Source organism: Hemiscyllium ocellatum, chromosome 8, assembly GCF_020745735.1.
Source record: "Hemiscyllium ocellatum isolate sHemOce1 chromosome 8, sHemOce1.pat.X.cur, whole genome shotgun sequence".
NCBI lineage: Eukaryota > Metazoa > Chordata > Chondrichthyes > Orectolobiformes > Hemiscylliidae > Hemiscyllium > Hemiscyllium ocellatum.
In genome coordinates this window covers 13,284,102-13,572,459 of record NC_083408.1, presented here as the reverse complement: position 1 = coordinate 13,572,459, position 288,358 = coordinate 13,284,102, and positions in this window count along the sequence as shown.

The following is a 288,358-nucleotide window of genomic DNA, read 5'->3' as shown; positions in this document are numbered from 1 at the left end:
TGTTCAGCAAGTAATTTCCCGTCTCAGCATTTAGGGTGCTGGTACTACTGTTTAAGACAACTCTGTCACTAACATTAAATTCCTTGGGAGGCAGTCTAACTGCCTCTTTAATGTAGTTGCTGTTGTCTGAACTGGCATTCGTCGTATTGCACAAAACGTTTTGAAGGAATCAATGGTTCTTCAACATTCCCCTTTCACATTGTTGTACTCCAAATGAAGCATAATTAACGCACATCGAAATCAGAACAAATCAAGCTTGCTTTCTCTTGTCTAGCAAACTTTGATTCCCATCATTCTGACAGTCTAGTCTACCAAAGTGTCCCCAGCCACAAGTAATCGTGAAGCACAAATTAAACAAAGGACTTACACCTATAAGCGACTTGAAAACATTTGAAAATAAACCCTCAAGATCGAAAGGCTCTATTGGGTTTGTACAGTTTTTTTTTAAAAAAGAGGAATCAATGTAATCACCAGGAGTAATGCAAATATTGGCAGAGGCTGTGGTCTGGAATGGTGGTGATTGCTATAGCACTGGGAGATGTTGTCAAGAGGAAGTTCCTCCAGAAATCTGACAGAAATGACCGCTCTCCAGTAATTCCTGGTCACATTAAATTCTGTTAAAATAGGCCACTTTCAAAAGCTATGACTGCAATATATGTTGATTTTTTTTCACTTTTCCCAGAGGTTTGCAGGGCACCATGATCTGTTGTTTTTGAAGAGGTGGGGTGAGGTGAGGTGGTCCATGTAATTGTATTGGGAAACAGAGATTTAGGTAGTCAACGTGTTTTCAATATATTTACCCTGATTGCACAGTCCAGTGTTTTGAAGAGAACAACTGAAGATCTGAATATTGAAGGACGGGAAATGATTATTGAAAGACTTTGTGTTAATTCATGCTCAATTATTCACTGGCTTTTTACTGGGAGGTGGTAGGATTTGGAAAATGGCAGGTAGGGAGTCTGGCACCTTCTCATTGATAAGCCATGCTGACATAGACCAGTTCTCTTTGACGTCTTGACTCTCCATGATCCCTCAGGACTGCCTCCCTCATTTCCCTGATTATGCCAATCTTTGCAGCCTCAGCAATGATCAGTATGAATAGGAGGGCTCAGAAATGTGTTGATCTGTCCTCCCTCTTACTGGAGTAGCAACTTTTGAAAATAAGCTGCACCCAACTGATGAGTAACACTGGTAAGAATCTGTTCATTTTAGGTTAGAATAGAGCTGGAAAAGCACAGCAGGTTAGGCAGCATCTGAGGAGCAGGAAAATCGCCGTTTCGGGCAAATGCCCTTCATCAATGAAGAATCTCTTCATTGGTCTCTGCTGGCAACATACCATCCTTGGTATATGCCAAAACTTCCAGATTTCACTCCCAGCATCAGGTCTGCAGCATTAACTGCAAGCTTCCATCTAAAATGTCTTTTTACAAGACTGACGATAGAGCAAAGATTATATGCCAGTCAATAATTTCTTTAATGTAAAATAACAAACTGTGGAAGTTGACAAGCTGAAAGAAATACAGAAGTTGCTGGAGAAACTCAACATATTTTGCAACATGTGTGGAGCGAAAGCAGAGTTCAACTTGACTCAACCGATCCTTCTTCAGAGAGATCTGAAGTTCTGAACATGAGTCATTCAACTAATAACGTTAACACTGCTTTCACTCCACAGCCAGATCTGCTGTTAGTAGACAGTCACACATTGTATTCAGATTATTTTACAATGACCTTCTTAGTTTCTGGAGAACCAGAATCACCAGCTCCCTTGCACTTTCAGCAGTTGATGTTTTCAGAGCTGCAAATGGTCATTAAGTGCTATTAAGTCAATTTAAGCAAACATTTACGTTTAGAATAAAAACATTTTTAGAAACTTGAATAGGAGTGTCAGGACTTCAAGCCACTGACAGTCAGGCTCGAACATGGAAATGAAGGATGTGACAGACCCATTTCTTCAATACTTTACACGTGCTGCACTGTCTAGAAAAGTCTAAAATAAAGAACTTAGGGCAATCATAGAAGGGCAATAACTGTCCAATTTCTCAATTGAAGAGCTTTGGATACTGGCTGTACATACCGGATTGACTTTTCCTCCTCAATGGGTATTGGCTCAACAATTGAAAATATTAATGCTGGCACAGAAAGGTTTGCCACCCTGCTATTGTTCCAATTAAACCATCAGTTCTTTAGATTGGGCCATTCCATTCTTGGGACATTGACCCAGCAACAGCTTCTTGATCAGGCCACATCAGCAGCATGCCAACATTAGTGGTGCCATCATTCACAGCAGCCCTGGCTCCAGCTCTCAGTCCAAGCAGCAGGGCACCACCATAATTCACAACATTTTTACTGCAAATGTCTTGTTTAAAAAAAAACACAACAATCTAGCTTCCAGGAAAAATACCCTCTTGGGAGGCAAAGCCCAGCAGTTTTGTGTGCTAACTATGGCCTGGAATAGCGTATTTGACATTGTTCTCGCATGTATGCAGAAGGAAATACCTACATACGTTCACAGGAATTGCTGGTTCTCCAGCAATAACCTTTATTCCAAATACAATATTAATCGGGAATTAAATTGCACTTCGGATCAACCTGACACTTTAATTTCTTCAGTTGTTCCTGTCGGGCTAGAGGTTTCATTTCCGTCGCAGCTTGGATTGTCCCACTTACTATGCCTTTGCAATATTTACTATGCAATTGGTCATAAAAGAAAAATGAAGCCATTTAAATGAGCATTTGCCTCCATCCCACATTTGTGTGCCAGATGTTCGAAAGACTGAAGATTCTGGATTCAGGACTCCAGCCTGCATTCAGCCGTATGAGTGAAAACGGTCACAATCCAGATGGGTGACTACAATAGATGGTAAATTTGTTATTCAAAACCCTTGTTGCTGGTGATAACGAGTAGAGGCAGAAATGGGATATCAAGTTCTTGAATGTATTCATATTCAATGTTTAGAAACTTCAATAACAAAATGCAAACAAACTTACAATGAAGTGTCTTTGATGTCCTCTCCTAATACAATATTTTGTACCAAAATTCGGAAGCCCTAATTCCAATGCAGGTAACAGAGAGATAGTAATGCAAATGCTGTTGCCTGGAGTGGTGTTCCCTGCGCTGCTGTGTGATGTTTCCTGAAATGCACCTCGAAAGTAATTTCCTTTCTATTTTGTGTACTCTGAATGAAGCAAAACATTAATCACATATTGTTTTCAAACTTACTTATTTCATGACAGATTTTGGAGTGTACAGTTTTCCATCGACCTTGTGCTTTAGGCTGTCAGGTGATCTGCAAATAGTCACAAAAGTGCTATTCAGTCATTTTTACTGTACATCTACATACACAATAAAATCATCATTATAAATCTGAAAAATTGAGTAAGTATTTCAAGCCATTGACAGGTAGTTTTGTAAAACTAGTTCAAGACACAATTACTCCGGCATTTATACTGGTTTGAATCTGCTGCTTCCGGTTGTCAGTTGCTGTCCGTTGCAGTGGCCAGTATATATGGTCTAGGTCGATGTGTCTGTTGATAGAACACTCCACAGCTCACCAGGAGGAGAAACAACACACTGAGGAATCTACAAAAAAAACCGGACAGATAACTAGGTCTGACCTACAAAGAACGAAACCGGAAAGCAACAGCACCCCCAGATTCTATGGGTTACGTAAAGTACACAAACCAGACATCCCACTCAGACCCATAGCATCACTTCCAGGAACACCATCACACAAACTTGCTAAAGAACTATAACAGAAATTGAAACACCTGATTAGACGATCCAGACACTCTATACAGTCAACACAAGAATTTTTGGACTGCTTTAGAAATATACACATAGACAAGGAAGAACCCATGGTCTCATTTGATGTAACGGCACTGTTCACTTCTATTGACAAAACCCTAGCCAGAGAAACAATATCCAACTTGCTGGACATATGTAACAGACAGCAGGACGCTGAACCTATCAATAAAGATGGCATATTTAAACTACTGGACCTGTGCCTCACAACACACTTCACATTCAACAACCAGATATATGAACAAATCAACGGAACACCCATGGGCTCACTGATCTCCGGACTCATACCAGAAGCAGTAATTCAAAGGCTAGAAAAACAGTTTAAACACAATTACAACCCAAACTATGGGTCAGATACGTGAACGACACCTTTGTAATCATTAAAAACACAGAAATAGAGAACACACACCGGATCATCAACGCCACACTCACAGGAATCCGATTCACGAGAGAGGAAGAAAAGGACAACCAGCTCCCATTCCTGGACGTGATGGTACAAAGAACACCAAATGGAGAATTCGCCACGAAGGTATACAGAAAAGCCACACACAGAGACCAAGTCCTGAACTATCAAAGCAACTAACCCAATGCACACAAACGAAGTTGCATCAGGACATTATGCAAAAGGGCCACAACACACTGCAGCACACCTGAACTACAAAAAGAGGAAGAAGAACACCTATACAAGGTATTCAACAGAAACGGATACCCACGCAATTTCATCAACAGATGCTGCAGGGAAAGACAACGAAATGAGGACATGCCACAACCCAAAGGACTGGCGACACTCCCATACATCAGCAGCATTTCTGAACTGACAGCCAGACTGCTGCGACCACTAGGACTCATAACAGCACACAAACCAACAGCCACTCGCAGACAACAACTCACCAGGACAAGGGACCCGATATCCAGCATGAGCAAAAGCAATGTAGTATACAAAATCTCATGCAAGGACTGCACAAAACACTACATAGGACAAACAGGAAGACAGCTAACAACCCGCATCCACGAACATCAACTAGCCACGAAACGACACGACCAGCTATCCCTAGTAGCCATACAGTCAGATGACATACAACAAGAATTCGACTGGGACAACACCACCATTATAGGGCAGGCCAAACAGAGAACAGCCAGGGAATTCCTAGAAGCATGGCACTCATCCACGAATTCTATCAACAGACACATCGACCTAGACCCTATATACCGGCCATTGCAACGGACAGCAACTGACAACCGGAAGCAGCAGATTCAAACCAGTATAAATGCCGGAGGAATAAGCACAGAAGCGCTTCACAGGAGGCTCCCAAGCACTGAAGATGTCACCTAGAAAGGGGACGAATCGTTTGCAAGAAAAACTCCCAGCTCGGCGAACAGAACCACAACAACGAGCACCTGAGCTACAAATCTTCTCACAAACTTTGAACACAATTACAGTAGATGGTGATTTATTACCCCCAAACCCACATTTTCTGTTTGCAACACAAAATATGAGGCTGGAGTGTGGTAGCAAAGAAGAGGAGACACGATACAACAAATTCATTTCTCCAATACTTTATACTTGTTGCAACGTCTCAAAATATCTCAACTAAAGAGCTCCAGGTCCAAACGGAGACTAGGCAGCACATTTTCCAATGTCTGCAATGAAGACCTTTTGTACTGACTCCAAATACAGGGCTGAATTTTCCATGTCAACTGGCTCCTGCCAAGATTCTCATGTGTCAGGCCAAGTGGAGGGGACTTCAGGAGCAAGCTCAACTCCCTTCTGCACAGGTATATTATCTTGTCAGTGATGGGCAAATGAAGTCACCAACTGAGAGCCACTCGTGTCTGTGTAGTGAATAGCAGAGGTCCTCAACTCCCACAGTGGTCTGTGGTCTGCAAATCTCTTTGATACACGCTCAGCAATACCCACCACTAATGGCAACAAAGGAAATGCCACTGCTCTGCCTACGCTCTGTTGTTGCTGTCAGCTCTCGGGAACATGTCAATTCAATAATAGTTTGTGACCAGGTAGCAACTTCTGTATTAGCTACATTAGATTTGGTCCTGTGTAATGAGCCCGGCCAGATATTAGACTTGGAAGTAGATGAGCACTTTGGTGATAACGATCACAGTTCTGCTATGTTTACTTTAGTGATAGAAATGGATAGGTGTATACCACTGGGCAAGAATTACAACTGGGGGAAAGGCAATTACGATGGGATGAGGCAAGATTTACGAAGCATAGGATGGGGAAGGAAACTGCAGGGGATGGGCACATTAGAAATTTGGAGCTTATTCAAGGAAAACCTCCTGTTTGTCTCGATAAGTACCTGTCAGGCAGGAAGGAAGCTGTAGAGCGCGGGAGCCATGGTTTCCGAAGGAAGAGGAATCTCTTGTCAAGAGGAAGAAGAAGGCTGATGTTAGGATGAGATGTGAAGGCTCAGTTAGGCACTAGAAGGTTACAAGGTAAAAAGGAAAGACCTAAAGAGAGAGCTCAGAAGAGCCAGGAGGAGACATGCGAAGTTGTTGGCGGATAGAATCAGGGTAAACCCTAAGGCTTTCTATAGGTACTTAAGGAATAAAAGAATGACGAGAATGACATTAGCGTCAATCAAGGATAACAGTGGGAATTTGTGTGTAGAGTCAGAGGAGATAGGGGAAACACTTAATGAATATATTTCGACAGCATTCACTCTATAAAACGACAATGTTGTCAAGGAGAATGCTGAGATACAGGCTACTAGACTGGGTGGGGTTGAGTTTCACACGGAAAACGTATTAGAAGTCCTGCAGAATGTGAAAATAGATAAGCACCCTGGGCCGGATGGGATTTATGCTAGGATCCTCTGAGAAGACAGGGAGGTGATTGCTGAGCCTTTGGCATTGATCTTTAAATCGTCATTGTCTATAGAAATAGTCCCAGAAGACCGGAGGATAGCAAATGTGGTTCACCTGTTCAAGAAGGGAAGTAGAGATAACCCAGGTACGTATACACCAGAGAGCCTTACTTCAGTTGTTGGTAAAGTGTTGGAAAAGGTTCTAAAATATAAGATTTATAATCATCTATAAAAGAGTAATTTGATTATGGATATTCAGCACGGTTTTGTGAAGGGTAGGTTGTGCCTCACAAACTTTATTGACCTATTTGAGAACGTGACTAAACAGGTAGATGAGAGTAAACCTGTTGATGTGCTGTACATGAATTTAAGCAAGGCGTTCGATAAGGTTCCCCACGGTAGGCTATTTATAAAATGCGGAGGAATGGGATTGTGGGAGATATAGCAGATTGGATCTGTAATTAGCTTGCTGAAAGAAGACAGAGGGTGGTGGTTGATGGGAAATCTTCATCCAGGAGTCGCGTTACCAGTGGTGTACCACAAGGGTCAGTGTTGGGTCCACTGCTCTTCGTCATTTTTATCAACCACCTGGATGAGGGCGTAGAAGCATGAGTTAGTAAATTTGCAGATGATACTCAGGTCGGAGGATTTGTGGATAGTGAAGAAGAATGTTGTAGGTTACAGAGAGACATAGATAAACTGCAGAGCTGGACTGAGAGGTGGCAAATGGATTTTAATGCGGACAAGTGAGAGGTGATTCACTTTGGTCGGAGTAACTAGAATGCAAAGTACTGGGCTAATGGTATGATTCTTGGTAGTGTAGATGAGCAGAGATCTCAGGATCCAGATACACAGATCCTTGAAAGTTGCCACCCAGGTTGACGGGGTTGTTTAGAAGGCATACAGTATTTTAGCTTTTATTAATTGAGGGATCGAGTTCCGGAATCATGAAGTTATCCTACAGCTGTACAAAACTCATGTGCGGCCGCACTTGGAGTATTGTGTACAGTTCTGGTCACAGCATTATAAGAAGAATGTGGATGCTTTGGAAAGGGTGCAGAACAGATTTACTAAGATGTTGTCTGATATGGAGGAAAGGTCTTACGAGGAAAGGCTGAGGGACTTGTGGCTGTTTTCGTCAGAGAGACGAAGGATGAGAGGTGAATTAATAGAGACATATAAGATTATCAGAGCTTTAAATAAGGTGGAAAGGGAGAGCCTTTTTTCAAAAATGGTGACGCCAACACGAGAGGGGGCATAACTTTAAACTGAGGGGTGATGGATACAGCTGAAAACGTGTTGCTGTAAAAGCGCAGCAGGTCAGGCAGCATCCAAGGAACAGGAAATTCGACGTTTCGGGCATAAGCCCTTCTTTTTTCTTCAGGCTAAGATAAAAGGTAGGGAGGAGGGACTTGGGGGAGGTGCAATGGAGATGTGATAGGTGGAAGGAGGTCAAGTTGTGGGTGATAGGCCGGAGTGGGGTGGGGGCGGAGAGGTCAGGAAGAAGATTGCAGGTTAGGAAGGCCCGAAACGTCGAATTTACTGTTCCTTGGATGCTGCCTGATCTGCTGCGTTTTTCCAGCAACACATTTTCAGCTGCGATCTCCAGTATTTGCAGACCTCATTTTCTCCTCGGGTGATGGATACAGGACAAATGTCAGAGGTAGATTCAATACTCAGACAGTGGTAAGGGTATGGAATACTTTACCTGCAATGGTAGTAGATTCGCCAACTTTAAGTACACTTAATCGTCATTGGACAGGCATATGGACGTAGCTTAGATGGGCTTCAGATTGGTATGACAGGTCGGCGCAACATCGATGGCGAAAAGGCCTGTTCTGCGCTGTAATGATCTATGTTCTATGTTCTAGCTACTGTTAGTACCATGCCACCCTAGGCACTGCCAACCATCACGTTTAACTCCAGCTTTCAGTTCAATCAGAAGGGCTTCACCAGAATTCATAATTTTCTGACTGCAAAAGTCTTGTATAGGAAGAACAACTTCTGGATGTAATACATATTTTGTGGGTTAAACTCACTGTGGTAACTAAGGCCTGCTGCATGATTGCTGGGTGCAGAAAGAAATATATATGTAACTTTACGGGAACTGCTTGTTCTCCAGTAATTGCCTTGGAGAATATAATATCAAACGAAGTACGAATTACACAAAAGATCAAACATTTTTTCTAGTTATTGCAAGCAATCCTGGAGAACTATATTTTCCATATCCCTTGCAGTTTGGATTGTCAACCTCGCCATGCCTGTAACTGGTCAGGGAAGATAAATTAAGTCCTTACGTTAGCATTTGCCTCCAGCTACTATTGAGTGCCAGCCGCTTGAATGGCTGAAGACTCTGGATTCAGTCGTGCAGCTTGAGTTCAGCTGATTTTGTTAAATTTCTTGCAATCCAGATGGATACTGCAATCAATACTAACTATATTTTTCAACCCCTTTCATAGGTTTGATGGACACTATGGTGGTAAGGGTGAGAGAGTGATGGGATATGTATTTCTTGAATATATACATGTTAAGAGACTAAAATAAGTAACTCAAATTTTCAAGCAGTTTTGAATTCAAGCTTCCTTGAAGTTCTCTCCTAAAACTGTCTCTTTTGAAAAATAAACTCTCCGACCTGAAGAATAGTGTAGATATTGGAGAGGCAGCATGTGATTGTTATGGTCGGCAATGGTATTCTCTGCATTGCTGTGAGGTGTTTTCATGAGGAGTCCCTCGGTATCTTACCGTAACTGCCAGATCACGAACAATTTACTTTCACTTTCTTGCACTCTGAATGCAGCAAAATCATGGTCACATATCGTATCAAACATACTTTTTCGTGACCGCTTTAGATTTGGAAGGGCACGGTGTTCCATCTCCACCACAGTTTAGGCTGTCAAGTTTACCAGGCCTGCAATTTATCAGACAAGAAATGGTTTAATCACTGAAACCACCATTCGCCTCCATATACAATTATCTGCCAGCTGCTGGAATGGCTGAAGACTCTGGAGTCTGTATTACAGCTCTTCTTCAGCTGCTTTAGTTCAACTGCTCACATTGCAAAAGTATGACTGCATGAGCTGGTGATATTTTTTGATAAACTTACATTACTGGTTTGCAAGAAAGCAGAGCACAGGTAGGGGCAGAGGCAGACAATTTCGGGAAGAAAGGGATTTTTCCTTGCAGTATAGAACAGATAGGTCATTGGGAGGTAAACAGTTCAGGGCCAGACTAATGAATGAACAGCATTTCTTTGAAGAGATTTGGATACTTTACTGCAACTATGTTTTTATTTCGGATTTACAGCATTCACAGTTCTTTTGAGTTTTATTTGGATACTTTCGGTTGTTCTAGTTAAATAAGAGCTTCAGTCTGTACGAACAAATCAAGCGTTAGAGATGCAAATTTAATGCAATTGCCATGTTCGGATCTTGGTTGTTGTACTGCTGTCACATGTTTTTGAGTGGGAGTCCCTGAACAATGGAAACAACAGCTGAGCAGCAATTTCCTTTCATGTCTTTGAATTCTGAATAAAGGACCATTTAGACACATACTGGAGCAAACTTATTTTCTGAACACTACAACAGACCCTGGTTAAATTAGATTTCCGGGTTCTTCAGCGTCCACAGCTGAAATTAATCATGAAATAAGACATATTAAAGTATCTCTTGTATCCACAATTGGCTGACGGCTGGTATAAAAATTCTGGATACTCAGGGATTCAGTATCACATTCTTCGATCAATTGTTTTTATGAAATAGATCAATTTCCAGAGGTAGTGGGACAATGGAAAATAGTAGTTTTTCTTTAAAACTTTCACAGGGAAATTGAAAGACACCGGAGCGAGAATGAGGGGAGCGGAGGAGATGGGAACCCAAACTGTTCAATATATTTATCCTTGTTTCAGAGTTCAGCTGTCTAGATGCTCGAATAAAAATTGAGATCTGAATATTGAATGGACAAGAAATTTTCCACTGAGCACTTTGGAATATTTTGCACGGATGCAACTATTCTTTAAACAAACAAAATTTCCAATCTCTCAGAAAATTACAAACATTGTAGACATATTAAAGCAATTTTGTTAATGTGACTTACTTGGACTGATGTTTGCTGCATTTCTATGGCATGAACTTCTACAGAAGCCCCTCCATAGAACTTACTGGAAATGGCACGAATTTCCTTTCATATTGTTGCATTCTGGATGAAACTTAATTAAGTCACACATTGGACTAAAACTTCCTTTTTGATCACTGCATTCATTGCTGGAATCTCTTCTGCCTTGGAAGTGTCACAGTTTCCATATTTGCAATTGGTGTTAGAGCACAAATAAAGTGATTTTAAACAAACACTTGAAAAATTCAACCATAGCACGTTTAGTGAACTGGTCACACCGCAGTTTAGAATTGCTGAGAGAGACAGTGTATGGGTGACCAAAAGAGAGCTGCAAATGTGTTGCTGGTCAAAGCACAGCAGGTTAGGCAGCATCTCAGGAATAGAGAATTCGACGTTTCGAGCATAAGCCCTTCATCAGGAATAAGAGAGAGAGAGCCAAGCCGGCTGAGATAAAAGGTAGGGAGGAGGGACTAGGGGGAGGGGAGATGGAGGTGGGATAGGTGGAAGGAGGTCAAGGTGAGGGTGATAGGCCGGAGTGGGGTGGGGGCGGAGAGGTCAGGAAGAGGATTGCAGGTTAGGAGGGCGGTGCTGAGTTGAGGGAACCGACTGAGACAAGGTGGGGGGAGGGGAAATGAGGAAGCTGGAGAAATCTGAATTCATACCTTGTGGTTGGAGGGTTCCCAGGCGGAAGATGAGGCGCTCCTCCTCCAGCCGTCGTGTAGTTGTGTTCTGCCGGTGGAGGAGTCCAAGGACCTGCATGTCCTCGGTGGAGTGGGAGGGGGAGTTAAAGTGTTGAGCCACGGGGTGATTGGGTTGGTTGGTTCGGGCGGCCCAGAGGTGTTCTCTGAAGCGTTCCGCAAGTAAGCGGCCTGTCTCACCAATATAGAGGAGGCCACATCGGGTGCAGCGGATGCAATAGATGATGTGTGTGGAGGTACAGGTGAACTTGTGGCGGATCACCCCGTGGCTCAACACTTTAACTCCCCCTCCCACTCCACCGAGGACATGCAGGTCCTTGGACTCCTCCACCGGCAGAACACAACTACACGACGGCTGGAGGAGGAGCGCCTCATCTTCCGCCTGGGAACCCTCCAACCACAAGGTATGAATTCAGATTTCTCCAGCTTCCTCATTTCCCCTCCCCCCACCTTGTCTCAGTCGGTTCCCTCAACTCAGCACCGCCCTCCTAACCTGCAATCCTCTTCCTGACCTCTCCGCCCCCACCCCACTCCGGCCTATCACCCTCACCTTGACCTCCTTCCACCTATCCCACCTCCATCGCCCCTCCCCCTAGTCCCTCCTCCCTACCTTTTATCTCAGCCGGCTTGGCTCTCTCTCTCTTATTCCTGATGAAGGGCTTATGCTCGAAACGTCGAATTCTCTATTCCTGAGATGCTGCCTAACCTGCTGTGCTTTGACCAGCAACACATTTGCAGCTGTGATCTCCAGCATCTGCAGACCTCATTTTTTACTTGACCAAAAGAGAGAAAAACAGTAAGAAGGCAGTGCAGGTGTCCCCTGCGGTCATCTCCCTCCAAAGCAGGTACACAATTTTGGAAACTGTTGGGGGAGATGGCTCGCCAGGAGTGGGCAGCAGTTGCCAGGATCATGGCATCGTAGCGGGCACTGCTGTTCAGAAGGGCGTGGAAACAACTCTTAGGACAATTGTCAGAGGGAATTATATTGTAAGGGGGGAAGATAGGCGGTTCTGTGGCCAAAGACGGGACTCCTGAATGGTATGTTGACTCCCAGGTACTCAGGTAAGGGATGTCACAGATTGGCTGCAGAGCGTTCTGAAAGAGGAGGGTGAACATTTAATTGTCTTGGTGCATATAGGCATCAACGATATAAGTAGAAATCGAGATGAGATCCTCAAAGAAGAATTCAGGGAGCTAGGAGAGAAGTTAAATGGGAGGACCTCAATGGTAGTGATCTCGGGATTACTACCAGCGCCACGTGCTGGAAGAAATCATAAAATAGACAGGATGAACAGGTGGCGAGGGTGATGGTGAAGGAGGGAGGGGTTCAATTTGTTGGACATTGGGGCCGGTTCTGGGGAAGGTGGAACTTTTACAAAATGGATGGTCTGCATGTGAACCAGACTGTAAACAATATCCTTGGGGAGTTTTTGCTACTGCTGCTGGAAATATTTAAACTAATGTGGCAGGTGACTGGGAACCAGAACTGATAACAAGTAGGCAGTGATGTGGAGACTGGAGACTGCAAGAATTATGAAGGCAGCATTCATAAAGGGAAGAGTAGGCAAAGAGTAGATGAGTGCAAAAACATTGGCAGCCTGAAATGCATTTACTTTAATGCAAGGAGTATAGTGTGTAAGGCAGATGACCTTAGGGCTAGGATTGCTGCTTGGGAGTATGACATTATTGCAATCGCAGAGACAGGCCTACTAACAGTGAGCGTGAGGTAGAAGAACAAATAGGTAAACAGATTATGGAAAGATGTAGAGGCAATCGGGTAGTGGCGTTGGGAGATTTTAATTTTCCCAACATTAATTGGGAAATAAGTCGTGTTAGACGTCTTGATGTGTAGAATTTGAACGAAGTGTTCAAGGGAGTGTTCGACTGCAGTATGTCAATAGTCCGACGAGGGAATGGCCCATATTGTGCCTGGTACTGGGGAAAAAGCCAAGAAAGGTGGTAAAAGTCGCGGTGGTGGATTTCTTTGGGAACAGAGACCACAATTCTGTAAGTTTTCGAATACTCATGGATAAAGAAGAGAGTCCTAAGGGAAGAGTGCTAAACCAAGACCAATTATGTCAAAAATAGGCTGGAGCTCGGAAATGTGGAATGCACACAGCTATTTGAAGGGAAGTCCACATTTGAGATATGGGAGGCTTTCAAAGTTAGGTTAAAGATAGTGCAGGATTCGCATGTCCCCTTGAAGGCATAGGATAGGATGTGCAACATTCGTGATCCATGGATGATATGAGAAATTATTCGAATAGCCAAGAGGAAAAGGGAATCATACTTAAGGTTCAGGCAGCTAAGAACAGAACGGGCTCTGGAAGAATATAGAAAGAGTAGGACGAGTCTTAAACGAGGAGTGAAGCGGGCTTAAATGTGTTATGAAATAGTTTTAGTGAGCAGAATTAAGAAGAATCCCTAAGAATTCTATTCTTATATAAGAAGCAAGAGGGTAACTAGAGAAAGGATTGGTCCACTAAAGGATAATGAAGGAAGGCTGTGTATCGAACCTGAGCGAATGGGTGAGATTCTGAATGATTATTTTGTATCAGTGTACACTGATTAGAGGAACATGATGAATTTCGAGATTACATACAGAAGTTTGATTAGTCTGGATCACGTTGATATAAGTAACGAAGACGTGTTGGGTAGGCTAGAAGTTATTAAGGTGGAATAATCCCCTGGAACGGATGGGATCTATCCCACTTTGCTGAGGGAGGTGAGAGAGGAAATAGGTGGGCCCTGACAGATACCTTTGTGGAGTCCTTAAATACAGATGAAGTGCTGGAGGACGGGAAGTTAGCTTATGTTGTCCCCGTGTACAAGAAGGATAGTAGGGATATTCGGGGTAACCAAAGACCAGTGAACCTGACGTCAAATGTGGGAAATGTGCTGGAGAAGGTACTGAGGGATACGATCCACTCATATTTACAAAAGAAATGGTTTATCAGTGATAGGCAACATGGTTTTGTGCGGGGGAGATAGTGCCTTACCAACTTAATTGAGTTCTTCGAGGAATGAGCAAGTTGATAGATGAAGGAAGGGCTGTTGATCTCATATACCTGGACTTGAGTAAGGCGTTTGATAAGGTTCACCACGGCAGACTAATGGAGAAATTGAAGTCATATGGTGTGCAGGGTTTTCCAGCTAAGTGGATAAAGAACTGGTAGAGAAACAGGAAACAGAGATTAGTAGTTGAAGGGAGTTTCTCGAAATGGAGAAAGGTGACCAGTGGTGGTCCACAGGGGTCAGTGTTGGGGGCCACTGCTGTTTGTAGTATACATAAATGATTTGTAACAGGGCACTGTTGGTATGATCAGCAAGTTTGTAGATGACACGAAGATTGGTAGAATAGCAGAAAGCATAAGTGACTGTCAGAGAATACAGGAGGGCATAGATATACTGGAGATTTGGGCGAAAAAGTGGCAGATGATTTTGAATCCAGACAAATGTGAGGTGATGCATTCAGGCAAGACTAATTCTAGTGCGAATTATATAATGAAAAGAAGAGCCTTGGGAAAAGTTGTTGGGTAGAGAGATCTGGAAGTGCAGGTCCATTGTACTCAGAAGGTTCCTGCACAGGTGGATACAGTAGTCAAGAAGGCACATGGTTTGCTTTCCTTCATTGGATGGGGTACTAAGTATAAGAGCTGGCAAGTCATGTTAACATTGTACAAGACATTGGTTCAGCCGCATTTAGAACACTTTGTACAGTTCTGTTCGCCACATTACCAAAAGGATGTGGACGTTTTTGGAGGGTGCAGAGAAGGTTTACGAGTATGTTACCTGATATGGAAAGTGCTAGCTATGAGGAAACGGTGAGTAGATTAAGTTTACTTTCATTTGAAAAAAGGAGATTGAGGGGGCACCTGATTGATGTTTACAAAATTGTGAAGGGCATAGACAGGGTAGACAGAGACAAGCTTTTCCCCAGGGTGAAGGACTCAATAACGAGAAGTCACGCTTTCAAGGTGAGAGGTGGAAAGTTTAAGGGGGATACACGCGGCAAGTTCTTTACACGCAGGGTGGTGGCCATTTGGATCGTGTTGCCAGCAGAGGTGTCAGAGGCAGGCAGGGTAGATTCATTTAAGATGCGTCTGGACAGATGCAGTAGGTGGGGAGCAGAGGGATACAGATGCTTAGGAATCGACCGACAGATTTAGATAGTACATTGGGATTGGTGCAGGCTTGGAAGACGAAGGGCCTGTTCCTGGGCTGTGAATTTTTTTGTTCTTTTTTATTAACATATACTTCCCTTTTCATGTTGTACTTATTAGAAGGTGCGAGGTTAAGAAGTGATTTTGGCAAAAAGGACCGGAATGTCCTTGGTTACACGTCAGAAACAGAATTCATGCAGGGCATCCATTAATCAGCACAGGAAATGAAATGCCGGCCTTCATTACAAACTGAATCATGTGTAGGAGTTGTGGAGTGTCGTTGAGGCAGTATTTGGGCTATTGTGGACAGACATTCTCTCCCTTATAAATCAATTATCCCCTTGTCACAGAGGTCAAGCCAAGTGGTTTCATCAGAATCGTCTCTTGCGATGATGGTAAGATGAAGAGAGTGCGAAGGAAATGTATGTTTAATTTGTAGCACGATGAGAGATTAAGAGTTGACTGCACTGAAACTTGAAAGTTATGGACGAACACACATTAGGTCCAGAGAAAGATATTGATGGCATATTTTGTCCATGATAAGTGCTTCTTGGTAGTTTATGTACCTCAGTGATGCTCCTATGTTGGTTGGGAGAGAGCTTCCGGTTCTGAATGAACTCTCATTGCCTCAATATGCAGCTGATGTGTGACTCTGCCCTGAAAGTCACATTGTTCACTAATCTGTCAGCAGCTGCAATGCCTAACTCCTGAAAAGGTTAGCCGTTCCCAACAGCTTCTGACCTCCATAGCGAATATCGGTCTGCCTTCTCGGAGATATCCTCCCTCCTCACTGTCAACAAATCATATTAATGTATCCATTATATTCCATTAGCAATGGAGCCAGAAGGAAAGGCATGGAACAGTCTATCCGTGCAGTCTCTGTTTCATTAGTTTTTTTTTCATGTTTGGTTGTAGATTACATCCTTCTATCTCTGTACAAGGGGCTCGAACGGTTGAATGGCCACCACCTGATGTCATGGGAGACGCTCAAGAACGTGACTAGGTAAACCGTGGTTCCTGTTTAGCAGCTCATGTTTTTGACTGGGCTCCTTATCTTCCTGTGTAATATTCAGGAGAGAATGATTGGCTATCCCTATTCTTATCCAATAACATTGATGGGTGGAATGACCTCCTCACATTCCTGTGAAGTGAGCTTGAGATCTGAATGTGCGCCTCCCTTTACTGTGGTAATGCACAGTATCCAGCAGGACTGTTACATGAATGTTACCGAAATTCATGCATAAGCCTGAATGTTGGTCCAGTCTTATTGCACATGGACACAGACTGCTTCAGGGGCTGAGGGGGACAAGATGTTCTGAACATTGTGTGACCTTCAGTCGCCATCTGCACTTTTGAGCTTCTGATGAGGGGAAAAGCGCTGAGGGGCAACTGGGGATGCTTATGCTGTGGATCTCCTGCAGCGATGTCCCGGGACTGAGGATGTACATGTTGAAGAAACACAAACATCTTCTTTGTGCTGAATCACTGCAACCGGTGCGGAGGTTACCCCGATTTCCATTAAGTTCCATTTTCTTCAGGTGCCTTGATACCATCCTCTGTTAAACAATGTCTTGTTGGCAGGGCCAGTCACTATTACCTGGTTTTTAGATATTTTGTTGATGTCAACAGGTCACGGTATATGTATGTTGAGTCTTGCCTTCTTACACAGGGGAGTGACTGTCGGGACGTTTCTATTCCACAGAGGAAGAGGGAATAGATGATTGAGATAGTTGGAAGACAGGGATGGATGGATGTTTGACACGGCAGGCACTGGGGGAGGTGGAGCCTAGAGCAGATTACCCATGATCTTATTGAAGGAAAGGCAGGCTGTAGGGGCTAAATGACGTTCTTCTGCTTCTAATGTTCTTGCATTCTGTTATTGCAAGGGTCATCGTTGTTATTTTCCTGGATGTTCTGTGAAGGAATGTTGCAGTCAAAGAGACCAAAGGAATTTATGAGCAATATCTGGGTACAGTTTGGGGCCATTATTCACTGTGAATCTAGGTCTACAACTTTACAAATAAATGGAGCAAGGGGAACATCTATAAAGTGAGAGAAGGGGACTGTTTCACTGTAACACCAACTCTTTTTCCCAAGAACGTTTTCCAATCCACACCAAATCATGTTTGACTGCAGGAAGGGGCTGAATGGTCTCATCAGTTTCTGTGCATCAGGTAGTAGGACCAAGTGGTCTCCAACTGTTCTTGTGCAGCAGATTGAAGGGCTGAATGGAATGGGCGAAGTAGAACTGAGGAACAGACGTGAGTCCCTGCCCCACCAGGCACTAATTTTATGGCTTATTAGATTGTGGTCTCAGCCCCACGTTCCTATCTGTTGTTCATTGTCCTTGAGTCACCTTTCTATCAAATATTTGAGTAACACACCTTTGAATAAATGCAAACACACAGGTACCACAAACCTGTGGGGCAGAGTTTTCCCACTGAAATGGCCTTTTGAACATTTCTCCATATCCCTGTTCCTACAGAGGTTCGAGAATCATTGTTTCTTTTTCTAGTCCCACTCCTCCAGACGTCACGATAAATTATCAGTGTAACTAATTGTGTGATATGGTAAATGATATCCGTGTCAGACTGGGTCAGGTTCAGTGCTAGGAACAAGTCAGACAGGTTTTTTTTTAAATTTGTAAACATAACTAATCTAAAACCAAAGTAAACTTACTCGAAATTCGATTGACACATAAATGATATCCAATTTGGACATTGACAATATGTACATCAAAATTTATTTTTCTATAAATCGAGACACAGAAACATGCACACAAAGAAAGACACACACACACGCGCGCGCGCGCGCGCGCACACACACACACACATCTGAAGGCAAACAGGAAAATTTGAAACTCTTCGGAATATGAATTCGAAAGAGCTTTGTCCAAAGAACAGTTAATTTCATGAGAAAAGCCAAATTGAAAATGTTTCAATTGCTATTCTGTCTTTGAAGTTATTCTTCCTCACAGAAGCTGCCAGCACTGCGGTTTCTTTCTGTAACAGTTGCATTCGGCTGAATTCCCTTTTCTGCAGGCAGTGGAGAGGTTCCAATGAATCCTCAACTGTAACCCACCTTGAGTGGTAATGATGGCTGATTGGTTTTCAGCTCTCATATGTTACTGTAGAGAAGTATACGTAGACATGGAACAATGGCCGTTTGTTTCTACGACATGTTGCATTTTCTCACTCTCTAATCTGAAACATGCAATAGTGTGACCCGAACACCAATCTGGAATATATCAGGTCTGGTTGAACATTCCCCTGATTGCATAACTCCATCCCTGTTAAACTGCTCCATTTTGGAATGTTTTGTAATTTATAACTTGAAGTTATATTTACATGTGTCTCATAATTTTTGTACAATAAATTCATGTCTTTATAGTTCCTGTGTTAAAATGAATATGTTGTTTTCTAAAACTGAATCCTCAGTTTTGTTCTCTCATCCATTACCTACGCCCTAATAAACTCTCGTCACTGTCTTATATGGTTCAATATAAACATCTCGTTCTCAGACCTGACGTGCTCTGACTTTGTACAGGCCATGAGAAACAGCCATGGTTATTTTCCAAGGCCGGTGGAGTCCAAACCAGAGGGTAGTGATTTAAGGTGAGAGGAGAAAGATTAAAAAGATACCTGAAGGGTAACGTTTTTGCACAGAGGGTAGTGCGTGTATGGAACGAGCTGGCAGCGAAAGTGATGGAGGCTGGTACACTTACAACAATTAAGAGAAACTGGATGGGTATATGAATAAGAAGGGTTTAGATGGTTATGGGTTTAATGTTGGCAAATGACATTACATCAGATTGGAATATCTGGTCGGTGAAGAACAGCTGGACTGAAGGGTCTGTTTCCATGCTGTATAAAACTATGATCCCTTCTGGCCTTCATTGTAGCAAGGAGTAAAGTCAAACATCTATGAAAAGCTTCTAAAACAATTGCATTTTTTTCTTTCAGTTTAGGGGTTCATTACTCAACACAATACATCCGATGTAGTCTCTGCATTGTCATGTACAGATGTATTAAAGCATTCCAATGATTATACCCGATAGCCTTTACATGAAAGAGCATCATTCGATACACTTTCCTCATCACTTGCTAAATTTGCTGACTAGATTTACGTGGCTCATGTACCGGGACACAAATCCCTCTGTACCAGTGAGTTCATTGATGTTTTTCCCTTTCAGTAGGTTACTGTTATTTTATCTGTTCAACACAACACTCACTTCCCTCAACCCACTTTATACTGTTTTGTGTTGAAGTTTTGCTCAATAACTTCCCCTGTCTGCATCCCATTGCAGAGTCTCCACGTTCAGTTAAATGACTATCTTGGTGAATGAGCTAATTAAGCTCCAATCCAATCGGTCCTCTCATCCAAGTCATTGGTATAGATAGTAAATAGTTGATAATCTCACACTGATCCCTGAGGCACTCCACCAAATTACAACCAAATTATTCCCTGATAGTTAACTGGGTTGCTCCTTTGTTGGGCAGCAGGCTAGAAATGTAGGATGACCTCATTCTACACTGTGTAATGTACTTAGCGGGCTGAATGACTTCAGTATATTCGTGTGTAAGTCCTTAGTGGTCGGAATGGTCTCCTGTCTCATTATACCGATTCTGACCAGCTGAATCGGATACTCCTTTATCTCTGTAACCTTACTGAGTGCTTGAGAGAAGAACACATTCAGCCCTTCGCGCCTTTTGCACCATTCAGAATGTGCATTGTTGATGTGATTGTAACTAAACATCCCTTTCCTGCCTGTTCCCGATAAACACGCATTCGCTTGTTCATTAAAGATCTATGGAACTCCAACATGAGTATTTTCAGTAAACCAGACTTCACTGCTCCTTGGTCATGAGAACACCACAGATCCCACAATCCTAAAGAGAAACGAACATCCCTGTCTCAGTCAGAAATGGGAATACCCTTATGCTAAAAATGTGTTCCCTTCAAACCAATCATCACTCGTTTGATATATAAGGAGTCGATAATTAGAAACAGATATCGACCAGTCAGCCCCTCAAACCTGTCCGCATTCCCTTTAACTCTCATAAGTCAAATATTATCAAATTCATTCTCCACTGACCTCGTGGAAAGACAATTCCAGGCACGACAAGATCATATGAGCAATGAACCCTGGAGCAGAATTAGGTCATTCAAACCATCTAGTCTGCCATGACATTTGATTACGGCTAAAATATTCCTGAATCCCATTCGCCAGCCTTCTCCGACTGAGCATTGATAAATAAATAAATTTTAATAAGTATATATCTATCTATTAAAGACAGTGTCTGGCTGTATGTGGGGTTATTTTCGTGTGTTTGTGTGTAAATGTCCATATCTACGTTTGTTTCTCTGTAGGCATGTGTTCTGTGCGTAAGTGTCAGTATCTCAGTTTGTCTTATACAAGCAGATTTTTTTCTTTCTTATATTACGGGTATATACCTGAATCGTGCAAGCCATTAAGATATGAGAATAAACTTGGTTTTCGTGAATTTGAGAAGTACATTAAAGTGACTTAATGAAAGACAGGCAATGTCTATTATGTACAGAAGCACTGTAAGGTCTACAATATACATATATCGTTCTAAGGCATAAATCGCAAAAGTGAAAAGTGGATAATGTGGGATAATGATGGTGAACAAAAGAAGTTAAGAATTGCATGAGATCGAAGAAAATGCGTTCGAGAAGTGTCATATATTATGGATTCATTCAAATTGTGGACGCAACAAAAGGGGACTGACAAAGTGATAAGTAAATTATAAAGAGAACAGCAATACAAACTAACCAGAAACAAAAAGACTGACGAAAAATCTCTATGATATTGAAAGGAGAATAAAAGCAAGAGCAAAGGTGGAAGAGCGAATGTGTATTTATTGTGGAGAACAGAAAAATGATAGGGAAACTAAGCACTTATTTTATATCTGTCTTCACGGAGGAAGGTCCGGAAATTCTCCCAGAAATACCAAGTGACCATGGGACTTGTGTAACAAAAGACTAAAATCATTCATATCAGTGTCCAGGTACAATTTGAAAACATAACTGGACCAAATGTACTTCATAGCAGAATTTCAGAGAAAGCAGAAGTGGACATAATAATTGCATTGGGAATCATTGTATTTTTACATATTCAATTTGGAAGATTATAAATGCATTCTCAGGGTTTACAAGACGAAGAAGAGGGAGAACGGTGAACTACAGACTAGTTAACTTATTGTTCACAGTGCGAAATCTGTCGGAATTTATAATAAAGAATGTGATATTGGACACTTGGAATGTTACAGCAAACGTCTAGAGAATGATGCTAAATTTCTGAAAGGGAAGGCAACATTTACAAAACCTTTGCTTGAAGATGTTCCTTGTCGATATAAACAATGGAGAACATGTGAATATGGTATAGTTGGATAACAGGAGGATTTTTAAAGAAATCATACGGTAAGTTAGCCCGACAAAAACAAAGTAAACTGTATTGGGAGGAATATACGCAAACGTGGGAAGGTTATACATAAGTTTGCCTTTGTTTGAAGGGAGTCAAAATATAGGCAATGAAGGGCTCTGTGCTTTCTCTCTTCATGGATGATGTCTGAGTCGCTGTGATCACTGTGATCTCCAGCATGTGTTCGTTTCAGTACAGATTCCAGCTTCTGTAACACACATTCACCATCCACCAGGACAGGGTGGCTATACAGCAGCTGCCCCTTTTAGTTAAAGGGACAAGAACTCGGGATGTCACCTAGATAGGGGACGAAACATTTGCAACACAAATTCCCAGCTCGGCGAACAGAACCACAACAACGAGCACCCGACCTACAAATCTTCTCCCACACTTTGAACACCTACGGGCGAGAGACGCTATGACAAGCCAGGAAATGGAAATTCTGTGCCAACCGCCTAAGCGCCACATACGAACAACTCTGATTCCTGCAAGGATATCACCTAGACAGGGGACAAAACGTTTAAAACACAAATTCCCAGCTCGGCGAATGGGGCAAGAATAAGGGAGCACACTTTTAAAGTGAAGCGGTTGAGGTTTAGAGAAGATATGAAGATTGTTTATCACCCAGAGGGCATTGGAGTCAGGATTAAACTTCTTGAGAGGAGAGTTGTGATGGGTAATCTCACAACCATTAAAACGTACTTGAAGTATAATAGCATTTATGGCTACAGATCTCATTTAAGAAAGTGGGACTAAGGTGGATCATACTGCTTTTCTGACAGTACAGAGTATATGCTTCTGTGATTGTTTGATTATGGACAGTGAAAGCAGTTAAGAAGATAAGTCGTGCATTGACCATCACTTCAGGAGGATTTGAGTACAGGAGTAAGGGTGTCTTACTGCAGTTGCACAGGGCCTTGGTGAGACCCCATCTTGAACATTGCACAGTATTGTGTGCAGTGTTAGTGTCCTTACCTAATAAAGGACAAATCTGACATTGAGGGGAAAGCAGTGAAGGATGATCAGACTGATTTCTGGGATGACAGGCTGGTTGTGAGAGCAGAGTTTGGGATGACTGGACATCTAGTCCATGAGCTGTAGGAAAATGAGTGAGATCCATGAAACTCTGATGGGGGAGACAGTATGGAAGCAGGGATGATGATTCCCCAAAATGGGACGTCTAAAGCAAGGGGCCACAGTACTAGGTAGACAAGCCACTCTGCATTGAGATGAGAATAAATGTCTGCACTCAGAGACTGGTGAACCTAGGGAATTCTCCCCCAGCTCAGGCTGTGGAAGACAAGGCACTGAATATAAATAATGATTGTTAGACACGAAAAGGATGGGAAGTGAGCAGGAATATGGTGTGGAAATAGAAGATCAGCGATCATTACAGTTTGTTGTCTGATAACACGGCAGCTGTGTTCCTGTGGAAAACTATTATAGAAAGCGGTGCAATATAAATAATGGGCGCTATGGGAAATAGGGAGTAAGGTGAAAAGCCCCAATAATGTCAGGAAAAATCAAAACAAAATAAAATTAGTCAGCCAAACACAAACAACAACAGTCTATGTAAATGTTGAAACCATATATTGTCATGTAATAGTGTTGTAAATGTATAACTTTCACACTACAGTTACTGACTACAGCACTGTACCTTTCACCAAACTCTTCACCAGAAAGCACACGAACGGACTGACCACATGACACTACTGCGGGATTCCAGTTACAGTAGATTCCCGACATTAAGGAAACAGGCCCTTCAGCCCAACAAGTCCATACCACCCTCCGAAGAGTAACCCAACCAGACCCATTCCCCAACCCTATATTTAGCCCTGACGAACACAGCTAACACTATGGCCAATTTAGTATGGCCAATTCTCCTGACCAGCACATCTTTGGACTGTGGGAGAAAATTGGAGCACCTGGAGGAAACCTCCGACACAGGGAGAATGTGCAAACTCCACGCATAAATTTACCCAACGTGGAAAATGAACCCGGGTCCCTGGTGATAATCATTAGCCACTCTGCCATCCCAAGATTTCTCCCCAAGATTCTTCCCCTGGTTTGAAAGAAAGCTGTGTGGAATGCTCTGCCCCAGAGGGCAGTGGAGGCCCAGTCTCTGAATTCATTTAAGAAAGAGTTGGATAGAGCTCTCAAAGATAGTGGAATCAAGAATTATGGGGATAAGGCAGGAAGAGGATACTGATTAGGATTAATCAGCCATGATCATATTGAATGGTGGTGCAGGCTTGTATGGCTGAATGGCTGAATAGGATATCTGGCCGGCATGGGCGGGTTGGACTGAAGGGTATGTTTCCAGGCTGTACATCTCTAAGTCTCTATGACTCAATGGATATAGTTGAGTATATTTCCTCGTGGTCAGGCAGATGTCAGAGTTGGAGTTGAAACGAAACGGTTTCCCCAGGGACACGGCTTGTTGTGCAGCACAAGTCTTCAGTCCTATTGCAGGAATGGTGTCAGGGCCCATTGCCTTTGTCGCATCTATTGTGTTCAGCTATTTCTTCATGTCACGTGCAGCGAAGCGAACTGGTTGAAGACGGACATCTGTGATCTGTGGGCATCATGAGTAGGGCGAGGTGTATTATCGACTCAACACTTCTGTCTGTGGATGGTGCAGATACCACATCCTTGTCTGTTATACTGATGTTCAGGGCTGCTCCATTATTTAGGATGGGGATATTTGTGGAGTCCTCTCCTCCAGTAAGTTATTTAATAGTCCATCGAAATTGATGAATGAATGACGGAATAATGCAGAGCTTCGATCTTATCTGTTAGTCTTGGGCTTACTTCCCCCTTCTCCATGAGATGGTAGTTCAGCTCCTTGGAATGTAACCAGTCAAGTGCTGTAGCTTTAATGGGTTGTCATCAGGTTTAGATACACATGGTTCTGTCTCTGGCATGTTGACCGACAATCGTCACTGAACCATCACACGGCTTGATGATAATGATTTGAATGAGGAAGTGGAAGGGTCGGTTAGTAATTTGCCAATGATGCAAAAGTTTGTGGGGTGGTACAGAGTGTGGAGGGCTGTTGTAGCTTGCAATGGGCCATTCATAGGATACAGAACTGGGCCGAGAAGTGGCAGATAGAGTTCAACTTGGAAAAGTGTAAAATGATTCTCTTTGAAAGCTCGAATGTGAATGCCGAATACAGGGTTAAAGGCAGGATTGTTGGCAGTGTGGAGGAACAGATGGATCTTGGGATCCATGTCCATAGATCCCTTACGTTTGCTACCCAAATTTTGATAGGGTTGTTAAGAAGGCATACAGTACTTTAGTTTTGATTAGCAGGGTATTGATTTTTAGAACCGCGAGGATATTCTGCAGCTCTATAGCGCCTTTGCTAGACCACACATGGAATATTGTGTTCCGTTCTGATCACCTCATTCTAGGAAGGATGAGGAAGCTTTAGGGAGTGAGCAGAGGGAAAATGCCAGGATGCTGACTGGACTGGAGATCAGCCCTTATGAAGCAAGTGTGAGGGAGTTAGGGCCTTTCTCATTGGAGTGAAGCAGGATGAGAGGTGATTGGATACAGGTGTACAAGATGATGAGAGGCATAGATATATCGAGGGAAGATCAGCCATGATCTTACGAAGTACAAGCCCACTTGAGGGGTGGGGGTAGGGATTGAACGACTTGTTTCTGTTTCTATGTTCTCACATTCTATTATTGGAAAATTACAGGGTGTTATTTTCCTGGAAGTTTTGTTATTGAATGTTATAGTCAGCGAGTACAGAGGATTTTCTGAGCCATTTCTGCGTGAGGTGTCCGAGCTGTATTCACAGTGAACCTGGTACAACAACGTGACCAACAAATGGAGCACATTTTGCAGAATGGTGAATCTCTGAAAAGAGAAATGAGGGTATTTTTCAAACCCAGCCAGGGTTTTCCAATTACATTTTTCAAATCAACCAAACCGTGTGGGAAAGTGTTGAGGGACTGAATGGTCTCCTCTCTTTCTGTGCACGAGGTTATAGCAGGTGATAACACTGCTTCTTTCTATCAGGTTCCAAGAGCTGAATGGAACACAAATAAACAACATTGTACTGACGAACAGGAATGGGTCATTACAAACTGTGAACCATCTCCATCACGCACTAAGATTGTGGCTGATCAGGTTGTGGTCTGATCAGCCGCACTTTCCTGTCTGTATCCAATTTCCATGACTCACTTCATGGACAAATACTTAACTAGTGCATCTTTGATTAAATGTAAAAAAAGAAGCACCACAAATGTTTGGGAAAGATAATTTTCACTCGAAATGCCTTTTAGAACTTTCCTAATCCGTCATATCGAATCAGAGAGTCAGACAACACAGGAACAGATACTTTTGTCCAAATTGTCCATGCTGACCAGACATCCTAATCTAATCTAGTTTCATTTTCCAGCATTTTGCCAATATACCTCTGAACCATTCTATTTATATATCATCCAGATATATTTTCAATGTGTAATTATACCCGCTTCCATGGGTGCTCTTGTACTCTGAGAAAATTTTCCTCACTGTCCACTGCACCACATTTTGCTGTTATCTGTAAACTTACTAATCATGCCTCCAATATTCACATCCAAGTCGTGGATATACCTCATGAAAAGCAGCAAGCTTCTTTCAGGACACCACTGGTCACAGGCCTCCAGTCTGGAAAATAATCCGTTACTTTCAAGACAATTTCGCATCCAATTGGTTGAATTTCCCTGGATTCCGTGGGCCCAACTGCTTTAAATTTTCATTTTTATGCAGTAACTCAATTAGTTTAGCTGACCTAAACATATTTCCATGGTCACATATTTACTCTGGTTGTATTTCAACTATCTGATGGAACATTGTCTCTGCCAATGCCACTTCAGCTTCCTCGTCCTTACATTTATGATTTATCCTGGTTCAGCTGGTGACATTGGGACCTTGCTGCCCCACAATCAGGAAAGATTCCAGGATAAGGCTCCTGCTTTGCTTCAGTTGCCTGTGACTCCACTGGCTTTTCAACCAGAGCAAGCAGCACTTCTCCCGGTGAATCAGCTACATACTTTGCAAGGACAAATTGTATTCCTGGAGCTGAAAGTTTGTCGAATACTCACACCACAACTTGTCCGCACTTTTCTGCACACTCCGTCCCCACTTTACATCATTGTGCGCTTTTTGTCTCACATTAATTCACTTTAGAGGTTTCTTTTCTAGAAATAGTCCTTCAGGAATACATACCTTCGCATTTTTTTCAGCATCATAGATTGAAAGGATCCCGTGTCTCTTAATAGTGCATCCTCTTTATCTGCTACTCCTGACCAATGTGAATACATTTTCTCGTCGCAGATATATTTTATAAGCAGATACAGGACTTCCTCCTTGACCAACCTCAGATCAACTTGTACAATCTGATGCAGCTTTCTAGCCTCCACTGTGCTTTCAGTTACAGTTTCACGAAAACACCCAGGCTTATCTTGTTTTCCTACATCTGTTTTTTTTTCCCTAGCCCACCAACAGAGTGATTCCCTGTGACCTAATTTGTTGCAACGAACACACCAGAGCTTTTTACCTTCTTTGTCACTTTCAAGGGTTTCCTTTTTACCCTGTGGTTAGTTATCCTTCTGCTCTTCACTGAGATCTAATTTTCTTTTAACACGTGAGGATTTCTCGATCCCTCATGAACTGAAATTGATTCTCGAAGCCAAAATGTGTTTGATGGAACAATTCATAATCATCAGCCTCTTCAGCTACTAACCTTGCTGTTTTAACTCTCTGCTTTTCCACTTGAGTTTGCACTACTTCAGGTAATGAATCTTTGAATGCCTCCTAAGTAATTATTTCACAAAGTGCATCATAGATTTGCTTCATTTTTAAAGTTCTTATACATTTATCAAAATTATTTTCTTTGACACTTTCAAACTCGATATAGATTTGACCAGGGTCATTCCTAAGATTTCTGAAATGCTGCCTACAGGCTTCTGGCACAAGCTCATATGAACTTTCTTCGCCTCCTCATACTCCCCAGATCCCTCCTCTGATATTGTTGCGGATACCTCACTAGCTCTATCTACAAGTTTCGATTGGATCAACAAAACTCACATGGCCACTGGCCAGTGCAATTGTTTAGCCACTTCGTCAAATGAAATGAAAAAGATTTCCATATCCGCCTCATGAAATTTAGGCATGGCGTGTATATACTTAAAATGAATCTCACCAGGCGTTTGACTACCATGAGTTTGCTAATCCCCACGCTGTTCCAAACTAAGCTTACTTTCAGCCTTAATCACCATCCTTTTCCGCTGACTTTCCACTCTCACTGCCCATCTCTTAAGTTTAAACACTCTCTCTTTTTATTTCTCTCCTGCTAAAGCCATTTTTTCTCTTTCCCGGATACACCAATTCGTTTTCTTTGTTTCTCTTTTAATTTTAGTGGTAAGGCAAATTGCTTCATTTCTGCTTCTGACTTAAGCTGCTTTATTTGTGATTGAAGTTTAACTATTTCTACAGACCCCAATGGAGTTTCCTGCAAATTGGAATGTTGAACTACTGCTGCAATCATCTCAGCTTTCCTCCCATTGGGAGGTAGCTTCAACTCCAGCTTGTCTACTAATTCCCGTAGCTTGGACTTATGTGCATTTTGTACAACTCCCAAGCACCATTCTCCCATCTCCAAAACACCCTTTGTGACTGCAAGAGCTACTGTTTTCTGAAGTTCTTTTTACTCACCAAATCAACACACGAAAAAAAAGAATCTAAAACCTGCCACTCGCTGTCTAAATTCCTTAATGCGCCCCCCACCCCCATCCGTTATGGACCAGGAATGACCCCACAAAACATTTTTAAGCAGGTAGTCCAGACGTAACTATGGTATTTGTTGAAGGTTAGTGTATAGTGGATATTCCTGGAGTGAATTAGTTGGTCAGACCGCCGAGTTGTAAACAAACAGACTTTATTTATGAAATTATGGAATAGAGCACATGAAACTGGAAACAGAATGTCCAACTAACTTACCTTATCCAACCAAAAGGCTATCGTGACTTTAGCATGTTTTTCCAAAATACTTGCAAGAATTCCAATACACAAATGCTTTATCACAAAAAAGTTAACCTAATACAAAAAGCTTGCAGTTTATGACATCAGAAGAGAAGGTGGGGGAGAGCGACCAATTTCAACAGTGACCCTGACTCAGCTAACCACCAAACTGAATCGACCTGCCCAGCTAGAGAGCTGGCCGCGTCCTCTTGATGATAAAATTTCTTATTTAAAGACTCGAAAGCGTTCTGCCTGAGGCATTGCCAGTTAGGTATAAGCAAAAGGACCCCAAATGAACCCTTCAAAACTCAGACATATTGGAATCTTGGGTCATTTAGAACCTAACTGAAGAAGAAAATTCAAGGATAAAATAACTTTGTAAAACGGCCTCCTTTGTGACAATATCTGCCACATTTGGCTTTGGACTGAATACAAACAATGTCAGCCTTTCTGCTTTGAAGCCGATGAAGTGTGTTAAGGTGTTTGTGAGTTTATATTAAAAAAAAGTTGCTGAAGCGTATTGAGTGTTGATGATACAAAATTGCCTCATTAGATCAATGAAAGGAATGCCCAGGCAAATCCACACTTCCTGTGTAATGGAGTGCAAATTTATTCAATGTTAATATATTGGCTGGTGCCTGTTCTAGTCGAGGAGCGATCAGCACAGTAACAGCATCTAGATTGTGGTTTTTTAGGATGATGGTGGTGGAGGTTCAGACGGTTACAGTATTTCAAATGAACAACGCCTGTTTGTTCAGTGACTATAATTGATGTCAGTCTCCATGGACCTTAATGATCTCACTGGACGGTTTCCCTCTCCTATAGGTAAGGGCTTCCTTGCCATGCTTTATGCCATTGTATCAAAGATGCATCACCTGCGCCACTAACAGGGATCAGCAGCTGCAGAGACAGGAAGAGGAGTGGTAAACATCTGAGCATGATCTGGAATGCTCCATTAATGGATCAGAATCTGCGAACGTTAGACTGGAATGCTGCAACAATGGACAGGAGTTTGTCCTCGGGTCTTTTCTATTTTTCGTGGTATTGGTCGACATTATCAAATCGGATATGCGGTTTACTGATGATTATCCAGGCTGGTTACTATCCCATGCTCGCTATTGTTGGTGTTCCTCGTAAGTATCTCCATGTCTATCCATTTACTAATCCGATAAACCATGGTGAACGTCCTTGCTTTTTCTGTTACTTACATTTGGCAAAGACAGAAAATGTTGATTTCAGTTTCAAATGCAAATTCCATTCATTATCCACAAATATCTGAAAGCCCACAGTCCCGACCTCACAACCACCTGAGAGCAAGACTGTTCACAATCCCGAAGTACATTTTAACCCACAATTCACTTACGTCTCAGTATTTCGTCCATCATCAAATTAACCACGATCAGCTCGATAATATTCCCAGTCACCAGCTTTGCATCAATGGTGACGCTTAATAAACGATTATTTATGCCTTTATGGTTACAGGCCTCCTCGAAGCACGATTTCACAAATATTTCGATCACAACCTTGTTCTTGTCTCTAAAGTAACCTCATAACATGGAAGCTGTGACGGACTAATAATGTTGCAAAAAATGTAATTCCGAGGCACAAGTTATTACACATAAAGGCACTGTTTCACATCCTACCACAAATTATGTCAGAACGTAAATTCAAATGACAGGAATTGGAAATAAAAACAAGTTTCACTAATTATGATCATAACATCACCAGCACATCGTCTATACGTTTACCTATTTCAGTGATGTCGTTTGGACAAGAAATCTAGCATTATTACCTGATCTGGCTTAAGACTGACATCAAACGCACAGTAATGTACTTGGCTCTGTACTACCTTCAGGAATGAGCTCACAGTAAAGAGTCAACAAATACTGCCCCTGTGAGCGATGCAGACATCCCATGTAATTACAACAGTCAAGGTTAAATAAAACAATGAATGATACAAGAGACCAGAATCAAAAAGAATGAGAAGGTTCCAGAGAAACTGAGCAGATTTGGCTGCCTCAGGTCGAGAGAAAAAAAGAGTTGGCATTTTCAGTCCAATGACCAGACATCAGAACTGAACGCCGCTGGGAAATTGTTTGATTGATGTTGGTGACAGCGACATCTGTTGTAAAGGAGAGAAGGACTGAGCTGAATAGATAGAGAAAGGGAAGAATAGAGGGAAAGAAACAAACAAACGGATTTTTGACGATTAGGGATGGAAAGCAAACGAGATTTACCTAACTTATTTTTCTCCTGTTACCATATCACTGAAAACTGTGACCATGTAAGGTATACACTGTTTAAAGTGAGTTTTGTCGCTTTGTTCTCTCTTCCTTGAGTGTAAACATATTCATTTATACATTAAATGAATGGGTTGCTGGACCAGTATTTAATTCCCTCTCCCCATTGTCCTTGAGAAGGTGTTGGTGAACTGCCTTGCTGACCAGTGCAGTCCGTGGGCTGTAACTAGTCAATGCTTATTTCCATTCCGTTTCATTTCTTTGAGACTTTATAGTGACTGATATAACTGAATGGCTGGCTTGCCCATTTCGAACTGCAACTGAGAGTTAACCACATTGCGGTGGGTCTGGAGTCACACATAAGCCCAATCAAGTGAAGATGTTGGATTTCCTTCCCTGAAGGACATTGTGTTGCCAGGTAGGACAACCGGTAATGGTTTCATTGTTTTATCTAATCTTTGCTCCTGATATTTTACTGAACTCAAGTCCCAACATTTGCCGAGGTGGCATTCCAATCCGGGGTCTGGGTACTTACCTGGGTCCCTGAATTAATATTCCAGAGATCATACAGCTAGGCCATTGCCTTCTCAGCATCTCCAACCATCTCCAATGTCAATAGTGATGATGCTGTTGGTCTGGATTTGCTTCATAAGGCAAAGAAATAACTTGGCAAAACATACCATCCTTTTCATTTTGCATTTATGAGCAGGCAAGATGATGAGAACTTCCCTTGGTTAAAAGGAGCTAGATGTCCTTGGTCATGAGTCACTTACTGAATTCGTGTGGAGCAGTAAGTAATGAGCACAGTAAAAGTGTGGTGCCTTTCATTGCAAAATGATGGAAGTATAAGAGTGAAGACACCTTCCTGCAGTTGTAGAGTGTTCTTGAGACAGGGTTTGGGGCACTGTGAACAGATTTTCTGTCCTCTATAAGGAATGATCTGCTTGCCATAATGAGACAGTGTAAAGGAGTTTCACCAGATTAATCACCGTGGTCATGGTATCATGAGGAGGATCTGAGGAAAATGACTGTTTTATCTGTATTTTTACAAAAGAATAAAAACTGATTGCATTAAAACTTGAGCGTTATAGACTAACACTCATTATTTCCAAAACAAAACGTTGATAGCATGAAATATAATGTGTTTTCCGCGATAGACGTCTTCACATTTGAACAAGTATATAGACAGGAAATATTGAGAAGAAATTGGACCAAGTGCAGAGAAATGAGTTTAGCGTGGATTGCCATCTTCGTCAGCATGAACCAGTTTGACCTAAAGGGCCTATCTCCGTGCTGTAGAATTCTATGAGTATTTCACAGTTTGCATAATTCTGTGGAGTCCCCATTTAGGTTGAGAGGGATCTCCAGACGCTGAATGAACTCTCACTGCCTCAATGTGCAGTTGGTTTGTGACCCTGCACTGCACAACATGTTGTTCATAAATCTATCAGCAGTCACACGCTGTTAGAATTAACCATTCCCACAAAATTGTGATCGCCATACAGAACACTAGCCTGTCTTCTCTGTCTCAAGGGTAGTCTCTTTTTGTCTAAAATGTGTACATTGGCTAAAAAAGATTGTCCTTGATTTTTTTTTCAGAAGGGCAATAAAACGGGGCCTGAGTCTGGTCAGCCTGGTTTTCTACGGAGATGAAAAAATTTTCAGAGGCCTTTTATTTTTCGAAAAAAGATGAGACTTCAGGCCAAAATCGCCATGCTTTAGAAGTCAGCAGTATAACGAAAGGGGAATGGTCAGCTCTTTTTAGCCTAATTAGCTGATTTGAGCTAAGCTGAGCAGTCTTCAGTTGAGGTTTGAGCTGGGAAGTTCAACAGGGAGCTGTGTGGAAACTGTCTTTTTTTCTCAGGTTGTGTTCTGTAGAGGTTCTTCATTCTGTTTTTTGTGTTTCAGTGTGTAATTTTGTGTATAAAGTTTTTGTCTGTTTCAACGTCTAGTAGACAACCTTGGTATCTCACTTTGGGATTTTTTTCATTGTACATTTACCGAAACAAGATGCAAAGTTATGCTCTGGGCTGCCTGCTTAAGAATGTTTTGAGTGGTCTAGCCGAGTTCATAACAGATTGGGGGCACTTTGCGTAATTTTAAAAAGTGAGTGTAAGGGGCTTGTATTTTTATTTCGCGTGCTGGTTTTGTTGGATAGACAACGCTTGAGATAGTAATGGCTTTCAGTCGCCAATCATTTTCTGGATATGGACGCAATGACTTTGGAAGGTTTACAAAAAAGTGAATATGACCAAGTTCCAAGAATTAGCAGAGAGGCTGGAATTAGAACTGTCTGCTTCTGTGAGTAAAGGAGGCATAGTTACAGCAGTAGGTCATCAATTGCATTCGCTTCAGAAACCATCAGAATATACAATTTAGCAAGAATTCAATGGCAAATAAACCAGCTCGTATTTGAGGCGAGAGATAAGGAAAGGGCTGAATAAATGAAACAGTTTGAGGTGCGATTGAAATCAGAAGAGAGGGAAAAAGAAAACAGCAGAAGAGAGAGACAATGGACAACAGCGGCAGAGGAGAAAGAAAGAGAGAGCTTTTGAACAGCAAAGACTGACACATAAAAATGGAACTTCAGCGTAAAAGGCTGGACATAACGGCAGATGGTAGGGTTAGTGGGGAATAGAGTGAGGATGAACATCGTCCTGGTAGTCAGAAGCCCAGTGAGAAACTGCTTAAGTATTTTCAAGCAGGACCTAAATGTAATGAGAAGGACGTAGAAGTCTTTTGCAACTAATTTGAAAAGGTAGCTAAACAAATGCAGTGGCCAGAGGCAATGTGGGTTTTGTTGATCCAAACGAAACTTGTAGGTAGAGCTAGTGAAGTATTCGCATCCCTATCAGAGGAGGTATTTGGGGAGTATGAGGTGATGAAAAATACCATTTTAACTGCATATGAGCTATTACCAGACGGTTATAAGCAACCTTTCAGGGATCTAAGAGGGACTCTGGTCAAACCTACATTGAGTTTGAAAGGATCAAACAGAGTAATTTCGATAGATGAGTACGAGCTTTAAAAAAACAAACAAACCTATGATAACCTTGGAGAAGTAAGTATTTTGGTGGAATTCAAAAATTCACTGCCTGACGTAGTGTAAACTTGTAGAAGAGCAGAGAGGTAAAACAGCAAGGTTAGCTGCTGAAGTGACTAATGATTATGAACTGGTCCATAAACTCGTTTTGGCTTCCAGAATCAATTTCAGTCCATGAGGGATCGAAATTGGAGCAAAGAGATATCCTCTCTTGGATAGGGAGAGGCAGATCTCACTGAAGATCATAAGTATAATTTATGACAAGTTAAAAAAAGAAACCGTGAGGGGGACAAAGAAGTTGAGCATTTTCGGTGTTTCCAGTTTAATAAAGTGTGCCAAGACGAACTCACAGTGTTGGTGGCCCAGGAGAAAGCCAGATATAGGAAAACCAGACAGGTCTGGTAGTTTTTTTTATTGGACTAGTAACAAAAAGCACAATGGAAATTAGGCAACTGACGCAGAATGTACAAGATGATCAGTGGTTGATTAAAGAGGACGTAGCAGATCTGCTTAAAAATATACACGCAAGGGTTAAGTTTATTCGCATAGGCCAGGAGCCATAGGTAAGAAGGTTCCCGTATTAATGAACACAGGATGTTCTCAGTCTGTAATGCTCTGGGATGAGGAGATGTGAACTCCTGAGAGACTATTGCCAGAGAAGGGATTGGTAACAGGAATTCATGGTGAGTCAAAAAGTAATCAGTTGTCCAAAGTGAGGCTAGAGAGTCCAGAGAAGAGTGAAGAACGTGTGGCAGGACTACTAGACCCCAAACTCTCAGTTCCAGGAATAGAATTTGTCCTTGCAAATGATTTAGCTGATTCACCAGCAGGCGTGCTGCCTACTCTAGTTGAAAAGCCAATGGAGCTGCAGGCAACTGAAGACCTGGAGAATATTTATCCAGGATTTTTCCCTTATTGTGTGATCATAAGATCACTAATGTACAGGTTTATGCAGGAGACATTAAAGGCACGGATAAGGTAGGTGACATAGATTTATCCGAGATCTTTTTTGATCAGATACGTAGAACACAGCAGGAGCAAGTAGGAAAACATGCAAGTATTTTAGCTCTGCTAAACTGATTGAAAGAGAACGAATGTATTCCTGTCTGTTATTACTTAACAAATGATGTCTGAATGAGGAAATGGAGACCAGTACACATTCAAACAGATCGGATATGGACAGAAATTCATCAAATTATTTTGCTAGTAAGGTATAGAAATGAGTTGCTGTGATTGGCGCAAGAGCTACCACTAGGACGTCATTTCGAGGCGAGAACAATAGCGGATAAAATACAAATATATTTTTACTGGCCTGGATTACACAAACATGTAGTTGAATTTTGCAAGACGTATCAAACATGTCACACATGCAGTAATAAAACCTACACGTTTAATGCCTATTCCAGCACTCGAGGAACCTTTCACAAGAGTCTTGATTGACTGTGTAGGTCCCCTACTACAAACAAAAAGTTGGAATAAATAGTTGTTAACAATAATGAATGTGTCGACTAGATTTCCAGAGGCAATCACATTATGCAGCATCATAGCTGAAAGGATTTTAGAAAAAAAACTTCATATTTTTACGAAATATGAACTATCAATAGAGATCCATACAGATCAAGGACAAACTTCACATCCATGCTATTCAAGGAGGTGATGGATAAAATAATTCAAACTATACAGAATCGCAGGGAGTGCAAGAGAGAAGGAATCAAACACTGAATACCATGTTGAGAGTTTAAGGTCAGGATTATCCAGATGATTGCAATAAGTAAATTCGTTTTGAACTTTTTGCGATCAGAGATGCACAGAATGAATCGACCAAATTCAGTTCATTTGAACTAACTTTTAGGTATGAAGTAAGACGAGCATTAAAATTGGTTATGGAGAAATTAGTAAGTCAGAATACGAAACCAACCATTTGGCAGATGTGTCAAATTTTAGGGAACGGTTGAATACAGCTGGAGAATTGGATCGGTTGCATTTAAAAGTATCACAGCATACAATGAAACTGCAAGCTGGTAAGAAATCACAAATTCGCAATTTTGCGATTGGGGATAAGGTATTGGTGTTACTTCCAGTGACTGGTGAGCCTTCAAAAATCAAGGTTTCCTGTACCTTATCAAATTGAGAAGACATTACTGAGGTGAACTACTTGATAAGGACTCCAGAAAGGAAGAAATCTCACAGAGTGTGTCATGTGAATATGCTCAAAAGGTATTTTGATGGAGAAGGAAAGCAAGAGAAGTTGCTCATGATTAGATTAGATTACTTACAGTGTGGAAACAGGCCCTTCGGCCCAACAAGTCCACACCGACCCGCCGAAGCGCAACCCACCCATACCCCTACACTTACCCCTTACCTAACACTACAGGCAATTTAGCATGGCCAATTCACCTGACCCGCACATCTTTGGACTGTGGGAGGAAACCGGAGCAACCGGAGGAAACCCACGCAGACACGGGGAGAACGTGCAAACTCCACACAGTCAGTCGCCTGAGGTGGGAATTGAACCCAGGTCCCTGGCGCTGTGAGGCAGCAGTGCTAACCACTGTGCCACTGTGCCGCCCCTATGATAACAACACAGAAAGGAAAATCAAGTTCAGAAGATGCAGAATTTGACATTCCTCAAATCAAATTGAACAATGAGAAAGTTGTCAAAAACTGGGAGAAATTATTGAGTTACACAAGAAAATCGAAATGACAATGGAGTGATATGCGGAAATATACTGGAAGTGCGAATATATTTGCGCATAACGTAGATATGGGAGATGCTATTCCGATTAAGCAACATTCTTATTGGCATAACCGCCTAATGTTGACACAGGTTCAGAAGGAGATAGAGTACATACTCCAAGATGGCATAATCGAAGTGAGTTGCAGTGACTGGAGCACACCTATAGTAATAGTGCTAAAGCCAGATGGTATCCAGCCGTCATGTTTGGACCATCGCAAAGTCAACACCGTTGCAAAGACTGATGTATGTTCAATTCCATGTTTGGAGGACTGTGTCAAAAAAGTGGGAGAAGCCACTTACATTTCTAAGTCTGACTTGCTCAAAGGTTACTGGCAAGTATCTCTGTCAGAGAAAGCAAAGGCAATTTCGGCTTCCATAACGCCAAATGGACTATATCAGTTCAAAGTCACGGCATTTGGTATGAAAAACGCTCCACCATATTTCAGGGACTGAAAATAAGGTTGTTGCCAGATTACCTAACTATGTGGTGATTTTTCGGTTACTCATGGAAGGAACATTTTACAGCGTTTTTAGGACTTGTTCGCTCGACTTCAGAAGGCAGGCTTGTTCCTTGCCTACATTATTGGACTTGGACAAATGGCCCCATCAGATACGAAAGCTAAAGTAATTATGGAATTTCGCACAACATTGTCAAAAAAACACCGCAGTACTATGGTTCCTAGAATTGACTGGAATTTACCGAAAGTTTGTGACAGACTTGAGCAGTGTGGCTGCTCCAGTCACCGAATTGATAATAAAGGGCAAGAACTCTCAGTGGAGAGAGGGTTTGCAAAAGGTATTTGACAGGCTAAAAACTGTGTTAACCATTGCCCCAACAACACCGGATTACAAGAAGCCTTTCTTGGTGGCTGTCAATTCCAGTGATATGGGTGTCAGTGCGATGTCCTTGCAGAGGATGACGAGGTAATCAAAGGAACCATCAGGTATTTTTCTAATAAGTTGAACGTTGATCAACAGAAATTTAATCCTGGTGTTGGCATTACAACATTTCAGTGCTTATATTGCCAACATTGCACTGGAGACAAACCATACACTGATAATAACTAATTGACAAGTGTGGAAAACTTTAAGGACAAAAATTCCAGACTGTTTATTGTTGTAGTCATTCCGTTTGACAATTGTGCATGTGGCTGCGTGCAAAAACGGGATTTCCGATGTATAAGTGAAACTCGAATGAGATACGGAGGCATTCGTTGGCGGGTGTGCCGTGTCCTGAATGCATGAGTTTGTGCATGTTTGCACGTTGATAGTTAGTATAGTATATGTGCGTTTTTAGACTACTAACTGTGTTTGAAGGGTTAAATATACAGCCATCGTTTGGTATTGATGGTTGATTTTCTTTTAAAAGTGTGGTGGGAGGATGGGAAGTATCACAAAGCTCACCCTTTTTTTGTCTAAAAGCTGTTCCTTGAATCAGGGAGAATCTGTCCTTGATTTTATTTTCAGAGGGACAATAACACTGGGCCTGACTGCGATCAGTCTGATTTGGTACAGAGATGAAAAGGAGTTTCAGGGATTTTTTTTTCATATGAAAACAGATGAGTTTTCAGGGCAACGTGGTCATGCTTTCGAAGTGACCTGTACAACAAAAGCGAAGTGGTCAGCTCTTTTAGTTGAACTCTCTGAGCTGAACTGAACAGTTTTCTTTTGAGTCTTAAACTGGGAAGTTCAACAGGGATCTGTGTAGAAATTGTCTCTTTTCTGCCTTTCAACTTCAACCTGTAAGCATGTGTTCCACTTATAGTTGGTTTTCAAGGGGACAGCATATTTGGAACAGCATAATTTAATCTAGCTGAAGAGTTTGAGTTCTGTAGCTGTTCCTAATTCTGTTCTTCCTGCTTCATTGTGTAATTTCGTGAATAAAGCTTCTTTCCTCTATTAAAACCAAGCTAAATTACTCCCGGTAATTTTCATTGTGCACTTACCGAAACAAATTGCAAAGGTATGGTCTGAGCTGCCTGCTTAAAATCCTCTGGGTGGTCTAGCCTAATCCATAACATCTCGGAGATGGAATAAGCCACCTTGCGAGTTGGTACAAGTCATTCACTTCACTCTTCACCATCAGGTAACCACGTTCATGTAACACGTGTGTACCATTAGCAATGAAACCAGGACGAACAACATGGAGCAGTCTGTCTGTACAGTCTTTGCTTCGTTGGTTTGTCATGCTGTAGCGTTACTTACATCCCCTTATTTCAGTGTAACAGTTTGGAGGCACTAAATGGCTTCTCCTGTTCATATGTCAGTGTCTCGGTTGGCTGAATGTCCTGCTGTGGGTCCAAAGGCAGAGGTTTAAGGAGTTCAATTGGCAAACCGTGTTTCCAGCTTACCAGCATATTGTGCTGACTAGACTCCTTATCTTGCTGTGTCATCGGAGATAAACAGGAAGCTGGAAGAACAAGACAAGCCAGGCAGCAGTAGGTGGGGAAGTCAATATTTCAGGTACAATCGTTCTTCAGGAATGGTGGCGGGGTTAGGGGAGCTGCAGATAAAGAGAGAAGCGAGTGGTTCGGGTGGGGAGAGCAGCGGGATGGTGAGGTAGGGGATGGGTGGACACAAGTGGTGAGTGCAATCTGCTTGGTCGGTAGGAGGGATGGATTCAATTGGGAGCCTGGGGGAAATTGCAGTTATTGGTAGGGCGTGTGGCACAATAATCAAAGAGAACAGTCCTTGTGGAAGTTGTGCCAGGTGGGATCCCATTTAGTTTACTGCATCTCATGCACTCTATGTGGTCTTCTATACTTTGGGGAGATCAAACGTAAACTAAGGGAATGTTTTGCTGAGCATATCTGTCAGGGCTGACCGGAACTCGCAATCACCGCCATTTTCAATTCTCCCACCCACTCCCTTTCGACATGCCCAATGTGCAGCGCCTCCATTGTCGGAATGAACCAAACCACAAATTGGAGGAATAAAACTTCATCTTCTGCCTGGGCAGCCTACAACAAGGAGGACTCAACATTGAGTTCTCCAATTTCAAATGACCTCTTCTCAATCCCCAACTCCCTTCCCAGCCCCACCTCCTCCCTTCCATTTCTCTGATCAACATACTAACCAAATTCAATCCTTCTATTGCTAACCCGGTGGTATCTTCTATTTGTGTTCACCTATCCTCACCTCACCACCCTGTCTCCTCCTCCCGCACCACTCCCCTTTATCTGTATACCCCCCTTACCCCCACCCCCCAGTCCTGAAAAAGTGTTATACATAAGGTGTTTAGTGATAAGGCCAATGATACATGTGTCAGCCTTCCTCATCTTCTAGAAAAATGTGACAAACACAAACGTGCATCTGCCTGCACACATGAACACACACATTTTAAGACAAAACCAAAAAAAAATAAAGCTTTCCACAGTTTCATAATGGCTGAACTCTTAACGAATTGAAAGATGACAGAGTGTGCCAAATGTTAATCTGTCCTCTGAAGTTCTTCCACTCACACAAGCTGCTGGTAATGGGATATCTCCCCAGAACAGTTGCATTTGGTTCAATTCGCTTCACGTCAGATAGTGGAAAGATGCCAAAGAATCTTTCATCAGGAAACCTCCACGATTGGTAAAGATGACGCAGGATGGTTTTTTTCTTTTGTCAGGCGGAACAAAATGCGAGAGAGAGGGAGAGTGGGCACTAGGCTGCTGCTTCTGAGGCAGGTGACATTTTTCTCCCTCCCTGTGTTAAAATATGCGATAATATCAACTGAATACCAAAGTGGACCCATGTGCGATTTCCTTGAACATTCTCTGGAATGGATAATAAGGGGATCAGTACTGCTATTGTACACAGTGCCTTTCCTTAGCCCTAAAAATCAAAATCCTAGCTTTATAATTTGATGGCATGTTTACAAGTTTCTGCATAATTTTAAGAAATCGGTTGATGTCTTCATGATATCTGCATTAAAATCAATATTACGACAGAGTGAGAAGCCCTTCTGCTAATTTAAACCAGACACTCAGAAAAAAAATCACCTCGACTCATAGTCGGTAAAGGTGTGAGTGACAAAGCCCGACCAAATCCCACAATTTATAGAAAGCAATATCAGTTTGTTCTTTAACTCCACGAAAAAAAGAGAATATGAGACAACAACTTTCTGCACTGTAATCATCCTTGTCTGATCGACATGTTGTAGGTGGTGGTGAGGGGAGGGTTGCTGAATGGTGAGGCGTCTGGAGGGAGTCAGTACACAGGGCAGAATCCATAAGGTGTTCTTGGTGTGGGGGTATTGCCTAGGCGACAGACAAAATTATGGAAGGAAGGCGCTGAATTCAACAGTGATAGTGGTAGTACATGATCTTTATTTGGAGATAGCGCGTAAGTCTTGTTCGGAGGTAGGTGCTATAGCAGATATACAGTGAGTGTGAGGGAGCAGAGAGAATACAGTGACATTTGTCCTTGTAGAACAAAGGATACAGAATGTCCTGGACATTTCTTCAGATCATTTCAGCGTCGAGGTGAGCCTCAGTGAACGTCTTCTCTCAGTCTGTCACTAATAATGCCACCGACCCTGACCCTCAGATCCCACAGAATCAATTTGAGAGGAGCTTAGCAATGAGAAACAAGCATTGGTGTGTTCTGCCGTGCAAAACTGTCGTGCAAATTTTGTATATCTTATGCTGTGTAAAATCGGTATTGTTGGTGCTGCAGGAATACTGAATTATCTCAAATTACCTCTAAACTGCGTACGCTACATGACTGGTCATGCTGTGAAAAATAAATTCCACAAGTGTGTATCACTAGCTTGAAGAGTATGTTGTGATCCAAACTAGAGACAAGGTTAGTTTGAATTTCGCGATGAGTGCTCAGAAGGACTAATTAATAACCTTGTTCTGAGGAAATGTGTCATTAATGTGTTGCATTTTACACGGCATCTGCATATAATATCGAATGTCGAACATGATGCTGAAAATGTGTTGCGGGAAAAGCGCAGCAGGTCAGGAAGCATCCAAGGAGCAGGAGAATCGACGTTTCAGGCATGAGCCCCTCTTCAGGAATGAGGAAAGTGTGCAAAGGAGGCTAAGATAGAAGGTAGGGAGGGGGGACATGGGGGAGGTGCGTTGAAAATGAGATAGGTGGAAGGGGGTTAAGGTGAGGGTGAAAAGGTGTGGTGATAGGCCGTAGTGGGGGTGGGGCAGAGAGGTCAGGAAGAAGGTTGCAGGTTAGGATGGTGGTGCGGAGTTCAAGGATTGGGACTGAGACAAGGTGGGGGACGGGAAATGAGGAAACTGAAGAAATCTGAGTTCATCCCTTGTGATTGGGGGGTCCCGAGGCGGAAGATGAGGCGCTCTTCCTCCAGCCATCATGTTGTTATGGTCTGGCGGTGGAGCAGTCCAAGTGGTTGGATTGGTTGGTCTGGGTGTCCAAGAGGTGTTCTCTGAAAGGTTCCGCAAGTAGGCGGCCTGTCTCCTCAGTATACAAGAGGCCACATCGGGTGCAGCAGATGCAGTAAATTACGTGTTTGGAGGTGCAGATGAATTTGTGGCGGGTATGGAAGGATCCCTTGGAGCTTTGGAGGGAAGTGAGGGCGTTGGTGTGGGCGCAAGTTTTGCATTTCTTGCAGTTGCAGGGGAAGGTGCTGGGCGTGGAGGTTGGGTTGGTGGGGGGTATGGACCTGACGAGGGAGTCACAGAGGAAGTGGTCTTTTCAGAACGCTGACAGAGGAGGGGAGGGAAATATATCCCTGGTGGTGGGGTCCGTTTGGAGGTGGTCTGCTCCTTGGATCCTGCCTGACCGGCTGTGCTTTTCCAGCAACACATTTTCAGCTCTGATCTCCAACATCTGCAGTCTTCACTTTCTCCTGTTGAACATGCTGGTGAAACATCATGGAAGCCAAGAGGCTAGAGAGTCAAGTTTGCTCCAGTGAATTGGGAAAGTACAAATGACATTCAGTGGGAGACAAGCAATGATTGTTAGAGTCATCGTGTCCTAAAGCACAGAGGCAGACCTTTTGGTCCAATCTGGTTCATTCCAACCAAAACGTGCATTCACACTAACCCCATCTCGCGGCCATTTCCCCGGATCCTTCTAATCGTTTCCTATCCATGTATTTGTCCAAATACTTTTTAAATGTTGTTAATGTACCCCCATCAAACACTGGCTGATCATTCCAAATGTGTACCGGTCTCTGTGTAAAAAATGTTGTCCCTCAGGTTCCTTTTAATTCTTTCCCCTCTGACCTGAAACTGATGCCATTTAGTCCATGATTCACCACACTGGGAAAAAGATTGAGTGTATTCGCCCTATTCATGTCTCTCATGATCTTATATATATCTATAAGATATCATCTCAGTCTTGTACACTCTCAAGAAAAATGATTTAGCCTCTTCAAACTCTCCCTATAAATCAACCATTGAACACTGGCGATATCCTTGTGAATTTCTTATGCACTCTTGCCAATTTCATCACATCCTTCCTGGAGCAAATTGAACAAAACCGAACATAGTACTCCAAGCGCAGCCTCACCAACATCCTGTATAACTGCAACGTAACTGCCCGACTTCGATGTTTAATTACCTGACTAATGAAGGCCAGTGTGCCTAAAACGTTCTTCACTGTCGTCTACCTGTGACTCTACTTTGTGAGAACCGTGTACCTGAATTCCAAGAACCGTTTGTTCCACTGCACTCCTTAAGGCGCAACCATTCACCATGAAACTCCTACCTTGATTTGATTTTCTAAAATGCAAGACCTCACATTTATCTGTATTAAACTCCATTTGTCATTTCTCGCCCTACTACCCCAGCTGATCATGGTCCTGCTGCAACTTCTGAATATCTTCTTCCTCACTGTACGATATCACCTATTTTGGTTTCATCCGCAAAGTTACTTAACCTGCCATGTACATTCTCAACAAAATCATTGATAGAGATAACAGCAATGGTCCCAGCAGCCACCCCTGAGACACTCCACATGTCACAGGCCTCCAGTCCGACAAGCATCCTTCCAATATTACCGTCTGTTTCCTACAATTGTGTTCAATTTTCCAGCTCCCTCTGCATTCCATGTGATCGAACAATTCAGAGCAGCCTACCATATGAAACCTTGGGGCGGCATGGTGGTTGAGTGGTCAGCACTGCTGCCTCACAGCGCCAGCGACCTAGATTCAATTCCCGCGTTAGGCAACTGACTGTTTGGATTGTGCACATTCTCCCGTGTCTGTGTAGGTTTCCTCCAGTTGTGCCAGTTTCCTCCCACTGTCCAAAGATGTGCAGGTTCGGTGAATTGGTTATGCGAAATTGCCCGTAGTGTTAGAGCATTAATCAGATGGGTGGCTCGTCGGAGGGGCGATGTGGACTTGTTGGGCCAGAGGGCCTGTTCACACAGTGTAAAGAATCTAATCTATCTAAAGACCTTTCTGAAATCTATGTAGACTACGTTTGTCACCATACCCTCATCAACATTCCTGGTCAGTTCATCAAAAAAACTCTAAAAGTTAGTAATTTCTGGTCTTCCATGCACAAAGCCGTACTTACTGCTCTGTGTCTTTCCAAATGCATGTATATCTTACCTCAGAGTCTTCTCAAGTACCATACCTATCACAATTGTGAATTTAACTGGTATTTAGTTCCCATGTTCTTCGTTGCAGCTCTTCTTGAATAAGGGCACAACATTCGCTCCCCACCAGGAATTGGCGACTTCACCCGTGGCTAACGATGATGCAAAATTATCCGCCAGGGATCCCGCAATTTCTTCTCTCCCCGATTGCTGTGTTCTTCGATATATCTGGTCAGAACCAGAAGATCTATAGAAATGTTTCATTGTCTGGAAAATATATATTTTCTTAAGGTACAATTACCGAAGAAAGAAGAAGTAACTTAAAGATGGTTAACATAGCAAATTAAAAATTATATTAAACATAGGAAGTGACTTCAGAAGAATTTCGGACATTGTGAAAACGTGAGAATACTCAGAAATATGTCTGTGTAGAATTACCACATGCTCCCCTGTCTCCTCATGCAGGTTAGTTGAAATGGCCATGCAAAATTGCCCCATTGTGTTCAGAGACGTGTGCATGAGGTGCATGAGTCTGGCGTAAATGTAGAATCAAATGGAAATGGTTCTGCGTGGGTTACTCTTCGAAGGGGCAGTGTGGAACTTTTGGGCCCAAGGGCCTTTTTCACATTGTTAGCATGGTAAGAGCACAAAATCTACATAAATCTACAATCTGCATTTCAAAGAAAATAAAATAAAGCAAGGTCAAATATGAAATTGTGTAATCGGAAGAGGAGAATTTATTGTTGGGAACAGGGAAATGGCCGAGATATCAACCAGTTGCTTTGCATCTGTTTTCATGGAGGAAGAGCCCGAAAATCACCCGGAAACACCACGTGATCATGTGGAACTTGTGACACTAAATACATAAGCAACACATTTTTAGCTCTGATCTCCAGCATCTGCAGTCCTCACTTTCTTCTAAGGTCAATTTATGTCAGTAACAGGATAGTACTTGAACATTAGCTGGATTGTGCACTTCTAAGTCTGCCAAACCAGATGTACTTCACATCAAAACATTAGCAAGATATCAACAAGAAAAATATTAACTGTGCAGTCTATGACTGTGTTTATTTTCCTGCACATTGTGCAGAGGCCGGAAACCATTGTAGATAAATGGAAGGAAGTAAACGTGTTCCAAGAATGGTAGGTAAATGAAATTTACCCGAGCATCTGCATAGAAGAAGAGACAGTGTGGAGATCAGCAGACCAATAAACATGACATCTGTAGGAAAACCTTTGGAACCTACGATATACCACGTGATTTTAGATATTTAGAAATTAACAGCAGCATTGGAGAGAATCAGCATGTGTTTCTGGCAGAGAAATCATACTTGACACACTTCGGAATTATTTGAAATTGTTTCTTACAACATAGATAATGGGAAACCAATAGAATCGGCATATTTGGATTTTCACATGGCTTTCTATAAGAACTCACACAGTGAGTTCGGGAAAAAAAAACGAGAAAGGCATTTGGAGGAATATATGTAAGTGGAAAGTTAAAGTTATATTCGCCTTCATTTAAGGGAATCAGAATATAGATGGAAGGACATGTTGACGCAGTTTCACAGCGTGTTGGTGAGACTGTATTTGGAGTATTGTGTACAGAATTGGTGACTCAATCTGAGAGAAAGATTATACTGACCACAGAGGAAGTGCAATGGACATTCTCCAGATTAATCCCTCAGATTTCGAGTTTGAGAGGTGACCACAGTGAAATTTCAAAAATTCACTGAACATATGACAAGTTGGAAATAAACAGAATGTTTCTCTGACTCTCTAATCTACGTTTAAGGCAAATAATGTCAGGATAAGGGACAGGTCATTTAAAATAGAAAGTAGATGCAAATCCATCACTTGAAGGGGACTGACTAACACAGGGTCATGGAAATTTGCTGGCAGGGTAAGATTAGGGAGCAATCCCCAGGTATTCTGCAGTTGCATCAAACGGCACAGTGGCTCAGTGGTTAGCGCTGCTGCCTTACAGCACCGAAGTCCCAGGGCGAATTCCCCGCTTGGATGCCTGCCTGCACGGAGTTTGCCAATTCTTCCTGTTTCTGTGTGGTTTTCCTGCGTGTGTTCCTTTTTTAATCCCACAGTCCAAAGTTATGCAGGTCAGGTGAATTGGCCATGCTAAATTGCCCATAGTGTTAGATGCATTCGTCAGAGGGAAATGGGTCTGGTTGGGCTCCCCTTTGTGGACTGGTTGGGCCTGCTTCCACACTGTAGGGAATCTAATCTTTACAAAAAGGAACCGTTCGCAGTCATCAATGACTTGCCAAATTGCATCCAAATCAACTTAGTGTTAGCCTACAGAGCATAGTGTTAGAAGGCAGTTTGTGTGACTGGAAATTGATGTCCAAAGGTGCACCACGGAGATCAGTGCTGTTCCCTTGTTACTTGTCATTCGAAGGTGCCAATGTTAGACGCGGATGTACAAAGTTAAAAGTCATATAACACTAGATTATAGTCCAACAGGTCTACTTGGAGGCAGCAGCTTTCGAAGCGCATCATCACCTGATGAAGAAGCAGCGCATCGAAAGCTAGTGCCTCTGAATAAAACAGTTGGACTATAACCTGGTGTGATTTTGTAACCTTAAAAGCGATTAGCCAGGTGGTTGGAAATGAGGAGGAAGGTCGAAATTTACAGGAAGATGTAACTTGAACTGTCAGATGGGCAGATCAATGACAGATGGATCGAAACCCTAATAAAGCCATGATTAAGGGTTGTAATAAATGAATGGCAGCGCACTAGGAAGCTTAGCGGGTGCTTCTCCACACATCCCTGAATAGTATGGACAGGGTAACACACAAGTTGTTAAAGCATAGCCGACTGCAAACATGGCCTTTTTTCATCAACGCATAGATTATAAGAGCTATGCAGAACATTAGGTAATCCACGATGGAATAATTTGTGTAGTTCTGGGATCCACATTACAGGAAGATTGTAATTGGATTGGTGGAGGTACAGAGGAGATCCAAAAGGATGTTCCCTGGGCTGGAGCATATCGGCTATGGAGAGAGGCTGGGTAAGCTCGGGTTGCTTATTTTGGATCAGAGAGGGCTGAGGGGGACATCATTCAGGAGGATATGTTTATGAGGGACATGGACAGCGTGGATGGATAGCAGTTGATCCTTTTAGTCAAAGGTCAAGAAAAGGAGAATGCAGTTTTAAAGTGGAAGGTTTGAGGTTCAGTGAGAATTTGAGGATTATTTTAAACCCAGCTGGTGTTGGGGTCTGGGATGCACTTCCTGAGAGGGGAGTTGTCACGGGTAACCTCACTACCATGAAAAAATAATTCAAGGTTGCGCACTTGAAATGACACAATATTGCTGGTTATGGGTCGTGTGTCAGAAAGTGGGACTAATGTCAACCGTGCCTTATTTGTGACGGTACAGTGTGTATCATCCTGTGATTGTATGGCTGCGGTTATTCAACAGCTTAAGACAGGAATTGATGTGTTTCTGAAGAATATATTAACATGGGTTATAAAAGTGAACTTATAATTGGTTCTACAAACATGTCCATGGCAAAATTAAGGGAACAACCGTGCAGTTTCCTGACAGACTGAAACTAGATAATTGAGGACAGGGTAATGGCAGAACTATGGGGCAAATATTTCAGTTATGTCTTCACAGAAGAAATCAAATCAAAAAAGCAATCTTCCCAGCAATACTAGGAAACTTTAATCTGGTGCAAAAGAAAGGAAATAGAACGGAATTGGCAAGTAAACAGTTTTAGAGGAAGTATTGGAACTGAAAGTAATGGGCATAGACAAAGTCAACAGAGATTTATGAAAAGGGAATCATATTTGAGAAACTGACTGAGTAAAATTATGGGGAAGCAATCAATACAATATGACTGGCTTTTTAGGAAAATATGTGATGAAGCTCCAAACCTACCATACAAATTGCAATCATATGGGCCTGGGGTTAATATGCGAACATAATTTAGAATGGAAGAGCTGACATGGCTTAGCGAATAGGAATAAAGCAATGTGTTTTCGAGTGGAAAGCTTGGCGGTATAGCAGGAATCGGGGCTTGGGTCCCAGCTATTCCCAATAAACACCATACTTCTGGTTGTGGGAATCAAATGTAATATTCCCAGTTCTGCTGACGGCACTAAAGGAGTGAGTCGTTGATCAGGATGCAAAAAAGATACAAGGTGATTGAGACGAGTGGAATTAATAGGCAAATACGTGCAAATGGAGAGCAATGGCGGTAGATGTAACGTCCTGCCCTTTGGTGGGAAAAACAGGACTGCATCCTACCATTTGAAAAGAGATTGGTTGGAAACGTATTGATTTATAAAGGAACTTATGCTGCATTTTCGTTTCGATCTGCGCAGACCCCCAGGTCTATGCAAGGCAGTGCGTTCTGATCAAGCAGTAAATAGTGGGAATGCCTTTGCAACGTTGACCAGTGTACATGGAGCCACCAAGTGGGGAGCTGTAACATTGAAAAGGGTTTGGATCTCCCTCCACACCATTCACTGAAAGCACTAATGCAGAACAGAAAGCAGTTAGGAAGATAAATGGTGTGTTGACCTTCATTCCAGGGGGATTAAAGTACAGGAGTAAGGGTGTCTTACTGCAGCGGTACAGGGCCTTGGCGAGACCCCATCTTGAACATTGTGCAGTGTTGTGTGCAGTTTTGGTCTTCTTACTTAATAAAGGACAAACCCAACTTTGAGGGAGAGCAGTGAAGGATGACCAGACTGATATCTGGGATGATGGATTGTTGTGGGAGAAGAGTTTGGGGCGACTGGGCCTGTATTCAATGGGCTTTAGGAAAATGACTGTAGATCTCAGAGAAGTATATAAAACTTCATTGGAAGCAGGGATAGTAATTCCCCTGAATGAAATGTCTAAAACAAGATACAGACAGGTCACTCTGCATTGAGATGAGAATAAATGTCTGTACTCAGAGACTGGCGAACCTGGGGAGTTCTCTCCCACATAAGGCTGTGGAAACCAGGACATTTCTGGACACTAACGGGATCAGCAGATCAGCTCGAGTACAGCTGTCACAGGCTCTCAGATGTGAGGAAGGAGATCTCTGCAGTATCAACAGGACTGTGTTTCCCGTTCCCTTTACTGACAAAGAATTTTCTGTAGGTTTTGTCGTTCCAAATCTTGGAGCAGTTTGATAATGGTGCAATATAAATAACTGGGGCTATGGGAAAGAAGGGGTTAAAGGGGGAACCCTGAAATATCAATGAAAACCAAAAATGAAACGTGGTCTAACACACACACTAGCACAATCCTAGTTAATCTTTGAAACATATATTGCAATGAAATAGTACTTTACATGTAACATTTTGACACTACAGCGCTGTACCTTTCACGATGCTCTTCCCCAAATATTTTCGGGGCTGACTGACCACGTGATGCTGCCATAGATTTCCAGTTCTCCCCAAAATTCTCCCCCAGTTTGGAATGATGTTTCTTCGAAATGTAGACTTTAATTCCCAGTGTGAGGCTCAGTTTCAAGGCTTGCAGAGCGGATTGCATCCCTGTTTTAGCTGAACACATTGAATGTGCATTTTGCAGATAGAGGATCACGAGCTTGGGTTTTGCAGTTCACCAAATTTTGGGGATAGAATCACGTAACAGAGAAGACGAGCTTGCTTTAATTTTAAAATTGCACACAATTAATGAATGCCAGTGCAGCCAAATCATGAATAATAGGCACGTATCATCACAGAATGGCCTGAATGTTGATTGGAGGAGCATAGTTGGTGAACAACAGGGACGACAGCAGTTTTATTACATATTTCACGACGGTTAAGCATATTAAGCGATACGAACACAGTGTGAGGAAAACTGCACTGAGGAAATTTTCTCCATTAGCTAGAATGGGGAAGGCTCAATGTACAGAATGTTGTCCGGACTTGTCCGACCTGCCTAGCTCCTTTTCCATCTATCCACTCCACCCTCTCCTCCCTGACCTATCACCTTCATCTCCTCCCCCACTCACCCATTGTACTCTATGCTACTCTCTCCCCACCCCCACCCTCCCCTAGCTTATCTCTCCATGCTTCCGGCTAACTGCCTTTATTCTTGATGAAGGGCTTTTGCCCAAAACGTCGATTTCGCTGTTCGTTGGATGCTGCCTGAACTGCTGTGCTCTTTCAGCACCACTGATCCAGAATCTGGTTTCCAGCATCTGCAGTCATTGCTTTTATCTCGTTGATTTTAACCCTACTGTGAATCCTCTTGCAAGGATGCCTGCCTTGTAGAAGTTTTCCTCCTCTCTCAACAAGAATCTCAAGGAGTCTCTCTCCCACTGACTTCAACAGCTTCCTCATTTCCCCTTCCCTCATTTCGCCTTCCCCCACCTCATCCTAGTTTCAAACTTCCAGCTCAGCACTGTCCCCATGACTTATCCGGACTTGTTCGACCTGCCTAGCTCCTTTTCCAACTATCCACTCCACCCTCTCCTCCCTGACCTACCACCTTCATCTCCTCCCCCACTCACCCATTGTACTCTATGCCACTCTCTCCCCACCCCACCCTCCCCAAGCTTATCTCTCCATGCTTCCGGCTCACTGCCTTTATTCCTGATGAAGTGTTTTTGTCCGAAATGTCGATTTTGCAGCTCGTTGGATGCTGCCTGAACTGCTGTGCTCTTCCAGCACCACTGATCCAGAATCAATGTATAGAATGCTCTACTCCTTTCCTGATATTTCTGTGCATGCTGGAAAATGTTTTGGAGATGTTGTCAATAACTCTTGCATGTTCAGAAGGTAATCTCTTCAAGATCGACAGAATTGTGTCTCCCTTCCCTTGTCCGACACCGAGCCGAGTGCTGGGTATTGGGTCCGGTTTCACCCTTGAAGTACACGAAGCAGTTTGATACAATTGAGTGCCTTGCTTGGCCGTTTCAAAGACCATCCCTAATCAGTCCTTGACTTTCTAAATGTGTGGAAGTCCTATTCCACAGAATTCCCTCCAACAAGCTCCTCTGCACTGACGTTAAGCTCACTGAGTCTATAATTTCATCTGCTTTTGGATCTCTGTTCCCTTTTCTAGTCCCACTCCTCCACTGGCCACAAAAATATAACTAGTGTGGTGATGTGGCCAAGGATATAGATCTCAGAGTGTGTCTGGGTCAGTGTTGGGAACACGTCAGATGGATATCATTAGTCTGCTATAACAACACGTTCATGAGAAAACCAAAATTACTCAAACTATGATGGAAGCAAGGATGACAAGAGGATTTGCAAATATGTACATTGATATTTTCCTTTGAAAAATAGAGTGGAACACACACACACACACACACACACACACACACGTTTGACAACAAGCAGGAAAGCAAAATATCAGCAAAGTTAGCTTGAAAGAACTTTGTCCACATATTATTCGAACTCATGACCAAAGGAAAAACGAGAGTTTGACCCAAATGCTGTCCTATTTAGAGATTAATCAAGTTCTATGGCATGGAGACAGTCCCGTTGGCCCAAACGGGTCCATGCTGACCCAAATCTCCATCCACACTAACCACATTTGCCAACACTTGGCCCATAGACTTTTCTTGTCAAAATGCCTTTTAAATATTGTTAATATAAATGCTTCAACCACTCCCGCTGGCAGCTCATTCCCTTTGCGTACTGCGTAAAACATTTTCCATCAGTTTCCCTTTTATTCTTTCCCCTCTCATCTTAAACTGATGTCCTCTCATCCTCAGTTCCACAACTCTGGGAAAATAGGCTGAGTCCATTTACCCTATCCATGCCTGTCATAATCTTATTCCCTTCTATTGGATCCCTCTCAGTCTTCTACACTCTAAAGAAAAAATGTTCTCGCTTATCCTACCTCTCCCGATAAGTCACACTGTTGAGTCCTGGCAACATCTTTCTAAATTCCGTCTGCACACATTCCAATTTAAATACATACTTCTATCGCAATGTGACCAAAACTGAACACACCACTACAAGTGCAGCCTCATCAACGTCCTGTATAAGTGCAACATTACTTCCAATTTTCTCCGCCATGTGCTGACTGATAAATGCCAGTGTGCCAAAATCCTTCTTCACTGCCATGTCCATCTGTGATTCCAATTTCAGACAACGGTGTAACTGAATTTCATGGTCCCTCTGCTCAACTGCACTCCTTAACCATGAAACTCCTACCTCGATTTACCTTTGCAAAAATATTCCTCGGCCCACTTCTCCATTGATCAAGGTCCTGCTGCAATTTCTGATATATTTCATCACTGTGCACGATATAACCAATTTTAGTGTCATCTTCAAATGTACTAATCATACTTTGTTCCTTCTCAAGAATATCATTGACATAGATAATAAACAGCAACGGACCCAGCGCTGACCCCAGAGGAACGTCATGTGTCTAAGGCCTTCAGTCCCAGCGCATCCTTCCACTATTAAGCTGTGCTTACTAACATCAAGCCAATTGTGTATCCAATTTGCCAGCTCCCTCTGGATTCCATGCGATTCTAACCTTCCACAATAGCCTATCAATGGTAACCTTGTCAAAGGCCTTACTGAAAACCATGCAGACTATATCTACCACCCTGCCCTCATCAACATTACTGGCCACTTCATCAATGAACTAAAAAAAATTGTGAGGCATGATCACCCATTCACAAAGCCATGCAATCTGTTCAGTCTAAAACATCTTTTAATAATAATTATTAAAATTAATAATAACAGTCAAACGTAAATAATAATAATATGGCATTTTCAGTGGAGAATAGACTATTCGTGGTGTGTTGTATTGGAATTTGCATCATGGGTGAAAGGCAGAAGACATTTTGTACATGTGTCATTGAACTATGTTGACAACAAGCAAGCGTGGTATGGTGGCTCAGTGGCTAGCGCTGCTGTCTTGTAGTGCCATGGATCTGGGCTTGATTCCAGTTTCGGTTGACTCTCTGTGTGGCGTTTGCACATTCTCCCTGTGTTTGTGTGGGTTTCCTCCGAGTGCCCCATTTTCCTCTAACAATCCAAAGATGCACAGGATAGGTGAATTGGCCATGCTAGGTTACCCATAGTGTTACGTGCGTTCGTCAGGTTTAAATATAGGGGAGGGGAAGGGGACTGGTTGGGTTACTGTTTGGAGGGTCGGTGTGGCCTTGTTGGGCCAAATGGCCTGTTTACATACTGGAGAGAATCTGGAAAAAAAACTGTTTCTAATCAAACGCTGTCTTTCCAATTGAATGTAAATCTTATCCCTCAGAGTATTCTCAAGTAACCTACGTTCCACAGATGTTAGACTTCCTGGCCTATAGTTTCCAGATTTTTCTTTGCTTTCCTTCCTGAATAATGGCACAACATTGGCCACCCTCAATATTCTGGACAATAACCTGTGGCTGACGATGATGCGAAAATATCATCCAGGGTCCTCGTAGTTTCTTCTGTAGCCTCTTGCAGTATTCTTTGATGCATCTGATCAGGACCGTGAGATTTATCCAGCTTCATACATTCTAATGCATCCAACACGTCTTTTCTTGTGATACTCACTCCCCAAGATAGCATCACGACCTTTGTTAAGCTCCCAAATTTTCATGTATTTTTTTCCACGGTAAAGACAGAGGCGAAATAGTCATTTAGAATCTCGCAAATCTCCTATGGTTCCAGAGATGCATGTTCGCTTTATACCTTGAGGGGTCATATTCTCATTTAGTCCTTCCTTTTACTTTAATATACTTAAAGAACGTCTTTAGATTCACATTATCTTGTCAGTCAAGGTTATCTTGTGGCCCCCTTTTCGCTCTCCTGATTTCCATCTTCAGTAAACTCCTGTATTTCCTGTACATCGTCACGGATTCCCTTTATCCCAGCTGCATGGAGCTGAGCCACGCTTCTTTTTTGCTGGTCAAAGCCTCAATATCTCCTGACATCCTGGGTTCCCTATTCCTTTCAACCTTGCCTTTTACCCTCACAGGAACATAAAGACCTTGAACTGTCGACATTTCACTTTCAAATGCCTCCCACTTGCCAGAAGTCCTTTCGCCTGCGAACTCCTCCAACCAACCCCTACAAGCTCCTATCTAATTCTGTCAGAATTCGCCTTTCCCCAATTTAGAACTTGAACATGTGGAGCAGCTTTGTCCTTCTCCATAAGTATTTTAATATTAATACAACTATGGTCCCTGGTCCCAGAGTGCTCCCCCACTGTCACCACAGTCACCTGTCCTGCCCTAGTTCTTAGAGTAGGTCAAGTTTCGGCCCTTCCCGAGTTGCACGCTCTGCATATTGCTTGAGAATATTTGTTTCTGAACACACTTAATAGAGACAGCCCATCTCAGTCCTTAATTCAATGTCATTCCCAGTCTATGTTAGGAAAAGTAAAATCTCCTACTATGGCCATCCGATTGACCTCGCAAGTCTCCCAAATCTCTTTCCATATTTTTTTCCTTAAATTCCCCGTTTACTATTTGGGGGCCTACAGAACAACCCAAATAATATCACCTCTCCCTTCGTTTTTCTTAGTTCCACCCACAATTCCTCACTGGATGATCCATCAATTATTATATATCTGATTACTGCTGTGATACTCGCCTCAATCAAAAATAAAACTGTCCATCCCCTCCTTCCACCATCTCAGTCCCGCATAAAGCACGTGTACCCTGGTACATTAAGTTGCCAGTCCTGTCCCTCCCTTAGACATGCATATATAATGGCTATAAGATTCCAGTCCCACATACCTATTCATACCCTGAGTTTATCGGCCTTACCTGTCAGCGATCTTGCATTGAAACAGTTGCAAGTTAATCCAACAGACATCCCTTGCTCCCTGTCGTGTTCCAGCCTAACCTGTCTCTTCACTTTACTGTTTATGATTGCTGTATCTCTTTCCAGTCTCACACTTGTCTTCCTGCTGTTGAGGATCCCATCCTCCAGTGGGAAATTCTCCAGTTTCCTCATTTCCCCTCGCCCCACCTTGTCTCAGTCGATTCCCTCGAACTCAGCACCCCCCTCCTGACCTGCAAACTCTTCCTGAACTCTCCGCCCCCACCCCACTCCGGCCTATCACCCTCACCTTGACCACCGTCCACCTATCACATCTCCATCGCCCGTCCCCCAAGTCCCTCCTCCCTACCTTTTATCTTAGCCTGCTGGACACACTTTCCTCATTCCTGATGAAGGGCTTGTACCCGAATCGTCGAATTTCCTGTTCCTTGGATGCTGCCTGACCTGCTGCGCTTTTCTAGCAACACATTTTCCCATCTGATCTCCAGCATCTGCAGACCTCACTTTTTTAACCACGTTCTAGACTCCAGGTCAGTAACTTATTGCTTTTGTCGTACAGAGAATAAATTCATTAACAATAAATGGACCTACTTTTTTTGAAGATGTGCTAATATGTGCCTGCATAATGTAAAAAGTAAGCGTTTAATGTCTTCACAATATCTGTGTTAAGATGAATATGTTTTATTCTTAAACAAATACAGAAAATACTGGAAAATCTCAGCCTGTCTTGCAGCATGTATGCAGAGAAATCAGAGTTCAATTTTTCAGTCCAATGACCTTTCCTTTCAAACTGACCTATTGTGAAATTATTTCCCCAGTTTTATTCTCCCACACAAGAAGAAATATCCGGTATTCATCAACTATACTCTTCTCAAGATGTTATATGGTCAATACAACAACCCTCATTCTCAGACTGAACTGTTAATTCTTCATAACGTAATGCGTTCATCCCAGGAATGAGTAAAGAGAAAAAAAAACTTCGAAACGTTTCGAAAGCAATTTTGTTTATTTTTCAGTTTAGGCAATTATAACTGCACATAATACACAAGATGTGGTCTCAGCAATGCCCTGTGCTGATGAAGAAAATCATCGCTTAAATCGTACCCAACAGCCCGTACACGAAACAGAATCATTCCATTTACCTTCCAACTCATTTGCTGCATTTTCAGAGTAATTTGATGTTAGTCATGTACCAGAACACACAAATCGCTCTTCTGTTTGTATCCCGTTGCAGACTCCCAACCCTCTCCCTATCTACATCTCGTTGCAGACGCTATGCCCTCGCCCTGTCTGTATTCTGTTTCATAGGCCCTACCCTCCCCTGTTCGTATCTCATTGCAGACTCTCTGCACATCCCTGTCTGTATCTCATTGAGGATGCTCTTCCCTTCCCCTGTCTCTACCCCACTGCAGATGTTCTTCCCTTCCCCTGTCTCTACCCCACTGCAGATGCTCTGCCCTTCCCATGTCTCTATCCCATTGCAGATGCTCTGCCCTTCCCACTGTCTCTACCCCATTGAAGATGCTCTGCACTTCCCCGTCTCTATCTCATTGCAGATGCTCTGCCCTCCTTGTCTGTATGCCATTGCAGACGGCCTGTCTCCATGTGGCATCTTATTGAATGACTATCCTGATGCACGAGCAAACTGAGCTACACCCCTTTCATCCAATCCATTGGTATGGATTGCAATTTGTTGATGACATCACACAGATCCCTGAAGAATTCTACTAATCACAGCTTTCCAAACACAAAATGAGTAATGGTCTCTACTTTGTATTTCCTGACATTATCTCAGGTGCCCCTTGACCACTCGTCCTATCCATGCCCTTCATCATTTTTAAATTTCTAGAAAGTGCAAATGTGACTTCAATCAACATGAATGGCTGTGCTTTCAGTCTACATTTTGAAATTCAGTAGTCGCACCTCTTCCTTCTCCATCAAGGCACTATTTCAAAAAGTTTAATCAACTTGTTCAGACATATTATGAAACAGCTCTATGGGAATTGAAACTGGAATTTTCGGCCCAGTGATAGGGACACTACCAGCATTAGCCACTGAAGCTGCAACGTGATGCTCCTGTGTGATTGTTAATCAGCCTGTTGTAACATGCTGTGACAACACCACTGGACATGAATATACAACACCTTCTCCAGAAATAGGGGCAGTACCAGACACTCATGGACTGGAATCGAATCCAGAGTTCCGCCTCAGTAACTTGGGCACCCTCCCCAAAACAAGGCGTAAACCATGCCCAGATTTTAGGTCATATGTTAAGTATATGGATTTAGTAAATTCTGGTTGACGTTACCAAATTATACAGGGGACTTTCTCATTGGAAAAAGTGCAAGTTATTCGCCTTAACTATCGAATGTTGAGTGCATTCGCTGTGCCATTGAGATAAACTATGAAAATCTTTAGTTGTTTGGCTATCATTTTTGGTTTAAATATCTATTCTCAGTAGTCTGCCATTTTAGGGGAAGAAATCCTGCAAACACACTGTGCACTATGAAGGATCTCGTGTAGATATCAATACTGAACACCAGAAACGAGGAAGGAGCACAAGTCTGGCCCCAAAACACCGGTCACAATTTCAAATCTCTAATATGTGGATTCCCTCCTCGTCGAATCATTCATTGATACAAGGCAACTGTTTCCTTTCCAGCTTTTCCTTACCGATTCGTCCCTCTGCCAGCGCAAGGCAAACCAAGCTTTGGGTCTTTGGGAAACTCAAGGCTGGTGTCTGCAGCCCTTCTGGAGAGGAGATTGTCGTTTAATCCGAAGAGGGAGTGTGAGGAGGCAGTAATATCACTCACTGGGCTAAAGTGTGGCAGATGGCGTTTAACATGGATACATGTAAGGTATTGCATTTTTGTAAAACAAACAAGGGCAGGGCTTATCCAATGAATGCTGGGCTTTGGTCGTTATATAGAAAAGAGGGACCCGGGGCGCAGGCATAATTCCTTGAAGTTTGAGGCACAGCGTGTTTAAGGTTACTTCATTGCTCAGACCTTTGAGGTTAGAAGTTGGGAAGTCATGCTGAGATTGTGCAGGACATTGAAAAAGCCTCTACTGAAGTACTGTGTGCAGTTCTGTTACAGGGAGGCGATTATTAAGCTGGAGATGGTTGAGAAGAGATTTACCAGGATGTGACCAGTAACACCTCATCTTCTGCCTCGGAAGCCAGCAAATACACAGCATTAGCATTGGATTCACTGATTTACAAACCTCCCCTGGCCAACTCATATTCCAGATCCACTGATTGATGTCAGTCTCCGTGCATCCTAAAAGGGCTTTCATCTTCTATTAATTAGGAACTCGGTTCAAGGTGTCATCCCATAGTATCAGCACTAGCATCACTGGAAGCACTAACATGGATCAGCAGATCAAGAGAGAGTGGAAGGAGAGATCAGAATCTGAGAACATTAGACTGGAATGTTGCAACAATACATCAGAATCTGAGAAAACTCCGCTGTAATGTTCCAACAATGGATCAGAATCTGAGAACATTAGACTGGAATGTTCCAACAATGGGAAGGAGTTTATCCGAGGGTCTTTACTGGCTTTCTGAACCTTGGATCTCATTAGTTTTGCGCATCTATGATGCATTGATGGTTATTCAAGCTGGTTACTATCCCATCCTCGCTGTCGTTGGTGTTCCTGGTAAGTCATTCTGTCTGTTCATTAAGTCAGGCTGCCCATATTGCGTAAAATTTAGAAAGGGGGATGTCAACATTTCCAATTCCATTCCTCACAAATTATTTCGAGCAAATTACTCATGACAAATTACTCAACAATATGTGAAAAGAGCCAGACTCTTTTTAAACTCCATAATCTTTCTAGCCCTGCGCAGATCTACATTTTTGCATCCTCCCCACTCACTAATCCTGTCCAATACCACCATCATGATATCATCTGCCACAGTGCAACTTCTGAATTAACCATCAATTGTGCCTTTGTTAAATCTGTATACAATTCATCAAGTCCCTTCTAACCACAAGTCAATTACAGAATAATTGCTCTTGAGTATGTTGAACTTGTCCACTGCACAGATTCTGTCAGACTGGCACACAGTGCATGCTGCTTCAGTCATTGACACACAACACAGATGCACAGAATAATAATCTGTTGATATCTTATGAAGAAAATTGATGTAATTGAACTGAAGCAATCATCATTTGTGAGAAAATGCCCATCTACTTGCATCATGTCCTTCAGAGAAGTCAATGCGTTATCCTTCACCAGTCATGTCTGGGCAAACCCACAGCAATGTGTTTTACTCTTTACTGTCCTGTGGAACATCTGAACCAGACACTCAGTTCAAGATCAGCATAACATGTTGTGTGACCATGGCTGCACACATCCCGTGAGAGAAGAACAAAAGTAAATGGAAGCTCCTTTCCTCTGCCTGTCTTCCTTATTCCTACACTTCATTTCCATTCAGGTAGGTGACCATTCCCTATTTCAATTGAAATATTTCTGACTGAGTCTCTCCCCAAAAGTGATGTTCATCTCCACGGGCACCTCAGTTGCTGGCTTTTCTGATGCTGACATGCAGATGTAAGGAACTTTTAGATTCCACAACAGTGGCAGTGCATAGAGAAGGAATGTGTTTTTATGTCATAATAAAGATACAGGGACCAGTAAGTGAGGGAAAGGAATTATTGTGATCACAGTGAGAGTGCAGTTGAGGCAGTCTTTGGTATATTATGGACAGATCTTTTCTCCTTTAAAATGAATTATCTCATTACAATAGAAGCTGTGTATAGGAATTTCACGAGACTAATCCCTGGGCTGATGGTAAAAGAGTAGTGAGTGAAGGTTAATCTGTAGCACTATCAAAGAATTGAAACTTGATGGCGATGGATAATCACTCGTTATGTTCTACACAGACACTAAGAATGTGATAAATTCCATGGCTTGTATTTTTGTTTTTACTCGGCATGCATGATTCTGGATAATTAAGTGCCACTGAGGAAAAAAACCTTCAGTCAAATCCTGCCTTGATGTCAGTTTCAATCCCTCCTACCTAAGCAGGACAGTTAACCACTTTTGTTAATGTTAATACGTGATGGTGTCTGTGTGGAGAGTGTTTTCTTATCACAGAGGGTAGTGAATGTCAGGAATTCTCAGCTCTAGAAAGTTAGGGGAGCGATATCACTCCAAGTACTTGAAGAGGAGGTGGATGGATTTTTGACATTTCAGAGAGCTGAGGGGCGTGAAAAATTGCGCAATAAAGAAGAGTTAATGCCAACAGTAGGTTAGCCATGATAGCATCCAATGGCGTGAGCATCCAAATTACATATTTCTGTTTCTAATGTTCTCATATTCTGTCTTTGGAAAGTGAATGGTTGTAATTTTCCTGGAAGACTTGTCATTGTTGTTGAGGACAGTGAGAGAAAAGAATTTTGTGAGCCATCTCTGGGAGAGATATGGGCCGGATATTCACAATGAATCTGGGTCTACAACATGAACAACAAATGAAACACCACTTGCAGAGAGGAGACGCTCTTTATACAGGTGAGAGACCACTTTCATATCCAGCTTGGATTTGCCATCACAACTCCAACTCACAGCAAACCACTCAGTGTTGAGGGACTGAATGGTATTCTGCAATACTGCAGACCAGGTATTTGGAGTAAGCAGTCTCTATCTGCTCCTATACAAGTGGTTTTACGGACTGAATGGAACGGAGGAACAGAGAACTGAGGAGCAGTAGTGGGTCGTTAGACACTTTGTCATTGCTCGATCAGACAGTAAGATCATGGCTGATCTGATTGTGGTCTCCACAGCACTTTTCTGTCTATCCACAATTTTCCTGCATTCACATGTCTATCAAATGTTGCAAAACACAACTTGAAATAAATGTAAACACCCAGGCACAATACTAGGACACTGCACAAAGCCAAAGTACACAGGCAGCATAATTCTGGAAGGCAGCATGCATTCATCTATCGGTCTTGTTCCCATCCAATATATTCTGCTGTAGGTTATCATTTCAGATCTGTTCATAGAATGTAGGTGTTGTTGATCGGCCAACATTTATGGTCGATGTCTAATTACGCTGGAAGTGGTGTTGTTGAGCTGCCATCTTGGGCTGAAGCCTCTGGGGAAGAGAAGTCCCACTGGAACAGCCCAGTGCGAATTTCTCATTTCTGCTCCGACAAATGTTGGAGGGTCAGTGTGTCCTTCTCCAGCCCCACTTCTCCACTGGTTATATTAGGTTTGAAGTGTAACCTAGCTCATTCTCTCGAAAAATATGAGACACAGAGTCACACACGTATGGACACGTACGCAATCGCACATGTCTGAAGACGAAAAAGAATAGGAAACGTTTTCCATAATTTCATAGCAGTTGAACTCACTTCAAATGGAAAAGAGATAATGTGTCCCAACTGATCCTCTGTCTCTGACGGTATTCTACTCAAACAAGCTGCTGTTATGAGTCTTCTTCCCGGAACAGTTGGATTTGACAGAGGTTCCTTTCCTTCAAGCAGTGGAGCAATTCCCAGAAATCCTCAACAGGAATCCTCTAAGTTTGGTACAGATGTCTCTTGGATGTTTTTACTCTCACATTTTGCTGTCAGGAGGGACAAAGTAAGAGATAGGGGAGCAATGGACTGCGGCATACGGCCATAAGATCATCGGACATCGGAACAGAAATTCGGCCATTCAGCCCATCGAGTCTGATCCACCATTCAATTATGGCTGACAGGTTTCTCAACCCCATTCTCCTGCTTTCTCTCTGTAACTCTTGATCCCTTTGATACACAAGAAGCTAACTATCTCTATCTTAAATATGCACAATGATGTGACCTCCAATGCCTTCAGTGAAAATTAATTTCATAGATTCTCCACTCTCTTACCGAAGACGTTTCTCCTTACCTCCGTTCTAAAAGGGTTTCCCTTTTCTCTAAGATTGTATTCTTTGTTCCTAAAGTCTCCTACCAACGGAAGTCTTCTCACCATCCGCACTGTCCAGGCCATTTAATATTCCGTACGTTTGAATTAGTCCCCCGACATTCCTCTGAGCTCCATCAAGAACAGATCCAGAGTCCTCAAACGTTCTCGCATGTAAAGCTTTTCATTCCTGGGATCATTCTCGTGAACATCCTGTGAACTCATTCCAAGTTCAGCACATCCTTCCTGAGATATGGGGCTCAGAACAGCGCATAATACTCCATGAGCCTTATAGAGCCTCAGAAGTACGTCCCTGCTTGTATAATCAAACCCTTTCCTAATGAATTCCATCGCTGCATTTGCCTTCTTAACTACTGATTCAACCTGCAAGTTTACATTGATAGAATCCTGGAGTATAACTCCCAAGTCCCTTTGAACTTCATACATCTGAATTTTCTCAATAGTCCATGTTTTTATTCTTCCTAACAAAGTGCATATTCCCACAATTTCCACTTTGTATTCCATCTGCCATATCTTTGCCCATTATCCAAACCTATCCAAATACTTCGTGAGCCTCCCTGTCTCTTCGATGTTACCTGTCCCTGTACCTATCTTTGTTTCATCTTCAAACGTAGCCAGAATACCTTCAGATCATTCATCTGGATCGTTAATGTATAAAGTGAAAAGCTGTGGTCCCAACACTGAGCCTTATGGAACACCACTTGTCACCGACTGTCAACCTGAGAAGGACACTTTTATCGACACTCTTTGCTTCCTGCCAGACAGCCAAACTTCTATCCATGCCACCACCATGCCTCTAACATCATGGGCCCTTGCCTTACTCAGTAGCCTCCTGTTGGCCCATTTTCAAAGACCTTCTGAAGTCCAGGTGGATGACAGCAATTGTCTCTCCCTGTTCGAAGCTGCCCGTTACGTCCTCAAGGGATTCTACTAGATTTTCCAGGCATCACTTCCCCTTGATGAAACCATGCTAACTTTGTCCTACTTTACCATCCACCTCCAATTATTCAGAAATCTCATCCTTCACAATGGGTTCCAGGATCTTACCCACAGCCAAGTTAAGATTAGTCAGTCTGTAATTTTCCATGTTTTGCTTTACTCCGTTTTTAAACAGAGGTACCACGTTAGCGATATTCCAGTCGTCTGGGCATCTCCTGATTCGAGAGATTCCTGAAAGATCACCACCAACGCCTCCACTGTCTCATCAGCTATCTGCCTTAGAAATCTGGAGTGAAGTCCATCTGGTCCAGGTGATTTATTTACCTTCAGAACATTCACTAAGTCTTTTCAATTTTTGCGATATTACTCGTGTTTTCCACTGTGAAGTCTGACACCAAGTAAGTTTTCTGCTCCTCAGCCATTTCCTTGTTCCACATCACTATCTCTCCTATGTGAATTCTTAGCGAACATATGCCCAATTTTCCTCTCGTTTGGTCTTTATTTATCGAAAGAATCTCTTACAGTCTTTCTTTACATGACTAGCTTACCTACCCTCATATTTAATCTTCTTACTCCTTATTTCTTTTTTTGTTGCTCTCTGTTGTTCTTTGCAAGTGTTACAGCATGGTGGTTAATGCCTCTGTTAATTAAACGAAACACCCAGAAAAGCTCACCTCAACTCGTAATCTATTAGAATATGAGTGACAGAGAACTCCCAAATTCCACTATTTAAAGAAAATAACGCCAATTTATTTTTAACTGTAGAAGTGAACATTACGCCACAACTATTTACAACTTTAACCAACCCAACCCCACAACTGCCCCCAACTCTCTAACAATATGTTGTGTCAATAAGCCACTTATGAAGATTACATCAACTTAATTTCAAAACCACACAGCCACTGCCGTCCTCTGTGATGTTACTCTTCTGGCTGTTGAATTCCCTGGGTCGTTGTATTTCTGTTTACTGTGATTATGTTACATATGAAAAATATATATGACAGTGAATGTTTCTTAATTTCTTGCGGAGTAAGATGGTTGATCCCAAGACGTCTTCCATCTCGATGGCATCTGCTCTCTGCCTAATTTTCAAAATGTTCACATTTTTATATACCCAGTATCAAATTGTCTCACTGGTTCAAGGTTGGCAAAACAATAAATCCAATCTCGATTTGCTTTCAGTGACAAAGAGATTGAAGGAAAGAGACTGTTGCATGCAATAGTGAGAGTGGTGGAGCAAGAGCCTTGTTCGGGGCTCGGTGTTGTAACAGATATACAGAGAGTGTGAGGCACTAGAGAAAATAGGGAGACATTTGTCCTGGCCGAGCGGGGAAGGTTACTGATGCTTGTCCTGTATTGATGGACATTTCTTTAGAACATCTCAGCATCGGGGTGATCCTCCAAATGTCCTGTCCACGTCTATCACTAATAACACCACAGAGCACACCCCACAGCTTCTTCAGAATCAGTGTGCATGGATCTTGCAAACAGCAAGGAGGAACAAACATTGGTGCCTTACATATCTAAACCAAAGCTTTTGTGCAATTTTGTGCATTTGATTCTCTGTAAATTAGATATGCAAATATCGCGGGTGCTTCAGTAGTACTGGATGATCCAAAATTGCATCTAAACTGCGTTACCAAAATGGTTGCTACTGCTGTGAAAAATACATTTCATTAGTGTATATGAGGTAGGTTGAATAGTGTGTTGTGAAACAAAGTAGAGAGCAGGTTACTTCGGGCGTGGTGTTGTGTTGTCAAAAGGACTAATTACTTACCGTGCTCTGAGGCAGCTTTTGGGGAATCGTGATATTAATATGTTGCATTTTACACGGCACCTGCAAGCAATATAGAATGCTTGAACATTACACTCAAATATCATGGAAACCCGAAGGCTAGAGGGTTAAGTGAATTGGGAAAAATGCAATATGACATTTAGTGTGAGAAAAGCAATGGTTGTTAGTGATAGAAATAGTGTAAAGTTTGAAAAATATGTACATATCAATATGTTACAAATACCAAAGAAAGAGAAGGTGACTCATTAATGGTTTACGCAAGAAATTAATGATTTCATTCAACCAACGGAAGCAGCCACAGAAGAATTTCAGATATTGTGCAAACCTGAACATTCTGAGAGATTTACTTTTCTGAAAATAAGGGCGAGGCATGTATTAAGGAAATAAAAAAAAACATGAATACACACAAACAGGAAACACAAAGACAGCTCAAATCTACGATCCATATACCAACGAAAACAAAAGTAAGGTCAAATGTGGAAATGTGTAAGGTGTAGGAGAATTTATTGTGGGGAACAAGGAAATGGCAGAGAAACTAACCAGATACTTTGCATCTGTCATCATGGAGAATGCGCCAGGAAATCTCCGTGCAAAGCATGTGATCACATGGGACTTGTTGAACTAAAGACGTAAAGTCAATTCATATCAGCAACAAGGTAGTACTTGAAAATGGAGCTAGATTAATCATTGCTAAGTCTGACGGTCCAGATGTACTTCATATCAAAATGTCAGAAATGATAAATGAACTGTCGCTGACTGTGTTTTATTTTCCTGTAGATCCTGCAAAGGCCATAGCCATTGTAAATAACTGAAAAGTAGCAAACATGATCCATCTATGTACGCAAGGAAGAAGAGACAATTGTGGAGGACTGCAGACCAATTAATTTGACATATGTAGGGAAACAATTGGAATCCATGATATAAGATGTGATCTTGGATACTTAGAAATGAACAGCAACATTGCAGAGAATCACAATACATTTCTGACTGAGCAATCATGCCTGGCAAACGTTGGAATTATTTGAAGTTGTTTCTTGCAGCATAGACCACGGACAACCAGTGGAAGTAATGTGTTGGATTTTCAGAAGTCTGGGCGGGAAACATTTCTGGCTGTAACAGCTGCTCTTTTTTGGGGGAGTTTTAGGTGTTGAAGGTGAGTTCCCCGAATTCCAGGAGCAGCAATTACTTTTTTGTATGCTGTTGCATTGTTTTGAAACTTTTGGGGAAAAAAGTCAAAGCAACAGCAATTTTAAGAGGGAAAAGAACAGATAAAGGAAGCACATGGTGAGGGGAAGAAACTGACAGGACAGCGTACCTACGCAGTTACTGCCTTTGCTCTTTGAATTCATATTTCGCTGGATATCGGAGTGCATCTAGGAAAATTAACACAGAGTGAAATTTACAACTGATTTGGAGCAATTGTTTGGGCAAAGTTCCCAGCCAGAGAAGTGAATTGTTTTAACTGTGTCTTACATTAAGTCTGCAGAAGTGAGTAGAGTGGGTTCTTTCTTAATTATATGTTTTTTGAGATATGTCTCTTGATTAATCTTAAAATCTAAGCTATGAACATTAATTTAACCTGGGGCAGTGTTTTGTAGAGGAATAAGACAATTCTGTTTTTCTGGGTCTGTAAATTGTGAAGGAGCATAAATGGCCTTAGTAGACTCATATGCGCTTCTTGTCAGATGTGGGAGTTTAAAGAGGATTTAAGGGTTACTGCGGATTATATCTGCAATAAATGCTTCTAGGTGCTATCAAATCGAATGGATCGTTTTGTGAGACAGTTATAGACAATGAAGAATCAGTAACAGCAGCAGTATGTGATGGATGGCAGTTATAGGAAGGGGGAAGTCTCAGAGAGAGTCACATAGATGGGTTAACTCCAAGAAACGTAAGAGAGGTAAGCAGGTAGTGCAGGAGTCTTCTGGGGCTGTCCCCATTTCAAACAAATACGCGGTTTTGGAAAATGTAGGGGGTGATGTATTCACAGGGGAACGTAGGACGAACAGGCAAGTTTCTGGTATTGAGACTGGCTCGAATGCAACAAGGGGAAAGTTGGATCCCTCAAGGTCAATTGTGTTAGGGGTCTCCGTAGTCTGAGGTACAGACAGATGTTTCTGTGGCCAGCAGAGAAAAAGCAGAATGGTGTGTTGCTTCCCTGGTGCCAAATGCATGTCTCAGAAAGGGTGCAAAATGTTCTCACGGGGAAGAGGGATCAGCAAAAAGTCATTATCCACATTGGAACCAACGACATAGGAAGGGAAAAGCTTGAGATTCTGGACGGAGATTGTAGGGTGTTAGGCAGAATTTTAAAAAGGAGTTTCTCGAGAGTAGTAATATCTGGATTACTCCCAGCACTACGAGCTAGTGAGGGCAGGAATCTCAAGTGAGAGCATTTGAATGCATGGCTGTGGAGCTGGTGTATGGGAGAAGGATTCTCATTTTTGGATCATTGGAATCTCTTTTAGGGTAGAAGGGACCTGTAACAGAAGGACGGATTGCACCTAAATTGGAAAGGGATGAATATACAGGCACGGAGATTTGCTAGAGTTGCTCGGGAGGATTTAAACTAGTGGGGTTGGGGGGGGGCGAGGGGGGAGATAGTGAGGAAATAGATCAATCTGAATTGGTGCAATTGAGAACAGAAACGAGTCAAACAGTAAGGCAGGCAGGGACAAGTTAGGACTAACAAAGTAAACTGCATTATTTCAATGCAAGGGGCCTAAGTGGGAAGGCAGATGAACTCAGGGCATGGTTAGGAACATGGGACTGGGATATCATAGCAATTGCAGAAACATGGCTCAGGGATGGGCAGGACGAGCAGCTTAATGTTCGAGGATACAAATGCTATAGAAAGGATAGAAAGGGAGGCAGGAGAGGAGGGGGTGTGTGGTTTTTCATTAGGGAAAGCATTACAACTGTACCAAGGGAGGATATTCCCGGAAATACATCGAGGGAAGTTATTTGGGTAGAACTGAGGCATAAGAACGGGATGATAACCTTATTGAGATTCTATTATAGACCCCCGCATAGCCAGAGGGAAATTGAGAATCAAACTTGTTAGGAAATCTCAGCTATCTGTAAGAAAGTAGGGTGATTATGGTAGGAGATTTTAACTTTCCAAACATAGACTGGGTCTACCATAGCGTTAAGGGTCTAGATAGAGGGGAATTTGTTAAGTGTGTACATGAAAGTTCAGTGTGTGGATGAACCTACAAGAAACGTTGCAAACCTTGATCCACTTCTGGGGAAATAATTCAGGGCAGGTGACTGAGGTGTCAGTGGAGGTGCACTTTGGGGCCAGCTACCATAATTCTATTAGATTTAAAATAATGATGTAGAAGGATAGACCAGATCAAAAGTTGAAGTTCGAAATTGGAGAAAGGCCAATTTTGACGGTATTTGGCAAAAAGATTCTAAACTTGATTGGGGACAGCTGTTCACGGGTAAACGGACGGCTGGAAAAAAGAGAAGCCTTTAGAAATGAGATAACAAGAATCCAGAGAAAGTATTCCAGTTAAGATGAAAGGAAAGGTTGGTGGGTATAGGGAATGCTGGATGACTAATGAGTAATAAAAAGAAGGAAGCATGTCAGGTATAGGCAGGATAGATCGAGCAAATCCTTAGAAAAGTATAAAGGCAATAGGCGTATACTGAAGAGGGAAATCAGGAGTGCAAAAAGGGCACATGAGATAGCTTTAGCAAATAGAATTAAGGAGAATCCAAAGGGTTTTGCAAATGCATTTATGACAAAATCATATCTAGGGAGAGAATAGTGCCCCTCAAAGATCAGCATGGCAGCCTTTGTGTGGAGCTGCAGAAAATGGGGTGGGGGGGTGGGAGGTGTTATGAAACTAGTATTTTCCATCAGTATTTACTGTGGAAACTAATATGGAAGATATAGAATGTCAGGAAATAGATGGTTACACGTTGGAAAATGTCCATATTACAGAGGGGGAAGTGTTGGATGTCTTGAAATGCGTAAAAGTGGATAAACCCCCAGGAGCTAATCAGGTCTACCCCAGAACTCTGTGGGAATCTAGAGAAGTGAATGTTAGGCTTCTTGCTGAGACATTTGTACCGTTGATAATCACAGGAGAGGTGCCAGAAGACTGGAGTTTGGCAAACGTGCTGCCCCTGTTTAAGAAGGGTGGTACGGAAAAGCCAGGGTACTATAGGCCAGTGAGCCTGACGTTGGTGGTGGGGAAGTTGTTGGATGGAATCCTGAAGGACAGGATGTACTTGCATTTGGAAAGACAAGGACTGATTATGGATAGTCAACATGGCTTTGTGCGTGGGAAAATGAAGAGGATTGATGAGGGCAGAGCGGTTGATGTGATCTATATGGACTTCAGTAACGCGTTCGACAAGATTCTCCATGGAAGATTGGTTAGCAAGTTTAGATCTCACCGAATACAGGGACAACTAGAAAATTGGATTCAGATCTGGCTCGAAGGTTGATGACAGAGGGTGGAGGTGGAGGATTGTTTTTCAGACTGGAGGCCTGTGACCACAAGGATTAGTGCTATATCCTCTTTTTTTGTAATTTACATAAATGATTTGAATGCGAGCGTAAGAATGATCGTTAGTAATTTTGCAGATGGCACCAAAATTGGAGGTGTAGTGGAGAGCAAAGAAGATTACCTCCGTGTACAACAAAATGTTGATGAGATGCGGCAATGTGCTGAGAATTGGCAGATGGAGATTAATTCAGATTTATGTGAGGTTCTGCATTTTGGGAAAGCAAATTTTAGCAGGTCTTATACATGTAATGGTAAGGACCTGGGGAGTGTTGCTGAACAATGAGACCTTGGAGTGCAGGTTCATAGCTCCTTGAAAGTGAAGTCGCAGTTAGATAGGATAGTTAAGGCAGCGTTTGTTTTGCTTTCCTTTATTGGTTAGAGTATTGAGTATCGGAGTTGGGAGGTCATGTCGCAGCTGTACGGTACACTGCTTAGGCCACTGTTGGAACATTGCGTGCAATTCTTGTCTCCTTCCGATCGGAAGTATGTTGTGAAACTTGAAAGGGTTCAGGAAAGATTTACAAGGATGTTGTCAGGGTTGGGGAATTTGAGGTATAGAGAGAGGCAGTACAGCTTGGGGATGGTTTCCCTAGTGCGGCGGAGGCTGGGGTGTGACCTTACAGAGATGTAAAAAAGTTATGACGTGCATGGAGAGGATAAATAGACAAAGATTTTTTTTCCCCTGGGATCGGGGAGTCCAGACTAAAGGGCATAGAATTAGGGTGAGAGGCGAAAGATGTTGGGCGGCATACTGGGGGAGTAGTTAGCCCTGTTGCTTTGCCACGCCAGAGACTTGGGTTCAATTCCTGCCTCAGTCGACTCTCTGTGTCGAGTCTGCATATTTTCCCCGTGTCTGCGTGGATTTCCTCCCACAATCCAAAAATGTGCAGGTGCGGTAAATTGGTTATGCTAAATTGTCCATAATGTTATGGGTAGGGGAATGGGCCTGGGTGGGTTGAGTTCGGCAGGTAGGTGTAGATTTGTTTCCATAATGAACATAATCTGAACTAAATGTAATTCAGACCTAAGGGGCAACTTTTTCACACAGACAGTGGCACGTGCATGGAATGAGCTGCCAGAGGCTGGTTCAATTGCAGCATTTAAAAGGCATTTGGATGGTTATGTGAATAGAAGGGTTTGGAGGGACGTGTGCTTGGTGCCGGTAGATGGGACTAGATTGGGTTGGGATATCTGCTGCTGGATATGGACGGATTGGATTGATGGGTCTGTGTCCATGCTGTACATCTCTATGACTCTATCACTCATACAGTGAGTTCCTCAATGCCATTAGTGTGAATGGTATTTTGATAAATACGTGTAATTGGAAAGTTAAAGTTAGGTTGGAGTTTTTTTTAAAGGGAATTGGAATATAGATGTAAGGACATCATGAGGCAGTTGCATAGAGTGTTGGTGAGAGTGTACCTGAGTTATTGAGTGTTGGTGACCTAATCTAAGAAACAGTACACTGATCAGAGGACGTGCAATGGACATTTTCCAGCTTAATTCCTCAGATGACAATATTTCCTGATGGGGAAAGTTGTCTTGCGACCTCTCCAGTTTCAGAGCATGAGGGGTGATCGCAGTGAAATTTCAAAAATCTATGATACATGTGATGAGGTGGAAATAAATTTCATGTTTCTCTAGCTGCCTACTCTATATTTAAGGCAAATAATGACAGGATAAGGGATATGCCATTCAAGACCGTAATAAGGAGGAAATTCTTCCCTCAGAGGGCACTGATCAACACAAGGGCATGGAAGCCTGCTGGCAGGGCAAGATTTAGGAGAATCCCCAGATATTCTTCACGTATGTCAAGTGGAACAGAACAACCAGGGAACATGTAGGGCTTATTAGTGACTTGCCAAGTTGCATCCAAACTCAACTTCCTGGGAGAAGTCTGTTTGTGTGACTGGAGCCCAATGTCCCCTGGTGTACCACAGAGATCAGTGCTGTGCTCCTAATTAATTGTGGTATTCATAAGTGATGTGAATGCGACATGGGTAGAGGGAGTGTGATAAGTAAGTTTGAGTTTGACACAAAGTTTGGCAGGGTGGTTGGCTGTGAGTAGGAAGGTCTTATGTTACAAGAAGATACAGATAGAATGCTCAGATAGTCAGATCAATGCAGATGGAATGTAAAATAATAAATATGAGGTGATACACTTTGCAAGAAGGAACCAGACAGGGGAGTACTCAAGGAATGGCATCACACTAGGAAGCTCAGAGGGTGGTTCTCCACACATTCCCGAATGTGACTGGATAATTGTTGAGTTCAGCATGACTGGAGATAAAGCCTTTATTCATTGACCCAAACATTATGCGAGTTTTATATAGCACTTTGGTAAGGCCAAATGAAATATTGTGTGCAATTCTGGGAACCACATTACAGGATGGATGTGATTGCACTGGATGAGGTGCAAAGGAGATTCACCAGGATGTTCCCTGGGATGGAGCGTGTGAGCTGTGGAGAGAGACTGGGTAAGCTTGAGTTATTTATTTTGGAGCAGAGGAAGTTGAGTGGGTAAGTAATTCAGGTTTAATATTAGAAGGGGCATGGACAGGGGGAATAGACAACAGCAATCCTTTTTAATCAAAGTTTCAGCTTCCTTACAGTCAGAAATCAGGAAATGGAGAATGGAGAACAGAGAAACATGACACAACTGCTTCACTTCTGTCTTCACAGAAAAATACATAAGCAAATCCTTTCTAGCAATAGGAGAAAATCTGAATCTGATGATAAAATGATGTAGAATGAAATTAGTAAATAAACTAATTTGGAGAAATTATTGGAACTGAAAATAATCAACACACATTGATGAAATGGGAAACTAATTTCAGAAACTGACTGGTAGATTAATTGCAGAAAAAACAATAGAGCCACTGAACTTGGATTTTCAGCAGGAATGTTAATAGAGTCCCAAGCGTAGTGCACAAAGTAAAAGCACATGATATAGGGGGTAATATATGAACATTATGTTAAAATGGGAAAGTTGACAGGAAACAATGAGTAGGAATAAATGGATGGTTTTCAGTTTGGCAGGCTTGTGAGTCAATGATTGGTGCTTGGGCGCCAGATATTCACGATACAACTCAAACATCTCTTTGAGGGGATCAAATACAAAGTTTCCGAGTCTGCTGATGGAACTAGGATTTTGAAAAGTGAGGAGAATGTGAAAAAGAAACTTCAAGGTGATTGAAACAAATGGAGTGAATGAGTAAATATGTGGCAGATGAAGAGCAGTTTGGATAGGTGCGATGTTGTCTACTTTGTTCGGAAACACTAAAATGCTAGCCAACCATTTCAAAAGGGAGTGATTGAGAAATGTCGATCTATAAAGGGAACTGCATTTTTCTTTTGTTATTGTTAGGACAGACCTCTGAGTTCTATGCAGGGCAGTGAGTTCTGAAGGCAGAAGCCAATGCTTGTAAATGCATTGGCACACAGAGCAGTTTACGCAGACCCACCAAGTGGGGAGCTGTAACATTGAAAAGGATCTGGGATCATCCTGTACATCAGTCACTGAAAGCAATATTACAGGAGCAGAAAGCAGTCAGGAAGATAAATGGGGTGTTGACCCTCACTCAGGGGGACTTGAGTCTAGGAGTAAGGTGTCTCAGTGCAGCTGTACAGGCCCTTGGTGAGACGTCAACACGAACATTGTGCAGTATTGTGTGCAGGTTTGGTCTCCGTACCTAATAAAGGACAAACCTGACATTGAGGTCGTGCAGCGAAAGACGACCAGACTGATGTCTGGGATGACAGACTTTTTGTGGGAGCAGAGTTTGGGGAGACTGAGCCTGTATTCCATGGAGTTCCGGAAAATGAGTGGAGATCTCAGTGAGATATATGAAAATTCGACAGGGTTCGATAGATTGGAAGCAGTAATGATTATACCCCTGGCAGGGACGTCTCAAACAAGGGACCACAGTATTCGGTCCAGACAGGTCACATTGCATTTGGATAAGAATACATGTCTGCACTCAGAGACTGGTGAACCTGGGAATTCTCTCTCACATAAGGCTGTGGAAGACAAAGCACTAAAGACTAAGGAGGATGTCTAGACACCGAAAGGATGGTGGAGAGAGCAGGAGAATGGTGTAGAAATAAACGGTCAGCCATCATAATATTGAATTGGATAGCAAACTCGACAGGCAAAAGGGACTACTGTAGTTCCAATTTTATAGCTTCACAAGGTTAATCACATTAAGGGATGTGTACAGTGTGCGGGGAAAGTGCATTGGGGAGATGTTCAGACATTAACTAGAATGGGACAGGCTCAATGTGCTGTATGGCCTATTCCACTGCCGATGTTTCTGTACAGTCTATGGGAAAGCACTATAAATGTTGTCACAAGCTTGCAGATGTTAGGAAGGAGGTCTCTGCAGAGTTGACAGAACGGTGTTTCCCGTTTCCTTTTCCATATTGAGGCTGGGTCTGGGTGTTCTGTGAGTTTCTTGCTTTGCCTTTTCAGAGAGCATTGAGGAGTTTATCACATTTTCGGCCAAACAAGGAAAGCACGGGAGATTCACTTCGTGAAAGTACATTGGAAAAGCAAATTGGTGTTTACAATCGACATTAACTTCAAGGTCACTGTTACTGGTACTAGATTTTAGATCTGGATATTTTATTAATTATTTTTAAGTTCTACCCGCTGCCAGAGCATTAGACTGGTCTGGATTCGTAATCCAGTGACATTTCCACAGCAGCACCATCTCCACATGGGAATCCATCAGAAACCACACTGAGCAGGTCATTTCTGTGCTGCTTGACAGCTCTGTCAAAAAGAACTTCCACCGATTTGACTGTCGTTATGGGACTGAGGGGGTGGTAATTGGTCAGATTGTAATTATTCCACTCTTAGGGGCCGGGACATGGCTGAGCAATTTTCCACATTGCCAGGGAGAAGTCAGAGTTGGAGGTGAAATGAAACAGCTTCCACAGGGACACGGCTTGTTGTGCAGCACAAGTCTTCAGTCCTATTGCAGTAATGGAGTCATGGCACATTGCCTTCGTTGTATCTACTCTTTCTTCATATCACGTGCAGCGAATCGAATTGGTTGAAGACTGGCATCTGTAATTCTATGGGCATCATGATGACGGTGAGTTGAATCATCGACTCAACACCTCTGGCTAGGATGATACAGATACTATTTCCTCAATTTTTTTTACACTGATGTGTAGAGCTGATCCATTGATAGAATGGGAATAATTGTCGAACCCTCTCCACCAGTTAGTGGTTTCATTGTCTATCACACTTTTTGGCCTGATGTGGCAGGCTGCAGAGGTTCGATCTGCATGCATTGACCTTGTGACAATTTCTCTTTCTCTATCATATGATTTGGTTTCATTTGATTTGTTTGGATTTATTTTCACAAGTATCTAAGTAGAGTGAAATTCTTTGTTCATACACAGTTCTGGCAGATCATAGTGAGAGTTGGAGCTGCCATCTTTTTAGAGACAAGGAGTGGCCGAAATCTAAAAGTCTACTTCAAATGTCTGTTTTTGAAGAGCCACAAAATAGCCAGAAATTAAAATAGATTGCTTCAGCATTAGTGAAAAAGGGCCTTTGAGAAGGGAATTATTCCAAGTCAAAAGAAAGGATAATCTGATTTGCAAGATTATGAAACATGCCAACCTAGTGATAAAGAAGGTTCGTATTTTAAAAATGGATGATTTGTAACAGAACACAGATGAAATCGTCAAATTGCAGCACAAACACTTTGAACAATCATCATAAAAGGTAACTTATTCTGATCTCAGTAAGGATTTTTTTCTTCCACAAAAACAGCAACTCAAGTTATCTTTACGAAGCTAGCTGCGCCTTTGAAACCATTTACAATTGTAATAAGTTCAAGTTAAAGATTTTGTAAATAATCATGGAAACAGATTTCAACGTAATTACAAAACCTGAAATAGATGCCTGGTATGTCTTGTCTAATTCGCTTAGTAAAAGGTGAATAGTAGAAATAATCATAATATTACGAATTTTGTAACAGAATAAACTTTTTAATGTAAAATGTGATAACAGAATTTGAAAAGAGATAGACTGCCCAATGGAGAATAGAATTCATGCAATCCTTCAACATAAACAATGAGGGGTATGATTAAAAAGAGCACAGCCACTAACTTTGAAATGCATTAGAGAAAGATACCAAGGAATAGGAATACTCGTTAAACATCCAAAACAAATAAGAACCTCGGGCTGTCCATGCTAGTCTCCATCATTGATCAGTTGTTTTACAACATTGGTTCTGCAGAACGGGAGTTGTGGGTACACTGACGAGGTTGTGTACGATCATTGCAACACAGAACGTTTAAAAAAAACTGTATTTTTCCTGTAAAATCGAAGTGAGTCATTGATTTGCGTTCTGATCTGAGCTAAAGATAAAGGAAACGATTGTCTTCTTATGTCAAAGCCAGTTTCGAGGAAGATCCTTTGGTATTCCCCGAGCATTAACCAGGTTTTGCTTGAATTAACGTCCATTCCAAGCCTGTGCCCTGTCTGCCTCCAGAGTCTTTGACCTTAGCTGGGGAATCTCGCTCCTCCAATAAGCAAGGACATACGGATCATAGGGTAAAGGAAAGCCTTAGACTGAGGCCTACTGGCTACACCAGAAAGGGCATGCAATCGGCAACATCAATATGAACAAGATCAGCATTATTTGAAGTTATAGAGTCCATTCCTCAGTTTAATAATGGCTGGGAACATGCTGTTCATGAGCCACTGGATTGTGCGTTCAAGCTTCTGTACTGCCTGCATGATGGAAGAGATTGTAGGAGATGCCGGGTGCGATAGGTCTTTGATAATATTGTCAGCCATTCCGCGGCAGCGAGCTGTGTAAATGGACGGGAGGTTGGCTTCCTTCATGGCATTGGTTGTGCACACAACCTTCTGTCATTTCTCTTACTGTCCAGGGCTGGGCTGTTGTCACACCAGACCATTGGGCACCTGGATGGTTTGCTCTCAGTGGTACATTTGTAGACATTGGTGAGGATCCTTGTGGATCTGACAAATGTCCTGAGCTGCCGGAGAATGAAGAGGCGTTGTTGTATCAACTCGACTGTCACATCTAACTGGGAAATCCAGGACAGGATGTCGGTTATCGTCAATCCGAGGAACTTAATGTTGTCCACCATTTCAACTTCAGTTCCATTGATGTAGATGGCGGCATGTTCTCCTCCTTTCATTCTGAAATCATTGATCAGTTGGTTAGTTCTGCCGATGTTGAAGGAGAGGTTGGTCTCAGTACAGCACATCACAAGGTCCTCTATTTCCGTTCTGCATTTTGACTTACCATCATTACATATCTGTTCTACTATGATGGTGTCATCAGTGAACAAGTAGATGGCATTCGTTTAAAATTTGGCAATACAGTCGTGGGTGTACAGGGAGTATAGTCGGGGGCTGAGGAAACACCCATTGGGATTTCAGTGTTGAATGTTATCATGGAAGAGACACACTTAGCTATTTTTACTGATTGTGCCCTGTGGGTGAGAAAGCTGAGGATCCAGTTTCAGAGGGCAGAGCCGAGACTAAGGTCAGGGAGTTTTGTGATCAGTCTGAAGGGAATAATGGTGTTAAAGGTGAACCTATATTCAATGAGTAGGACGTTGGTGTCCTTGTGTCCAGATGTTCCAGGGATATGGCACCCACTATTGACCCATTCCACTGGTAGCAAAATTGTAGGGGGTCGAGGCAGGCTTGGACAGTGGAACTGATGTGGGCCATGACTACGCTTTGGAAGCACTTCATGCCCTCCTCAGTCTCCTGCGCTCTACAGAGTAATGTCCCAGCTTATCCAACCTTTGCCTATGACTCATACCCTTGAGTCCTGGCAACATCCTTATAAAGTTCCAGTTTTCTACCATCCTTCCTATAGCAAGGTGACCAAAACTGAACACGATGTTGAACTTGGAACTATTTAGAACATAGATAGAACATAGAACAATACAGCACAGAACAGGCCCTTCGGCCCACGATGTTGTGCTGAACATCTATCCTAGATTAAGCACCCATCCATGTACCTATCCAATTGCCGCTTAAAGGTCGCCAATGATTCTGACTCTACCAGTCCCACGGACAGCGCATTCCATGCCCCCACCACTCTCATGGCAAAGAACACACCCCTGACATCTCCCCTATACCTTCCACCCTTCACCTTAAATTTATGTCCCCTTGTAACACTCTGTTGTACCCGGGGAAAAAGTTTCTGACTGTCTACTTTATCTATTCCTCTGATCATCTCATAAACCTCTATCAACTCACCCCTCATCCTTCGCCGTTCCAACGAGAAAAGGCCGAGAACTCTCAACCTATCCTCATACGACCTATTCTCCATTCCAGGCAACATCCTGGTAAATCTTCTCTGCACCCTCTCCAAAGCTTCCACATCTTTCCTAAAGTGAGCCGACCAGAACTGCACACAGTACTCCAAATGTGGCCTAACCAAAGTCCTGTACAGCTGCAACATCACTTCACGACTCTTGAATTCAATCCCTCTGCTAATGAACGCTAATACACCATAGGCCTTCTTTCAAGCTCTATCCACCTGAGTGGCAACTTTCAAAGATCTATGTACATAGACCCCAAGATCCCTCTGTTCCTCCACCTGACTAAGAACCCTACCGTTAACCCTGTATTCCGCATTCTTATTTGTTCTTCCAAAATGGACAACCTCACACTTGGCAGGGTTGAATTCCATCTGCCACTCCTCAGCCCAGCTCTGCATCATATCTAAGTCCCTTTGCAGCCGACAACAGCCCTCCTCACTGTCCACAACTCCACCAATCTTCGTATCATCTGCAAATTTACTGACCCACCCTTCGACTCCCTCATCCAAGTCATTAATAAAAATTACAAACAACAGAGGACCCAGAACTGATCCCTGCGGAACTCCACTTGTAACTGGGCTCCAGGCTGAATATTTACCATCTACCACCACTCTCTGACTTCCACCGGTTAGCCAGTTTTCTATCCAATGGGCCAAATTTCCCTCTATCCCATGCCTCCTGACTTTCCGCATAAGCCTACCATGGGGAACCTTATCAAATGCCTTTCTAAAATCCATGTACACGACATCCACTGCTCTACCTTCATCCACATGCGTGTTCACCTCCTCAAAGAATTCAATAAGACTTGTAAGGCAAGACCTACCCTTCACAAATCCGCGCTGGCTGTCCCTAATCAAGCAGTGTCTTTCAAGATACTCATAAATCCTATCCCTCAGTACCCTTTCCATTACTTTGCCTACCACAGAGGTAAGACTAACTGGCCTGTAATTCCCGGGGTTATCCCTATTCCCTTTTTTGAATAGGGGCACAACATTCGCTACTCTCCAGTCCCCTGGTACCACCCCCGTTGACAGTGAAAATGAAAAGATCATTGCCAACGGTACTGCAATTTCCTCTCTTGCTTCCCACATAATCCTAGGATATATCCCGTCAGGCCCGGGGGACTTGTCTATCCTCAAGTTGTTCAAAATGTCCAACACATCTTCCTTCCTAACAAGTATCTCTTCTAGCTTACCAGTCCATTTCACACTCTCCTCTTCAACAAACGGTCCCTCTCGTTCGTAAATACTGAAGAAAAGTACCCATTCAAGACCTCTCCTATCTCCTCCGACTCAATACACAATCTCCCACTACTGTGCTTGATCGGACCTACCCTCGTTCTCGTCATTCTCATGTTTCTCACATACGAATAAAATGCCTTGGGGTTATCCTTGATCCTTCTGGCTATCCTGTATCCCTCCACTGCTCTGTCTGAACCCTGTTTCCTCAACCTTATGTAAGCCTCCTTCTTCCTCTTTACTAGATATTCAACCTCCCTCGTCAACCAAGGCTCCCTCACACGACCATTTCTTTCCTGCCTGATAGGTATATAAATATCAAGGACACGTCGTATCTGCTCCTTGAAAAAGTTCCACATTTCCACCACATCCTTCCCTGACAGCCTATGCTCCCAACTTATGCTCCTCAAATCCTGTCTTACAGCATCGTAATTTCCCTTCCCCCAATTGTAAAATCTACCCTGTTGTGCGCACCTATCTCTCTCCATAACCAAGGTGAAAGTCACAGAATTGTGGTCACCATCACCAAAATGTTCACCCACTAACAAGCCCTTCACTTGTCCCGGTTCATTAACGAGTACTAAATCCAATATGGCCTCCCCTCTGGTTGGATAATCTACATACTGAGTTAGAAAAGCTTCCTGGACACACTGCACAAACTCCGCACCATCCAATCTACTTGATCTAAAGAGCTTCCAATCAATATTTGAGAAGTTGAAGTCGCCCATGACTACGACCCTATGGCTTCTGCACCTTTCCAAAATCCGTTTCTCCACATCTCTGCTGCTATTGGGGGACCTATAGTAAACACCCAACAAGATGACTGCACCTTTCCTATTTCTGACTTCAGCCCATACTACCTCCAAAGGCAGATCCCCCCAAACTTCCTTTCTGCAGCCGTTATACCATTTCTAATTAGACAACTATTTACAACTCTAAGTTTTACTCTGTTGCCAATGATTATACTGCTGTGATGTTATTTTATTATTTGTGTTATTCTGAAATCTTATTCATTAAATCCTCTAATGACAAACCCCTCAGATGAACGTCCTCCTGACTGCTTGAATATGAATCAAACTATTTTGTTTGGGCAGATGTTTTGAGGCCGCTGCATATCAGACAACAGGAAGAGATGATGGATCTTTGTGCAATGTGTGTCCTTTACTGAACCAGCTTGTCTCTCCAGGTACCTAAAGCTTTTACTGTGGATCAGAGTACCTCAGAATTGTTACATCACAGAAGGAAGCTCTTCAGCCAATTGTAGGTCCATGAACATAGAACATTACAGCTTAGTACCTGCAACATCCTTCAGCACTGCCCTCAGCACCACCGACCGTACTGTCAACGGTAAATTTACTAACTCATCCTTCCATTCCCTCATTAATATCATTTTCAAAAAGACAAACAACAGTCGCCCCAAAACAGATGTTTACAGTGTACCACTAGCCACTGAACTCGAGGATGAACAGTCCCCATCAACTGCCCCTCTCTGTTTACTTTCAGCTCGCCAATTTCAGATCTAAAACGCTAATTTACCCTCAATTCCACGTCTCCGTATTTTCTGGGAGAAAGTAAGGACTACAGATGTTTGAGATCAGAGTCGAAAGTGTGTTGCTGGAAAAACATAGCTGGTCAGGCAGCATCCAAAGAGCTAGGAGAAAGTGAAGTGTGCAGATGCTGGACACCAGAACACTGAGTCCTGATCAGTTGGCTGATAGTGACCACAATTCAGTTGTGTTTATCTTAGCGATGGAAAGGGTGTATAACACAGGACAAGAGTTATAGTTGGGAGAAGGCAATTATGATGCGATTAGGAGAAGTTTTAGGAGGCGAGGATGGGGAAGGAAACTGCAGGAGATGGGCACAATTCAAATGTGGAGCTTTTTCAAACAACAGATACTGTGTGTCCTTGATAAGTTTATACCTGTCAGGAAAGAAGGAAATGGTCGAGTGAGGGTGCTGTGGTTTAATCTTCCTCTTGTCAAGAGGAAGAAGGAGGCTTATGTAAAGGTGATTGTGTGGTCAGATGAAGGGACGTCGCTCCGAAAGCGAGTGTGCTTCCAATTAAACCTATTGGACTATAACCTGGTGAGTTATTTTTAACTTTGTACACCCCAGTCCAACACCGGCATCTCCAAATCCTATGTAAAGATGAAACGTGAACGCTCAGTTCGGATGTTTGACAGTTACACGTTATGCTGGAAGGACTTAAAGAAAGAGCTAAAAATAGCCAAGAGAGAACATGAGAAGTCTTTGGCAAGTAGTTTCCAGGAAGACCCTCAAGCTTTCAATCAGTATATCACGAATAAAAGAATGATCAAATGCAGACTTGGGTCAATCAAGGACATCGTGTGACGTGTGTGTAGTCTCAGGAGATAGGACAGGCTCTAAATAAATATTTGAATCAGTATTCACAATGGAAAGACAATGTTATCGAGGCCTATATAGAGTACAGGCTATTAGACTAGTTGGGATTGAGGTTCGTGAGGTGGAGATGATAGGAATTCTGGAGAGTGTGAAAACAGATAAGTCCCCTTGGCCAGATAGGATTTATTTTAGGATTCTCTGAGAAGTTATGGAGGAGGTTACTCACACATTGGTTCGAAACTTTACATCGTCAGTCTCTACAGGAATAGTGCTAGAAGACTGGATGACAGCAAATGTTGTCCCATTGTTCCAGAAATGGAAGAGAGACAACCTTGGTACTTGAATGTTACAATCAGAGGGAGCAAAGCACTTTTGAGTCATCTCTGGGTGAGGTAAGGGTTTTTATTCATAATGAATCTTGGTCTAGACCATGACCAGGAGAAAGTGAGGACTGCAGATGCTGGAGATCAGAGCTGAATATGTGTTGTTGGAAACGAGCAGCAGGTCAGGTAGCAAACAAGGAACAGGAGAAAAGAAGGGCTCATGTCCGAAACATCGATTCTTCTGCTTCTTGGATGCTGCCTGACCTGCTGCGCATTTCTAGCAACACATTTTCAGCCTAGACCATGGCCAAAAAGTGAAGCACAAGTTGCAGGAGGAGGCACTTTGTGAAGAGACCAGAGGCGCCTTTCGAAGCCAGATTGGATTTCCAAATAACAGTTTCCAACACTCCCCAGACCGTGTGTGACAGTCTGGAGGGATTGAATGAGATCCTGCGTCACTGCGGACCAGGTATTTGGAACAAGTGGCCTCCTTCTGCCCCTGTGCAGGAACTGTGAGGGGCTGAATGCAACATGGTAGTATGGGACTGTGGAGCAAGTGTCATCAGACACTGTGTCACTGCTCCACCACGCATTATAATCTGATTATGGTCTCAGCAACAGTTTTCTGTCTATCTATCATTTTTCTCTCTCATTTGTCCGTCAAATGTTTAACATGCACAGTTTTGAATAAATGGAAACATATTGTCATCACAAACATTAACAGCCCTTTGAGAATCTCTTGATCTTGTCCTGACCAATGTTCGAGGGTCATTGAAGCATTTTCCCACTCCTCTCCTGGTGAAAGCAAATCTTAAATGCAACCAGTTGAGTGCTGTGGCCAATGAAATTGGTATCAGACTGGGTAATTTTCTAGAGAAATGTGGGAAACAGAAAGTTGTACTCGGAACGAACGGTAAAATGATCGAGTGTCTCAAATATTTTTCTGCCTTTGTAGTTATTCTGCTCACACACATGTCTGCGAATGCGGATTTTTTCCCAGAAAAGTTGGATTTGGCCGAACTCCGTTTGCTTCGGGCAGTGGAGATATTCTTATGATTCCTCATCAGGAATCATCCACGAGTCATCAAGATGATGCGTGAATTTTCTTCCCTTTCACTTTATTTTTAGGCAGAGCAAAGTAAGAGAGAGAGAAAGAGACCAATTGGCTGCTGTTTCTGAGAAAAGTAACATTTTTCTCCCTCTCTGTGTGGAAAAATGCAATAATGTCAACAGAACATCAAACTGGACCATGTGCACTTTCCATGACCATTCTCTGGACTGTATGACAATGAACTGTATGCAGGTGCATTATTGCTGTTGTTATGCACAGTGCCTTTCATTAGCAAAAAAAAAGGGCCTGCTTTATAATTTGATGGCATGTTTATAGGTGTATGCGGTTTTTTTTATATTTGGGTTGATATATTAATGATAATTGTGTTTATATAAATACATTTCATTCATAAAAAGTATTTTCTGACTTTAGTCTCCTTAACAAGAGAAAACATGCATCCAGCTGAAACACGTTTTTCTGAAAATTGTGGTTCAATAAGATTCCTCATCGAAGACCTAAACAGATAATCCTCGATTTTAAAAAAGCGCTTCATTTCACAAATGAGTAAAGGGAAGCATTTTTGAAAATCTTCGTAACAAATTGTATCCGTATATTAGTTTAGAGGATCAAAACTGCTAACTGTGTATCTGATGTGGTCTCAGAAATGCCCTGTACAGATGCGGTGAAACATTCCTAATTAAACCCAGTACCTACGCAATGTACTCAACGAGCTGAATTACTTAATTCGATATTCTCGTGTTACTTCTTCGAGAGGCAGAATGGTCTTCTTCCATCTCATTGTAACGATCCTGTGTGGTTGAATGGGGTGGTCCCCTACGCTGTAACAGACTCGAGGGGTGGATTGAGGGAACAGCACTTCGGGTAGGGGCAACAGAATATCTCTGTATCAGCACAGAAGGCTGGATTGAAGGAATAACACATTGGATAGGGGCGGCATTTGACCATACGGCGGCACGATTCAGAATGTTTATGGCTGGTCCGATTGTGTTTGCCCATCTTGTCTGTTCCCAATCAACATTGACTCTCCTGTCCAGCAAAGATCATTCGAGCTCAGCCTTGAATATCTTCAATAACTGAGTCTTTGCTGCTCCCTGAGAATGATGACACCACAGGTAGCAAATCACTAAAGGGAAAGGGACATCCTTATGTCATTGTGGGATCCATTATTTTAAAACTGTGTTAACCTCACATCAAATCACCGCCCCTTTTCGGGTATAAGGATACAATAACTAGGAATAGACATAAACCACTCCGCCCTCCAATTCTGTTCCACATTACAACTGACTCTTTACAATCTAATATGTATCAAAGCCAGCCTCTGCTGCTGTCTCAGGAAGAGAGTACTTGATAGTATTACACCACACGAGCATTAAAGAAAGGATCAGAATTAGGCCATTCGGCCCACCAAGTCTGACGTGCCAATCTATCATTTCTTATATGTTTCTCAACATCATTCTCCAACCTTCTCCCTTGAATCCTTGATCTCCTTATAAATCAAAAACTTATTTATTTATGTCTTATTGACATTAGTGTCTGTCTTTGTGTGTGTGTGTGTGCATCTGTGTCCATGTGCTTGTTATCTGTGTATTTTTGTGACTACGCCTTTTTCTCTGTGCATCAGCCTGTGTGGTTCGATCTGAGTTTCTGTGTGTTTGTGTGTGACTGTATATGTCTCTGTGTGCTTCAACGTGTGTGTATGACAATCTCCTTGTATGCATTGTGCATGTTAGTATATTGTGGTGTTTACCAATAATTCTGTGTATTTCAATGCCTTCATCTCGGTGCAATGGGGTATCTGTTCTTTTGCGAGTGAGAGAGACGAGTTCAGAACTGACAGTAGGTTTAAATTGAGAATTACTCTTCACTGAATATTGCTTCTTACTCGGTTGGTGGGATGTGGATGTTTCAGAATCTCCATACAAGGCCCAGTGGTCCTCTTTAGCTCTTTCCAGGATCTTCCCCACATATCGGGGTAGGGGGATGAGGGAACGGATATCAGAGGCACTCCACCACCCGGCTTGGCCCTTGCTGTCCAATTGCAGGCTGTTTCTACGGGAATGGGAGAAGGGGAGGGAAGGAATGAGTGTGTAAGTGGGTGTCACTGCTGTTAGTGCCGGAGGGGGAAGGGTAAGATGTCCAGAGGGAGCCTGACCACAGTGTCGTATCCATACAGTGTTATTAAAGTGCGGGGCTATTGCCTCAGTGACAGAGAAAGTGGGGGAGGAAAGGTGCTGAATGCAATAGTGAGAGTGGTCGTGCTTGAGTCTTATTTGGAGAAAGAACATGAACCTTCGTCGGAGGTAGGTGCTATAACAGATATACAGTGAGTGTGAGGGAGCAGAGATAATACGATGGCTCTTATCCTGACAGAGCGTGGGTGATATTGATGCTTGTCCTGTATTGCAGACCAATTCTTCATATCATCCCCGCATCGAGCCTGCCTGTACATCTTGTCCAAATCTATCACTAATAGTGCTACAGATCCTTTCCCTCAGATCCCACAGAATCAGTTTGGGTGGATCTTACAAATAGCAAGGAGAAGCAAACATTGGTGTGTTATATATCGAGACCAAAACTGGCGCGCAAATATTTTGCATCATATTTTCTGGAAATTGGATATACAAGTATATGCAAGGGAAAGCAATGGCATAGTGATATTATCAGTGTACTCTTAATCCAGAAACCCAGGGAATGTGTGGGGACACGGGTCTGAATCCTTCCATATCAGATAGTGGGATTTAAATTCAATAATTATCTTGGATCAAGGGTTTATGATGACCAGGAATCCATTGTCGTTGTTGAAAAAACTCAGCTGGCTCTCAAATGTCCTTGAGGGAGGGAAACTGCTGTCCTTACCTGATCTGGCCTGCATGTGATTCCAGACACAAAGTAATGCTGTTGACTGTTAACTGCCCTTTGGCATGGGCAATAAATGCTGGTTATAAATGCGATGCACTCATCCTGTAAATGAGTAACAAATAATCGTGGGTGTTGCAGTAATACTGGATGGTGTCAAGTTGCATCGAAACTGCGATAACTGAATGACTGCTCGTGTGGTGAAAAATAAATTCCATAAGTGTGTATCATGTAGGTTGGAGAGTATGTTGTGAAACAAACTGGGGAGCAGGTTATTTCGGATTTTCTGTTTTGTGGTCAGGAGGACCACTAGCTAATCTTGCTCCGAAGCAGCTTTGAGGAATTTTGGCATTAACATGTTCCATTTCACATACCGTCTGCATGCAATAAATAAATTTTCTACTTTATAGTCAACCATCGTGGAAGCCTGGAGACTACAGTGTCAAGTTAGTTCCAGTGAATTTGAAAATCACAATATAACATTCAGTGAGAGACAAGCAAGGGTTGTTTGAGTCATAGAGTCCTACAGCAGGGAGATATTCCCTTTGGCCCAAAGTAGTCCATTCCGAACAAAATATCCATTCACACTAATCCCATTCCCCTGCTATTGCCCAGTATCCTTCTAATCCTTCCCTATCCAAGTATTTGTCCAAATGCCTGTTAACTGTTGTCAATGTACCCACCTCAACCACTCCCACTGGCAGCTCATTCCATATTCGTACCACCCTATGTGAAAAACAAATTGCTCCTCACGTTCATTTTTATTCTTTCTCTTCTGACATTAAACTGATGCCTTCCAATCCGTGATTGCCCAAACCTGGAGAAAAAAGACTGAGTGCATTCACTCTATCCATGCCTCCCATATTCTTATACACTTCCATCAGATCCCCCTTAGTTTCATACACTCTAAAGGAAAACACCCTAACTTGCCCAACCTCTCGTTAAAATTCAGACAATAGAGTACTTCAAACATCCTTATAAATTTCTTGTGCACTCTTTCCAGTTTGATACCATCCTTCCTAGAGCAAAATGAACCAAACTGAATACAACGCTACAAGTATGGTCTCACCAATATCCTGCATAACTGCAACATAACTTCCCAACTTCGATATTCAATGTTCGGACTGATGAAGGTCTGTGTGCTAAAAGCCTTCTTCACTGCCCTGTCTATCTCTGAAACAACTTTCAGAGAACCGTCCACCTGAATTCCAGGGTCCGTCTGTTCTGCTACACTCTTTAAGACCCAACTATTCACCATAAAAGTCCGACCTTGAATTGACTTTGCAAAATGCAAGCACACCATACTTATCCACATGCAACTCCATTTGCCATTTCTTCCACGGACCCAATTGATCAAGGTCAATCTGCAATGTCTGATAACCTTCCTCATTGTCCACGAGACCACATTATTTAGTGTCATCTTCAATCTTACTAATCGTGCCTTGTACATTCTAGACTAAATCATTATACATAAAACAAACAGTAATGGTCCCAGCACGGAACATTGAGGCACTCCATTAATGACAGGCATCCAGTCCGACCAGCATCCTTCCATTATTACTCTCTGCTTCCTACCATCAAGTCAAAATTGTATCTAATTTGCCATGTTCCCAGTCCATTCCATGCAATCTAACCTTCCAGAGCAGCGTGCCATGTGAACCCTTATTGAAGGCCTTACTAAAATCAATGGACTACATCTACCACCCTGCTCTCGTCAACGTTGCTGGTCACTTCATCAAAGAACTCTAAAAGATTTGTGAGCCATGCTCTCCCATAAACAAAGCCATGCTGTCTGCTTCTAACCATATCCTGCATTTCCAAATGTATGGATATCTTATCTCTCAGAATCTTCTCAAGTACCTTACCTACTACACATGTCCGGTTTACTGGCCAGTAGTTCCCAAGTTTTTCTTTGTAGCCCTTCTTGAATAAGGCACAACATTCGCTGTCCTCCAGCCAACCGGGACACGACCCATGGCCAGCGATGATGTAGAAAATCAGTCAGCCCACCGCAATCTCTTCTTGGTCTTCTTACAATGTTCTTCAATATATCTGCTTTATAGAAATACTGAAAATTTTGAAACAAAAGTCTATTTCTTGAAGATCAAAACACAAAAGAGTGATAAAGTGACTTAATGTTGGTTAACATAACAAATTGAAGATTATTTTAATTATAAGACCTGACTTCAGAATAATTCCAGACATTGTGGAAACATGAGAAATGTCAGAAATTTACAATACAGAAATGGAGGGCGATGAAAATGATAAGGAAATAAAAAAGCGAACTTGCATGCTCACACATAGGAACACGAGGACTGCACAAATCTCCAATCTGTATTTCAAAGGAAACAAATTATAAGTCAGGTCAAATGTGGAAATTTGTAATCGGGAGAGGAGAGTTTATTGTGGAGAACAGGGAAATGGCCGAGAAAATAACCGTTATTCTGCATCTGTCATCATGGGGGAAGACCCAGAAAATCATCCAGAAATACCATTGATCGTATAGGGCTTGTGGAACTAAAGACACAAAGTGAATTCATGTCAGTAACAAGGTAGTACTTGAACATGTAGCTGGATTAAGCATTACCATGTCTAAGAAAACAAATGTAATTCATTTCAAAATGCCAGAAATAAATCAGCATTGATGTATTAATGTGCTGCCAATGGCTGCATTTTATTTTTCTGTATATTCCACAGAGGCTGGAAAGCCATTGTAGATGAATGGAAGGTAACAAACGTGATGGTAGGTAGATAGATGGAATGGATCCAAGCATCTAGAAAGGAAAAATGTGCTAGCATGAAGAAATGCAGACCAATTAACTTGACGTCTGTAGAGAAACTTGTGAAATCTATGTGACAGGATGCAATGTTGGATATTTAGAAATTAACAGCAACATTGGAGAGAATCAGTATGCATTTTTGAAAGAAAATTTATACTTGATAACTTCGGAATTTTTTAAAGGTTATTGGGAAGAATGTATGTAAGTGGAATGTTAAAGTTGGGTTCACCTTCAATTCTAGGCGTCAGAATGTCAATGCAACGAAATGTTGAAGTAGTTTCACAGCGTGTTGGTGAGACTGCATCTGCAGTATTGTGTACAGTTCTGGTGACCTAATCTGAGAAAGAATATACTGACCACAGAAGAAGTGCTCTCAACCTTCTCCAGATTAATCCCACAGATGGCTAGATTGCCTGATGAGGAAACTTTGCCTATGATCTCTAGAGTTTAAAAGAATAAGAGGTGATCACAGCAAAATTTAGAAAATTCACAAAACATATGACAAGATGGAAATAAACAGAATGCTTCCCTGGCTGTCTACTCTACACTTAAGACAAATAATGGCAAGATAAAGGACAGGCCATTGAAGACCGCATTAAGGAGGAAACTCTTCACTCGGAGAGGACTGACTAACACATGGGCATTGAACCGTGCTAGCAGGGCAAGATTAGGGCGAACCGCCAGATAATCTACAGTGTGTCAATCGGAAAAGAATAACAAGAGAACAGGTTGGACACATTAATGACTTGCCAAGTTGCATCTAAATCAACATTAGTAGTAGGAGAGAGGGTTGTGGTAGAAGGTTTGTGTGACTGGAGGATGGTGTTCAATGGTGTACCAAGGGAATCAGTGTTGTGTCCCTTATTATTTGTGATCCAGAGGTGCAAGTGTTGGACTGGGGTGGACAAAGTTAAAAATCACACAACACCAGGTTATTGATCAACAGGTTTATTGGGATTTACGAGCTTTCAAAGTGCACAATCACCTGATGAAGAAGCGACACTTCAAAATCTAATGTCTCCGAGTAAACCTGTTGGACTATAATCTGGTGTTGTGTGGTCTTTAACCTTATTATTTGTGGTATTCATAAATGGTGTATCTGTGAACGTGGACAGGGGTGGGGAGATTGAGATGAGCAAGTTTGTGTTGGACACAAATATTGGCCGGGTGATTAGCAGTGAGGAGGAAGGTCTTATCTTACAGAAAGATACAGATGGAATGGTCGGATGGGTAGATCAATGGCCGATGGACTGTAACGCTGATAAATATGATATGATGCACTTTGGAAGAAGGAACCAGACAGGGGAGTACTCAATGAATGGCAGCACACTAGGAAGCTCAGAGGGTGCTTCTCCACACATCCCTGAATGTGATGACTGGGTAATACACAAGTTGAGAAAGCATAGTGGTTCATAAACATAGCCTTCATTCATCGAGGCAGAGAGTATAAGAGCTTTTCAAATGGTAGGCTGTCGTTCTGTTTTTCCCATCAAAGGGTACAACGTTACATCTACCCACATTGCTCTTCATTGCTCCGTATTTGCACAGACACTCCATTTGCCTCAGTCACATAGAAGCTTTTTTTCATCTTTCTTACCCAATCACACTTTGGCATTGATTAGTGCCATCAGCAGGCTTGGAAATATTGCATTTGATTCCCTCTAACAAAAGTTTAGTGTGTATTTGAAATAACTAGGCCTCAAGCACTGAATCCCGCTGTACCCCCGAGTCTTCCGCTCTTAAAAAAATGTTTTATTACTACTCACTGTTTCCTGTTAGCTCTCCCATTTTAAATCCATGACCTTCTATTAGCCCCAGTCTCATATGTTTCGAAGTTGCATAGTAGGCTTGGGGTGGTATCAAAAAGATTTCTGAAAATCCAATCGTTTTGCATTGATTGCTTCTCCATAATTTTGTTAAAAGTCAGATTTCAAATATGATTACCATTTGATAAATCACTTTGTCTCAGCCCATTTATTTTCAGTTAACGTACTTTCTCCATAACGTTTATTTGCTAATTTCATTCTATTTCCTTTCTTCTCATCAGATTAAAGTTTCCTGGTATTCCTGGGAAGATTGTTTTACATTTTGTTTTCTTCTGTGAAGATGTAACTGAAATATTTGCTGCATAGTAATGCCATTTCTCTGTTATCCTTTCTCCATTCTCTGGTTTCAGACTGTAACGAAGCTGCACGTACTTTTCTCTTAATTTTACCATTGGCATACTTAATGAAGAGGTTACAAGTTCACTCTTATAAGCCTTGTGCATATAGAATGTTCCGAAACCCATCAATTCCTGTCTTTTCAATGATTGACCTTTTGCACAACCATGCACACATAGAAGCAGAGACTCTGCACCATCAGAAGTACAGAACGGTCGACATTAGTCCCAATTTTCTGCACGAGCCCCAGAGCTGGGAATGTTGTGACACTTCAAGAGGTAGCCCAAATACTTTGTAACAGCTGTGAGGTTACCTGTGACAACTCCCTCTCTGATAGTACATTCCAGACCCCAAAACCCTCTGGGTGCAAAAAGATCCTCAAATCTCCTCTAAATCTTACACCCTTCACTTTAAGAATGTGCTCCCCCTTGCTCTTCTCCCTCTGAATAAAAGGAACAGCTGTTGTCTATCCACACTATCCATGCCCCTTGTAACCTTATCCTTCTGAATCATGTCCACTCCAAAATAAGCAACTCGAGCTTATCGAGCCTCTCTCCAAAGCTGATATGCTGCATCCCAGGGAACACCTGGTGAATCTCCTCTGCACTCCCTCCAGTATAATCATATCCTTACTGTAATGTGGCTCTCAGAACTGTACACCAAATTCCATTAGGCCTAACACATGGATGTCTCGATGAATGAAGGCTATGTTTACGGGCCCCTATGCTTTCTCACCTTGTGTATTTTACTGTCCAGTCACACACAGGGATACGTGGAGAAGAATCCTCTGAGCTTCCTAGTGTGCTGCCATTCATTGAGTACTCCCCTATCTGGTTCCTTCTTCCAAAGTGCATTTGAAAAGTTTAGAAAACGTTACTCGATAAAGGGACTTACGCTTCTTTTTGTTTCATTCTTCACCGACCTCCGCCGTCCATACAGGGCAGTGAGTTCTGAAGCCAGGAGTGAATACTGGAAATGGCATTGGGACACTTACCAGTGCACATAGACCCACCATTTGGATTGCTGTAAAATAGAAACGTATCTGGATCTCCCTTTGCAACAGTCATTGATAGCAATGTTACAGGATCAGAAAACAGTTAGGAAGATAAATGGTGTGTTGACCTGCATTTCAGGGGGATTTGAGTCCAGGAGTAAGGGGGTCATACTGCCGCTGTACAGAGCCTTGGTGAGACCCCATCCCAAACATTGTGCAGTATTATGTGCAGTTTTGGTGTCCTTACCTAACAAAGGACAAACCTGACATTGAGTGAGAGCAGTGAAGGATGACCAGACTGATCTCTTTGTGTCGTATCTACTGTGTTCAGCTGTTCTGTCGTGTCAATTGCAGCGAATCGACTTGCTTGAAGGCTGGCATCTGTGATACTGTGGGCATCGTGGCGAGAGTGAGTTGGATCATCGACTCAACATCTCTGGCTGAGGCTGGTGCAGATACTACATCCTGGTGTTTTATCCTGAGGCAGCAGAGCTATTTGATTATTTGGGATGGGGATGCTTGAAGAGCGCTTTCCTCTGTCATTTGTTTAATCGTCCATCATGCTTTATGACTGAATGTGGCAGGACTGCAGAGCTTCGATCAAATCTGTTGGCCAAGTGCGAAAGCTTTAATGTGTTAGCATAAGGTTTAAGTTCACGTGGTTCTGAACCTGACATGTTCACCCACACTCGTCACTGAGCCATAGATCGTGTTGATAGTAATGGCAAACTGAAGGATTATCCCTGGGCAAAAAATATTGCACATTGTGGTTGAATGCAGTTCTGCTTCTCCTGCTGCGTTGGTCTGCAGCACTACACGAATACGTAGTTTTGTGCTGCAATATCTGCTGTCTCTTCCCCAGTTCACATCGAGACCCATTCACGCATCAGCCCTATACTCAATGACCTACTCTGGTTTCGGATGTGATAGTACTTCCGTTTTCAAATTTTCGTTCTGCTCAGGGTCTCTCCCGTGTCATAGTTTTAATCTGGTACATTCCACAAAAGGATTTACCTGATTTTAATTCAACTGTTTAATTCGTCTAAATCTGTTGTTGTGGTTCTGTTCGCCCAGCTGGGAATTTGTGTTTCAGATGATTTGTCCCCTGTCTAGGTGATATCGTCAATGCTTGGGAGCCTCCTATGAAGCGCTTCTGTGTTGTTTCCTCCCGCATTTATCGTGGTTTGTCTTTGCCACTTCCGGTTGTCAGTTCCAGCAGTCTGCTGCAGTGGCTGGTATAATGGGTCGATGTGTTTGTTGATAGAATCTATGGATGAGTGCCATGCCTCTTGGAGTTCCCTGGCTGTTCTCTGTTTGGCTTGGCCTTTAATAGTAGTGTCGGCTCAGTCGAATTCACATTGCCTGTCAACTGCATGTGTGGTTACTAAGGATAGTTGGTCGTGTCGTTTCGTGGCTAGTTTTTTTAGATTAGACTTAGACTTACAGTGTGGAAACAGGCCCTTCGGCCCAACAAATCCACACCGACAAGCCGAAGCGCAACCAACCCATATACCTACATTTACCCCATTACCTAACACTACGGGCAATTTAGCATGGCCAATTCGCCTGACCCGCACATCTTTGGACTGTGGGAGGAAACCGGAGCGCCCGGAGGAAACCCACGCAGACACGGGGAGAACATGCAAACTGAACACAGTCTGTGAGGCAACAGTGTAACCACTGTGCCCCCGTGCCGCCCACGGTGTCTTCCTTTTTGTCCTATGTAGTGTTTTGTGCAGTCCTTGCATGGGATTTTGTACACTACGTTGGTTTTGCTCATGCTGGGTATCGCATCGTTTGTCCTGGTGAGTTGTTGTCTGAGAGTGGCTGTTGGTTTGTGTACTGTTACGAGTCCTAGTGCTCGTAGTAGTCTGGCTGTCAGTCCAGAAATGTTTTTGATGTATAGTAACGTAGCTAGTGCTTTGGGTTGTGGAATGTCCTCGTTCCGTTGTCTTTCCCTTAGGCCTCTGTTGGCAAAATTGTGGGGGTATCCGTTTTTGGCGAATACATTGTAGAGGTGTTCCTCTTCCTCTTTTTGCAGTTCTGGTGTGCTGCAGTGTGTTGTGGCCCTTTTGAACAGTATCTTGATGCAACTTCTTTTGTGCGTGTTGGGACGGTTGCTTTCGTAGTTCAGAACTTGGTCTGTGTGTGTGGCCCATTCGGTGTTGTCTGTAACATCACGTTTGGGAATGGGAGTTGATTGTATTTTTCTTCCTCTCTAGTGAATCTTATTCCTGTGAGTGTGGCGTTGATGATCCGGGGTGTGTTTTCCATTTCTGTGTTTTTAATGATTACAAAGGTGTCATCCACATATCTGACCCAGAGTTCGGGTTGAATTTGCGGTAAGGCTGTTTGTTCTACTCGTTGCATTACAGCTTCTGCTATGAGTCCAGAGATGGGTGAGCCCATGTGTGTGCCGTTGATTCGTTCATATATTTGGTTGTTGAATGTGAAGTGTGTTGTGAGGCACAGGTCCAGTAGTTTAAGTATGCAGTCTTTGTTGATAAGTTCCCTGTCTTGTTGTCTATTCTGTATGTCCAGCAGGTTGACTAATGTTTCTCTGGCCATGGTTTGGTCAATAGAGGTGAACAGTGCCGTTACATCGATTGAGACCAAAGTTTCTTCCTTGTCTATGTGTATGTTTCTGATGATGTCCAAGAATTCCTGTGTTGATTGAATAGAGTGTCTGGATCCGCTGATCAGGTGTTTCAGTTTCTGTTGTAGTTCTTTAGACAGTTTGTGTGATAGTTCCCTGGCAACGATACGATGGGTCTGAGTGGGATGTCTGGTTTGTGCACTTTAGGTAGTCCATAGAATCTGGGAGTGGTGTTGCTTTCTGGTTTCATTCTCTCTAGGTCAAACCTGGTGCCTAAGGGAAAGACAACGACATGCCACAACCCAAAGGACTAGCCACGTTACTATACATCAAGAACATTTCTGAACTGGAAGCAAGACTACTACGAGCACGAGGACTCATAACAGCACACAAACCGACAGCCACTCTAACACAACAACTCACCAGGACAAATGACGCGATACACAGCATGAGCAAAACCAACGTAGTGTACAAACTGCCATGCAAGGACTGCACACAACACTATATAGGACAAACAGGAAGACAGCTAGCGATCTGTATCCATGAACACCAACTAGCCACGAAACGACACGACCAGCTATCGTTATTAGACACACATGCAGATGACAAGCATGGGACAACACTACTATTATAGGACAAGCCATACAGAGAACATCTAGGGAATTCCGAGAGGCATGTCACTCGTTCACAAATTCTATCAACAAATGAATCGACCCAAATACCAGCCACTGCAGTGGACAACTGGGACTGACATCCGGAAGCGGCAGAGTCAAAACCACTATAAATGCCAGAGGAAACAATACAGAAGCGCTTCGCAGGAGGCGCCCAAGCACTGAGGATGTCACCTAGACAGGGGACGAAACGTCTGCAACACAAATTCCCAGCTTGGCAAACAGAACCACAACACGAGCACCCGAGCTACAAATATTCTCACATACTTCGATCATCTAAGTCTTTTCCTTGAGTAATGCCATCTTCTGTGTTTAAAGTGAATGTGTTTCCCTCTGTTTCTGTCCCTGACTATGATTAAAAACTCTGTAGTGTCAGTGATACCAGCCTTATGTAGCTTCAGAGCCAATGAATTCTCTGAATTTCCAAAAATCTTCATCACATTGTTTGTTTTCACTTTTGGTTTGATATTGTCCCTCCCTTGCCTCATCGCTCATGGCTGCCTTGTCTCCCATGTGTATGTTTCATCTTCTTTGGAATGAATTTTATAATCTTATGAATTATCCCGAAATAAGGGAATGGTCTTTCCTATTCGGCTCCCGTTCCGGTTAACTTTGGCCAGCTCCTCCCGAATGTCTTTTAGTTACATTGCTCAATTATAATCACATCACATCAAGAAGAGAGCAATAGATATAAACCGAAAGAAGGAGTTTTGATAGAAGGGACACGAAGAATAATTGGGGGATTTCTTAACTAGATACAAAGAGAGAAGGAGAGAGAGGATGTAGATGTGGAGATGTGAGAAATGCGAAAACTAGATTATCGAATGAAGTAAATGTATATCCCTCAATGTTTTGGCAACTTATCTGTGCTGTGGTCCTTTGTACAGTGCATGTACAACAGAGTAATATGTTTAAATGCTGGTTTTGAAACTAGATTTCTTCTTTCCAATAATAATACAGACACGAGCTTTGGAAAGAACCCAACAGGCTAATATGTTCAATTCCTGATAGAAATGGGGTGAATTGAAATAAGGTGGGATACCATAAGCAAGATTTATAACACACATCCCAATACGAATGAGAGACAGGAGTAGGGAATCCCAGAAAAGGGGGAACTTTGAGAGAAGGGGATCATATCACTTCACATGAGGATCAAGCAATGTTTTAATGCTTTATAAGTTTTTTACATCATATGCACCATTTTCGTTAACTGTGTCTCCGTTGTTCATTCAGAATGTGTTGTACACATATAGAACATAGAACATAGAAGGATACAGCGCAGTACAGGCCCTTCGGCCCTCGATGTTGCGCCGACCGAGTCCTACCTAACCTATACTAGCCCAATAACTTCCAAATGCCTATCCAATGCCCGCTTAAATGAACATAAAGAAGGAGAGTTCACCACTGATACGGGCAGGGCATTCCATGAACTCACAACCCGCTGTGTGTAGAATCTACCCCTAACATCTGTCCTATACCTACCACCCCTTAATTTAAAGCTATGTCCCCTAGTAACACCTGACTCCATTAGCGGTAAAAGGTTCTTAGTATCTACCCTATCTAAACCCCTAATCATCTTATACACTTCTATCAGATCTCCCCTAAACCTTCTCTTCTCCAATGAGAACAGCCCCAAGTGCCTCAGCCTTTCCTCATACGATCTTCCTACCATTCCAGGCAACATCCTGGTAAACCTCCTCTGCACTCGTTCTAAAGCTTCCACATCCTTCCTATAGTATGGCGACCAAAACTGCACACAATACTCCAAATGAGGCCTCACCAGAGTCTTATACAACTGCAACATGACCTCAGGACTCCGGAACTCAATTCCTCTGCCAATAAAGCCCAGTACACCATATGCCTTCCTCACAGCACTATTTACCTGGGTGGCAACTTTCAGAGATCTGTGTACATGGACACCAAGATCCCTCTGCTCATCCACACTACCAAGTAGCCTACCATTAGCCCAGTAATCCATCATCTTGTTATTCCTACCAAAGTGAACGACTTCGCACTTAGCTACATTGAATTCCATTTGCCACATTTCCGCCCAGCTCTGCAACTTATCTATATCCCGCTGTAACCTACCACTTCCTTCCTCACTATCCACAACTCCACCGACTTTCGTGTCATCCGCAAACTTGCTTACCCAGCTTTCAAGTCCTTCCTCTAGATCATTTATAAAGATAACAAAAAGCAATGGTCCCAAAACAGATCCTTGTGGTACACCGCTAGTACCTGCACTCCAAGATGAACATAATCCATCAACTACTACCCTCTGTCTCCTTCCAGCCAGCCAATTCCTAATCCAAACCTCTAATGTATCCTCAATGCCATACCTCTGAAGTTTTAGCATTAGCCTACCATGGGGAACCTTATCGAACGCCTTACTAAAATCCATATACACAACATCTACTGCTTTACCCTCATCCACTTCCTTAGTCACCTTCTCAAAGAACTCAATAAGGTTTGTGAGGCACGACCTGCCCTTCACAAAACCATGCTGGCTATCCCTGATCACGTTATTCCTACCCAGATGTTCATAAATCTTATCCCTTACCATTCTCTCTAAGACTTTGCCCACCACTGAAGTCAGACTCACTGGCCTATAGTTACTAGGGCTATCCCTACTCCCTTTCTTGAACAATGGGACCACATTCGCAATCCTCCAGTCCTCTGGTACTATTCCCGTTGACAATGACGACATAAAAATCCAGGCCAATGGCTCTGCTATCTCCTCCCTAGCTTCCCATAGGATCCTGGGGTAAATGCCATCAGGCCCAGGAGACTTATCTATATTCATCCTTTCCAATGTTCCCAAAACCTCTTCCCTGCATATTTCCAGGGCATCCATTCTAATTATTTGTGATTCCATATTCACATCAGCAACAGTGTCCTGTTCCTGAGTGAATACTGATGAAAAGTACTGATTTAATGTCTCTCCAATCTCCTCCGCCTCCACACACAACTTCCCACTACTATCCTTGACTGGACCGATACCTACCCTAGTCATCCTTTTATTCTTGACATACCTATAGAAAGCCTTTGGGTTTTCCCTAATCCTACCAGCTAAAGACTTTTCATGTCCCCTTCTCGCTTTTCTTAGCTCCCTCTTTAGCTCCTTCCTGGCTACCTTATAACTCTCAATCGCCCCTACTGAACCTTCACGCCTCATCTTTACATATGCCGCCTTCTTCCCTTTCACAAGGGACTCCAATTCCTTACTAAACCACGGCTGCCTCACAAGGCCCTTTACACCATGCCTGACTGGTACATACCTATCGAGGACACGCAGTAGCTGCTCCTTGAACAATCCCCACATCTCATTAGTGTTCTTCTCTTGAAGCCTGTTTTTCCAATCCACACAACCTAAGTCATGCCTCACTGCATCATAATTTCCCTGCCCCCAGCCATAGCTCTTGCCCTGCGGCGCACGATTATCCCTCTCCATCACTAAAGTAAAAGTCACCGGGTTGTGGTCACTGTCCCCGAAGTGCTCACCTACCTCCAAGTCTAACACCTGGCCTGGTTCATTACCTAGAACCAAATCCAATATAGCCTCCCCTCTTGTTGGCCTGTCGACATATTGTGTCAGGAAACCCTCCTGCACACATTGTACAAACACCGACCCATCTAATGAACTCGAGCTATAGCTCTCCCAGTCAATATCTGGGAAGTTAAAGTCCCCCATAACAACCACCCTGCTACCTTCACTCTTTTCCTGAATCATCCTCGCAATATTATCCTCTACTTCTCTAGGACTATTAGGAGGCCTGTAGAAAACACCTAACAGGGTGACCTCACCTTTCCTATTTCTAACCTCAGCCCAAACTACCTCAGATGGCAAGTCCTCTTCCATCGTCCATTCCACTGCTGTGATACTGTCTTTGACAAGTAATGCCACGCATCCCCCTTTTTTACCCCCATGTCTGATCCTACTAAAACATTTGAACCCTGGAACGTGCAACAGCCATTCTTGTCCCTGTTCTACCCACGTCTCTGTAATGGCCACAACATCGAAGTCCCAGGTACCAACCCACGCTGCAAGTTCACCTACCTTATTCCTTATACTTCTGGCATTGAAGTATACACACTTCAATCCTCCTTTCTGGTTACAGGCACCCTCCTCAGAGATCGCTGCATTATTCCTAACCTCCCTACACTCAAGGTCCTGTACCCTAAAGCTACAGTCCTGGTTCCCATGCCCCCACGGAGTTAGTTTAAACCCTCCCAAAGAGCACTAGCAAACCTCCCCCCAAGGACACTGGTGCCCCTCAGGTTCAGGTGTAGACCATCCTTTTTATAGAGGTCCCACCTTCCCCAGAAAGGACCCCAGTTGTCCAGAAACCGGAATCCCTCCCTCCTGCACCATCCCTGTAGCCACGCATTTAACTGCTCTCTCTCCCTATTCCTCTACTCTCTATCACGTGGCACGGGTAACAAACCAGAGACTACAACTCTGTTTGTTCTAACTCTGAGCTTCCAACCTAGCTCCCTGTAAGCCTGTCTGACATCCTCACCCTTCTTCCTACCTATATCGTTGGTGCCAACGTGGACCACGATCTGGGGCTGCTCCCCCTCCCCCTTAAGGACCCGGAAAACACGATCAGCGACATCACGTACCCTTGCACCTGGGAGGCAACATACCAAACGTGAGTCCCTGTCGCCCCCACAAAACCGTCTGTCTGTACCCCTCACTATCGAGTCCCCAAGAACTATTGCTCTACCTTTCTCCACCCTACCCTTCTGAGCAACGGGGCCAGGCTCCGTGCCAGAGGCCTGAACCTCGTTGCTTGCCCCTGGTAAGTCATCCCCCCCACAAGTATCCAAAACGGTATACTTGTTCTTGAGGGGAATGACCGCAGGGGGTCCCTGCACTGGCTTCCTCCTCCCACTCCCCCTCACTGTCACCCATCTATCTTGAACTTTCGGAGTAACTACTTGCCTAAAGCTCCGATCTATGACCTCCTCTGCCTCCCGAATGATCCGTAGTTCATCCAACTCCAGCTCCAGTTCCCTAACACGGGTTTGGAGGAGCTGGAGATGGGTGCACTTCTTGCAAGTGTACTCAGCAGGGACGCTAATGGCTTCCCTCACCTCATACATGTTGCAAGAGGAACATTGCCCTCTCTGCACTGCCATCCCTCTAAAAGTAAGCTTTCCTTAAAAAAAACAACAAAAACCAACTAAATCTAAAGAAACAAACAAGGAAAATGCAGCACTTACCCGCTAGTTACAATTGGTCTTATTATTAGGTTAGAGGAGGTGGAAGGGTGGGAGGCACTACTCGTGGAGTGCCTCGGGTGACTCGCCTACGCCTTTAAATAAGGGGAGAAAAAAAAACCTTACCCAGGTAACCTAGCGCGCCTTCCGGGTCTGCTACCGCTTTTTTTAAAAAGGAAAACTTTAAATTTACAACTATTAAATAAGCGACCAAACTTACCCACCAGTCGTCGCAAAGTCTTCCGAGAGACTGAGGCCTAAAACTCGGAGCCCGCCTTTAAATAAGGGGAGAAAAAAAAACCTTACCCAGGTAACCTAGCGCGCCTTCCGGGTCTGCTACCGCTTTTTTTAAAAAGGAAAACTTTAAATTTACAACTATTAAATAAGCGACCAAACTTACCCACCAGTCGTCGCAAAGTCTTCCGAGAGACTGAGGCCTAAAACTCGGAGCCCGCCTTTAAATAAGGGGAGAAAAAAAAACCTTACCCAGGTAACCTAGCGCGCCTTCCGGGTCTGCTACCGCTTTTTTTAAAAAGGAAAACTTTAAATTTACAACTATTAAATAAGCGACCAAACTTACCCACCAGTCGTCGCGAAGTCTTCCGAGAGACTGAGGCCTAAAACTCGGAGCCCGCCTTTAAATAAGGGGAGAAAAAAAAACATATGAACAATATGAACAGAGTAATATGTTTAAATGCTGGTTTTGACACCAGATTTTTTCTTTCCAATAATAATACAGACACTAGTTTTGACAAGAACCCAACAGGCTAATATGTTTAATTCCTGATAGAAATGTGGTGAATTGAAATAAGGTGGGATACCATAAGCAAGATTTATAACACACATCCCAATACGAATGAGAGACAGGAGTAGGGAATCCCAGAAAAGGGGGAACTTTGAGAGAAGGGGAACATATCACTTCACACGAGGATAAAGCAATGTTTAATGCTTTGTAAGTTTTATACATCATGTGCACCATTTTCGTTAACTGTGTCTCCGTTGTTCATTCAGCATGTGTTGTACACATATGAACAATCTTTCTTATCTGAACACACACTGATTAAGCAGTGTATACAAAATCATTTTCCCCAATTTCACACTGTCCTGTTGTCGTGCTACCAGGATGCATGAACACCAGTTGGCCACCAAAAGACATGACTCACTATCACTAGTATCCGTACATACAGTCAAAGAAGTACACCACTTTGACTTGGACTATACACAACAATCCTATGACAGGCAAAACAAAGACACGCATGAAAGTTCTGAAAAAGCATGGCAATCTAACCAACAATTTAGATCCTATCTACCTTCACTTGAAAAAAAGAACTGGAAATGACATCACCCACCTTAAGAAATCAAAACCTATAAATAGAGAGGCGGGGCTTACCACCAGTGTATCACTGGAGACTCTCATGATGATGTCACCTAGTCATGGTAACGAAACATCTGAAAAGAAACCTTCAAGCCCAGCTGAGTTAACTCACATACATATAAATTATTACTTTTTTTTAATATTGGAAGTTTAGACTACTCTATCACTCATATTTTTTTTTCAGAATACAAGAGGTGAGCTTTTCTGGGTGTGTGGTTCTAATTAACAGAGGGGTTCGACATTGAAATCATAACAGTTTGAGGGCTTGTTGTATGGGAATTACACAGATTCGGGGTACAAAATGTCCCAGCAGATTCCATCACTTGACAGTTAAATAAAACAGGTGAGAAAATACATTTAATTTTGTTTCCTTGTGTTTGTTTAAATTAAAAGAAATGGCATCTAACATTGCTAAAGACGTTTTGGGGTTTGAAGAGGATTCCTAGGTTTTCCAAGAAAGTTTAGAAAGACAGAGGAAAGGCATACTTTTAGGATTAACGAATAGATTAGAATTGGGTTTCACCAGGGACAAAAGGAAAGCTGAAATTACAATGGAATTGGTCACGCCCTTTGATATTTCAGACAAACAGATATCTGCAGGCGAGTGAGAAAACCTTAAATTGCAAATATGACAACTGGACTTAGAAGATAAAGAAAGGGACAGAAAGCGTGTGAGAGGTAAAAAGAGTACGAGGAAGAGACGAAAAGGAAAGAGAGAGAATTTGAAATTCAGAAGTTGGGAATTAGGTAAAAAAGTTACATTAGCAGGATGAAGATGAAGAGAAGACGTATAGATGTATACAAATATGTTAATACATTGCCATATTTCGTTGAAAAAATGTCAAAACTTTTTTTGTTACATTGGTAATATTGGCTCGGCATATGGTGTGTCCTGTGAACTTGTGTGTAATGGGAGTTCAGACTAAGCTGGTCGGCACAACTCGTGAGATATGTGCAGCACTATCAGATGAGGGGTCGAGAGATTATGCAGATGCCTAACAGGTCATTTGAGTGCTTAGGAATTGGTACGAGAAGCACATAGACAGAGGTTCAGAAATATAGAGACAGAATGAGGTCAGAGTTATGTTCAGTTTGAAAGAATTAAACACAGTCATTTTGATAGCAAATTTGCTGATGATACAAAGCTGGGTGGCAGGGTGAAACGTGATGAGGATTTTAGGAGATTACACGGTGACCTGGACAAGTTAGGTGAATGGGCAGATGCATGGAGGATGCAGTTTAATGTGGCTAAATGTATGGTTATCCACTTTGGTGGCAAGAACAGGAAGGCAGACAACTACCTCAATGGGATTAATTTAGGTAAAGGGGCAGTACAGAGAGATCTGGGGTGTTCGAGTACACCAGTCAATGAAGGCAAGCATGCAGGTGCAGCAGGTAGTGAAGAAGGCTAATAGCATGCTGGCCTTGATAATAAGAGGAATTAAATATTGAAGCAAAGAGGTGCTTCTGCAGCTATACAGGGCCCTGGTGAGACCACACCTGGAGTACTGTGTGCATTTCTGGTCTCCAAATTTGAGGAAAGACAATCTGGCTATTGAGGGAGTGCAGCGTAGGTTCACGAGGTCAATTCCTGGAATGGAAGGAATTACGCTGAAAACCTGAAGCGACTGGGTTTGTATACCCTTGAGTTTAGAAGACTGAGAGGGGATCTGATTGAGACATATAAGATTATGAAAGGATTGGACACTCTGGCAGCAGGAAACATGTTTCTGCTGATGGGTGAGTGCCGAACCAAAGGACACAGTTTAAAAATACGTGGTAGACCATTTAGGACAGAGATGAGGAGAAACTTCTTCACCCAGAGAGTGGTGACTGTGTGGAATACTCCGCCCCAGAGGGCAGTGGAGGCCCAGTCTCTGGATTTATTTAAGAAATAGTTGCATAGAGCTCTCAAAGATAGTGGAATCAAGGGTTATGGAGATAAGGCAGGAAGCGGATACTGGTTAGGAATGATTGCTTGTCATCGGAGATGCCCCAAATAAATCTACTCAGTTTACTTCTTTTGAGTTAATGTTCCTACATGAAGTGAGAGGTCCTTTGAAATTAGTTGACAAGACCGAAGTTGGTGATCTCACACTTGGATTATATATGTGAGGCGAGGAAGAGATTAGACGGACTTGGTGAATTAGCTGAATAGCGCCTGAAGAGGGAACAGCTTAGGTGACAGATAAAAACTCTGAAACGTTGCCGATTTCCAATGGGGATGAAGTATTAGTATTGCCACAATTGGTAGGAAATCCCTTCAAAGCCAGGTTTAGTGGTCCCATTCAAATTAAAATATATTGAGTTAGTTAAACTATCTGGTAAAGATACTGGATATGACAAAAACGTTATCGTGTATGCCACGTGAATGAATCATGCTCCAGACACATTCAAGTCTCAGGAACAGAGTTATGGCCAGATGAACAAATTGTGCAGTTTGTCTGTATGATGTCGTGATGTTTAGCAAATGACTGAAAGCTCACATGTTACAGTTGGCAGAGCAAGTTGAACGATTACAAGAAGCAAACTTGGTTATAAACTTCAAGAAAATAGAATTAGCAACGGTAGAGGTGACGTTCTTGGGGCATTACATTGGCAATGGAAGGTTGACCCCATGGAATACAAAGGCGAAGGGCTTTGAGGAATTTCCACGACCATCCTCGAAGAAAGAGGTGCTTCGATTTTTGGAACTGAGTGGATTCTATCCGAAGTTTGTTGCAAACTTCAGCAGCGTTTTAGCACCACTGCTGGATTTATTGAAGAAGGAAACAGAATTCTCGTGGACAGTACAGTGCCAGGAGTCATTTTGACAATTTTAAAGCAGCATTAATCAACGCACCAGTTTTAGCTACGCCAAATATTTTGAAATCCTTTGAAAATTGTGTTTGACGCTTGGGGTATAGGGGCCAGAGATGTATTAATACAGAAAGATGATGATGGAATTGAATGACCAATTAGCTACTTGTCGAAAAAAACTCAATATCCACCAGAAAAAAATAAAAAATCTCCAAGATTTAGAAAGAATAATTGTGTTTCCTACTGCCCTAGCAAAATTTTAATGTTTGTATGACAATCAAATTGTCGGAATTGGTTGTGGACAACAACAACAATCCTCTCGCATTTTCTTTAGGATATTTAATAACCAAAATATCAGACTATTTCATTGGAGTCTTATGTTACCGACTTTAAACCTACATAACGTACATGGTGTGGGTTCTAAAAATGAGATAGCAGATGTTTATAGCGAATTTAAAGGAAAAAGTGTGGATATATTTGACATTTTCCAGTATTATATATGTGTGCAGAATTAATATGAATGGTATAACTGAGATTAATGAATTTTGTATTTCATAATAATGGGATTAAGAATTAAAGGAACAGAAATGAAGCCATCTTTTTATACTGACCGTTCATTTTATTTCTAATGAGGGGAGGTGTTATTCGGCCAAAAGCATGTCTGGTCACTTTAAGACAGAACGGGTTTTGCTGAATAGAAAGTACAGCCACAGATGCCATCTAAAGGTCTCACTGTTCCACATGTCACCATGAGCTGAGAAATGGATACCTGAGTTTTGGTTGCTGTTTTGATGACAATTCAAATACAACCAAAGAGTTTAAATAACGCTTAGCAGACCAGAAGCCAACGGTATCTCGATATTATTGTTTGGACAACTGGAATGTATGGGATTTATTGTAACATGAGAAGTATATAAACACAGGATTTTGAACACTAGAGGCAGAGCCAATGCCATCCAACAGCAGAATAACTGCTGTAGAGCAGGAGTGCTAACTGGCCGTCTCAAACACTCTCTATCAAAAAAGCATGTTCATGTAAAACCTACTTGCAATAACAAAAAACATGACCACGGGACATCAGCAGCTGGAAGAGTGAGCACAGTGGGGAAAATGGAGATTGCGTGGTATTGAGATTGTAATGTTTAATATGTGGGTTGTTTGAATAGCATACTTTTATAGAGTTGGAGTCAGATACTACGTAGTTAAGAAATGAGAGGCTTGTATTTATGAATATTTGTTGTTTAGTGTTCACTATTAAAGTTAAGAAACTAACTTGTTAATTTTTGTTTAAATGCTGGAAAGTAGGAGATCTGTGCCATTCAAATTTATCAGATTACAAGGTTTGGTGAGCCTTTCTGGGTGTTTGGTTTTATTAACAGAGGGGTTATACTCTTCCTTGCAAATGTCCATCCACGCTAACCCCGTTTCCCTGCAGTTGGTCCATATCCCTCTAGTCCTTTTCTATCCACATATTTATCCACATGCTTTTGAAATGTTGTTAATGTACCCCCCCCCCCCCAACCAAGCCATATCTGCTGGCAGCTCATCCACGTACCAGCCTCTGTGTAAAGAAGTGGCCCCTCAAGGTTCCCTTTTGTTCATTCCCCTTTATCCTAAACTGATCCCCTCTCGTTCTCGACTCTCTCAACCATGGAAAAGACGGAGAGCATTCACCCTATCCATATCCTTCGCAATCTTATACAACTCTATGCAGCTCTATAAGACCTCCCCTCAATCTCCTACACTCTGATGTAAAGGTCCTAGTTTGTCCAACCTCTCTCGACAACTCAAACCCTTGGGTCCTGGCAACGTCCTTGTAAATTTCTTCTGTACTCTCTCTAATTTCATAACATCCTCCCTATAACAAAGTGACAAATACTGAACACAATACTCCAAATGTGGCCTGTGCGATTGCATCATAAATTCCCAACTTCCATACTCAATGTCCTGCCTGAAGAAGGCCAGCATGCCTAAAACCTTCTTTGCTGCCCTGTCTACCTGTGACTCCACTCTCAGAGAACCGTGTACCTGAACGCCAAAGTCTTTCTGCCCACTACACCCCTTAAGACCCTCCCATGCACCATGGAACTCCTACCTTGATTTGAGATTCTAAAATACAAGATCTTGCACGTTTATATTAAATTCCATTTGCCATTTCTCGGACTACTTCACACCTGATTAAGGGCCTGCTGCAATTTCTGATAAACTTCCTCACTGATCACGATCCCACTTATTTTAGTGTCATCTGCAAACTTACTAATCATGTCTTGTACATTCTCAACCAAATCATGGATAACAAACAGCAATGAACCCAATCTCCAGTCTGGCAACCATCCTCCCGCAAAACACTCTACTTCCTACCATCAAGTGAACTGTGTAGCCAATTGGCCATATCCCCCAGCATTTAACGCGATGTAAACTTCCAGAGTAGCCTGCCATGTGGAACCTTATCAAAGGACTTACTGAAATCCATAGAGACTACGTTTACCGCTCTGCCCTCATCAACCCTCTTAGTCACTTCATCAAAGAACTCTTCGAAATTTGGGAAGCATGATCTCCCACTCATAAGTCTATGCTGACCGCTCCGAATCAAACCCTGTGTAAGTAATGGGTGCAGTCAATGGTAGGCTGTCCTTCATTGTAAGATGATTCGAGTACATAAGTAAAGCCATCTTCCTCCTGTTGTAGAGCCTTGCTGAGGGAGCATTAGAGGCACTCTGTACAGATTTACTATAGACATGGATGATGGTAGCATGAGGATAGAGTAAAGAAGCTGAGTGTTTAATCAGTAGAGCTGTGAGAGACGAAAAATGGTGATGCTGAAATGGTAGTGCCGTCTGAATGAGTGTGGCCAGCTCTCACAACTTAGGATCACCGGGTTTTGGTTTCTCAGTAATATCAAAAACTATAGAGGTCTCCTGGCCGCTACTCTCTCATAATTTTCACTTGATGCTCGTTTCTATTCCTGAATTTCCCTTTTTGCCAAGGGCTGCGTTTATGGGAATTTCCTATGTTGGACCAGTTCATTAGTAATATCTCCTAGATCTATTATTCTGTTAAGTAGTCCAATAGAATTACGTTAAGCTAAATTCGTCTTTCTTTGGTTTTTTTTTCATATTTCTTGTTTAAGAAAATGGTGATTTGCTTACCACAAAGTAGTTTGACCTGTTACATTGCATCTGGAACAGACACTTTACATTTTCTTTAAAATAAGAAAACATTAGAGTTTAGGCTACTGCATTCAAATATTTTCGAGGGGCTCTGGTGTGGCCCATCACACTGGACTCGTTCTCTTCCTGAATAATAGGCTGAAGGCACTGAATGGGCTGTTCCTGTATTTCTCCAATAGTGTCAATGAGCTGAATGGTTTCCACATATTTCTGTGAAACCAGCGTTAGGTGCTGAATGAACACTTGTTTTTTTTGTGGCAATAGGCAGTGCTGTTGCATGAATGTTACAGACATGTTAACAGCACAAGTCTGACTGGTGTCCGCGTCTTGCTGTACATGGACACAGACCAGTTCAGGAGCTGACGGAGGATAAAATTTTCTGAACATTGTGGAATCTTCAGTGACCATTCCCACTTCTGATCTTATGGTGGGGAGACATTGATGAAGCAGCTGAAGATCCCACAGAGCTGACCCAGGACTGAGATGATGAACATCTTCCTTTGTGTCATGTTTGAGTCCAAACATTGGAGAGTTTGCTCTGATTCCGATTAAATCCAGTTTTGTTTAGCTCCTTGATGTCAGCTGAAGTTAACCAGTGCCTTGATAGCAGGGCCAGTCATTTTTACCCGAAACCTTGAGCCAACATCTTTTGTTCATATCAATAAGCCATGATGTAGGAGCAGCGAGTGTTTTCTTGATACATGTGGCGTTGAATGTCAGGATTTCTCTTCTCAAGAATGTCGGGGAGCTAGATGACTGAAAGTATTTGAAGAGTAGGTAAGTGGATATTGACCTATCAGAGAGATGAGGACGATGAAGAAATGCGTATGAAAGAGGATTTGAGACCAAGAGCAGATCAGTCATGATCTTAGTGAAGGGCAAGGCAGGCTTGGGGAGTGAACGATCTGCCCCTGTTTCTGATGTTCTCCCATTCTGTTATTGGAAAGTTAGTGAGTGTTATTTTCATGAATGTTCTGTTATTGAATATTGCAGTCAGGAAGACCAGAATATTTTCTGAGTCATCGTTGGGTGAGGTATGGGTTTTGCATTCTCAGTGAATTTGGGTCTACAACATGACCAACAAATGAAGCACAATTTGCAGAGAGGGGAAGCTCTGTAAAGAGAGATGAGGGGCCTCTATCAATCCCAGCCTGGATTTTCCAATTACATTTCTAAAATCACCTCAAAGCGTGTGGGACAGTCTTGAAGGGCCGAATGGTCTCCTCTGATTTTGTGCGACAGGTTATAGGAGTGAGTAGACTCCAATTGCTCATGTCTAGCAGGTTCGAGGGGCTGAATGGAACACAGAAACATGGGACTGATGAACAGGAGTGGGTCTTTAGAGACTTTGAGCCTTCTCCACCAGGCACTAAGATTATGGCTGATCAAGGTTTGGTCTCAGCACCACTTTACTGTCTGTATCCCATTACGCATGACTCAGTTTTCTGTCAAATATTTAACTAATGCAGCTTTCAATCAAGGTGAACATAAAGGCGCGATAAACTTCCAGTGAAGAGAATTCCGACTTGAAAGCTCCTTTCAGAATTTTTCGTCATCCCACTTATAGAAACAAAGTCACGCAGAATGGAAACAGACCCGTTAGTCCATTCTGTTCACTCCGATCAGCTATCAAATCTGATCCAGTCCCATTTGCCAGCATTTGGCTAATGTCCCTCATCTTTCAGAAACTTTTTTAAATGTGTGATTGTAACCGCCTTCAGCACTTCCTCTGACAGCACTTTCTGTACACACAACACTCTTTGTGTGAAAAATTTACCTTCACGTCCCTTCTAAATCATTAGTCATCTCGTCTTCAACCAATGCTCTCTTGTTCTGGACTCCCCCATCCTGGGGAGCAGAACATGGCTGTTCAGAATATCCATGCCCCTAATGATTTAATAAACCTCTATAATGTTACTCCTCAACCTCTGACACTCCGGGGAAACAGCTCAACGTATCAGCCTCTCCCTACAGCTCAAACCTCCAGTCCTGGAACATACTTGTAAGTCATTTCTGCAGAAAACCGAGTTGTACGCAGTATTCTTAAAGGGGCCTCACCGACATCCTGTACAGATGCAACATGCCACCACAACCCCTGTACACAATGTTCTGACTGACTAAGGCAAATGTGCCAAATGTGTTCTGCACCATTCTGTCTACCTTTGACTCCACTTTCAAGGAGCAATGCACCTCCAGCCCTATGTCCCTTTGTTTCACAACACTCCCCAGGACCTTACCATTAAGCGTATAATTTCTGCACTGATTTGCCTTCCCAAAATGCAAATCCTCGTATTTATCTAAATAAAACTTGATCTGTCACTCCTTGCCCCTTTGTTCCATCTAATTGTGGTCTTGTTGTACTCTTAGATACTATACTCTTCCACATTTCCGATGTAATCTGTAAATTAACTAACTATGCCTTCGAAATTCACATCTAAATCTTTACATAAATGATGAAATACAGTGAAATCAGTACGGATTCATACTGCTCACTGCTGCTCACAAGCCTCCAGTCAAAACAAAAATCCGTCTTCCTTCAAGCCAATTGTCACTAGCTTCTTCTGTATCCCGTGTGACCGAAACTTACTAATCTGTCTACGAATCGGAATTAAATGCTAGCTATGCAGAGAGGCGGAGTAGGTTACGCTTATTTTCACTAGGAAAAAAAAGAGATTGAGGGGGACCTGACTGAGGTTTGCAAAATCATGAAGAGTATAGACAGAGTGGATAGAGACAAGCTTTTCCCCAGGTTGAAGGATTCAGTAACGAGAGGTCATGCTTTCAAAGTGAGACGTGGAATATTTAAGGGTAAGTACTTCACACAGAGGGTGGTGGGTAAATGGAAAGTGTTCGCAGCAAAGTGGTAGAGGCTGGCACAGCAGATTCATTTAAGATGTGTCTGGACAAATGCATGAGTAGGTGAGGAGCAGAGGGCGACAGATGCTGAGGAATTGACCGACAGATTTAGACCGTACATTTGGATCGGCTCAGGCTTGGAGGGCGAAGGGCCTGTTCCTGGGCTGTGAATTTTCTCTGTTCTTTCAATGAACACCTTGCTGAAGTCCATATAGACAGTGTAAACCAAACTGCCTTCATCAATCTTCTTTGTCACCTCTTCAAAAAACTCAACCAAATTAGTGAGACATTATTTCCCATGCAGAAAGCCATGTTGTCTACCCTGATCAGCCCTTGCCTTCCCAAATTTATGTGAATGCTATCCCTCAGAATCCCCTCCAACAAGTTCCCATCACTGACATCAGGCTCACCGGTCTATAGTTCCCTGGTTTTTTGTGTCACTGTTTCCTTTTCTAGTCCCACTGCTCCACTGCTCACAACAAATGTTACATGTAACCAGGTTTGTGATATGGCCAATGATATTGGTCTCAGACTGGGTCAGGGTCAGGTTTAGGAACGAGTCAGGCTAGTTTCTTTAATCTGATAAAACAACACTTTATGATCCAGAGCAATGTTACTCCAACTATGATGGAAAGATGAATGGCAAACTGTTTGGGTATTGCAAATATATAATCAAAGCTTCCCTTTCTCAACACACACACACACACGCGCGCGCGCGCGCACACACACACACACAAATTTTAATTTGAAAGAACTTTGTCCTGATATTATTGTATCTCATGACAAAAGGAAAAATTGTGAGATTGTCCAAAGCATTATTCCGTTTCTGAGGCTATTGTACTCCCGCAGCTGCCAGCGATGGGAGTTCATCCTGGGACAGTTGGATTTGGCTGAATTCCCTTTGATTTAGGCAGTGAGTAGATTCCAATGAATTCTGGTCAGGGATCACCCAAAGAGTAGCACGGTGATTAGCACTGATGCCTCACAGCACCAGGGACTTGGGTTCGATTCCAGTCTTAGGTGACTGTCTGTGTGGAGATTGTACATTCTCTTCCTGTCTGTGTGAGCTTCTAATGGCTGCTCAGTTTCCTACCACAGCTCAAACTGTGTAGGTTCAGTGGATTGGTCATGCTAAATTGTCCGTAGTGTTCAGGGAGTTCTAGGTTAGGTGCATACATCAGGGGTAAATATAGGGGAATAGATTGGCATAGACGTGTTGGGCCGAAGGGCCTGTTTGTACTCTGCAGGGATTCTATAAAAATAAGAATGGTAACGATGTCTGTAGAGTTTTTTTTTAGCTCGCACACACTGGTGTGATGAGGAACAATAAAGGAGAGAGAGTACAATAGGCCATTCCTTCTCAAGAAGATTATGTTTTCTCCCTCTCTGAGCTGAATCACAGAGTAATATCATCCTCTCCCAAGCTGGACCATGTGAGCTCTCTTTGTACATTGTCCCAACTATGTCTCCATCACATTCCCTGTTACATGTAGGTGCATCATTGCTGCTGTCATACTCAGAGCCATACCCTGAGCAGCAAATTGTCTCGGTCGTTTCGAAATATGTTTACATGGCTGTGTGTCATTAAAAAAAATGTTTATTTTATTCAGAATACGTGTGTGACAATGAACGCATTATTAAAAGAAATGCAGAAATTGCTGGAAATGCTCGGCGGGTCTGTCATCATCCAGATGACTTTTACATATTGTGGTTGTTCCAGCCTCCACCACTTCTTCTGGCAGCTCATTCCATACGCACACTACCCTCTGTGTGAAAAGGTGCCCTTTAGACCTCATCAAACCTTTTCGCCTCTACTTTCAAACAATGGCCTCTAGTTTTGGACGCCCCTAAAGTGGGGAAAAAACCCTGACTACTCACCCTATCCATGACCATTCTGATTTTATAAACCTTTACTGCTGCGAAATGTGATTCGAATCCACACGAATAGCTGTACTGTCAGTTATCCCGGGCCTAAGTTCTGAAATTTAACATTGCCACCTCTTCTTTCTCAATCATGTCACAATTCTAAATCCATTTTAAACAATTTGTTCATGAGACACTTCTGTGGGCTTTACACCTAGACTTTTGTGCCCGCAGTTGGGGACACGAGCATCAATCAGCAATACCCATAAAGCTGTAGCAGAATTCTCCTGTGTGATTGCTTATCAGCCTGTTCTGACATGCTGTGACATACCTCTGCAACAGGCAGGACTTGAATCCAGGCCTTCTAGTCCTGAGCTACCACACAAGTTCAGGAATTGGAATCAAATCCAGAGCTCTGGCTCAGAGACAGGACACTGCCATACCCAGATATTGAGTCATACTTTAGTGCCAGCTTTCAGCTCGGTGTGGATTTATTATAATCAGGCTACAATTATTGAACAACAAAGCAACACTTTTTATTGTTAAACAAATGCAAGATATTTGTCTCAACTGTAGGATATTGAGTGTATGTGCTATGCCATCGAAATTAACTATGAACATCTTGAATCGCTATTATCTGTTGTCTGCAATATTAGGGAAAGAAATCCGGCAGATACACTCTGCCCAATGAAGGGTCTTAAATGGATATTTATTATTGAACACCAGAGACTGAGAAAGAGGTTAATTTCTGACCCTAAAGCACCAATCAGTATTACCCACCTCTAAAGTGTGACTGCCCTCTTCCTAAAACCATGAAATGATACCAGTCCAGCCTCTCCTCCACACTGACTGTGTCTGCAATCTAACCCTCCTCCCCCTAACCACACACAGGAAACCAAGCTCAGGATCTTTGTGAAAATCGTGGCCGGAGTGTACAGCTTCCTGGAGAGGGGGTGGGTATTTTAAAATGGAAGGGGGAGGGTTAAGTGGCAGTAATATCAAACACTGGGCTGAGGGGTGACAGATGGAGTTTAGTTTCGATTAATGCGAGGTATGGGATTTGGTAAATTAAATAAGAGTAGGATCTATACAATTAAAAGTAGAGCATTTGACAATGTTGTAGAACAGAAACCTCGGCCGTCAGGTGTAATTCTTTAAAATTTGCATCTCAGATAGTTAAGTGTGGTTCAGACGGTGTTTAACACACTTGTCTTCATGGGTCGGAATTGGGACGTCATGTTGAGGTTGTACAGGACATTGGTGAGACCTCTTATGGAATATTGTGTCCAGTCTGGTCACCCTGCCCGCTCGTTCCATAGGCACACCACCCTCTGAGTGAAAAAGCTGCCCCTTAGGTCACTTTAAAATGTTGCCCCTTTCACCTTAAAACTATGCCCTCTAGTTTTGATCTCCCCAAAACTTATAAAATACCTTGACTATTCACTTTAATATTATTGACCTTGATATTATTAAGCTGGAGAGGGTTGAGAACAGATTAACTTGAATGTTGCTGGGAATGGAGTGAGTGAGTGTAAGGAGAGGCTGGATAATCTTGGACGTTTTCACTGGAGAGCATTAGATTAAGGGGTAAATTTCCAGAGGTTTATAAAATAATGAGGGGATTCAAAACAGAGAGATGCTTTAAGGTGCGAGGAAAAAGATTTACAAAAGTCATGCGAGATAAATATTTTCAGCAGAATCTGGCTTGTGTGTGGAATGAACTTCCAGAGGAAGTGGTGAAATCAGAGACAATTGCAACATTTAAGACATTTAGATCAGTACATATGTAAGACAATCGTTTCGATGGTGCTGTGAGCAGCTGCCCTCTCCCTCCCCTCTCTGAATGAATCCCTGTTGGTTTTCACTCTCTGGCAATGCCTGTGCAGTGTCGTGGGGAGGCCAGGAGAGGGTGGCATTGCACCACTTTAAACATCACAGAGACTGCCAGACCTGCCCCACACATAGACACACAGATACACACACGGGGATAGTTAGATCACGGCGTGAAGCTCATCTGGTAGCTGAAATGAAACATAAAGAAATGCTCAATTCGCCTTATAAACTGTTAAAATATGAGTGACAGATCTGCTAAATTCCACTATTTAAATAAAAACATCAATTTATTTTTTCACTCTAAAAGTGAACATTTTCCATCAACCATTCACAACTCTGAGACCCCCTTTCTCTTAACAGCTTATTACCAGACTCCAGCTGTATAGCAATATACTGTTTCTGGGTCTGCCATCCTCTCATATCACAGGTGATGGTCAACTCTCAGGTCAGAGCAGCAGTCACCCTCTCTTAAAGGTACAGTACACAGTTTGAACTTCATCACATTATACTCTGATGAATATAGATAAGTGGAGCCTATCCGGATTTCTCTTGCTGTGTGGTTTGTCAATATTTCATCTACTCAGTCTCGTATGTGTCAGGATTTTTGTTGCTCCCTTGACACTATGTCATTATTCGACTCTGTCCGTGAGAATATATCAGTTTTTCCCTTGCTCACACTCGTGCGTGTGTGGCAAGATTTCAGTTGTTTCTTGGGGACTGTGATGCTATGAAAATCTCAATGTTTGTAAATGGCACCAAACCTCGAAGAACTTTGAAGTCTATGGAGGATAGTGTGGAACTCTAACAGTGCAATCACTCATTGGAGTATTGTTTCGGACAGATGGGGATCAATGAAGAGCAGTGTGAGGTGATGCACTTTGGTAGGAAAGACAATGAAAGAATGTTTAAAAAAGGCTGTGCCATTATAAAAGAGGTGCACGACCGGAGAGCTCTGGGTGTATATGAGCACAGATTATTGAAGATTTCAGGACAAGTGGAGAGAGCAGTAGCTATCACAGATTAGTTTCAGTATCTGAGATGTTTCCAGGGGAAGGTTTTGGAGGAAGCCTCTGTGCTCCCTTCCTGGGAGATGGGGTAGACGATATGTTGTGAGCCCACCCTCCTGCCCACCGAGAGCGTGGGTATTCCATTTGTAACAGCTCGACACAAGAGGGAGATGGCATTAGCGTCATTACTTCTAAGTTGTGTAGGGGAAAAGGAGCTGCCCGTGGGTTTACAGTGAGAATTGCCCTTCAGTGAACATTGCTCCTTACTCGGTCGGTGGAACGTGGATGTTTCAGAATCTGTACACGAGGCCTCCCGGTCCTCTGCGGCTTGTACCAGGGTCCTCCCGACATGGCGGGAGAAGGGGGGGGTGAGGGAACGGATATCGGGCACTCTACCACTCGGCTTGGCCCTTTCTGTCCTATTCCAGGCTGTTTCTCCTGGAATGGAAGAAAGGGAGGGAGGGAGGGAGGGTAGCAGTGGGTGGCCTTGCTGTTAGTGCTGGTGTAGGTGGTGTGAGACATGGTGAGGTGTCCGGGTGGAGTCAGTCCACAGTGTTGATTCCATGCAGTGTTATTAGTGTGTGTGTGCGGGGTAAAATGAAAGGAGGGTTGAAGAGAGAGAGAGAGAGAGAGAAGGTGCTGCATGTGGCAGTGAGAGTGGTGAAGCATGAGCCTTGTTTAGGGGTCGGTGCTATAACAAATATACAGTGAGTATGAGGGAGCAGAGAGAATACAGTGACCCTTATCCTGACACAGCCGGGAAGGTTATTGAGGCTTTACCTGTATTGCTGGACATTTCGTCAGACCGCAGATACTGCCCTGAGCTGTGTGGTGTGCTCAGATCATGCTCGGGGAGTCTGGTGATGTGGTCCCCTCTGGGAAGAGAATGGTCCCACTCTATATTAGCGCATCCGCCAGTGCCCGTGTCGACATGTTGTCATTGCCCCTTATCCGCCATGCTTGGGGTAAACTGTGCAGGGCAGCTTCTAATTGTGCAAGCTCAACAGTGTTCCCAGTGGCCTTTTAAAGATAGCGCCAGTGTCAGGGATCACAGAATATCCACGGGCGATGGTGAGTACCTCCAAACATGATGGGTGGGAGAATCGGGCTGGTATTGAATGAGAGGGACACCATGGGTTGGGTTGGGTAGTTAATGAGGTGAGTTCGATATCACCAGGAGATAACTCAGCTTCGTGCAGACGATCCCTCTGTCACACTCAAGTAAAATCAAACAAAGATAAATTATTGTTAGAATCTGCCCAATGAGTCATAGATTTTGCTGAAACCAATTCCAGTTACAAAGATGCAGAACAAATGCTCATCTGACCTCACACCAAGATCCCTTTTCCAATCGTTCCTCGGAAGGCTGGCTCATGTTACAAGATGCTATCGAAGTGACTACATTTCAGCACCCTAAAGCCTAGGAACACATCCTTCCATGACACTGTCTCTCAGTCCCCCCTCACTGTCGAGTTCCCAAACCACTCCCATGTGGTGATATTTAAACTGATTCCCCGGCCATCTCTCTCTGGCAGTGATTTTCACACTCACAGCACCCCCTTATCATGGCACAATGGAGATACGGCGCAGTAAATGATTGGGAGCTGCACATCCTGTTACTTCCAACATGGACTGCAAGTTTCCCCATACTGGGCAGTGATCTAACGCAGTGTTACTGAGCAATGCACTGAGATGGTGTACACAGTTCTACACGCTGAGAGGGTTACTGTTCCTGGTTTACAGATCAATCCACTGGGGTGGTGTTCACATTCTTACATGCTGGGAGGGTAAATGCTCCTGGTTTACTGATCAATCACTGGGGTCGTGTACACAGTCCTCCATGCTGGGAGAGGAACTGCAGCTGGTTTACAGATTAATTCACGGGTGATCACTGCACAGGTCGGTGTGCTGCTCAGACTATCTAGTTGACGTTTGCAGATAATGCAATCATGTTGGGGATCTGTGCAGCTCCCGGTGCTGAATGGATATTTGTTTCAGGTTCACACATTAGTGCCCTGCTGTGTTCTGCACATCTCACTGCTGGACAGATATGTAGCGTGTGCTCAGTACATCATGTTGTTGGGGTGGAGAGTGTGGAAAAGGCGATGGACTGGTCAAGAAGTCCTCCGGTACGTTCCGTCCGCAACATTCTATAACTGCCATTTTTCGCAACATTCTGTCCCCGACATTCTATAACTGACATTCCCCAGAATGTTCTGTCCCCGACATTCTATAACTGACATTCCCCAGAATGTTCTGTCCCCGACATTCTATAACTGCCATTCCCTGGAACGTTCTGTCCCCAACATTCTATAACTGCCATTACCCGGAACGTTCCATCCCCAACATTATATAACTGACATCCGCCGGGACATTCTGTGCCCGACAGTCTATAACTGCCATTCCCCGCATCATTGCGTCTCCGGCATTCTATAACTGCCCGCAACATTCTGTCCCTGACATTCTAAATCTGACATTCCCCGGAACTTTCTGTCCCCGACATTCTATAACTACCATTCCATGGAACATTCTGTTCTCAACATCCTATAACCGACATTCCCTGGAACGTTCTGCCCAACATTCTATAACTGAAACTCCCCGGAACATTCTGTCCCCGACATCCTTTCACTGCCATTCTCCGGTACGCTCTGTCCCTGACATTGTGAACGGCCGGATGTCAGTGAATTGAACAAACGATAACATCCCGTGGGAAGAGATCCATTTCCAGGGATAAGAAGATACTGTGCCGAAGGCCCCGCAGGATATTAAAGGGGTGAATACGTTTTCCCTGCGTTTACATTTCTTCAACACACAGGATCGACCACAATTGAGACCAAAATACAGAATCTCCCAAACTCCGTTTGTCTTCAGGATACGGGGAAAGAATCCTTCAGGACAGCAACGTTTCCACCCGCCGTATTTGGACCTGGGAAGGAGTGACCTGCGCTCTCGATTGATCAAGTGTGTGGGAATGTTCTAGAAATTATCTGTCCTTATCGATGTGTCTCTGTGTGTTTGGGGAGGAAGGGTTTCTTGTAGTTTATGTCACATTTTTGTCAGTAATTCCGACCTTCCAATTTGTTATTCCAGATCCAATTATTTGAATAAATCTCTGAATACAGGGACACATTTGAAAATTTCACTGGATGCCCGATCAAACAGGTCCCTTTGCCTCCAGGTTGATGGATAATGTGTTTGATTTCCTTCCTCACAGTTAACGTAGTGACCGTCTACGTCCTGCTTTATAAAGATTGTGGATTGTCTCCATGTGTCAGACGTTACCTGGGGGCCATGGCAGCGGCGGATCTCCTGGTCATTATCCTCGACCTGATGCTGAGACACATTCCCATTGTTTATTGGGAACAGTTTTATTTCCTGGTGTACTCCGTCCCCGTGTGCAATATCCACGCCGTCCTGCTATATGCAGCCACTGACTGCTCTATCTGGTTCACTGTCAATTTCACCTTTGATCAGTTTGTGGCCATTTGTTGCCAGAAGCTGAAAAGTAAATATTGCAATGAGAAAACAGCGGCTGTGGTTCTCGGAGCAGTGACTGTGCTGAGCTGTTTAAAGAACATTTCCTGGTATTTTATGCTCACGGCATGATATCAGCTTGTGAACGCCCCCGGTTTTGTAATGTAACAGCCGCTGTTCAATACTCTACTGCCTGGATTACAATCGAGTTCCTCCACCACATTCTAACCCCATGTGTCCCATTTCTCCTGAGTCTACTCCTCAATGTTCTCACCGTCAGACACATTTTAGTGACCAGCAGAGCCCGCAGGAGACTCCGCGGTCACACCAATGGGGACGCTCATTCTGACACAGAAATGAGAAAACGAAAAAAATCCATCATTTTACTGTTTGTGATCTCGGCCAATTTCGTCCTGTTATGGTCAACGTTAATGCTGTATTCTATATGGAGACGGATGTATAATTTTGGGTATTACTCTATGTATCTCGATTGGTTTGTGCAGGAATTGGGCTTCATGCTGCAGTTCCTCAGTTGCTGCACAAACACCGCGATTTATGCCGTAACCCAGACTAAGTTCAGGCAGCAGCTGAAGAATATGCTGAAATATCCCTTCACGCAAATCCATCCATCAATAAAATTTCCTCATTAATCAATCCAGTCGGGATTTTCTCATTTCAGTTTAGTGTTTCAAAGATGGAGCAGCCTGTCGCTATGGTAACAGACTGAGGGTAGCTCTGGTTTGTCCTTCCTTATCCCACGGGGGGTTTACAGGGAACCATTTCAATGTTTCTCACAACTCAGGGGCAAGTGAAAAAAGGCACCATCCCACTGACTGTGTCCATCACTTCCATTTGTAAACAATAAAAATGTTGATTAAAGCGTGCCGAGCAGCAAAGTGAACGATGTTGTTGTGTCTTTGTGTTGGAGAAGCTGAGCTGAAGAGAGACAGACTCAGCCCCAAGTCCTTGTCCTCAGGGAAGGAGAGGACAACGTAAGAAATGGGGAAGTGTGTTGTTTTCGCAGTTATATCAAAAAGGTAGTAATATATCGTACTGATAAATCGAGTGTGAAGGGTAGCTGCATACAATGATTAACACAGCAAGTGTCTACGATAAACAAGCGGGTGCGTGCAGAAAAGGGGAACGGCGGAAAAACGTTAGCTCAGCAAGCACTAGGGAAGTGCATCTTTATCCTGAGTGTATAGTTGTGGATAGTTGGGTACTAACTTGCGTGCATAATTATTCTAGCAAATGATTTCTTTCATCAAGATAGTTTAAATAATTTAGTTTCAGCAACATAGCTGAGATAGCTCAAATGCATTAACTAGGCAAGAAAAGACACATTGTTAAAATGTATATTCAGGAGTGGAATGTACCTATGAACAATGAAAGAATTTAAAAGAAAACAGATAAAGTGAAAGGAATATCAAGATAAAAGTTTAGCAAAATCTCCCTTATGTCAGCACTTACAGAGGGAGGGGTCGACAACTTGGAGAAGGAGGTAAGTAATAAGGGCGGAGCACAGCTGGGTAGTGGCAGAACACAATAAGGGAAATTGGGCCTAAAGATAAGAAGGTCTTAATTGAGATAAGGAGAAGTATATTGTTCTCACAAGAAACGGGTCAGGGCACAAGTTACTCAGAGAATAAAGTTGATTGGGTAATGTAGGAGTCAGGAGAGGTGATCTCACGCAGCTCAAAAGTTTAACTGTGTACTAATTTGCATACTCATTGCTCATTTGCTTCTGCATTTGATGCCCTTTTTTTGCAAGATCGTAGAATAAATTGCCCTGTTTTCAGTTTTGGTAGTATCGTTTAATTTTATTAAATTTCGTTCAAACAGGGACAGAATGTTCCGGGGAATGTCAGTTATAGAACGTTGGGGACAGAACGTTCCAGGTAACTCCTTGACTTATCCATTTCCTTTCCCCCTATACTCCACAACAACATGATGTACTGTGCAAAGGCTACATACCTGTCCAGCACTGGCAGCTGTGCAGACCACAGCAGGGCCCTAATATGTGCACCTGAAAAAAATATCCATCCAGCACGGGGAGCTGCACGGCCCACATCATTGCATTATCTATAAACTTCAAACAGATAGTCTGACAAGCACAGCGACCTGTGCAGTGATCACCCGTGAATTAATCTGTAAATTAGCAGCAGTTACCCTCTCAGCATGTAGGACTGTGTACACCACTTCAGTGCATTGATCTGTAAACCAGGAGCAGTTACCTTCCCGGCATGCAGAACTGTATACACCAACCCAGAGCATTTACCTGTAAACCAGGAGCAATTACCCTCCCGGCATTCAGGACTGCGTACTCCACACCAGTGCATTGAACTGTAAACCAGGAACAGATATCCTCCCAGCATGTAGAGCTCTGTACGCCAATCCAGTGCATTGCCCAGTAACATTGTGTTGGATCACTACCCAGTGCGGGGCAACTTGCAGCCCATGCTGGAAGTGACAGGACGTTCAGCTCCCATCCAGTTACAGCTCCATATCTCCATTGTGCCATGACAAAGGGTTGCTGTAATTGTGAACATCACTGCAGCAGAGGGTTGGCGGGGGGATCAGTATAAATAGCACTACATGAGACGGATATGAGGTATAGTCAGAGGGCAACTGAGAGACAGTTTCATGGATGGATGTGTTCCCAGGTTGCAGAGCTGAAATGTAGAAACTTCGACAGCATCCTGTAACATGAGCCAGTGTTTGCAGGAAAGATGGGAAAAAGGAAATTGATGTGCGGTCAGATGGTGTAGAGTTTTGGATGAGCATTTGTTCTACAGCTTTATAAATGGGAGTGGTTCCAACAGAATCTCTGACTCACTGGGCTAAATCTAACAATAATTTGTCTCAGTGACATTTACATTGAGTGTTGCAGAGGGATTGTATGTACGAGGCAAAGCTACTTTCCTGGTGGAATCTTATCGGACTCACCTCATTAACTACCCACCCCACCCCATGGTATCACTCGCATTCAATGCCAGCGCAATTCTCCCACCCATCATAGTTGGAGGTACTCATCATCGCCCGGATATCCCTGGATATTCCGTGATGACTGACACTGGTGCCATCTTTAAAAGGCCAATGGGCACAAGATTGAGCTTTCTCAGTTCGGAGCTGCCCAGCACAATTTAGTCCGAGCATGGCAGATAAGGGGCAATTACATCACGATTTCTCGACCTGGGCACGGAGGTCCTGGTGGATGGGCTAGTACAGAGAGGGACTATTCTCTTCCCAGAGTAGGCCACACCACCATACCCATGGAGCATGGTCTGAGCTCAGTGCACCATCTGCGGTCTGGAGAAATATCCAGCAATACAGGACAAGCATCAGTAACCTTCCCCACTCTGTCAGGATAAGGCTTACCATATTCTCTCATCTCCCTCACACTCACTGTATATGTGTTATCGCACTGACACTCGAACAAGGCTCATACTCCATCACTCTCACTGTTGCATGTAGCACCTTCCCTCTCTCTCTCTCTCTCTCTGACACCCCGTCCACTTTACCCCCCACATTAATTACACTGCATTGATACAACCCTGTCGACAGACTCCCTCTGAAAACCTCACCATTTGCCATTCTCCCCACCTATACCAGCACTAGCAGCAGGGCCACCCACTCCCATCATCCCTCCCGCCTTTTCTCCAATTCCAGGAGAAACAGCCTGGAATTGGACAGCAAGGGCCAAGCCGGGTGGTGGAGTGCCCGATATCCTTCCCCTCATCCCCTCCCCCTGCCTGGTGGTGAAGACCCTGGTAGGAGCTGAAAAATGTGTTGCTAGAAAAGCGCAGCAGGTCAGGCATCATCCAAGGAACAGGAGAATCGACGTTTAAGGCATAAGCCTTTCTTCAGCAACACATCTTTCAGCTCTGATCTCCAGCATCTGCAGTCCCCACGTTATCCTAGGACCCTGGTAGGACCCGAAGAGGGCGAGGATGCCTCGTGTGGAGATTCTGAAACATCCACGTCCCACTGACCGAGGAAGGAGCAAAGTTCAGTGAAGGGCAATTCTCACTTTTAACCCACTGGCAGTTCCGTTTCTCCCCGGCACAACTTAGAAACTGTGGCCCTTATGCCATCTCCCTTTTGTGTCGAGCTGGTACAAATGGAATCTCCACGGTCTCGGTGGGCAGGAGGTGGGCTCACAACACATCATCACCACCACCTCCCAGGAAGGGAACACGGAAGCTCCCTCCTACACCACCTCCTGCAAACAGCTCAGATACTGAAACTAATCTGTGATCATGACTTCTCTCCTCGCTTGTCCTGAACTTTAAAGATTTAGCTGCTTTAAAATCTTGAAGAACTTTTCAAATTGAGAAAATTTCCTGAGGTCGCTCCTCCTGATTTTGGCTGTCATTACTGATACTGCACATATGCCCTGGTGTTTTGAAATTTGATCCTATGCTCATGTCACTGTTAAGAATATACTCAATACTAAAGGAATTGTCTCTTGAGTGGCACTTTGGATCCCGATTGATCAGCCATCACCTGACTCACGACACCCACTTGTCAATCAATACATCACTCACACGCCATTACGTTATTGCTCACAGGGACTTCCATTCACCGTCACCCCTCTGAACAAACGTTTAAATTAATTATTTATATTATTACTGTTCCAATGATAATTTGCATTTAACATTCTTACTATGGTTCTCACAGGTCCCTAACAGCAACCACCCTAGTTCAGTTCATATCTAGAATTTCCTCTAAACTACTCACATATGATCTGTGCTCATATACACAAGGGCGGTCTCGTCCTGTACCCCTTTATAACGGCACAGCCTGTTTTATATTGTCGTTCATTGTCTTTCCTACCAAAATGCATCACCTCACGCTGGTCTGCATTGATCCTCATCTGCCTTGCACCCGAAAACTACACCGATTTATGATTGTACTATTAGAGTTCCTTACTGTCCTCCATAGACTTTGCAATTCTTCCAGGTTTGGTGCCATCTACAAACACTGAGATTGTCATAACATCACAGTCGCCATTAAACAACTGAAATGCTGCCCCACACGAGTGAGGGCAAGTGAAATACTGATATATTCCCACGGACGGAGTCGAAAAATGAAGTGCTGTCAATGGAGCAACAAAAATCAGGACACACACCAGACGGAGCGAGTGAAGTATTGACAAACCACAGAGCAAGAGAAATCGGATGGGCTCCACTTATCTATATTCATCGGGGTATAATGTGATGAAGTTGAAAGTGTGTACTGTACCTTTAAGAGATGGTGAATGATGTTCTGAAATGAGAGCTTACAGCACCTGTGATTTGAGAGGATGGCAAACCCAGAACAGTATATTGCTATAGAGCTGGGGTCGGGCCATGCGTGGTTAAGAGAAAGGGGATCTCAGAGTTTTGAATAGTTGATGTAAAATGTTCACTTTCCGAGTTAAAAATAAATTGATTTTTTTTAAACAATGGAATTTGGGAGTCATCTGTCACCCATATTTTAACAGTTTACGAGGCGAATTGAGCATTTCTTCATGTTTAGTTTAAATTATCAGATGAGCTTCACATAGTGTCCTAACAATTGCTGTGTGTATAACTATGTCTCTCTGTGAGGGGCAGGTCTGGCAGTCTCTGTGGTGCTTAAAGTGATGCAATGTCCCCTCTGCTGACCTCCTCACGCCACTGCAAGGCAATGGCAGAGGATCAAAACCAACAGGAATACATACAGAGAGAGGGAGGAAGAGGGCAGCTGCTCATAGCACCTTCCAAGCGAATGTCTTACCCATGTACTGATCTAAATGTCCTTTAAACATTGTAACTGTGCCTGCTTTCACCACTTCCTCTAGAAATTCATTCCACACACAAGCTAACTTCTGTCTAAAACAATTACCTCTCATGACTTTTGTCAATCTTTTTCCTTGCACCTTAAAATATCTCTCAGCTTTGAATCCCCAACACTAGGAAAAATAAATCAGCACTTCACATTCTCTGTCTCCCTCATGATTATGTAAACTTCTGGAAAGGTGCCACTTAATCTTATCCTCTCCTGTGAAAAATGTCCCAGACTATCCAGCCACTCCTTAATAGCTCACTTCCTCCATTCCCAGCAACATCCAGGTTAATCTGCTCTCAACCTTCTCCAACTTAATAATATCAAGGTCAATAATATTAAAGTGAATAGTCAAGAAAACTAGAGGGCATAGTTTTAAGCTGAGAGGGAGAACATTTAAATGTGACCTAAGGGGCAGCGTTTTCACTCAGAGGGTGATGTGCCTACGGAAAGAGTTGGCAGGATGTCCAGACTGGACACAGTATTCCAGAAGAGGTCTCACCAATGTCCTGTACAACCTCAACATTTTGTCCCAATTCTGATACTCACAGGTCTGACCAGTGAAGACAGGTGTGCTAAACAGCTTCTAAACAACTCTACCTTTGTGAGATGCAAATTTTAAAGAATTGTACCTGATGGCCGAGGTCTCTGTTCTACAACACTAACAAAGGCCCTACGTTTAATTGTTTAGGTCTTGCTCTTATTTGATTTGCCAAATCAATTACCTGGCATTAATCCAAACGAAACTCCATCTGCCACTCCTCAGCCCAGTGAGTGATATTGCGAACTCCTCATCTTCCCCGTTTACTTTTAAAGTTCCCTCCCCCACTCCAGGAGGCCGGCACACTCCGGCCTTGATTTTCACAAAAAGCGTGAGGTAGGTTTGCCTTGGGCAGTTAGGGGGAAGAGGGACAGATTTCAGACACAGTCAATAGGGACAAGAGACTGGATAATAATCATTTAATGATTTTAGGAAGAGGAAAGTCACTCATGACAGTTGGCGAATACTGATCTGTGTTTCGGGGCCAGACATGATGGTCTTTCCCCGTCTCAGGTGTTCAGTTTTATATATATATATGAGACCCTTCGTTGTGCAGAGTGTCTGCAGGATTTCTTTCCTTAATGCTGCAGACGACAGATAATAACGATGAAGGATATTCATAGTTACTTTCGATGGCACAGCACGTACACTCATTATCCTACAGTTGAGACAAATATTTTGCATTTGTTTAACAATGCAAAATGTTTTGTGTAGTTCAGTAATGGTAACCTGATTATAATAAATCCAAACCTAGCTGAAAGCTGACACTTAAAATATGTCCCAAAATCTAGGAACCGTAGTGTAGTGGGGAATGTGTGGTCGTGTTCCAAGCTCTGGACTAGAAGTTATGATTTAAGTTCCGCCAGTTGCAGAGGTATGTCACGGCATGTTATAACAGGCTGATGAGCAAACTCACAGGAGAATAATGTTACAGCGTTATGGGTATTGCCGAGTGATGCTAGTGTCCCTACCTCCTGGCACAAAGGTCTAGGTGTAAATCACACAGAAGTGTCTCATGATACATCTGAACAAACTGATTAAAATTGATTTACCATTGTGACTTGGTGGAGACGGTAGAGGTGTCAGTGTTGCATTTGAGAATTTCGGCCCCGAATGACTGAAAGTGCAGCCATTCGTGTTGATTGGAGTCACATTTTGTAGCAGTAGAGGTTTATAAAATCAGAATGGTCATGGATAGGGTGGGTAGTCATGGTTTTTTCGCCAGGTTTGGGGCGTCCACATCTAGAGAGCATTGGTTGAAAGTGAGAGGGAAAAGGTTTGGATGCGGCCTAAGGAGAACCTTTTCACACAGAGGGTGGTGTGTGTATGGCATGAGCTGCCAGAGGAAGTGATGGAGGCTGGTACAACTATAAGATATAAAAGACATCTGGACGCTGACAGACCTGCCGAGGTTTCCAGTAATTTCTGCATTTGTTACAAAATTTTAACACAAGTATTCTGAATACATTAAACATTTTATTGTTTTAATGACGCAAGGACGTACAAACATATCTTCAAATCGACCGAGACCATTTTTTGCTCAGGGTATGGCTCTGTGTATGACAGCAGCAATGATGCATCTTCATGGAACAGGGGATATGATGGAGACATAGTTTGAACAATGTCCAGGGCGACCTCACATGATCCGGTTTGGGAGAGGATGATATTACTGTGTGATTCAACTCAGAGAGGGAAGAATTGTAATCTGCCTGAGAAGGAACGGCCTATTGCACTCTCTCTCCTTCAATATTCCTCATTACAGCAATGTGTGTGCACTAAAAGAACCTCTACAGTCATTGTTACCATTTTTGAAGAATCCCTGCAGTGTGGAAACATGCCCTTCGGCCCAAAAAGTCCATACCAATCTTCCAAAAAGGTAAGTTCCCAGGCCCGCTCCAGAACATTTAGCCCGACCGATGCACATAACCTTGAAACCCCTGAACACTATGGACAATTTAGCACGACCAATCCACCGAACCAACACAGCTTTGGACTGTGGGAGAAAACTGGAGCAACGATTAGAAGGGGAGAATATGCAAACTCCACACAAATAGTCATCCGAGTCCAGAATCTAACCCAAGTCCCTGGTGCTGTGAGGCAGCAGTGCGAACCACTGAGCCACTGTGCTATCCTTTGGGTGACCCTTGACCAGAATCAATTTGAATCTCCTCACTGCCTAAGGCAAAGGGAATTCAGCTTAATCCAACTGTTTCAGAATGAAATCCCATTGCTAGCAGCTTGTGTGAGTAGAATATCTTCAGAAGTAGAATCTCTCAATTTTTCCTTTTGTCATAAGTTACACTAATATCTGGACAAAGTTCTTTCGACTTGAAATTGCAGAGATTTTATTAATCAATTTTGTGTGCGCGCGCACACGTGCCAGTGTTTTTCGAAAGGGAAATATTGATTAGATTACTTACAGTGTGGAAACAGGTCCTTCGGCGCAACAAGACCACCCAGACCCATTCCACGATATTTACCCCTTCACGTAACACTACGGACAATTTAGCATGGCCAATTCACCTAACCTGCACATTTTTGTACTGTGGGAGGAAACCAGAGCACCTAGAGGGAGAATATGCAAACTCCACACAGACAGTTACTTGAGGTGGGAATTGAACAGGGGTCTCTGGCGCTGTGAGTCGGTCGTGCTAACCACTGGGCAACCGTGGCACCCATTATGCATTATATATTAGCAACACCCAAACAGTTTGGCATTCATCTTTCCATCATAGTGTGAGTAACATTGCTCTGGATCATAAATGTATTGTTCTGGCAGATGAAAAAAACTAGCCTGACTTGTTCCTAAACTGACCCTGAACCAGGCTGAGACCAATATCATCGGCCATATCACAAACCTGGTTACATTTAACATTTGCTGTGAGCAGTGAAGGAGTGGGACTAGAAAAGGAAACAGTGATCCAAAAAGCCGGGGAAATATAGACCGGTGAGACTGAAGTCAGTGGTGGTTAAGTGGGAGGGCATTATGAAGGACAGGATTTACATACATTTGGGAAGGCAAGGGCTGATCGGGGAAGTCAGCATGTCTTTCTGCACGGGAAATCATGTCTCATTAATTTGATTTAGTTTTATGGAGAGGTGACAAGGAAGATTGATGAAGGCAGTTTGGTAGACATTGACTATATGGACTTCGGCAAGGTGTTCATGGCATTCTGATTGGTAGACAGATTAGTAAGGTTCAGTCACATGGGATATAGAGGAAGCTAGTCACAAGTGGCCTGAAGGAAGAGGGGTATTTTTCAGAATGGAGGCTTGTGAACAGCAGTGTGCTGTAAGAATCAGTACTGAGTTCATAGTATTTCATCATTTATGTCAAGGATTTGGATATGAATTTCGGAGGCATAGTTTACAGATGAAGGTGGCATTGTGGAATATCTCAGAATACAACGAGATCACAATTAAATGGGGCAAAGGCGCAAGGAGAGACAGACTAAGTTTAATTGAGATAAATATGAGGTTTTGTACTTTGGGAAGGCAAATCAGGGCAGAAATTATACGCTTCATAGTAAGGTCCTGGGAGTATTGTGGAACAAAGGGACCGAAGGCTGCAGGTACATTGTTCCTTGAAAGTGGAGTCGCAGGTAGACAGAGTGGTGTAGATCACATTTGGCACATTTGCCTTAACCAGTCAGAGCATTGAGTATCGGAGTTGTGGCGGCATGTTGCATCTGTACAGGATGTTGGTGAGGCCACTTTAAGAATACTGCGCACAACGCAGTTTTCTGCAGAAATGACTTACACGGATGTTCCAGGTCTGGAGCTTTGAGCTTTAGGTAGAGGCTAATAAGGTTGAGGAATTTTCCCCTGGACTGTCAGAGTTATAGAGTTTTATAAAACCATCAGAGGCATAGATATTCTGAACAGCCGCGTTCTGCTCTCTGGAATAGGGCAGTCCAGAACAAGAGGGCATTTGTTGAAGGCTGGAGGGCGAATGATTTAGAAGGGACCCGAAGGTAAAGCTTTCGCACAGAGAGTGGTGTGTGTACAGAAAGTGCTGTCAGAGGAAGTGGTGAAGGCGGTTACAATCGCCCATTTTAAACATATCTGAAGGAGGAGGGAGATTGGCCAAATATTAACAAATGGAACTTTCCGTTATATAGCACCCCGATCACTCTTGAGAAGAGAAATCCTGGCACTCAATACCACCTGTTTCAAGAAAACACTTGCTGCTCCTATATCATGGCTTATTGATGTGAACAAAAGAGGTTGACACAAGGGTTCAGGTAACAATGACTGGCCCTGAGATCAAGGCAGTGGTTAACATCTATTGACATCAAGGACCTGAACAAATCTGGACTTAATTGGAATCAGAGTAACGTCTCCAGTGTTTGGAATTAAACATGGCATGAAGGGAGATGTTCACCATCTCCGACCTGGGTCACCTCTGTGGGAGATCCTCAGGGTAGCTTCCTCTTCACAAACATCTTCAGCTGCTTCATCAATGTCTCCCCACCATAAGATCAGAAGTGGAAATGCTCACTGAAGACTCCACAATGTTCAGAATGTTTTGACCCCGTCAGCTCCCGAACCAGCCTGTGTCCATGTGCATCAAGACCCAGACTCCATTGAGGCTTGTGCTGTTAAAGTGTTTGGTAACATACATGTTCCAGCACTTCCTGACACTTCACACTGCCGCAGGCACTTGGGCGGCACGTTGGCACAGTGGTTAGCAATGCTGCCTCACATCGCCCGAGACCCGTGTTCAATTCCCTCCTCAGGCGACTGACTGTGTGAAGTTTGCACATTTTCCCCGTGTCTGCTTGGGTTTGCTCCGATTTCCTCCACAGTCTAAAGATATACTGGTTTGGTGAATTGGCCATTCTAAATTGCCCGGAGTGTAAGGTGAAGGGGTAAATGTAAGGGGATGGGTCTGGGTGGGTTTATCTTCGGCGGATCGGTGTGGACTTGCTGGGCAGAAGGGCCTGTTTCCGCATTGTAAGTAACCTAATCTTAAAAAAAAGAGTTCATTGAGCACCTCACATGAATATGAGGAAGTCATTCAGCCCATTGACAATATTCAGCGCCTCCAGCCTATTACTTAGGAAGAGAAGGTGTCCAGTGTGATGGACCACACCAGAGCCCCTAGAAAATATTTGCAGGCGGTAGCCTAGATTCTAATGTTTTCTTATTTTAAAGGAAATGTAAAGTGTCTGTTCCAGATGCAATGTGACTGTTCATACTCGGTGTGAAGCAAAACACCATCTACTTAAACAAGGAAAATAAATGACACCAAAGAAAGAGGAATCTAGGATAATGCAATTCTATTGGACAAGTTAACAGAATAATAGATCTAGGAACTATTACTAATGAACTGTTCCAATATTAGGAAAATCCCATAAACACAGCCCCTGGCAAAAAGGAATATTCAGACAAAGATTGTCACAATCACTTCTTCAATCCAGGAAATAAAAACAGCATCTAGAGAAAATTCACAGACAGTAGCAGCCAGGAGATAGTCACTGAAGCTTTCAACTCTGTGGAGAGCCCAACAATTTTTGATGTTACTGAGAAAGCAAAACCCAGAGATCCTAATTTGTAAGACCTGGCCACACCCATTCAGACTGCATTAAAATAAACACAAGGCCTCCCTGGCTGTTGTCTCAAGTTGTCTTAACTAGCCAGCTTGGTAACGTTCATTCAATCTCTTTCTTAAAAGAAACCAGAACAAAATAACTTCTTAAAGCAGCAGTATCATCACATTTGTCAGCACTTCGAGCTGTCAAACAGGAACCAGGGGTAACCCCGTCAGACTCTTGGCCGGACGTGGAAGAAAGCATTCAATTCCTTGAGTCACTTACACAGCAACAGGATGAGGCCATTCAGCCCCTTGAGTCACTTACCCTGGAAGAAGAGGAAGCCGTTCAGCCCCTTGAGTCACTTGCCCAGGAATAGTAGGAGTTCATTACTCCTCAACGCACTTACACAGGGACAGAATGAAGTAATTGATGTTGATTCCTGAAGAATGGTTTATGCCCGAAAGGTTGATTCTCCTGCTTCTTGGATACTGTCTGACCTGCTGTACTTTTCCAAACATTGGCTCTCTACTCTGATCTCCAGCATCTGCCGTCCTCACTCTCTCCTAATTGATGCCCTAACATGATGAACAAGTGGAGCAGAGGCTGCACAGACAGACTGCGGCACTTTGTTCCTCGTGGCTCCGTTGCTTATGATATACACGTGGAACGTTAACGTGGCTTTCTATTGTTGAAGAGGGAAGCCACATGTCTTATGTGAAGTCTCAAGAAGGCACCTTCCAGCTCCGAGACGACAGCCTGTTGTCCTCTATGTAGGGCGGACGCTGGTGGGATTGGTTACCTGTTTCAGCTTGAAAGTATGCTGGCTGCTGTTGGGAATTGTGAACAACATGACGTTCAGTACAGGTTCACACACCAATTGCACAATAACGTGGGCAGAATTAATTAAGGCGTATAAAGTAATATGAAAGCGGTATTAGTCTGATGAGTGGACTCTCGATGTTCAAATAATGCTGATCTTGTTCATGTTGATCTTGTCTAGTGCAGTGTAACCTGTATGCCTTACTGTGGGATATAGGAAATTTATGTGGCTTCTGCAATTCTAATTCATTATATAAAAAATAGCTGAACTCACATCCGTGTGTAATTGTTTCAGCCAGGAGCTGAGTCAGCAAGAATGGGAACTATGTGGAGGAAATGCATCATTGTTTTTTTTTTGTATTAGCTAAAAATGTATGCAAGAAAGAAACGGGACTGCACAACAATGGCAAAAAAGGGCATCGTGACAAGATGCTGTGCAGACACACAGTTAAACTCAATCTGCCTGTATAAACAATAGGTATAAACATCTGTTTCCCACTTTTACAAAAACACAGGAACAAACTCCAACTTAAAGGGCTGAGTGATAAGATGCTGTGAAGGGCAGCACAGATGGAGGGAGTAAATAATGGTAAGGTGAGGATGTGCCCACAGCAGGATGAGGTCAAATGGCCTTGAGAACAGGAATGAACATTTTTTTCACAGGCAGGACCGGATAAGACACGAGATGAACAGGATTAATGGGTACCGGTCTCAGGGAAGTGGAGGATGTAAACGGTGGGGGGGTGGGGGGGGGGGGGAAGCGGAAACAATGAAATAAGAAAAAAATGTGAACCAAATTACATAAACATCGATTATTTGTTGAATTCAGTGTGTTTTGTCCCTGCCTTGTGGACATCACACCCACTTGCAAGTGTGAAATAAAGGGCACTACTGATTCAGATCTTGTCTTGGACTGAAATTATTGCAGTGCGTGAGCTTAGTTTCTCATAACTGGGGGCTCTTCCGGGATGTTCTTCGATCGCCCGGGCTAGTGGCTGGGCCTGGACACTGGGAAGACGCGTCCTGTTACCCATTGAGGAGCGGTCTCGTGTCCCGGTTTGGTCTGCTCCCTTGGGCGACTGTTATGAATTCCACAAGAGAGACATATGAATCAGACAGTGACAGGCGGTCGATAGGACATACGGCGGAAAGGAGACAGGCAACTCTGTGTACAGACCAAGGTAGGAAAATTGACTTTTAAGTATTGCCTTGTGGCCGGGATTGAGGTTTAGTAGTTAGTAAGGGGCTAACGAAGGGACTTAATATAGGTTGTGCCGTGGGTAAGGGACAAGACTCCAGGGATATGAAAGAGGATCAAGGCAATGGAAGAGGGGACCGGGTCCGTTACAACATACCTCCTGAATGTCCGTTGGGGAGGATGTTGCAGGACACGCAATACTTGTACAAAGGTAAAGGATAAGAAGAAAATGATTAAATATTGTTGTTTAGTATGGACTAAGGAACCAATCCTTCGTCCGGCTGTCTTATGGCCAAAGTACGCTTCACACGACGATTGGGAATGTCAGTATTTAGAGTTGTATGTGCATGCAACTTTTAATCAAGAGGAGGCGGACGATGCATACTGTTGGAAGGGCAGTTTGAGAATGATGGTAAAAAAGACAAAGGTTTCCCCCTCTGCCCCACCCAGTCCCTGGGATCCTCTTGGCTGTTTGTCGCAACCCCCGTACCATAGAATCAGATTATGTGAAGACGGGGGAGGAGGGGAGACAGACAGACAGGGACAGGGAAGAGATGACTCACAAGAGGAGGACGAAGGGGCGGTGGACCGGGATGTTGTTGTTCCTGACCTTCACTCCTCGGCAAAAGAAAGGGAAGCTAAAGTAGACGTAGAGGAGGTCTCCGGAGGATCTAAATCAAAGCCTAAGGGGGCAAAACAAAAGAAAAAGGGGAATACTTATCCCCTTCAGGAGGTACCAATAGGGGACAAAGAGATTGGTTTTGTATGTGCCCCCCTCACCAGTGGGGAGGTCAGAACATTTAAAAAGGAAATGAAGGTCCTGGTTGAGGATCCAGTAGGATTGTCTGAACAAATTGATCAATTTCTGGGGCCCAGTCTGTATACGTGGGCTGAGTTAATGTCTATTCTGAATATACTATTTACTGGGGAGGAAAGGGGACTTATATGAGGAGAAGCCATTAGAATATTGGACAGGGAACACTCGATTGGAGATGGGGATGCTGGACAGGGAGAGACGAAGTTTCCCCTCAGACACCCCCAGTGTGAAAATCAAAACCTGGGACATAGAGAAGAAATTAGGAAATTGAGAGACCTGATTCTAAAAGGAATAAGAGAGGCAATTCCGTAGTCGCAGAATCTGACTAAAGCCTTTGAAGTTAGTCAGGAGAAAGATGAGACTTCTTCAGCTGTCTTGCAGAGATTAGGAGACTCAATGCGGAAATATTCTGGAATGAACCCTGAGGACCCAATGGCACAGTGTCTTTTGAAAGTGCATTTTGGGTCAAAAGGCATGGCCAGACATACAAAGAAAGAACATACCGAAGATAGAAGGGTGGAGTGAAAAACCATTAGATGAATTGTTAAGAGAGGCACTGAAAGTGTTTGTAAAGAGAGAGGATGAGAGAAACAGAAGGCGAAAATGATGGTAGCTACGGTTGATGAGGTAGTTAAAGAAAGAATGGAACCAGTAGTGTGCAACCAGAGTGGTGGGTGGCAGCATGTAGGAAGAGGGAGAGGGAGAGGACAAGGGGGAGCATTTCATAGAGAGTTCGAGCGACGGGGCAGAGATGGGGGTCTCCACAGGCAGGATGCTATTGTTGTGGCAAGATAGGGCATTTTAGGCGGGAGTGTTCTGATCTACAAAGGGAAGAAAGGGCCATTCCGCTTATGAATTTTGATAATGAATAGGGGTGTCAGGGGTTCCTGTCCTCGGGGACCCACCAGGAAACCTTGATAAGCTTGAAGGTGGGACCCTGTAGGGAAGAGGTAGTCTTCCTAGTAGATACGGGGGCAGCACGGTGATCGCTGAATTTTAAACCAAAAAAAGTAGACATGTCGACACGGTCTATTACTGTTTCTAGGGTGAAAGGGGAGGGATTTACTGTCCCAGTATTTGAAACTATGATGATAGAAGGTCCTAAGGACAGGATCACAGGGGAAGTGTAGTATATCCCCGATATAGGAAGTAACTTCCGAGGGAGAGACTTCATTATTCTCTTAGGACTGGAGATTGGAATTCAGGGAAAATAATTAGTTGTTCAAATGGCAATGTTGACAGAGGATATGGAGAGAGAGAGATAGACCCTATTGTATTAGCTAGGGATGGGAATCGTGGAGGATTACAGATCCCTGCCCTAGAAGTACATTTAAAAAGGAAAGGCGACATTGTCTGTGAGCGACAATATCCCATTCCCATAGAGGGTACACGAGGACTGCAGCCAGTAATTGAGGGACTGATAAGAGATCGCTTGTTGGAGCCATGTATGTTTCCTTATAATAGCCCAATCCTACCTGTGCGGAAATCTGATGGAACTTATCGATTAGTGCAGGATTTGAGAACATTAAATCGGATAGTACAGGTCAGACACCCAGTGGTGCCAAACCCCTATACGTTGTTGAGTAAGATCCCTCATGACCACAAATGGTTTAGTGTGATAGATTTAAAAGATGCCTTGTGGGAGTGTCCCTTAGCGGAGAGAAGTAGGAATTTGTTCGCCTTTGAATGCGAAGACCCCAAGATAGGACGGAAACTGCAATTAAGGTGGCCTATGTCCCCCAGGGGTTTAGAAAATACCCAAATTTACTTGGACAGATGTTAGAACAAATATTGGAGAAATTTAGCAGCCCCAAGGGGACTACCCTGTTGCACTATGTAAACGACTTCTTAGTAACAGGAAAAAGAAGATAAAGAGTAGTAGAAGCTACTAAAAAAATTATTGAATTTTCTGGGCCAGCAAGGCCTGCAAGTATCTAAAAAGAAATTACAATATGTGGAGCGAGAAGTGAAATACTTGGGGCATTTAGTTAGTGAGGGAAAGTGAAAGATAAGCCCGGAATGGATAGAGGGAATAGTGGGGATGCCACTGCCCAGGACAAAACGGGAGTTACCTAGATTTTGGGTCTAACGGGATATTGCAGATTCTGGATCGATTCCTATGCTCAACAGACTAAGAAATTATATCTCAAACTATTGGAAGAGGAACCAAAATGTCAACGTTGGGACGATGAGGAAAAAGAACTAGTTGAGGAACTCAAAAGAGATCTGATCCATGCCCCCGTGTTAGCCTTACCTTCCCTACATAAACGTTTCCACCTCTTTGCTACTGTGGATAAGGGGGCGGCTTTGGGAGTATTAACCCAGCGGTGGAGAGGAATGAAACAGCCAGTAGCATATCTTTCGAAGCTATTAGATCCAGTATCCCGGGGGTGACCTGAGTGTGTGCAGGCTGTGGCTCCACTGCACTGTTGGTGGAGGAAAGCAGGAAGCTTACATTTGGGGGAGCCCTAATAGTAAGCACCCCACACCAAGTGAGAACGATCCTAAACCAAAAAGCTGGGTGATGGTTGACAGACTCGCGGATTTTGAAATATGAGGCAATATTAATAGAAAAGGATGATCTAGTGTTGGTCACGGACAATTGTTTAAATCCTGCTGCCTTTCTTTGGAAAAGGGAAGGAGAATCTCCTCAGAATCCAGGGCACGACTGCCTTGACATTATAGAATACCAAACTAAGGTCCACGTGGACGTGAGAGATGTTCCACTTCATGCAGGGGCTAAACCTTTTATAAATGGATCATCCCGGATGACTGAAGGGCGACGACATAATGGGTATGCAGTCATAGATGGGACAAAAGGTAGTGTGGTGGAGGCAGGAAAGTTGCCAAATGGGTGGTCAGCTCAGACCTGCAAACTCTATGCATTGGAAAGAGCCCTTGGGGCATTAGACAATAAAGAGAGAATGGTATATACTGACTCCAAATATGCCTTCGGTGCTGAGCACACTTTCGAAAAGATAAGATTAGATGCAGTGTGGAAACAGGCCCTTCGGCCCAACAAGTCCACACCGACCCGCCGAAGCGGAACCCACCCATACCTCTACGTTTACCACTTACATAACACTATGGGCTATTTAGCAAGGCCAATTCACCTGACCTGCACGCCTTTGGACTGTGGGAGGAAACCAGAGCACCCGAAAGAAACCCACGTAGACACGGGGAGAACGTACAGACTCCACACAGTCAGTCGCCTGAGGCGGGAATTGAACCCCGGTCTTTGGTGCTGTGAGGCAGCAGTGCTAACCACTGTGCCTCCGTGGCGCCCACATGGTAGGAAAGAGGACTGATCAACAGCCGGGGGAAGGAATTTGTACATGAAGAATTGATTAAATGGGTCTTGGAGTCCCTATTACTCCCCCGAGAAATAGCTGTAGTGCATGTAAATGGTCATCAGAAAGGAAATGAACCAGAAATTAGGGGAAATAGATTAGACAATGAAGTCGCTATGGAAGCCGCCCTGAACCCACAAGAAGTGGTCATCCATTCCCTAATACCTACTGTCCCACGTCCTCGGGAAGCTCCTATATTTACTGAAAGAGAAGAAAAAGAATTGAAAGATTTAGGGGGTGCAAAAACAACAGATGTGCATTGGATGTTACCTGATGGAATGGAAATGTTGAACAAAATGATGATGTGAGAGATTATGGCTGTCCTACACCAAGGCAGCCATTGGGGAGTACAATCAATGTGTGATTTAGTTCTTAGGGAATATGGATGTAAAGGAATATATACAATTGCTAAACAAATATGTGAGGGATGTATAATCTGCATACAGGTAAATAAAAACGTCTTGAGAAAACAGACCCCGGGAGGAAGAGACCCAGGATTGAGACCCTTCAAGTGTATACAAGTAGATTATACTGAGTTACCCAGGGTAGGGAGACTAAAATATATGTTGGTCACAGTAGATCATTTATCCAGTTGGGTTGAAGCATACCCCCTAGCTCCTGCCACGGCGTGTGGGGTGTCTGAAACAATATTGGAGCACAACATTCCCCGATATGGGCTAGTACACCGTATAGATTCCGACCAAGGAACTCATTTTACCTCTAAAGTGTTACAGGGGGTAATGAAAGGGTTGGGAATCTCCTGGGAATTCCATACTACATGGCACCCGCAATAATAAGGAAGGGTTGAGAGAATGAACCAAACACTCAAACGGCAACTCTCTAAATTGATACTAGAAACCAGGCTCCCTTGGAGCAAATGTTTACCTCCAGCTCTTTTGCGAGTACGAACAGCCCCAAGGAAAGATCTGGGACTATCCCCCTGCGAAATCTTATCTGGATTACATTATCTGGGAACGAATGGAGAATTGCCAATTCCCTAAACTAAAGATTTGTTCTTAAAGAAGTATACACTGGGCTTGTCCTCCTCTTTGTCTTTCCTCAGGAAACAGGGTTTATTGGCACAGACTCCACCCCTGGAATTCACCGTTCATCCCATCCAGCTGGGAGATTGGGTCTTGGTAAAATCATGAAGAGAGACTAAATTGCAGACGGACTGGGAAGAGCCGTATCAGGATCTTTGATTATCGAAACGGCAATAAGGACAGCGGAGAAAGGCTGGACTCACTACACTCGGATCAAAGGGCCAGTGGAATCTCCAGTTGAGGAAAAAGTCTGGACAGCCGAATCAACGCAAGACCCGCTGAAGCTCAGACTAAAGAGACTTTGATTAACTAATTATACAGTACCGACGCGAGTGCAGGGATTATTTCTGTAGGATTGTATATTGAGTCATTTTGTATTTCAGCATGATGTTCAAAGTACTGGGAATTCTTAAGAGTTATGATGTTAGCCCTCTTAGTATTGGGATTTTGTCAAGTATCCTTTTCATATGTATTATTAATGGTTCCTGAGTCTGATAATCAACAAGTAATCGACGCTGATGCATGCAGCTTAGTAAATTGTGGGGATGTAGATAATCAGAGACATTACCACAGTTCAGAGATACATCTTAAGTCCTATGGGGATGAAATTGGGATGGTACTTGGTATATTAGTCTCGTCACAGTACACCGGACCCCCTTCCAACCAGCTCGCGATTGTACCGATAAAAATATATATATATATACCAATATACCTGACAATAAAGTAAACCAAATGGCACGAAGCAATTTTGGGCGGGGGCACCTATGAGAAACAATTAAATGAAACATTTGGAAAGTAATGAAAGCACATGGGAAGAATTTCGTGGGCTGTTGTTTTCGAATTAGCGTAGGATAGGGAAAACGGGCGGAATTACTGGATAATGAGATACAACTTTTCACCCCTCCCACTGATCCTAAAGTAGAAAAAATTATAGAGCTAAAGGACTTGAAACAGACTATCGAAATAGAAACTGGGGATGCAAATGCCTGGGTTGAATGGGTAAAGTATATTGTAAAAAGTCTGAAAAAAAGCAATTGCTATGCATGTGCCTCCGGTAGGCATTGGCCCAGGTGGTTTCCTTTCGACTCGGGTGGAAGCGAGACAGGCAGGGCATGAAATGCATGATAGCCCTGTATCAGAATGAGACTTCATGGAATGATAGGAATTGTACTTCCCTATCTATGAAGTTCCCTCCCTTGGAGAAGAAAGATGTACAAGCTCCTCCCACATTTTCTGCCGCAGTTGGAAATCACACGTTGCGTTTGCGCAGACGAGGCACAAGTCGGTCTAGAGATTTGGGGGAGCTGATATTGTGTACAGAGATTAAAAATGTTACCGACACGGAGGAAGGAGGGAACTACTCAGCACTAAAGTTTCCCCGAGCGGATCTGTTGTGGTACTGTGGAGGCAAAATATTAAGACCCACCCTACCTCCAGATTGGAAAGGGATATGTGCGATTGTACAATTGGCAATTCCATTTACCCTGGCATTTGAGAAGGAAAGGATAGTAGGGAAAAAGAGAAGGGAGAAGAGATCACTGCTCGACATTTCTTTCGATGACAGTATTTATCTCGATTCGGTAGGAGTCCCTAGGCGGGTACCTGATGAATTCAAGGCTCGGAGCCAGATTGCAGCAGGCTTTGAGTCAGCTCTCTTTTGGCGGGTAACAATGAATAAAAATGTGGATTGGATAAATTACATTTTCTATAATCAATAGCGATTTGTAAATTATACAAACGATGCCGTTAAATGAATATCAGAACAGCTTGATGCGACAAGTAGAATACCATGGGAAAACAGAATGGCCCTTGATCTGATTTTAGCAGAAAAACGCTGTGTGTGTGATGTTAGGAGGAAGCTGTTGGACCTTGATTCCTAATAACACTGCACCTGATGGTTCAATTACTCGGGCCTTAAGGGGATTGACTACCTTAGCAGAGGAACTGACTGAGAATTAAGGAGTAGACACATCTCTCACGGGATGGCTTGAATCCTGGTTTGGAAGATGGAAGGAGGTGATATTTTCCATCCTTACTTCCCTGATAGTAGTAGTCGGGGTATTGGTGGCCATTTGCTGTTGAATCATACCCTGTATACGAGGGCTCACCCAAAGACTGATTGGGACAGTCTTAATGAAAGCGATGCCCTTAAAAGGAACTCAGACAGAGGAACTTTAGCAACTAAATATTGAGGAGATGAGTGAGACGAAGATGGATGAAATTTTCGGAATGATGCCTCCGAATTTCGGGGGGGATGCTTAAAAGAAATAATGCAGAAGATAACAAATAGTAAAGAAAGAAAAAGGGGAAATTTGTGGTATATAGGAAATTTATGTTGCTTCTGCAATTCGATTTAATTATGTAAAAAATAACTAAACTCACACCAGTGTGTAATATTTTCAGCCAGGAGCTGAGTCAACAAGAATGAGAACTATTTGGAGGAAATGCATAATTGTTTTTTTTGTGTATTAGCTACAAATGTATGCAAGAAAGAAACGGGACTGCACAACAATGGTAAAAAAAAACTACAAGGGCATCGTGATAAGATGCTGTGAAGACAGCCAGTTAAACTCAATCTGCCTGTTTAACAATAGGCATAAACATCTGTTTCCCACTTTTACAGAAACACAGGAACAAGCTCCAATCAAAAGGGCTTAGTGATAAGATGCTGTGAAGGGCAGCACAGATGGAGGGAGTAAATAATGGTAGGGTAAGGATGTGCCCACAGCACGATGAGGTCAAATGGCCTTGAGAACAGGAATGAGCATTTTTTTCACAGACAGGACCGGATAAGACACGAGATAAACAGGAGTAATGGGTACCGGTCTCAGGGAAGTGGAGGATGTAAACAGGGTGGTGGGGAGGGGGAACAATGAAATAAGAAAAAAATGTAGGAACCAAATTGTATAAACATCGAGTATTTGTATTATTTAATTCAGTGAGTTTTGTCCCTGCCTTGTGGACATCACACCCACTTGCAAGTGTGAAATAAAGGGCACTGCTGATTCAGATTTTGTCTCGGATTCAAATTATTGCAGTGAGTGAGCTTTGTTTCTCACACTTACTCTGTCCAAGCTTATTTCCACCCTAAGATCTGTCTGGCCATGCTTGCTATGATCTGCCCCAACTGCTCATTCATAAATATTTTAACCTGCACTGAGGTACACGTGAAAATAAATCAAACCAATCAATCCTGGTAAATTATGGAATATTTCACCCGATCAATGCCTCTTTTGGAAATAAGTGATCGCTGCCACTCATGTTTCAGCAGAACCATTGCTTCTTCTGTCACAGCTCTATAGATTAAACACTCAGCGTCTTCACTCTATCATCATGGTGCCATCACCCGGGTACGTGGTAAGGAGATCATTCCTTACACAGGTGACCAATCTGTAGAGAATGCCCCAAATCTTCTCACAGCAAGGCTCTACAACAACAGGAAGATGGCTTTACATATGTCTTAAAATCATCTTACAATGAAGGACAGTATATTATTACCGGCACCCATTACTTACAGAGTTCGATTCGGAGCAGTCAACATAGACTTGAGTGGGCGATCATGCTCCTCAAATTTGTTAGAGTTCTTTGATGAAGTGACTAGGAAGTTTGACGATGACAGAGTGGTAGGCGGTCTCCTCTACATTGGGGAAACTGGGCGCCTCCAAGCAGAGCACGTGAGGGAACATCTCCGAGACGCCTGCACCAATCAACCACATCGTTTAGTGGCCCAACATTTCAACTCCCCCTCCCACTCTGCCGAGGACATGGAGATCCTAGGCCTTCTTCACCGCTGCTCCCTCACGACCAGACGCCTGGAGGAAGAACGTCTCATCTTCCGCCTCGTAACACTTCAACCCCAGGGCATCAATGTGGGCTTTAAAACCTTCCTCATTTCCCCTTCAACCACCTCATCCTAGTTTCAAACTGCCAGCTCAGCACTGTCCCCATGACTTGTCCGCCATGCTTACCTCCTTTTCTATCTATCCACTCCACCCTCTCCTCTCTGACCTATCACCTTCATCTCCTCCCCCACTCACCCAATGCAGTCTATGCTACTTTCTCCCCACCCCACACTCCCCTAACTTATCTCTCCACGCTTCAGGCTCACTGCCTTTATTCCTGATGAAGGGCTTTTGCCCGAAACGTCGATTTCGCTGCTCATTGGATGCTGCCTGAACTGCTGTACCACTTCGAGCACCACTGATTCAGAATCTGGTTTCTAGCATCAAGAGTCATTGTTTTTACTTCGTAGTCTCCATCGAGTTCAGTAAGGCCTTTGATACGTTTCCACATGGCAGATTGCTCAGGGAAGTTACAGCGCGTTGAAAGCTGGGAGAACTCGCCAATTGGATACAAATTTGGCTTGATGGTAGGAAGCAGAGGGTTTCGTGGAGGGATGCTTGTCATACTGGAGGGTAGGTCCATTGCTGATTGTTATCTATGCTTGGGTTGAGAATGTACAAGGAATGATTAGTAAGTTTGCAGATTACACTAAAATAAATGGTAGCGTGATCATAGAACATAGAAAAATACAGCGCAGTACAGGCCGTTCAGCCCTCGATGTTGTGCCGATCCAAGCCCACCTAAACTACACTAGCCCACTATCCTCCATATGCCTATCAAATGCCCGTTTAAATGCCCATAAAGAGGGAGAGTCCACCACTGTTACTGACAGGGCATTCCATGAACTCACGACTCGCTGAGTAAAGAATCTACCCCTAACATCAGTCCTAAACATACCACCCCTTAATTTAAAGCTATGCCCCCTCTTAATATCTGACTCCATACGTGCAAAAAGGTTCTCATGGTCAACCCTATCTGAAACCCTAATCATCTTGTACAACTCTATCAAGTCACCTCTAAACCTTCTTTTCTCCAATGAAAACAGCTCCAAGTGCCTTAGCCTTTCCTCATACGATCTTCCTACCATATCAGGCAACATCCTGGTATACCTCCTTTGCACCCATTCCAGTGCCTCCACATCCTTCCTGTAGTATGGCGACCAAACCTGCACACAATACTCCAGATGCGGCTGCACCAGAGTCTTATACGACTGCAACATGACCTCAGGACTCCAGAACTCAATTCCTCTACCAATAAAAGCCAGTACGCTATATGCCTTCTTCAAAGCACTATTTACCTGGGTGGCAACTATCAGAGACCTGCGTACATGGACACCAAGACCTCTCTGCTCATCTACACTACCAAGTGTCTGACCATTAGCCCAGTACTCCATTTTCTTGTTACTCTTACCAAAGTGAATCACTTCACACTTAGCTACATTGAACGCCATTTGCCACATTTCTGCCCAGTTCTGCTGCTTATCTATATCCCGCTGTAACCTGCCACATCCTTCCTCATTGTGAACAACTCCACCGACTTTCGTATAATCCGCAAACTTGCTCACCCAATCTTCTAGCCCCTCCTCCGTCATTTATAAAAATGACAAACAGCAATGATCCCAAAACAGATCCTTGTGGAACACCGCTTGTAACTGCACTCCAAGATGAACCTTTACCATCAACTACTATCCTCTGTCTTCTTTCAGCCAGCCAATTCCTAATCCAAATCCCCAACTCACCCTCAATGCCATACCTCCGTATTTTGTGCAGTAGCCTACCATTGGGAACCTTACCAAACGCCTTACTAAAATCCATATACACCACATCTACCGCTTTACCCTCGACCACCTCCATAGTCACCTTCTCAACGAATTCAATATGGTTTGTGAGGCACGACTTGCCCTTCACAAAACCATGCTGACTATCCTTGATCACATTATTCCTATCCAGATGTTCATAAATCCTATCCCTTGCAATTCTCTCTAAGATATTGCCCACAACAGTGGTAAGACTCACTGGCCTATAGTTACGAGGGTTATCCCTACTCCCCTTCTTGAACAAGGGAACCACATTTGCTATCCTTCAGTCTTCTGGCACTATTCCTGTAGACAACGAGGACATAAAAATCAAGGCCAATGGCTCTGCAATTTCCTGCCTTGCTTCCCAGAGAATCCTAGGATAAATGCCATTTAGGCCCAGGGGACTTATCTACATTCACCATTTCCAGAGTTTCCAACACCTCTTCCCTACATATCTCAAAGCCATCCATTCTAATTCATTGTGACTCAATATTCACATCGGCAACAATGTCCTGTTCCTGAGTGAATACTGACGAAAAGTATTCATTCAGTGTCTCCCCAATTATTTCAGCCTCCACACGCAACTTCCCATCACTATCCTTGACTGGACCTATTCCAATGCTAGTCATTCTTTTATTCCTGACATACCTATAGACAGCCTTTGGGTTTTTCCTAATCCTACCAACCAAAGACTTTTCATGTCCCCTCCTTGCTGCTCTTAGCTCTCTCTTCAGATACTTCCTGGCTCCGTTATATCTCTCAATCACCCAATTGAACCTGCACGCCTCATCTTTACATAGGCCGTCCTCTACCCTTTAACAAGGGATTCGAATTCCTTATTAAACCACGGCTCCCTCACACGACCTTTTCCTCCCTGCTTGACAGGTCCATACTTATCAAGGACACTCAGTAGTTGCTCCTTGAACAAGCTCCACATATCAATTGCACCCTTCCCTTGAACCCAGTTTTCCAAGCCACGCATCCTATGTCATGCCCCCAGCTATAACTCTTGCCCTGTAGTGCACACGTATCCCTCTCCATCACTAGAGCAAAAGTCACCGAATTGTGGTCACTGTCGCCAAAGTGCTCCCCTACCTCAATTCTAACACCTGGCCTGGTTCATTACCCAGAACCAAATCCAGTATGGCCTCACCTCTTGTTGGCCTGTCTACATATTGTGTCAGGAAACCCTCCTGCACACATTGGACAAACACCGACCCATCGAGCTATAGCTTTCCCAGTCAATATCTGGAAAGTTAAAGCCCCACATCAAAACCACCCTATTACTTTCACTCTTCTCCTGAATCATCCTCGCAATCCTTTCTTCTTCATCTCCACGACTATTAGGAGGCCTGTAGAAAACTCCTAACAGGGTGACCTCACCTTTCTTATTCCTAAGCTCGGCTCAAACTACCTCAGATGGCGAGTCCTTTCCACTGCTGTAATACTATCTTTGACAAGCAGTGCCACACCTCCCCGTCTTTTACCCCCACCTCTGACCCTACTAAAACATTTAAACCCTGGAACCTTCAGCAACCAATCTTCCAACTGTTCTACCCATGTCTCTGTAATAGCCACAATAGCCACAATAGCCGCAAGGACCAACCCACGCTGCAAGTTCACCAACCTTATTTCGTATACTTCTCGCATTGAAGTATACAGACTTCAAGCCACCTTCCTGTTCAGAGGCACCCTCCTTCGAGATTGATGCCATGTTCCTAACCTCCCTACACTCCAGGTCCTGCACCCTCTCCTGCACGCCTTTATAGGAAAACAACTTACCCAGATAAGCTTGGTCTACACCAGCTTCCGGGTCTGCTCCGTGCTGTTTAAAAAAGAATTCAAATTTAAACCGTTAAACAAACGTCACCGATCCTTCAAACAGCCACTGCCAATCAGCCCTTACCTGCACTGCTGAGAGAGTGAGGCCGAGGCCTTGAAGCTGCATGCCTTCATCGGGGGGAATAAAAACAACTTACCCAGGTAAGCTTGCACTACACCAACTTCCGGGTCCGCTCCGCGCTTTTTCTTTTTAAGAATCAAATTTAAACCGTTAAACAAACGTCACCGAGCCTTCAAGCCAATCAGCCCTTATCTGCTCTGCTGAGAGAGTGAGGCCGAGGCCTTGAAGCTACGCGCATTTATAGGAGAAAACAAAACAACTTACCTAAGTAAGCTTTGGCTACACCAGCTTCCGGGTCCGCTGCGCGCTTCTGTTAAAAAAATCAAATTTAAACCGTTAAACTGACGTCACCGAGCCTTCAAGCAGCCACTGCCAATCAGCCCTTACCTGCTCTGCTGAGAGAGTGAGGAAGTTTATCAGAAATTGCAGCAGGACCTTAATCAGATGGGGATGTGGTCCAAGAATGGCAAATGGAATTTAATACAGAAGTATGAGGTCTTACATTTTAGAAATTCAAATCAAGGTAAGACTTTCATGTTGAATAGGAGGGTCTTAAGGGGTGCAGTGGGCAGAGAGACCTTGGCGTTCAGGTGCACGGTTCTCTGAGAGTCGAGTTACAGGCAGACAGGGCCGTGATGAAGGCTTTTGGTACACTGGCCTTCATCAGGCAAGACCCTGAATATAGAAGTTGGGAATTTATGTTGCAATCACAACGGACTTTGGTAAGGCTGCACTTGGAGTATTGGTGTTCAGTTTTTGTCACGTTGTTTTAGGGAGGATGTTATGAAATTAGAAAGTGTGCAGAAGAAATTTACAAGGACGTTGCTAGGACCCAATGGTCTGAGTTATAGGGAGAGGTTGGACAAGCTAGGACCTTTTCTTTCGAGTGTATGAGACTGAGGGGGGACGTTATAGAGCTGTAAAAGATCACGAGCGGTATGGATAGGGTGAATGTTCTCAGTCTGTTTCCAAGGTGTAGAGAATCGGGATTGGCGGGGATCAGTTTAAGGGTAGAGGGGAATGAATAAAAGGGAACCTGAGGGGGCACTTCTTTTTCAGCGGGCTGGTACGTGAAGTACCAGCAGATGTGGTTGAGGGGGGTACATTAACAACAATTCAAAAGCATTTGGATAAATATGTGGATAGGAAAGGACTGGGAGGATATGGACCAACTGCATGGAAATGGGGTTAGCGTGGATGGGCATTTACACGGTGGAGTCGAATCCTTCTGTTAATTAAAACCAAACACCCAGAAAAAACTCGCCTCAACTTGTAATCTGTTAAAATATGAGTGACACAAATCTCCTACATTTCACTATTTAAACAAAAACTAACAAGCTGGTTTCTTAAATTTAATACTGAACACTAAACAACTACTAGCCACAAATACAAGCCCCTCTTTTCTTAACTACTTACTATCTGACTCCAACTGTGTAAAAATATGTTATTCCAACAACCCACGTATTAAACGTTACAATCTCAAGACCACACAGTCAATATCTTCCCCGCTGAGTTCACTTTTTCAGCTGCTGACCTCCCTAGGTCATGTTTTTGTTTTACTGCAAGTAGGTTTTACATGAACATGTATCTTTGATAGAGAGTGTTTGAGATGGCCAGTTAGCAATCCTTCTCTACAGCAGTGACTCTGCTGTTGTATGGCATTGCCTCTCCCTCCAGTGTTCAAAATGCTTGGTTTATATACCCCCCCCCCCCCGATGATACAATAATTCTCCTAATTTGTTTGCTTTCCAGGTGTCCAAACAATAATATTCAAATCCCGTTTGCTTCTGGTTTCCTGAACGTTATTAAAACACTTTGGTTATATTTGAATTGCTGTCAAACAGCAACCAAAGCTCAGGTATCCATTTCCCAGCTACGTGTGGCATATGGAACAGCCTGACCTTTAGCTGGCATTCGTGGCGGTACTTTCTATTCAGTAAAACCCGTTCTGTTTTCAAGTGACCTGACATGCTTTCGGCTTCATATCACCGCCCCTTCAGAAAATAATATGAAGCAGCAGAATGAAAAGATGGTTTCATTTCTTTTCCTCTAATTCTTAATCCCAACATCACGAAATACAAAAGTATTAATCTCAGTTGTACCATTCACATTTATTCTGTACACATATATAACAATGAATAAGTAAAATCATATCGTCATTATTTCTTTTAAATCCGCGACAGCACATCTACTGTCACATTTTTAGGACCCACAGCATGTACATTTTGTAAGTTTAACGTTGGTAACATAAGACGCCAAGGAAAAAGTCTCATATTCTGGTATTTACACATTCCCAAAAATGCGAGAGGAATGTCGTTGTTGTCCAGAACCGTCTCTGACAGTGTGTTTGTCAAATAAACATGAAAATGTTGTCAGGCCAATACCAAACTCAATCATTCCTTTTCAATAATGGGGATTTTATTTATTTTTTTTTCTGATGAATGTTGACTTTTTTTCAACAAGTAGCTAATTGGTCATTTAATTCCATCATCATCTTTCTCGATCAATACATCTCCGACAACTATATCCCGACCATCAAACACAATTTTCAAAGGTCTTCAAAATATTTGGTGTGGCTAGAATTGGTGCGGTGATTAATCCTGACTTAAAATTCTCAAATGCCTACTGGCATTGTTCTGTCCACCACAATTCTGTGATCTTCTTTATAAATGCATCAGTGGTGCTCATACGCTGCTGAAGTTTGCAACAAACTTTCGATAGAATCCACTCAGTTCCAGAAACCGAAGCATCTCTATTTTCGAGGATGGTCGTGGAAATTCCTCAAAGCCCTTTGTCTTTGTGTTCATGGGGTCAACCTTCCATGGCCAATTTAATGTCTCAAGAACGTCACCTCTGCCTTCATGAATTCTGTTTTCGTTAAGTTTATTACCAAGTTTGCTTCTTGTAATCGTTCAACATGTGAGATTTCAATCATTTGCTAAAGATCACTACATCATACTAATAAAACTGCACAATTTGTACATCTGGCTGCAACTCTGTTCCTGTGTCTTGAATGTGGCTCGTGCATTATTCATTCACATGACATACTCGACAATGTTTTTGTCATATCCGGTATCTTTACCAGACAGTTTAACTGGCTCAATTTTTTTAATTTGAAAGGTGCCACTAAACCTGGCTTTGAAGGGATTTCCAACCACTGCTGGCAATACTAATACATCATTCCCCAGGGAAATCCGTTGAGTTTATTTTTCTGTTACCTGATTCATTATGTGTTATGTCCGATTCAGGTGCTGTTTAGCTAATTCACCTACTCCATCTAATCTGTCCATCACCTCACATAGATTATCCAAGTGTGAGATCTCCGACTGTGATCCATGACTTCCTTAGTCAGTTGACGATAAAATGAGATCCTTGGTCTGACTGAATCTCTCTGCATAGCCCACAGCGAGTAAAGAAAGCTACTAACCCCTCGATCTCCCTTTTTACCTTAACATTCTGGAATGGAATGGCCTCTGGAAATCTGGTAGACACATCTATTATGGTCAGCAAATATTGGTTTCCACTTTTCTTTTCGAAACGGGAGCTGCAAAATTAATCATAAACCATGTGAAAGATTCTTCGAATGCAGAAATTGCCAACAAGGGTGCTGATTTTATTGTTGCCTGTTACTTACCTACCACTTAGCATGCATGACATGTACGACAATACTTAACCACGTGATTGTGTATTCCAGGCCACTAGAAATGCTTCTGTAACTTAGCCTGAGTCTTCCATACACCTAGGTATCCTCCTACAAGTAGTTCATGTACTACCCATAAGACTGTATGCTACCCCAAATACAATCTGGTCCACTTCGGCCCATTTCCCTTCTGCACAAACATGTTGTGGTCTCCATTTTAATTTTAGGATTCTATATTTAAGTTAATAATGTTCGACAATATATTCGGATTCCTTTTCTGAATATGTGTATATGTATTTGTGCATTATATCTGTTCTAAATCCATTATCCTTTCAGGACTAAACACCTCTGCCTGACCCTCTGCCTGTTCAGGTATTTCCTGCATAGTTACATCAAACAGGGTGTCAGTTAACTCAACATCAACTCCTTTGTCTTTTTCTTCCATTTTACTTTCCTGCTGCAACTTATGACAGTGGGATTCTGTTACTACACAGTCTCGAAAATATCCTAGGTGTTTTTTTTTCTTTTGACGCCCCAGTTCCCTAGATTTCCTTCGACTTCTCCACCACAAGGGGTGTCGCACCCACCTTGGATCCTTTTAACTCGCTCACAAGAACAAACTGTATTCCCGGAACTGACACTCTGTCACTCACTCTCACTGTTACTTCTCTAACCTTGATTTGACACTTCAACCTGATGTTTCACAAGGGAATGCTTAATTTCTGTCCTCAATCAACAAATTGTCTCTCTCTTTAGGAACATGTCAGAATGTGTGAAAATGCTTCCATCTCTTATTATTAGAAGCTGAGAGAAAGTGAGGACTGCAGATGCTGGAGATCAGAGTTGAAAAGTGTGGGGTTGGAAAAGGACATCATGTCAGGCAGCATCCGAGGAGCAGGAGAATCGACATTTCAGGCAATAGTCCTTCATCAGGAAAGTGCGGCATAAGGGAGGGGGAAGGTGTTGAGAAATGAATAGTAGGGTGGGAGTGGAGCTGCGTGGTAGGTAGATTGGAAAGCGATAGGTAGATGCAGGTGGGGGTGATGGTGATAGGTCGGAGAGAAGGGTGAAGTGGATAGGTGATAGGACAGCTGGAACACTCAAACTGTACAACATCAAATCATATTCAACAATTTCCAAATCTCCCCTCCCCCAACCTCATCCCAGATCCCACCGTTGAAGTTAGCACCGCCCTCTTGCACTGTCTTAATTGTCCATCTTCCTTCCCACCTATCCACTCCACCCTCCCCTCCGACATATCACTCACTCCCACCTACATCTTCCTATCGCCTTCCCAGTGACCCTCCAACCAGTTCAGCTCCTACCCTTCAATTTGTCTTTCAGCACCCTTTTCGCCCCGCCACATTCCTGACGATGTGTTTATGCCTGTATATTGATTATCCTGCTCTTCAGATGCTGCCTGATCTGTTGTGATTTCCAGTGCCACACTTCTCAACTTTTAGAGACTGAGCAGATTCCATATTTCACAAAATTATAGCTTCTTGCCCTTCTCCCCCGTTCTTTCTGAGGAAACTTAATGCACAGAGGCGAATGCTTTGCAGAGATCAGCCACTACTCCACAACACGCCACTGCCTCGGCTGTACAACTCCTTGCAGCTCCTCGGATTCTCTTGGGTTCTCCTTTATCAGTTTCAATCATGCCAATGGCTTAACGTCTTTCACCACATCTTCTTCCAAACTGTCTTCCTTCCATGCCCAGCACTGTGTGTCCCAGCTTACTGCAGTGAAAACACCTTTTCCCACTGCCCTTCTTAAACCATCGATTTGGTTTTTGTGTTCCACTCCCTTATAGTAAGAACACCTGAGGCCTTTCACCGCCATTCAACACTTTTGGGCATCTTTTTTCACCTGTGGCAAACTATTGCCAGCGTGCTCTACTGTTTGTTTGTCATGTACGATCTCCCCTTCTCCCAATTTCTCTCCCTTACAGGCTGAAAATATTCCCAAAAGCTAAATTTCATCTCATGCACCAATGCGTATTCTCCTGACATTTCTACAGCTCTTCTCAATTCGTGAACTTTCTGTTCATTCCCATGAATTCTTCCCATCTCTGGGAGTCTTTAAACTCCTCCAGCAGAATAATCTACCTTCGAGCCTCACAGGTCTTATCCATTTATAAGGCCAGCCCCATTTCTCAAAATTATTGTGTTTAATTCTTTCAAATGCAACATTTGTCTGACCTGGTTCCATCTCTACATTTCTGAACCGCTGTCTATATGCTTCTAGTACCAATGCACAACCACACAGTATAGCCAGATTCACATCTGCATATCCTCTTCTCCCTCTTCTGACAGCGCTGTGCATACCTCACTAGTTTAGTCTGAAGGAGCATTACCCACAATTTCACTGGATGCACCATCTGCCGAGCCATTTTTTTTCAAATGAAATAAAAACAGAATTTGACATTTTTTGACATTTTTCTCACCGAAATATGGCAATGTGTTAACATATATCCCTGTGTTCTCCCTTCATCTCTGTCATATTAATTTAACATTCTTGTCTATTCCCAACTTCTGAATTTCAAATTCTCTCTCCCTTTTTCTTCTCTTTCGCTTTCTCTTTGTTCTCTCTGTTTCCGTCCCTTTTTCACCATTTAACTCCAGTTGCCATATTTGCAATTTAAGTTTTTTTTTCTAATTCTACTGCAGTTGCCTGGTTCTCTGACATGCCAAAGTGCTTGATCAAATCCATTACAATTTCAGCTTTCATTTTGTCCCTGGTTAAACCTAATTCCAATCTATTTGCTAATTCTAAAAATATTCCTTCTTCTATCTTTTTAAACTTGCTAACAAATTTGGGAACCTCTTCGGTAACGTTAAAAGCCATTTCCCTCACTTTTAATTTAACCAACCACAAGTTAACAAGATTAAACGAATTTTCTCACAGTTTTTTTAAAAGATCTAGTTCACTAATTGCCATGTGTTGAAATTTGCTGGGACCTTTTGTACCCTAAATCTGTCCAAATCTGTTCAAATTCAATATGGCAAGGTTGCAGACTGTTATGACATCAATATCGAATCCCTCTGTTATTCAACCCACACACCCAGAAAAGCTCACCTCCCCTCGTAATCTGTTAAAACGTGGGTGACAGAGAATTCCTAAATTCCATTAATAAACGAAAAATGACAATTTATATGTCTTCAAGTTGGCTCACTGAAGTGCCGGTGGTATGTCCCGCTCTCTATTATAGCTTTTGATTTCTTTAAGTAAGTGATGTCATTTCAGGCTCTTTTTTTAACAAGAGAATGTAGTCAGGATCTAAATTGATGTGTTTATTGATGGACTTCTGGTTAGAATGCCATTCCTCTAAGAAGGTTCTTGCGTATCTGAGCATGTGTGTGTGTTGCCCCATTCAAAGTCGTGCCCTTCTTTCTCTATATGTAAGGAACATAATGATAGTGACTGGTGTCTTTTGGTGACCAGTTGGTGTTCATGTATCTTGGTAGCACGGCAACAGCACCATTACAATGGTGGAAAAATGATTTTAAACACATTGTCTAATCAGTGCAGATAAGTAATATTTTTCACATGTGCACAACGTTCTAAATGATCAACGGAGAGACAGTTAACGAAAAATGATGCATATGAAGTAGAAAATTTAGAGAACATTAAAACATAATTTGATGCTCCTCTAAAGTGATATGTTCCCTTTCTCTTAATGTTTTCTACTTTTCTGGATTTCTCTACTTTAATCTCTCATTCTTATCAGGATGTGTGTTATAAATTCTTGCTTCTGGTGTCCCAACATATTTCAGTTCATTCCCTCTTTCATAGGAATTATATATATTGGCTTGCTGGGTTCTTTCCAAAGCTAGTGTCTGTCACATTATAGGAGTAAGATATTCTGGAATCAGACCAGCATTTGAACATATTACTCTGTTGTACATGCACTGTACAAAGGACCATAGCACACAGGAATTGCCAAAACATTGAGGGATGTACATCTACTGTTTTCAATAATCTAGTTTTCTCATTTCTCACATTTCCTCACCTATATTCTCTCTATCATTCTGCATTTGCATCTAGTTAAGGAATTTCCCAATTATTCTTCGCATCTCTTCTATCAAAACTCCTTCTTTCGGTGTATATATATTGCTCTCTTCTCGATGCAATGTGATTATAATTGAGCAATGTAACTACAAAGACATGCAGGATGATTTGGCCAGAGTTAATTGGAATGGGAGCCGAGCAGGAAAGACCATGGAACAGCAATGGCAGGAGTTCCTGTGGATAATTCAGAAGATAATAAACTTCATCCCAAAGGAGATTAAACATATTCATGGGAGGACAAGGCAGCCATGAGTGATAAGGCATCAAACAAAAGAGGAAACATAAAATGTGGTGAAGATGATTGGGAATCCAGATAATTCATTGGCTCTGAAACTACATAAGGCTGGCATCACTGACACTACAGAGCTCTTAATCAAGGTCTCGTAGAGAAATAGAAGCAATGACATTCACTTTAAACACACAAGATGGTATTGCTCAAGGTAAAAAGATTCAGATGAATTAAATGATTGACTTAAATTCAGTTAATTGGTTTTGCAGAATGTGTCAGATTGGAAGCATGACTTGGGGAGAGACACTCAGCAGAGTGAGAGTATGAAAATGGAAGTATTTCCTCATCAGAAACCAGAGTAGGTCACTGAGGACAGGGCTGATGGGTGAATGGGTCTCGATGTGAACTAATGGACAGACAACAGAATTGACTTTCAGATATTGCAGCTCAAAACTGCGTTTTTAAGTAGTGCTGTAGACCACAGCAGCAGGAGAAGCAGAATAGCATTCAACCACAACCAGTAACATATTGCCTAGGATAAACTCCTCAGTCTGCCATTACCATCAACACGATCTGTGGCTGAGTGATGAGTGTGGGTAAACATGTCAGTGTCAGAACCACGTGAACCTAACCCTGATTCTAACACGTTAAAGCCACCACACTTGACCAACAGATGTGAACAAAACTCCGCAGTCCTGCCACATTCAGTTATAAGTGGTGATGGAAGATTAAACAAATGACTGGAGAAAAGGGATCCACAAATACCACATCCTAACTAATCGAAAAACCCTGTACATCAGTGTAAAAGGCCAGGATGTGGGACCCGCACCATCCTCTTCCAGAAGTTTTGCGTCAATGATCCACCTCACCATTGCGATGATATCCACAGAGTCAGTTTTGCCATTCTTCAACCAATTCGATTCACTGCAAGTGACATAAGGAAACAGCTGAACACAGTAGATACAACAAAGACAATGGGCCCTGACACCATTCCTGCAATAGGACTGAAGACTTGTGCTGTACAACAAGCCGTGTCCCTGGGGAAGCTGTTTCATTCCAGCTCCAACTAAGACATCTCCTGGCAATGTGGAAAATTACTCAACTATATCCAATCCACTAAGAGGAGAATAATTACAATCTGACCATTTACCACCCCTTCAGTCCCATCAAGGCAGTCAAATTGGAGGGAATTATTTTTGACAGGGCTGCCAAGCACCACAGAAGTAATCTGCTCAGTGTGGTATCCGATAGGTCCCCATGTGGAGATCGTGCCATTGTGGAAATGGCATTGGATTACTAATCTAGACCAGGCTAATACTCTGGAAATTTAAAACAAATGACAAAATATTAAGATGTAAAATCTGGTGTCAGTAATAGTGACCTTGAAGTCAATGTCGATTGTACACACCAATTTCTTTCCTCAATGTACTTTCATGAAATGAATCTCCCATGCTTTCCTGGTCTGGCCTAAACGTGACGGTAGACACACAGAGATGTGATAAACCTTTCAATGATCAAGCAATACACTCTATTGTATCAAACTGTTTCGAGGTCTTAAAGGATAAACCGGGAGAGAACACAAGACACCTGCCTCGATATCGGAAAAATGGAAAGGGAAACAATCCTGCAGAACCCTCCTTCTTAACATCTGAGTGCTTGTGGCAACATTTACAGAGCTTTCCCGCAGACTGCAGAGAAACAAAGGGAAAGGAGTAGGTCGTACAAAACATTAAGACTTCCCCATTCTAGTTCATGTTCAAATATCTCCTCAATGCATTTATCCCATGCAATGAAGGTATTCATGGATGTGGTTAACTTTGTGAAGCTATAAAATAGGAAGTGCAGTCGTCCCTTTGGTCCATTGAGTTTGCTACCCAATTCAATATAATAATGACTGGCCCTTAATTTCCACACCATATTCCTGCTCCTCCCCCATCCCTTTAATCTCTCAAAATCATTATTTATATTCAGTGATTTGGTTTCCAGGTTCGAGGGCATTCCCCAGGTTCACCAGTCTCTGAGGGCAGATATTTATTGTCATCCCAATGCAGAATGGCTGGTCGGTACCTAATACTGTGGCCCCTTGTTTTAGACACCACAGCCTGGGGAATTATCATCCCTGTTTCCAATCTGTCTCACTCTGTCAGAGTTCTATATATCTCACTGAGATCTCCACCCATTTTCCTAAAACCCATGGAATACAGGTCCATTCGCCCCAACCGCTGCTCCCACAACAAGCCTGTTATCTTAGACGTCGGTCTGGTCATCTTTAGCTGCTCTCCTTCAATGCCAGGTTTGTCCTTTGTTAGGCACAGAGGCAAAAGCTGCACACAATACTGCAAAATGTTGGAGATGCGGGTCTCACTCAGGCCCTGTACAGCTGATGTAAGACACCCTTACGCCTGCATTCAAATCCCTCTGAAATGAAGGTCATCACACCATTTACATTCCTCAATGCTTTCTTTCCTGCCATATTGCTTTCAGTGCCTGGTGTACAGGGGGACCCAGATCCTTTGCAATGTTACAGCTCCTCATTCGGTAGGTCTATGTACCCTGGTCAGCATGCCAATGCCATTCCCAGTATTGACTTCTGGGTTCAGAACTCAGTGCCCTGCAAGGACCTCGAAGGGCAGCTCAGGAAGAAATAAAACAAAAAGGAGCATATGTCCCTTTGTAGATCAACATGTTTCAAACAATCCCTTTTCAAACGATAGGCTTCCAGTCTATCCTTCCCACCAAAGGGCACACCGTCACCTCGACCCACATTGCTCTCCACCTGCAACTTATTTGCCCATTCACTCCACTTGTCTTTGTCAGCTTGAAGCTTTTTTGCAATCCCCTCACCCACTCACAATCCAACATCCTTTAGTTCTGTCAGCAGGCTGGGATATATTGTATTTGATACCCGTAACCAAATTTCAATGGGTATTGTAAACAACTGGGGACCGAGCACCGATCCCTATGATACCTAAGCAACCATCCTCTGTTATGTTTTTAAAAAAGGAATATTTATTTCCTGAATCTGGGTGTGTCTGGCTGGGTCAGCATGTATTGCCTGTCCCTAGTTGCACTTGAGAAGGTGGTCGTGAGCTGTCTTGTTGAATTGCTGCAGTCCACTTTGGATTGTAACACCATTTAATGCCAAGGCGCCGAATTTAGATTGCATTTTAGTGGTGTTGGTCACAGTCTAGCATTTGTGTGGCCTGAATATTACTTACCACTTGTCACCCTTAATACTCTCCTGATCTTGTCGCATTTGCAGATGGACTGATTCAGTATCTTTGGAGCCGCAAATGTTGATGAACACAGTGGATTCATTGGCGAACATCCCCACTTCTGACATTATAATAGAGGCAAGGTCATTGATCAAGCAGCGGTGAAGATGTTTAGGCCGAGGCCACTGCCCGAGGGATTCCTACAGACTTGTCCTAGAGCTGAGTTGACTGACCTTCATCAACCATGACCATCTTCCTACGTATCAGGTGTGATTCTAATCAGCGGGGAGTTTGCCCCTGATACCCATTTATTCCAGTTTTGTTCAGGCCCCTTGATGAAACACGTGGTCGAAGGCAGCCTTGTTTTAAAGGGCTGCCATTCTCACCCCACTTCTGCACTTCAGCACTTTTGTCCATGTTTGAATCAGGGTAGGACAAGCAGAGTTATTTTCTTTTGTTTGCTCCCCATGCAACGTGCTAGTGAGGTGACGAATAAGGAGAGAAAGCAGTTGAACACGTGACTGAAGGGATGGTGCAGGAGGGAGGATTTCTGGTTTTTGGATAATTAGAGCTCTTTTTGGGATAGTTGGGACCTATACAAGCAGGATGATCTTCGCCTAAGCTTGAGGGGTACCAATACCCTGGGGTGGATCTTCGCTAAAGTTGTTAAGGTGGATTTAAACTAATACAGCAGGGGGACGGGAACCAAAATTGTAGGACAGGTACAGAAGAGAATGAGAGTAGGGAGCTACAAAATCTTTTACCTGACACTGGCAAGCATGAACTTGGTTTGAAGTGTTTATACTTCAACACGAGGAGAATCGGGAATAAATTGGGAGGACTGGCAGCTTTTGTTGGTACCTTGGGCTTGGTACAGAGACATGGACAAAGTTGGAACAGGAATGGCTGTTTCAGTTTCCAGGATTCAGATGTTTCAGTAAGAATAGAGAAGATTTCGAAAGAGGGGGAGGTATGGCATTGTTGGTCAGGCACAATACTACAGTTGCAGAAAGGATGTTTGGGGACTCGTTAACTGAGGTAGTATGGGCTGAGGTTAGAAACAGGAAAGGAGACGTAACCATGCTTGGAGTTTTCTATAGCCCTCAGAATTGTCCCAGAGATGTAGAGGAAAGGATAGCAAAGATGATTCTCATTAGAAGTGAGAGAGGCAGGGTAGTTGTCATGGGGGACTTGAACTATCCAAATATTGGCTGGGATCTCTACAGTACGAGAACTGTACATGGGTCAGATTGTGTCCAGAGTGTGCAGGAGGGCTTCCTGATACAGTATGTAGACAGGCCTACAAGGGGCGAAGCCAGTTCAGATTTAGTACTGGGTAAGGATCCTGGCCAGGTGTTAGATATGGAAGTAGGTGAGCACTTTGGAAACAGCGATCACAATTCTGTCAGGTTTACTTTCGTGATCGAAAGGGATAGGTGTACTCCACTGAGCAAGAGTTACAGCTGAGGAAAAGGGAAATTACGATGCAATTAAGAAAGATATAGGAAGCGTAGAATGGGGAAGGAAACTGCAGGGGATGAGCATATTAAAAATGTGGAGCTTATTCAAGGAAAAGCTCCAGTGTGTCTTGGATAAGTATGTACCTGTCAGGCAAGGAGGAAGATACAGAATGGTTGAACCACGCTTCACTAAGGAAGTGGAATTGCTGGTCAATAAGAAGAAGGATTATGTTAGAACAAAATGTGAAAACTCATTTGGGGCGCTCGAGGGTTATAAGGAAGTCAGGATAGACTGAAAACGAGAGATCAGAAGAGCCGGGAGGAGACATGAGAATTTATTGGCGGATAGGATCAGGATTAACCCTAAGGTTTCTATAGGTATGCCAGGAATAAAAGAATGACGAGAGTTAAATTAGGGCCAGTCAAGGATAATCGTGGGAAGTTTTGTGTGGAGTTAGAGGAGATAGGGGAAGCACTAAATAAATATTTTTCGACAGTGTTCACTATAGAAAATGAAAAAAATTGACGAGGAAGTCACAGAGATACTTGCATCTAGATTAGAAGAGATTGAAGTTCACAAGGAAGAGGTGAAGAGTGTTTTACATCCATTGCTTCTCTTTCATTTGTCTCCCAGTCTGTTTATCAAACATAATTCCCATTTCATAAATCTATGTTGGTGTTGTCTATGACCATTACTTTCAGTCCCAATAATTTCTCCCAAACTATTTACTTACAATGTTCTATTGTCCATGTAATATTTCGTTTTCCACACCAGATCTGGGTTTTCTGGTATTGTCAGAAAGTTTTGTGAAGACAGAACTGACGTAGTGGATTCATAGTTTTGAAATTTCCCTGCTTCCCATTCTCATTCTCTGATTTCAAACTGGAAGGAACCTGCAATGTTTTTTCATACTTCTCACAGTGACATAATTTGACAAGCTGTAACAGTTCACTCTTATAACCTTTGTGAGCATTATCTTCAGAAACACATCAATTCCTGTCTTAAACTGCTCAATAAGCCACCTTCCACACCATACACTCACACGAGCATAGTCTCTGTGCCAACAGAAATACAGCATGACCTATATTAGTTCCACTTTCAAACACCAGGCACACAGCCTGGAATGTCATGACACTTCCAAGTGTTTGTCCAAGTACTTTCAACGGTTAACAGGTTACACGTGATAACTCCGCTCTCAGGAAGTATATTCCAGACCCCAACATCCTCCGGTGAAAAAAAGTCATCTTTAAATCCTCTCCGAACCTCAAACCCTTCATTTTAAAAGTGTGCTCCTTTGTTATTGTCCCTCTGTTTAAAAGCTTCCGTCTATCCACCCTGTCCATGCCCCTCGTTATCTTATCCTTCTGAATCACATCCCCCTCAGCCTTTCCATCCAAAGTAAGCAACTCGAGCTTATCCAGCCTCTCTCCATAGCTGATATGCTTCATCCCAGGAAACATCCTGGTGCATCTCCTCTGCAAACACTCCAGTACAATTCCATCGTTCCTGTAATTTGGCTCCCAGAACTATATATAGTCCTCCATCCTGGACTAAACAAAGCCCTGTGTAGCACTTATAATCTATTCCCTGATTAATAAACGCTACACCCAAGGTTCAATTCTTAACTCGTTCATTACACAGTTCAGTTTCATTCAGGGATGAAGAAGAAACACCCTTTGAGCTTCCTAGTGAGCTGCCAATCATTGTGTACACCCCATGTCTGATTCCTCCTTCCAAAGTACATCCCCTCATATTTATCAGGGTTATATTCCATCTGCCATTGATCTGCCCATTTGATCATTCCAGTTGTACCTTTCTGTAAAATTAGACCTTCCTCCTCACTGCCAACCACCCGGTCAATCTTTGTATCAAACACAAACTTACTTATCACAACTCCCACCCCTCAACCCACCCACCCCCCCTTCCAGATTCACATCTATTCAATCTATGAACGGTACAAATAAGAAGAGATACAGCACTGATCCCTGTGGTACACCAGGGGACACTGGTTTTGGAGGTGAAAATAGGTGAGAAGAAGTAGGGTTTTGTATGGCACTACCCGTTCTGCTCCTGTTGCAGGCATTTTATTATTGCCCTCACTCGAACTCGTACATGTTTGGTAGAGATCAGTGACATTTCATAAGCCAACAATACAAGATTTGTAACTCTGTTTAAGACTACGGAAATCCCTTGTAGCACAATAGTCATAGAACAATACAGCGCAGAAGAGGCCCTTCAGTCCTTGATGTCGCGCCGAGCTGTGAACTGTTCTCAGCTTGCCCCTCTACACTATACCAAAATCATCCATGTGCATATCTGAGGATTGTTTAAATCTTCCTGATGTGGCTGAGTTGTCTACATTAGCGGGTAGTGCAATCCTCGCCCTCTCCACTCTCTGCCTCTGACATCTGTCTTAAATCCATCACTCCTCATTTGTAGTTACGCCCCCTTGTGCACACTGACATCATCATCCTAGAAAAAGACTTCCACGATCAATCCTGTCTAAACCACTGATGATCTTGTATGTCTCTATCAAATACCCTCATAGCCTTCTTCTTGCCAAGGAGAGCAGTTTCAAATCTCTCAGCCTTTCCTCATAAGAACTTCCCTCCAGACTAGACAACATCCTGGTTCATATACTCTGTACATTTTCCAATTCTTCCACGTCCTTCCCGAAATATGGGCACCAGAACTGCACACAATATTTCAAGTATGGCCGCAACAGCGTTTTTTGGAGTTGCAGTATGATATTGCCTCTCCGGAACTCAATTCCTCTACGAATGAAACCTAACACAAAATATGCCTTCTTCACAGTACTATCTATCTGGGTGGAAACTTACAAGGATCTATGTACATGTACTCCAACATCCCTCTGCACATCCACACTACCAAGAACCTTTCCATTGACCCGGTACTCTGCCTTCCTGTTATTCTTCTGAAAGTGCATCACCTCACATTTAGCTGCATTGAACTCCATTTGCCACTCTTCCACACTGTCGATTCCATCGACTTGAGTGTCGTCGGCAAATTTACTAATCCATCCACCTATTCATATGTCTAAGTCATTTATAAAAATGACAAACAGCAGTGGTCCCAAAGCAGATTTTTGTGGCACACCACGAGTAACTGGACTCCAGTTAAACATGTTCTATCAACCACCACTTGCTGCCTTCTTTTTCAAAGCCAGTTTGTAATCCAAACTGCTAAATCGCCCTCAATTCTATGCCTCTGCATTTTCTTTAACAGCCAACCATGTGTAACCTTATCAAAGGCTTTACTAAAGTCCATGTATACTACGTCAACTGCCCTACCTTCATTTACATGCTTGGTCACCTTCTCAAAAAATCAATGAGATTTTTTGAGATAAGATCTGCCATTGACGAAGCAATTTTGATTATCTGAAATCAAATTGTTGTTTGCTGGATGTTTAAAAATCTTATCTCTTATAATCCTTGACAAAACCTTTCCTATAACAGAAGTAAGGCTCACTGGTGTATAATTGCCTGTGTCATCTCTACTGCCCTTCCTGAACAAAGGCACAACATCTGGAATTCTCCGGTCCTCTGGTACCAAACCTGCAAACAATGTCGATCCAAATATCAAAGTCAAAGGCTTTGCTATCTCCTCCTTTGCTACCCAGAGAATCCCCGGATAAACCTCATCCGACCCAGGGGACTTGTCAACTTTCACTCCTTCTAGAATTGATAACACCTGTTTCTAACTAATCTCGATCCTTTCTACTCAAATATCTTATACCTCACTCTTCTCCTCCACTATATTTTCCGCTTCCTGTTTGAAGCTGATGAGAAATATTCGTTTAGCCCCTCTCTGATCTCCACAGGGTACACACTCCACTTCACATTTCTGTCTTTGATTGGACATATTCCTACCTTAATCATCCTTTTATTCCACACATTCCAAGAGAAAACTTTACGGTTCTCCTTTATTCTATTTGCTAAGGACTGCTCGTGTCCTCTCTTTGCTCTTCTTAACTCTCTCTCTTAATGCTTCCTAGCTGATCTGGAACTCTCCATTTCCTCGTGTGAATCAGCTTGCCTCAGCAACACATACGCCTCCTTCTTCTTCGAAACAAGAAATGCAATTTCTGTAGTAAACCACGTTCCCTTAGCTTCTCACTTCCTCCCTGCCTGAAAGGAACATACCTATCAAGAGCATGCAATATCTCTTCCATAAACTAGCTCCACACTTCCATTGTCTGCATCTCCTGCATTTTGCTACTCCATTCTTTGCATCCTAATTCCTGCCTAATCGCATTATAGCTGCCATTGCCCCATCGATAACCATTGCCCTGTGGCAAGTACCTATCTCTTTCCATCGCGAAATTAAACATACCTGAATTATGGTCACTCTCTCCTAAGTGCCTCACCTAAAACTAAATCAAACACCTGCTCTGGTTCATTACCAAGCACCAGATCCAATGTGGCCTTCCCTCTTGTATGCCCTTCTACATACCGTGTCAGGAAACCCTCCTGTATACACTGGACGAAAACTGATCCATCCTACGTACTAGAGTTATAGTATTTCCAGTCAATGCTGGGGAAGTTAAAGTCCCCCATGATGACTACCCTGTTACTTTCACTCCTACCCAGAATAATTTTGCTAATCCTCTCTTCCACTTGCCTGGAACTCTGTGGAGGCCTATAAAAAAACTCCAAGCAGTGTGACATCCCCTCCCCTGATTCTAACCTCAGCCCACACTACATCAGTAGACGAGTCCTCATCAAAAGTTCTCTCAGCCACCGTTATACCATCCTTGACTAACATGACATGTATGGACCCATTGCGGTGCTTCAAACTCCATGAGGCAGCCATACTCTCTGTGACCTCTCTGGAAACTCCTCTGTCCTTCAGGCGTTATACACTGCCTGCGCTCCTCTGTTTCCCCTTTGTACGTTCCCTTTCCAACCCACCCCACCTGCATCACTCCACAATTGGAGCTGTCAAGGGTTGTAGTCTGTGGAATAACCTCCCCAAACTTCTCTATCTTCCCTTAAAACGTATTCTAAAATCATTCTCCTAAATCAATGTTTTGATCATCCGCGAAGCATCTTAGGAGATATGCTGTTCGAAAGATTCCATACAATGCAAGTAGTTGTTGTTAATGCGGTACATTAGGAGAAACAGGAATGATGCATTCAAAATTCTAACAAGAAACTCACTGATAGGCGTAGTTTGTATGCCACCAAATAATATCATCACATTGGAATGGGCAATAAACAAAGAAATAACTAATGCGTGTAAAAATGGTACGGCTATTATCGTGGGTGATTTTAATCTACATGTAAATTGGTCAAATCAGCTCAGTTAGGGTAGCGTTGAGGAGTTTGTTACATGTATCCATGGTCGTTTTTTTTTAACAGTATGAAATGGAACTGACAAGGGAGCAGTTATCCAAGATCTGGCCCTGTGCAATCAGACAGGAATAATTAATGACCTCAAAGTTACCGATCATCTTCGAAGAAGTGATCAGTCAATGGTTGAATTTCAAATACATATGGAGCGATTGAAGATAAAATCTAATGCCTGGGTCCTGTGCTTGAACAGAGGGAACTACAATAGAATGAGAGAGAACCTGGATAATGTAGACCGAAAACAAAGATTTTATGGTGGGACAGATGATGAGAAGTGGAAGATTTCCAAAGATATTTTACAAAGTGCTCAGCAAAGGTATATTCTAGTGAAAAGAAAGGATTGTAAGAAAAGGCATACTCTGCGATAGGAAAGCAATCAAATTGAAAGATGACGCATACAAAGTGGCCAAAAACAGCATGAAACTAGAACTGGGAAAACTTTAAAGGTCATCAGAAAACCACAAAAGAGCTATAAAGAAAAGTTAGATAGAATATGAGAAAAATAATCTAGCACAGACTATAAAGACAGATAGCAAAATTTTATATTGAACGAGAAGAGTGTGGCCAAAGTAAATGTTGGCCCTTTGGAAAATGAGAAGAAGCATTTAGTTATGAGACATCGCAGTGGAGGATACTAATATCTTTCCAGTAATTAGCAAAGAGACAAAGGTAGGTGATGATTTGGAAACGATTATTATTACAGAACAGCTAGTGTTGGACTGTTGCAGGTAATTGAGCTAATGATATAAATGTCTCCTGACCCTAATTAAATGCATCCCAGGGTACTAACAGAGATGCCAGAAGAAATAGCAAATGCACTGGCAGTAATTTTCCAAAATTCACTGGATTCTGTGGCAGTCCCAGCAGATTGGAAAGCAGCAAAATTGACGCCACTGGTTTAAAAAGGAGGTGGACAAAGGATGGGGAGTTATACACCAGAAAGCTTACTCTCTGTTGTGGGAAAGATGATTGGGTCTAATATCATGGAAGAAATAGCAGGGAAACTTGAGAGAAATTGTCCGATTGGACAGACAGAGCATGGGTTCATGAAGTGCAGGTCATGCTTGACAAATCTTTTGGAATTCTATTCAGACATTTCGAGCAAGGTGGACAATGGGGACCCAGTGGATGCAGTGTACCTGGATTTCCAAAAGGCCTTCAACAAGGTTCTGTGTAAGAGGCTGTTGCATAATATAAGGGGGCATGGCGTTCAGGGTAGTGTATTAGCATGGATAAAAGATTGGTTAACTAACAGGAAGCAAAGTGTGGGGATAAATGAGTATTAACCTGGCTGGTAATCGTTGACTAGTAGTGTGTCTCAGGGATCAGTGTTGGGACAGAAATTATTTAGAATTGATACAGATTATTTGGAGTTGGGGACCACATGTAGGGTGTCAAAGTTTGCATATGACACTGAGATGAGTAGCAGGACAAAATGTGCGGAGGACTGTGAAACTTTGCAAAGGAACACAGATACATTGAGTGCGTGGGCAATGGTCTGTCAAATGGAATAGAATGTTCATAAATGTAAAGTCACACACTTTATTTGGAGTAACATTAAAAAAAGAGATTATTATTTTAATTTTTAAAAAACGTTGCATCATTTGATATGCAGATGCAGCTGCGTAACCTTCTGCATGAAGGTTGGTCACCAAGTACAACAATCAATTCAGAAAGCAAATGGAATTTTGTCCTTCATTGCTGAAGGGGTAGTATTTAAAAAAAAAAGAGGTGATGTTCCAACTATATCGGGTGCTGGTGAGGCCACATCTGGAGCACTGCATGTAGTTGTTATCTCCTTACTTGAGAAAGGGTGTACTAGCACCAGAAGTGGAGGTTAACAAAGTTGATTCCGGAGCTAAGGGCGCTGTCTTAACAGAGACTGAGTAGATTGGGATTATATTCATTGAAATTCAGAAGAATGGAAGCGTATAAAATAATGAATGGAACAGATAAAATACAAGCAGAGGATGCTTCCACTGGCAGGTGAAGCTAGGACAAGAGGGCATCACCTCAAGATTAGAGGTAACAAATTTAGGACACAATTGAGATGGAACCTCTTGACCCCTCTGGAATTCTTTGCCCAGAGAAGTATTTGATGCTTGTCCAATAAACGTTTTTAAAGCTAAGATTGACATTTTTTTTAAAAAAAAGAAATAATCAGTTAAGGAATTGGTGAGAACTAAGGAAAAGATGATTACCTAGTTGTTCATATCTGCGTGGGTTTTGTCTGGTTGCTCTGGTTTCCTCCCACTTTTAAAAAATATGCAGGTTGGGTGGATTTTCCTGGCTAAATTGTCCATAATGATCAGGGATGTGCAGCCTTGGTGGATTATCCATGGGAAATGCAGAATTACATGGCTAGGGTGAAAGTCTCTGACACTCCGTGTGTATGTGATGGGCTGAATTGCCTGCCTCCCCACTGTTGGAATTCTCTGATAATTCTACTAGTTTAAAAAGATCTAAAAGTTCGTGCTCTAAATTGAATAAAGGCGAACTTTGACGGTACAAGGCGAGAACTTTCACTTTTGTTTTGCTATTCCCAGGTAAAGGGACGGCTGGAAAATGGGAACATAAGAACATAAGGAATAGCAGCAGGAGTAGGCCATCTGGCCCCTTAAGCCTGCTCTGCCATTCAATAAGATCAGGGCTGATCTTTTCATGGCCTCAGCTTCACTTTCCTGCTCTCATCATCACCATTAATCTCTTTCCTGTTCGTAAATCTACCTTTTGACCAAAAGGCATTCAAGATGACAGCCTCAACTGCTGCATTCAGTGGTGAAGACGTTCCTCACCAACTCAGTCCTAAATCTGATACCCCCTTATTTTGACGCTATGCTCCCTAGTTTGCCCCGTCCCTAACGGAAATAACCTCCCCGTTTCTATCTTATCTACTCCCTTCATAATTATATTTTCTATTCAACCTCCCATACTTCTGAATTCCAATGTATATCGGACCAGTCTACTCAATCTCTCCACATACGGCAACCCTTTCAATTCCAGACTCCAACCATTGAGCCTCTTCTACATCCTCGCTAGCGCCAGTCCATCCTTCCTGAAGTAATGAGACTAAACCTGTACACAATATTCCAGGTGTGGCCTCACCAGCATCCTGTACAGCTGCAGCATAACCATCACTCTAGCAATGAAGGACAATATTCCCTTCATTGCCTTATTTACCTGCTGCGCCTGCAAACTAATTTCCCGAGATTCATGCACAAGTACACACAGTTCCTTTTGCACAAGAGCATGCTGCAGGTTTTCACCAATTCATAATCAATTTTGCTGTTAGTCCGACCAAAATGAATGACCTCACATTTCCCAATATTTTCCTCCATCAGCAGGATTCTTACCCACTCACGTCACCTATCCTTATCCCTGTGTAGACTTACAGTGGCCTCTGCACACCTTGCTCTAACTCATATAAATGCCAAATGTGAACTCTGATACCTGGTCCCGAACTGCAAAACATCTGTGTAAATTGTTAACAATTGTAGTCCCAACACTAGTCCAAAACTCGGTTATCCCTACTCTTTACTTTGTGTTAGTTAATCAATCCTGTATGCATGCCAATACATTAGCCAGAATGCTGTGCATCTTGTATAGCAGCCTTTATGTGTGGCATTATGTTGAGTGCCTTCTGGAAATCCAGATATATCTTATCCACTGGGTCTCTGTTGTCCAACGTGCTCGTAATGAACTCAAATAATTCGAGTAAATTAATTAAACATTTCCAATCTCTCATGAATCCATGCTCTGTCTGCTCGATGACACAATTTCTATCCAGATAGCTTACTATTACTTCCTTGAGAGATTCAGGCATTTTCCCCATTGCAGAAGTTAAGCTAATAGGCCCATTTTAAAATATTGGCATCACATTTTCAGATTTTCAATCTGTCAGAACCGTCCCAGAGTCCAGCAAATTTTCGTAAACTATCACGAGTACAGTTGCTATCTACCCTCTATCATCTCTTATAGTCCCCTGGATGAATTCCATCAGGGCCAGGAGACGCATCTCCGTTTATGCTATTAGCTTTCCCAACACAACCTCTTCACTGACCTCTGTACTCATCTGCCATTGCCTCCATAGGTATGTAGTATTCAGAGATTATTTCCTGTTCTGGCCAAGCCTTGTAGCTGTATAGAATGTTGCCTGTCGAGAGAAATTGAGGATCTGATCAAGAAAATGAAGGAGAGATATGGCAAGAATAGACAGCTGCGTTTGAGTGAATCCATGGAGGAGTATAATGACAGTACATGTATACTCGCAGAAAACCAGGAGGGCAAAACTGGGACATGAGATAAGACCATAAGACCATCAGACATAGGAGTGGAACTAAGACCTTTCGGCCCATCGAATATTCAATCATGTCTAATGTGCATTTCAACTCCACTTAGCCGCATTCTCCCCGTAGGCCTTAATTCCTCAAGACATCAAGAATCTCTCAATCTCTACCTTGAAGACATTTATCGTCCTGGCCTTCACTGCACTCTGCAGAAATGAATTCCACAGTCCCATCACTCTCTGGCTGAAGAAATGTCTCCGCAATTTTGTGCTGAATTGACCCCTCTAATTCTAAGGCGGTGTCCACGGGTCCTAGTCTCCTCGCCTAATGGAAACAATTTCCTAGCGTCCACCCTTTCCAAGCCATGAATTATCTTGTACGTTTCTATTAAGTCTACCCTCAATCTTCTAAACTCCAATGAATATAATCTCAGGATCCTCAGCCGTTCCTTGTATGTTAGACCAACCATTCCAGGGATCATCCATGTAAATCTGCACTGTACACGTTCCTGTGCCAGTATGTCCTTCCGGAGGTGTGGGGACCAGAACTGGACACAATACTCCATATGGGGCCTAAACAGAACTTTATAAAGTCTCAGTAGCACAATGGTTCTTTTATAGTCCAACCCTCTTGAGATAAATGACAACATTGCATTAGCTTTCTTAATCACGGACTCAACCTGCATGTTTACCTTTAGAGAATCCTCGACTAGCACTCCCAGGTCCCTTTGTACTTTGGCTTTACGAATTTTCTCACCGTTTAGAAAGTAGTCATTGCTTTTTTTCATTTTTCCAAAGTGCAAGACTTCGCATTTGCTCACCTTGAATTCCATCAGCCATTTCCTGGACCACGCTCCCAAACTGTCTAGATCCTTCTGCAGCCTCCCCACTTCCTCAGTACTACCTGCCTGTCCACCTAACTTCGTATCATCGGCAAACTTCGCTAGAATGCCCCCAGTCCCTTTATCCAGATCATTTATATATAATGTGAACAGCTGCAGCCCCAACACTGAACCTTGTGGGACACCGCTTGTCACCGGCTGTCATTCTGAAAAAGAACCTTTTACCCTAAATGTTTGCCTTCTGTCAGACAGCCAATCCTCAATCCATACCAATAGCTCACCTCGAACACCATGGGCCCTCACCTTGCTCAGCAGCCTCCCGTGTGGCACCTTATCAAAGTCCTTTTGGAAGTCTAGATAGACCACATCCACTGGGTTTCCCTGGTCTCACCTAATTGTCACCTCTTCAAAGAATTCCAACAGTTTTGTCAGACACGACCTCCCCTTAAGAAATCCATGTTGACTTGTTCTAATCAGATTCTGCTCTTTCAAGAATTTAGAAACCTTTTCCTTAATGATGGATTCTAGAATTTTACCAACAACCGTGGTTAGGCTAATTGGCCTATAATTTTCCAACTTTTGCCTTGATCCTTTCTTGAACAAGGGGGTTACAACAGTGATCTTCCAATCGTCCGGGACTTTCCCTGACTCCAGTGACTTTCGAAAGATCTCAACCAATGCCTCCGCTATTTCCTCAGCCACCTCTCTCAGTACTCTAGAGTGTATCCCATCAGGAGATTTATCAATTTTAAGATCTTTTAGCTTTTCTAGCACTTTTTCTTTTGTAATGACAACCATACACAATTCAGTCCCCTGACTCCCTTTAATTGTTGGGATATTACTTGTGTCTTCCACTGTGAAGACTGACGCAAAGTACTTGTTAAGTTGTCCTGCTATTTACTTATCTCCCATCACTAGGCTTCCAGCATCAGTTTGATGTCGCCCAATGTCTACTTTTGCCTGTTGTTTGTTTCTTATGCATTGAAAGAAACTTTTACTATCATTTCTAATATTACTGGCTAGCCTACCTTCATATTTTATCCTCTCCTTCCTTATTTATCTCTTTGTTATCCTCTGTTTTTGCAGCCTTCCCAATCTTTTGATTTCCCAGTGCTCTTGGCCACTTCATAGGATCTCCCTTTTTCTTTAACATATTTCCTGACTTCCTTTGTCAGCCAAGGCTGTCTAATCCCTCCCCGGATAATCTTTCTTTTCTTGGGGATGAACCTCTGTACAGAATCCTCAATTATACCCATAAACTCATGCCATTTTTGATCTACTCTCTTCCCCGCTAGGCTTTGCTTCCAGTCTATTTTTGTCAGTTCCTCTCGCAAGCCCTCATAATTACCTTTATTAAACTGTAACACCATTACATCCGATTTTGCCTTCTCTCTTTCAAACTGCAGACTGAACTCCACCTTATTATGATCGCTGCTTCCGAAAGGTCCCTTACTTTAAGATATTTTATAAAGTCTGGCTCATTACAAAGCACTAGGTCCAGAATAGCCTGCTCCCTTCTGGGCTCCATGACAAGCTGTTCCAAAAAGCCATCCTGTATGCATTCTATGAATTCCCTTTCTTTGCATCCACTGGCAACAAAATTTACCCAGACCACCTGCGTATTGAAGTCTCCCATGATCACCATGAACTTGCCTTTCTGACATGCCTTCTCTATTTCCCGGTACATGTTGCGCCCCTGGTCCTGACCACTGTTTGGATGTCTGTACATAACTCTCATTATTTTTTTTTTGACTTTGTGGTTCCTCAATTCCACCCATACAGACTCCACATCATCCGACGCTATGTTATTCAGTGCCATAGATTTAATTTTGTTCTTAACTAACAAGGCAACCTCACCACCTCTGCCCACCTCCCTGTCGTTTCGATAAGTTGAAAATCCTTGGAGGTTCAACTGCCAGTCCTGACACCACTGCAACCACGTCTCTGTGATGCCTACCACATCATAATCATTCACTATGATCTGGGATAGCGTTGGGAAAAAGATTTAGGGAAAATCCAAAGAGATTCTACAAATACACTACGGACAAAAGAGTAACCAGACAGAGAATATGGACCCTCAAAGGTCAACAAGGCTGTCTGTGGAACTGCAGGAGATGGGAGAGATTATACGCGATGATTTCATGTCAGAATTTACTGAAATCCGATCTGGAAGCAAGAGAGGTTTGTAAAATAAATTGTGTTCACTTGGCAAGTGTCCATATTAGTTAAGAGGAGGTACTGGATCTTATATTATGCATCAAGATTGATAAATCCCTGGTACATGATCAGGTGAATCCCAGAACCTTGTGGGAAGCTAGGGAAGTGATTGATGGGCCCCTTGCTGAGGTATTTATATCACCGATAGCCGCAGATGTGGTGCTGTACGACAGGTGCCATTATTTGAGAAAGGTGATGAGGACATGCCAGAGAACAATACACCGGTGAGCCTGAAGTTAGGTAATTTGTTGAAAGGGCTCCTCAGGGACAGGATTTAGAGGTAATTGGAAAGGCAACAAATGATTCGGGATAGTCAGCATAGCATTGTGCATGGAAATCACGAACTTAGACTTCAGAAAGACATTCAACGAGGTTCTTCAGAACAGACTGGTTAGCAAATTAGACACCATGGGATACAGAGAGACCAAGCTATTTGGATACAAAATTGGTTGGAAGGTTGGAGACAGAGGGTCGTGGTGGAGGTTTGCTTTTCGGACTGGAGACCTGTGATGAGCAATATGCTCTAAGAATCAGTGCAGTGTCCACTGCGTTTCATCATTCATATCAATTACTTATATGTGAATATATGAGTATGGTTAGTAGGTTTACAGTAGGCATAAAATTGGAGGTGTAGTGGACAACGAAGAAGGTTACCTCAAAGTACAATGGAACTTCAATCAAATGGGCTGAGGAGTGGCAGATGCAGTGTAATTCAGATAAATGAGAGGTACTGCATTTTGGAAAAGCAAATCAGGGCAGGTCTAATGTACTTAATGGGAAGGTCCTGGGGAGTGTTGTTGAACAGAAACACTTTGGAGTGCAGTTTCATTATTCCTTGAAAGTGGAATCATGGATAGACAGGATAGTGAAGAAGGTGTTTTGTATACTTGCCTTTATTGGTCAGTGCATTGCGTACAGGAGTCGCAACATTATTTTGCGGCTCTACAGGACATTGATTCAGCACTTCTGGAATTCTACCTTCAGTCCTGGTCTCCCCACTGTAGGAGTGATATTACGAAACTTGAAAGGATTCCGAGAAGATGTGCAAAGATTTTGCCATGGTGAAGGGCTTGAGCTATTGGGAGAGGTTAAATAGGCTGGGGCTGAGAGATGATCTTAGAGGTTGATAAAATCGTGAGGGACATGGATAGGGTGAACACCAAGGGTCTTTTCCCAAAGTTAGTTGAGTCCAAAAGCAGATGGCACAGGCTTAAGGTGTGAGGGAAAAGATTTAAAAGGCATCTGAGGGGCAATGTTTTCATGCTGAACTTGGTACGTGTATGGAATGAGCTCCCAGAGAAAGTGTGGAGGCTGGCACAATTACAACATTTAAAAGGCATCTGAGTGGGTACGTAATTAGGAAAGATTTGGAAGGATATCAGCTAAGTATTGGCAAATGGGACGAGATTAACTTAGGATATCAGGGCGGCATGGGCGAGTTGGACAGAATGGTTTGTTTCTGCGCTGTACCTCTCTATGATACTAATAAAATAAAATTAAAATAGGTTTCTCTTTTATGGAGAGTTAGCTGAAGCCCCGATAATTCTCCTTGTTACCCGAGAAAGTTAATCAGTGATTTGGACCAGGAACAGATTTGTTTCCAAGATATTTAATTCACGGGGAGAGAGAGAGAGAGAGAGAGAGAGAGACAGAAATTATTAGCGTCACAATTTTTAGTATTGCTATCAGTTAACTGGCAAATAATTCAGGGTAAAAATGTGAAGATTATTTTACTGAGTAAGATCTGAGCATCTGGAACAACTTGAACCACAGCTAGATGCAGATTCGGGAGTTATTTCAAAACAGATTTGGAATTTAACTATTTGAGGATAAATTTGGAGAGCTACAGGTAAATGTGAGGGGTGTTGGGACAGATTTACTGCATCTCCAGAGAGAGAGAGAGAGAGAGAGAGAGAGAGAGAGTCCAGCCCCAATGGGCTGAATAGCCCCCAACCCCTGTACTCTGTGATACTATCCCATTCACTGTGAGTGATGAAGCTCATTCCAGGGCAGAGCCATAAAAATGTACAGCACAGAAACAGACTCTTCAGTCAAACTCGTCCATGCTAACCAGTTATCCCAACCTAATCTAGTCCGATATGGTAGCGATTGGCCCATATCCCTTTACATCCTTCCTATTCATGTAATCATCCAGATGCCTTTCAAATGGTGTAACTGTTGCAGCTATCACCACTTCCCTGACAGAAGTTTGCATACTCGCACCACTCTCCACATGAAAAATGTTGCCTATTTGATCCTTTTTTGTCGTTCCCCTTCGCCTAAAACCTATGCTCTCCCGTTCTAGACTCCCCCACCCCTGGGAAAAGACCTTGTATATTTATCTTACCAATGCCCCTCATGATTTTATAAACCTCTATGTGGTCACTCCTCAGACTCCGATGCTCATGGGAAGAACCCAGCATTCGTCACCATGTGTCCTGGCTGATTAACAGCAACTTCACACCAATAGGAGAGTTGGTGTGATCCTCCAGCCAATGGGAGTGAATGAGGCGTGGGTCCAGCAGGCCAAAAGGTGACCATGAGCTGTGTAAGGGCAGTGTCACTGTGAGGTGGTGTGTGGGGTGGGGGGGTCCGAGTGAGTGTGACAGAAGTGGGAGAGACAGCAGAGACTGAGAGAGAAATTGTGTTTGTCTCCTGGGAGGTTCACAAATACACGATGTTGTCTGCTAGACCTGAATTACAAGCTCCCGGTAAATGAAAACCAAAAGAACTGCGCATGTTATAAATAAGAAACTGCAATTAGGAGGTTCTGCAAAAGCTCAGCAGGTCTGGCTGCATCTGTGAAGAGAAATCGGAGTTAAAATTTCGGATCCGATGACCCTTCCTCAGAACTGAAGTTCCTGAGAAAACATGTTGGTTTGTATGGAGAAGGTCGGGGTAAAAGAGTAAATGATAGATGGGATTAGAGACCAAAGAGAGAGATAGTAGCAACTGGACAAAGGAGTGGACAGTGATCTGGCTGATGGAGATGAATATCTGTTTATGGGGACTGTTAGCGGCTGCCCATAGGTAGTGTGTAATGGCAGACTATTTAATAACAAGGCCTGGTGTATGGGATGGTGAGCTAGGACACGAGGGCGGGGGAGACTTAATGCCTGAAATTATGGAATTCAATATTGAGGCCAGAGCGCTGAAGGGTCCCCATGTATAAAATGAGGTGTTGAGCTTCCAGCTTGTGTTTAAGTGTAGCTCTGGAGAAGCACAGCAGGTCAGGCAGCATCCAACGAGCAGGAGAATTGACATATTGGGTCTAAGCACTTGATCAGGAATGTGAGGCTGGTGAAGAGGGCTGACAGATTATAGGATGGGTGTGTGGGACTGGGTGGGAAGGTAGTTGGGAAGATGATAGGACGATGCAGGTAGTGGTAATGGTGAGAGGGTGGAGTGGTAATTGGGAAGGAAGATAGAAAGGTGGGACAGTTCAGGAGCGCGGTGTCGGGTTGGAGGGTTGTATCTGGGATAAGGTCAGGTAGAGGAGATGAGGAAACCGTGATGCCATGTTGTTGACGGGTCGTTCCATCCTCACCTATTATTTACTCTTTTACCACTATCTCCTGCAGTCCAAAGATGTGTAGATTATGTGAATCAGCCAGGCTAAATATCCTGTCGTGTTCAGGGATGCGTGGGTTAGGTGCATTATTCAGGAGGAATGTTGGGTTAAAGGGTGGGGGAATGAGTCTGGGTGGGATACTCTTTGGAGGGTCAGTGTGGATTTGTTGGGCCGAATGGCCTGTCCCCACACTGTAGTGATTCAAATTTTCCAAGCTTCCATCGGTTCTGAGGAAGGGTCTCTGGACCCGAAATGCCCTTGTAGTGTAGCTCCTGAAATGTAATCATATCAGACTTGCCACGAGTGCCATATGCTAATGAAAGCAGGAATAAGAGGATAGATCATTTGGATGTGTGGCTGGAGAAATGGTGGATCAGAGAAGGGTTTAGATTCTTCAGGTATTGGGAACATTTCTGCGTTAGGTGGGACATATACTAGCCTGACCAGTTACACCTGGGCAGCGCTGGGGGAAATGTCCTGATGGGGGTCATTGCCAATTTCATTTTTGAGGTTTTAACTATTCTGGCAGTGGAATGGGAAATAAAGTGTAGGCTTAGTTGAGTCAGACTCAGTTCACGGAATGAGTGGTAGAATATTAGTGACGTAGTCAGAGGCTCAGAAAACCAGAGGGGATGGAGTATTAAATGAGGATTGAGTCCCTCTTCATCCATCAGTCCTGACATCCCAGGAATCAGCGTCTGCTAAATATGGGGCTGTACAGCTCTCTGACTCTAAATGCTTTAGCAAAATGGGGGAAATCTGAAATTAAAAAAAAACAAAAAATTGCTGGAGATCCTCAGCGGTCTGACAGCATCTGAAATGTTGACAGATGCAGGAAACATTGCAGCCTTGAAGAAGTGTTGAGATGATCACACCAAGCACTACAATATCGGTTACATGCTGAGTGCCAGAACGTGGGAATAGAATAAATAGGTGCTTGATGACCAGCATGAATACGCTGGGGCTAGAAAGTTGACGTTTCAGGTCAAGATTATCAATAGGGACTGACAAAGGGCCCTGAACCAAAACATAAACTTTCCTGCTCCTCCGATGGTGCCTGACCTGCACTTTTCCAGATTCAAGCTGCTGAGACTCTGACTTCCAGCATCTGCAGTCCTTAACTATCTCCACATCCAGGAACACATCCGGTGATCCTACTTTACTCTCTCTGAATAACCAGGATAGCCTTCATTAGGAAAGAGGAACAAAGGTATACACAGTACTCCAGGTGTGGTCTCACCAAGACCCTTCGAAAGGGATCCCTGCTACTGTATTCAAATTCTCTCACTCGGAAGGTCATACATCATTTACATTCTCCACTTCTTCCCAATCCTGCCAGCTTCCAGAAAGAGGGAATCACAGAGAAATACGGAATACAATTGGGTCAGAGTCTCTGGTATAAAGCTGAAGAACACAATGCCCCAATCTTATCCATACTGGATATCAAGCACACATGGCTGGTGTGATCATCCAACCACCTCTTCAAGGCTGAAATATTTCCTGCATCTGTCACCATTTCAGATACTGCTCGACTTGCTGAGTCAAAGAGTTACACAGCATGAAACAGTCCCTTCAGTCCAACTCGTCCATATCAACTAGATATCTTACACTGATCCAGTCCGATTTGGGAGAGTTGGCCTATATCACTCTGATCACTTTCTATTCATGTACCCCTCCAGACGCCTTTTAAACGTTGTAACCCTCCATGCATTCATTACTCCTATGGCAGGTCATTCCATACACACAGCAACCTCCAAGTGAAATGCTTGCCACTCAAGTCACTTTTAAATCTTTCGTCTCTCAACTTAAAACTAATGCTCCCTCTAGTTTTGAACTCAACGACACTGGGTGGAAGCAAAGATCTTGGCTATTCATCCTATTTGTGCTCCTATATTAAGGTAGCCTCTCAGTCTCTGATGCTCCAGGGAAAAAAGGCCCAGCCTATTCAGCCTCTCCCTTTAACTCCACAGCCCTGAGAATAACCTTGGAGATATTTTCTGAAATCTTTCACGTTTCATAGAGATGTCTGGAATGGAAACAAAAAATTGAATGGAAGACCACGCAAACAGAAAGAGGGAGAATGTGCAAAGAACACACAGAGAGTAGAATCGAAACCGGGTCCTTTTGTTGATCAGTGCACTGACCAATACAGATCAGCGTCCCGAATGCAACCTTCAGCAACTGATCTGCCTGAAGCTCTACTTCCTAGGAACTATGCAATTGTTCTGAGCCCTTCGGAGGGATTGAAGGTGATGGCAGGAAGCAGGAACAAGGTTGAGTTGTAGATCTATATAATAACTGTGTTCTCTTCTACTCTTCCCCCACCCCACCCAACATTGCAGGGGAAATATCTTGTCTATTTACCCTATCCCTGCCCCTCCTGAATTTATAAACCTCCTATAAGGTCACCCCTCAGCCTCTGACGCTCCAGGGAAAACATCGTTATGAACCTCTCCCTGTATCTCAAATCCTCCAATCCTGGTAACATCCGTGTAATCGTTTTCTGACGCCTTTCAAGTTTCACAATATTGTTTTGGTAGGAAGGAGACCAGAATTGCATGGGATACTCCAAAACTGGTCCAACTAAAGTCCTTTGCAGCCTCACTATTATGTCCCAACTCCTATATTCAATGCTCTGACCATGAAAAGAACACATACTAAAAGCATTCTTCACTATCCTATCTACTGTGACTCCACTTTGAAGGAGCTATGAACCTGCACTCCAAGGTCTCATTGTTCAACAATGCTCCCGTGGATCTTACCATTAAGTGTAGAAGACCTGCTAAGATTTGCGTTTCCCAAATGCAGCACCTCACATTTTCCTAAATTAAATTCCATCTGCCACTCTTCAGCCCATACGCCCATCAGATGAAGTTTCCATTGTATTCTGAGGTCATCCTTTTCACTGTCCACTACACCTACAATTTTGGTGTCATGTGCAAATTTACTAATAGCTCCTAAGATCACACCCCAATCGTTTAGATAAATGACGAAAAGGAATGGACCCAGCACTGATCCTTGTTACACTCCACTGGTCACAGACCTGAAGTCTGAAAAGCAACACCCCACCACCACCCTTTGCCTTCTACCTTTGAGTCAGTTCAGTATCCAAATCGCTACTTCTCCCTGTATTCCATGAGATCTAACGTTGCTGACCAGTGTCCCATGGGGAACCTTGCCGAACGTTTTACTGAAGTCCATGCAGAACATGTCTACCGCTCTGCCCTCATCTGCCCTACTTCAAAATAACAACATTCTATCCACGGAAAACAGAACAGTACTGCACCGGAATAATCGGCCCACTACGTCTGTGCGGATCATAATGCCATTACAAACTAATAAATCTGGCTGTATCCGATCCATATCCCTGCCAACCCTTGCATGCTTACATGTCTGCCCGAATGCCTCTTGAACGTGGTGATTGTTTCTGCTTTTACCATCTCCCAGGAGAGTATGTTGCAGTCACCTACCACCTTCTGCACAAGATACCTGCCTGACACAACTCTCTTTAAACATTCACAGATGTTTAAAATGCTCAGCAGGTCATGCAGCATTTGTCAAGAAAAAAACAGCTAATGTTTCGGGTCCGGTCACCCTTTCTCAGAAACGTTATCTCGAATTACTCTGCACAGATGTTTACGATCTGCTAAGCTTTTCCAGAAACTTCTTTTTTTTTTCTTCATGGTTTACAGCATCTGCAGTTATTTAGGTTTTTTTTATGCTTTCCTTATTGGTCAGAGAGTTGAGTATAGGGATCAAGAGGTCACATTGTGGCTGCACAGGACATTGGTTAGGAAACTTTTGGAATATTCCATGCAGCTCTGGGCTCCTTCAACGGTATTCTCCAACCTGAAAGGGTTCAGAAAAGAATTGAGAGGACGTTATCAGGTTTGGAGGATTAGAAATGCAGGAATAGACTGAATACGCTGTTTTCCCTGTAATATCAGAGGCTGATGGGTGACCTTATATAGATTTATTAAATCAGGAGAGGCGTGGATCGGATAAATAGACAAGGCATTTTCCTGTCGTGAGGAGTCCAGACGTAGGGGACAAGGAGGGTGGGGGGACAGATGAAGGGACGGGGTGACGAGGGAGACAGGGGGAGTATGGTGGGGGCTGGACAGAGGGGCTGGATGGGAGGGATAGAAGGTGGCAGGTGGTCTGAGGAGGCGGACAAGGAACGGGTTTATGGGGAACACGGGAGGGGCAGGTAGGGGGTAACAGAGCAGTAGTGACGGGATGGGGAGTTACTTTATAGATCTATACATCAACCCGATTCCTGTTTTCTCACGGTACCCGGAAATCCCTCTGAAGTGCTCAGAACGATGTATATTTCTGCTAAGTAGAGTTTCGGGGAGATCAGGTGTTGAACGTGGCGTTTGGGACGCTGACCTTTATTGGTCAGGGCACTGATCAGTAAAGGGACTCTTTTTCGATTCCACTTTGTGTGGTGTTTGCAATTCTCCCTTTGTGTGTCTGCGTGGGCTTCCTCTGGGTGCTCTGGTTTCCTCCCACAATCCAAAGATGTGCACGTTAGGTTTATTAGCTATGGGAAATGCTCGGTTACATGGAAGCTGATCGATAGTTGGTAAGATCTCATGGGCCGAATGGCCTCTTTCAACACAGCAGGGATTCGGTCACTCAGTATAGGAGTTAGGAGGTCATGTTGTAAGTCAGGTCAACTGTGCATTTTTTTTGTTGAAAGCAGAAGAAACTGAGGGGGTATCTGTTCTAAAAGTGTATAAGATCAATGAGAGGCATGGGTAAAGTGAATGCATTCAGTCTTTTTCCTCGGGAATCAAGGACTGGAGGGCATCAGTTTAACGTTAGAGGAGAAAGAATAAAAGGGAAGCTGAGGGTGGAACGTGTATGGAATGAGCTGCCACTGGAAGTGGTTGAGGCAGGTTCGTTCACAACATGAAAAAAGCTTTTGGACAAATACATAGATAGCAAAGAATCAGAAGCATATGAGCCAATGCAAATGGGGCGAACATGGATGGACATGTTGGTCAGCATGGGCATGTTTAGGCCAAATGGCTTGTCTCTGCTGTAGGATGCTCTGACTCTAAGTGCAACTGAATCCTAGAGGTGTGGTGAGGGGACCGCCCAGTCCGAATCCAAGACCACTATTTCTCGCTGGTTTTACCCTTGTATCAACTCATATACTCTCATCCACCCTGTGTTATCTCCAGACTTCAGTATCTAAACACACTTCTGGCCAGCTTCCCACATTCAATCTCTCTGTAATCTCAAGAACATCTAAATCCCTGCTCCCTAAGTACTCCCTCGCATCAAAACATGTTGATCCATCAAAAGGCTCCTATTCATAATCAACAACAAAGAGCCACAGAGATGTACAGCATGGAAACAGACCCTTCAATCCAACCCATCCATGCCGACCAGATATCCCAACCCAATCTCGTCTCACCTGCCTGCATCCGGCCCACATCCCTCAATTTAAAGTTCTTACCCTTGGGCGGCACGGTGGCTCAGTGGTTAGCACTGCTACATCACAGCGCGAGACACCTGGGTTCGATTCCCGCCTCAGGTGACTGACTGTGTGGAGTTTGCACATTCTCCCCGTGTCTGCGTGGGTTTCCTCCGGGTGTTCTGGGTTCCTGCCACAGTCCAAAGATGTGCAGGTTAGGTGAATTGGCCATGCTAAATTGCCCGTGGTGTTAGGTAAAGGGGTAAAAGTAGGGGAATGGGTGGGTTGCGCGTCGGTGTGGACCTGTTGGGCCGAAGGGCCAGTTTCGACCCTGTAAGCAATCTAATGTAAACCCTTGATTAAATCCCTGATTGTGATCATCCCTAGCTCGCCGCACCACACATCCTTTGAGACCTCAACAACCCATTCTGTTAGAGACTCCCAGTGATCTGTTAGTTCATTACTTCACCTGTGTGGCTGTTTTTACAGTTGCCAAAGCAACATTTTCTGAAATTCGCAGCCAAAACCTCACAGGTCTGCTTTCCTCCTTTAAGACATTCCTCAAACCCTGCTTACTTGGCAATGCGTTTGGTCACCTGACCTAATATCATCCGTCTCTGGCCTTATGTCTAAAGTTCCCAAAAATATTTTTGTGAAATTATAAGCAGGATAATAAAACTACAAGCAGTCCTTGATTTGGACATTATCTTCAAACCATCACTGTTGCTGTAATGAATACTCTGTAATGTCTCTTACCCAACCACATTGTGGGAGCACCTTCACCACACAAACTGCAGCTGCGTAAGAAAGTCAAACATCACCCTCTCCCCATGCAACAGGGATTTCACATTAATCACTGGTATCTGTGAAAGGAGAAACACAGTTGATGTTTCAGGGAGTGCAAAACGGATTACAGAAAATGAAAATGGTGCAGAATGTGATAGTCAGACATAGAAGGAAAATACACATGTTTATTAGAAAAAAAGAATTCTTGACTGTCAAAGATTTTCCAGAAAACAATTAATAAGCAGCACATGGTCAAGGGCTGGGCGGCAGTGAAAAAATAACTTGCAAAAATGTCTCTAAAAGTAACACTAAAATACTAAACAGGCCAAAATTACACCAATTGTTTGATACTGAGGAAGCTAGATATTGAGAAAGTGGTCATAAGGGAGCCCAGAGATGAAGCAGAGCCGTATAAGCTGTTATGATCCCACAGTCAGAGATGTATAGCACCAACACAAAATCTTCGGTTAAACTCATACATGCCAAACAGGTATCCGAACCTAATCTATTACCATTTGAAAGCACTTGGCCCATATTCCTGTAAACACTTCCATATCATGTGTCTATTTAGATGCCTTCAACAAGTTTTAATTGTACTAGCTCCACCACTTCCTCTGGCAGCTCATTCCATCCACTGCATGAAAGAGTTGCCCTTTAAACCACTTCGAAAAATTTCCCCTTTCACCCTAAAGCAATGTGGTCTACTTTAGGACTTCACCATTCCAGGGAAAATAAAAACCTTGCTCGTTTACTCTATTCATGCCCCTCATGATTGCATAAACCTCCATAATATCACCGCTCAGCCTATGGCACTCCAGGGAAAATAGCCCTAGCCTTTTATGCCTCACCCGACAGCTCTAATCCTCCAACCCTAACAACATCCTTGAAAGTCTTTTACGAAACCTTTCAAGTTTCACAGCACGCTTCTGATAGGGGACAACCCAGAATTGCACACGATTTCCAAAAGTGGCCTAATGAATGTCCTGTACAGCAACATGATCCCCCACATCCTATACTCAATGCTCTAACCAGTAAAGGAAAATATACTGAACACCTTGCTCATCATCCTGTCTACCTGCAACTTGACTTGCAAGGACTATGAACAGCAGTCCAAGGTCTCTTTGTTCCGCAAGTGTCTCCAGGGCCTTGCCATTCAGTGTATAAGTCCTACCCTGATTTGCTTTTCCAAAATGCAGCACCTCACATATATCTAAACTAAATCCTCATCTGATCAATATCTCATTGTAATCTGAGATAACCTTCTTCAATATCCACAAAACCTCCAATTTTGTACGATCTGTAAACTCATTTACGATACCATATTATTTAAATAAGTGACAAAACAAATCCAGATATAAGCATCCATTTCTCTGAATTTGAATGTGCTCTGTGTAAATCCTGCCCAATGACTCTGTACCAGAGAAAGGCTGCACTTGCGCCTGCCAGCACCTTGCCCCCTACAAACATGGCGGCAGTGCACGGTACAGGGAATCATTGCACTGAATAAAGATGGCGGCTCCACACGTGTCCAGTGAATCGTTTCTCTGAATAAAGATGGCGGCGCTCACTCAGGCCTGCAGCGGCGCTGAGGCAATTCCCCGTTTATGCCAAACACGGGCCTGGGACGTTCAAATTTCCGACGTGCACAAAATGTTCGTAAAACCTCTCCACTCATAGCAACACAGTTCTTCTCCCGTTTCCCTCTGTTTATTTCTTTCCTGACCGTATCCTTTTGCTCCATAACTTCCTGAGCATTCATGACAGAGACTCTCCACCACGCGCTAGTGTGATCACGTGGCTAGTCAAGTTTCGCCCCTCGTCCACTTGGATTTTTTGGAGGACCAATCGACCCGCCAGGTCCTCCAGCTCCTGCCGCCGTCCTTTCATTGGTCCGATGCTGACGTCAATCACCCTTGGTCCCATTGTTGGATAGAGCATGTGCAGTGCGTTCTGCTTTTGCTGATATGTTGAGTAATGTGATGGGAAGGTTTACTGAGCGTAAGAATTCCCTTTGCGTGAGCTCTGCAGTAGATTTCCTTTATTCATGGAAGGAATTGCTGTGCTACTCATGACTGCATTGCTGTGATTCAGTGACATCTGAATGATTACATAAATATCAGTGACCTGCTGTGCATTTCCAGCAATACATTTTCAGCTCTCAGACCTGCTGCGCTTTTCCAGCAACGCATTTTCAGTTCGGATGGCCTGCTGCTCTTTTCCTGTAACACATTTTCAGCTCTGATGACCTGCTGCACTTTTCCAGCAACACATATTCAGCTCTGATAGAGCACACTCTTCTAATTCCTGAAGAAGGTATCATGCCTGAAACGTCGATTCTCCTGCTCCTTGGATGCTGCCTGATCTTCAGTAAAAGTGTCCAGAAAGATGTTAAGCAGCCATAAAAACGCAACTGATTCATGGATGGTCTTTGAAGAAGGAAATCTTCTGCCCACAATTAGTCTGGCATATGTGACTACAGAATCATGGCAGCATCGTTAGCATGCACACCATACATACCAAGCAATGACCATCTCTTTCAATCTCTTTGATATTAAGTCGTATTAACATCACTGATTCCCTCACAATTAACACAATAGAGTTAACCCCGACCTGAAATTGAACCGGATCAGCTGTACAACATTATGTCAACAAAAACAGCTCAGAGACTGAAAATTATTCACTAAGTAACTCACTCCCTGTCTACCCAGCAGATGCCGAAGAAACATAACACCAGGTAGGGTGTAGCAAACCTGCTTGATCAACACCCCATTCACCAACATATGCATTCACTCCCATCACCAATAAACAGAGAGAGCTATGTGCACCATATGATGAACTGCAGCAATACAATAAACTCCTTCAACACAATCTTCGAAGCCTGGGACCTCTGCCACCTAAAAGGACACAGGCAAGTAGATAACATGGTAACACCATTACCTGTAAGTTCCTCTCCAAGCTACACACCGTCTTGACTTAGGAATATATCATTCCTTCACTGCTATAGGATCACAATTCCAGTTAATGCTTTCTGATCAGCGTTGTGATTGTATCTGTAGCAGTGACTGCAGATGTTTGAGGAAATGGCTCTCTATCAACTTCCCAAGTGCAATGAAGCAGGAGAACAACACTGGCCTTGCCAGCAGTGGTGACATCCATTGAAAAAAAATGTTTAAAACCTGACCAGTGGGTTAGGATAACCGTCTTGCATCAATCTGCTACAGAACCCTCAGCTTCAAACCTAATAGCACGTGAGCGTTGATATTTTATGTTTACCCAGCAATTTGCAGTGGCTCAAGGTAGCTCACCACCGTGACTATTTCCAGAACGAGGGAAAGGTAATAAATGCCAGCATTACTTGAAACATCTAAATTAAAAGAACGAACAGAAAAACCTGTAACAAAAAAATCAAAATTGACTTAATCCTACTCAATCTACAACAGTGGTAAGGGGAAAGTTGATGTGAATACCTGGATTCTGGACAACAGGCCCATGCAATGAGAACAGACAACGATTTTCCTCCCTTCTATGGGAAGGATTTCTGGAAGGAGCTGCACATTCTAATATCGCATTTTTGAAAGGTTATTAAGCTTCACATCACTGCATCTGCTAGCTCCTCCTTTTATCTGTGGGTCCAACCAGGCCAGCTCTGTTTTGGGCTTTTCCTTCAAGGCTTGTCCTCGCGGTTTGACGAGTGACACCTGGTGCTGTGTACCCAGCTCCTCCTCCTCCATATACTGTTGCGCCATCTCCATGGTGAATTGAGAGAAAATGTCTTGTCCCCCCGAGAAGGGCATGCTCACATAATAGTGGACAGTGAAAGACAGGAAGACAAACAGTACAGAGTGAAGTGAGCTGCTTCCCATGACTCGAGTAAAACTCGCTCTGTAATCCCCGAAAACACCGAACTGAATGCAGACAACAGCAACACTGAAACGTAGTTGGAGTATCATCAGACGTGCTAATCATGCTGTATCCCGAGTGATTCCATCAAACTATCCGAATATTTATCAGGATTAGTAAATTCTGGCTTTGTCATTTCAACATCTATAAAACACATTAAAACCGGCGATGTCCCTCATCCTGATAATTTTCTGGTCAGGACTGCAGTCATTAATTTGCTGCCACGTTCTGGTACATAACGAAACAAAAACACAGCTGGAGTTGCACTTGCAGAGAATAAAGGTGGTTACATAAACATCAGAAAATGAGGAGGCTTTTAAGCCTATTCCACTTTTCTTAAGCCTCTCGCACCATTCTTGCGCCTATTCCACCGTTCTCCCAAATCATGGTAATCGTCATCATCATGACAAATCCCTCGCTTCATCCCATAATACTTCAGCATTTTAATTCAAAATCTACCAACCTCAGATCGAAAATTTGAAAATGATTTCCAATCAATACCTGTGTGTGGAACTTTATCAAACTTTATCCATTTTTCTGTATAAAAGTGTTCCGTGATATCGAACTTCAATGTTCTGACTCGAACACTGCATCTATTTAATCTTTCTTCTTAAGTTAAGTCTTGGAATCCAAGTATCACTTCAGTAAATCGACACTGCTCTTTCACTCAGAGGGATACTCTTCTTAAGCCATGGTGCCATCCCATGCACCTTAGCCTAACTAGGTTCTCATTTGCTGAAGCATGACTTGTAATGCTTTGATTTCTAGTCTTCTGTAGAGATCAATGTCAACATTCCACCGGCCCCTTGATCACATTTCGGAACCCATTTGTAATATTTTTAAGAAGAATGCTCTTCCTCCAACCGTCGTGTTGTTATGTCCTGGCGATGGAGGAGTCCAAGGACCTGCATGTCCTTCACTCGAAAAGCGCCTCATCTTCCGCCTGGGAACCCTCCAACAACAAGGGATGAACTCAGATTTCTCCAGTTTCCTCATTTCCCCTCCCCCCACCTTGTCTCAGTCGATTCCCTCGAACACAGCACCGCCCTCCTAACCTGCAATCTTCTTCCTGACCTCTCCGCCCCCACCCAACTCCGGCCTATCACTCTCACCTTGACCTCATTCCACCTATCACATCTCCATCGCCCCTCCTCCAAGTCCCTACTCCCTACCTTTTATCTTAGCCTGTTGGACACACTTTCCTCGTTCCTGATGAAGGGCTTATGCCCGAAATGTCGAATTTCCTGTTTCTTGGATGCTGCCTGACCTGCTGCGCTTTTCCAGTGACACATTTTCAGCTCTGATCTCCAGCATCTGCAGACCTCACTTTTTAGTCAAGGAGGCTGAGCAAAACTGGAATAAATGGGTATTGGGGGCAAACATCCCCAATGTTCAGCACTATTTGTAACTCCTCAGATAGTGAAGCAAACGCTGTCTAAATACAGCAAGGGCTGGTCAATGTACAGGCTTATGGCATTACATATTTGTACAACTCCAGTTAAAGATCATCTGCAATAAGAGACAATCTAACAACCATCCTTTGACATAACTTTCCATCACCGATTTTCCCTCTATTAAAACTCTGAGGGTTACTGTTGATCAGAAACTCAACAGGATATAGCACACAAACACAGTGTGGCTGCAAGAGCAGGTCAGAGGCTAGGAATACTATGGCGAGCAACTTACTTTCTGACACCCCACGTCCACCATCTCCAAGACACAAGCCAAAATGGTGATGGTATGCTCCCCGCTTGGCTGGAATGGTGGAATTCCAACAACACAAGACGCTTGACACCATCCGGGACATGCTTGCAGTTTGATTGGTTACACATCCACATGCACTCACTCCCTCCACCGCTAAGGCTCAGTAACAGCAATCTATACGATCTCAAGCTGCATTGCAGAGATTCACAAAAGATCCTTAGGCAGCAACTTATAAATCTACAACCACTTAGATCTCGAAGGAAAGGCCAGCAAGCAGATTCATAGCAGTTTTTTTCTCATCTGGTAATCCCACACCAGTAATTAGTTACATTTAAGACATTATACAATTAACTAATACTTTGCAAATATCAGTGTTCCTAATTCAAATAAATTACCTTCAGATAGCAAGTGGACCATTGTGATATTTCTGCATGTTGTGCGCTTTCTGAAATAACATGCATATAACTGGAAACTGCCTTATTTAACTCGAAAACATCTGTTTTCATCTTATATCTGGTACAATAAATGTTAACAGATAATTTATGTGTAACAATACTATACCATCGAGACTAGAAATCCTAAGTATCAATTCCCAAAATATTCAGTGTTGGCTTTGACTTGATTGTTTCACACCCCACTGCAAAAGAGTGCAATGGAATGTCGAAACCAGACCTACAATTCCTCACCTGATACCTGGTAGTTTATGATATTCAAGTGATATTTGAAGATCTGTCCTTCACTTGGAAAGATAAAGAACCAAAGGCCCAACTCAGATTGGTTAACTTAACCTGAAAACACATTTGCGGTGAATTGCTGTAAAATTTCCTCTTAAATTTGAGATTAATTTATGACATGGATGGGCGGGGAAATACATTGTGTCAAGTGGATCAGAAGGTGTTAGTTATGATTTACTGCAGGTTTTTTACAAAATGCGGGGTGATTCCACACTTGAAGTCACAACCGGACATTTTAGTGTCATGACCTCCAATGTAGCAATGGTCAAACCCTTCCCCACCCAGACGTTCTGAGTTTTAACAATTTACAAGCCTTAAAATGTTGTCGCGGGGAACAGGTTTGAGAAACTTTGATCTACTGCGTCCTGTAAATAATTGACATTGAATTGTGTTGGGGTTTATATCAAATTCTTCATTGATTTTAATCCTTTTAGACTTGGAAGTGTTGCGGTATCCTTTAATTCCATGAACTCTCACTTGTTTCAGGACCTATTTTAGTTTTGTAAAATGAGTCATGTTTATGCAAACCTTACTATGTGAGCTGAAATCAACTGTTCCAACAACGGAAGTGTGAAAGATGGCAATTCTCTTGTTACTCAGTGAAATGCAGTCTTACATCTGTATTGTCAAGTATCAGCAGCCAGGTCAGCAAAGCTCAGAGTCCCAGGGGCATTGAAGGAAAGTTCAGTAATACAGATGAAAGACGAAACTTTTCCCTCTTTGCCAAACATGCTGGTTGGTTGGAGATGAAGTATTGTCTCCTTACTCACACCAATGATGAGTGTATTTTTGAGGTTGTGCGTGAAGTGGGATGGTACATCACAGTGGTGTGAATTTGGAATGAAGATTTAAATCATGTTCTTCGATTTCCTTTTCCTCGTTCCAAGAAAAGATTTGTCAACAGACAAACATAATTTTACTTTACTTGTGAGTGTACCATCGAGGAACATTTTTTAAATTCTGTATCCCAATGCTGCTGATATGCTCACCCTTTTTCAGAAGGATGTGTAAGCTGTGGTTGCACCATGAGGGAGATAGTGCTTGAGATTCTCCTACTATCCAAACAGAAAGAGAAATGAAACTGGTGTTGGCTTTACTGAGCCTTGTTGCTATTTGAAATTAACGAACCTTAGCAGAAGGAGTTGTGTTGAGCCAGAAGGTGTAGGGTGGTTGGGTATAAATTGCTGTATGGAACACTGGGAAGTTTTGTTTAAAATGTGAGTTTTTCTTGAGTATCTAAAAGATAAAGTAATTTTGGGGTAATACTCAGCTGCCTATTTTTTTTTTGTCGACTCTGCTCTCCTGTCCACTGCTTCTTTTCTGTCTCTACGTCTCATCACTGGGCTTTTGCAAATAGCCTGTCAGAGTTAGAAGGCCACTTTCTAACCAGTTCTCGGCCAGTTTCTCGGTGGATCACGGGACGGCTGTTTGTCCGGTTCGAAGTCCAGGGTGAGTTCCAGTTCTTAGTTTTTCTTATTTTGTTTTAAAAACTAAAAATTTAAGTTGTAAGTTCCAGTACTTAACTTTTTTTTTAACTTTTTTAAACTAAAATTTAAGAAGTTTTTTTTAAAAAAACGCCGGGTAACCCGGAGGCTTGTGTTGCTAGGTTACCTGGGTAGGGTTTTTTCTCGATTGAAACGCGCAGGCGAGTAACCCCGAGGCACTTCGGCAGAAGAGCCTCCCACCCGCCCTCCTCCTCTAACCTAAAAAATAAGACCCGTTGCGGCAAGCAGGTAAATGTTGCGTTTTGCTTGTTTGATTTCTTTACATTTAGTATTTTTTTAAAGAAAGCTAGCTTTTTAGAGGGATGGCAGTGCAGGCAGTGCAATGCTCCTCTTGCAACATGTATGAGGTGAGGGAAGCCATTAGCGTCCATGCTGAGTACACTTGCAAGAAGTGCACCCATCTCCAGCTCCTCCAAGCCCGTGTTAGGGAACTGGAGCTGGATTTGGATGAACTGCGGATCATTCGGGAGGCAGAGAGGGTCATAGATCAGAGCTTTAGGGAAGTAGTTACTCCGAAAGTTCAAGATAGATGGGTGACAGTGAGGGGGAGTGGGAGGAGGAAGCCAGTGCAGGGACCCCCTGCGGTCATTCCCCTCAAGAACAAGTATACCGTTTTGGATACTTGTGGGGGGGGATGACTTACCAGGGGCAAGCAACGAGGTTCAGGCCTCTGGCACGGAGCATGGCCCCGTTGCTCAGAAGGGAAGGGTGGAGAAAGGTAGAGCGATAGTTCTTGGGGACTCGATAGTGAGGGGTACAGACAGACGGTTTTGTGGGGGCGACAGTACTCACGTTTGGTATGTTGCCTCCCAGGTGCAAGGGTACGTGATGTCGCTGATCGTGTTTTCCGGGTCCTTAAGGGGGAGGGGGAGCAGCCCCAGATCGTGGTCCACGTTGTCACCAACGATATAGGTAGGAAGAGGGGTGAGGATGTCAGACAGGCTTTCAGGGAACTAGGTTGGAAGCTCAGAGTTAGAACAAACAGAGTTGTAGTCTCTGGTTTGTTACCCATGCCACGTGATAGAGAGTCGAGGAATAGGGAGAGAGAGCAGTTAAATGCGTGGCTACAGGGATGGTGCAGGAGGGAGGGATTCCGGTTTCTGGACAACTGGGGTTCTTTCTGGGGAAGGTGGGACCTCTATAAAAAGGATGGTCTACACCTGAACCTGAGGGGCACCAGTATCCTTGGGGGGAGGTTTGCTAGTGCTCTTTGGGAGGGTTTAAACTAACTCCGCCGGGGCATGGGAACCTGGACTGTAGCTTTAGGGTACAGGACCTTGAGTGTAGGGAGGTTATGAATAATGCAGCGATCTCGAAGGAGGGTGCCTGTAAACAGAAGGGTGGATTGAAGTGTGTATACTTCAATGCCAGAAGTATAAGAAATAAGGTAGGTGAACTTGCAGTGTGGGTTGGTACCTGGGACTTCGATGTTGTGGCCATTACAGAGACGTGGGTAGAACAGGGACAAGAATGGCTGTTGCAGGTTCCAGGGTTTAAATGTTTTAGTAGGATCAGACGTGGGGGTAATAAAGGGGGAGGTGTGGCATTACTTGTCAAAGATAGTATTACAGCAGTGGAATGGACGGTGGAATGGACGATGGAAGAGAACTTGCCATCTGAGGTAGTTTGGGCTGAGGTTAGAAATAGGAAAGGTGAGGTCACCCTGTTAGGTGTTTTCTACAGGCCTCCTAATAGTCCTAGAGAAGTAGAGGATAATATTGCGAGGATGATTCAGGAAAAGAGTGAAGGGAGCAGGGTGGGATATGGGGGACTTTAACTTCCCAGATATTGACTGGGAGAGCTATAGCTCGAGTTCATTAGATGGGTCGGTGTTTATCCAATGTGTGCAGGAGGGTTTCCTGACACAATATGTCGACAGGCCAACAAGAGGGGAGGCTATATTGGATTTGGTTCTAGGTAATGAACCAGGCCAGGTGTTAGACTTGGAGGTAGGTGAGCACTTCGGGGACAGTGACCACAACTCGGTGACTTTTACTTTAGTGATGGAGAGGGATAAGTGTGCGCCGCAGGGGAAGAGTTATAGCTGGGGGCAGGGAAATTATGATGCAGTGAGGCATGACTTAGGATGTGTGGATTGGAAAAACAGGCTTCAAGAGAAGAACACTAATGAGATGTGGGGATTGTTCAAGGAGCAGCTACTACGTGTCCTCGATAAGTATGTTCCAGTCAGGCATGGTGTAAAGGGCCTTGTGAGGCAGCCGTGGTTTAGTAAGGAATTGGAATCCCTTGTGAAAGGGAAGAAGGCGGCATATGTAAAGATGAGGCGTGAAGGTTCAGTTGGGGCGATAGAGAGTTATAAGGTAGCCAGGAAGGATCTAAAGAGAGAGCTAAGAGAAGCGAGAAGGGGACATGAAAAGTCTTTAGCTGGTAGGATTGGGGAAAACCCAAAGGCTTTCTATAGGTATGTCAGGAATAAAAGGATGACTTAGGTAGGTATCGGTCCAGTCAAGGATAGTAGTGGGAAGTTGTGTGTGGAGGCGAAGGAGATTGGAGAGACACTAAATCAATACTTTTCATCAGTATTCACTCAGGAACAGGACACTGTTGCTGATGGGAATATGGAGTCACAAATGATTAGAATGGATGGCCTGGAAATATGCAGGGAAGAGGTTCTGGGAATATTGGAAAGGATGAAAATAGATAAGTCTCCTGGGCCTGATGGCATTTACCCTAGGATCCTATGGGAAGCTAGGGAGAAGATAGCAGAGCCATTGGCCTGGATTTTTATGACGTCATTGTCAACGGGAATAGTACCAGAGGACTGGAGGAGAGCAAATGTGGTCCCCTTGTTCAAGAAAGGGAGTAGGGATAGCCCTAGTAACTATAGGCCAGTGAGTCTGACTTCAGTGGTGGGCAAAGTCTTAGAGAGAATGGTAAGGGATAAGATTTATGAACATCTGGATAGGAATAACGTGATCAAGGATAGCCAGCATGGTTTTGTGAAGGGCAGGTCGTGCCTCATTAACCTTATTGAGTTCTTTGAGAAGGTGACTAAGGAAGTGGACGGGGGTAAAGCAGTAGATGTTGTGTATATGGATTTTAGTAAGGCGTTCGTTAAGGTTCCCCATGGTAGGCTAATGCTAAAACTACGGAGGTATGGCATTGAGGATACATTAGAGGTTTGGATTAGGAATTGGCTGGCTGGAAGGACACAGAGGGTAATAGTTGATGGACTGTGTTCATCTTGGAGTGCAGTTACTAGCGGTGTACCACAAGGATCTGTTTTGGGACCATTGCTTTTTGTTATCTTTATAAATGATCTAGAGGAAGGGCTTGAAAGCTGGGTAAGCAAGTTTGCGGATGACACAAAAGTCGGTGGAGTTGTGGATAGTGAGGAAGGAAGTGGTAGGTTACAGCGGGATATAGATAAGTTGCAGAGCTGGGCAGAAATGTGGCAAATGGAATTCAATGTAGCTAAGTGTGAAGTCATTCACTTTGGTAGGAGTAACAAGAAGATGGATTACTGGGCTAATGGTAGGCTACTTGGTAGTGTGGATGAGCAGAGGGATCTTGGTGTCCATGTACACAGATCTCTGAAAGTTGCCACCCAGGTAAATAGTGCTGTGAGGAAGGCATATGGTGTACTGGGCTTTATTGGTAGAGGAATTGAGTTCCGGAGTCCTGAGGTCATGTTGCAACTGTATAAGACTCTGGTGCGGCCTCATCTGGAGTATTGTGTGCAGTTTTGGTCGCCATACTATAGGAAGGATGTGGAGGCATTGGAACGAGTGCAGAGGAGGTTTACCAGGATGTTGCCTGGAATGGTAAGAAAATCTTATGAGGAAAGGCTGAGGCACTTGGGGCTGTTCTCATTGGAGAAGAGAAGGTTTAGGGGAGATTTGATAGAGGTGTATAAGATGATTAGGGGTTTAGATAGGGTTGACAGTGAGAACCTTTTACCGCTAATGGAGTCAGGTGTTACTAGGGGACACAGCTTTAAATTAAAGGGTGGTAGGTATAGGACAGATGTTAGGGGTAGATTCTTTACACAGCGGGTTGTGAGTTCATGGAATGCCCTGCCAGTAGCAGTGGTGAACTCTCCTTCTTTATGGTCATTTAAGCGGGCATTGGATAGGCATTTGGAAGTTATTGGGCTAGTGTAGGTTAGGTAGGATTCGGTCGGCGCAACATCGAGGGCCGAAGGGCCTGTACTGCGCTGTATCTTTCTATGTTCTATGTTCTATGTTCTAATCTTGATAAAGGTAGCTTTAAGAAATCTTGATTTGCAAGCTTAAGTGTTCCGATAGCAATGCCCCTTTAAGAGTACAATATGTGTTTGGTGAACATTTGAGGTATTCTGATGAATGTGAAAACTTAATTCGTATGTACTTATCACAGTGGACATAAGAACATCCAACTACATACAGTTACGTTTGTTAAAACCCCTGTCAGTTTAATAGTCCTTTCAGATTTTGGATCTTTGTTTAAAATTGAATGCACTGACAACAAATGTATTTCAGGGTTCAGTGCTGCAATTAGCGGCATGCTGGACAAGCTCACGAGCATTTTGCATAATTTTAGCAATGGCAGGAATTATGTGCTGATTTCTTATTTGAATTTAATTTTGCTTCAGAGATATTTCATTTCCCTTTTAATATTTTGTTTTAAACTGCATTCAAAATGATTTTCTGCAGCTCCTGCATTGATTCCCACAGAAAAGACAAAAACGTCTCACCCGGACAAACCCCGTCGGACATCGCCCCCTCCCCCAATCCCGTTTTACACCACCCCCTCCCCCCAAAACCGTCCAACAACGCCCATCCCCAGCCCCGTCCAAAACTGTCTCCTCCCCTAAGCCCCATCCAACACTGCCTCCTCCCGAAACCCCGTCCAATCCTGTTGCCTCCCCAATGCCGTCCAACACCGCCCCCACCACAGAACCCCGTACAACACCGCCCCCTCCCAAACCCGCCCAACACCGCGCCTCCCCTAGGCCAGTCCAACACCGCCCCCTTCCCCAACCCCGTCGAACACCGGCCCCTCATCAACCTCATCCAACACCGCCCCTCCCTCCAGGCCCGTCCAACACTGCTCCCTCCCCCACCCAGTCCAACCCCGCCCCTCCCCCCAGGCCCGTCCAACACCGCCCCCACCCCAGAGTACCGTACAACACCGCCCCCTCCCCAACGCCGTCCAACACCGCCCCCTCCCCAACCCAGTAAAACACCGCCGGTCCCCCTAGACCATTGCTACACCGCCCCCTTCCCCAACCGCATCCAACACCGCCCCTCCCTGCAACCACAATGAAGACCGTCCCCTCCCTCCACCTCGTGCAACACTGCCACCACCCCAACATCGTCCAACACCGCCCCTCGCCCAACCGCGTCCAACAGTGTCCACTCCCAAACCCGTCCAACACCGCCCCCGCCCAAACTCCGTCCAGCACCGCCCTCTCCCAAATCCCGCCCAAAACCGCCATCAACCCCAACCCCATCCAACAGCGCCCCTCACCTAATGCCCGTCCAAAACCGTCTCCTCGCCAAACCATTCCAAAACCGGCCGCACCCCATCCCCGTCCAACACCACCCCCGCCCCAACCCCATCCAACACCACCCCCACCACCAATGCCGTCCATCACTGCCCCCGCCCTGCAACCCCATGCAACATCTCCCGCTCCCCCACCACGTGCAGCACCGCCACCACTCCCAACCACGTCAAACACAACCCCCTCGCCCAACCCCGTCCAACACCACTCTCTCCCCAATCCCGTTTTACACCGGCCACTCCCCAATCCTGCCCAAAACCGGCTCCTCACTCAAACCCCCCCAACACCGACTCCTCTCTATTGCTGTTCCCTTCAAAACTGTCAAACCCTGCAACCCCATCGAACACTGCCCCCACCACCAATTACATCCAACACTGCGCCCTCGCCCTATCCTGTCCAACACTGCCCCCTCCCCAATCCCAGTCAACACCGCCCCTTCTCCCAATCCCGCCTAAAACCACCTCCTGACTCAACTCCGTCCAACACCGCCTCTTTTCTATCACCATCCCCTTCAAAACTGCACCCTCCCTCAACCCCATCGAACACTGCCCCCACCATCAACCGTATCCAACACTGCCCCCTCCCAACCGCGCTCCTCTCTGCAACCCATCCAACCCTGCCCCCACCTACAACCCCGTCCAAAACCCATCCAACACCGAAACTGCCCCCTGCCCCGTCAAACACCGTCGCCTCCCCACCCTGTCAAACACCGCTCCCTTCCCAAACCCGTCCAACACGGTTCCCTCCCCAACCTCATCCAAAGCTCCCCTTCCCCAACCCCATCTAACACTGCCCCCTCCCTAACCAAATCCAACACCACCCTCTCCTCAACACGGTCCAACACATCCCCCTCCCCAACCTCATCCAAAGCCTCTCTCTTCCCCATCCCCGTCCAACACAGTCCCCTCCCCAACCCCATCCAACGCCACCCCACCCACAACTCCTTCCAACCCCTGACCCTCCCACCAACATCGACCCATCCGAACCCCGTCCAACACCGCCCCCTCCCCAACCCCATTTCAACACCGTCCCCTCCCCAGCTCCGTCCAACATCGCCACCTCCCCAACCCCGTTTAACCCCGCCCCGTACCCCAATCCCTTCCAACACAGCCCCCTCCGCAACTCCGTTCAACACCGCCCACTACCTCAACCCCGTCCAACACCACCCCCAACCCCGTCCAACACGGACCGCTCCCGAGACCCGTCCAAAGCATTCGCCTCCCACCAACACTGCCCCACTCCCAACCCCATCGAAATGCGCCCCCACCCCAACACTGTCCAACATTGCCCCTCTCCCCCACACAGCCCCTCCCCAAACCGTCCAACACATCCCCATCCACCAACACTGCCCCACCCCCAACCCCGCCGAAATCCGCCCCCTCCCCTAATCCCATCCAACACTGCCACTCCCCAAATCCCGACCAACACCCGCCCCCTCCCCAACCCCGTCCAACACTTCCCCCTCCAACCAACATTTACCCCTCACCATAATCGTCCCGCACCACCCCCTCCGGCGATCCGGTAGAACACCTCCCTATTCACAATCCCTTTTCACCAGCTCTGGCCCGACCCACACTCTCTCTCTCTCTCTCGCCCATCTCTCACTCCCCGTCTGTCTCTCTTTCTCGCCCTCTCTCCCTCCTTCTCTCTCTCTCACGAGCCCCCCATCTCTCTCTCTCTCGCCACCACTCTCTCTCGCACCCCTCTCTCTCTCCCGTGACCCCTCTCTCTCTCGCCCCTTTCTGTCTCTCTCTCGCCCTTTGTCTCTCTCTCGCTCTCTCTCTCTCTCTCGTCCCATCTCTCTCTCGCCCGTTTCTCTCTCTCTCTCGCCCATTTCTCTCTCTCTCTCTCGCCCCTTTCACTCTCTCTCTCGCTCTCTCTCGCCCACTCTCTATCTCTCGCGCCCACTCTCTCTCTCGCCCCCTCTCTCTCGCCTCTCTCCCTCCCTCCCTCACCCCCTGTCTTTTCTCGTCCTCTCTCTCTTTCTCTCTCTCGCCCCCTCTCTCTCGCACCGCACTCTCTCGCCCCTCGCTTTCTCTCTCCCTCTGCTCCTTCAAATTTCCTCCACATTCTCTCTCTCATCCACTGTCAGTCTGTCGCGCTCTCCCTGCCATCTTGCCTCTCTATTTATGCATGTGTCTCTCCTTCTCTCTCTGGACCCATCTCCCCCTTGCTCACTTTCTCTCGAGTGACTGTCGCCTCATCTCTCTCGTTCCCTTTCTCTCTCCTTGCCCCTCTCTCTCTAAGACTTGTCCCCTTCTCTCTAGCCCCCTCCCTCGCACCTCTCTCAGTCTCACTCTCTCTCTCGTCTCTGACTCTCATTACCTCTCTTCCTCACTCACCTATCTCTCCCTTGTCCCTCTCTCTCTCCCTCCCCCGCTCCTTCTCTCTCTCTCTCGACCTCCTCTCGCTCTCGTGCCCTCTTCCTCGGTATCTCTTCCTCTCGCTCACCCCTCACCTCCCTCCGTTTCTCTTTTATAAAATCTCTCTCTCTCCTCTACTTCCATCCCTCCCTTTCTCTCTGACTCATTCTGTCTCACTGATCCTTCCCTCTCCCTCTGACCCAGAGACTGGGGGGAGGTGCGGTGCGACTGTATGTGGGGGGTGGGAGTGAGAGAAAAGAGAGATGTGGGTGGTAGAAATAGGGGAAAATGGGATAAAGACAGAAGTGCGGGAGGTAGAGAGAGATGGCAGAGAGAAGGTGCAGGGTAAAGTGAAGTGTGGAGGCACGTGGAGAAACGGGGGTTGGGGGTGTGTGTGAGAGCGAAGGGGAGTGACAAGTAGAGGTAGTGAGAAAGAGTGAGTCTGCAGAAAGACAGAGAGTAAGGGAGGGAAGTGATAAGAAAGAGTAGGGGAGAGGAAATTGGGAGGCCAGGCTGCAGTGGGGGGACAGAGGGAATTCAACCTTGATCCTAAGCTCACGGCGCGGTGCCCTCCCCTTCCTGAGGACCAGGACTTGGGGCTGAGTCTGTCTCTCTCCAACTCAGCTTCTCCAACACAAAGACACACAACAACATCGGTCAATCTGCTGCTCAACACGCTTTAATTAACATTTTCTATTGTTTATAAATGGAAGTGATGGACACAGTTGGTGGGATGGTGCCTTTTCTCATTGGCCCCTGCGTTGTGAGAAACATTGAAATGTTTCCCTGTAACCACCCCTCCCCCCGTGGGAAAGAATGTAAAAACCAGCGCTACCCTCAGTCTGTTACCATAGCGACAGGTTGCTCCATCGCTGAAACACTGAATAAGAAGATCCAGGATGGTGTGATTAATGAGGGAATTTGGTGGATGGATGGATTTGGGTGAAGGGATATTTCAGCACATTCTTCAGCTGCTGCCTGAACTTAGTCTGGGTCACGGCATAAATCGCGGTGTTTGTGCAGCAACTGAGGAGCTGCAGCATGAAGCCCAATTCCTGCACAAAAGCATCAACATGCAGAGAGTAATAGCCAATATAATATATCCGAGCCCATATAGAATACAACATTAACGTTGACCATAACAGGATGAAATTGGCCGAGATCACAAACAGTAAAATTATGGATTTTTTTCGGTTTCTCATTTCTGTGTCAGACTGAGCGTCCCCATTGGTGTGAGCGCGGAGTCTCCTGCGAGCTCTGCTGGTCACTAAAATGTGTCTGATGGTGAGAACATTGAGCAGCAGAATCAGGAGAAATGGGACACACGGGGTTAGAATGTGGTGGAGGGTCTCGATTGTGATCCAGACACTGGAGAATCGAAAAGCGATGGTTGCATCACAAAACCAGGGGGAGTTCTCCAGAAAATACCGAGCCGTGAGATTAAAATACCAGGAAATGTTCTTTAAACAGCTCAGCACAGTCACTGCTCCCAGAACCACAGCCGCCGTTTTCTCACTGCAGTATTTAGTTTTCAGATTCTGGCAACAAATGGCCACAAACCGATCAAAGGTGAAAGTGACAGTGAACCAGACAGAGCAGTCAGTGGCTGCATAAAGCAGGACGGCGTGGATATTACACACGGGGACGGAGTACACCAAGAAATAAAAGTGTTCCCGATATACAATGGGAATGTGTCTCAGGATCAGGTCGAGGATAATGACCAGGAGATCTGCCGCTGCCATGGCCCCCAGGTAACGTCTGACACATGGAGACAATCCACAATCTTTACAAAGCAGGACGTAGATGGTCACTACGTTAACTGTGAGGAAGGAAAGCAAACACATTATCCATCAGCCTGGAGGCAAAGGGACCTGTTTGATTGGGGACCCAGTGGGATTTTCAAATGTGTCCCTGTATTCAGAGATTTATTAAAATGATTGTACTGGAATAACAAATAGGAAGGTCTGAATTACTGACATAAATGTGACAATACCCACAAGAATCCCTCCCTCCCCAAACATAGAGACACATCCATAAGGACAGATGTTTTCTCGAACATTCCCACACAGTCGATCACTTGAGAGCAGACACAGGGCACTCCTTCCCAGTTCCTAATGCGGAGGGTTGAAACGTTGATCTCTTGAAGGATTCCCTCCCTGTTTCCTGAAGACAAACGGAGTTTGGCGATTTCTGTATTTTGGTCTAAATTGTGATCGATCCTGTGTCGTGGATAAATGTAAACACAGGGAAAAGGTATTCACCCCTTTAACATCCTGAGGGGCCTTCGGCACAGTATCTCCTTCTCCCTGCAACGGGATCTTATCGTTTGTTCAATTCACTGACGTCCGGCCGTTCACGAACAATATGTGGAATAGAACGTTCCGGGGAATGTCAGTTATAGAATGCGGGGGACAGAACGTTCTGGGGGACTCCTTGACCTGCCCATCACCTTTCCCCCATCTACCCCATTAACATGATGTACTGTGCACAGGGCTTCATATCTGTCCAGCACGGGAGCAGTGCAGACTACATCATTGCACTACTTATAAACCTCAACAATATAGTCTGACGAGCATATCGAACTGTGCAGTGATGACCCGTGAATTAATCTGTAAACCAGGAGCAGTTAAAATCCCAGCATGTTGAACTTTTTGCAAAGCCCCAGTGCATTGATCTGTAAATCAGGAGCAGTTACCCTCCTAGCCTGTAAGACTGCGTACCCCATCCCAGTGCATTTCTCAGTAACACTGAGTTAGATCCCTGCCCAATGTGGGGAAGCTTGCAACCCATGCTTGAAGTAAAAGGATGTTCAACTCTAATCCATTTACAGCTCCATATCTCCATTGTGCTGTGAGAATGGGGCGCTGGGTGTGTAAACATCACTGCCACCGGGAGATGACGGGGGAATCAGGTTAATTATCGCCACACGGGAGGGCTTTTGGGTATACACAGTGTCGGAGAGACTGAGAGACAGGATCATGGAAGGATGTGTCCCCAGATTTCAGAATGCTGAAATGTAGACAATTTGATAGCATCTGGTAACATGAGCTAGTCTTCCCACGAAAGATGGGAAAAAAAGGGTTATTGGTGAGAGGCCGGATGAGCATTTATTCTGCATGTTTGTAATTGGAAGTGGTTTCAACAGAATCTATGACTCATCGTGCAGATTCTAACAATAACTTGTCTTTGTTTGATTTTCATTGAGTGTGACAGAGGGATCGTCTGCACGAGGCTGAGCTCGTTCAATGGTGCTACCATATTGAACTCACCTCATTAACTACCAACCCCCGCCAATGGTGACCCTCTCATTCAATACCAGCCCGATTCTCCCACCCATCATGTCTGCAGCTATACACCATCGCCCGGGTGCCCCTGGAGATGCTGTGATCACTGGCGCAGGTGCCGCATTTAAAAGACCAATGGGCACACTGTTGAGCTTTCTCCATTTGGAGCTGCCTTGCACAGTTTACCCCGAGCATGGCAGATAAAGGGCAATTACACCACGGTTTGCCGACAGGGGCACGGCGGTCCTGGTGGACGGGCTAGCATAGAGGGGGACATTTCTCTTCTCAGAGGGAGCCACACCACCAAACCCACCGAGCATGGACTGAGCTCACCAACAGGTCAGTGCATTATCTGCGTTCTGAAGAAATGTCCAGCAATACAGAACAAACATCAATAACCTTCCCTGCTCTGTCAGGATAAGGGTCACCATATACTCTCTGCTCCCTCACACTCACTGTGTATCTGTTATAGCACCGACACACGAACAACGCCTATGGTCCACCACTCTCACTGCTGCATGCAGCACCTTCCCGCCCGCCCCCCTCTTCCCTCCATTTTACCCCACAAAAAAACACACTCATAACACTGCATGGACACAACACTGTGGACTGACTCCCTCCGAACCCCTCACCATGTGCCTCGACATCCACCAGCGCTCACAGCAGGGCCACCCACTCCCTCCCTCCCTTTCTCCCATTCCAGGAGAAACAGACTGGAATAGGAAAGAAAGGGCTAAGCTGTGTGGCTGAGTGCCTGAGATCCATTCCCTTCCCCCTCCGCCCGCCATGTGGGGAGGACTCTTGTAGGAGCCGGAGAGGACAGGGTCACCTCGTGTGGAGATTTTGAAACATCCACGTCCCACCGACCGAGTAAGGAGCAATGTTCAGTGAAGGAAAATTCTCACTTAAAACCCACTGGCAACTCCGTTTCCCCCAGGCACAACAGAGAAGCAGCTGCCCTGATGCCATTCCATTTCGTGTCAAGCTGGTAAAAATGGAATCCCCACAGTCTTGGTGGGCAGGAGAGTGGGCTCATAACACATCATCTCCACCACCTCTAAGAAGGGAGCACGGAGGCTCCCTCCTACACCTCCCCCTGTCAACAGCTTAGGTTCTGAAACTAATCTGTGATATTTACTGCTCTCCCCCTCGTCCCCCATCTTCAATCACCTGTGCTCATATACACTCAGGACCATCTGCTCCTGCACCCCCTTTATAATAGCACAGCCTGTTTTAAAATGTCTTTCTTTATCTTTCTTACCAAAGTGCACCACCTCACACTGCTCTGCATTGATCCCCTTCTCCTTTATATCTGAACACGACACCAACGTATCACAGTCCTGTTCGAGTTACACATTGTCCTCCAATAGACTTTACAATTCTTCCAGGTTTGGTGCCTTCTACAGTATTGAGATTGTTATAGCGTCACATTCCCCATGAAACAACTGAAATCATGCGACACTAACGAGGTTGAGCAAGTGAAATACTGCTATATTCCCATGGAGAGAGTCCAATAATGACATATTGTCAATGGAGCAGCAAAAGTCCTGACACATACGAGACGGAGTGGGTGAAATATTGACAAACCACAGAGCAAGAGAAATCTGGATAGACTCCACTTATCTATATTCAATGGGGTATAATGTGATGAAGTTGAAAGCATGTACTGTACCTTCAAGAGAGGGTGAATGCTGTTCTGAACTGAGAGCTTACAAGTACCTGTGGTATGAGAGAATGGCAGACCCAGACACAGTATATTGTTATAGAGTTGCAGCCGGGTAGTAAGTGGTTAAGAGAAAGGGCGTCTCAGAGTTGTGAACAGTTAATGTAAAATGATCACATTCAGATTTTAAAATAATTTGATGTTTTTATTTAAACAGTGGAATTTGGGAGTTCTCTGTCACTGATATTATAACAATTTAAGAGGCGAATTAAGCATTTATTTACGTTTAGTTTAAATTACCAGATGAGCGCAATGTTTGTCCGAATAATTTCTGTGCATGTGTATCTGTGTGTCTCTGTGTGGGGCAGGTCTTGCAGTCTCTGTGGTGCTTAAAGTGATGCAATGCCACCCTCTGCTGGCCTCCACGTGCCAATGCACAGGCATTGGCAGAGCGTGAAAGTCTACAGGGATCCGTACAGTGAGGGAGAGGGAGAGGGGAGCTGCTCTCAGCACCATCCAAACTGATGTCTTATCCATGTACTGATCTAAATGTCCTTCAAATGTTTTAACTGTCCCTGCTTTCACCACTTTGACTGCAAGTTCATTCCACACCCAAGCCAGCTTCTGTCTAAAATAATTACCTTTTATGACTTTTGTAAATCATTTTCCTCACACCTTAAAATATCCCTCAGTTTTGAATCCCCAACTCACTGAAAAAGACATCAGCCCTTTAGCTTATATGTACCTCCCCTGATTTTACAAACCTCTGCAAAGTTACCTCTTAATCTCATATTCTTCAGTGAAAAAAATTCCCAGCCTACCCAGCCTCTCCTTATACCTCACTCCCTCCATTCCCAGCAACATCCAGATTAATGTCTGCTCAATCCTCTCCAGCTTAATAATATCAAGGTCAATAATATCAAAGTATTTTGAATCAAGGTATTTCAAATTGTCGGGGATTCCAAAACAGGTGAAAACAGTTTGAAGGTGAGAGAGGAAAAATTTAAAAGTCACCTGGATGGCAGCTTTTTCACCCAGAGGGTGGTGTGCCTATGGAATGAGCGGGCAGGATGATCATAGTGGACACAGTATTCCAGAAAAGGTCACACCAATGTCCCTTCCAAACTCAACATGACGTTCCAATTCCGATACTCACGGGTCTGACCAATGAAAGCAAGTGTGCTAAACACCTTCTTAACCATACCATCTAAATGTGATGTAAATGTTAAAGACTTATACCTGACGGCCTCGTTCTCTGTTCTAAAATATCGCCAAAGACCCTAGTGCTGTGAGGCAGATTGCGAACCACTGAACCACTGTGCTAACTATTGGAGGATTCCTGATCAGAATTAATTGGAATCTCCTCACTTTCTAATGCGAAGGGAATTCAGCCAAGTTCAAATGTTCCAGGATGAAATCTCATTGCCAGCAGTTTGTGAGTAGAATATTGTCAGAAGCAGTATAGCATTTTGAACAATCTCTCGATTTTACTTTTGTCATGAGCTGCACTATTTGGACAAAGATGTGTGTGTGTGTGTGTGTGTGTGTGTGTGTGTGTGTGTGTGTGTGTGTGTGTGTGTGTGTGTGTGTGTGTGTGTGTGTGTGTGTGTGTGTGTGTGTGTGTGTGTGACCGTTTTAAACAGGGAAATATCGATTATATACTTACAATACCTAAACACTTTGCCATTCATCTTTCCATCATAGTTTGAGTAACATTGCTCTGGATTATAAATGTATTGCTTTAGCAGATTAAAGAAAGTAGACTGATTTGTTCCTAAAACTGACCCTGACCCAGTCTGAGACCGATATCATCGGCCATATCACCAACGTGGTTACATTTAACATTTGCTGTGAGCAGTGGAGGAGTGGGAGTAGAAAATGAAACAGTGACCCAAAAACCGGGGAACTTTAGACCTGTGAGCCTGATGTCAGTGGTGGATAAGATGTTGGAGAGGATTTTGAGGGATAGGATTTACATACATTTGGGAAGGCATGGGCTGCATGCGAAATCAGGTCTCATTAATTTGTTTGAGTTTTATGAAGAGGTGGCAAAGACGATTGATGAAGGCAGTTTGGCATTCATTGTCTATATGGACCTCAGCAAGGTGTTCATAACATTCCAATTGGTAGGTAGATTAGTAAGGTTAAGTTACAGGAGATACAAAAGAAGTTCGTCAATTGGATTCACAACTGTCTTGAAGTTAGACGAATAAGATGCTTGTGGCCTATAGTGTCCTGCAAGAATCAGTACTGAATTCACTGCATTTCATCATTGATATCAAGGATTTCAGTGTGAACATCGGAGGCATAGCTAGTAAGGTCACAGATTACACCAGAAAGGTGGTGGAGTGGATTATCTCAGAGTACAACGAGACCGCAATTAGATGGGACAAAGGGATAAGGAGTGAAAGATGAAGTTTAATTTAGATAAATACGGGATTTTGCATTTTCGAAAGGCACATCAGGACAGGAATTATACACTTACTGGTATGGTCCTGGAGAGTGTTGTGGAACAAAGTGTCCTTAGAATGCAGGTACATTGTTCCTTGAAAGTGCAGCCGCAGGCAAATAGTGTGATGGTGAACACATTTGGCACATTTGCCTTAATCAGTCAGAGCACTGAGTATAAGAGTTGTGGTGGAATGTTGCATCTGTCCAGGATGTTGATGAGGCCCCTTTAAGAATACTGCGTACAATTCGGTTTTCTCCAGAAAACATTAACAAAGATGCGTCAGAACTGCACAGTTTCAGCTTTTGGGAGAGGCTGATTAGGTTGACGGGTTTCCCCCGGAGTCAGAGGCTTTGGGGTGTCATTATAGAGGTTTATAAAATCATCAGCGGCATGGATATTCTGAATAGCCACAATTTGTTTCCGAGGATCGGGAAGTCCAGAACAAGAGGGCATAGGCCGAAGGCAGAAGGGGAATAATTGAGTAAGGGACATTAGCGGTAAATGTATCATAGAGAGAGTGGTGTGTTTCCAGAAAGTGCTGTCAGAGAAAGTGGTGAAATCGGTTACAAATGCACATTTGAAATGTGTCTGTTACAGGAGGGATATTGACCAAATACTAGTAAATTGGTCTTGATCAGATGTGGTTAACTGGTCCGAGTGGACAGATTGGACTAAGGCGTCCATTTCCATTCTGCATGACTCTACAATTCTATAAGAGGGATGAGGAGAAATTCTGAAACGACCTTTGGAGAGGGAATTACCTTCACGGGAAGTTTATCGTGCCTCTATGTTTACATTGATTAAAAGCTGAGTTATTTGACAGAAAAATGAGTCAAGGATAATGGGATACAGACAGGAAAGTGGGACTGAGACCACAACCTGATCAGCCACAATCTTAGTGCCTGGTAGAGAAGGCTCAGTGTCTAATGACCCACTCCGATCCTCAGTCCCAGGTTTCTGTGTTCCATTCAGCCCCTCAAACTTGCTAGACAGGAGCAGTTAGATGCTACTTCCCCCTATAAACTGGTACACAGAAGGAGAGAAAACCATTCAATCCGCAAAGACTGTCCCACATGGTTTGGGGAGGTTTGGAAAATGTGACTTGAAAACGCAAGCTGGGTATGAAACAAGCCCTTTATCTCTCTTTACAGGGCTTCCCCTCTGCAACTTGTGTTTCATTTGTTTGTCATCTTTTCGACCCAGGTTGACTGTGAAAACAGCCGACAGACCTCACCCAGGGATTGCTCACGGAATCCTCTGGTCTCACTGAAAGCAATATTCAATAACAGAACTTCCAGGAAAATGACACCCACTAACTTTCCAATAACAGAATGGGAGAACATCAGAAATAGGGCCAGTTCGTTCACCACTACCCCAAGCCTGACTTGCCCTTCACTAAGATCATGGCTGACCTGCTCTTGGTCTCAGATCCTCTTTAATGCCTGATTCTTCATACCCCTCGCCTTTCCAAAAGGTCAATATCCATCCACCTCCTCTTCAAGTAATTAGTCTTCTAGCTCCCCAAACACTCTGGAAAAGAGAATTCCTGACATTCAGTATCATCTGTGGGAAGAAAACACTTGCTGCTACTATATCCTGGCCTGTTGATTTGAACGAAAAATGTGAACACAAGGGTTCAGGTAAGAATGACTGGCCCTGATAGCAAGACAGTGTGTGACTAAGGTTGACATCAAACTACTGAACCAACTGGACTTAGTGGGAATCAAATTAAACTCCCCACTGGTTGGAGTCAATCATACCACAAAGGAAGATGTTTGTTGTTCATGGATGTCAATCATCGCAGTCCTGGGTCATCTCCTTGGGAGACCCTCAGGGTAGCTTCCTCTTCACAAATACCTTCAGCTGCTTCATCAATGTCTCCCCAACCCCACCCACATCCTCCCGACAATAATATCAGAAGTAGGGATGTTCATTGAAGATTTCATAATGTTCAGAATAATTTGATCCCCGTCCCTCAGATCCTGAACCAGTCTGTGGCCATGTGCAGCAAGACCCAGACACTATTCAGGCTTGTGCTGTTAAAGTGTCAGTAACGTTCATGTAGCAGATCTGCTAGACTGTGCACATCGTCACAGCAAAATTCATGAGTCAAATCTAATCTCCACTTTTTTTTAAGTCTGCGATAACAATCTGCTATCACATCTTTACGGCCCACGCCATGTATATTTTGTAAGTTAAAAGTCAGTAACATCAGACTTCAATGAAATACTCTAATATTCAAATCTTCAAAAAAATGCAAGACGATTGTAGTACATTCGGCTCTGAGAGCCTGTTTGTCACATAAACAACAAAATGTTGTCAGGCCAGTACCGAACTCAATAATCCTTTTTAAATAGTGGAGCATTTTCTTTCCTGTGGGTGTTCGGTTTTTTTTGTAGGTAGCAAATTGGCCATTCCATTCCATTCTCATGTTCCCGCATCAATACATATCCAACTCCTATATCGCTAGCAACAATCACAACTTTGAAGGTTTTCAAAATATTTGGTGTAGCTAAAACTGGTGCTGTGGTTAATGCCGCTTTTGCATTCTCAAATGTTTGCTTTAATGGTTCGATACACCAACATTTCGTGTTTTTTTCAGTAAATCCACCAAACAAACTTCCAATGGAATCCACTTATCCCAAAAATCGAAGCTCCACTTTCTTCAAGGATGGTTGTGGAAATTCCAAAAGTCATTCGTCTTTGAGTTCCATCGGGTCAACTTTCCATGTCCAATTTAATGTCCCAATAACGTCAACTTTGCTTTCGCAAATTCTGTTTTCTTTATGTTTATTGCCAGTTTTCCTTCTTATAATCGTTCCACGAGTTCTGCCATCTGTAATATATGATCTTTGCATGACTTGCAAAGATCACTGCATCTAACAGATGAACTGCACAATTTGTAAATCTGGCCACAACTCTGTTCATGAATCTTTGGAATGTAGCTGGTGCATTATTCATTCCAAAGAGCATCACTATGAATTGATATTGCCCATTTAAGGTTACAAACGCAGAAACTTCTTTCACTTTCTCTGATAAGGTAGCCTGCCAATAACCATGCAGTAAGTCCAACTTTGTGATGTGCGTGGTTTGTCAACCTTTACGTATGTAGTCTGAAAATCTTGGTATTGGATAGGAGTCTGATTTTGTTTCAGCGTTGACGTTCTGATAGTCCACACAAAATCTCTGAACACCATCAAGTTTGGGAACTCACAGACTCAGCGTATTGCACTCACTCTGACTCGGTTCAATGATATCTTCTTTGAGCATCGCATCTACTTCCATCTGGACCTCTGTGGCTTTGTTAGGATTAAGCCTGCAGGGGTGTTGTTTATCAGAACAGCATTCTCTACTTCCACCCCATACGCAAAAATGTAAGTCCTCCCATCTTGGTTCTGCAAATGTCCTCGTACCGCTGCAATGAGCAATCAACTGGGCTCATTGCTCTTGCAACAGATATCTCGCTATCCTATCCCACTCCTCAAGGACATCCTTGTTATTTAAATGGTTTTGCGTCACATCAAATCTCTTGACATCTGTCTTTGATCCCTTACTCTGTGGGCCAGTAACTAACACCTGCTTCCCCAGTTCCTTATCCCAATATGAGTAAAATTACAACGATTCACATAACAAACCTGCTACCTTTTACATCCAGCATCTTTACCACATAGTTTACCTGACTCTACTCTTTCTCCATTTGGAAAGAGACACGAAACCTGGCTTTGAATGGATTTCCTATAACCGGTGGCATCCCGACGGAAAAAAAACCCATCATATTTCATAAATTCACCTGACACTTGTTTCATTATATGCTGTGCCCTCTTCAGGTGCTATTTATCTAACTTACATACTCTACTTAATCTCTCCCTCACATCAGATACATAATCCAAGTGTGAGATCTCCGACGTCAGTCCTATTAAATTCTCTTTAATTCATTCCAAAATACCTCTCACTTCATGTCCGAATATTAACTCAAAGGGAGTAAACTGAGTAGATTCGTTCAGGGCATTTCTAATGGCAAACAATTTAATGGGACATATTTATCCCAATCAGTTGTGTAATCCTGACAGTAGGCTGTTAACGTGGTCTTCAGCATCTGATCTGAAAATGTGTTGCTGGAAAAACGCAGCAGGTCAGGCAGCATCCAAGGAACATGAAATTCGACGTTTCGGGCATAAGCCAAATTTCCTGTTCCTTGGATGCTGCCTGACCTGCTGCGTTTTTCCAGCAACACATTTTCAGCTCTGATCTCCAGCATCTGCAGACCTCACTTTCTCCTCTTCAGCATCTAATGCCAACTTTCCAAGGGTCGCTGAGATTCCGGATGGAACGAATATGATTTGAAGTGCTGTATGCCTAAGCTTTTCATGATTTACATAAACAGCCGAAAGGTTAAATGACTACCTTGGACTGACGGAATCTCTCAGGGTAGCCCGTACTGAGTAACGAAAGCTATCAATCCGTCCAACTAGCTTTTTGCATTTACACTCTGCAATGGAATTACCTCTGGTAATCTGACAGACGAATCCATAATGGCCAGCAAATATTGTTTACCACTTATATTTTGGAAAGGCGGCTTACACAACAAGTCATAACCCTCGTGAAAGGTCCGTCGAATGCAACAAAGATCCTGGTTTTAGTCCTGCCTGTGGCTTACATACCATTCGGCACGTATGAGACATACAGCAAAACGTAACCACGTTCTTGTGCATTCCAGGACAGTAGAAATGCTTTTGTACCTTAGCCCGAATCATACAGGTGACCTCCTGCAGGTATACCTTGATAACCTCCTGCAGGTAGTTCACGTGATACCCATAACACGTACTTTCTGTTAGCGACCGCCAAAACAATTTGCTTAACTTAGGACAATTCCTCCTCTGCACTAACCTGCCGTGGTTTCCATTTTCATTTAGTCTTCGATCTTTAAATTGCTAACACTCGACAATATATTCTGATTCTTTTTCTGGGTATGCATCAATTTATATAACTTTTGGTGTAAGGCCCTTAGCCTTTCAGGACTAAACACCTTTGGCTGACCCTCTGCCTGTTCTGTTTTTTTTCCTACATTATTACATGAAACAGCAGGCCAGCTAATGAAACTTCCGCTTCTTTGTCTTTCTCTTTACTTTTTGCTTCTTGCTGTTACTTATGACAGTTGAGATCTTGTTATTATACAGTCTGGAAAACGTCCTGGGTATTTGTCTTTTAACTCCTCAATTCCCTGGTCTTCCTTTGACTTGACCACAAGGGTAGGTGTCACTCCCCCCTTGGATCGTGCTAAGTTGTTCTCAAGAATGAAACTGTATTTCTAAAACTGATGTTCAGTCACTCATTCCCACTGTTACGTCCCCAAACTTGATTTGGATTTCCAACCAGATCTTACATAGGAGAGCACTAATTTTTTGTTCCCATTCCACAATTGGCAACACGTCAGAAAGAGTGCAAATGCTTTCCTCACTTACTTTTAGGGGCTGAGAGAATGTGAGGATTACAGATGCTGGATATCACTGTTGAAAGGTATGGCCCTGGAAAAACACAGCAGGTCAGGCAGCAGCTGAGGCGCAGGAGAATCCAAGTTTCAGGCATAATCCCTTCATAAGAAAACGGGTGATGGGAGGAAAGTGTTCTGAAAGATACATGGGTGGGTGGGGGTGGAGTTTGCGGAAGGTAGCTTGGAAGGCGATAGGTAGATGCAGGTGGGGAGTGATGGTGATATGTCAGAGGGCATGGTGAAGCGGATAGGTGCGAGGACAGCTGGGACCCTCCAACCACACGGTATCAACGTCGACTTCACCAGTTTCCAATTCCCCCCTCTCCCACTCTCATCCCAGATCCAACCCTTCAACTCAGCATCGCCTTCTTCAACTCTCCTGGCTGTTCAACTTACTTCCCACATGTCCACTGCACCCTCCTTTTCGACCTATCACAATCACTCACACCTTCATTTTCCTATCGTCTTCCCACAGACCTGCCCCCTCCCCCAGCCTCATCTCTATCCTCCTATTTATATTTTACCCCCCTTCTCCTCCCCACCCCGCCACTTTCCAGACGAAGGGCTTGTGCCTGATATGTCGATGTTCAGATGCTGCCTGACCTTTTGTGCTTTTTCAGTGCCACACTTTTTGAATTATAGAGACTGAGCAGATCCCGTTTCTCGCAAAATAATACCTTGTTGTCCTTCCCCTGTTCTTTCTGAGTAAACTTTCCCAACAGAATTGAATTCGGTATAGAGATCGGATACAAATTCATACCCAGCTCCCGCCTAGGTTGTGCACTCTCCTGCATCTCCTCAACTTTTCTTGGGGTTTCCTTTAATACTTCCACTAATGCCACTGACATAGTTTCTTTTACCACATCTTTTCCCTCAATGCCTTTCTTTCACATCTAGCATTGTGACTTGGTGTTATGGCAGTAAAGACACCTTTTCCCAATGCCTTTCTTAAACAACCGGCACTGTAATTCTGTATATTCCTCTCCGGTACTGTGAAAATACTTGAGGCCTTTCGCCTCCTTTCAATTCTCTTGGCTTCTTTATTTACCCAAAGTGAACTATTCCCAGTGTGCTCTCAAATTTTCTGCCAATTTCTATCCCTCACAGGAGGGATATCCTAACAAAAGCTAAATTTCAGCTCGTGCATCAATGCACATTGACCAGTCATCTCTGCCACTCTTCTACTTCTTGAATTTCCTCTTTGTCTGCATGAAATCTGATCATCTCTGGAAGTGAGTTTTTAAATTCCTCCAGCAGAATAATCTGTCTCAGAGCCTTATATGTCTTGTCTATTTTTAAGGCCCATGCCCATCTATCAAATTTACTATATTTAATTCTTTCAAACTCAAAATAAGTCTGACCTGGTTCCATCATCATGTTTCTGAATTGCTCTCTATATACTGCTGGTACCAATTCATAAGCATTCAAAATAGCCTGTTTGACATCTGCAAAACCTCTTGACCCCTCATCTGACAGCACTGCACATACCTCACTAGCTCTGCCTACCAGCTTAGTCTGAAGTAGCATTACCCACATGTTCTCCGACCACTCTATTTGTCTATCCAATTTTTCAAATGAAATAAAAAAGCAGCCATATTTTGCTTATCAAACTTTGGCAACGTTTTAACATATTTATATATATTGCTAACTCCCATTTTAATCTCTATCCTGTTAACTTGAGAATGCTGATTAATTCACAACTTCTCAAGTTCAAATTCTCACTCTCTCTCTCTTTTTCTCTCTCTCTTTCTCTTTCTCTTCTACTCTCTTCCCTTTTCTTCCCTCTTTCGTTTTGTGTCACTTTTTAATCTTCTAACTGCAGATACTGCATTTGCAATCTATCTTTTTCTAAATCTACAGCACTCACTCTCAGTTTCTCCGATACACTGAAGTGTTTGCACAACACCTTTGCAATTTCAGCTTCCCTTTTGCCCCTGGTTAAACCCAATTCTAACCTATTTGCTAATTCAAAATGCACACTCTTCCTTTGTCTTTATAAACTTTCTTGGTAAATTGGGACTCAATTTCAAACCCCAAAACATCTGTAGTAATGTTAAGACGCATTTCTCTCATTTTTCGTTTCATAATCCACAAGTAACTAAAATGAAACAAATTTTCTGACCTAAGTTTTACTTAAAGATCTCGGACAATAATTGCCAAGTGTTGTAATCTGCTCGGATCTTTCATACCACTAATCTATTCACATCTGTCCAAATCCTGAATGACAAGCCCCCAAACTGTTATGACATCGATGTCGAGACCCTCTGTTCATAAAAAAAACACCAAAGAAAGCTCACCTCGCCTCATAATCTGTTAAAACATGAGTGACAGAGAACTCCCAAATTCTACCAATCAAAGAAAAATAACAATACATTTTATGAACCCGAATACTGAACACTAAAAAACAACTATTCACACAAGTAGAAAGCCCGCTTTTCTTAACCGCTTACTATCTGACGACAACTCTAAAAAATTCTGATAATATTAACCCACTTATTAAACGTTATATTAACTTAATGTGAACTCGGTACGGTCTCTGTCTTCCCTGCCATCTTCTGTCTTTCAGCTGCTGATCTCCGTAGGTCACCTTCAATCTGTTTTTTTACTGTAAATAAAGAATATTGGATAGAACACATTTTTTCTAACTTGAGACCAAGATGTTAGCTGTCCAGTTAGCTTTCCCATTAAGTTTCTAATACCAGGTTTATATATTCCCCATGACACATACAATTCTCATTGTTTGAATGGTTTCCAGGTGTTAAAACAATAAAGTTCAGCTTACGGTAGTTCCTTGTATCCTGGACATAATTCAAATTAATTGCTGACATTCGAAAGTAAATTTTGGCATCGCAATTAAGAGTACCAGCAATCTCTCATAATGAATGCGATAGATTGGCGGGGGGTCGCGGGGGGGGGGGGGGGTGGTGGTGGGAAGCGGCAGTCTTTTTTCTGGCCAAGTATGTTAGATATCTACCCTGTGTATCACCATCCTCAAATAATCTCTGTTTCGTAAAGGAGATTTCCCTCTTTTCTGTCTGGTTGAGCCCAGCATTCAAAGTAGCCTTGAGGGCTGTAATCTGCTGCACCTTGGTTACAGATGGTTCTGGCAATGGATGCTGTTTCAGCTGTATTCAGGCAAGCCGTGAGCATACGCTGCTGCTCCGCCTTCTGCCACTTCTGGGTCGCTGAGTAATAAATAACTAAATCCCTCGCATAGGCCTTGGCAGTCTCCGAGAGCACTGACGGATTACTGGCCGTACCCAATAAATGTCCCAATAAATTAAACTCCCCCGAAATGTACTCAATAAACTTGCTATCCTTCAGGAATAAAGGAGCCATGCGCCATTGCCGTGAGTTTTTCTCATCACCACTGACTTTATCCTCCATGTACACTGCTGCATGATCAGAAATGGCTATTTTCCCAATTCTACGGGATGGCACCAAATTCAAAAAGGTCAAGAGGGCAAAAAAAATGCTAATCCTCGTATAGCACTCATGATGGTGACAACTCCACTTACCCACCAACCCCAGCTTTCTGTTCAGGTCCACTAACTGCCTAGATTGCGGGGACATACCTGAAAGACCCCGGGACATCCTGTCCACTTCGGGGTTAATACATTGGTTAAATTCTTCCCCTATTACTGTGTGACGTGCCACAAGGGTCATCAACCTGGAGAGCACATCTTTTAAAAATTTTAGAGAATGTGCCGAGTGCATGATACATTCAAATTCCCATACATTTTTCCATGTATTAAAACTTTTAGAATCATAAACAGCCCATATGAATCCTTAATTTGGTCTCACAATTGAAACTGAAGATTCTTCTTGTGGAGTTCGTAACTGTTCTGCTTTTCGAATTAACGAATGAGAAAAAAACACACGTCTGAACATTCAGACAGAGCGGTGATGAGAGAAGGCAGGGTGAAGCAATGGCTGCCGGGAAGGTAAGGGCTTAATTTATATTTGGGCAATGGCTAAACTCAAGATACTGCACATGTAGCATCACTCTCCTGTCCCCCTCCTTTAATCGGAAGGAGAAGACTCGGTATGGTAAGGCATTTATTTGTTCTTTATCTTTCTTTTTCACATTTTAAGTGCATTGTTTGGGTTTAGTTAGTTCATATAAAGCTACGTTGACAATGGTAGGTGACCTCAGACCCATGGCATGTGACTCTTGCTTGATGTGGTAGCTCAGGAATGTGTCTGACATTACTAACTCTTTCACTTGCAAGACGTGAGTCCAACTGCAGCTCTTGTTTGACCGCATGACGGCTCTTGAGCTTTGGATGGACTCACTGCGGAGCATCCGCGATGCTGATGAGATCATGGGTAGCACGTTTAGTGAACTGGTCACACCACAGGTTAGGATTGCTGAGGGAGACAGTGAACGGGTGACCAAAATACAGAAAAAGGGGTGGATCGCAGTGCAGTCATCTCCCTCCAATAATAGGTATACCGTTTTGGATACTGTTGGAAGAGATGTCTCACCAGGGGAGGGCAGCAGTTGCCAGGATCATGGCACCATGTCGGGTACTGCTGTTGAGAAGGGCTGTAAAAAGACTCGTAGGACCATAGTCATAGGGGATTCTATTATGAGGGGAGTAGACAGGCGGTTCTGTTTCCGAGAACGGAACTGCCAGATGGTATGTTGCCTCGCAAATGCTCAGGTCAGGGATGTCACCGATTGGCTGTAGGACACTGTAAAAGGGGAGGGCGAACAGCCAGTTGTCTTCGTGCACATAGGCACCAACGATATAAGTAGGAAACGTTATGAGGTCCTGAAAGAAGAATTCAGGGATCTCGAAAAGAAGTTAAAGGGGAGGACTTCAAAGGAAGTTATCTCGGTATTATTCCCAGTGCCACGTGCTAGCCAGTGTAAAACTGAAAAGAAATAGTTAGGATGAACACGTGGCTTGAGAGATGTGCAGGATGGAGGCGTTCGGATTTGTTGGACATTGGGACGGGTTCTGTGGAAGATGGGAGGATTACAAAAGGGACAGTCTACATCTGAACAAGACCGGAACCAATGTCCTTGGGGAAGTTTTTGCTCCTCCTGTTGGGGAGTTTTTAATCTAATGTGGCAGAGAGCTGGGAATCAGAAGAGAAAACAAGTAGGCAGTAAGGTCGAGACTGGAGACTTTACGAATTATCAATGTGGCATTAATAAAGGCAAGAGTAGGTAAAGAGCAGATGAGTGCAAAAAACTGGTGGCACGAAATGCATCTCCTTTCATACAACGAGTAAAGTGTGTAAGGCAGATGAACATAGGGTGCTGAGGCATCGGATCTATTTATATTTGGAAAAGAATGGGATGATCAGTGAAAGCCAGCAGGGTTTTGTGAGGGGATTTCGTGCCTTACCAACTCAATAGAGTACTTTGAGGAAGTGACCAAGTTGATAGATGAAGAAAGGGCTGTTGATGTCATATATATATGGATTTTAGTAAGGCGTTTGGTAAGGTTCCCCATGGTAGAATAATGGGGAAAGTGAAGTCACATGGTGTGCAAGGTGTTCTGGCTCAGTGGATAAAGAACGGGTCGCGCAGCAGGAAACAAAGAGTAGTAGTTGAAGGGAGTTTCTCGAAATGGCGAAAGGTGACCAGTGGCGTTCCATAGGCGTCAGTGTTGGGGCCACTATTGTCTGCTATATACTTAAATGATCTGGGAGAGGGCACTGTTCGTATAATCAGCAAGTTTGCAGATGACACGAAGATTGGTGGATTGGCATAAGCATAAGGGACTTTCAGTGAATACAGCAGGATATAGATAGACTGGAGAGTTGAGCGGAAAAGTTGCAGATGGATTTCAAACCACACAAACGTGTGGTGATGCTTTTAGGCAAGACTAATTCTAGAACGAATTATACAACGTATAGCAGAGCCTTGGGAAAAGTTGATGGGCAGAGAAATCTAGGAGTGCACGTCCATTGAACCATGATGGTTGCTGCACAGGTGGATAGAGTGTTCAAGAAGGCACACAGTATGCTTGCCTTCAATGGATGGGGCATTGAATATAAGAGCTGGCAAGTCATGTTCACATTGTACAAGATATTGGTTTGGAAACATTTAGAATAGTGTGTACAGTGCTGGTCGCCACATTACAAAAAAGAAGTGAACGCTTTGGAGCTTTTACGAAAATTTACAAGGATGTTGTCTGGTATGGAAGATCCGAGCTCTGAAGAAAGATTGAGTAGGTTAGGTTTATTTTCATTAGCAATAAGGAGATTGAGGGGGACCTGTTTGAGGTTTATAAAATCATGAAGGTTATAGAAAGGGTGGACAGAGTCAAGGTCTTTCCCTTGGTGAAACATTTAATGACGAGAGGTCACGCGTTCATGGCGAGGAGTGTAAAGTCTAACGGGGATACACGTGGTAAGTAGTGGTGGGCGTTTGGAACGCGTTGCCAGCAGAGGCGGTAGAGACATGCAGGGTAGATTCATTTAAGATGCGGCAGGGTAGATGCATGAGTAAGTGGGGAGGAGAGGGATACAGGTGCATAGAAATTGACCGACAGGTTTAGACAGTGCATTTGGATCGGCGCAGGCTTTTTCTTTGTTCTTCTTTGTACTGCCTGCTGTAACTTGAAATGATCCTTACTGGTTAGATGTGTTTCTTGCAGCAAGGTGACATTAATTCTCATTTTTATTCTCAGGCATGAAAACATCTTTTTATTCTTAATTGCTGAATAATTCCCCTTCACATTCCAGGTGCCCCATTTAATGGAACTGTTAGCCATAGCCATCTGAAATAGTGCATGACCCCGGGAGGACAAATCCCACTCATAGAGTGCCGAGAGAAAAGAGCAAGCAGTTTGCATAAATTTAAAAATGCAACTTCCAAATCTGCCAGATCAAAACCTCTAAAATCGACGTCTACAACGGACCAACATCTAACACAAATGAAAGTAAACTTTGCCCCCTTGCCCACATGGAGGGCTCATCCTACCCACTAACCCCTTCATGGCTCCTTCCAACTGAAGCTGTGCCCCAAAGCCTGGCAGCATCTTATATCAAGAAAATCAAATGTGTGCACTCAACCTGTCCTATCCATCCTTTAACCCTCGGTACACCTGGTGAAAAAAAAAACAAAATGAAACGCACCCTGCTTCCCACAACTACAACCCCATCCCATATCAAGGAAGAGAAATGAAAAGGAAATGATAAAAATCGAAACAAAGGAAAACGTGAGAAGAGAGAGAAAAAAGAAGATATTGAAAAAAGAAGAAAAGTAGACACCCACAAATATATATAAAAAAGGATGAACAGGTGAACCACAGAGAAAACATAAAATAAACATTATTGTCCATATTATTCGAGCGAGCCAGTCTATTACAAGGTTTCCAGGATGTCCTTTGCTTTTTATGGTGAGTCAAAATTAAACACGGATGCTCCATGGCTGAAATGTAGTATCTTACAGAGTACAGGATATTCAAGTCCGTCAGCTGTCTTTTTAACTCATCAAAGGCCTTCCTTTTGAGAATCACGATCGCAGAAAAGTATTACGAAAGCATAATTCACAATCCTATCTATATCAGAGGTTATGGCTCCTTCCAGCACCGTTTGCTGAACTCTGATACTGCTGGTGTCATACTAGGGCCGGGTATGGGCGCTGGTCCACTTCGGGCCTGTGCACTGTGATCGGTGGGCCCACTCACCCAAACACGGCCCGAACCTACTCCCAGCTTCAAAAACTGCGAGAGCCATTGCTCCAAGAAGCTGACCAGCTTGTATCAGTCTTCCGGTTCCTGTAGCCCGAGTAGGCTGACGTTCTTCCGACAGCCTTGATTTTCGATGTTATCGACCTGCTCTTCCAAAGCCCGTACCTGCTGTTCCAGTGCCTGGACCTGACACGCCAAGGATTCCACCGCGGTTACAGAGGCTGCAGTCCATTGCTCCACCTCCATGGTGTGCTGCCTGAGATGCTGGATCTCTTGGCCATGCTTCTGCAGCAAGACTGAGATCAGTCCAAGCCTGGCTTGGGACTCCTCCATCGCTGAATTGATCTTCTCTCAGAGTTTCACCAACTCCAAGACCAGGCTGTGCTGCACAGCTGAGTCCCCGGGAGCGCTCTCAGAGGTCGATGATGCTGCCGCAAAACCACCGTTTGCTTAACTCATGACCATTAGCCCAGTACTCTTTATTCCTGTTGCTCCTTGTGAAGTGCCTCACCTCACACCTTTACACATTCAACTCCATTTGCAACCTCTGAACCCAGCTGTGCAGCTTATGTATGTCCATGTGTAACCTGCAGAATCTTTCGGCACTATTCACATTCCAACAACCTTAGTGCCATCTGCAAATTTACTAAGCCATCCTCCTTCGCCTTCATCTGGGTCATAGAGAAAAAAAAATGGCAAACAACAGTGGCCCCAAATAAGATCCTTGCGGTTCACCACCAGTAACTGAATTCTAGAATGCTCATTTTCCATCAATTTCCACCCTCTGTCTTCTTTTAACTAGCCAATTTCTGATGCAAACCGCTAAATCGCCCTCAATCCCATGCCTCTGCATTTTGTACAATAGCCCACCGTGGGGAACCTTATCAAACACCTTACTGAAATCCATATACACCACATCAGCCACTTTACCCTCAATCAGCTGTTTGGTCACCTTCTCAAAGAACTCAATAAGGTTTGTCAGGCACATCCTACAGTTCACAAAACCGCGTTGACTCTCCCGAATCAACTTATTCCTCTCGAGATTTTTTATAAGGACTTGCTCTTTCAACCTCCCCATTACGCTACCCACAACCGATGTAAGGATCACTGGTCTATAATTTCCAGGGTTGTATCTACTTTCCTTCTTGAACAAGGGAACAAGATTTGCTCGCCTCCAGTCTTCTGGCACTACCGCCATTCCCGCACAGTCGTTGGGTCAATATCCTAAAATTCCCTCCCTACTGAAATACTGCCATTGGTCAACCAACAGCGAGTGGACTGCAGCGATTGAAGAAGACAGCTCACCACCACCTCCTGAAAGGCAAAGTGGGATGAGATATCAATGCTGGACAGACAGCGATGACTAAGTCCCACAATGTATTTTAAAAAGCTCTTGGATAAGGATGGTATGGAATCAGATGAAGGAAATGGAGTTTGTCACTGTAGCAGAAGGCAGTGACATCCATGCTCCCAATATTTAAATAGCAAGGTCAGCGAGCTAATGGTACACCGTTGAGTACGTTAACATAGAGACCCATGAGTAACACAGCCAGAAGCAAGGAGGGAGACAGTAATTGAACATGTTCAATGATATAGTTAGTTCTAGTCTGTGGAGTGAATATCTGGATTCAGGGTCTCAATAGGAACAATAATGGTGGCAAGTCATTTAGACTTTATGAAAGAACATAAATGCAGTCATAACTGGTTTGTAGAAAAACAGCTGGAGAATGAGACTTACCAGGGGAACAATAGTACACAGGAAAGGATAATAAAAGTATTGAATAATGCAAATAGTATAATAAATCTGCCATAATAATGACAACCCATCATAATATGTTGAAAGAATGGAAAATCAGAGGATAAACTCCTGTCCATTGTTGTAACATTCCAGTCTAATATTCCCAGATTCTGATCTCTCCTTCCCTTCTCTCTGGAGCTACTGATCCCTGCTAGTGCTGTCGGTGATGCTCCTGGTCAGACTGTGGGATAACACATTGAATATAGCCCATTTATCGTAAAAAGATGGGAAGTCTCCACTAGGATAATTAGAATCCACGGAGATTGGCATTAATCACAGTTACCGAACAAACAGACTCAGTTCACCCCTTCGTTACATCGCTTTTCATATCAAAATAAAAGTCTGCATTTTCTCAGTCTGAATGAAATGGATGAGAGTTATTGAAGGATGGACCATAAAGCTTTTAATCTATTTTTTCATTTTTCCTTGTATGTGGGAGTATTGCCGGAACACTGTAGTGTTGTATAAGTCCCACCTTGTTTATAAAAGGAGACAGGAGTAAAATATCATAGCAACTACAAAAAATGACAGGAGGGGACATTTCTAGAAACTTTAACCCAAGGTACGATACTTATTGCCAAAAGACTTTGTATGAGGCTACTCCTGGGTAAAAGTGTCCAGTTATCAAACCACTGACAAAGCATTGGATTGGGGACTAGGAATGGGGGAAGCAATTCTCTCCCAATGCGCCTGTTACAGAGGGATAGGTGGAGGCCATTCATCCCGCATTAGCCTATTCCCACATGAAGAGATGGAAAGATGCAAATGGAACGATTCAAAACAGACAAGTATTACTGCAGCTGAATGAAGTGTTACTGAGAGAGCACCTGGAGGAAATTGTGTTCTTTATGTCTCTGTAACTGAGAATGGAGGGACCGTCATTCGATACAGTTTACTGGCCTCTCATAATCCATCGACTGCTGTGTCATTTAATGTCTCAGGCCTGTTACAGAGGGACAGGTGGAGACCATTCAGCCACTTGAATTTGTTATAGACGGATAGGACGAGGCCATTCAGCCTCTCTCGTCTGTTCATAGGTATAGGAGGAGGCCATTCAGCCTGTTCAGTCTGTTATACACTGATAGGAGGAGGACAGTCAGGCCTCGACCCTGTTATAGAGGGACAGGTTTGGATCTGACACACGAATACAAGCTGAGGTGACCGGTTGTAGTCAGTGGCAACCATTTAACATAATCTAGGTGACAACAAGTTGGCTTCTCGGTGGAAATAACATGACAAAAATGGCTTCTTGGCTGCAAACTGACAATTCTGATGAAACCGCAGAAAATGGCTTTTAAGTTACTGACTGCTAATTCTGATTAAGTGACTAACAGCAATCTGCTTTAGTAGTGTTTAGCAGAAATGTGCCCTTTAAAGCATAAAATAACTCAGCTCGATAAGACAGTTTTAGCCGGCCTTGAGGTGGCCAATTGTTCTGTTAGTGAGATGAGGGTGACTTGATTTTGGAAAATAAAGTTTGTTCCAGAAAATATCATTGGACCAAGGAACTTTCACATAAATCAATATCGTGTAATTTTGATTGGTAATTGTCCGAATGTAATGTTTGATCATGTCCTTGGTTTAAGCTTTGTGCACAGTTCCTCCAAGGAACACGAACGTTTATAACCTCTGTGGCTCTGCACACCCTGGACTCGGCTGTATGAAAAATAAAGAGTGCATTCTTAACAGCCAGATCAATTACGAGTGTTTATTGACCAATGGCGGAACTGAGAGATGATGTAAACGATCCAGATCTTAATCTGGTGTCATGATTCAGATTCGGTATGAACGGATTGCGGACAATGGTATAAGACCTTCTAGTCCTCCACTATTCAGTGTAGAGAAACTGGCCGGCCAGACGTGAGTATTTTCTCCGTTTGGTTTTCTTCACATTCAAACGTGGTTGACTCGACCCCTTGCTCTCTATCGTCCAAGTCCAGCCCGAAAATGTCCTAGTCTCCCATAACATCCGAGGACGGAGATGCTCATGCCCAGGGAATTTATCCACCTTGTTGTGGAGTAGAAATATTCATTAAGAAAATTCCCACCATCTCCTGCTGATTCCACACAAGGACGGCCATGCTGATCGTTCAGGGGACCTATTCTCTCCCTCGTTACACTTTTACAATTAATGTAGCTAGGGACCCTTTTGGGATTATTATTTAACCTTTTTTTCTGAGAGATCGATCTCATACCCTCTTTTTGCGGTTCTGATTCCTCACTTAAAGGTGCTTCTACACTTTGTTTAGCCACCTCAGGGATGACTCGAGCCCGATATCTTAAACCCAATGTATGCCTTCTTCGTTTTTCTTAACAGAGCCTCAATATCCCTCGTCATCCAGGGATCATGCCCCTCTCAACCACCGTCTTTCTAATGAAAATAATCCTCATTTATTCAATCTCTCTTCATGGCTGGCACCCTCCATACCAGGCAACATCCTGGTGAACCTCCTCTGCACCCTCTAGAAAGCATCCACATCAATTTTCTAAGGAGGCAGCCAGTTTGTATGCAATATTCCAAATGTGGCTGAACCAAAGTCTGATATAACTGTGACATTACCTGCCAACTCTTGTACTCAATACCCTGTCCAATGACGGAAACATGCCGTATGCCTTCTTGTTCACTCCACTGATCTGCCTGGTCATCTTCAGGGGACAATGGACCTGAACACCCAGATCTCCCTGTACACCAATTTTCCCGAGGAATTTTCCATTTATTGTTGTGTTCTGTCTTGAATCGCATCTTCCAAAATGCATCGTCTTGCATTTCTCCAGATTAAACTCCATTTGCCATTTCTCTGCCAAGCTCTCTAACCTATCTACATTCTGTGTATTCTCACACAGTCCCCTACACTACCTGCTACTCCACCAATCTTAGTGCCACCTCCAAACTTCCTAATGAGAGAACCTACACCTTCCTCCAAATCAATTATGGACATCACAACAACAGTTGTCCCAGCACGGACCCCTGTGGAACACCACTGGTCACCGATCTTCATTTTGAGAAACTCTCTTCCACGACTGCTGTCTGTCTTCTTTTGCCCAACCAGTTCTCTATTCTTCTAGCTAGAACACCCTGGACCCCATGCGACTTCACCCTCTTCATCAGCTTAACACGGGGAAATATATCAACAGCTTTACTAAAGTCCATGTATATGGCATCTACATGCCTTCCCTCATCAATCAACTTAATGACTTCTTCAAAGATTTCTGTTAAGTTCGTAAGCTATGGCATTGACTGCACAAAACCATGCTGCCTATCACTGAGAAGCCCATTTTCTTTCAAATGGCTATATATGCTATCCATCAGTATCTTGTCCAGTAGTTTCCCTACCACTGACGTCAGGGTCACAGGTCTGCAATTACTTGGATTATTCCTTAAACGAATGGAAAACCATTAGCAATTCTCCATTCCCCTGGGACCTCCTCCGTGTTCAAGGGTGCTGCAAAAATAGCTGTTGAAGCAGCAGCTGTTTCCTCTCTCGCTTCCCTCAGTAACCTGGGGTAGATCCCACCAGGCCTCGGAACTTGTCCTTCTGAATGCCTTTAGAATACACAACACTTCCTCCCACCCTACCCTGACTTGACCTAGAGTAATCAAATATCTATCCCTAACATCAATATCCACCATGTCCCACTCCTTGGTGAATATCGATACAAAGTATTCATTAAGAATCTCACCTATTTTCTCTGCCTTCAAGCATATCTTTCCTGATTTGTCCTAGAGTGGGTCAACCCTTTCTCTAGTTACCCACTTGCTCCTTATATACGAATGAAAGGCTTTGAGTTTTTACTTAATCCTGTTCGCTAACGATACCTCATGACCCCTTTTCACACTCTTAATTCCTCATTTCAGATTGGACCTACAGCCACGATATTCTTCCAAGTCTTCCACTACCTTCGGTCGCCTAGACTTTATGTTCACATCCTTTTTTCTCGCAGCTAGTCGCACAATATCACTTCTTTCCAGCGTTTCCTAACCTTACCATCAATTTCACAGGAACATATCTGTCCTGAACTCTCATTAACCTCTCTTTAAAACAGCTAACATATCGAATGTGGATTTCCCATGAAACAGCTGTTTCCAATCTACATTCCGCAGCTGCTGCCGAAGTTTGCTATAGTTGGCCTTCCCCCAGTTTCGCACTCTTCCTTTAGGACCACTCTCATATTTGTCCATGACTATTGTAAAACTAATGGAATTGTGATCATTGTTTCCAAAATAATCCCCTACTGCAACTTCAACCACCTGGGTGGGCTCATTTCCCAACACCGGGTCTAGTACAGCCGCTTTGCCAGTTGACCTATTTCTATACTGCTCTAGAAAACGCGCCTGGACGCTCCTTACAAATTATCCTTCATCGAGACCTCTAATACTAAGTGAATCACAATGTTGGGAAAATTAAAATCTCCCATGACCACCATCTGTTGCTCTTACATCTTTCTATGATCTATCTACATATTTGACCATCTATTTCATACTGGGTTTTGGGAGGCCTGTAGTACAGCCCCAGCATTGTTAATGCACCCTTTCCATTTCTGAGTTCTGCCTATTATTGCCTCACTGCTCGAATCTTCCATGGTGCCCTCCGTCACCACAGCTGTGATATCTTCTTTGAGCAGTAACTCTTCTGTCCACCCCCTTTTCCTTCCACTGTATCCCGCCTGAAGCATTAATATCCTGCGAATTTTGTTGCCAATCACGCCATTCCCCCAACCCCGTCCCAGTAATAGCAATAACATGATATTCCCAGGTACTATTCCAAGCCCTAAATTCATCTGCCTAACCTACTATACTTCTTTATTGAAACTACCAGCCCCTATGTGTTCATCCTTTGCTTCATGCCTATTCTACTTCTTAATCGTGCTGATTACATTATCTAGTTCCTTCAGCTTTAGTTATGACTTCCTTCCTGGCCACCAGCCTCCTCATTTGGATCCTAATCTCCTGCCACATTAGTTTTAACACCCCCACCACCCAACAGTGTTAGCAAAAGCAACCCCGAGGACATTGGCTCCAGTCCCATCCAGATGTGGACCATCCAATTTTTAATAGTCGCACCTCCCCAGAACCGGTCCCAATGTCCAAAAATCCGTACCCCTCCCCGCTACACCATCTCTCAAGTCACACATTCTTCCTGATCATTCTATGTTTCCTCCTCTAACTAGCACGTGACACTGGTAGCAATCCTGAAATGACTACGTCTGAGGTCCTACTTTTTAACTTGGTTCCTAAGTCTCTAAACATTTCCTTCGGACCCTCATCCAGGCGGCACATTAATGTGGAGAGAGTTCATTGAGGCATATAAAGTATTAGGAATACTCTGTTAGACGGATGAATGTGCTACCTAACTCCAAATCATGCTGATCTGGTGTTGTTTGAATGTTCTGCGCAATGTAACATATGCGCCTTATTCTGCCCAAGTTTATTTTTCAACCTATGATCTGTGTGACCTTGCTTACTAACATCTGCAAGTACTGCTCGCAAATAAAGCTTTTCACTAGACTTAGGTACATGCGATAATAAATCTAATCAAGTAATTATTTTTCGCCCTAACGATGTCCCTTTTAGAAATATATGATCGTCACTAACCCTAACGTTGTCAATGCTGTCATCGTTCCTTGTCTCACGGCACTATAGAGAAAAAATATTCAGTTTCTTCGCTTTCTCCTCATGGTATCATTATTTCTTAGGATAGACTGGTTATAATTGTTTGGGGAGGTCACACATGTCAGCAGTGCCCCAAATACTCTCTCATCAAGGCCCTACAATTACACTAAGATGGCTTTACCTATGCACATGAATCATATTACAATGAAGGGCAACATAACATATAAGATGCTCAATACTTATGCCTTGGATGTGCTATTGTTGGTGACTCATGATGAAGGACATTTAGGTTCTTTTGGACAACAACACTTCTCAATCCCTTCCCATTTAATCAATACAAAATGAGATATGTGCTGTTTATTTCTCTCATCCAAATCATTTCTATGCGTTGCAAATTGTTATGGTTCAAACACTGAAACATGTGATATTACACGAGTAACTCCCTTCAGTCCATAAAACTGCAAGAAGCTCTGTATCGTATGCACTGACCAATTCTCAATCCATGTGGTATATCCAGTTTCCCCCGTCTGCACCTTATCAATGTACTCTAACTTCCTTCGTTCAGTTGTTACCAACAATGCAAAAAAAACTCTGCAAGTTCAAATACACCACTCCCACTGGTTCGCTTTTGTGGATGCATCAACTAACACAAACTCCACAGGTTTCTCAACGATGACTTCCGGTTTCGAAATCTGAGTTGACTCTGCCAAATCACACCGTAATTTCCCAAGTGTCGAGTTATAAAATTTCTCATAAAAAGTTCTAATATTTTCCTCAGACCAGATATCAATGTACCTTTTATTTATTTTCCCTCCCATTCCGGTTTTAATATTTAGGATTACAATAACTACTTTCCAGTCTGCAGGAACGAGAATTTCCAAAGTCTAAAGAAATGTGTATGGTAGCAATGCTTCATTCTTGTTGTTACATCGTTTAAAAGACTTTTGGATCAGTACATCAAGAGGAAAATTTTGGACGGATATGGGCCAAGCGCGGGCAGGTGGTACTACGTTAGTTTGGAATTGGAATAATCAGCATGGACTGGTTTGACAGAAACGTCTGTTTCTGTCCTATATGACTCCATATCTCTTTCACTAGCTGTATTGCCACTTCCCTGAAAATTTTGGGATGGAGCTCACTTGCCAAACTTCAATTCAAATAGTTTTTTGAAAAGTTCATTTTATAAATTCTAATCATGCACAGGTTCTTATTTTCACCAGTCAATCTGTCCCACAGTATTTCTGAAAGATTTTCAGTACCTTCCATTGTGGAGACAGCACGAAGGTATTACCCTCAGCAGGAGGCAGAGATGGATTCCGTCACTGTGTGAATCCATTCGAAAACCGCAATTGGGAGATGATGCACGTGACACCCACTCCTGCTCAGAAAGTTCTCGAATCAAGACAGTTCAATGAAACTGTCACTTCCTGGTCACTGACAGCATAGCACTCGCCCTCGTGCGAGGTTACAGGTTATGCTGAAACAGGTGACACAAAGCTGTGACCACCTCATTTTAGAATCATACTGACCTCATACTTTGCACTTGGCATGGGTCCAGTTCGAGGTAAGAACGTATTTGCGATCAAAATACGTGTAACGAGAAGAGTTGCCGGAAGAGAATTTTGACTGGAAAGGTGTGGATGATGGATTATTCAGAACCAGCATTGACGCAGAAGTGAAGACTGGGGATATGGTGAAGGTGGGAGAGGACAGGCTCTGTGGTAGACGGAATATTGAGATACAAATCAGTTCAGGACAAAATGGGATAGTCGTTGTTATGAACACTTTCGTTTCTCGTCAGATGTTTGTATGCGAAGGATATGAAATTCATGGTATCAAAATGGATATTGTGGTTGAAAGCGAAGACGATATATTTGCCAAATATACAGAGAAAACTATTACATTCAAAATGGTTTAGAGAATTAGTAAATGGGAAGAGATAGACTCACCGGGAACACCAACAATAGCGAGGATGGGATCGTAACCTGCCTGAATAATCATCAGTAAACAGAGTCATTTCAGATGTGGTTCTGACACTAACGTCTCGTCCACCACGACAACTTGCAATAGAAAAAACTGTCTCTGGGTACAACTGCCCTGAAGATACACAAGAAATATGGATTTCTCTGGATTTTACTCTCACAGCTCTTACCAGTTAATTGTTTATCGTTTATACAATGATATTCTATATCTGTTTGTAAAGATACAAATATCTTATTGTCCAGTTTGTATGCCATTTGATTTTTAGATTTTTTTGTCGTCTTAGCACAAAAGCAAATATTCTGTTTAAAATTGACCTGTTTATTGGGATTCAACAGTAAGACGCAGGACATATTTTTCATGGGTTAAGCAACACAAAGGAATAGAAAACAGGAGTTATGGAGACTGATGAAGAGTAAAGTGACATCCTTTCAGACGCCAATGTCTTCTTGACAGACAGAATAAAATAAAATGCAGAGAATGAAACAGAATATAATCAGGATAAGGAATGACACGTGACAATGCAAACAAAACAAGATAATTCGAAATGGAATGGCCAAACAATGTTTGATATGTGTGTGTTTGTGTGTGTGTGTGTGTGTGCGTGTGTGTGAGAGTGTGTGTCAGTGTGTGGGTCTGTGTGTGTGAGTGTGTATCTGTTTGTGTCTCGGTGTGTGCGCGTCTATCTGTGTGTGCGTCTGTGTCTGTTCGTGGGTGTGCCTGCGTCTGTGAGTTTCTGTGTGTGTGAGTGTGTATCTGTGTGTGTCTGGGTGTATGTATGCGTGTGTGAGTGTGAGTGTGAGTGTGTGTGTGAGTGTGTGTGTTTCTCTGTGTGTCTGTGTATGAGTGGGTGTGTGTGAGTGTATGTCCGAGTGTGTGTGTTTCTGTATGTGTGCGTGTGTGTGAGTGCGTGTGTCTGTGTCTGCGTGTGAGTGTGTGTAACTCTGTGTGTGAATGCGTGTGTGAGTGTGTGTATATGTGTGAGTGTGTGTGTCAGTGTGTGTGAGTGTGTGCATGTGTCTGTGTGTGAGTGTCTGTGTGTATTTCTGTGTCTGAGTGTGTGTGTGAGTGTCTGTGTGTCTGCGTGTGAGTGTGTGTGTATGTGTGTGGCTGCATGTGTTTGTGTGTTTGTGAGTCTGCGTGTGTGTTTGTGACTGTGTCTATGTGTGTGTTTCTCTGTATGTGTGTGCCTGTGTGTTTGTGCGTGCGTGCCTGTGTGTGTTTGAGTCTGTAAGTGCTTGCCTGTGTGTGTGTGAGTGCGTGTGACTGTGATTGCGTATGTGTATGTGTGTGTGTATCTGTGTGTGTCTGTTTGCGTGTGAGTATGTGTCAGTGTGTGTGTCTGTATTTGTCTGTGTGAGTGTATGAGTGTCTGTGTGTATCTCTGTGTGAGTGTGTGTGTGTCTGTGTGTGTGTCCCCCTTCTCTCAACGTACACTCTGCCTCCTGCCCCTTTCTTGCATTGCCAGATCTAATCTCTAGTTCTTATCGGGATGAATGTTATACTTTCCTGCATCTGGTGTTCCAATTTATTTCAGTTCATCAGTTTTCTACCGGTAAACATATACATTGTCCTGCTGTGTTCTGTCAACAGTCGATACCAGTCATATTGATAGAGATAAAAGTTCTGGCATCAGAGCCAGCATATTAACATATTAATCTGTTGCAAATACACTGTACAAAGGACCACAGCACACAGGAATTGTCAAACCTAATACAGAAGTACATCAACTTCTATCAATCATGTAGTCTTCTCTATTTTTGCACCCCACGTCTATATTCACTCTTTCTGTCTCCCTCTCTCTGTTGATCTATTTAATAACTCCTCCAATCGTTCTTCGTGCCCCATGTCTCAAATCTCCCTCCTTCAGTTTACATCTGTTGCTCACTTTTGAATGAGATGTCTTATTATTGAACAACTTAACTAAAAAGACATGAGGGAGCAGTTGGCCAGTGTTAGCTTGCAGGGGAGCAGAGCACGGGAATATGGTGAAGCAGCAATGACAGGGGTTTCTGGAGATAATTCATCAGCATATCAGAAAGTCATTGTAAGTTGAAGGAAATATATTCAGCGGAAGACAAGACAGCCATGAGCTCAGGGCCAGCATATAAGCAAAAGAAAATGCACACAATGTAGGGAAAATTATTGGGAATGTAAATGATTAAAAGCCTACTAATTCCGGCACGGATTGCTAATAACAGCAAATGAGAGGAGATGGAGAAATATGATATTACGCTTGTTAATCATATAAAAGAAGGAGGGGGTAAAGAACAAACAAAGAACTGATTGGAAAATGAAGCTTGAATAGTTACAGGGAACAATGGAATGGGAGCGGAATTGAATAGATACTTTGCATCAGTCTTCACGATGGAAGACACCAGCAAAATACCAGAACTTCAAGACAGTCAGGGGATAGAGTTGAGTATAGCGACCACCAGAAGCGAGAAGATGTTTGGGAAGGTGACGTTGGATCATTCAACGAGACCAGTCGAATAGCACCGCGTCGTTCTAAAGAGTTTTTTAAGGAGATTGTGGAGGCATTGCTGGTGAGCTTTCAGGAAAGTTTGGAGTGAGGAAGGGCTGGTAAATGTAACCTCCCCGTTTAAGGAGAGAGGTACACAGAAGACAGGAAATTATAAATGGCCAGGCAAGTTGGAATTGTTGGATAGAAAGATTTAATGTATCCTTGGGTTTATGAAGAGATGTGTGGAATATAAAAAAAAGGAAGTTGTGACGTACATTGGACATGATGTGATTAAAGCTACAGCATAACAAGTGTTACATTTTCGATATTATTTTGAACAGCAGATTTGAATATACGGTCGAAACAAAGCAAATCAGTTCGAAGGAGACAGGTACAAACGTGACAAAGAAACTGCTTCCTTTATCTTGTAGTGAGAATGTTGAAATAATCTTGTCAGTACGCAGATTAAACAAAATGTATAAAAAGCACAATAAAATGTGTTGCTGTGGAGGTCTCAACGTGCAACTATGTAGCCAATATATATGAAGCTGTAAAAACACAGCAGTTCAGACAGCATCCCCGGAACAGGAAAGTCAGTTTTTCAGGCTGAATGTACTCATCACACTTGGGGCAGGGAAGGGAACCGGGGAGTAAATAGAGGGAGGGTCGTGGGGTAGGTGGAAGGGTAGGTGGGATGGTGACAAGGGATGCAAGTGGGGGAATATTGAGATTGGTCAGTGAGAAGGGTGCAGCAGATATGCTAGTGGGAAGATAGACAACTTAGGTCAGGTCACGGAAGGGGAAAATGGGATAAGGCTGTGGTTGGGGAGATCTTGAAGCCAGTGAAGTCAATATTGAGACCATTGAGCTGTAAGCTCTCCAGCTGAAAGGACAGGTTGTGTTCCCCAGTTGCCGTTTTGCCTCACTCTGACAGTAGAGGAGGACAAGAATGAACCTGTCGCTAGATGAGGGAGGCCGGGGTGGGGTGGAGTAATTGAAGTGAATGGCAATTGGAATGTTGGGTGGTTAAAGCGTGCAGACAGCAGGTGCTCCATGAACATGTACCTGAATCACCCTTTGGTCAACACGACATAGAGGAGACCACATCTGGAGTTGGAGACAGGCTCGGTGGACCAGGATCAGGTTCTGTGTGGAGCATCAGTGCTCTGCACGCAACAATCATACCGACTTTCCAGTTACCATCCATTTTAATGCTCCCTCCCTCTCGTCCGGCGACACGTCCATCCATAGCGTGTCCATTGTCAGGGAACACCACCTGAGTGTTTACCTTTGAAGCTGATAGCCCAATAGCCTCAATGTTGAATGCAGAAGCTTCAAAATCCCTCTACCTGCAGCCTTATCCCATGTCCCTTCTCCCTGACCAGACACATCTGTCCATCTTCTCATTCACATATCCGCACCCCCTCTTCCCACTGACCAATTTCAGTAACCCCACACCTGCATGTACCTACCAAAAATTTACCTATCTTTCGTCCTTGCATCACTCCATTTCTGGACTCCCCTCCCTCTCGCCAGTCCTGATGAAAGGTCCAAGATGAAATTATTGCCTTTCTTGGTCCTGTGATTCTGACTTGTCTGCTGTGTTTATCCAGCTCCAGGATTATTAACTCTTGCCTCCCGCATCAGTAGTACTTACTATCTCCAAGTTGTAGAACAATGTACTCTACAGATAAGAAGAAATGAACTTGGGCATTTGAAAAGATCGCTGATTCATTCCTCAAAAATTAATACCCAATACACACCTTCCAGATGAAACAGCATTTCACTTGTACCCTTTCAATCTGGGCTCCTGCCATTGCTGCTCACAATGCAGTACTCTTCACATTGGCGAGACTAACCAGAGACTGTTTTGTTGAACACTTCCACTCGGCCTGTTGGAACAAACCTGACCCTCTCCTTGCTTCGCATTTCGATAACTTACCTTGCTATCATGCTGACATTTCGATCCTGGGCTGTTGCAATGTTCCAAAGACGCAGAACACAAGCTCCATTAACATCTCACTTTACACTTTGGTACGTTGCAGCCTGAAGGAGTTGTAATCGAATTCCATACTTCCACAGCCTGACCCCATTGTGGTTGTTCTCCAATCTTCATACGTTTCTTCTCCTCGTCTTCCAATGAACTTACCTTGTTTGTGAATCGTTTGTCTTGCACTCAATTAAGGAAACAATTTCCCCACTTCATAAAGTAATTTATACTCGTTTCACAATTGATACTTTTTACCACAACCAAAAGTCCATTCGTCAGTGGCATTTCGCCTCCACACCTTCTGTTTCCCGTCACCCCTTGTCTACCTTTGTCAAGAGATTATCCAATCCTTTTCTATTCTGAAAAAGAGTCACACTGGACATGAAACGCTAACTATATTTCTCTGTCTTCGCAGATGCTGCCAGATCTGCTATGTTTCTCCAGAAATTAACAAAACATATTTTCAATAAAACAAATTACTGCGGATACTGGAAATCTGAAACTAGAACAAAAATAGGAAATGTGAGCCTTGAAGAACGGTGACTGGGCCCAGATGATTGACTCTACTTTCACTCCACTCCAGCAATGTCTGTTTTTCAAAGATGTGTGTCAACATTGCTCAAACCCCCTGCCCAACCTGGAGCGCCATATACCAGGAAGTGAACGATAACACAATATGCACAAATTCATTTGTTCTGAAACTACATGAGGCTGGCATCACTGACATTTACAGAGCTCTTACTCTTATGCAGGGAGAGAAACAGAGGGAGATGCATTCACTCTAATCACAGAATGTAGCACATACTGGAAAGGAAAGTATTCAGGTGAATTTATTAAAAGGTGTTGAGGAATGAGACAAATTGTAAGTGTGATACCATGGAGAGGTCCACAGTGCAATGCGAATATAAAATTGGACGTGTACTCCAACAGAATCCAGAGTAGGTCACTGAGTACATGGCTGATCGGTTAATGGGTCTCGGTGTGAACTGGGAGACAGGCAACTGAACTGCCTTGGAGCTATTGCAGCTCAAATCGTGTATTACATGTGGTGCTGAAAACCAAAGTAACAACAGAAGCAGAATTATATTTAATTATAATCTGTAACTTCTTGCCCGGGATAATCCCTCCGTTTACCATTATCAGTAAGCTGATCTTTGGTTCAATGACGAGTGTGGGTAAACATGCCAGGGTCAGAAGCATGTGAACCAAAAACTGATGGTAAACCATAAACCTACCGCACTTGACTGGTTACATTCCAAACTGCAGAACTAACATCTTGTAGAGAGGGCGCAATGATCCCAAGACGAACAGATCAGATCGAAGCTATGCAGTCCTAACACATCCAGTCATCAATGGATAAAGCAACTCACTACAGGAGAGTGTCATACAAGTGTCCCCATCCTAAATAATGGAACAGCTCTGCACATCAACGGAAAAGACAATGATGTAGTATTCACACCATACTCAGCTAGAGGTGTTGACTCTATGATTAACTTCACCTCGTCACGCTGCCCACAGAATCACAGATGACAGTTTTCAAACAATCTTATTCGCTCGATGTGACATGAAGAAACATCTGAACACAGTAGACACGACAAAGCAATGTACAACAAGCCATGTCCCTCGAAAAGCTTTTTCCTTCCAGTTCCAAATCTGATATCTATCTGCATGTGGAAAATTACTATGACAAACCCATTAAGAGGAGAATAATTACAGTATGACCAATATCACACCCTCAGTTCCATCACGACGGTCAAATGGGTAGGGGCTATTTTTGACTGAGCTGTCAATCAGAACAGAAATAACCAGCTCAGAGTTGTTTCTGGATATGTTCCCATGTGGAGATGGTGCTGTTGTGGAAATGTCGCTGCATTACTAATCCAAACCAGTCCAATGCTCTGGTTGCTGGTGGAAGTTAAAACCAGTACATAAAATGTCGGGATTTAAAATCTGGTCTCGGTAACAGTGACCTGAAGCCAATATCGATTGTAAACACCGATTTCCTTCCCCAATGTAATTTCAGGAAGTGAATCTCCCGTGATTTCTGGTCTGGTTTGAAGTGACTCCAGACACACAGACATATGATAAATTATTCAATGGTCTCTTAAACATCCAAGCCAGGCGCTCAATTGTATCAAACTGGTCCGAGCTCTTCAAGGGTAAATCCAGTCAGGACTCCTGGCACCCATCTGAGTATTGGAAACGGGAACGGAAAACACAGGTCTGTTGACCCTGCAGAGACCTCCTTCCTAACATCTGAGAGCATGTGACAACATTTACAGAGAAGTACGACGAATTTTCAACAATACTATATATTCCCCCAGACAGCTGAGAGTGCTCTAGCCTGGGTGGGAACTTTACATCAGGCTGGTAAAGTGTTGCTGATGCTGTACAAGATCTTAATCCTATCACAGATTTCGTCTCCACACTGAAGAAAGAATATTGGAAGCATTCAGAAATTGTGCCTTCAACTAATTCCTGCAATGAAGGGGTTAACTTCTAAGGACAGGATGATCAGCTTGATCTAATATGCATTAGCGTATACAAGAATAAAAGATTATCTTGTTTTTACACAGAACATCGGAAAGAGTCAGCAACAGAAGCCAATTATGCGGCTAATTCCACTTTTCCAGCCTGTTACACAGGAACAGCAGAAGGATATTCAGGCCTTTGACGCTGTTACAATAGAGCAGGACGAAGTTATTCAGGCTCTGAATCCTGATATACAGTTACAGGAGGAGGTTACTCAGCTCCTCGAGTCTATAACACTGCACACAGAGTAGGCCATGACACACCAGCATATTGTTATGCAGCAACAGGATCAGTCCATTCAGCCTCCTCAAGCCTCTAACACAGAAACTGGAAGATATTGGAACTTTACAATAACACAAGGCCATTCAGCACTAGAAATAAAGAAGGAGATAAAATTATTTGAGACTTGTTATGGAAAGGTGGAGTTAATTCACCCATGTGTCTGTAGTATGGGAACAGGAGGAGACAAATCACTTCTCGATCCCATTTCAGGGATGGAGGAGGTGATTGTTCAGTTACTCGAGCCTGTTGTGAAGGAATATGACGAGACCGTTCAGCACCCCAAAAGTGGAACAGCAACAGGGAAATTCCAAAATCCCTCAGGCTTCTGGCATATTATCAGGAGAATCAGATCTTGAATCTGTGAATCATGAAATACCGACCATCGACAGTGTAATGCACGAACACCCTGGGGACATTCAGCCCATTGAGTGTGTTAACCAGGAACTGAGCGAATCCATTCAGAGACTCATGCCTATTACACTGCGATTGGAGCAGGTCTTTTAAAGCTTCGTGCCTGTTACACAGAAACACGGGAAAGGTAACGTAGAGGTCGCAAAAAGTTTGGAATTAAGATAATCATCTTCACTTGTCATTAAAAGGTTGTGAGCAAACTCTTGGGAATTAGGGGAAATTATGGGAATCCCTTATTAATAAATTAACAAAAGGGGATTTGCAAAGTAAAATCTGACTGCATCAGAATCAACATGTTTTTTAGAGTTTGTTTGCTCGATTTTTTTAAAGATGTGACAAGCAAAGTACATAAAGTAAAGGAAAATTAAAGTACCTAGACTGCGAGAAAGCATTGATTAAACGCTGCATAAAGTATTAAGCTGTAAAATAAGAGGACATTTATGTTTCGGAGGAGGTCATTCACCGGGATAGAGGGCTGGTGAGGTAGCAAAATTCAGAGAGATGGAATAGTTGTTTTGTTAGCGATTGGAAACTTTTGGGGTTCCAGAGAGTTCAGACCACGTGACCCGACAATTTGCCTCCATTGTATTACTTGGATGAGAGGAGAGAAAACAGTGCAGCCACATTTTCAACTACACTAAAACAAGTAGAAAACTAAGTTAATGTAATGAAGATGTAGAAAAATTGCAAATGGACATGGCCAGTTTAGATGAATGTGCCAACATCTGGCCACTAAAATTGAACTTGAATAATATGGGATTAACCATTTAGATCAGAGGAATCTAGCATGTTATGGAAATGGCGAGCAACTTCAGAGTGCTTAAATGCAGAGGCATCTGTGTGTCCACGTGCATACCACAGAAAACTCACATGCAGGTACAGTAGGGAATGAGAAAGGCAAGTGCAACTCTGTGAGGTATTAGTGAGACGGGACGTTGTTACAACGATGTCAGTTCAAAACAAGTTCATTAGATTGATTCCAGGGATGAATTTGTCTTTTGAAGCGAGTTTGACCAGTTCAGACCGATACACTTTGGGTTTCGAAGAATAAGAGGAGACCTCATTGAGGTCTGGAGGATTTTAAAGGTGATTGACAGTCCGGTGTGGAGTGGATGTTTCCTCATGTGGGGCAAACTAGAACTAGCGATCATAATTTTAGGATTAGGCAGAGCAGATTTAAAACAGGGGTGAAGAGAACTTACTTCTCTCAATGCTTTGTGAATCTGTGCAATTAACTGCCCCGGTGTGCAGTGGGATTCTGGGACATTGAGTAAATGAAGGGATATGGAGAGCAGGCAGGGAAATGGAACTGAGCCGGTGATGACATCAGCCATGTTTGTACACAATGGTGGAAAAGGCTCGAGTGGCTGGATTGTTCCTTGTTCTTATTTAGCCCTTTGACTGTGCTCCACAGGAATGGGGGAGGACTGGTTATCAAACGGGAAGCATGCACTCCGCATAAATCAATATTAATCAGTTTTACAGAATGTGACAGTGGAGTCACACAGTGATCAATTCGAGATCCTCAACTGTTTACAATCAATATCAGTGATCAGGACGGTATACCTGACGTACTGCTGCTAAGTTTGATGATGATACTAAGGTATGCAAGACATTAAAATATCAAGAGAATGTCGAGAGTCTGAAAATGGATATGGACAGATAAAGTCAATGAAAAATACCTTGCCAAGTGGAACATAAAGTAATGTATAATCGGCCAGCTTTTTCAAGAAGAATGGAATGCAGTATGTTACTGAAATGAAGGTGGGTTATAGGACATCGTGATGCAGTGTGTTCTGGAGGGTTCACTCGAACCCAATCAGACATAGTAAGTGTTGTTCCATCTCCCTGATTGTTTGTCCCTGACATTCCCAGTGGTCCTGTTGCTCTCAGTACACACGGGACATTTTGATGTGGTTGGTTGGCGTTGGGGAGTGGTGAGGTGGAGGGTGTTTTGAGCCTTGTACGAGGGGAAAACCTTTAGCCGAAAGACTACCCTTTCTTTCCGACTGGAGACCGAAAGATGATGGGAATGGTTGACTGCTTCTGAATGTAGAAGCTGTGGCTGCAGTCCTGACAGTGAGTATTCACCAACATGATGTCTTGTGCATGTGCACACTGTAACATTAATTGGGTGAGAGGTCCTTCAGTTCCTCTAGCTCTGCTCATTGACATGGGGACCATACACAGGCATGTAATTACCGGAAATCCTGCTATATTGAGAAAACCGAATGGTGACATTGATGTTGAGATATTGGGAGATGATGGATATGTCAACCACTCCAGCATCTTTCAAAATTACTTTGTTTGATCCTTTCAAACTCGATGTTTGCTTAACCAGGGACGCAATTTTAGATTCTCAGACACTGTCTGTACGCTTCTGGCACAAGTTCATCAGATGTTTTTTCATCACCTCCACGTACTGGCCAGATACCTCTTCCGATAGGGATGCAACTGCCTCGCTCATTATACCTACCAGCTCTGTCTGGACCAACGAAATCCACATGGTCAGTGGCCGCTGCAATCGTGTGGCCACTTTCTCAATTAGAATTGAAAATAATTTCTCTATCCTTCTCATCACATTTAGGTAATGCCTAGATGCATTTAAACAGATCCCCATCAGGCCTTTGGCAACCAAAGGGTTTCTCTTCCTCAGTATCCTCCTTATCCAGCCTACCGTCACCTTTCATGTCCACCAGATAAGATGACTTTCCTCTCAATTTGCTAACTTTTGCAGTTGAAATTCTTTCGCTTTCTGCTTTTCTTCTTCCCTTTTCTGTCTTTCTTCTCCTTTCCATTTCTTTTCATTCTACTTTTAATCTTATTTCAAACTGTCTCAATTCCTTTTTGGGTTCAAGCTGCCTCATCTGCATGTGTGTGTGTGTGTGTGTGTGTGTGTGTGTGTGTGTGTGTGTGTGTGTGTGTGTGTGTGTGTGTGTGTGTGTGTGTGTGTGTGTGTGTGTGTGTGTGTGGTGGGGCATGCATTTGAGGTGGTTGAATGTGAAAGCCATTGCTTGAGAGAAAATACACTTAAACGAAGCCAGATTAAATATAAAAAACTGGCAGGGATTTGGATAATCGACACACAGAGACTGAAGGAAGTTTAATAGACATATTAGTTAAATTGCTTGACATTATTTAAAGAAAGACATTGCCAGAAACAATAGTGATATAGATCAGCGTGCACAAGAATGTCAGATGAACAGGACTTTGGTGTGAGTTCGAATCAGATTTGCTTCTGCAGTTTTCAACCTGACATTGTCAGCAGCAGTTTGTTGTCATCATTGAGACTGTATTTCAAAGCTCAAGGTTCAAACAACAGATGGGTTAAGCCAGTGAAATACATTCTGGAGCAGTGAGTAGTTAAAGTTAATAATGATCAGGGCATGGTGTCAGGAATCAGCTCATGGCCAAAGGGATCACCAAAGTTGTGATTCGCCTGTGTCAAACACCACCTGCAAGTTCCCCTCCAAGCCAATCACCACCATGACTTGGAAAAAGACCGGTGGTCCTTCACAGTCATTGGGTCAGAATTCTGACATTCCCTCCATAACAGCATTATGGGTCAACCCACAAGTGGAATGCAGCGACTCAGGAAGTCAGCTCACCATCACCTTCTCAAGGGAAAATAGGAATGGGCTATCAATGCTGGCTAGGCAGAGATTCACAAGGCCCAAAAATGAATTTAGAAAAAGATATTGGCCAGGGATGGGATGGAGTCCCAGGAAGGAAATGGAGTTTGTAAACATAATGGAGGGCAATGACCTCCACACTCACAATATTTAAATAACAAGGGCAGTGAGTCAATGGTTCGCATCTGAGACAGAGTAGGTCAACACAGAGTCTCATGTGTAACACTGCCTGAAGCAAGGAGGGAGAAAGTAATTGAACAAGTTCACTGATGCAGTTAGTAGTGGTCTGTGGAGACAATACCTGGATTGATAATCTCAACATGAACAAGAATAGTCACAAGAAGGGAAGACTATTTGAAAGAACAGTAATTCTGTCATAACTGGTTTCCAGAAAAAAAACATTGCTGAATGGTGAGACGTACCAGGGACACCAACGATTCACAGGAAAGGATAATAAAAGTATTGAATAATGCAAAAAGCATAATAGATCCGCCATGCTAATGACAACCAACATAATATATCGAAAGGGATGAAACAGATAAACCCTTGACCATTGTTGGAACATTCCAGTCTAATGTTCTCAGATTGTGATCTCTCCTCCCCTTCTCCACCTGGAGCTGCTTATCGCTGTTAGTGCTGTCGATGATGCTCCCGCTCATACTATGGGACAAAACATTGAACGGTGCCCATTTATCATTAAAACATGGAAACTCTCGACGGGGATAATTAGAATTCAAGGAGACTGACGTTAATCAAAGTCACCGCACAAACAGGTTCCGTTAACCTCTTCCTTACATAACATTTCATATCGTAATAAAAGGGAATATTTACTCAGTCTCGATGGAATGAATGAGGGTTACTGACGGACGGACTATGAATATTCTTTTTGTTATTTTTACTTGTAGGTGGGAGTATTGCCAGAGAAATGCAGAGCTGTATATGTCCCATTCCGTTTATGAAGGGTACAGGGATAAAATAACAGAGCAGCTGCATAAGATGTCTGCTGGGAAAATTTCTGGATACATTAACGCAAGAGAGAAAGTGACGATTGTAGACGTTGGAGGTCAAAGTCGAGAATGTGGTGCTGGAAAAGCACAGCAGGCCAGGCAGCATCAGAGGAGCATTGATATTTCTTGTGTAAACCCTTCATCAGGAATGAGGCTTGTGGCCCAAGGGGACTGAGAGATAAATGGGAAAGGGATGCGGTTGGGGAAGGTGGCTGATAATGTGATAGGTAAATGAAGGAAGGATTGGAGATGATATGTCGGAGAGGAGGGTGGGGCAGATGGATGGGAAGGAAGTTGGACAGGTAGGATGGGGCGGTGCTGAGTTTGAAGGATGGAACTGGGATAAGTTGGAGGGAGGGGAAATGAGAAAACTGGCAACATCCACATTGATCCTTTGTGGTTGCAGGGTCGCAAGGCAAAAGTTAAGTCTTTCTTCCTCCAGGCATCGGGTGGTTGAGGTTTGGTGGTGAAGGAGGCCCAGGACCTGCATGTCCATGGCCAGGTGGGAAGGGGCTGTAAAGTGTTCAGCCACGGGGTGGTGGGGTTGGTTTGTGCGGGTGTCCCAGAGATGTTCTCTGAAGTGTTCCGCACATTGGCGTCCGGACTCCCCAATTTCGCGGAGACATCATGAGCAACAGGTAGTCTAGGCAACGCGTGTGGAAGTACTGGTAGGACAAGGATGCATTCTTTGGGGTCTCGGGCGGAGGTGAAAGGGAGGTGAGAGTGCTGGTTTTTTAATTCTTGCAGTGGCGGGGAAGGTGCCAGGAATGGAGGGTAGGTTGTTTTGTGGCATGGACCTGACAAAGAAGGCATGTCGGGAACGTTCTTTACGGAACGCAGACCGGGGTCAGGAGGGAAATATATCTCTGGTGGTGGGGGGGCCTGTTTGTAGGTCGTGAAAATGGGAGAGGATAATGCATTGTATCTGGAGATTTGGATGGAAGGCGAGAAACAGAATGTTCTTTTCTTGTTGAGATTGGAGGAGTTAATGTTGAAGGCAGAGGTTAGGAAGTGGATGAAATGCTCTGGATAGCATCGTCGACCATGTGGGAAAGGAAATTGCTGTCTTCGAAGAAGGAGGCCATCTGGGATATACGTTGGGTTAATAATTGTGGTCCTGGAAAAACACAACAGGTCAGGCAGGATCTGATGAGCAGGAAAATTCGACGGTTTGGGCAAAAGTTCTTCACAGAAATAACGCTTTTTCCCGAAACATTGATTCTCCTACTTCTCGGATGCTGCCTGGCCTGATGTGCTTTTCAAGCACCGCACTCTCGACTCTAATCTTCCGCATCTGCAATACTCACTATCGCCTACATGCGAGATTCAGCGAGTTCTTTAATACTGCATTTAATTCTGTTCTCACTGCTGGAGGAAAGATATTGTTAAACTTGAAAGCGTGCCGAAAAGATTTCCAAACATATTGTCAGTGCTGGGTGGAGCGGTGGTGGCGAGTGATGTTGAGCTGCACGGATTGTATGAATGGCCTGAGGCTATATTCCCTGGAGAGTTGTTTCTGAGGAGTGACCTGACTGAAGTTTATCACGGTGAATCCCAACGTTCCAGTGTGAGCAAAGCCAAAGGCCAGAGAAATAGAGAGAACAGTTGTTCACATTAAAACTGGAAAATTACTCATCAGCAACATGTTGCTGAACGACGGAGATAGATTGAAGAATGGGACTGGCTGGAGGAGTCAGAATTTGGACGGTCCAACCACATAAATGAGAACAAAAATAAAATCATTGTCATATCAACTGAACGGATTAGTTATATCACATTCTCAATCCTCCTCAGCGAACCAGACCAGACACCACACACCCAGAGGGGATATCTGTTGGGCATGAAGCACTGCGCAGACTAGTGTGGTGCACTGCTCAACATCACCCTGCAATCAGTCCAGAGCAGAACACTGTGTGCACTGTAGCAGTGCATTGATCTAAAAACCCAGGTGAGATGTGTGTTCAGCAGGGCGCACTGTGCAGACCGGGTTGGTGTACTGTGCAATGCAACCACCATTTATCCAGAGTAGGCAGACCACAGTAGTGCATTGATCTATAAACCCAGATGAGATATGCGAACAGGGTGTGGAACTGTGTCTATCAGCCCGTTGCATTGCTCAGTAACACTGTGTTTGATCACTGCCCAGTGTAGGGAAACTTGCAGCCCACACTGGAAGTGACAGGATGTGCTACTCCCATCCATTTACAGCTCCATCCCTCCATTGTGTCATGACACAGGTGTTCTGTGGGTGTGAACATCATTTCCAGGGAGAGATGGCGGGGGAATCAGTTTAAGAATCAACAAATGGGAGGGGTTTGGGCAATAGACAGAGAGAGCGAGATTGGGAGACAATATCACGGAAGGATGTGTTCCCAGGATCCAGAATGCTTAAATGAAGTCATTTCAAAGGTATCCTGCAGCATGAGCCAGAATTTTCAGGAATGATGGGTAAACGAGATACAGGTGTGAGTTCAGATGATGGAGAGTATTGGATGAGCATTTATTCTCCAGCTGTGTAAATTATGAATAGGATCAGCAGAATCTTCGACACATTGGGCTTCATCAAACAATAATTTGTCACCGTGACATTTTCACTGAGTGTGACAGGATTGGCTGTATGAGACTGAACTAGTTTCCTGCTGATATCTCATCGAACTGAGATCATTAACTACCTAACCCACCCCAAGGCATCCCTCTCATTCAATGCCAGCTAGATTTCCCTTCATAGTTGGAGGTACTCACAAACGCCCGCATGACCATAGATATTCCGTGATTCCTGGCACTGGTGCCATCTTCAAAAGATCAATGGGCACACTGTTGAGCTTTCTCCGTCTGAATCTGCCCAGCACAGTTTACCATGAGCATGGCAGATAACGGGCAATTACACAACAGTTGTCAACAGAGACACTGAAGTTCTGGTAGCTGGGCTAGCACAGAGGAGGACCATTCTCTTCAAAGAGTGGGCCACACTGCTAGACCCACCGAGCATCGTCTGATCTCACCACCCAGCTCAGTGCAGTATCTGCGGTATGAAGAAATGTCCAGCAATACAGGACAAGCATCAATAACCTTGCTCATTCTGTCGGGAAAAGGGTGGCCGTAATCTCTCTGCTACCTCACACTCACTGTATATCTGTTATAGCACCGACCTCTGAACAAGGCACATGCTCCACCACTCTCAATAATGCAGGAAGTCTTCCTTTCTTTCTCTCTCTCTCCCTCCCTCTCTCCCTCCACTTTACACCCCCCCCATCCCCAAACCCACAACTCTGCATAGATAATACAGTGTGGACTGACTCTCTCCGGACACATCACGATTTCCCCCTCTACAGCAGCATTAACATCAAGGCCATCCACTCCCACCCCTCTGCCTCCCTTTCTCCCATTCCAGGAGAAACAGCCTGGAATAGGACAGAAAGGGCCATGTCGGGAGTGGCTTATGTGAAGTAGTGCCTGATATCTATTCCGTCACCCCCACACTCCATGTGGGGAGGACTCTGGTAGGAGTCAGAGAAGACCAGGACACCTCGTGTGGAGATTCTCAAACATCCACGTCCCACCAACCGAGTAAGGAGCAATGCTCAGTGAAGAGCAATTCTCACTTTAAACCCACTGGCAGTTCGTTTTACCCCGACACAACATAGAGGCCGTGGTCCTGATGCCAACTCCCATTTGTGTTGAGCTGGTACAAATGGAATCCCGACGGTCTCGGTGTGCAGGAGGGTGGTCTCTCAACACAACATCACCACCATCTCCCAGGAAGGGAGCACGGAGGCTCCCTCCTACACCTCCTCCTGTAAACAGCTCAGATACTGAAAATGATCTGTGATATTTTCTGCTCTCCCCACTTGTCCTGACATCTTCAATAATCTGTGCTCACATACAGGCAGTGCGTCTGCTCCAACATCCCTTTATACTGGTACAGAAGGTATTATATGAATTTCAGAGTTATTCCTAGCAACGTGCATCACCTCACATTGTTCTGTAATGATCATGATCTGCCATAAACCTGAAACCTACACCAATGTGTCACTGTCCTGCTGGAGTTCCACGCTGATCTCCATGCACTTTATCATTCATCCAGATTTGGTATCTGCAAACATTGAACAGTCACACTCCACCCAGAAATAATGACTCACTTGCTATTGTGAACAAGTGCAATACTAACATACTCCCTGAGGACAGACTTAAATACTGATGCACACCAAACAGAGTAAGTGAAACATTGCAAACGTCACAGTGGAGCAAGAGACCTACTGACGGACACTCCATGTCTGTAAGTGTTTCTGTGTATTAGTGAGTGTCTGTAAGACTCTGTATAACTGTATGTCTATCTGTGTGCATCAGTGTGAGGCGAGTCTGTCGTCACTATGGTGCTTAAAGTGATGTAGTATCCCCCGATGCGAGATCTGAGGAAGGGCCTTTCATTTCTGTCCACAGATGCTGTCAGACCGCCTGAGGTTTCTGTTTCTGTCAGTCTCTGCTGGCCTCCCCCACACAACTGTACAGGTGGGAGTGAAGGGTGAAAATCATCAGGGATTCAGTTTGGGATGGACAGAGGGAGGACAGCAGCTCACAGCACCATCCAACACAGACACACACACGCACACAGATGTTTTCAAAAACAGAGACATACACACAGATGGACGCAAACTCACAGAAACAAACACACACGCAGACACACATACAGCTGCACACAGACACACACACACATACTCACAGAAACCCCACACCCACACAGACATAACCACACAAACACACACGCACCCAGATGCAGAGCGACACACAGACGCACAAACAGATACACTGAGATGTATATTCACGGACTGACAGACACGCGCACAATCGTGTCTCTGAGCCCTACATTCTGATGATCCATTCAGTCCTTCGGACCTGCTGCACAGGGGCAGGTCAAGGCCATTCCGATGGTTAGGTGCAGTTTCGGAAATGTACTTGGAACATCCAGGCTGGATCAGGAAGCGAACCCCAACCCCAAATTCCTCTTTCCAGGCTTCCCCTCTCTATACCTTCTGCTCGAGATGTCGGTCAGAACCAGGTTCGCTGGGAATACAGTTCCCATACCTCACCCAGGGTTAACTCAAAAAATCCTCTGCTCTCCTTGAAGGCAACATTGTGCAACACAACATCTAGGAAAATAACCAGTTACTTTCCAAAAGCATAACATGAGAACATAAGAAATGGGAACAGAAGTAGGATATTCGGCCCCGCAAGCCTGCACTGTCATTCAATAAGAGCATGCCTGATCTACTCCAGGCCTCAACTCCACTTTCCTGCTAAACCCTTGCTTCCCTGAAATTGCTGATATGTGAAAAGCCAACCAACCCGTCTGTAAATAAACTCAGTGTCCCTTGGATGCTGCCTGAACGGTTGTTCTTGTTCAGCATTACAGTCTTGCAATACAGACACACGTACACAGACACACTCACAACCACTCCACACGCAGACAGACACACACATACCAGATGCAAAAAGACACACAGGCGCACAAATAGACACACAGAGACGTGCACACACCGACCGTATACACACACACACACACACACACACACAACACACACACAAAATACACACAGGCGCAGTTTTCACCAGTTTCGACATTCTCCTCCCCCACACCTTATTCCAGATCCAACCCTCCAACTCGACACCTCCATCATGAGCTGCACACCCTGTTCATCTTCCTTCCCAACTATCCACTCCACATTCCGCTCTGAACTATCACCTTCACTCCACCTCCATTTAACAATCGCCTTCCCAGCTACTTTCCCCCCAGCACCACACCCTTATATTTATCCTTCAGCCATCTTTGCCCACAAGCCTCATTCCTAATGAAGGGATTATGATAGCTATTTCGACTCTCCTGCTCCTTGGATGCTGACTGAACGTTTGTGCTTCTTCAACACCACACTCTTTCAACAAAGGTACACAACCGCACGCACACAGTCACAGAAACACACACACAAGCAGATACAGACACAGACAGACACCAACACAGACACACACACCGACACACGCACAAATACACAGACAGCCACACTTCCCACCCATGAAGACATCGACACTCTGCCTCCACACACACAAACACCCACACTCCCTACACACGCACGCATAGGCTCACACACAGACACACACACAAACACACACACATCTGTTAAAATGCAATGTTTCGTTTTTTACGTTTAGAAATAATCTAACATGTAAGAAAAGGATCGAAAAGTCCTAAAACACACCAACACAGCAATGCATTGTATCACTTCCAGCAAACGAGGTAGAGACAGAGGGAGAGGGAGGGGAGGAAGTGAGACTTCGAACACAATTGAATCATTCACCCTAAAACAAAACAGTTCCCATTGCACACAGATGGAGGCATAGAGATGCAAACACATATACACACACTAATGCAGAACACACAGACAGACAGATACACATAGCTGCACATATAGAGACACACACATCGACAAGCGCGGATAGGAATATGCAGATACATACTTGGACATACAACTACACATCGAACCACAGAGCTATTCAGGGGGTTTGAAAACAGACCAGACCATACACTCAATTCTAACGATAATCTCAAACTAAAGTAGACCCGCGTTCCTGCGCTTCGACCATATTTTTCCAAACCTTTTCTTATTCTTGAACTTAATAAAATGTCTTTTAAACGTTGTAACTTTACCCACATCTATCACTTCTGAGGACGTTCATCCCATACATGAACCAAATGATGTGTAATAAAAATGGCATATCATAGATACTGATCAGGTACACACAAGTACTCTGTGGGATGATCGAGAAGTAATTGATGGAAATCTTGATGAGATGTTCTTATCATCAATAACCACAGCTGAGGCGCCATTATTAAACAGACTGGCAAGGAAAAGCCAGGGTACAGTAGACCAGTGAGCCTGACATCGGGGGTGGGCAAGTTGTTGGAGAGAATCCTAAAGACAGGATTGACATGTGTTTGGAAAGGCAAGGACTGATGAAGGAAAGTCAAAATGGCGTTGTGCGTGGGAGGTCATGTCTCACGAACTCGATTACTTTTTCTTGAAGCAGTAACAAAAAGCATTGAGGAGGGCAGAGCAGTGCACATGATCTATCTTGGCGTCAGAAGGGCATTCGACAAGATTGCTTATTAAAGATTTGTTAGCAAGGTGAGATCTCATAGAACACAAGGAGAACTAATCGTTTGGATACAGAACTGGCTCAAATGTAGAAAACAGAGGGTCGTTGTGAAGGGTTTTTTTCAGACTGGAGGCCCGTGACTAGTGGTGTGCCAAAAAAAGTGGTGTTGGATCCACTGCTGTTCATCATTTACACCAATGATTTGAATGTGAACACAGGAGGTATGGTTAGTATGTTCATATTTGACACCAAATTTGAAGTTGCAGAGGACAGAGAAAATGATTAACTCAGATTATAACAGGATCTTGATCAGATGGACCAATGTGCTGAGGAGTTGCAGATGGAGTTTAATTTAGATAATTGTGAAGTACTGTATTTTGGAAAGGAAAATCCAGGCTTGGCTTATACATTAATGTTAAGTCCCTGGGGAGTGTTGCTAAACAAAGAGACCTTGGGGTGAAGGTTCGTAATACTTTGAAAGTGGAGTCGCAGCTATACAGGATAGTGAAGAAGTTTGATGTGCTTGTCGTTGTTGGACAGTGCATTGAATGTAGGAGTTGGAAGGTAATATTGCGGCTGTGCAGAACAGTGGTTCGGCCACTATTGAATACTTCATGCAATTATGGTCTCGCTCTTCGAGGAACGATGTGTGAAACCTGAAAGAATTCAGAAAGGTTTTACAAAGATATTGCCAGGGTTGGATGTTTTGAGATTTATGGAGAGGCTGAATATGCCGGAGTTATTTTCCCTGGAGCATCAGCGCTTGAGAGGTAAGCATAGTGGTTTATATACTCACAAGTTTAATGGACAGCATCAATAGCTGATGTCTGTTCCCGCGGGTAGCACGCTCCAACTTTAGAGGATATAGGTCGAAATTCAGAGGGGAAAAACTTAAAAGGGATCTATGGGACAACGTTTCCAAAGAGAGGGTGTTTTATATGTAATGAGCTACCAGGGGAAGCTGTGCAGGCTGAGACAATTCCAAGTTTTAAAAGGCATCTGGGTGGGCACATGAACAGGAAGTGTTTAGGGGGATATGGGCCAAATGCTGGCAAATGGAGTTATATTAATGTAGCACATCTGTTTGACTGGGACAAGTTGGGAAGAGCTGGGTAGTTCTATGACGCTATGTCCTGTGTAAAACTTTCGACTGTTATCTTCAAATTACTCCCTAGTCTTGGAATTCACCACCCGAAGGAAAGGATACCTTCTATTCCACATTATATATACCCCTCATTGTTTTATAAATCTCGATAAGGTTGATAGCTCTCAACCTTCTATGCTGCAGTGGAAAAGGTCCTAGTCCATCGAACCTGTCCTTATAACTTGAACAATCCATTCCCTGCAACCTCCTGGTATATTTTTTTTCTGAACCCTCGTCAATTTAATAATATCCTCAATGTAACTGGGTAACTAGAACTGCACAGTACGTCAGGAGAGACCTCATGAATGTCCAGCGCAACCTGAAGATAATGTTCCAGCTCCTGTACACAAAGGTCTGAGCAATGAAGGTCAGTTAGCCAAAAGCCTTCATACCCACCCTGCCTTCACATGATGCAAACTTCAAAGAAATATCCCAGAACCCCGAGATTTCTCTGTTCTGTAATGCTACCAATGAGCCGACGTTTAATTGTAGATGTCATCTCCTTGTTTGTTTTACCAAATTGCGATACATTGTATTTATATAAATTAAACTCCATCTGCCACTTCCCAGTCCAGTGAGTGATAGTACTGGGGAAGAAAAGCTGGACAGTGATCAGCTTCCTTGGATTCCTTCGTGGTTTTAAGAAGAGGCAGTCACACGTCAGGCGGGAAAGAGTGATTGGTGTTTTTGATCCAGAAAGTATTTCCTTTCTTCGGCTCTAATGTTCAGTAATAAATATCTATTCCTGATTCTTTCTAGTATAGAGTGTGTCTGCAGGATATCTTTCCCTCATATTGCATATCACAGATAATAGCCACTTAAAGTGGAAATCATCGCAAAGCAATTAAAGATCTTCATAGTTTATCTCGAAGGCAGAGCACATAAACTCAACATCCTCCATTTGAGCTGAGTACATTTCATCTGTTGAACAATGCACTTTGCTTAACTGTGTAATTCAGTAAATGTGAAACAAATTTTAATGAATCCACACCGAGTTGAAAGCTGACATTTAAAATGTGACCCAAACTCTGGGCATGGTTTAAGTCTTGTGTAGTTGGTAACACCCATGTCTCTGAGCCAGAGTTCTGGGTTAGATTCCAACACCTGAACTTGTGTGGTAGTGTCTCTCACTCTGAACCAGAGTGTCTGGATTCAAGATCAGCCTGTCATGGAAACATTTCACAGTATTTCAAAACTGCCTGATGAACAAACACACGGGGGAATAATATTGCAGCTTTAGGGATATTGCCAGTGGTGGTCATGTGCCGACCTCGGAGCCCAAAAGGTTAGATTCAAATCCCAAAGACGTGTTTCATATTGTGGCGAAACAAGTTGTTAAAATGATTTTAGAATTGTAATGTGATGAAGAAGGAAGAGGAGTCAGTATTGAATTTCATAATTTAGGCTCAGGTTTACTGAAAACACAGCCATTTGTGTTGATTGGAGTCCATTTTGCACATTGTAGAGGATTATAAAATCAAGATGACTATGGATAGGGTGAATAGTCAGGGGCTTTACCCCAGTGTAGCGAAGCCCAAAACTAGAGGACATAAATTTAAGGTGAGATGGACTATATTTAAAAGGGACCTAAGGGGACAATTTTCACACAGATGATGGTGCGCGTAATTTTGGTGTCAAATATGAACACACTAACCATACCTCCTGTGTTCACATCCAAATCATTGGTGTAAATGATGATCAGCATTGGATCCAGCAACACTCTTTTTGGCACACCACTGGTCACGGGCCTCCAGTCTGAAACAACCCTTCACCACGATCTTCTGTTTTCTACCTTTGAGCTGCCAAGTAAAGGATGGAGATTGGTACAAATTACAACATTTGAAAGGCATCTGGATGGGGACATGAATTGAAAGGGGATATGGAGCAAATGCTGGCAAAATGAAACTCAGTTAACTTACGACATCTGATTGGTGCGAATGAGTTGGACCAAAGGGTCAGTTTCTGTGCTATACAACGCTGTAATAGATTGATCCAATTAATCATGATCTCTTTGTAATCTTATGTAACCTTCTTCACCGTCCACTATATAACTAATCTTGGTGTCATAAGTAAACTTGCTCACCATGCCTTCTACAATTCTCATCTAAATCATTGATATAAATGACAACCACAAGCAGATCCAGCACCAATCCCTGTGCAACGCCGCTAGTCACAGGCACCCAGTTAAAAATACAACCTTCCTCCACCATCCTCTGCCTCCTGCTTATAACCCGAAACACAAACATACAGCCATACAGAGACATACACACAATTCTCTCTTTAATTCAGAAATAGATAACGTGTTGATTGATAAGAGGAGTAAGCGTTACAGAGAAAAGGCAGGAGAACTTTGTTGAGAAACATGGCAGCCATGATCTAACAGGAGACTTGATGAAACAAACAGTCCAGTTCTCCACCAATTTCATACGCTCTATAGTTGACGCTATAGAAACTGTCTCCCCAAGAGAACAGTGGCGGCTGAGTTTGGTAAATACTTTACTGAACGAAGTCAATGGAAATTTCAGCTGCTGAATGGTCTGTATCTTTCCTCTTGGTTGTACCCTCATTATGAAAATGGGGTAGCTTGTTTGCTGTGAGTTTCATACACTTTTAAATTTAAAGCTTTCCCCATTTAAGATTGAGATAAGTTCCTATCTCCTTAGGATTGTGCTGTCTGTGATATTCTCATTCCCAGGGAACAGTGAAGACTGGGCCATAGAGTGATGGAGTTCGACAGATGTACAGCACGGAAACAGACCTTTCGGTCGAAATCATCCAAGCTGACCACATATCCCAACGCGAAGAGTCCCACATGCCATATCCCTCCAAACCCCTCCTATTCATATACCCATACAGGTGCCTTTCAAATGTTGCAATTGTACCAGCCACCACCACTTCCTCTAGCAGCTCATTTCATACACGTACCACCTTCTGTGTGAAAATGTTGTCCCTTTGGTCTCTTTGATATCTTTCCTCTCTCAACCAAAGCCTATTCCCTCCAATTCTGAGCTCCCTGACTCCAGGGAAAATACCTTGTCCATTTACCCTATCCATGACCCTCATGATTTTATAAACCACTATCAGGCCACCTCTCAAAGACAATCGCTGACTTTCATGCGTAGTGACTGCAGCAAATTTTCAACACAACAGCCAAAAATGAAATTAATCATGGACATTATTGGTTGTGTTATTGAGGGGACGTATGTTCGTCAGCCTAATGGGAACTGTCCCCGCTTCTCAGCGTCTGTAGGTCAAAATTGAGCACATGCCTGGCATTGCAGAGGGTTCTATAGTTGCATCAGAAAGACAGCATTTTTGACAGAATAGAGATTCCCCCAAATGTTAGTCTATATTCTGTGCTCATCTTTTAAACCCTCAGGGATCAGGATCATTAACAGTACGAAGTCCACCTGATTATCTGACAACAAATGGCCCGAATGTAGGATCCCTGAGATCAGAAACAAATCGACAACCAGCTACACAGCACAGCAGGCGGGCATGCAACCTGTCTCGTCTGCTAAACAGGAACAGGAGAGCCCTGGTTCGCAACTAGGAAATACAGGGTCGATATAATTAACTATTTTCAGGTTGGAAAGCTATAACTAGTGGAATTCCTGAGGAATCAGTTTGAGGTCATCAACAGTTTACAATCTCGTTTAATGATTTGGAAGAAGGGGCTGAATGGATTGGAGCTCAGTTTGCTCATTCACCAGGATACTCATTCAACAAGATTTCAAGTGGAGGCAGAGCATCTGCAATGGGACATAGACAGGGGTGGGCAGAGCTTCTGCAATGGGATATAGACAGGGGGAGGACAGCGTGTCTGCAATGGGATATAGACTGGGGAGAGCAGAGTGTCTGCAATGGGATATAGATAGGGGAGGGCAGTGAATTAATCTTCGTCAAAAAAACAGTATAATGTGGGTGGTAGAACGTTTGTGTTGTGGATGAAGCATAAATCAACCATAAATTATATAACTGGAGGAAGAACGCAGAACTGAGTGGTGCAAAGGGATTCGTGTGTCCTGAACCATACATCGCGTCAAGTTAATCTATACAGGCAGCAGTGATTTGAATATTAAATGAATTAATACTTTTCTTGCAAAGAGTATTGGGTCCCATCTTCAGGATGTTTTACTGCATCTGTACACGTAGCTGTTGAGACAACACCTGATGCACTGTGAGTGTGGCTGTAATTCCACTGAAATGAAAAACGAATTGCGTTTCAAACGTTTCAAAGATGTTTCACTTTACTCGTTCTTGCGATGAAGGCGTTATGTTATGTACAATGAGAAGTTTAGGTCTGAGAATGAGAACCGTTCTTATTGACCATATAAGATTTTGAGCTGGTGAATACTTAATGAATATTTTATCTTCTATGGGAGAATAAGACTGGGAAAGTAATTGAAGAATAAGAGGCATTCATTGGAATGCAGATATTGTGAAGCTATTGCAAATGTATTTTAAAAGTATACGAGAACATATAAACACATCGTCAAATCTAGTGGTGCTATTTGTTCCAATAGAAATGGCTGGTTGTCCAACAGCATCAACGATGTACCTACATGAAGAAGGGAATGTGATGGAGTGGTACAGTTCAGACACTTTTCAAAGAGACATCATTTGGTCCAGTTTGGGGCCGGATAACGTTATTGCATGATTCAACCCAGAGGAGATAGAAATTGTAATCTTCCTGAGAAGGAAAAGCCTGTTGCTCCCTCGCTCTCTCTGCGTTCCTCCTTCCAGCAATGTGTGTGAGCTGAAAACTTCTCAGTCGTCCTTACCACTGATGGCGGATTCCTGTTGTGGATTCTCTGGAATCGCCCCACTGCCTGAAGTAAAGGCAATGCAGCTAAATCCACTTTTTCCAGGAAGTGATCCCATTACCAGTAGCGTCTAAGACCAGAATAGTTCCATAAGCTGAATGAAGTTTGGGACAACCGCTCATGTTTGCTTTCGTCTCGATTTCAATTAACATTTGAGCAAAGTTCTTTAAAGTTAACGCTCTGCAGAGATTTCATTTTTTCAGTTTGTCATCGAATGTGTGCATGCGTCAGTATTTTTCGAAAGGGAACCATCGATGCACAGATTTGCCACACCCAAATTTATTTGTTTGTTATTTCTCTTTCCGTAGTAGTTTGAGTAACTTTTTGGGTCATAAACTTGTTAATTTTAGCAGATTAAAGAAGCCTGTCTGACCTGTTTCTAATCCTGACGCAGTCTGAGACCTTTATTATTGATCATATCACCAACCACATTACATTCACATTTGCAGTGAACAGCGGAAGCATGGGACGAGAAAAGGGGATAATGTCCTGAACTATAAATCAGTGAGCCTGAAGTCATTGGTGGCAGAGCATTGAGATGAGCAGGATTTACAGGTATTTGGAAATGCAACACCTGATGAAGGATAGTGAACATTGCGTTGTGCATGGGAAATCATTTCTAACAAAGTTGGTTGCATTTTGTGAAGAAGTGACAAAGAAGATTGGTGATAGCAGTATGGTGGAGGCTGTCAATATAGACTTCAGCAAGGCATTCAACAGGATTCCGAATGGCAGGCAAGTTCTTAAGGTGAGGTCATAAGTAGATCCAAGATAAGCTAGGCAAATCACTACAAAATTAGAGTGAAGGTATGAGACAGAGAGTGGTAGAGGACTGCTTTACAGACTGGAGGCCAATGACCAGTGATGTGCCACAAGGGCAATGCTGAACCCGCTGCTTTGCATGATTTATGTAAATGATTTGAATGCGAATATTTGCCTATTTATAATGTTTACACATAACATTAAAATTGGAGGTGCAGTGGCCAGAAAGGTTTACCTCAGAGAACAATGGGACATCGATCAGATGGGTCGATGGGCGAAGGAGTGACAGATGAAGTTAAATGTAGGTAACTGTGAGGTGTTGCATTTTGATAAGGTAAAATAAAGCAGGACATACACAATTCATGGTGGGGCCCTGGGGGGTATTGTTGAACAAAACTGTGCAGGTTTATTGATCCTTGAAAATAGAGTCGAAAGTAGATAGGGTGGTGAAGGTGGGATTTGGTATGCTTGCCTTTATGGATCAGGGCATTGAGTGTGCGAGTTGGGAGATCACGTTGTGACTGGGCAGGATGTTGATGAGGTCAGATTTAGATTATTGTGTTTGATTCAGTTCGCTCTGCTGCAGGAAGGATGTTGTTAAACTTGAGACAGTGTAGAAAAGATTTACAAGGATATTGCCGGGCATGGAGGGATTGAGCTACAAGGAGAGGGTGGACAGACTGGGGCTTGTTTACTATGGATCATCGGAGGCTGAGGCGTGACATTATCGACGTTTGTAAAATCATGAGAGATATGGATAGTCTGAATAGCCAAGGTCTTTTTCCCAGGACGGGGAGTCCAAAACTATTAGACAAAGGATTAAAGTGAGAGGAGAAAGCTAGTAATATTTTTCATTCAGGCTGTGGATTTCGTTTCATGCAAATTTTAATCCAACATTTAAAAGGCATTTGGCTGCACATATTAATATGAAGAATTGACAGGGATATGGGCCTAATGGTGAAAAATGGGTTGAGATCAGATTGAGATGTCTGTTTTTTTTCCCCAGGGTTCCCTGCTATATGAAACTGTAAGAGAGATGAGGAGAAATTCTGAAAAGGCCAACTGAGTGGTAATTAACTTCTCTGGAGGTATGTGGTGCCTCTTTGTTAACATTTATTCAAACTTTTTTCATTAATATTTGGCAGATTGAGTCATGAATAATGGAATACAGACAGGAAAGTTTGACTGAGACCACAAACCGAAATTTCCTAATCTTAGTGCACAGTGGAGCAGTTTCATAGTGTCGAACGACCTAATCATGTTCTGGAGTACGATGCTCCATTGTGAGACAGGAGCAGTTGGAGGCCACTTACTGCTGTAACGTTGTGCACAGAAAGAAGGAGTTCACTCTTACCCTCAATCTGGCTTCACAAGAATGTTGGAAAGTAATTTAGCCCATCAAAATTATTGTTCAAAAAGAGATACAACTCATTCAATCTCTCCTACCTGCGACACAGGGCGACAAACAGTCTGTCTCATACTCCACGTCACTGACACAGGAGCAGAAAGAGACAATTTCACACTCGGAGTCATTTACAAAGGAACAGGAAAAGGTCTTTCAGCTTCTCAAGTCACTAACTCAGGAACAGGAAAGTGTCAGACGTGGCCCAACATCACAAACAAATGGAGCAGGGAGTAAACAGATAAATTGCTCCACTTTGTTCCTCGTAGCTTTATTGCTTGTAATACATATGTATTACTTTATCATGGCTTCCTGGGAGTAGGAGTGAAGGCAATTTTTAATCAGTTTCAAAGGCATCTTCCATCGCTGAGGGAGCAGACCCATCTTCTCGCTGGAAGTCAGAAGCTGGTAGGCAATGGCACAATGAAGATATTATGGCTTCTGACAGGATTATGGACAATGCAACATTGAGTGAAGAATCACACAGTAACTGTGCATGAAATTGTTCAGAGTTCATTCAGAGCATGTAGCTCATTGTCAATCGTCATGAGGTCTCAGCACATGGACAACAACTATTGACAATCAAACATCAGATAGAAAGTGTGGAATTTCCCACTTTATCAATGAAACATACTGAGTGTCCGTTCATAACCATCAAGTTTCAATTTCTTATTATCTCACAGCGATGCAGATTAAACAGATAGTTACTGTATTCTCTCCTTTAGGTAACATCATGTCAGGGTTCAGTCTGGTGAAACTCCTTTGCATTGTCTTGGTGACATGGAGATCAATATTTATAAATAGACTAAGCCTGTATACATCACCCAAATACTGGCTCAACAAAGCACTATAATTGAGTAAGAACGATTTACGCTGGTAGTTTAATAATATTCCATAATCAAACGTATATCGTTTAAAGGAATAATTACTTCCTGCCCCGTAAGATTTCTGTTAGTGACTTATAATCAAGCACATCCAGGTTCTTTTCAACAACAGCCCTTCCCAAGCCCTCACCATTTTTAAAACTTAAATGTCAATAATGGTATTTGTTGTTCATATCTGAGTCACTTTTATCTCTTGTGAACAGCTATTGCACAAGAACTGATCCTTCTGATACCCCATAATCCTTCCGTCCAGAGAAAAGAAAATACTACTCTGTTAGTTTTGCTCAGTATGCAACTTTAATTCATATGGTGTATATTCCACCACACTACCTTACCATGAAGTCTAACATACTCCACACATTTGCCTTCAACCATGTCAAAACTTCTTCAAAATTTAAATTATGCCACTCCCGCTGGTTCTCAATTGTCAATGACACGATGGACAGAGTCCACAAACTTCACCAGGTTTGTCAAAGATCATTTCCCTTTACTTAATCTAAGCCAAATCTACCAAGTTATATCATTTTTCTCCAAGTGTCTTGTTGTCACATTCTTATAAAAGGTTCCAAAATTTTCTCTCAGCTGACATCAACCTATTTAGTTTTCTGTTTGTCCTCTCCGTCCTGTGTTGAATATTTAGGTTTACAATACCTGCTGTCCAGTTCTTGGGATCCTTTCTATTACGTAACCAGCTTTGAAGTTTAGTCACTAATTCTTTCGCTAGCTCGATTGCCACCTTCTTAATACTCTGGAATATAACTCGACTGAGGCAGAAACTTACCAAAATTTAATTCGATTAGATTTTCAAAAATATACTTTTCATTAATTCCAGTTTCATGCAGTTCATCATTTTCACCAGACCCTGTTCGCTCGTATAACTGGAAGTTTGCTTCTGTACCTTTCTCAGGGAGATGGACAAAATGCATTCCTCTCATGTGGCAGACGGCTTCCGACAGCCAGTCAATGTTTCAGAACACCGCACTTTGGAGATGATGAATATGTTAACAACTTCTGCCTGGAAATGTCCAGAATTTAGCTAGTTCACTTCATGGTGAATGTCAGCATAGTTCTGACCCTGGTGTGAGGCTACAGATTCTAGGGGGATACAGCTCAGTCACCACAAAATTTTTGAAAGGTTCACGTTTTAAGTTTGGAATTGGTTCAGTTTAGAAAAATATTCCTGGAAATCACATAGAGGATAGTACAGTGCCCAGTCCCTCCCCGTGTACAGAGCTTCCCTTCTGTATAGTCTCGGCTACAATTGTTTCCCATGAACCCAAACACGCTGTAAATGCAACGTCCAGAGTGGGGCAATCAGACCCTTTGTCTCTCTGCATACATGTAGCAGCTGATAGTACACACCCGAAAATAACATTCACAGAACCTGCCTTTAATAACTAATGACAGGCGCAAGTCAAATCCTCACAAACACAGTGCATCCATTCCGTGTTTAAAAAGTTCTATTCCTGCTTGAAAAAGCCGTTACATCTCTGGCAGTCTCACAGTAAACGTTCCCTTCTCCAAAGAAGCCGTTGAAAATGTAACATTACTTTTATCTGTAACTCAGTAACTATAACGACAGCATCAGTATTGCCAATGGAGTTGACCACCATACTCAAAGAAGAGTGAAAGAGGGAATATAACTCATGTTAAACCGAGCATATCTAGATTGACGTGATATTCAGGAATATGGTGAAAGGGATTCTGTTCAAAGAAGGTCTCTTTTATATTTTCCTTCTACTTCATCATCAGCAGTCCCTTTGATTGTTTTGCATTTCTCGCTCTCTGTCTGTCTGTCTGTCTGTCTGTCTCTCTCTCTCTCTCTCTTCCTCTCTCTGGCTAGACATTTCTCCATCTATTCAACTAACAACCCCTCCCCCACTCATCCAGATATATCTGATATAAATAATATTATTTCTCGGTTGCTTTCAGTGTTGATATAGGGTCACTAGGCTTGAAACTTTATCTGTTTTCTCGTGACAGACGCTGGTATATTTGGTTAGATTCTCAAACATTTTCGGACGCTGAAAAATATTATTTCAAATCTCGTTGGGTTACTTCACCTTGAATGTTGTTATTTCATGGAGTGCAAGCATCACTTGTTGCCCATCAGAAACTGCCCTTGACTGTAAAGTCATTTGTCAAGACAATATTGAGCCAACCATGTGGGCGTGGGTCTGAAATCACAATTAGTTTCTTTACCAATGACTGTAACTGAAATAATGACAGAAATCCTGATGGTTTATTGTTGTCATTAGTAAAACGAGATTTCATTTCAATTTTTGCGATTCGACTTTAAGATCTGCCATTGTCTGTGATAGGATTTGAAACAATGCCTTTAGGTTTATTACCTGTGCCTCTGAATGACCCGTCCAGTGGAATTATTACTCTTATATGGGGTTCCTATTATGTATTAGCTGGATAGGAAAGAAAAAGCATGTGTTCAAAATATTTGCAATTGGAGGAGAGGTCAGAAGACAACTGGGACCGGAAAAGCTGAAGTTAACAAAGGGACAGATGACGGCTAACTCAACAACAACACTGAGACAGAGGGGGAGACTAGCTATATTACAGATGTCGGTGTAGGCAGGTTTGATGGCAGAGAAAACATAGAGAAGCAGTTCAAGGTAAAAGGAGGCTCAAGGATATGAACAATTTTCTTCCTTCTTCGATTTCTATGAGTGAGGAATCTGAAATTGATGAGAATGAAGTGAAGTTTGTGACTGAAACTGAAGATAACAGTTTATGCACATTTTAAATAAAAATAATTGAAATAGCAATAATCTTCAACATCATTCATAGTATTGACGAAGATGGGCTTACCAGGAACACCAATAACAGCGAGGATGGGATAGTACCCAGCTTGAATAATCATCAGTACGGCTTCTATCTGCAACTCTAACCATATCCAATCCTGAGAAAGCAAGTGAAAACCCTCAGATAAACTTCTGTTCATTGTTGGAATATTCCAGTCTAATGATCTCAAAACCTGATTCATCGTTGGAACATTCCAGTCTATTCCTCTAAGAATGTCTTCGTCTCCCATTATCTGTAGCTGCTGATCCCAATCATATTAAGGGTGACGCTGCCACTGATACCATGCGATAACAGGTTGAAGGAAGCCCCTTCTTAATAGAACAGGAAAATCTCCAGTGACGCAGTTAAGATCCATGGAGATTGACATCAATTACAGTTACCGAACAAACAGCTCCAGTTAACCCCTTTCGCAACATCCGTGACATAACTTGTTGTGGATGGGATGTAGACATCGCTGACTATTGGCTGAATGGCACATGTCCATCTTTAAAGTTAGATGTGTGAGAGAGAGATGATGCTTTTTCTTCACAAGCTTGATGCGTGTCCTGTGATTTGGCAATGTAGGAGTTGCTGGGCTCCTGTGGCCATCTGTGTCTGATCACCAGGCCTGCTGCATCCTTTGGCTTTAATTATTAATATTTAACTTTGACATTTATCTTACCAACATTGCGGGCTTAGGTAGGGTTAGGCACTTTTGAGACGGTACTATAGTGACATAGATTGTGTAGAAACAATCCATTCCTTGTGGTCCTTGCAGCCGCGGCAAACCCTCACAGAAGAGGATGCTTAGTTTTACATTTCATTATTTATTGCTGGGGTCTCAGCAGGGGTGGAAGGCAGTAAATCTCATCCGCCAGCTATGCTCTCTCACTGAGATTGCTCGCAGAATTGTCTCTTGATGTTCATGCCTCCTGGATTGGAGAACTGCAAGTAGGACAAATATGTTTCCTGAATTTGTTTCTTGACAAATGTGCGTTTTCAGTATGTTACAATATTGTATCCGTTGAGTTTTCCAATAAATTAAGTTTTTCCGAGTTCCTTGTGTTTTTGTTGTATTTTGTCTACAGTGTTTCAATAAATTGTGTTTTGCTTCATGTTGAATATTTTGACCGAAGGAATTGCATCTGAAACGCAGAACCATACAATTACCTTTAAAATAAGAAAATGTTCGGATCGACTACCTTCTTCATATATTGTGAGAGGCGCCTGTTGGAGCCATGAAAAGAAAGGCAGATTTTCATGTGTAAATTGAATAATTACTAATGGACAATACGTTGCAGAAACACGGGGTTTGGCAGCGTAATGCATCGAGTTGGAGTAGTGATAGCTCTATCAGAAATTATGGAAGATCACAGGTCACAGGCTTGATACTTCTACGTAATAATAAGCACTTTTTCAATGGATTATTCAGAAATACACATTTATTTTTGGTTAACGATGCCAAACTACAATTAATAATCTTGGCTTATTCACTTGTCTCACTTTATTGTATTCAGACAAAGACAGCTTTATAACAACTGTCTCTTTCTAAAATTCAATTTATGGCAGAGACCTTTTTTTATCCCCAACTGTAATATTGACCATTATCTGAATTGTACCATTTTCATTGTTATGAAAGTAACTCTCGCCCTATGCCTGTGATTGTTTCTGTCGGTATAATTTTCACTGTCTTCCACTCAGTTGGCTGGGCGGCTGGTTTGTGGTGCAGAGGAAGCCAACAGCGCCGGTTCAATTCCCCACACTAACAAAGGTTAGCATGATGGGACACTCTCTCAACCTCAGCCCATCACCGTAGATGTGGTGACCCGCAGAGTAAACCACCACGAGTGGTCTCTCTCTAATGATAGAGCATCCACATGGTCCTTTCGAACTGTGTTCGATCACTGTTGTATTTTATTTATTTATTTATCTATGTTGTAATTTTGTTTTGCATTATATTTCTGGATGTATTGAATCAGTGTAATTTGGTACCCCTGTCAGCATTTCCCCCACACTGCGCATTCCTGCTTAATAATCCTTCACTCGTTTTTATTTATGGGCCTTCCGTCTGTGCCTGAAAAGAAAATTCAATATCTCTGCCTCCAATACTCTGCAGGGAAAGGATTTACAAAGACTCATCACTATGAGAAAACAACATAAAAACAGCTGAGATTATTTTCTGTCTCCTTATCTGAGTAACGATTTAATGGCATTGGAAGCGGTTCGAGATAGGTTTCGCTTCAGAGATTTGTATTTTTCAGCAGCAGCAGCAAGTTGAAGGACGAGAGTTTGCACCAAGGGCCTGCCGGGAGCACTGATTCACTGATCTCAGCCTTTAAAAACTTGCCACGAGAGCGGGAATCCTCCACTGGACCCTTTCATCTCAGGAACCCGTCCAATGAACCAACCTCGTTCCTTGCTGCATCAGCATGCTGACGTTATGTTTCATACACAGGAACATGCCAATCCCTTTGTAATGCTCTTTTGCTTGGGAGTCCGCTTCATTAAATAAAAAGGATGCGTTTTATTTCTCCGTGTCATCCTCAAATTCAGATGTATTTTGCACTCAGCACTCACCGTCAGGCTATCAGTATAGATTTAAATAACCGAAGCCATCAGACTGATATTTGTACTCCAGTACATACGTCTTTATCTTAAAGGTCGATGAATCCTGACTCTCTGATTTCTATGTGTTAACCAATCGCCATTCCTTGCTAATACATTATCCATAATTTGTCTTGTGTAAGAACCTTTAGTGCCCTCAGTCCCCTACAGCACTCCCTGTCCACACACGGCTGTTTCCTCAGCCCCTACTGTTCTCCCTGTAAAGTCCACGGATGTCCCCTCAGCCGCCTACGTTACTCAGTATACCCTACAGCTGTGCCCTCAGTCCCATACTGTACTCCCTGCACACTCACAGGGAGACCCAACTGTATTCCCAGTAAAGCCACGGCTGTTCTCCCAGCTGCCTACACAACTCCCTGTACACCCACAGCTGTGCTCTCAGTCCCCTACTGCACTCTCTGTGCACACACAGTTGTGTCCTCAGCCCCCTACTGCACTCCCTGCACACACAGGGCTGTGCCCAAAGCCCCCTACTCTACACCCTGAACACACAGAACTGTGCCCTCTGCCCCCTACTATACTCCCTGTACACTCTCAGCTGTGTCATCCGCCCCTACTGTACTCCTGGTATACCCACTGCTGAGACATCAACCCCCTATTGTAGTCCTCGTGCACCCTGGCTGTGCACTCAGCCCCCTACTGTACTCCCTATTTACTCACAGATGTGTCCTCAGCCCCAACTGTACTCCCAGTATACCCACTGCTCTGCCATCAACACCCTACTGTACTCCTTGTGAACTCCGACTGTGCCCTCAGCTCCCGACTGTACGGCCTGCATTCACACTGGTGTGTCCTCAGCTCCCTTTTGTAGTCCCTGTACACCCCCGGCTGTGTCCTCAGCACCCACTGAACTCCCTGTACAATCCGCTGTTCCCTCAGCCTCATACAGTGTCCCTGACACACCCCGACAGTGCCCTCAGCCGCCTACTGTACTCCCTGAACAATCACAGGTGTGTTTTTAGCCCCCTACTGTATTCACTGTACATCCACGGCTGTTTCCTCAGACCCCGACTGCACTCTCGTATACGTACAGCTGTGTCCTCTCTCCCCTACTGTACGCCCCGTACATGAACGGCTGTGGCCTCAGCCCCAGACTGTACAGTTGTATACACACTGCTCTGTCCTTAGTTCCCTACTGTGCTGTCTGTACAGCTACGGCTGTACCCTCAGCCCCCCACTGTACTCCCTGTACATCCACGGCTGTTACCTCAACCCCCTACTCTACTCCTTGTACATTCACAGCTGTGTCTTCAGCCCCCGACTGTACTCCCTGCAGACACACTGCTGTGTCCTCAGTTCCCTATTCTACTCTCTGTACACCCATGGCTGTGCCGTCAGCCCCCTACTGTCCTCCCTGTACACCCACGATGTGTCCTCAGCTCCTTACTGTACTTCCTGTTCTGCCATTGCTGTGCCCTCAAACCCCTACTGCACTCCTCGTGCACCCACGACTCTGCCCTCAGCCCCCGACTGTACACCCCATGCACTCATGGCTGTGTTGCCAAATTCCAAACAAGTTTGCTGCTGACTTTACCAAAGCAGGAGGAATAGGAAGCATCTCCTCGTCAGGATAAGGAAAGGAGACAGTGTTGTGGTGACATGGTGGAATGATAATAAACTCTCTTTCAAATTCGGCAAAAGTAAAGAACTGACCATTGACTTCAGAAAGAAAGGAGGAGAACATTTTCCAATCTACCTCAACGGTAGAGCATCAAATTCCTCGGAGTGATGGTAACTTCCAACCTACCCTGGATGTCTCACATAGATGTGACAGTCAGGCAGGCTCAGGTGGCTCAGAATATTCAGCATGCACGACTTGATGCAAAATTGAGAGAGTACTATTCGGGATTATAACAGCTTAGTACGGCAATTACCCTGCCCAGGAATGTAAGAAATTACAGAAGGTTGTGCTCACATCCCTGACCTTCGTGGACTCCAATCTCCAAACGATTGAGTCGATTTCCATGACTTATTGCCACAGAAAGGCTGCCAACATCTATCCCACACTACTGAGAGAAGGGTGGGATGAAATAGCTGGGACCTTTACAGATATCTTTGCAGCATCCTTGAACATGGCTGAGGTTCCGGGGGCTGGAAAATTGCGACTCCCCTTGTTTAAGAAGGGTAGCTAGGATAATCCAGTCAGTTATAGACCGGTGAGACTGATGTCAGGTGTAGGGAAGGTGCTGGCGGTTATACTGAGGGCGAGGATCTATTATCATTTGGATGAAAATCGCCCTGTGTGAAAAGCAACATGGTTTTCTGCAGGGACATTCATGACTTACCAACTTAATCGAATTCATTGAGGAAATGACAAAGTTGATTAATGAGGAGAGGCTGTCGATGTCATGTACGTGGACTTTAGGAAGGCGTTTGTTCTGTTCACCCATGGTTGGCTTATGGGGAAAGCGAAGTCACATGGGATCCAGGATGTTCTAGCTACGTGGATGAAGAACTGGCTGGGCTACAAGAGGCAGAGTGTAGGAGGGGGAGGGAGCTTCTCAAAATGGAGAACGGTGATCAGTGGTGTTCCATTCCAGTGTTTTCTGGTAAGATACATGAATGGGCAGGTAGCAAAAGGATAGTGCCACTTAGAAAATAGGTGAATTGTTTCGATAGAGGATCTGGACTGGCACAGGCTAGGACTGCCATAATGCGGTTTCTGTACTGTAATGCTCTTTGTTTTTTTGCTATTACATTATCAAATACTCATCATACCCCGGTAATGATCTCCTACCACCTCTTCCAGCAGGCTAGAGGATGCAGACGCTTGAAAACATGGAGCAGCTGGTTCAGGAACAGCTACTTTCCAGCTGTTATTAGACTGATGAATGGACTAATTAATCTCAGTTAATGCTGATCTTGTTCATGTTGATCTCGCCTAATGTACGCCCTACATGCTTCTCAGATATGTTTTGCAGCCAGTGTTCTGTGCATCCTTGCTTGCTATGATATGCGTCTACATCTTGGTACAGGCATCAATAAATCCACACCTTTCTCCCCCTAAGTCCCTCCAGTGCTCACTCCCAGCTCTCTCCGGTCTTCTCTCCAAGCTCCTCCCATTCCCCCCAGCTCGCTATGACCCCACCGCCATCTCCTTGTATCCTTTGTCTCTCACTGCTTCTCTCACACTCTTTACTTCCTTATGTTTTCCTTTTCTCTGTCCTTTGATTCTTTCTCTGAATCTATTCTGTCCCCTCTCCCTGTTCACGTGACTATTGTTTCATTGTTTTGTTTTCTTTCTTTCTTTCACTGAATGCCCAATTGTTTCTCTCACTGTGTTCTCTCTCTCCTTCCCTTGGTGTCTGTCTCCTTCTCCCTCGTTGTGATGGTGATGGCAACACAATAAACTCAATTGTGTTTGGTATTGTGGACATAGTTTAAGTTTATTGGTTAAATTTCAATTGTTGTAAAAACAGCAAACAGAACATTGGCATCCTTTTAACAGCCAATTGTTACAGCTAACTATTTTGGAACTGCCCGTCTCCCAGTGTTCTGTACATTGGCAACAGAATGCATTCTATTCACGTTCATAATGGCGTGATGGTAACTGCTTTGCCCAAAAACCTACAGACGGTTGTGGGCGCAGCCCAGACGATCACGGAGAACAACGTTCAATCCACTTATACATCTCATTATCGCCGAAACGCTGGCAACATCAAAGATTTCTCCAAAATCGGTAATGACTACCTACAACCTCTTCCAACAGGGAGAAGATACAAAGGCTTGACAACATGGACCAGCATGCTGAGGAACACCATCTTCCCTACTGTAATTCGACTGACAAATTAACATCTCTACCTTTTCAAACAATATTAATCTTACTCATGTCGATCTTGCTTTGCACACACCTGTGCAGCTGTCGCCTTGTATGCCTCACTCTGTCGAAACACCCTATGATCGCTGTTTTCTTCTTTGCTATTGTATGCCTGCTCTACTCACAAAGCAAGGCTTTCCATTCAACATTTGACAAAAACAAATGAAACCAAATCAGGTCAAACACTTGGACTGCAGTGGCTCAAGGTCTTTTCAAGGGCAAATGGAAAAGTGAACTAATGCTGGCCCATCCAGAGATACATATGTCTGAATAATGAATATAAGATGATGACCACACTCAGGGAAAATAGACAGGGGTATCAAATCGATTTAAATATGATCTTAGATATATACAGTTATCCCTCGCTATCTGAAAGTAGAATGTTCCTACAAAACCTCTCGTGAGTTGACAGGGCGTAAAGTGAAGATGCATTAATTTATATCAGAAAAAATAGCCTTTCTTTGCAAAAGTGAAAACCTCTTTGGGTTTCTTTGGAAATTTCTTTGGAAAACAGGTCTTAATGTCTGTCTTTCAGAAAGAGAAGTGTCGAAAAGCGACCTTTGGAAAGGTGGGGGATGCCTGTATCTAAGTGGCCATGATAATCAGTAAGGTGAAAAATAAATGAGGTCAATTTTGCATTTCATTTCCATCCCAGCAGATCATCATTGTCTGTACTTTTTTGTTCTCTCTCTTTCTCTATCGATTCAACTCACTCCTCTTCCCCTTCAAAGCAGACAACCCTGTCACCAGCCTTAATCACATTATATTCGAGCTGCTGACAGTTCGGAAATATCCTCAGCACTTTCTTATCCATTTTTTTTGCAGTTTTTACAATTTAATTTCAGATCGACCGTGTATTTCTTTATTTGATTTAACCTTCAATTTTGTTGTTTCATGGGATGTTGGCATCGCTGCCAAAGGCAGTATTTGTTAACCATCACTAATTGCCCTGATTATGAGGCCATTCCACAAGCCAATATAAGGTCAACAACATTGTCATGGATCTGAAGTCACACTCAGTACAGACCAGGTAAAATCGTTAGATTTCTTTATCGAAAGATATCAATGAACTCCCAAGATGTTCAGCCAAAAATGTTAGTTTTATGTCTGTTTCCCGAGAAATTCTCTTTTATTCCAATTATTGTCAATTTTATTTAAGTTCTGCCATCAGCTGTAGTAGAACTTGAAACAAATCACTTGAAACAATGTCTTTTGTTTAATAGGCTTTGCTTCTAAATTGCATCCAACGGCATTCCTACATTGATACTTTGTCCTAATCATGAAGGAACGTCAGAGTCAATAGCAATTTTTTGACTGAAATATTTGCAACTGGACAAGAGGCTAGAAACGAGCTTGAAACATAACGTCAGAATTTTACAAAGGTGTAGACAATGGGTTATTCAGCAAAGTACTGACACAGAGACAGAGATTGGGAACGTTATGGGCCGGGAGTGACAGGTTTGGTGACAGAGAGAATATGAGATTTACATCAGTTCAGGGCAACAAGGGATCTTGAGGTTGTGAACAGTTTTGTTCTCAAATGTGTGTAAGGGAGTGGTCTGCAATCCATGGAAAATGAATTAAGATTGCAATTGAAACAGACTACAATAGTTTTGTTCTTTGACAAATATCAATAACAGAAATTTCAAAGAAGTTCACAATGGTTTCTGGGACTAATGAATGGACAGAGACAGGGAACACCAATAACGGCTTGAATAGGTCAGTAACACACTATGCATCCCGCCCAGAATAATCATCAACCCCGTGGATATCCGATGTGGTAGAAATTCCCAATAGGGGGAAATCATGGAAAGACGCAAGGAAAATTTCCTCTCCATTGTTGTAATTATCCAGTCCATTATACTCAGAGTCAGATCTCTCCCTCCCTGTGTACACTACAGCTGATGTCTGTTATAATTAGAGCTGACGCATCTGCTGCGACCGTGGGATAGCGCACTGAGTGAAGCCCCTTACTAATAGGAGAGTGAAACCTTCCGGTGACACAATTACAATGCATGGAGACTGACATCAATCACAGTCACTGAGCAAAAAAGTTCCAGCTTTCAATACAGCACATTCAGTTCACAATATAACTGGACTGGACTGGATGTTGACATTGCTGGGTATTGGTCACTTCTCCAATCACCAATTGCACTGGTGAAGTCAGTTGTGAGGGAGAATGATGGATGTTTTCTTATCGCAGGTGAGATGATTCTGCTGAGTTGTAAGTTTGCAATGCTGTAACCATTTCTCCCCAAATCTCTCCACCCTCAGAAGAAACACAATCAGGTTGTTGTCACTGTTCTCATAAGGCAACTTTAGAACTACTGTACAGAATATGCGTCAGTAACTTATTTATATAAAATGACAATCAATTAAATTCAGTTTTATTGGCTGTGAAATTTTTTTTACGCTTTTTGACCGAAGACTAATATCAAAACTGGTAAATACAATGAACTTATTCATTAAGACCTATGATTAATGGGTCAGGTTCAAATGAATATGACATTGCCTGGGAAATAGGAAGGAATGCGGGCAATGGCTGTGGGGACTGCATGTGGTGTACCATGGTATTCTCCAGTCATCGTCACTCTTTCTAACAGATAAAATTAAATCTAATTCACAAGGAAACAGCCGAAGTTTGGGAGATGAAATGCTGAATGTGAACTGATCAGGATAATTTTAATGTGATAAAGTGAAGTATATTTCATATACCCAGCATTTAATCATTGGGAATACAGATTGAGTAGGGCCACCAGACCTGAAACATTAACTTTGATTTCTCATCACAGATAATGTCAGACTTGCTGAGCTTTCCCTCCAACTTCTGATTTATTGTTTGAGATTGATCATATTGCTTCTATCTGGCAGGATACTGACAATTAAAATCACACACTAATAACAAAATGTCAAAGGCTATGGGGACAATACAGGTGAATAACAGTAGAGATACAGCTCATTCCAAGCTGAAAGAGTCAATGGGCTGATTTTCCTCCACCTTTGCTGTAATAATTCTGTGATATGTATTCCAAGCTATTGGATATTGGGAGACAAGCTCGTGTAATGAAGTTTACAGAGTGTTCCGTCATCAGTAATCTATTTCATGAAGTTCATCTGCCTCTAAAATGTCTTTTCAACCATGTGGATTTCTTGGAATTTATGTGATATTCAGAAAAATGTTTCTTTATTTCCCTTTGAATATTATAAACAACAGTTTTCGCCCATAATACAAGTGTCAAAGACACTCCTTCTGTTATGGTAACAGGTAAGGTTCTCATTTGTCCGAGTGTAATTAAGTTCAACATGTAGACCTGTCAATAAACATGAAACATAATGTTCTTGTGGGAAATAAAACAAGTAGTTTTCTGCAGGCGATAGAGAAATGTAATTGTTGTAAGTGCTAGTGGAGTGTAATTTCTGTGGATGGGGGAGAGGTGAGACATTACACAAACGGTCATGGTATTCTTGTAGCATGTAATTTACTTAAGGCTAAGGCTTTAATGAATTTCGGGGATCTGGTAAAGAAGTAGTTTTAAAGAAAATAGTTTTAAGCTAGGAAATAACTATGGAGTGTTGGAGCTGACCACAAAAGAATAAGGAATGCCGACATCCAGGAACGGCTTGGTACAGATATAAGGAAAGACAAAAACAAGTGAGTTCACCGACTTGTGATAGGACCAATGGGGAAAGGGAGACGTGAGCCTGCAAAACACAAACTGTACAAAAATGATTGTATAACTGATATCTTTGCACTCTTTGTCAGGCGAGCTGGTTGCCCGGACGTGCAAGTTTTTAATAAATTGTCCTTGTTTCCATGGCTTTGTCTCCGGCTGATTTATAAGTTAGTTGTATTTCGAACATTAAGGAAAGATGAAATAAAAACAGTAAATTGTGGAGAAATGCAGCAGATGAGGAAGTATCTGCAGAGAGAAACAAATTAACGTATCGAATACAATGTGAAACTGTTCTGAAAACGTCATCTTGGAATCAAAGGTTAATTGTCTGCATCTCTGCTCATTTGCTGCCAGACCCGCTGAGTTTCGTTCCAGCTCTTTTGATTTCCTTTTTTTGCTGAACAGTGACACATTGTCTGATCTGAACGAAATAAGCAAAGCCTTTCTCTCAGTTGAATCTCGAGTAATTTGTTATGAACATTAAATTAGAAATTGCAAAGTTCCTATGTTTGACATGGCTCGAAATATCGATGACGTATTGCATTGTGAGACCTTGCCATGAATATGTTGAAAAAAATACAAAGTTGCTGCAAAAGCCCAGCACATCTGATTGCGTTTGTGCAGAAAATTCAGGGTTAAAGTTTCGGGTTCAGTGACCCTTCTCCGAACTGAAGGTAGCTGGGAAAATATTGGTTTATACGCAGAAGAGGCTGAAAAGCTCTGAATGGAGACTGCTTGGAGCTAGAAATAGGGGGTGAGTAATGGATAGCGACGTGAGAACTAGGCCTGGTGCATAGGTAGGGAGCAACGACATTGGGGAGATCAGACTCTAAATATTTTGTACTTGATTTTGAGTCTGAAGGGCTGTAGGGTCCGCAGGCGGAAAATGAGATGCTGTTCATCCAGCTTGCGCTGAACTTTCCTGGAAGACTGCAGCAAGCCTGACACAGAGGTATTGGCAAGGGAACTGTATGGCGTGTTAAACTAGCAGGCAACTGAAAGCTTAGGGTCTTTTGAAGAGTTACAACAGGGATTCTCCATGAAGCAGTCACCCATTCTATGTTTAATTTCCACAATGTAGAGGAGCCCACATTGTGAGCAGCGAATGTAGTCGGAGAGATTGAGGGAAATGTTGGTAAGGTGCTGCTTCACCTGGAAGGTATGGTTGGACCCTTGGATACGGAGGAGCGAGGAGGTAAATGAGAAAGTGATACAACTTCGCCAAGTGCAAATGAAGTGGACCTGTGGTGCGGAGTGAGGAGTGGTGTTAGGAGTGAATAAAGAGCAGACCAGGATGTCCTGGAGGGAAAGGTCCCCCCAGAAAGTGGACAATGGAGGGAAGGTGAATATGTTCTGGAGGTAGCATCTCGCTGGAGGTGGGAAAAATGTGGGCTGATGATAACATCCCTGTGAATGCTGGTGGGATGGTAGGTAAGGACAAGGTGAAGTCAGCTGCAGGAGAGAAAGGGGGGCGGGAGGCTAGATGTGCAGGAAATGGTGCAGATCCGGTTGAGGACCCTTATGACAACAATGCTGGGAATCCTTGGTTGATGAACAATGTGGACACTTCGAATGTTTCCTTGCTGAATTTGGAATAATCAGAAACAATGCGGTGGAGGTGTATGGAAGTGTGAGAATTGAATGAAGTCCTTGCAGGAAGCAGGGTGAGAGGATTATACTCCAGATAACTGTGGGAGTCGGAGGGTTAATACTGGATATCATTGGCTCGTCTATTCACAGAAATGGAAACAGAAATGCCGAGGAAAGGAAGGGAGGAGACAGAGATAGACCAGGAGGAAGTGTAGGAGGGATGCAAATTGAAAACGAAATCGATAAACTTTTCCAGTCCTTAACAAGAGAGAGCCACAGCACCGATGATAATATATATGCATCGGAGAAAGAGTTGTGTATGGGCGCTGGAATAGAACTGGAACAAGGAATGGCCGACATACCCAATGAAGAAACATGTATACATGGGGCACACATGGGTATCCATTCAACTCTTCTTTGTGGCAGGAACAGGCTGAAGCAATGGATCTTTCCAGTCAGTTTGGTTTATGGATCTTTGGAAAAGATGGGAGAAAGCTCTGCTATCTGAGGACCATCAACTTGGGGACTGTTATTTGGGGGGCGGGTGGGGAGGCAATCTCCAGATTAAATGTAGCCAGTTGTCGTAGCTGATGCGATGACTTGATATGCCATGGTTGGATCGTGGTCCCGGAGGAGAGAGGAAGATGTGTCTGAGTGCGGGCTCTCAGTCTCTGCAATGTAGAGGTCAGTCCACCAGACAACAGCCGAAACACCCACGGGATGAATAGCACTGTCAGGTTTGGACATAGGTGCACCGAGTGTAGTCTGTTCAGGTGGTGATCGTTTGGATTGGTGTGAAGGGATGCAGATCAATAAAGACATCCAATGACACGTTGCGAATTCTCAATGAACAGATCGAGTTCATTCAAAATGGTAGAGGGAGTGGCAAATGTTGGGGGAGAATGTTGGAGAAGGCTATTGGATCTACGGGACATGGAAAGGAAACTTGACCGAAGAAATGGACGCTAAGGCGAAGACGGCACAAAAAGATTTCAACGTCATGTCGATTCCTAAAATCATTAAGATGGGGGCACGGAGAGGTAAAGTTCAGATGTTTGCTGAGGACAGAACGTTCAGCATCGGAGATTGGAAGTTCAGAAGGGATGGTGCATATATGACAGGAGGTAGGATTGTGTGAGGGGATTGAGTTAGAGGGCAGAATATGGGAAGAGAGGAAATTTCAGAGGGTCGAATGCATCACTACGTTGTTGCAAATTGTGGGCCCAGAATATCTGGTTAGCACGGTGAATGAGCTGAGGAATAAATTAGAATTGTGGAGTGGTGAAGCCTTGAGCCAATGTAATGCAATGTTTCTGGACAGAGAAAGTGTTGATCTCAGTGGCACGAACATCGCCCGATCAGACCCCAGAATGTAACTGATTGAAACTAATCGGGATTGAAATCTTTTTGTAATGTGCTGATTTCACCGGGGTGACATTCTTGCAGCAAAGTCTTACTTCTCTGAGACTTTAGACCAAACTCTGAAAACATCATTTATTTTGATTTTATTAACAGGTTAATAAAATCCATGGTTTTGGAAGGCACTAGCAAGGGCAGAGTTTATTTGTCATTCCCAATAACTCTGGAGAAGGTATCATTATTCAATGAGGAAATTACCTGCACAGGAATTCCTCCGATTCCCGTTGATCACTATTTGCTCAGAGCCCTTGATGCCACATAATTCAAGTATAGTTTGATGCAAGAGAAGTCCCTCATATCTCACCCTAAATGACATTGGAAAATGCATTAAAATAATAAATAGCATAAGGATAGAACACGGCTTGTTTTAACACTGTCCTCACAATGTTAAAAGGAAAACTGATGCATGGATTTCTGATTCTGTGGAGAGGTTTTTCCTATTGTGATGAGGCTGTTTGGGTAAGCGCTGTGACAGAGAGACAGAAAGACACTCCACTCTGAACCATGAGGAACAAAACCAGCCTGTTCACAGTGCATCAGATAGTGACAGGCACACACAATTGTCTGTTCCAATTGGACATTGATCATCCAAATCCCATCATTTACTGATGGCCAGTAGCAATGCAGAGGCCAGCACATTCTAATAACCCAGCTGTGAAGCAAAACGGGAAAGGGATGGCAAGTGGGAGTGAGTGGAGAATTGGAGTAACTCACAGTGGGAGCCGCAGATGAAGGGAATAGATGGAGACCGTCAGTGGAAGAGTATGCAGCAGTAGAAATGGTAGTGCAAGGGAAGTACGAGTGTGAGGAAAGTATAGGATGGAGGAGGAAGAATGGCAGATGATGTTTTAGTGTCAGGAAAAAGCTTGTTTTTGAGGAAGTGCGGTTGGGTGAGAAAACATCATTGCTCAGGACAATTGAGATCTGGTTTCAAGAGAAAATTAAGAAAAGATTTATTGTACTTTCTTTTCTGTCTAACGATTCTTGATCAGATTGCACATGTACTCTGTGCTTCGGTATCTCCATCAAGTGTCGATGACATGTTTTTCTACCCAAGTGTGGTGTCTCAACATTTTTCATTTCTTGTGCAGTATGTATGTGCTTCCAATTCAAGATAGACACGAGAATGTGAGTTGATATACTTCAGTTTCTCCATAATTTAATTGAATATTCATCCTAATCACACTAGCCTGATTTGAACAAACAATGAATGAGTCCGTGTTCATCCCGCAGATGGGAAATTTCTTCAGCTCTGACTATTGCAGGGAATGTTACAAAGAACAATGCTCATGCTGCAGTGACAGGTGCAAAACCCTGTTTCATCCTAAACTTTTTAGAAGCTTAATGAAGGGCAGAGTGTAAAACGTGAATTCAACTCTGGGTCAAAAATGCTGTTTGTGACATTTTCAAAAAAGACGTTGACTACATCACTCTGTAAATTCACCAATATAAGAAAAGCAAGAAACTAGAATTCTCAAATCTCCCTCTGAATAACATCTGGAGAACAGGAAGGCAATCAAAGTATGTATGTGATATTCAGTAATGATGAGGTGAGAACGTGGAAGATGAGGGTGGGTGGGGCAGTGGAAAGATAAACAACGTTGTGAATGACACAAAGATGAGCTGGGTGGTTCACAGTCAGGATGTAAGTATTAGGCTTCAGGTGGATTTAAACTGATTACTTACACAGACAGAACAATGGCCGATGACATTTAACACTGATAGATTGGGATGATGCACGTCAGAAGGAAAGGGACAGATGAGTCTCAAACTTGTTCGCTTTTTCTTTGCAGCAGGGAAGTTTGGGGAGTGAAAATGGTACATGAATTCAAGACCATAAGAAGAATGAAGAGGATGAACAAATAGCGGTCCTTTCCCTTGATCGAAGCGTCAAAAACAAAGGGACAAACTTGTGAAGTAAAAGGCAGAGGATGGAGGAAGGATTTGTGGAATCAGTTTCAAACTGAGAGGGTGGCATGATTCTGAATGTATTGACTAGTAGGGTGGTTGAAGCAGGTAACCTCGCAAGCGTTTAAAAAACCCTTTGCAAAGTATTTGTTGGTGCAGACGTGACAGGCCTGGTTTTCGTTGCATGATTCTATGCCATGGCAGCCATGAGCACTCTAATATATTCTGAAGCAATAAGCAATGCAAGTTGCTGCTTTGTTCTTTTGATTGTACTCAATAAGTGGCTATATTACTATCCAGCATCATCTCATGGAACTGCAGCGCTCACTCAACCTAGTGCAGCCAAGCCATCTCTGGGAACATCCAGGGTTATTCATGTGCTCAGTGCAAGCATTGTCCAACAACTGCATGAACGAGTTTCCAGCTGTTTGCCACGTTGATTAAAAAAAGAATTCAACAATTATTCATTCAGTACCAGAGTCACAGTTTGAGTTAATGGAAAGGCAGCTTGATAACAAACAGTAAATGACTGAAGAACTCCGAGGTACAGAGTATTCCATGTGCTATATTCCACTCTGGATATCCTTTACCTTAATGCTGGGAATATTATCGGAGCGACAGAAGTGAGAAGGGAATGAGATGACATGGGGGAGTGTGACATTTGTGCCAATCCAGAGATGTGTTTGAGGGAGCTCAGGGCTGACAACTCAATATTCTGTGGGACAAGAACTATGGGCAGCGCACGAGAGGGGTAAAAGAGAAGGTGGTGTTGCCATATTAATTTTGGAGTCAATGACTGCAATTAGGACGGATCATGTCTTGGAAGGGTATTCAAATGACGCTTTGTGGGTGGAGGGAAGGATCAAAACGATGACAGACACCCTGCTGGGAATATATTATCTACCCCCAGATAAAAAGAAAATAAAGCAGCAGATATTTCACCAATTCACAGAGGTATGTAAAAAAACAATAATAGGATCATGGCATTCAGACATTTCAATTCCAAACATTCATTAGGCCAGTGATTTTTTAAAGAGGGGAAAGATGACATGAAATTTATTCCAGAGAGCTCCTAACATCAACATGTAGCAGATACAACAATAGGCGGGGCAGTGCTGGGCCTCACTGTGGGGAACGAAGCCAATCAGGAGTTGCAGGCATGATTGGGAGAGCATTGCAAGACCAGTGACCGTGACTCAAGCATTTTTAGCTTGTTCATGAAACGACCAAAAGCAAAAGATTTGAAAAAAAGTAATATGGATGAGGGAGGCAGAATTTATCGAAAACAATAGACAGATCTGGCCACAGTACAGTTACTTCTGAGCGAAACTGTAACAGAACAGAGTGTAGGTGGGGGTGGTGGGGATCACATGTTCACAATGGAATTGATGAGAGTGTCAACGCAACATGTTACTGCAAAGATGAAATGTAGGAAATAAGCCTGGAGAGCCAGGGATATGTACATATATTCGGAATGGAATTAAAAATGAAAGAGAAGCTTAAAACAGGCAGAAAGTGAGCAGGTCAATGGATGTCCCAGAAGAGTAAAGAACGTGAGGGTTAAACTCAAAAAAGTAAGTAGAAGAGCAAAAAGAGGGTGGGAGGGGGCGGAACGGTGATAAAAATATTAGTGGGCAATATTTTCAAGAATCCAAAGACATTTTATCGGTTTATTAAGGGTAAGAGGGGTAACAAGAGAAAGAATAGGGAATATTAGGATCGGTGGAGCCAACCTATGCATAGAGCCAGAGAATATGTCAAAGGCGTACTACATTTTGGTCTTCACTTTGGAGAAGTAGTTACTGCATTCGATGTTTGTTCCTGACAGTGCGACCTTGAGCAAATTATCACAGAAGCTGAGAAAGAATTGGAAGATGATAAATGATTAAAAAATGGTCAAATCCCTTGATCCGGATGAACTGTATCTCAGACTGATGTGGAAGATGAGGGAGGAGATTACAGGATCTTAACTTTGTGATTTTTTTTGTTTGTTTTGTTTTGCCTCTGGACACAAAGGTGTTATGATCGAACATGACAACATTTAATGTAGGGTTACCTTCCTCAGGAAAATTCAGGAAAATGGAATTGAAGGTTATCAGAATAAAAAAACCCTAATTGAAAGGAAAAGCGAGTCAGCCAGCGGATGGGCATCATGTCGCTCGTATGTCTAATTGTAAACCTTTTCTAATAGCCTATATTCACTGGAACATCAACATCTCTCCCTCTGTAATGAGACACAGTTTGGAAAGCAATCAATACATTCAAGGAATTCGTAAATGCGGTACTAATAGAAATGTATATAAAAAACCAGAGGACTGTGACAACATGGATTGGATGCCAGGGTGAATATTTGCATTAGCGCAGTCACCACTACTCGGAGGAGGATCTCAGCAAGGCACCTTTCAAGTCCAAGTATGGGTCTGGTGTTAAGGAGTGTTTAAATCCCAAACAGTGCATCATTGTATTGTCTCCCTTCTTCCCGAACTGGAACTAAATGTGGGGTGCTCTAGGGACCTGCTGTTCGTAGCAGAGTACATAGTAATGCTCTGGTTCCAGACGCTTCGGTGAGAAGCGGCTCAGCAAAAGGTACAGGTAAGCTCGGGTAAAGTCTTTTTAACGCTAGTTTGACAAAAGTGGAGATGGCAGTTAGGACAATTGCACGTTCCTCCTCCGGGATGTGGGAGGTCAGGGTGATTTCCACCGTCCCTGATGACTCCACGTGTGGGCAGTGAAACCAGCTGCTGCTCCTGGGAGACTGTGTTCGGGAGCTGGAGTTGGCTGTTCTCCAGATCATCCAGATACAGAGCACTTCAGAGATAAAAGCTTTAGTGATGTATCCACACACGCAAGTCTGTCCCTTACTCATGTTTCTTTAATGACTGTCATATCCCAGTCCCATGTAAAGATCTACGCACTGAGTTCATCAGTCTTACCTGCCAGCCGTGTTTCAGTTAAATAAAAACAACTTCATCCAACAGGCGTTCCTTGCTTCCTGTCGTGTTGCAAGCAGAGAGTAGCTGGACGACAACCTGGAATGGCAAAGGGAGTAGACAAACAGTGCAGGAATCCCCTGTGTCCAGTCATTGGTTTTACCTCCCCTGTGGCCATTCCTCTCGAAAACAAGTATACCATTTTGGATACTGATATTGGAGTGTTGGGGGATAGCTGTTAGGAAATGACCGTTCATGAGAAAGCAGCAGTAGCCAGCTTAGTTGCATTACAAATGGTTCTGGGGAGCAATGGGAAAGGATCAAGTTAAACAGGGACTTAGAGGTAGGAAATTCTGTGGCCTCAAACGGCAAACCAGGATGGTGAGTTGCGTCTCAGGTGTCAGGGTCCAGAATGTCTCTGAGTGTCTGCTGAACGTTCTCGGGAGGAGGGTGGTGGTGAGCTGTTCGAAGTCATTGTGCCCGTTGGCACAAATGACATAGATAGGCATAGAAATATGGTCCTAGAGAGTGATTAGTGAGAACTCGAAGCAAAGTTAAAAAAAGGACATTGACAGTGGTAATCACCTGATAACTCCCAGTGTCATGAGCTAGTGAAGGTTAGAAAATGAGAATATGGCAGATAAATATGTGCCTAAAGAATTGGTCAGGGGGAGGGATTCCTATTTTCAGATCATTGGAAGCTTTACTGTGACACTTTTGATCTGTTCAAGAGGAACTGATGGCACATGCATTGGACGGGGGACGGATATGTTCACAGCCAGTTTTGCACGTGCTACAAGGTAGTGTTTAAACGAGATTGACTGGAGGTGCTATCCTCAAGAGCAGGGAGGCAAGTGTGAGTCTGGATGGAGATGCAGAATTCAGGAATAGTACATTGAAGAGACAGATCAGGCTGCAACACGATAGGGAGCAAGGAATGCCTGTTGATTAAATTGCATTTATTTTAATGCAAAAGGGCTGACAGGTAAGGCCAATGAATGCAGGGTGTGGATGGGTAATCTGTGCTGGATAATCTAGCTATTACACAACATGGCTGTGGAATGAATAGGACTGACAGCTTAATGTACCAGGGTTAAATGCGTTAGGAGGAACAGAGATGGTTGAAAGAGGTAGGGGAGTTGCATTTCTAATCAAGGAGAGTATCACAGCAGTGATCAGAGATAAAATAACTGATGAATCATCCAGTGAGGTTTTGTGGGTGGAACTAAGTAATAACAAGCGGATGGTGAATTATTGGAGTGGTACTGTAAGCCCCCAAACAGTCAACAGGAATTGCAGGATCAAAAATATCTAGAGAGATTGAGAAGACTTGCAGGAACATTCAGGTTGTCATATCGTGGTTTTAATTTTCATAACAGTCTTGAACTGCCAGAACATGAAGACATTTCATGGGATGGAATCAAATAAGTGCATCAGGAAAGTTTCCTCAAGTAGTATATAGACGTCCTCATCAGGAAAGGGTAAAAGTTGATCTACTCTTACGAAATAGGTCAGGACAGGTGAGTGAGATGACAGTAGATGTGTACATTGGGACCAGTGACCATAGTTATGTTAATTTTAAAACAGTTACGGAGAGGGAAAAAAATGTTGCACAGATTCAAGCTCTAAATTGGGGCAAGGTTAATTTTGATGGACTCAGACAGGAGTTTGCAGTGGTTGATCGGAGTAGTCTGTTGGCAAGCAAAGGGATCCCCAGCAAGTGGGAGTTTAAGATCTATATGCTCCTGTGAGGGTGAAAGGAAAGTAGACATTAATGAGGAACCGTGGAAAGCAAGAAATGTTTAGGCTTTGAGCAAACAAAATGTAGAGGCGTGGCTTAGGTAGAGGGAGCTGGGATCAAGAAAATTCCTGGAGGTGTACAGGGATAGAGGAGTATACTGAAGACAGAAATCAGGAGGGCGAAAAGTGGGTATGAGATAACCTTGGCTCAGAAAATCAGATTGAATCCAAAGAGGCTCTTTTAGTATATTTATGGAAAAGTATTAACTAGAGAGAAAATAGAACCCCTCAAAGACCAAAGTCGACATGCATGTGTAGTATCATAAGGGATAGGCGATGTCCTCCACAAATATTTCTCCTCTATATTTACAGTGGGGAAAGACATTAACACATGGAGAAATTAGTGGTGATATCTTAGGTATAGTTCATATCACAGTAGAGGAGGTAATGGATGTACTAAAATCTTTGAAGTTGGAGAAATCACATGGTCCTGACCAGATATATCCAAAAACACAGAAAGGGCTAGAGGAAAATTTGCGGTTGCCCTGTGTGATAATTTTGATCATCAGTTACCACAAGTGAGATGCCAGCAGACTGACGGATTGCAAATGTTGTGTCCTTATTCAAGAAGGACTGAAAATAAAGCCTGGAAAATACAGGCCAGAAGCTTAACATCTGTGGTGGGTGAATTACTGAAGTAGAGTCTGAAGGATATGATGTACATGCATGGCTTTTTGAGAGGAAGCTCATGCCTGACGAATTTGTTAAAGTTCTTTGATGGCGTGACTAGGAAGGTTGTCTTGGGTGGGCCAGTATGCGTCCAAACGTGTGGTGCTGGAAAAAGCACAGCAGGTCAGGCAGCATTCCAGGGGCAGGAAAATCAACGTTTTGGATATAAGCGTATCATCAAGAATCTCGAAAGCATCGATAAACTCCTGCTTCTTGGATGCTGCTTGATCAGCTGCACATTTCCCGTGCCACACTTTGCAACTCTGATCTCCATCATCTGCACTGTTCACTTTCTCCAAGAGTGGTAGATCATGTGTATATTGAGTTCAGTTACACCAGAGCAGGATGAGACTTTTCAGTCCCTGGAGCCTGATATACAGTTACAGGAGGAGGCTAACATCCCTCGAGTCAATAGAAATAGACCCAGTTTGGATCATGCAGCAACTGTATCAGGTTGTTCAGCTACGTGAAGTCAGTAACATAGGAAATGGAAGAGGAACAAAATCATTGGGCTATGGGATACACTGGAATAACAACAGGCTATATAGCCTGTCAAACCTGCCCTTCCTTCCAATAATGTCAGGGCTAATCTCTCCCGGCATTAATTTCTCTTCCCTGCCAAATTCTTTGTAGCCCTCAACTCCATGATGTCAAAATCCATTAACACTACCCTGCTCCTCCATACATTTCAGAGATGTAGCTGTGTGGGATAGACAGGCCCGAACAGTCACTACGCTCTGGGAGAAGGAAACAGTCCCCACACATTTTTCTTGACCGTTGACATGAACAAAAGATACAAACACAGCATCAGAGTGACTGGCCCTGACATGACGGCAGGGCGTGACTGTGCAAGGTGTCAATGACACTGAATAATATTGAACCTAATGAGAATCAATTGTAAACTTCCAAGTGGTTTGGCCATTCAGAACACCATGTGGCTGGTGAAGATCAATCCAATCAGTCCCAGGATATCTCTGTGGGCCATCCTCAGGGTAGCTTCCTCGGCACAAACATCTTCAGCTGGTTCATCAACGTCTTACCTTCCGTCATTAGATCAGAAGTGAGGATGCTCAGATAATATCGCATAACGTATCAAAACCTGGACAACATTCAAGCTCATGTTGTTAACGTCTAGACAACATTCATGTAACAGTACTACTGGACCCTGAACATTTCAACTGGAGTAAAAAAGAGAAACTCATTCAGCATCTCAAGCACGTTTAAGAGAAATGTGAAAATTCCGTTCAGCCCATTGATGCTATCGGAGAAGAAGAGACACAGCACATTCACTATCTCTTACCTATTACACAAGAAGAGGTTGAAAAGAAAACTGCAAATGTTGGAATGCAGGAAGCCAGAAGGACACAACAAACCAGACAGCATCAGCGGAAGAAGTCCGCTCTTTGGGTATAAGCTTTCTTCATGACTGGGGTGGTGGTAAGTGTGTGTACAGATAAAGAGTCGAGGTGCGGGAGTAGGAGGAGGCGGCGTGGCGAGGTGGGGAACACAGGTAGAGGGTACCACCGGGTAAGTCAATGGGATGAATGAATCCACTTGACAGCTGGAAGATGGGTTGATCAGAGGAACGGAAGGGGGAGGAGGTGGGAAGGTAGACGGGGGATTGGAAGGGAGATTATTAGAAATTGGAGAACTCTATGTTGAGTCCGCCGAGCTTTAGGGTACACCGCTAGAATATGAAGTGTTGTTCCTCCAATTTATTCTTTGGTTCTGCGTGGCAATGGAGGAGGTCAAGGATGGCCTTGTCAGAATGGGAGTGGGAGGGGGAATTGAAATTGGATGTGATTGGGTGGTTTGGTCAGCCCTTCCAGGCTCAGCTGATTTGCTCAGCAAAGCATTCCCCTTAGTTCATATTTGGTCTCCCTGATATTGAAAAGACCACATCAAGTGCACCATATACAGTTAACTCGGTTGGATCCCTTCACCTGGCACATCTTCCATAAGGAACGATCCCTTCACTAATTTTGGATCATGCCACACTCCCCACCAAACCCGCCAATCCCCACTGGCAAATGACACTACTGATGAACAAACTGCATCACCTGCTGGCACACCACCTCCCTCATCTCATCCTATGCCCGAAACAGTCATTCGACGTGAAACAGAGGTCACCTGCCTCTCCTTCAACCTAGTTTACTGCATCAGGTGCACCTGATATGTTCTTCTCCCCATCGGGGAGAGCAACGTAAAATAAAGGTTCGTTTCACCGAGCACCACGGCCGGGCCCACAGCGGCCGACCTGAACTCCCAGTCACCACCATTTAAATTTCTCTTCCCAATTGCTTTCCAACATGACCATCCTTGGCCTGCTCTGTTGCCACAGTGAGTCAGACTGCAAATTGGACGAACAACATCTTACCTTCGGCCTGATTAGCCGACAGGCCGGAAGACTCAACATTAAGTTCTCCAATTTGAAATACCCTTCACAGCCATGGCCCTACTCTCTTTCCACCCACGCCTCCTCCCTTCCATTCCACCAAATGACCCCGCCTTCTAGATCCCAAATGGATTCATTCCACCCATCGACCAACCAGCTTGCACCCACCATTTGTGTCCACCTTTCTCATACCTCACCATCCTGATGCTCTCCTCACCCCACCACTCCCTTCCCTCTTTATCTGCAGTTCTCCCTACCCCCACTCGCAGTCCTGAAAAACGGGTATACTTGAAATGTTGATTTCTCCACCTCCTGATACGGCCTGGCTTGCTGTTTCTTACAGCCTCCTGTGTGTCTATTATTACACAGGAACATAAGGAATCTAGTCAGCACAACACGCATGGAAGCAGCTACCTCGGGCCACCCAATAATGAATCTCTTCCCTGTAACGAAGAAGAGTACATTCAGCCTCCTGAGACTTTGACAAACGAACAGAAGAGGCCATTCAGTTCCTCCAAACCGTTACACTGGGATAGGAGGATGTCATTGATGCTGCAAAACAACAAACAACAGCGACTGCTCCATGTTGTGCCTCCTGGCTCCATTACTAATGTTTCACGCGTGTTACATTAACATGGTTTGCTGTTGGCAAGAAGGCACAGCAGATGGTTTATGACACGTCTCAAGGAGGCATCTTCCATCTCCGAGAAGACAGGCTAGTCTTCGCATGGAGGTCAGAAGCTTTTGAGAATGACCAATACTGTCAGAGTGTGGCTGCTGACAAGTGTATGATGCTCAGTTCAGAGTCTCTCTTGAACTGTGCATTGAGATGGAGAGAGTTGGTTCAGAGCCTGCAGCTGTCTTTCACGTAACATGGGGGCTCCACGGAGACATGTAAACTATCACAGAGTCATAGAGTGCAACGGGCCCGTTAGCCCAAAATGGACCAATCCAAACTGAAATGTCCATCCATGCTAACTCCATTTTCCTGCACTTGGCCCATATCCTTCTTAACCTTCCCTATCATACATTTGTCCAAATGTGAAAACATATATTGGGAGAAGCACGTATTATTTCACGATATCAATGTTTAATTTTGAAAATAATGAATGTTGTTCCATAACGCTCAAGTTTTATTGCAATCATTTTTTATTGTTTTGTCGCATTACAGATTAAACACTCATTTCATTTACACTCTCCTCTTGGTACCTTCACCACAGGAATTAGTCTGGTGTATCACCTTTATTCTGTCTCATTGTGGCAAGGAGATCATTCCTCAAAACGGAGAGAAGATCTGTTCACAGCGCCCCAAGTATTGTCGCAATATCACTCTACAACTTCAGTAAGGTGTCTTCACACGTATACTTCCATCATTTTGCAATGAAAGACACTATACATTTACTGTGCTGATTCATTACTGCTCTGTATGAATTCTGTCGGTGGCTCATGACCAAGAACATCCATCTCCTTTTCACCAAGAGCACTTCCCATCATCGTGCCTTCTCACAAATACAAAATGAGAAGAATGGCATGTTTTGCCAAATCATTTTGTTGACTTACAAAACGCTATGCTTTAAACACAGCCACGACGACAGAAACGCGACGATTGCCATTGGAGATGATTGTAGATGGTGAGCAGGTGATGGCCTAGCTGAATAATCTCTCGAGTATTAACCCAGGGACACAGGTGATGATCCAGAAACCAGATTCGAATCCCACCACGGCAAATGTTGAAATTTGCATTAATAACATATCAGAAATTGAAAATCAATGAAACAACGAAATCATTGTGTTTGTCCTACCTGGCACACGAATGCACTTCAGGGAAGGAAATCTACTCGGTCGGACTTACATGTGTCTCCAGACCCACAGCACTGTGGTTAACACACAGTTGTGGCTTTAAATGGCCAAGCCAGTCGCACAGTTATATCCCTCACGACAGATTCTCAAAGAAATGAAACCGTGCTGACTTCACCACTGACTACTTACAGCCCACAGACTGCAGTGGGTCAGGAAGGCGGCTCACCAACACCTTCTCAAGGACAATGAGGAAAGGGAATCAAATAATGGCCCAGCGTCGCATTACTGAATAAGAGAAAATGATCATACTCAAGGAAGAGAGACATAGGATCATAACTCACTTTAAACCGGGACTTTGATGTATAACGTACTGGGCATGAATTTCATTACAATGAGAACAGGAGAAAAATGAGATTAGTCTGGATTTTTATTTCCATTCCAGCTGACCATCAACAATCCCCCCGTTTCTTTCTCTCTACCTCTCTCTTTCTCTATCTACTCAACTCACTCCTTCTCCCTTTCACAACAGTCATCCCTGTCATCAACATCAAACACACTATTTCCCAGCTGTATTCAGGTCTGATGTATGGTGATTGGACTGGAAATGCCACTTCTATTCTTCTCTCGACCTGAGGCTGCAAAATCTGTTTAGTTTCTCTGGCACTTACTCCTTCATTTTGATTATGACCTGTAGCATCATTCCTTTTTCCCCCTCTACCTTACATGTTGTGATTATATGGGATGTCTATATCATTGGCAGAGCAGCATTCGTGGACCTCACTAAATGCCTTTTAGAGTGAAGCTATTCCTTAACGTATTGGGTCTGATGTCAGTCTTAATGCAGACCAGGAAATAATGCGAGATTTCTTCACCAAAGGACAACAGTGAAATAGATAAACTTATTGCATAATTGCTGGTGGGGTTATATCAGTAAAATTCGCTTTTATTTCCAGTTTCTGTCATTTGAGTTTAAGTTCTTTCATCGTCTGGGGTAGGATTTGAAACAGTGTGTATAGTGTAGTTACCTGGGCCACTGAATTACGTGGCCAGCGACATTACTACTCTGGCACCGTGTCCCTGTCATGAATTTACTTTACAGACAAGAACAAGATTTTGATGGAAACATATGTAGCGGAATGAATGGTTAGAACAGGAACCATAAAGTTTGACTTTTACCAAGGTATAGATTAATGGTTTATTTAGCACCCGCACTGACTTCAGTGAGGGGTCTGGCGATACCATTGAGCTAGTAGTAGGGTAGCTTTGGTGATGTAGAGAAAACCAAGACATAAATAAATTCGGAGCAAATAGGTACTTCGGGATTGTGAAAAGTCTTGTTCTCAGATGCTTGTGAGGGAGGGGTGTGCACAGTTCTGAAATTTGTGGGTAATGAATGGATTTGCATTTGAAACTGAAGACAATAATTTCAATACTTATTAAATGTTGCGAACAGAAATAGCACTGATATTCACCATGGCTTATAGGATTAATAAATCGATAGAGATGGGGAGACTTACTGGGTACACGAACAATAGCGAGCATGGGATAGTAACCAGCCTAAAGAATCAGCAGTACACTTAATACCCGATCTGATAATATGTGCCATACCAGGAAAGATACCAAAGACCAGAAGATAAACTCCTGTCCATTGTTGCAACATTCCAGTCCATTTTTCTTAGATTCTGATCCATTGTTGAAACATTCCAGTCTACTGTTCTCACACCCAAGTTTCCAATATGTCAGAATTTTGAAAGGATCTTTGGGGTCCTTTTGTTGAGACCTAACAGCTAATGCCTCATCTAGAAGACTTTCAAGTCTTTAAAACGTAGTCTGTATAATCAAGAGGACGTGTCCAGTCCCCAAGCTGGACAGGTTGGATTAGTTCGGAGGTTAGCTGAGTCAGTGTCACTGGACGCTCTCTGCCTCCTTCTGCCTTTCTGACCGGATAACCTTTAAGCAGTTGTGGCAGCTTTAGTATTGTTGCTGAGCGCTTTTGTTTATTGGGATTGTTGCAAGAATTTTGGAACAGCATCCTTAAATCGGGATAGCCTGACAAGTTCGGATACGATACGGTTCAAGTATTAGATTAGATTAGATTAGATTAGATCTGCAATCAACTTTGCACCCTTCTTTTTGAACAATCATAGAGGTTTGAATTCTCCCACCTTGTGATGGAAGTTGAGCGGGTTTGCTGGAAAAGCATAGCAGGTCAAGCAGCATTCGAGCAGCATAAGAATCAACATTTTTAGCATAAGCCCTTCATCAGGAGTGAGGCTTGTGGGCCGCGGCTGAGTGATATATGGGAGGAAGGTGGGGTTCGGGTTGTGGGGGGGGTTGTGAAGGTAGCTAAGAAAGCGACTGGTAGATAAACGTGAAGCAGGTGGTAGGTCAAAGGGCAGAGTGATGGACAAGTGCAAAGGATGATGCCGAGTCGAAGGCTTGGGACAGGGATAATGTTGGGGAAGGGGAAATGAGGAAGCTGTGGAATTCCACATTTGTCCAGTGTAGTTGTACGGTACCAAAATGGAATATGTGGCGTTCTTCCTTCAGGCGTCAGTTGATAAAGGTTTGGCGGTGGAGGAGGCCCAGGACCTGCTTTATTTTGAAGGAGTGGGTGGGGTACTTAAAGTGTTCAACCACGAGGAGGTGTGGTTGTCGTCTGCGGCTGTCCCAGAGCTGATCTCACAAACGATCTGCAAGAAGACGTCCTGCCATGCCGAAGTAGAGGAGTCAACACTAGTTCATCGGATGCAGAATATGATGTTATTAGAGGTACATGTGCATTGTGACAGCTGCAGAAGGATCCTTGGAGGCATGAACGGAGTAGGGTGGAGAAGTTTGGGCGCTGGGTTTGCATCTCCTGCAGTGGCAGGGAAAGATGCCAGTAGCGTTGTGTGAACCTGACGAGGGAGTTGCAGAGGCAATGGTCTTTCCAGAACGCTGATAGGACTGGGGAGGGAATCATATCTTGGATGGTTGGGTTCGTTTGGTTTTGACAGAAGTAGCGGAGGACAATGCAATGCATGTGAAGGTTGGTGGGGTAGAAGGTGAGCACCCGGGGCTCTTCCTTTGTTGCGTTGCGAATGGTGGGTTTCAAGGGCTGTGCTGCAGCATGAGTATGAGATATGCTGTAGGGTATCGTCAACCACATGGGAGAGGAGTTTGCGATCATGGAAGAAGGATGCCATCTGGAAATTTGTCAGTTCTCCCAGTCGCAAGCTTCCAACTAGGCATCGCCCTCTGGACCTGTCCATCATTCCCAGCTCTGACCTATCCCTCTCCTCACATTCATCCACATAGCCCTTTCTCACCTATCTTCCGCCTAAAACCCAATACCCTCCTATGTATCTCTCAAGCCTGGCCCACGAGTATCATTTCTGTTGCATTGCTTACGCCTGAAATGCAGAATCTCCCACTCCTCGGATGCCACCTGACCTGTTGTGCTTTCTCAGCAATGCACTTTCAAATCTGATCTCCAGCATTTTCAGTCCACATTTTCTCCGACTCCATCATCTATTGGGACCCTATGTCTAAACATTAAGTCGGAATGTAATGAAAAATCTTTTGCTCTTTTCACAGTCTCCTGCCTTTTCTCATCCAATGTATCTTATTCGACCACCTATATTTTATGAAAGAAATGTCAGCATGCACAATTTCTACAAATAAGTACGTTTCAATGATCAACCCTGCCGTGCTACTATTATTTCATGTCCAGTGAAACCAGACACAGTTTATCACTATTTTTGCAGATTTCTAATGATAGAAAAATAATTTTACACAAAGTACAGAAAGTACAGAACACTACAGGGCCTACGCCCTTCGACATTGTGCCATCTTACATCCGACTCAAAGATCAAATTAAACTACACATTCTCCATTTTACTATCATCAATGTGCATATCCAAAAAAACACTAAATGTTCCTAGTACATTTGATTCTACTAACACTGCTTTCACTGCATTCCACGCACCGACTGCTTTCTGTGCAAACACATTACCTCTGACTTCTCCTCTAATCCTTTCTTCTTTGATTCTAATATTATGACCCCTCATAATGAGCATTTCCGCCCTCCGAAAGTGCCTCTGTATATCCACTATATTTAAGACTCTCGTCATATTTACACTACTATCAAAAAGACCTCATCTCTTTCTTCCCTCGAGAGAGATAAACCCAAGCACCCTCATCCTATTTTTCATAAAAAGATGCCCTTCATTCCAGGCAGAATCCTTTTAAAATCCCCTCTGCACCCTCTCCATAATTTCACAATCCTTCCTATAATGAGGCGACCCTAACTGACCACAATATTGCAACTGTTGTCTAACAAGCTCTTAAAGAGCTACAGCATAACATTGTGGCTCTTCAGCTCAATCCCACGTCAAATGAAAGCCAACACATCATATGCCTTCTGAACAATCCTACCAACTGAGTTTGCAACATTATGGGATCTGTGTATTTTACAGAACCTGTTCAAATGTCCACATGTAGTAACAGCTCCTTTGAGTAAATTGCTTCACGAAATGGTGCAGGTGACCTAATGATGTAAAGCTTGCTGGAAGTTGTTCAATATGGACGTATAATGTAAAGTGGGAATTGTTTGTCACACACCTGATTTGAACCATGTCGATGATTCAGACTTGAGAGAGTCATGGGTTCCAACTGTGATAACATTTGTGTTTCTTGAGGCCACTCTAATGAATTTCTTGGTCAGTTCGGGTTTTCGTTAATGTGAACAGAAAAGATATTGACAGTGCAGGAGTATTTGTAGGATTTGCGAGTGAATGTCAAGTAGTAATGAATCAATTCTCTCTTCTTGCAAGTAGTTATTTCCTGATACATCTGTGGGTGATTATTACTTGCTACTTTGGAAGCCTTTCCAGATGTGATAATACAAAACGGTTAAGTTTCATTCACATTTATTTGATGCAACTCATGTGGATTATTAAGCGACTCAAGATATCGGAGCTCTGCTTGTTCTGATTATTTTGATGTGTGCTTTCCTTTATTTCTTCTTGGCAGATTCCGCAATTACATATTTGCTCACATGAAAAGAAATTCAATACATTTTAAATATTCACGTATTCGATCTATGTTTATGGCAATTGCTCATTACTTAGTTTTCTGTACATTGACAGAGACCTCCTTAGTACCTGCCGTTGAGATGGGACAGAATTTCAATGAAGAAGCATTTCTTGAAACAATATGTGTATATTTCAAGCCGTAAAGGGGAGGCATGAGATCTTGTACTTTGGGGAGGAGCCTCGAGAGTGTTTGTAGTTTCCGTTGGCAGAATTTGGCGAACAGTGATCATAGTCCTGTAAAGTTCGGGATGTTTATGTATCAGGGTAAAAGGGGTCGAAAGTTGAAAGCGGAAATTGTGGGTGTGTGTGTGATAACGAAGGTAACAAGCTGTGTGTGGACAAATTAGAATGGAGCAGTTGCTCAACTCAAATCCACATATTCACATCAGACAGATGCAAGCATTTTAAAACCAGTTCATCAGATATTATGTCAAACCGAGTTTCTGTACGAATGAAAGCAAATGATGGCAGAATTTGGGAAAGTTGGATAATAGGAGATATTGAAAGAACAGTCGAGAAGAAAAGAAAAATAAGGATGCGTTAGAAAACTGAAGAAAGTCTAGAACCTGGCTTAATGTAAAGAAAGCAATGAAGATAAATTTGAAGGAGGAATAAGAAGGTGGAAAGGGCCTATAAAATGTTCTTGGCAAGTAGGACGAATGAGAACAGCGAAAAGCTTTATGTGCATGCTCGGAGCACCAGGTAGGTAGGAAAACAGGACGTCGTCTCAAGGAGAATTAAGGAAATTTATGTTTCGGGCCTGATAATTTGAATGAATCCTTTCATGGTTATTTGCATCAGCATTTTATAACGATAATTAATTGGACAGCGGTACTATTTGAAATGGGTGCGCAGATATGTTTTGACATTTCAGTATTAGAATATAGAATATAGATCATAGAACAGTACAGCACAGAACAAGCCCTTCAGCCCACGACGTTGTGCCGACCATTGATCTTCGTGTATGCACCCTCAAATTTCTGTGATTATATGCATGTCTAGCAGTCCCTTAAAAGTCCCCAATAACCTTGCTTCCAAAACTGCTGCTGGCAACACATTCCAGACTCTCACAACTCTCCGTGTAAAGAACTCGCCTCTGACATCCTATTTATACTTTCCGAGTAAAAAATGAGGTCTGCAGATGCTGGAGATCACAGCTGCAAATGTGTTGCTGGTCAAAGCACAGCAGGCCAGGCAGCATCTCAGGAATAGAGAATTCGACGTTTCGAGCATAAGCCCTTCATCAGGAATCAGGTATTTATACTTTCCTCCAAACAGCTTAAAACTATGACCCCTCGTGTTCGCCATTTCTGCCCTGGGAAATAATCTCTTGCTATCGACTCTATCTATGCCTCTCATTATCATGTATACCTCAGTTAGGCCCCCCTCTCCTCCTCCTTTTCTTCAATGAAAAAAGTACGAAATCAGTCAAACTCTCTTCATAAGATAAGCCCTACAAACCAGGCAGCATCCTGGT